Raw genomic sequence first — 236,822 nt, forward strand, 5'->3', positions numbered from 1 at the left:
CTGGGTGTTTGGTCTGTTGGCTTGTTTACCCAACAGCATCCGAAGAGCAGAATAGCAGGAGCAGTCTATCTGTCAGTGTTGCCTTGGAGTTTGGGAAGCCATCTTCTTCAAGCTCTGTACCATTACCAATCATTCCCTGTAGGGGTCAGTCCAGGGTAGCTGCTGTTTCTACCTCTTAATTTTGTTTTTCACTTCATCATGACCTATTAGATATCTATATCAAACATAGGTTATTGTCCCAGACCACTTTTTTTAAAAAAAATTGTGTGGTACTGGGCTGTCCCATGTGTACAACATCTAGTTGTGGCACTGTCTACCTCGTTCTTGGGAAGGGAAGTGCCACCTTGGTTGAGTTTTGAGCGATGCTTCCTTATGGTGCAAAAAGGAGTATATCAGACCAAACTGCATACAAGAATGCGCAGGTTAGGAGAAATGTCCATAACAATGTGTGAAGCTTTTTCTGCGGACTTCAGAAAACTGGTGTAGATATGGGGTGAATTGCGTATCAAACTGGCAAAATTAGAAACCAACTAAAAAGAGAAATTGACAGATTCATCCAGTGCTTTTTTTCTTAAAAAATGTTTAGGGGTACTCTCATTTTCCTACTCATACTGAAACACTGCCCCTCAATGAGGCCGAACTTTGATTCACAAAATGTTTAGGGGTATGCGTACCCCTGCGTCCCCCCAGAAAAAAAGGACTGCATTCATCCATTTCTACCATCTGGTTTCTCCCATATCATTTGCATCTGCTCTTAATAGGTAAAGGTAAAGGGACCCCTGACCATTAGATCCAGTCGTGGCCGACTCTGGGGTTGCGGCACTCATCTCGCATTATTGGCCGAGGGAGCTGGCGTACAGCTTCCAGGTCATGTGGCCAGCATGAATAAGCCGCTTCTGGCGAACCAGAGCAGCGCACGGAAACGCCGTTTACCTTCCCGCCAGAGCGGTACCTATTTATCTACTTGTACTTTGACATGCTTTCAGCTCACCCCGTCGCAGGGATTCGAACCGCCAACCTTCTGATCAGCAAGCCCTAGGCTCTGTGGTTTAACCCATAGCGCCACCCGCGTCCCTTCCTTAGAAACTAGGCTCTTAGTAATACTTATTTTTGAAAAGGTAAAGGTTCCTTTACCAGCTCGCAGTCCTGGCAAAGAAACAGCCCCCAGGCAACCCAGCCTAGGTTTTGTCTATATGATGTAAAGCCATTTAGAAAACACAGATATTTCTGTCCCAAGGGGAGTTCTGAAGAGGGTTTCTTTCCCCAAAAAATTGACCTGAATGAATGTGATTTTTTTAAATAAAAAAATGTTGATGGCTCAGAAATTGTGAGTGGGTGAGAGAAAACATAGCAAGTAGCATTTTTAATGGGAATGTACTTCTGGGCATCGTCAAACAGAATCTGACCTTTGCTGGGGGGTCAACTTGAGTAAAATATTGTGGGGGCTCAGGTAAGGCCCACCCTGAATAACTGATCACATGACGCAGTGCACACACACCATTTGAATGGGAATGCCCATCAACTTTGTGGGGGACCGGACCCCTCAAATGTTTTATTGTGGTGGCTGAAGTCCCCACAAGCCCTAGGAGGTGGCTTGAGCCGGAGCAGGATCAGATAAAAAAAAAAAAGGCAACGCACCCATAAATCACGAAACTACACAGTAATAAATTAAATGCTTTGGAAGTCGATCTTAGCAATCTGCAGATCGTGAAGGCATTGGTTTTTGAACAATGTTTGTGCTCCAGGAGTGTTGTGCATTTCTTGGCAAATGTTTTTACGGGAGAGGAAGGCGCTTTCTAAATATTATACCTACATAGATTGGAAAAAGAAAAGAAATCTGAATGCTGGTATAAAGGCAAGACGCCACAGCTCCAAGCCGCTGTGGGAAAATGCATGAGCCTCAGACCTTTGCCCCTGCTTAAGAAAGATGAAAGCAGACAGAAAAAGAATGTGCTTCCCAGCTCCTCCTTCTCTTGGGTCTGCTCCGAGCTCTCGCTCACCTTTGGGAACCTTGGGGGGACGTGTGCCCATCTGGGATGGATCTGGTATTAATGATGAAAGGCATAAAACACGGAGGGTGCCTAAAAAGGCACAAGATGTTTCCTTTCCTGTGTACCCTGCACGGTAGCGGAACATCAGCTGCACATAGTGATTTGCAGCTCATTGGTGGGATCTGCTTGTCTCAGCAAGTCATAACCCACCAGGCAACTGAGGCCAGGTGGCCTCTGGGGCAGGCCCAGCACAACTCGAGCACAGAGATATTTCTGATTTTTTTTCCAAATTTCAGCATCACTTCAGAAGCAATGCTCTTACTAAGCAGAGCTCACCAGGAGTCAGTCCTAGAACCTGCTTTCTTTTCTTCTTCCTCTTCTTCTTCTTCTTCTTCTTCTTCTTCTTCTTCTTCTTCTTCTTCTTCTTCTTCTTTAAGGACTTCTGTATATATTTCATAGAATTGTAGAGAGTTTGGAGGGACCCAAGGGTCATCTAGACCTACCCCCTGAAATGCAGGAATCTAAGCTAAGGCATCCATGATGGACATCCATCCAACTTCTGCTTAAAAACCCCCAAGGGAGTCCACAACCTCCCAAGGGAGACAGTTCCATTTCAGCAAGAATGTTAAAAAACCAAGAATGCAACTTTTAGATTTGTACTATGATAGAATGCTAAAGGCATATGTAACATTAAATAAGAGTAACAATAAGGCTTCATTTACAGATAGGTAGCCGTGTTGGTCTGCCATAGTCAAAATAAAAAAATTCCTTCCAGTAGCACCTTAAAGACCAACTAAGTTAGTTCTTGGTATGAGCTTTTGTGTGCATGCACACTTCTTCAGATACAATAATAATAATAAGGCTTCATATTGTTGTTGTTTAGTCGTTTAGACGTGTTCGACTCTTCGTGACCCCATGGACCAGAGCACGCCAGGCACTCCTCTCTTCCACTGCCTCCTGCAGTTTGGTCAAACTCATCCTGGTAGCTTCGAGAACACTGTCCAACCATCTCGTCCTCTGTCGTCCCCTTCTCCTTGTGCCCTCCATCTTTCCCAACATCAGGGTCTTTTCCAGGGAGTCTTCTCTTCTCATGAGGTGGCCAAAGTATTGGAGCCTCAGCTTCAGGATCTGTCCATCCAGTGAGCACTCAGGGCTGATTTCCTTCAGAATGGAGAGGTTTGATCTTCGTGCAGTCCATGGGACTCTCAAGAGTCTCCTCCAGCACCATAATTCAAAAGCATCAATTCTTTGGCGATCAGCCTTCTTCATGGTCCAGCTCTCACTTCTGTACATCACTACTAGGAAAACCATAGCTTTAACTATATGGACCTTTGTCTCTGCTTTTTAAGATGCTGTCTAGGTTTGTCATTGCTTTTCTCCCAAGAAGCAGGTGTCTTTAAGCAGGTGTGGGAGATTTAATTAGAATTAGAATATGTAGCTCCACAGTTGGCTTGCATGGATTTCTGGAAGAAATAGAGTCTTGCACCTCAGTATAGTGGTACCTCAGGTTAAGTACTTAATTTGTTCCAGAGGTCCGTACTTAACCTGAAACTGTTCTTAACCTGAAGCACCACTTTAGCTAATGGAGCCTCCTGCTGCCACCTCGCCGCCGGAGCACGATTTCTGTTCTCATCCTGAAGCAAAGTTCTTAACCCGAGGTACTATTTCTGGGTTAGCAGAGTCTGTAACCTAAAGCGTATGTAACCTGAAGCGTATGTAACCCGAGGTACCACTGTACTGAGAAAGAGAATGTCTCTGAGCACATGCAGTGTGACTCTTTCAGAATCTGGAGTGAGGGCCCAGATGGTCTTGCCTGCACCCCTATCTGAGTTTAAAGCACATTCACACACCCCTAAGAACCTTGGGAGCTGTAGTTTACCCCTCACCCAGTTACAATTCCCAGCCCTGTTAACAAACTACATTTCCCAGCATTCTTGGTGAGAGGGTAAATTCATGCTGTGAGGGCAACTTGAGCCATCCCACATCATGCTGCCCATGATTTAAATATACCTTTTTTAAAACCTAGATTGCTAGGAGGGTTTCCCAAATTTTTGCAGCCGCTGCGTCTGTGGATATGATCATTTGGCAGCCCTCGCTGCTAACCTTTCCTGCTGCTACATTTTCACATTTTCAGGAATGCGTGATCCAGGTGCATGGGCTTAGTTACACTAGACAGCAACCCTGGAAGAAAGCTCTGCCCATCACTAATAATTAAAAGCAAAGACAGGCGAAGATGTTGAGGAACATTATTCCTGACACAGGGGTCCAGGTGCAGAGCTTTTTCGATTATTCAAGCCATCCTCCTTGACATACATTCAAAGCAGGCAAGAAAATGCAGGCTTAAACTTGCTTGGCTCGAGGTAAGGCTGTCAAGAGACTGAATTTTAACTGATTATGTACATTTTAATCAATTAGGATCCGTTACTCAGAGTTGAGAGTGGATTTCATGCTCTTTATTCAGCTCATAGTGGTGAGGAGGAATGGAAGTTCCCCCAGAATGTCTGCTTTATATATATTATTTACACAATGGGCCCCACGTGATTGGCTAATTCCAGGATTCTCCTGTAGGCCAATCAGGTTGCGGATTCACTTTCACCTGGAGCTGGAATGGGTGGCTCCTGTGGACCAATCAGACTGCTGCATTCTGGATCCTCTTGTTCTAGGACCAATCAGACTGCTGCATTCTGGATCCTATTGTTCTAGGACCAATCAGACTGCTTCATTCTGAATCCTATTGTTCTAGGACCAATCAGACTGCTGCATTCTGGATCCTATTGTTCTAGGACCAATCAGACTGCTTCATTCTGAATCCTATTGTTCTAGGACCAATCAGACTGCTGCATTTTGGATCCTATTCAACTCAGTACATAACAGGATCCAATAAAGGTACATTTCTGAGCTACGTCGGGAAGTGCCATGCCTTAGTTTACTAAACAAAACAATTCCTTAAAAGGAAAAAAACACTTTTTGTATTTCCCCTCCCCCACTCTGTCTTAGAACCCAAAACTAGTGTGAACTTAATTTGAAGCATAAACATTTAATTCCTCCCCCCTCGTTCATATCAGTCAAGTAAAGCAAGTTCAAAAATGGCATGTCTAATTAACCTCAGGCCTTCCCAGCTAAGGTGATTCATGCATGCAAGTACGCTTCCCTTGTTGAATGTAGATGCATAGAACAGTTCCGGATTCATCAAAGGGTAGATGTGCATCTCTCCTCACTGCCTTAGTTTCAGTACGATGTACATTTGGCGTATGCACATGCTAGTATGAGGTGTTATATACAGAAGTTCTCACCCTGGGCCAGCAGGGGGAATACTGTAGATAGTTTTCACTCAGGTCCACATATGCAGATAAGGAATTGAAAGTGACGTTCAGGGATTGGATGGTTACAGAAAGTTGTTACTGTTGCGTTGTAGTGGAGCTCTATATAAGCAGGTTGGCTGAACCCTTCAGTTCAGTTCTCTTCTGGCCTGTGAATAAAGAAGAGCTGTTTGAAGAATCGCTGTGTCGTCTGATATGTTCACCCACAACTTAACCTGAGTGGACACACATAAATAGCTGTTTAAAGCCTGATTTGATTTGAACGAGTGTGGAAATTCCATTGCAGGTGGCTGGTACAGTGGTGCCTCGCAAGACGAAATTAATCCGTTCCGCAAGTCTCTTCGTCTAACGGTTTTTTCGTCTTGCGAAGCAACCCGATTAGCGGATTAGCGCTATTAGCGGTTTAGCGGCTATTAAAGGCTTAGCGGCTATTAAAGGCTTAGCGGATTAGCGGCTAAAAGGCTATTAGCGGCTTAGCCGCTTAGAAAGGGGGGGAGCGGGGGAAAAATCGGAACACTCGCAAGACGTTTCCGTCTTGCAAAGCAAGCCCATAGGGGAAATCATCTTGCGAAGCAGCTCAAAAACGGAAAACCCTTTCGTCTAGCGGGTTTTCCGTCTTGCGAGGCATTCATCTTGCGGGGCACCACTGTATGCTGAATCATGGCAACAATCACTTAAAATGCAGACGTCACTGAGTGCATTACTAGATAGTCTCAACTTTCAGCCATGCAGTGGTGCACACTGTTATTCATAGAATCACAGAATCATAGAGCTGGAAGGGACCCCAAGTGTGATCTAGACCTACCCCTTGAAACGCAGGAATCTCAGCTAAGGCATCCATGATGGACATCCATCCAACTTCTGCTTTAAAATCTCCCAGGAAGGAGAGTCCACAACCTCCAGAGGGAGACCGTTCCACTGTCGAACAGCTCTTACTGTCAGAAAGTTTTTTTTTCCGTATGTTTAGTCAAAATCTCCTTTCTTGTAACTTGGAGCCATTGATTGGTAGGTTTAGGTATTAGCACTGAAAGTTAAAGGATACAAAGGGTACCCATAATCTTAATGCCCTTTTGTGCACCTGCAGAAGCTGGCTGGCACACAACGTTGGACTGGATAAATAGACTTGAAAGACCTCAGTCTAGCCCAATAAGGCAATACTTACATTATAATGTTATGTACAGCAAATGAGGAGGGTCAAATAATCACAAACTTTTTATAGAAGAAGAATTAAGAGGATGGTGTGGGCTCAGAGAAAGGTGTATGTTTGCTTCAGGTTGAATCTTTTCAGGTTGCGTCCCGCGGCGACCCGGAAGTACCGGAAAGGGTTACTTCCAGGTTTCGCCGTTTGTGCATGTGCTCAGAATGATGTCACACGCATGTGCAGAAACGGCAAATCGTGACCCGCAAAGACGCGGAGATATGGGTTGCCTTCTGCTCATGTTGCGAACAGGGCTCCGGAACGGATCCCGTTCGCAACCAGAGGCAGTGGTACCTCAGGTTAAGTACTTAATTCGTTCCAGAGGTCCGTACTTAACCTGAAATTGTTCTTAACCTGAAGCACCACTTTAGTTAATGGGGCCTCCTGCTGCTGCCGTGCCACCAGAGCACGATTTCTGTTCTCATCCTGAAGCAAAGTTCTTAACCTGAAGCACTATTTGTGGGTTTGCGGAGTCTGTAACCTGAAGCGTCTGTAACCTGAAGCGTATGTAACCCGAGGTACCACTGTACACACTTTTGGGAACAGAGCAAATTATCTGTAATTTACATTTTAAGCGGTATCATAACATTTTAAACAGGCTTCCTGGTTTCCGCTAAAGAATCCTGGGAGCTGTAGTTTGTTTAGGATGCTGAGAGTTGATCAGAGATCCCTGTTCCTGTCACAGAGCATTCCCAGCGTTCCCGAGGAAGAAGAGTTGGGTGGAATAACAACTCTCAGCTCCCATAACAACTGTTTCAGTTAAACGCGTTGTAAACTTTGTGTGAGAAATCAGGTTGGCAAAAACGGATCTCCACAGCGCCATCTGGTGTCACAGTGTTATAATGCATATACAATGCGTATTCTGTAAAGCACTTTTTCTTTGCCAGTGTAGCTGAGTCCCTTTGGTCTCACTGATGTGGTCCAAAGGAAAGCAGAGCAATATTATTATTATTATTATTATTATTATTATTATTATTATTATTATTATTATTATTAAATGCCATATAATAATATTTATATTCTTATAGTATAATAACAACAACAACAACAGAAATCATTATAATGTGGATTGAGCCTTAAACTCTATTTTGAGTGAGTGGAATATCTTAATTGTGTATCCCCGACTGGTTGTAGTGTTAGTATTACATTTCCTGCAAAAGCATTTGGGAATCGAGGTACGGAAAGACGATTACATCGACTAAGTGTTCATTTAAAAAAAAATTAAAAATTACTGTATCTTTGTCTCTCACTGACCCCCACATTAGTTCCTTCAAGAGTAACAGAGCCCTCTAGTGGTAAAGACCTTCTGTTAATTACAACATTTGCAGGAATACCACTTACAGCAGGGGTCAGCAACCTTTTTCAGCCGTGGGCCAGTCCACCATCCCTCAGACCATGTGGGGGGCCGGACTATATTTTGAAGGGGGTGGAATGAACGAATTCCTATGCCCCACATATAACCCAGAGATGCATTTTAAATAAAAGGACACATTCTACTCATGTAAAAACACACTGATTTCCGGACCGTCCACGGGCTGGATTGAGAAGGCGATTGGGCCTCATCTGGCCCCTGGGCCTTAGGTTGCCTACCCCTGACTTACAGTCTGGTGGAAGAGAAGAAAGATTTGCATCTGCTGAGCATAGACCCACGGAATTATGTCATGTCTCAGTATGGCAGCACACACCAAAGCAGCCCCTTATCATGTCAGGGAGATCACGACGAGTAATTTATTGCTAGCCATCATTTTTAAAGAGTAAGAACATAAAAATAACTTTGCGCCAACAGTGGGCCAACAGTGTGACGCGGCAGCTAAAAAAGCCAATGCAATTCTGGGCTGCATCAATAGGAGTATAGCATCTAGATCAAGGGAAGTAATCGTGCCACTGTATTCTGCTCTGGTCAGACCTCACCTGGAGTACTGTGTCCAGTTCTAGGCACCACAGTTCAAGAAGGACACTGACAAACTGGAACGTGTCCAGAGGAGGGCAACCAAAATGGTCAAAGGCCTGGAAACGATGCCTTATGAGGAACGGCTAAGGGAGCTGGGCATGTTTAGCCTGGAGAAGAGGAGGTTAAGGGGTGATATGATAGCCATGTTCAAATATATAAAAGGATGTCACATAGAGGAGGGAGAAAGGTTGTTTTCTGCTGCTCCAGAGAAGCGGACACGGAGCAATGGATCCAAACTACAAGAAAGAAGATTCCACCTAAACATTAGGAAGAACTTCCTGACAGTAAGAGCTTTTCGACAGTGGAATTTGCTGCCAAGGAGTGTGGTGGAGTCTCCTACTTTGGAGGTCTTTAAGCAGAGGCTTGACAACCATATGTCAGGAGTGCTCTGATGGTGTTTCCTGCTTGGCAGGGGGTTGGACTCGATGGCCCTTGTGGTCTCTTCCAACTCTATGATTCTATGATTCTATGATTCTATGATTCTAGTCCAGAATCTTGTTCTCACCAAAACTGTCCAGGGAATGTAATCAATATGAGGATGACACTCATCTCTATTTCTCCTTGCCATTTGGATCAGGTGAAGTCTGGCAGATGACAGACCAGTGTGTGGAGACAGTGCTGGATTGGGAGAGAACGGAGCTGGTTTTAGGGTGGCACCGCTAGTTTGGCCACACTGGGTAGGGTGCCAGAGCAATACTGCAGACCCTCCAAGGGTCCCTATTTTCCAGGGGCGTCCCTGATTTAGAGAAGCCGTCCTGGTTTCTGATTCTGATTTGATCCCGGAATATCCCACTTTTCCTTAAAAGGTAAAGGGACCCTGACCATTAGGTCCAGTCGTGACCAACTCTTGGGTTGTGGCGCTCATCTCGCTTTATTGGCCAAGGGAGCCGGCGTACAGCTCCCGGGTCATGTGGCCAGCATGACTAAGCCGCTTCTGGCGAACCAGAGCAGCGCACGGAAACGCCGTTTACCTTCCCGCCAGAGCGGTACCTATTTATCTACTTGCACTTTGACATGCTTTCAAACTGCTAGGTTGGCAGGAGCAGGGACCACACAATGGGAGCTCACCCCATCGCGGGGATTTGAACCGCTGACCTTCTGATCGGCAAGTCCTAGGCTCTGTGGTCACCCACGTCCCTCACTTTTCCTTAGGATGTCCCTATATTCAAGGGAGAAATGTTGGAGGGTATGCAGTTATCCACCGCCCGAGCCATCTGAAGGCAATCCTGTATAGGGAAGTTTTGTTTTTGTTTTAATGTTGAATGTTTTAATATATGTCAGAAGCTGCCCAGAAAATAATTGATGTCCCTATTTCCACTGGAGAAATGTTGGAGGGTGTGATGCTGTAGAATGGAGTGCGAAGGGGGGCGCCAAATTTTAGCGTCGCAGAGGGCGCTGTCGAAATTTGAGAGCCCAAAGTCTGCCACTGATGAGAGCCAATAAACAGATTCTGAATCCTGACAAGGCAGAGATTCTGTGGATAGGTGCTTTCTCGGATCCAGGAAATAAGAGTTTAGCGTTGGTCACGTCAACCAAAACATCTGGAGGGCTTAATGTCAGAGAAGGCTTCTTTGGAGCCTGATAATGGAATATAGTGAACTGCCTTTCATAGGGAGCGAGGGATAAATCCACCTTTGTATTCTCCAGTGCCGTCCACCAGCTCTGAGATTGACCACCTATTCATTCAGCAATTTCCGCACTGTCTTTAAATGCTGTGTTTTAAAACTTGCCTTTCCTGGCATGGAAGACCACATGTTGTCCACAGTCCAAATTCTCAGCCTCTTCCTCCTCCTCTTCATCATCCTTGCTTGCTTGCTAGTATTTTCAGCCTCCCAAACCTGCTTATTTTACATCACTCTTTCTGGTGCATACATTAAATCTTTCCCTTCCGAGAAGATGAAGAGAGAATGAAAGAGATAGATAGAGAGGGTTTCAAGGACCGTGATGGCAGCGTAATTTGCTTACTTTTTAAAAAGGGGACTTGCGCGATGAAAATAGCCCGTTCATAAGAAAAATGTTTGTTTTTGGAAGGAGAGAGGCAGATGAAAAGAGGCTTCATCTGGGCAAAAGTGGCTGCTCTCTCCTGCAAACCGCCCCCCTCTCCTCAGTGGCAGGCAAAAATCTGGAAAGCTAATCAAGCAAGGTTGGGTGGGACAAAACAGCTGTTTCTTTAAGGAAAGCTAGCGAGAGCATTACAGGCCAAGTCTGGAATTTGACACTGTGACAATGGAAGGAATGACATTAAACGGAGCTTCTTTCTATAGAACACTGGTGCCTATTGACTCCACGGGAGCCTGATATTGCTTTTGGTGCAACGGATGATATATTGGACGAGAAAGGTGACCAGATGCCTGATTTTTTTCCACCTCTCTGTGACAAATTGTCCTTGCACCCCATTTCAAAGACAATTAAAATCACAGAAATTCCTGACCTCATCTGGTACAGTCACCTCTTGTGTAAAAATGGATATTGGGGAATTCTGATGGGAGCAGAAATTGCTGGTATTCACTTCTTCATCCCATGTCCGCAATGGAAATCAGTCCAGCAAATACCACCAACATTCTGTTGTTGCTTTCAGCACTTGACCTGGGTTTGCGTTTCCATTGGAAAATTAGGCACAGTGGAGACTGTAGTGCCTTTATGAAATACGGTTTATATACACCTGAGTCTGGATGGAGAGAGGGTTCTGAGCATCACATCTCAAGAGAGGCTGGCTTCCCACAGTGGCGCACCATCAAGGGCAGCCAAAACATCTCTGTGTCTCTGACCCCACCCTTCTTCTTCTCCCAAGCCCTTGCTAAAATGCAACCCAAGCCTCATGCAAAAGGGACACTTTTTTCTGTGATGACATCATGCCCCCTGTAACCTTAGCAACCTCTCCCTCCCAACTCTACTATTGTCTTTTACTAACTAACATTCAGCTGGGAGAAGGACTCCATCCCTCCTTCTTGTCTGACACTGAATGTCCCACCTTTGCTCAGGGTAATGACATTGCCATCGCTTGTTTAATGGCACCAGTCTCAGCCAGTCTCCTGAGGAAGTTGGCTTGATGTTTTTAAGGCCTTATTAAATCCATCGATTAAGCCCCACATTTACTGATTGCAGAAATTATGGGGAGAACCCGGTGCTGGAATTTTAGGGGATCTCTGCCCCTTGCAAACTCATAACAATATTTATGTAAATAAACAGTTGCCTACTGCTATGATTTATAATGAATACATACCCTAATTGACCCCTGGATCATAATAATAATAATAATAATAATAATAATAATAATAATAATAATAATAATTTATTATTTGTTCCCCAGCCACTCTGGGCGGCTTCCAACAAAGATGAAAAATACACTAAAATGTCACATATTAAAAACTTCCCTGATGTCTTCTGAATGTCTTCTGAATGTCAGGTAGTTGTTTCTTCCAATGTACAAACTGCTCCTTTAAAGCTTGTTTTAAAGGACTCTTCCTGAGACAAACATTGCAGGCTGCATTCAACTAACCTGGTAAGCTGGTGGTAGCCAGCACAAGGATTCCTGCTCTTGCAGAGGGGCTTTCCCATCTTCTCTCCCCCTGCCCACACACCATGTGCCCCCCATGCCTCCCCTCAATGTCCTATGGAGGGTCACAAAGAAAGAAAGAAAAGTTTGTGTGAGGGTTTTGAGGACATGGAGAAAATCCCCGTAGCTGCAAATGAGCCACAGACCCTCCGAGTGGCCCTATGTCCTGCTTTTCCTTAGGACATCTCTATCGGAGAAATGTTAGAGGGTATGGAGTTATGTGACCCTCAAGCCAAGGAGATAAGTAACTATGCAACCTTTAGAAGACACCTGAAGGCAGCCCTGTATAGGGAAGTTTTTAAATGTTTGATGCTTTATTATGTTTTTATATATGTTGGAAGCCACCCAGAGTGGCTGAGGCAATCTAGTCAGATGAATAAAGTAAAGGTAAAGGGACCCCTGACCATTAGGTCCAGTTGTGGCCGACTCTGGGGTTGCGGCGCTCATCTCGCTTTACTGGCCGAGGGAGCCGGCATACAGCTTCCGGGTCATGTGGCCAGCATGACTAAGCCATTTCTGGCGAGCCAGAGCAGTGCACGGAAACGCCGTTTACCTTCCTGCTGGAGTGGTACCTATTTATCTACTTGCACTTTGATGTGCTTTCGAACTGCTAGGTTGGCAGGAGCAGGGACCAAGCAACGGGAGCTCACCCCGTTGCAGGGATTCGAACCACCAACCTTCTGATCGGCAAGCCTTAGGCTCAGTGGTTTAACCCACAGCGCCACCCACGTCCCTAGTCAGATGGTTCCATACTCCCCAACATTTCTCCAATGAAAATAGGGACGTCCTATTCATCAGTCAGATGAATAGGGCGTCCCTATTTTCATTGGAGAAATGTTGGGGAGTATGGAGCCATAGAGAGGGCAGCTTCCACAATTTAAAGTCACCTGTGCATCCATCAGAGATGGAGAATCAGCACCGAGACCCCTCCATGGAGCCCCACACAAGGGCCGTGGAGGCTATTTACTTTCCTTCCTTCCTTCACGCCCCCCACCCACCCACTGCCTTATCCAGGTTGGAGTGATAATAAACTCTTGTGCTGCTTTCAGCTTCACATGCAGAGGACAGGAAACAAGCCGTCTGGCTGACTGACTGCCTCGAGTGTTCCAGCAGGCGCCTGGGCCCGTGCAGGCTCCTTTTGAAAGATAAAGCTGTTTGGAGTATTGGGTAAAACAGGCACATGAACTCCAGCATGGAGGAGAAGGAGAGGGGGGGGGGAGCCCATAAATATTAACAAGCGCTATGTGTCGCTCGCTGCATCCCCATAAAACGAGATTTGGAAGGCTATTATTACACTACTCTCACTGTTTACAGGAGGAGGGGCCAGAGCTGCGCCATTTGGGGTGGGGCAGACACCCTCCTCTAAGGAGATGATGCTTTCTTGCTTGTAGGTCATTTTAGAATAAGGTTGCCACCTTCCCATCTGGCTTCTGGCTTCTGCAGCTGGGTATTGAGGTTGAATCCTGACAAGATACAAGTACTGTTTTGGGGGGACAGGGGGCGGGCGGGTGTGGGGGATTCCCTGGTCCTGAATGGGGTAACTGTGCCCCCTGAAGGACCAGGTGCGCAGCCTGGGAGTCATTTTGGACTCACAGCTGTCCGTGGAGGCGCAGGTTAATTCTGTATCCAGGGCAGCTGTCTACCAACTCCACCTAGTACGCAGGCTGAGACCCTACCTGCCCGCAGACTGGCTCACCAGAGTGGTGCATGCTCTAGTTATCTCCTGCTTGGACTACTGCAACGCGCTCTACGTGGGGGTACCTTTGAAGGTGACCCGGAAACTGCAATTAATCCAGAATGCGGCAGCTAGACTGGTGACTGGGAGCAGCCGCCGAGACCACATAACACCGGTTCTGAGAGATCTGCATTGGCTCCCAGTACGTTTCCGAGCACAATTCAAAGTGTTGGTGCTGACCTTTAAAGCCCTAAACAGCCTCGGTCCTGTATACCTGAAGGAGCGTCTCCACCCCCATCGTTCAGCCCAGACACTGAGATCCAGCGCCGAGGGCCTTCTGGCGGTTCCCTCATTGCGAGAAGTGAGGTTACAGGGAACCAGACAGAGGGCCTTCTCAGTAGTGGCGCCCGCCCTGTGGAACGCCCTCCCTTCAGATATGAAGGAAATAAGTAGCTATCTTACCTTTAAAAGACATCTGAAGGCAGCCCTGTTTAGGGAAGTTTTTAATATTTAACGCTGTACTGTTTTTAACACTTGATTGGGAGCCGCCCAGAGTGGCTGGGGAAACTCAGCCAGATGGGCGGGGTATAAATAATAAATTATTATTATTATTATTATTATTATTATTATTATTATTATTATTATTATTATTATTATTTAACAGTGGCCAAATATGCAGGTGAAACTCGGAAAATTAGAATATTGTGGAAAAGTTCATTTTTTTCAGTAATTCAACTTAAAAGGTGAAACTAATATATGAGATAGACTCATTACATGTAAAGTGAGATATGTTAAGCCTTTATTTGTTATAATTGCGATGATCATGGCGTACAGCTGATGAAAACCCCAAATTAGCAATCTCAGAAAATTAGAATATTAAATGAAATCATCATAACAAGGACTGCAAATAGAGCAATATTGGACCTCTGAGAAGTAGAAGCATTGCATATGTATTCAGTACTTGGTTTGGGCCCCTGGGCCCCTTTTGCATCAATTACTGCCTCAATGCGGCGTGGCATGGATGCTATCAGCCTGTGGCACTGCTGAGGTGTTATGGAAGACCAGGAAGCTTCAATAGCAGCCTTCAGCTCTTCTGCATTGCTCGGTCTCATGTCTCTCTCTTGGCAATGCCCCATAGATTCTCTATGGGGTTCAGGTGAGGTGAGTTTGCTGGCCAATCAAGCACAGTAATCCCATGGGCCTTGAACCAGGTTTTGGTACTTTTGGTAGTGTGGGCAGGTGCCAAAGTCCTGCTGGAAAATGAAGTCAGCATCCCCATAAAGCTCATCTGCGAAAGGAAGCATGAAGTCCTCCAAAATCTCCAGGTAGATGGCTGCGATGACCCTGGACTTAATGAAGCACAGTGGACCAACACCAGCTGATGACATGGCTCCGCAAATCAACATCGACTGTGGAAACTTCACACTGGACTTCAAGCATCTGGCATTGTGTGCCTCCCCATTCTTCCTCCAGACTCTGGGGCCTTGGTTTCCAAATGAGATGCAAAACTGCTCTCACCAGAAAAGAGATTTTGTGTGTTGTGTACACAAATGTGCATTGGAGGCGGATGCCAAACTGGATCTTTGACCAGGGTGAAATAAAATCTAGTTTTGCTCCTGATCAAAGCAGCAGGAAGGCCCTCCTGGCAATGGCAGAGCTTTGCTTGCTAGGGTAGCCCAAGGTGAGGGTGGGGTTGCCACTGATGCTGAACCCCCAACCTCATGCACCGCTGCTGATTAAAAGCATTAGAGCAGCCCATGGTGGATTTATCCTTCTGATCAGTTGGCAAACCTGCTGAAGCAAGGTCGGCCAATTCAGAAGTCTCAATAAGTTAAGCTGTCTCTGTTTTGCTGTTGTTGTTGTTTAGTTGTGTCCGACTCTTCGTGACCCCCTGGACCAGAGCATGCCAGGCACTCCTGTCTTCCACTGCCTCCCGCAGTTTGGTCAAACTTATGCTGGTAGCTTCGAGAACACTATCCAACCATCTTGTCCTCTGTGGTCCCCTTCTCCTTGTGCCCTCCATCTTTCCCACCATCACGGTCTTTTCCAGGGAGTCTTCTCTTCTCATGAGGTGGCCAAAGTATTGGAGCCTCAGCTTCAGGATCTGTCCTTCCAGTGAGCACTCAGGGCTGATTTCCTTCAGAATGGAGAGGTTTCATCTTCTTGCAGCCCATGGGCCTCTCAAGAGTCTCCTCCAGCACCATAATTCAAAAGCATAAAAATAAAAAGTGTTTAGTGTAGTTAATTTATGACAATTCTTAAATGTCTGGTTCTAAAAACGAAAACAAAAGAACACCCACCTGATGGTATCTTACAGCAGGTTAAAATGTATAAAAATTAAAACAAAACAATAATAATACAAAACAGTGTAAACAGTATTGTAACATAACAATCACATTACCCCAGCAGACAAAACATCAGGGATTATCCACTAAAAAAACAACCCATTGAAATCAACCATCATAGCCTATCAAATGTGTGAGGGTAGTATTATTTATTAAAATGTTGCAAGTTGGAAATCATTTGCTTAATGTGTTGCATATCACTTGATTGAAACCCAGAGTGTCTGCAGCAGTCAGGACGCCGCCTGTCTGCCAGATGTTGGTGGACTCCAACTCCCATCAGCCCCAGCCACCCTGGCTAGTGGTCAGGGATGATGGGAGTTGGAGTCCCAAAAAACATCAGACTGGCACCACATTGGCAACCTGAAGCACCACAAACAACTCAAGGGAAAACAGAAAATGAAGCAGGAAGGGAGGCAAGGACTGGTGGATTCTTATAGTGATGTCCATCACATCTTCCAGACTCTTCAAGCATCCCTAATTTCCAGGGACGTCCCTGATTTAGAAAAGCCGTCCTGGTGTGGGTGTAGTGGGTGTAGCCAGTGTGGTGTAGTGGTTAAGAGCGGTAGTCTCGTAATCTGGAGAACCGGGTTCGCGTCTCCGCTCCTCCACATGCAGCTGCTGGGTGACCTTGGGCCAGTCACACTGCTTTGAAGTCTCTCAGCCCCACTCACCTCACAGAGTGTTTGTTGTGGGGGAGGAAGGGAAAGGAGATTGTTAGCCGCTTTGAGACTCCTGAAGGGGAGTGAAAGGCGGGATATCAAATCCAAACTACTCTTCTTCTTCTTCTTCTTCTTCTTCTTCTTCTTCTTCTTCTTCTTCTTCTTCTTTCTGATTTGATCCCAGAATGTCCCGCTATTCCTTAAAAAAGTAAAGAGACCCCTGATCATTAGGTCTAGTCATGACCGACTCTGGGGTTGCGGCGCTCATCTCGCTTTATTGGTCGAGGGAGCTGGCGTACAGCTTCCGGGTCATGTGGCCAGCATGACTAAGCCACTTCTGGCGAACCAGAGCAGCACACGGAAATGCCATTTACCTTCCCGCCGGAGCGGTACCTGTTTATCTACTTGCACTTTGACGTGCTTTCGAACTGCTAGGTTGGCAGGAGCAGGAACCGAGCAATGGGAGCTCACCCCGTCGCGAGGATTCGAACCGCTGACCTTCTGATTGGCAAGTCCTAGGCTCTGTGGTTTAACCCACAGTGCCACCTGTGTCCCCCGCTATTCCTTAGGATGTACCTAATTTCATTGGAGAAATGTTGGATGGTTTGGAGTTATCCAACCCTTAAGCTGTCTGAAGACAATCCTGTACAATGGTACCTCAGGTTAAGTACTTAACCTGAAACTGTTCTTAACCTAAAGCACCACTTTAGCTAATGGGGCCTCCCGCTGCCACCGCACCACCGGAGCACGATTTCTGTTCTCATCCTGAAGCAAAGTTCTTAACCCGAGGTACCATTTCTGGGTTAGCGGAGTCTGTAACCTGAAGCGTATGTAACCTGAAGAGTATGTAACCCGAGGTACCACTGTACTGTAATAGGGAAGGGTTTTTTAAAAAATGTTTAATGCTTTATTACGTTTTTTATATATGTTGGAAGTTGTCCAGAGTGGCTGGGGCAACCAAGTAAGATGTGTGGGGTATAAACAGTAAAATTATCATTATGGAATGGAACGCCCCTAGTTTCATCAGAGAAATGTTGAAGGGTATGATCTTCTCATTTCCCCAATGGAGAGGGGCATTGCTGACATATGAGATGGGCAGCTGTGTGGGCCTACCCAGATTAGGTAGACTGGACCTAGCTGCTGGGCCAGCCCTGAAATTAATCCCCACGGACTGTCAGCATTCACAGACATCTCCTGATCCCCCCCAAAGGCAAAAATCTCTTCCAGTCTAGACGAAATTCAGTATGCAACATGCATTTGATTGAAAGGTGGACAAACAGTGGGTGGGGTGGGGTGGGGAATTAGACTTTTCATCAAGTGCAAAACTGTCTCCTCTCCCCCGCTGGCTTCAGCGATGCAAGTCCAAAACGACATCTCCAATTAACCTCAGACTTTCCCCCAAAATATTTCCTCTGGCTTTTAATGGGCAGGCATGAGAAATGGCTGCAAGAAAAGATTCCTTGTCAGAGTGGAGCAGAGAGGTTCTAAAGGCAAGCGTGTCATGGTCCTTAAAGGGGGGGGGGGCCTACCACAGCTCCGCAAACAACCCCACTCCGAGCCGCTCTGCTCTCCAAGAAGAAATCCCATTCCAGTACGACTTCGGCAGCAGAATGGAATGTGCTTCTGCATCAACAGCGGCCTGTGCTCAGCTTCCGAGCAAGGAAAACGAAACGAGGAAACGAAGAGGAGAAATATCCTTGGGGCAGGAGACTGTCATATCGGACACCTCCTCTGGCCCTCTTCACTAGTTGGTGGAACCAAAAGTTTCCATTTTCTCCCAGTTTGTTGCTCCATTACAGCAACCCAGAGCCAGTGTGTTTATTCAGATCAAGCTATTCCTCACAAATGCAGCCCATAGTCAACCATGTCTTGTACATACATCAAGCAGTTTCCAATCCTTTCCATAAACATTTTTTTTTTTTTTGAAGCTGGACACTTTTCCACATTCTATTTATTTATTTTCTCACTTTTACACTGAAGTTCTGAGCTGCAGGTTCAGTAATTGCTTTGGCACAACTCCAGAACACGGTCTGTTCCAGGACACATTACTGTGCTGGTTCTCAAAATATGGGGGAGCAGGTTAATGGGCCTAATTAATTGCAGCCAATTCCTTACATACGCCCAACGGAACAAGACCTACTGAATTCAGCAGGATCGAATCATACAGAGGATTGAGCACCGAGTTCCAGTCTAAACCATTAAGTTCAATGAAGCATGCAAGAAGTGCAATCCTTCATGGTAAAAGTATGTTTACAATATGTAATTATTATGCTGGGATATCCTTTTGCTTCCCATCCCTTTGAGAGGACATGAGATAAAAGCCTTAGGTAAAGGTAAAGGGACCCCTGACCATTAGGTGCAGTCATGGCCGACTCTGGGGTTGCGGCGCTCATCTCGCTTTATTGGCTGAGGGAGCCGGCATACAGCTTCCGGGTGATGTGGCCAGCATGACTAAGCTGCTTCTGGCGAACCAGAGCAGCGCACGGAAATGCCGTTTACCTTCCCGCCGGCGTGCTCTGGTCCATGGGGTCACGAAGAGTCGGACACGACTAAACAACTAAACAACAACAACCTGAAAAAACACAACCTGTAGCGTCTGTAACCTGAGGTCTCACTGTATAGTCCGGGCCCCTCACAAGGGCTGAGGGACAGTGGACCAGCCCCCTGCTGAAAAAGTTTGCTGACCCCTGCTGTAGTGCCTCAGGCTGGGGGAAAGCACCAAATCATAGAACAATGCCCCTTGCTCTCCCTTTCCCCTTCCTTCCAGATTTACTGAATGTGGGAAAGGGGGGGGGGGATTGAGCAAGGCCAGTGGCTGCAGTGCACTGGAGGGTTGACTTGCACTTCCCCTTGCAAGAGGTCTAGGCCAGGGGTCTGCAACCTTTAAGACAAAAAGAGCCACTTGGACCCGTTTCCGAAGAAAAAAAACTGGGAGCCGCAAAACTCGTCATTATAAAAATAACTTTTTTGTCACTTTTTTATTATTTCTTTGTTTGACCCCTCAGAGTTACTCCTCCTCATATAAATAAACGTTAAATTAACAAGTTACCTTTTTGTGTGTGTGTTCTTCACTCCCCTTCAAAACAGTGACCAGCGTACATGCCCCCTTTCAATGCAGTGACCAGCGTACATGCCCCTTACAATGTAGCGGCCGGGCGGGAAGGTGACGTCGGGAGAGTGCGTGACTATCGCATGCACCGCCCCCATGCGACGTCACAGCCAGTACAGCGCCCGCCACAGTGGGGAGTGTCGGGGCGCACAATGCGCCTCCTCCCCTCGCTAGTATCCGCCCCGGAGCTGCGGCAAAGGTGTAAAAGAGCCACATGCGGCTCCGGAGCCGCAGGTTGCAGACCCCTGGTCTAGGCAGAGCCCTAATGTATTGTGATCCCCTGCCCTGGAGCATCTGAAATGTGATTGTGATGAATGCAGGGCCAGCAGTCGTCCACCTGCCTGTGTATCTGATTAAGCAAGGGCCCTCTGGAGGTTAAGGCACCATACTCTGCCCTGTGTTTTGAATAGGAAAAATCAGGCAGAGGCTGCGATCTGCTCCACCCGCCCCGCATATACACACCTAAAAAAAACGGAGGAATTGCAGGACAAATAATACCATGCCAGTTTTAGGATATACTCCATAAAATATGCGGCCTGCACTATAAAAACATAAATAAAGCTGCACCAAAGTCACCCAAATTCCATGCCAGGAAATGCTACGTTCAGCAATCTGTATAAACTATGCAAATGGAGCAGGTTTGCATAATGCCTCTTATTTTGCCTCCTTTATTCTGAAGTTGGTGCATTTTAATATATTCCATTTCTGCTAAACATGGGGAGAGATGGAATGCAAGATACAGAAGACCCAACACTTCCTAACTTATGTACATCGTATGCATCCCATATTATTGTATACTGCATTTATTTATTTGTTTAATAGAATCATAGCATTGTTGGTTGGAAAGGTACACCAAGGGTCATCTAGTCCAACCACCTGCAATTGTTCTTCCTGATTCTGTTAGAGTATATTGAACTGGCTAGATCAACAGAGGCCATTAGAGATCACACTAGACAAGAGTTTCAAAAAGCATGGGGGAAATGCAGAGAAACCTTCACAAAACAGTGCCCTAAAATACATACCTGGACTTGTTTCGAATAATGTCTGCAGGAGACTTTGTGGGTATTTAAGTTATAATTAGAAAAATCTTAATAATTATTCATAAAGGGAACAGTTTATAAGAAGTAAATAAGGAGGCCAGGTACAGGATAAAGGAAGTCTTTTATTTGGTTGTTTGTATTGTTGTATGTTATGCTCACTGTATGTTATGTTCACGTTTAATGAGGGTGGATTTGTGTATTGGAGGGTGGGGGTTTATGTTATGTTGTAAATAAAATTCCAATAAAAAAGAAGAAGAAGAAGAAGAAGAAGAAGAAGAAAGTTCTTCCTGATGTTTAGTCACAAACTCCTTTCATGTGACTTGAAGTCATTGCTTCAAGTTCTACGCTCCAGAGTGAGAGAAAGCAAGCTTGCTCCATCTTCCATGTGACAGCCCTTCAGATATTTGAGGATGGCTGTCTTTTCTCCTCAGTCTCCTCTTTTCCAGGCCAAACATACCCAGCTCCTTCAACCATTCCTCATAAGGCTTGGTTTCCAGACCCATGATCGTCTTTTTTGCATTTATATACCACCTTTTTTCTAGAAGAAGAAGAAGAAGAAGAAGAAGAAGAAGAAGAAAAAGAAAAAGAAGAGTTTAGATTTGATATCCCGCTTTATCACTGCCCGAAGGAGTCTCAAAGCGGCTAACAATCTCCTTTTCCTTCCTCCCCCACAAAAAACACTCTGTGAGGTGAGTGGGGATGAGAGACTTCAGAGAAGTGTGACTGGCCCAAGGTCACACAGCAGCTGCATGTGGAGGAGCAGGGAAGCGAACCCGGTTCACCAGATTACGAGTCCACTGCTCTTAAGCACTACACCACACTGGCTTTCAAGGTGGTGTACATGGTAGTCTTCTTCCTCATTTAATTTCCAACAACAACCGGGCAAGGTAGGTTTTAGGCTGAGAAGCAGTGACGGGCCCAAGGCCACCCAGTGAACTTCATGGCCAAGTGGAGATTTGAACACTGGGCTCCCAGGTCTTAGTCCAGCACTCTAACCAATATGCTACAAAGGCTTTTATCTAATTGAGCAGTGTGGGAAACAGGAAGTCTAACAGACAAGAAAGATCTGAACCAGCAGGGCTGTTGCAGCTTTGGTCCAGGTGGGCTCTTCTGGTGTCCTTACATTAACTGGGCAGGCTGCTTCCAAGGTTGTTGGTTTTGTGCTTTGCTGAATATTGGCCACGTAATGTTGGCCTGCAACAGTTGCTCCTTGTACAGCTAGGTGCTGTTGGAAGGGACATTTCATGTTTAATGTGTACTCAAACGCAATGCTTCCTTTAGCATATTTTAAACATATTTTGTTATCCGTTCAGCTGACCAAAAAGAGAGATTTCCCCCCCCCCTTTCACCCCTTATAGAAGTGTGTGTGTATAAGGGTAGCTCGGTGTGGTTGGCTGGGGAGAGCCGCTCCCCCCCCCCAAAAAAAAGTTGGGATATGAAAAGTCAACTCTTGAGGAAAGGTAGCTGTGAACAAAGAGGCCCATTGAATGGACAGAGTGGCGTTCAGAGAGACAGCGTGAAGCAGCTGGCATTTCTCTCCCTCCCCTTTCTACCCAACCAGATTTTGGTCTGAAAATAACCTGGATGTTCCACAGAGCAGGAGCAAATTGACAATGCTGAACGCCTGATCTCCCCTCGCCCCCACCTGTGGCGCTATCAACTCTTTGGTCTCCCCATCTCCCTTCTGCTTGGCCTCCATAACCTCACAGCGAAACGAGTTTCAGACATTACTTTCATTCACATCATGTTCACAAAACATTTCTGTTTATTTTTTAAAAATCCTAAGAACCTTCAATTTGATTTTAACACAATTAACAGCTGCCTGTCGCTCAATAAAATCATATTGCTTTGCCTTACAAAGGTGGTCAGATATCCATCCTTTGTATTTAATTGCGAGGCTTGAGGATACCTTAAAGACTGCCTTCTTTCCAAATTTTCCTTCCTACTTACTTCCGTTCAGCATCTGAGGCCTTGCTGATTGAGCTATAGTGGGCAGTTACTAAGATTATGGGTTTTTTTGTAATAGCACCCACTTTGTGAAATGCCTTTCCAAGGGTAGTTATATGCTATGTGGTATTCATTCTTTGTACTTTTGTTTTGGATGTGTGAAGTATTCTGTGACGTCTTACTCCATAAGCTGCTTTGAATGGAATTTGTGAAAATGCGGGGTATACATTTTTAAATAAATAAAGCAAAGCATATGTTTCTGTTACACAGAATTGGAATGCAACTTGGTGCAGATCAAAAGCACAAGTGGGGAAACGCACCAGAAGTCTCAGAAGTCAGTCAGGAAAACAGACAAGAACTTTATTGTCTCTCTTAAACAAGAACAGAACAGAACCACCAAACACCTGACTACAGCCAGATATTGTCATGTACTGAAGTTCTCACCCTGGGCCAGCAGGGGGATACTGTAGATAGTTCAGGTCCACATATGCAAATAAGGGATCGAAAGTGACATTCAGTGATTGGATAGTTACAGAAAATGGTTACTGTTGCGTTCTAGTGGAGCTCTATATAAGCAGGCTCAGTTCTGTTCTGGCCTGTGAATAAACAAGAGCTGTTTGAAGAATCGCTGTGTCGTCTGATATGTTCACCCACAACTTAACAGATATAATGAAGTCCAATGCCATCTAGTGATGAAACACTAGAATTATACTATCCATATACCATCAAAGGGAAGCACCACCCAGGTCTTTCCTGCGAATCTCAGCTCAAGATGTTTTCTACCTCAAAGCTCTGGAGGTGCAGGGATCCTTTGGGCAAAGAGACCCCTAAACAAGTGGAGTGGAAAACAGAGGCGCATGAGCACCAACAAAACAAAACAGGAACCAGACAGCATGCGCCACCAGTGTCAACATTTTTAATTCCTCTGATGGGTTTGTTCCTTGATGGTGTCAGCCAGCAAAATTCACATCGATGTCAATCACAGTTTTGTATGAGACTGCTGAGCAGGATGGTATCCTTTCGAAAAATAAAAATTATGCCAGCACACCAATATAAATGCCACTTCAACAGACTGGCCTTCATGGGTTGTTTTTCATCAGCCTCCAAGTGCAACAGGAACAGCTGCCAGGAGCCAGACTCCTCCACCTGAGCAGGGGAAAAGTGAACGAGACAGATTCCGAAGGGCCAGCATCTTCATACCTGGGCTGTTTTAAGGTGAAAATGAGAGAGACTTGCCAAACTGAAGCTTTAGTTGCAATGCAAGTTAACTCGCTTCTCTTTGGTGCTTCGTCTATACAGGTGTTGCAGAACCAGATTCTGAGAATTGGTATTGTTATTCAGTGACCCAGGGAGCTCTGGGTCTCTTGCACCCGGGCCTGGATCCCCTGCCCCTTTCCCCAAAAACCTTTAAAATATAGAACTATTACATTAAAATATTGTCAGGGAACTGCCATCAGAGGCAAGAGGAGAGGTAAGACGCTCCAGTGATGCAGGGGAGGAAACTAGTAAGGAGAGAGAGAGAGCTTCCACTGGGGAAGGAAATCCAGGGGACACCAGGGAGAAAGGGGAAGCTGAGAGTACTGCGGAGGGGAGGCTCCTTGGCACGCCCACACTGCGCAGAAGGCTTCCGCGCAGAGAATCTAGGCGGAGACTTGGCGTCAAAGAATTTCTATGTAGGAGGAAATTTAGGAGACGCCCACTCACGGATTCTGCCAGTGACTAAGACAGTCGCGTTGTAAGGGCTGTCAAACCCGGGAAAGGTTTAGCTATACTACCAGCTTGGAGCAGTTTGCAGTTTACGCACAAGCAACCCCAATTCCCATTACAAATATATTGCATCACAAATGTTTGGTAAATCATGACCCATTGTGTCCATCAAGTGCAACAGGTTCTCAAGAAAACCAACCGCTGACTTATTGATTCTATATGACACCAGTCCTAAAGGATCTACACTGACTCTCAATATGTTTCTGAGCACTATTAAAAGTGTCGGTGCTGAACTTTAAAGCCCTAAATGGTTGTATACCTGAAGGAGTCTCCATCCCCATCATTCAGCCTGGACACTGAGGTCCACCTCCGAGGGCCTTCTGGCAGTTCCCCCAAGTTACAGGGAACCAGGCAGAGGGCCTTCACGGCAGTGGCACCCTCCCTGTGGAATACCCTCCTATCAGATGTCAAGGAGATAAATAACTATACAACTTTTATAAGACATGTATGAGGAAGTTTTTAATGTTTGATGTTTTGTTATGTTCTTATATGTGTTGGAAACCACCCAAAGTGACTGGGGCAACCCAGCCAGATGGGCAGGGCATTAATAAATAAAATTATTATTGTTGTTGCTATTGTTATTATTATTACTATTATTGTTAAGTTCACACTGATCTGGTATTCTATTGGGATTTTTTAATTTTACTATATATTCAACGAAGTCAAACCAAATAGTACAAAATTTGTCTTTTAAAAAAATTGTCCTCTAAATCATAGAACTGTAAAGTTGGAAGGTACCCTAAGGATCATCTAGTCCAACCCCCTGCAAAGGAGGAATATGTTGATGTCCCATATGGGGATCAAACCACCAACCTTGATGTTATCAGCACCACGCTCTAACCAACTGAGCTACCCAGAGCATACTAGATCCTATTCATTTTAATGGGACTTGAGCTAGCAGACAGCTTCCTAGTGCATTCTGTCCTTGGTCTTTATATGTCTATATCTGTATTTACTTTCCCGTTCCTTAACGAGAAACAAGATGTTTATAGGAACAAAGTACCAGACCGTATCTAAGCTGGACGGTTAAGTCAAGGCTTGTGAATCGGGCCCCATAAGTACCAGCTGCCTATGTCAGGAGCCTGAGGTCTCTAAGTGAGGATTCTAGCAGTGGAATCCAGAGACTTTCCTTTCTGCTCCTTCATGGTAGCTTAAAGCAAAGGGAGCTGCTATAACAAACTTCAGCACCATCACTGCAGATGGCCAGAAAGTTGTATTTGGCTACATGGGGCCAAAAGGGCTGCTGACTCTGGTCTAGCACTACAGTCTGAGTATCTCAAAAGGTCAGGCATTTCCTTATTTATGAAATGTGTTAGACCACCCTTCCGAGAAACTCCCAGAAGAGTGTATCAGGTCAATCTCAAATCACATGTTCAAAGCAACAAGTGAACCAAACAGCAGCATGAAGATTCAGTATAAAGATATAGCAGGTCAGATTAAATCTCATTCAAGCCATATGTGGTGGGATTGTCTGTTAGTTAATGAATTCTGGAAACAGATTGGTATAGAAATATCGGGAATTGCGGGTAGGAAGGTGGAAATATCTTTATACTGTGTGGTGTAGTGGTTAAGAGCGGTAGTCTCGTAATCTGGGGAACCGGGTTCGCGTCTCCGCTCCTCCACATGCAGCTGCTGTGTGACCTTGGGCCAGTCACACTTCTTTGAAGTCTCTCAGCCCCACACACCTCACAGAGTGTTTGTTGTGGGGGAGGAAGGGAAAGGAGAATGTTAGCCGCTTTGAGACTCCTTAAAGGGAGTGAAAGGCGGGATATCAAATCCAAACTCTTCTTCTTCTTCTTCTAAATTAATGGTTCTTATTAGCCTGAGTAGCATTGAGCTAGAAACGAAAGAGGAATGAAAATGGGTAAAATTGATGGTAATTGCAGCCAGACAGGTTATAGCGAGCAATTGGAAAAATGCAGAAGAGCTAGGGGTGAACCAATGGAGGAAAAAAACTGAAAAATATTATAATTTTAGAATATCTAACCGCGAAGATACACAAAATGAAAGGGTTTAAGGTCAGTGAGAAGGAGGAGGATGATTGGTTTGAGAAGATATTGAATTATTTGGGCAGGTCTGAACAATTTGGGGCCATTAAAATGTTGAAAGTTAAATAAGCCTTGTGGCGGGAGGAGTGTTAATGAATTGTACATATGGCTGATTTGAATATGTTATTATTGATTATGTATACCCAATGTATCAGCCGCCTGGCGGGTCTCACTGTGTTTTGGTTGTTGGTAAAAAAAAAGTAATTAAAAAAAAAATCTCATTCAAGGCAGCTATGTACCATTATGGTCCCATCCACACTGTACATTTCAGAAATATGGCTTTCCCCAGAGAATCTTGAGAACTGCAGTTTACCCTTCCCAGAGCTATAATTCCCAGCACCCTTAACAAACTACTGTTCTCAGGATGCCCTTGGAGAAGCCATGTGCTTTAAATGTACTTTACATGCATGTTTCTACCTGAGCAAACAGCATTGCCTGGCACTGGAATGACGTCATGGTTGGTGCCTGGCAAGCCTCCCTGGGCAGGGCATTACATACATAGGGCACCGCAACCAGAAAGGCCTTCTCTCCAGTCTGCATCATAGGCATCAACCGAGCTGTTCTGAGATTGACAGCTTGGCTACCTGCCTCCTGACTTGACTAACAAGTTGCCTGCAGGCCTTCGGCCCTGTTGCTGTAACACGGCCCCAGCTCTGTGTAATTAATGGTCCTTCTCATACCCTCCAACATTTCTCTGATTAAAATAGGGACCTATTGCATTATTCGGAACGCGGGTGGCGCTGTGGTCTAAACCACAGAGCCTAGGGCTTGCCGATCAGAAGGTCGACGGTTCGAATCCCCACGACGGGGTGAGCTCCTGTTGTTCGGTCCCTGCTCCTGCCAACCTAGCAGTTCAAAAGCACGTCAAGAGCAAGTAGATAAATAGGTACTGCTCCAGCGGGAAGGTAAACGGCATTTCCATGTGCTGCTCTGGTCCGTTCGCCAGAAGCGGCTTAGTCATGCTGGCCACATGACCTGGAAGCTGTCTGTGGACAAACGCCGGCTCCCTCGGCCTATAGAGCGAGATTAGCACGCAACCCCAGAGTCATCCGCGACTGGACCAAATGGTATGGGGTACCTTTACCTTTACCGTTATATTATTATTATTATTATTATTATTATTATTATTATTATTATCCCAGTCACTCTGGATGTTTTCCAACATATATAAAAACATAATAAAATATTAAACATAAAAAACCTTCCCTATACAGGGCTCCCTTCAGATGGCTCTGGGATCGGATAACTCCATACCCTCCAGCATTTCTCTTATGAAAATAGGGACATCCTAAGGGAAAGCAGGACATTCTGAGATCGAATGAGAAACTGGGATGGTTTCTGTAAATCTAGGACTGTCCCTGGAAAATAGGGACACTTGGAGGGTCTGCCTTCCAAAGCAATCCCTAAAACATTGTGTGAGGGGAGAGCTCTGTCTGGAGCTAAATGTCCAGTGCTGCTTGTTAAAATGTTCTAGTCTAGACTCTGAAGACAAGGGCTAAATATGTTTTGAAGGCAGTTCAGGATGATTAGCCACAGCCTAAGCCGTCTGCAATGCTGTGCTCTTTTTGTTCTGAAGGGGAGCGAACATGTGCAGCAGTATGTTTGTGCCAGAAGGAGCGGATTTGGTCAATGAGCCAAATCTGAAAAAGAGCTGGGCTTTTAAATGCAGTTAGTGCAAAGTGTGAGAAAAGTGCGCCCTCCCATTATTCTGGACTACAACTTCTTTCAACCCTGATTATTAGCCGGCTGGGGATGATGGGAAATGTAGTCCAAAGGATCAGGAGAGCACTATTGAGGAAGGCTGGTCTCCACCTATTAAATGAATACCAATGAGCACTTGGTCTATCACAGCCTAGCAAGTGAGTAATACCAGTGGAAATTCCTCATTTTACCTTCTTTGTTGCGGGAAAAGAAGGGTATGAAGAAATAAATTTATGTACAGTGTGTTCTCGGGAGGGGAAGAGAACCTAATTGGCCTGGGATTCGGATTCGGATGCTGAACCTAAGGAATCCCAGCCTGCACAGGATTCCCCGCTGCCAGAACCAGCTGAGCCGGGGCTGGGGCTTGAGCCTGAAGGGTCCTCACCTGAGCTGGATCCTCAGGTGCAGGCACCAGCTGAGTCTGCTCTGGCTCCTGAGGTGATGGAGGACCCGTTGCCTGCAGGTGCTCCACTCTCAGCCCTGTCAGAGGAGGCTGAGGTTGCCTCTGGGTCCAGTAACCCTCCAGCCTCTCCTGAGCTGCAGAGGCTCAGGGCAGAGAGGCAGAGGGAACTAAGTTCCTGCAGGAGGAATGCTTGCCTCCAGGCCAGGAGAGGCGAGTCACCTGAGGATCAGGGCCGCCCTGTGCCTCGGGGCAGATAAAAGCCAGCCAGCCTCAGTCCCAAGTTGTGGGAGGAACTTTGTTGATTGTCAGTTCCTGCCTGAACCCTGTCCTGCTATCCTGCCGGAGCTCCTGACCTCACCTGACTACCTGCCCTGCGTCCAGCTTCAACTTCTTCGGACTGCCTCCATACTGCACCTTCGACCTTGGACTGGATTCGGACCTCGCCTCTCGGTTAACCCACGGGACCAGCACACTAATATGGCTGCAACTGGGCCTTTGCTTATCGGTAGAGAAAGTTCCAGGCATGTTGCATGGGGAACATAAGCAGCAGAATGATGGAGAAAAGAACAAAAATAAGAGTGGGTCCCACACTGAAAGTTAGGCTTAAGAGTGAGATCTGATCTGTATCTTTAAATTCTTAGAAGTGCTAAGAATGTTCTGTTCAGTTCTACTCTTAAGTGGAAAGATTACAGCAGGTGAAGTGTACTCATTAAGCCCACAGGTGAAATCACAGGTAAGCAAGAGGAGGAGGAGAAGAAGAAGAAGAAGAAGACACAGCCTCATCAGGCAGGCTTTATCAGGACCATGGAAAGCTCCAAGTGAGTTCTACTGGCTCCACATCTTGGGCAATGGGAAAGATGTTGTCTCAGTGAGGAGTTGCAGTTCCAAGTCCTGTTCAGCAGTTAACTCTGACTCCCTGAAGGAGATGGTGGTGCATTTACCAGGTCCTTGTCCAGTTCTACAATATAATCTCAGGTTTTTGTGACAGAGAGGAGACAAAGAAGCTACTGGGGAGTCGTCCTCAGAGCCTGAGGGAGTTGGAAGAGGTATGTCCCCACAGGAGGGCACAGGAGGAAATGCTGGATGTTCCTCCTTGAGGAGTCTGCATCTTCACCCTCACCAGAGCCTTCCCTGGAGCAGTTCAGGAGTCATGACAGGGAGACAACTTAGTTGCAGTACCTTTCACCAATTTCTCCCCATCATATTTGCTTTCCTGCTCGTTTTCATGGGTGGAAGAAAGGAAGGGACATCACAGCCATAGAAATAATTTGAGAGACAAGCCTCGTCTCTCTCGTTTCCCTCCTGCCGCATGGCAGGACATACAGGCACGTAAGGCCAGACCTCTGGGCTGCGATGTGACAACCCTAAAAGGTGTGATGCGGTCTTGGAAATGTTTAAGCCCACTGAGCTGGAGGATATGCTTTATGACAAACCCAAGCTGCAAGGAAAGAGAGACGCAGACATGCTAAATTTATTTAGTAAATCAACACTCTCCCCAAACCCAACCTAATGGAAAGAAAGATGGAAGACCTCAAAGGTCTGATCTTCATAGCTCCTGAGTTTCTTTGAGTTGGCCGTGGTATGTATTCTGGGTTGAGCCTTCATTCTCCGCCTCAAAGTACCTTTCTGTCCAGTTCCTATTGGTACTGGAAAGGACTTTGTTTAATAGATCTGCTTGTGTTTGTGGAGTCATTTGCAGATGGAAATATAGAAAATCCTCATCTTTGTTATTTTATTTAACCATAGAAGCAAAACAAACATTTAAAAGTCTTGCATTCTGATAAATAAATTATGATGAAGCAAAGAAGCCCATTTTGCCCCAGAAACAACGGGGTGGCTTGCTGTTGTTGCTTTTAATTCTCAAATTTATTAAACATTAACGTGGCATACAAAGTTTTCTTATATTTGCAAAAAACATAGGACAACGGTATGCTGTACAGATGAAGAGGTAATTAACAATAAGCAGAGGTAAGTAACACAGAAGGCTGATCGCCAAAGAATTGATGCTTTTGAATTATGGTGCTGGAGGAGATTGAGAGTCCCATGGATTGCAAGAAGATCAAACCGATCCATTCTTAAGGAAATTAGCCCTGAGGGCTCACTGGAAGGACAGATCCTGAAGCTGAGGCTCCAATACTTTGGCCACCTCATGAGAAGAGAAGACTCCCTGGAAAAGACCCTGATGGTGGGAAAGATGGAGGGCACAAGGAGAAGGGGACGACAGAGGACGAGATGGTGGGACACTGTTCTCAAAGCTACCAGCATGAGTTTGACCGAACTGCGGGAGGCAGTGGAAGACAGGAGTGCCTGGCGTGTGCTCTGGTCCATGGGGTCACGAAGAGTTGGACATGACTGAACGACTAAACAACAACAACAACAAGTAACACACACACACACACACACACACGAGTTTCACTAAGCATGTTCATATCCATGTATTCTTGTATAAAAAGATTGTGTGAATAATTGCCATTTCCTTTATGTTCTGTTTCAGGAGAAGATCAGTTCTCTACAACTGGAGAAATGTATTTGACACATCTAGCTTTGGTCCAGGCATTTTAATACATTTTAATACATTCATAAATGGATTCCAAATGGCAAAGAAAAAGTACATTGGCTTTGCTTTCCCCTTGGCTAAATTTGCAGTAAATATCCATTTTTTCTGCAATACTGTTATTCCAAAATCTGTGGTGCCACACATCCAAAGTAAGTGTACCTGACAGTTTCAAACTTTTTTTCTGTCTCCAGCCTTATAGAAATGATTTGTTTTTGACATCTTCATTCTTCCACCTCCTATATATTCAGAAGTGCCAACTGAGTGATATAGTTTGCTTTGTAATCACAGTGATCTCCTTAAAAATCATGGTCCAATGTGATGCATTGGCCAGACATTCCCAACACTTATGTATACATGAGCCCCATAGCCCATATATAACAGTTATAACACTCAGAACTGAACTAGGTGGCATTTAGTGGAGTTAGGTACCAACAATGGATCCTTCTTAAGGAACAGTCTCTGGCCATTGCAGAGACAGATTTTACAGGTTGTTTATTCCACAAGTTAGCCTAGGTATCATCTTGTACGTGTCCAATATCATGTTCCCAGAGCCCTTTTAACGAATAAAAGAATTTGCTGTTTTGTCAGCTGGAAAGGACTATATCCTGGAAGCCAGACCTTAAGTAGTATGCTCAGATTCTACTATAAGATATTCAGACCTGGTAAGGGATATTGCATTCTTTCTCATAGCCTGTAAAATTGTAAAAATGATGAACCTGGTAAAAATTAAAGCTCAAATATACGGCAAATTAATGGCTACCAAAAGGCCCCCAGACTGACTATGAAAAGAGGCAAGGTAAAATGTTAAAATATATTTTGAGAGAAGGTTTCAGAATGGAGTTTGCACATACCTGAGGAATCACTACTATTACCACCGCTGAAGTGCTTGATTCCATGGGCTTTGAGAACTAAAATTAAGGTAAGAATTGGGGGTATTGTGACCCTCTCAATGTTGTTCAACTCCCATCTTCCCATATCATTGACTATGCTAGCCCAGGATCCCTGACTTAAGAGGATCCCAACTCCACCAACATGTTGTCAGTAGATTAATGCCACTGGTGGTTACACAAGGACACACCAGTCCGTGCCACGTGTCAACCACAAGAAGAAAAACGGGGCATCTTTGGCTGCAAGGAACCCTGGTGCCCCACACAGACCCATTCAAAGAACAGCAATAATTGCTTATTTCCTCTCCTGATTGGTTTGGAAGATCATACCATGGAAAGCATAAACATGAAGTTTGTTTTTCAAGCCAGAGTATATTTTCTTTCGAATGCCCTGGTTATTTTGACTGAAAATAACAGAAGGTGTGAAATGTCTTCTTTTGGCACCAAGGAAGTCTCACCTGGCTCCCTTCAATGTCGCAGTCTGAAGTGTGGAGACAATGTCCAAGGTTCCATTGCTTGTGGGTGGGGTGATTTGCCTCTTCCCAGCGAGTGTTAACAACTTTCCACCCACTTGGCTTCCTAAGCTATAATTCTCAACTTCGCTGAGTCCTGCCCCTGCAGAGAATACTGCTTTTGTGACCTTTGAGGACAGGTGGGTTTGTGGGTTGTTAACTCAGCTATATATTCCAAAATAGACTATTGCGAAAAGCAACCTCCACTGGGCATGAGGGTGTGGGTGGCATAAATATATTTCAGTGCAGAAAATAAGTTTCTGATAGTTCTCAACGTTATTTATTTACTGCTTTATTCTTTTTGTTGGTGGTGATAATGGATTCTTTCTGGCAGTAGCAATTGGTGCCTTAAACATCTAGTACAGGGGTCAGCAAACTTTTTCAAAAGGGGGCTGGTCCACTGTCCCTCAGACCTAGTGGGGGGCCGGACTATTTTTGGGGGGTGGTGGTGAATGAATTCCTATGCCCCACAAATAACCCAGAGATGCATTTTAAATAAAAGGACACATTCTACTCATGTAAAAACATGCTGATTCCTGGACCGTCTGTGGGCCGGATTTAGAAGGCAATTGGGCCAGATCCGGCCCCCGGGCCTTAGTTTGCTTACCCATGATCTAGTAATGCCAGCAAAGACATTCCTTCATCTTCTCCAGTCATGAGCCCCTCAGTAAATGACATTTTGGTTGTCATGTATGAAGGCCACTCAAAAAAAGCAGCCCTACAGGATCTGACCAAAGGCCTATTTAGTCCAATATTCCAAAACCTCCAACATTTCTCTAATGAAAATAGGGATGTCCTGTTCAATAACAATTTTATTATTTATACTCCACCTATATGACTGGGTTGCTCCAGCCACTCTGGGTGGCTTCCAAAATATATAAAACATAATAAAACATTAAAAAAAACCTTCCCCATATAGGACTGCCTTTAGAAGTCTTCTAAAGGTTGTGTAGTTACTTATCTCCTTGGCTTGAGCATCGCATAATACCATATGCTCCAATATTTCTCTGATTAAAATAGAGATGTATTTAGGAAAAGCGGGACGTTCCAGGATCAAATAAGAAACTGGGACAGCTTCTGTAAATCTAGGACTGTCGTGGAAAATAGGGGCACTTGGAGGGTCTGATATTCTGTTTCCAAAGTGGACAATAGGGTTGCCATATGTCCAAACATTACTGGGCTTTCAAAGGCAGAATTGACATCCGGGGCAAAAGGCGGAGTATCTTGGGGTATAATGGTTTTTATTTTTTTTAACCCTAACCTCTTCTGTTCATGTTCCTCAGCAGCTGGCATTCATTCGGAACCATGCTGTCTCCAATATTGGAGGTACTGTGTTGCCATTACAACTTGGAGCTATTAGAAGCCTCACCTGCCATGATTTGCTCTAATTCCCTTTTAAATCCATCGAAGTTGGTGGCCATCACTACTACATCTTGTGTTGGTGAAACCCATCATTCAACATGTGATGTTTGATGAAGTGCCTACAGATTATAATTGACACAATTGCCGTAAATATTAATGCTACAAGTCCAAAGTCCGGCTTTCTAAGAAACCATTCCTTTGCCAAAACCTTTTCTCATATGTTTTTGTTTTTTGGTTTTTTTAGATTTAAAAAGTTTTTATTATAATCCAACATCTAAAAAACATATACATTATTAATAATAGAGCAAAGCACACAAAAAACAAAGATAATAAAATAATTCAAGAATCAATATACAATATTTCCGTTCTTTGACTTCCCACCACCACGACGAGACCTCTATCTCAACAATATTTACAGCAGTGTCTTTTACTAACTATCGTGTTTTACCTCGCAATTTTTAAATTATACCTACTGTGACTTTGGTACTTCCTAATGTCATCTCCATGTATGAAAAAAATTTGTTCCAGTCCTTAATAAATTTAGTGTTTTCCTGATGCCTAATCTTCTGCGTCATTATTGCTAAGTCAATGTATTCAATTAGTTTGGTTCGCCAATCCGTGATTGTTGGAATACTGGGGTTTTTCCATTTCTGCGCTAACAGTACCCTAGCGGCTACTGTTGCATACTGGAATAGGGTTTGGTCGTCCTTACTGATCTCACTACCCGCCATTCCTAAAAGGAATGCTTCGGGGTTTTTTGGAAAGGTATACTTTAGCATCTTTTTTAGTTCGTCATAGACGGAGCCCCAGAACTTCTTTACTACATCGCAAGACCACCACATATGGAAGAAGTCTCCCTCTTTCTTTTTACACTTCCAACAGGTCTTATCTCCGGTTTTATACATTTTAGCTAATTTTGTTGGGGTGATGTGCCAGCGGTACATCATCTTTTCCATGTTCTCTCGGAGGCCGACACATGCTGAGAATTTCATGTCTTTGGTCCATAGTTTTTTCCATTTTTCATATTCTAAGGGATGTCCTATATCTATGGCCCACTTGATCATAACTTCTTTGACTTCCTCATCCATAGTATCCCAGTCTAATAGTTGGTTATACATTTTAGTTAGGAGCTTAGACTTCCCTTCTATTATTTCTAACTGGAATTGGGATTTGTTTTTACTCATACCAGCTTTTTTGTGTTCATTCCATAAAGAGTGAATTTTCTCATATGTTAACCTGCATTCAGAACACGATACAGTGGTACCTCGGGTTAATAACTTAATTCGTTCCGGAGGTCCGTTCTTAACCTGAAACTGTTCTTAACCTGAAGCTAATGGGGCCTCCCGCTGCTGCAGCACCGCTGGAGCATGATTTCTGTTCTCATCCTGAGGCAAAGTTCTTAACCCGAGGTAATATTTCTGGGTTAGCGGAGTCTGTAACCTGAAGCGTATGTAACCCAAGGTTTTGTTATTTAGTCATTTAGTCGTGTCCGACTCTTCGTGACCCCCATGGACCAGAGCACGCCAGGCACTCCTGTCTTCCACTGCCTCCCGCAGTTTGGTCAAACTCATGCTGGTAGCTTCGAGAACACTGTCCAACCATCTCGTCCTCTGTTGTCCCCTTCTCCTTGTGCCCGCCATCTTTCCCAACATCAGGGTCTTTTCCAGGGAGTCTTCTCTTCTCATGAGGTGGCCAAAGTATTGGAGCCTCAGCTTCAGGATCTGTCCTTCCAGTGAGCACTCAGGGCTGATTTCCTTAAGAATGGATTGATATGATCTTCTTGCAGGCCATGGGACTCTCAAGAGTCTCCTCCAGCACCATAATTCAAAAGCATCAATTCTTCGGCGATCAGCCTTCTTTATGGTCCAGCTCTCACTTCCATACATCACTACTGGGAAAACCACAGCTTTAACTACACAGACCTTTGTTGGCAAGGTGATGTCTCTGCTTTTTAAGATGCTGTCTACTGTATTTTAGAATCAAAAGAACAACTCGAATGTCGCGGACAGTTGGGAAGGTTAATGTTAAATGGTAGGAAATGCATAAAATGTTCAAGCTGACCTTCATTTTACCCACAAATCTTAGTGGCCCTTCCTGCATCCTGCATTCCTTCCCCACCCTTCCTTCCTAAACGAGCAACCAAGGTTGATCCTTGTGACCCTGGCTTCACCCATTCCAGGTTCCTAGTGCAGCAGAGGCCCTGTGTCTGTTTCACAGGCAAAGATCTATAAAGGTTTAGCCACGTCCTGTGTTTAGGCTCTTGAAATGTACTCAGAGTCGCAAAGTGATTTCATGCTCTTTATTCAGCTCATAGTGGTGAGGAGGAATGAATGAATGTCCCCTCAAAGTATCTGCTTTATATACATTATTTAAACAATGGGCTGCACATGATTGGCTAATTCCGGAATTCTACTGTAAGCCAATCAGGTTGTGGATTCACTTCTATCTGGAGCATGATTGGGTGGTTCCTGCCAACCAATCATAGTGCTGCATTGTTCTAGGACCAATCAGACTGCTGCATTCTGAATCCTATTGTTCTAGGACCAATCAAACTGCTGCCTTTTGGATCCTATTGTTCTAGGACCAATCAGACTGCTGCAGTTTGGATCCTATTCAACTCAGTACATAACAGCTCTTCAGCTGGAGTTAGCTGGGAAAGCTAACCTAAAGCCCACATAAGAAATCTTCCAGGAAGGAATAAGGAAATATGGCTGATTTTAAACTGGTCTAGGCTTCCAACATGTAAGAGATGCTGACGGCCTACATTAGTAAGTAGGGCAAGTTTAGAAGCTAGAAGTAACCGCTAATGTATTTTCACTGCAAAGCGGGCAACCCCCCATTTATGCAGAGGTTATGTTCCAAGGCACCGCGAACATCAGTGAAATCACTTATATTTGAAACACCATTGGAAAAAGCCTGCTCGCACCCCATTCCAACCACCGCCCCATTCTGCCCCTTTTCGTGATGTTTCTGGGTCACTTGGGGGGGGGAGTAACGTGTGCCCTCCAACTGACGAAAATTGGGATGTGCGTCTTTTGGTGTCATGCTCTCACAGATGCCAGCTGGTTGGCACAGGAGTGTGGCATCAAAACAAGACATTCCAGCATCCAGTCAGAAGCTGGGAGGCCTTCTGTAATTCTGGGATGTCCTTGGAAAATCAGGAGATTGGCAGATCTGTTTTACTACAAAGGAATTTCAGAAATAGACTAGAAAGAGAAGCTGCTGAATTGCAACTCATTACCAAACTTAAAACCATGGAGAGACCTGGTCTGAACAAAGACATTGGATTCTTATCTCATTATACATGACTTAGCCATTTCTCACCTTCTCACCCCTTGCCTTTTCCTGTAAGACCTATTGCAGTCGTTAAGAGTCGTCAACAGGCTCATCTCAGCTATCTGCCAATCTCCCATTCCCACCACCCTTCTGAGTAATACCCCTCCCCACCTTCTCACTATATAGAAGGATCTGGCAACTTCTGTTTCAGTGTATCTGAAGAAGTGTGCATGCACACGAAAGCTCATACCAAGAACTAACTTAGTTGGTCTTTAAGGTGCTACTGAAAGGAATTTTTTTAATTTGACTATGGCAGACCAATACGGCTACCTATCTGTAACTGTTTTTATTGTGTTATGCGAGCTGGTCTTTGACCATAATAAAGTATCTTAAAAATAAAAATCTAATATTTTTAGTGTCTGGGGTGGTGGTGGTTGAAGGGTACACATTTTGAACCATGGTCTACTATCAGTTGAGGCAGCAGGATCTCTCTCTAAGCTGTTTTTGGTAACAGCTGCCAGACAAAGGAGCTGCAGCCTCTTATTTGGTCTGTGAGAACATCTGCATGATCCTGCTCTGATAGGTTGACTCTGGCCTTCTCCTGGTTGCCCGAGAACTATAAATGCTTCTAGGGTCTTGTTGACAAATGGCAATCGCAGAGATCCTATGTCAGCTGCAAGTCAGGGCCTCCCCACTCCCTAGAGAGGGAGAAAATTAATGATGACACAAGGATCGGTGTCTTTGTAGCGGAGACTGGGCTTCCATTCTTCCAACTGCCTTGAAGCCTCCTTTGGAGACATGTGACACAATATAAATGTCATAAAACACACAAGCAAATAAATTAGATCACCATCAGCTAGAAACGGGTGAGTATGTCAATACTGGGTTTCTCTCAGTTTCTATTTCCCCCCAAGCTTAAATATACTTTCCCACATGTCCATATCGGTTTGTGATTTTAATAATAATAATATCCTCATGAAAATTCACCAGCACTTTAGGACGAATTTATGCTAATATACACATTTTTGCATGTATATGATTGAAATCTCAATTTACTCTACAAGATGTACTATATAGTGGTGCCCCGCAAGACGAATGCCTCGCAAGACGGAAAACTCGCTAGACGAAAGAGTTTTCCGTTTTGGAGGTGCTTCGCAAAACAAATTTCCTATGGGCTTGCTTCGCAAGACGACAATGTCTTGCGAGTTCCTGCTGGTTTTCTTCCTTTCCCCCCTTTTTCTAAGCCGCTAAGCCGCTTATCAGCTGATCCGATCAGCAGATAAGCTGATAAAAGCCGCTAAAAGCGCTAATAGCGCTAATAGCGCTAATCCTTCAATGGGCTTGCTTCGCAAGACGAAAAAACCGCTAGACGAAGAGAATCACAGAACGGATTCTTTTCATCTTGCGAGGCACCACTGTATATATGTAATGTATTGTAAGACTATTACTAAAGCCTGTTATATTGGGGAAAAATAAATAAATAAAGTAACCACCAATACATCCATTTCAGTTTAAACGTAAAAGTCTATATGTTGCTTTGGAAAGTGTGGATTCAGAAAAAATTGCCTGTAAATGCCAACTAAATTGAATCTCTCATCCCACCCCTAACCTCGTCCCCAGGCTATCTGGTTGGTCTCAACCAGGCCCTATGAAAGGCTGTCTACCATCCACCCACCACCCCCTGGTACAGAGAAAGTCTAGAAACCCCCTTTCTTAAAAACCAAGAGACAATACAGCTTCTGCACGTGGAAAACATTTCTGGGTCTGAGAATTCAATGGGGAGGGGAGTCTGTGGTTACCTACGTGCGGTTTCCTCCATTCATGCTTTATTTAGCATCATGGGGTGGATTTGGGTCTCGTGTGTGCCAATGTTACGCTGCCCTAACTCAGTTTCTGTCCGTTTGCACTGGTGCGCGCTAGTGACAGCAGAATCGAGCAGTGTGTAATGGTGTCAAAGGCAAAGCCAGGAGACAAGGAAGCCTGTGTCTGGGAGGAAATATAAATAGAAAGCATTTTGTTCTGCTTTCTGCCGGGGGGGGGGGGGATGAGGCAAAGCTACCTCGGAGGTTAAATAAATGATTGGGGCATGTAACAGAGAATCTATTCATGCCTATGCGTTAACGCCTGTTTGTAGAGGGTGTAATGTCATTAATGGGGAGTTTGGTGAGTGGGCCTTGGCCTAGCGAAAGCTGTCATCAAGTTCCCTATCGCAGCCCATCTTCAGGTAGGTTTGCATGTGCAAAACTGGGCTTATTTCTATGTGGAAGCGCCTGAATCTCCACTGCCCACCCCCCAAAGATATTTATTAAAGTTTTTAAAATATAACAATGAAAATGAAAAATGGAAGAAAAAAAACAAAATACAAAATACAACATAAAAGCAATTAAAAAACAAATAATTTTCCATACCATATCTTCCTTACGCTTATTTCCCCAGACCTCCTCATACCTCCCTTCTTTGTATTCCACTTCAATTTGTTAGTTCAGCAAATCCTTACCATTAAGCTTTTACCCATTTGTAAACTTTTTTTTTCGTATCTCCTAAAGCATTACAGCTGGAAACCCCTTAGTTTCTTTCCAACATTCTTCTAACATTCATCAATTTTACAATATTTCTGTAAATAGCCTTTAAATTTCTTCCAATCTTCCTCCACCGACTCTTCTCCCTGGTCTCGGATTCTGCCAGTCATTTCCACCAATTCCATGCAGTCCATCACCTTCATCTGCCATTCTTCCAAAGTGGGTAAATCTTGTGTCTTCCAATACTTTGCGATGAGTATTCTTGCTGCTGTTGTTGCATACATGAAAAAAGTTCTGTCCTTCTTTGGCACCAATTGGCCGACAATGCCCAGGAGAAAGGCCTCTGGTTTCTTCAGGAAGGTATATTTAAATACCTTTTTCAGTTCGTTATATATCATTTCCCAGAAAGCCTTAATCTTTGAGCACGTCCACCAAAGGTGAAAGAATGTACCTTCCGTTTCTTTACATTTCCAACATTTATTATCGGGCAAATGATAGATTTTTGAAAGCTTGACTGGGGTCATGTACCACCTGTAAATCATTTTCATAATATTCTCTCTGGAAGCACCTGAATCTCCTCTGCCCACATCCAAAAGCGGTGTTGCTTGTACTGGTGTATCATTAATAGATATGGGCAACCCTTGTCCATTTCAGTTTCTCATGTTTACAAACTTAAATTCAATTCTCCACATTTTGCTTTTTGCTTTTTTTTTAAGTCCTCATAAAAATTCATCACTGTTTTCGTGTGGATTTCTCCTATTGTGCAGCCTTTTTTGGCAATCTGAATTTTTGCAAAGCAGTTTTCCTCAATTTAATGCATTTTGCCTGTTGCTTTCACCAGTACATGCATTTCCCCCAAGACTAATACTATTAGGAAGGTCACCTGGTGAGCATTCTAATGTCATTCTACTGTCATTCTAATTTCTGACTGATATTACATCATTGAAAATTTGGATGTTTGCATAGGAGACAGTTAACAGGTCCATAAAGACTGCCAAAAGTTGGTCAAACCTACTAGCCAGGTCTAACCAGGTACTAAACCAGTGTTTCCCAAACTTGGGTCTCCAGCTGTTTTTGGACTACAACTCACATCATCCCTAGCCAGCAGGACCAGTGATGATGGGAATTGTAGTCTGAAAACAGCTGGAATCCCAAGTCTGGGAAACACTGTACTAAACCTACTAACCAGGTACCTTCCTTTGTTACAGATATTGCTGTTTGACTGCTTAGAATAGCAGGAGAGGAGGTGGAACTTGCTTATGTGTTCTGAATGGGTAAAGGTAAAAGTAAAGGGACCCCTGATCATTAGGTCCAGTCGTGACCGACTCTGGGGCTGCGGCGCTCATCTCGCTTTACTAGCCGAGGGAGCCAGCGTACAGCTTCCGGGTCATGTGGCCAGCATGACTAAGCCACTTCTGGCGAACCAGAGCAGCGCACGGAAACACCGTTTACCTTCCCACCAGAGCAGTACCTATTTATCTACTTGCACTTTGATGTGCTTTTGAACTGCTAGGTTGGCAGGAGCAGGGACCAAGCAAAGGGAGCTCAGCCCGTCACAGTGATTCAAACCGCCGACCTTCTGATCGGCAAGTCCTAGGCTCTGTGGTTTAACCCACAGCACCACCTGCGTCTGAATGGGTAGAAAGCAGGTTTGTCAAGATCACTGAGATCTGTGTGTGCTAAGAAAACAACAGAAGGTGCAGGTTTGGGGGGAAGAGGCAGAGAAGGCCGAGCTGAGTTTTGTGGTACATAAGTGAAAGGCAGATGCTTTGGCATGGCAGTTTATTGCCAATTCAGTGGTGTGCATGCAAGCACAGTTTGCACATTGTCCAGATCACATTGTCCTCATTGAAAAATTTCCCATTTAATCTGGGTTTACTGTTTCTGCTGAAAATCTGTTACGTGAAGAAGAAGAAGAAGAAGAAGAAGAAGAAGAAGAAGAAGAAGAAGAAGAAGAAGAAGAAGAAGAAGAAGAAAGTAGGAGGGGGCGACGGTAAATCCGGATTAAACGAGATAGAGGGAATATCAGGTGGCATTTTCATGAGGAAAGCATTGTGTGAAACTTGCAACGGCACTGAATCCACAATGAATTTCCACGTAGAAGTTTGCCTTTCTCTGGAGATCTGCTGCAGTAGCAGTGGACTTGCAGTGGACTTGCATTTCCGAGCACAATTCAAAGTGTTGCTGCTGACCTTTAAAGCCCTAAACGGCCTCTGTCCAGTATATCTGAAGGAGCGTCTCCACCCCCATCGTTCTACCCGGACACAGGTCCAGCACCGAGGGCCTTCTGGCGGTTCCCTCACTGCGAGAAGCGAGGTTACAGGGAACCAGGCAGAGGGCCTTCTCGGTAGTGGCACCTGCCCTGTGGAATGCCCTCCCACCAGATGTCAAAGAGAACAACAACTACCAGACTTTTAGAAGACATCTGAAGGCAGCCCTGTTTAGGGAAGCTTTTAATGTTTGATGTATTAGAGTATTTTAATATATATATTTTTGGAAGCCGCCCAGAGTGGCTGGGGAAGCCCAGCCAGATGGGTGGGGTATAAATAATAAGTTGTTGTTGTTGTTGTTATGGCAGGGTGTTACATCTGTGCTGTGCCAGAAAGACCCTTTTGTGATTGCCTAACAACCACAGGCTAAGATGCCATCTCTCAGTGTGAGAGGAGATTTGAAGATTTGAAGTTTATAGTGAGACAAAGGAGCACCCACACATCTGACCCACAACTGAATTCCTTGTGGCCCTCCTGTCCTTCACCCCACAAACAAGCAGGTGTCATTGTGGTACCTTAAAGATAGGAGAGGGACATCAACAACTCCACCGCCCATTGTCTGTCACCAGCTGCTGACTTCTTGGGAGCCCCTAAAACCAAAGGGAAATATGTAGGCTCTGTAGCGCGAGGCCTGTGAAAGGCTTCCTATAATCCCTGCTTTAGCTGCCCAGAGGAAGATAAACAGCCCAAACATAGGCCAGTGAATTACTGTTAATATTATGGAGACCATAAATAGCCAAGTGAAGAGAGAAAGCCACTGGCTGTACCACAGAGTGGTAGGAAGCTCAAACAGAATAATATTTAAAGAAGCAGCCCCACCTCATTAACGAAGGATGAAGGCCAGTATGGCTGGCACTGCAGTTTAGTCAGGCAGGCAAACAGCTGGGGTGTGCGATGCTGGGAAATCAGCTTAGCTTGGCATGAGGATGGGGCAAGCAGTACTGCCAACTTAACTGGCTAGTGGGCACAGAAGAGCCCATTAGCTGCAAAGCTGGCATTGATAGGTAGGATTCAAAGCAGAGGCTCACTTCACTCTTCCACTCAGAAAGATACATATATATTGCCTTGAACCCCAAGCAATGTCAGAACCCCAAACAATAGGTAAGCACCTTCCTTTCAAACCAGGGAAAGGTCTTTTAATATTGCCTCCAGGTTTCCTTTCCCCAGTCAGAGAGGGATGGGATCATGATCTCTAGGCAAAGGTGATGGTGTTGCAGGGGAGGCAAGACTAGAGGTTGGGGAATCTGTTGGTTTTGGTTTCTCTCCATTTTTAATTTTCCTGATCAAAACCACAGCTCTCCACATTTTCACATCCGCTTGCAATTAAAGGGGGGTGGAACACTTTATCCCAGCATATGCGTTTTTGTACACACCATTTTGCTGGGAGCTGCACTGTAAAATTCAGTGCCGTGCAAATTTTGAACATGTTTCAGTTCACATCTTTTTCCCCAGAAAGTGCAGATTATGTATGGTTTGTTTTTAAATGTGAACCGAATCTAATTTCTCCCCAGTCTATAGCCAGTGCACACTGCCTCTGTCTTGAATGATGTCGTCACTGCCTGTATTCTGGCAGCTGGAAGGCAGGCTGCATAGGCTTACCCCACTCTGATGGGCACTGACCAAGCATCTAACATGTGCATGCAATTTTTCAAGACATACCTCAGCCTCTCTCACTGGGCACAGTTTGGAAACGGCTGTTCTGTAAGCAGGAAGCACAACAAGGGAAAGGAACACCGCTAAGACCAGCTTTTGTTAAGCGTCATGGTGCTTCAGGGAGAGAGTACCTAAAATAAAAGCAAAAAAAGGGGAAGGGGTAAAAATGTGAAGAAGCAGAGATTAGCTCCTGCATTCATTCTCTGGGCTGTTGTTATGTTCTGAGTTGAATAGGATCCAAAATGCAGCAGTCTGGTTGGTCCTAGAACAGTAGGATTCAGAATGCAGCAGTCTGATTGGTCCTAGAACAGTAGGATCCAGAATGCAGCAGTCTGATTGGTCCGCAGGAGCCACCCAATCCAACTCCAGGTGGAAGTGAATCCGCAACCTGATTGGCCTACAGGAGAATCCCAGAATTAGCAAATCACGTGGGGCCCATTGTGTAAATAATGTATATAAAGCAGACATTCTGGGGGAACTTCTATTCCTCACTACTACGAGCTGAATAAAGAGCATGAAATCCACACTCGGCTCTGAGTATATTTCAGCTATATATATCCTCAGCATCTACAACTGCACAGCTTTACCATGGAATGGAATTTCAGATAAGGGGATAAGTATTTGAGAGGGGGAAGCTCAAAAGGAGAATGACTGTCCTTTGCTCATAAAAAAGTGATTTGGATTATAGCCATGCCCTGTGCTCCCTATTACACCCTCCCTTCTCCCCCCCCCCCAAGCTAAAAAAAAGCTCTACTTTGAGGAAGAGGGAGGGATGGGCTTTCTTCCAGAGAGAGGAGACTCTTTTTTGTACTATAAGATTAAAAGTACACATCTGTAAGGTTATTAGGTACTATATTTACTGTACATATTCATTAAGTTTGGCGCATTATTTTTAAGCCCCCTGTGTATCAACTAATAACAGAAACAACTGAAGCCTTTGAACTTGTAATTCATCATGCCACATAGCCTGATAGCTACATTAGTGAAAATGAAAAATATATGTGCATAACTGACAGAATCAATAATGAAAAGATCATATTTTTCTTTGGGGTTCCTTTGTAAGATATCGGAATGGTCAATGTAATGTAAGTCACACTGAGCTGCACTTGTGCTTTGTAACATATATCTACCTATTTTGGCAGGTCCCTGGGTTTTTTAAATAAGTCCACAAAGGCTAAGATATCTTGTCTGTACTGTGAACTTCTACCTTTTACATTTCAAATTAATAGCAGCAAATATTTTAAACCACAACTGTTATTTCGTTCTGATAATAATCTGTCTGACCAACTTGAAATCTCTCTCTCTTCTTTCAGTTGCCACCTACAAGATGGGCTCTTACTTTGTTCCAACACTAAGCAAGCAATCATACCAGTTTGCCCCTTTCCTACGCTTTTAGATTCCAACCCCTTTGAGAGAAAAAGAGGGGAGTGACATTCCCAAAGGGAATGTATTTACAATGGAAAAGGTCCAAATAGCTGGCAACTGGAATGTCGTCGTTCCCCCCCCCCCCAACCCGCAGTGTCCTGATAGACTTCCTTGTGAGCCTGGTGACCTCACACAAAGCTTCCCTTCTATTTTTGCACAGCAGGCTAAGGAATGCTGGCGGGAGGGATGCAAACTAGCCAGAGCTCTGAGAGGGCAGCCTGAGCCAGCTTATGCTCACACAGGGTCCTGTGGCTTCAATGGTGACTGGGCTTACTGGAAATTAGTGGGGTTGGATGAGACGTCAAGATTCCACCCTGAACGAGAGAAGGTGGCTGGCTGGTGGCAAGGGGAAGAAGGAGAGCAGGATGTGTACTTTGGCATCCTGGGAATCTGGAATGCATTTTGCTGCATCAGGTAGCATAAGGTCTTCTAAACCAAGGCAAGGAATTGGAGATTTCAGTAGCTTTCACTAAAGTAAGAAGCCCAAGAGGGGGTTGTTCATTGGATGGTCAGGGTAATTTGCTACAGGATTTCCTAGAGCCGGTCCCATCCCCATGGGGATTTATACAGAAGTGTGGTTAGTGATTGCGTTGTAGAATTCATGGCATTTGACAAAGCCAGGTCTGACTGGCAGATATCCCATGGTGGCTGGTTGCACAAATCTCTGGTTTTACCCGCCTTGTTTTCATTAGGCAAAGAAACAGGATAATAAAATGATGGTAATCCTTCTTCCAAATCAGGGTGATGCTGAAGGGTTTTTTATGCTCGTATTTTGTTTAGATTTTTTTTGAAGAAGAGAAAGATGAGGCAGATGAGACTATACAATAATATTGTAATCAGCAGCCTTTCCTAACCTAGTGCTCTTCCAATGTTGTCGGGCAGCAACACCCATACAGTGGTACCTTGGGTTAATAACTTAATTCGTTCTGGAGGTCTGTTCTTAACCTGAAACTGTTCTTAACCTGAGGTACCACTTTAGCTAATGGGGCCTCCCGCTGCCGCTGTGCCGCCCCTGCGCAATTTCTGTTCTCATCCTGAAGCAAAGTTCTTAACCCGAGGTACTATTTCTGGGTTAGCAGAGTCTGAAACCTGAAGCGTCTGTAACCCGAGGTACCACTATACAGTCATACCTCGGGTTACAGACGCTTCAGGTTGCGTTTTTTTGGGTTATGGACCTGCCAAAACCCGGAAGTACCGGAATGGGTTACTTCTGGGTTTCGGAGGTCGCACATGCGCAGAAGCGCTAAATCACGCTTTGCACATGCGCAGAAACACCGAATCGCAACCCGCAAGTTGAGAACGAGCGGGTTGCAAATGTGCATCCTGCACAGATCATGTTCGCAACCCAAGCATCCACTGTAATTGGTTCCCCCCCCAAAAAACCCCCCAAACTTGTACAGTGGTGCCCCGCAAGACGAATGCCTCGCAAGACGGAAAACTTGCTAGACGAAAGAGTTTTCCGTTTTGGAGGTGCTTCGCAAAATGAATCTCCTATGGGCTTGCTTCGCAAGACGACAATGTCTTGCGAGTTCCTGCTGGTTTTTTTTTTTCCTCCCCCCCCTTTTTCTAAGCCGCTAAGCCGCTTATCAGCTGATCTGATCAGCAGATAAGCCGCTAAAAGCCTCTAAAAGCCGCTAATAGCGCTAATCCGCTAATCCTTCAATGGGCTTGCTTCATAAGACGAAAAAAAGCGCTAGACGAAGAGAATCACAGAACGGATTCTTTTCGTCTTGCGAGGCACCACTGTATGATAGTGTTAGTATATACAGAAAAACAAAAAGAGGCAGGAGAAAAGAATCCCTACTCCTTTTAAAAAAAAACCACTTAATCCATCAAACACAGTATTTCACATCCCATCTGAATTATAAAAAAAATATTTAAGTCCATATCAAAGATAATAGAAAGGGGTTAGTTTAAAAAAACAAATAAACAAATAAAAACACATTAAAACTATGCTTACAAATTAATATATTGGAAGATAATCAGACCCAAAAGGCAAATGGGCATTTGAGGTCGACTGGTACAACCAGAAGCAGTAAAATAAGTCAATAAGGGCCAGCAAGTTTCTGGGTGACAGGAGACGGGCAGGTGTGGGGGACTCCCTGGTCCTGAATGGGGTAACTGTGCCCCTAAAGGACCAGGTGCACAGCCTGGGAGTCATTGTGGACTTAACAGTTGTCCATGGAGGCACAAGTCAATTCTGTGTCCAGGGCGGCTGTCTACCAGCTCCATTTGGTACACCGACTGAGACCCTACCTGCCTGCGCACTCGCCAGAGTGGTACATGAGGTGGTTATCTCCTGCTTGGACTACTGCAATGCGCTCTGTGTGGGTAATCCCTAGTTTGCCTAATGGGTAACCCAGCGCTGTGACAGCTGATTCACACATGCAAGACATCACTTGCATTTCAGCTATATAGGGCATGTATATATGAAATAGCTGAAACTCTAGCAGAGGTCATCAGTTCACGTGTAAGAAAAGTCCAAAGCAATTCACCCTCAAAATGCCGTTTTCCTTCAACTTGTGCTTTGCACATTATCACAACAAATATTTGCTGCAGGTTTTATGTTGATTGTCCCTGATTTCTTTTCTGCTTGCAAATTTCAACACAGTCCAGGGAACATTTGACTCTGATTATTCCTAATTATTTTCCTCTTGGCATTCTTCTTACATTTCATAACCTTCTAATCTCGTCTGAAGTCATCTTCCCAAGCAGCTGGGCACCAAAGCATGTGCTGTTGCCAAAGTCCCTCGAAATCAGTAAGACTGCCCAGAAGAGCTTAATGGGAATTTATTCCAAAAGCCCTCTTCACAAATCTGATGCATTCTGGTCCTAATTAATGAATGTGGGTAACTATAGTAGTTCCTTAAAGATCTGAACATGTTGAACTCCCCTCCACCACCACCAAAAAAACCTGCTGAAGCAGGAATATATCCTTCTTCTATCACAGAGAAGAAACAAGTTAAAATTTTAAATAATGATGTTTTAGTAGTGCACATTCCAGAAATGCAGCCATATTACGTGTCAGCAGTTCATTTTAATAATAAGTGGTGCTGGGGCTCAAACTTGCTTGGAAGGCCTATTCCTACATCTGCATGCTGTGGTTAGTCAACAATAATGGAAAAGCACTCTGAAGATGTTCAGGTGACCTAAATCTAAGTCCTACGTTGAAAATGCTGACAAATCAGAGGAGTAGGGAGTTAAAGAGATCATATTTCATATTTCATACTTTGCCAGATTTATTGACATTTCAACTTTCATTGTATAATAAACCTGTCATATATACTGTATTATCCTTTGACTTCTGAATACCTGAGCTTCACATCTTGTCTAATTTCCTTCAGATACAAATTTTGTAGCTGGTAAATGCAGCCATTCAAAAATAAGTAAATATACATAGGATTGCACCATTCATATATGGAATTTCTACTTGGGTCCTTCAGATTATACTCTTTGCTTGTTGGCACACAAAACTTTATCACTCGGTTTAAGATAGTGAAGTAGAACAAAATAGGTTTTTGGAGGTTTCCCAGATTCCTCCTGGTTCGTTTTCTAGGTGCATTACCTAGGTGCTCAGTAGAATTAGTGGGTACTGACAGCTTTTATTTTTGGCTGATAGAGGTCAGTGCTAAAACTGGAGAGTCTAAATCTATTTAAGGTCATGCCTGGTCTCTGCCTGAAGTAGGAATGGATGCATCAGTCTACTGCCTGCCTATATCGTTTCTGCAAGTATTCATTCATAAATCCATTCCCTTTCATCCATGCAATCTTGCAAGAAAGAAATGGTGGTATTTAAACCAATTTGTACTCAGAGTAGACCCATTGAAATTCATGGCCCTAACTTTGTCATGTTCATTAATTTCAGTGGCTCTACTTTGAGTAAAACTTTGATGGATACCACCCTACAGTACCTGAAACTGAATAAGCTTCTTGTAGAACAGGATTGACTCCAACTCTTATCAGCCTCAGCAAGGACTGATGGGAGTTGGAGTCCAATAATATCTGGACAGCCCAGGGCCTCCATATACACTTCCCAGGCTTGGGTCCCAGAGAGGTCACTTGGGTGCTATCAACAACCTCAGATATGCAGATGACACAACCTTGATGGCAGAAAGTGAGGAGGAATTAAAGAACCTTTTATTGAGGGTGAAAGAGGAGAGCGCAAAATATGGTCTGAAGCTCAACATCAAAAAAACGAAGATCATGGCCACTGGTCCCATCACCTCCTGGCAAATAGAAGGGGAAGAAATGGAGGCAGTGAGAGATTTTACTTTCTTGGGCTCCATGATCACTTCAGATGGTGACAGCAGCCATGAAATTAGAAGACGTCTGCTTCTTGGGAGAAAAGCAATGACAAACCTAGACAGCATCTTAAAAGGTAGAGACATCACCTTGCCAACAAAGGTCCATATAGTAAAAGCTATGGTTTTCCCAGTAGTGATGTATGGAAGTGAGAGCTGGACCATAAAGAAGGCTGATTGCCGAAGAATTTATGCTTTTGAATTACGGTGCTGGAGGAGACTCTTGGGAGTCCCATGGACTGCAGGAAGATCAAACGCATCCATTCTGAAGGAAATCAGCCCTGAGTGCTCACTGGAAGGACAGATCCTGAAGCTGAGGCTCCAATACTTTGGCCACCTCTTGAGAAGAGAAGACTCCCTGGAAAAGACCCTGATGTTGGGAAAGATGGAGGGCACAAGGAGAAGGGGACGACAGAGGACGAGATGATTGGACAGTGTTCTTGAAGCTACCAGCATAAGTTTGACCAAACTGCGGGAGGCAGTGGAAGACAGGAGTGCCTGGCGTTCTCTGGTCCATGGGGTCACGAAGAGTCGGACATGACTAAACAACTAAACAACAACAACTTTGTCATGTTCATTAATTTCAGTGGCTCTACTTTGAGTAAAACTTTGATGGAGACCACCCTACAGTACCTGAAACTGAATAAGCTTCTTGTAGAACAGGATTGACTCCAACTCTTATCAGCCCCAGCAAGGACTGATGGGAGTCCAATAATATCTGGACAGCCCAGGGCCTCCATATACACTGCCCAGGCTTGGGTCCCAGAGAGGTCACTTCGGTGCTGCTAATGCAGCAAAAACAATGTGGGAGGCAGCAGTTGTGAGTTACCGGTCTCTGCAGCCACAGCAGGCGCTGTGATTCTCCAGTGGTTTGACTTCACCCCTAGAAGTGCACTCCATTGTCTCTCAAGGCAGATGGATGCCAGAAAAATAACAGGTTCTCCAGCCCTGCTGTACAGAGAAAACAAACAGACTCACTCTCCCTAATGGTCGGGACATTCCTAGGGCAAGTTAGCTAAAATGGGGCTGTCTCTTTGGTAGAACACAGAAAAGAAAAATGGAATCCTGACCCTGTAGCAGTTTTAAAGCTCCAAACTACAAACCCAGGTTATGTTCTCAAGCACATTTCAGACTGGCTGACCTCCTGCTTGGACAACTGCAGCATCCAGACTCTGCCCTAGCGCCTGGATTGCTGCAACTTATCATTCATAAGACTGCAACACCGGGCAGGAAAGGAATGGTTCTTAACTATTCTGATGTTGGACACACAATTGAAGCAGACCCAGTGAAGTCAATGGAAATGACTTAGGTTCATCAATTTCAATGGATCTACTTTGAGTCGGAGTAGGATTGGGTACAACCCATGGCAGAACTCCAAGTGTCCCTATTTTCCAGGGACAGTCCTGGATTTACAGAAGCCATCCCAGTTTCTGATTTGATCCCAGAATGCCCTGCTTTTCCTTAGTACATAGCTTTTTCCATCTGAGAAATGTTGAAGGGTAGGGGAGTTTTTAATGTTTAATGTTTGATTTATTGTGTTTTTAATATTCTGTTGGGAGCCCAGAGTTGTTGTTGTTGTTGTTGTTGTTGTTGTTGTTGTTGTTGTTGTTGTTGTTGTTTTAGGGTGTCCCTATTTTCATGGGATAAATGTTGGAGGGTATGGAGTTTTGTGTCATGTTTCATTATGTTTTTATATATGTTGGAAGCCGCCCAGAGTAGCAACCCTGTTAGATGGGTGGGGAATAATAATAATAGTCTAAAGGTAAAGGGACCCCTGACCATTAGGTCCAGACGTGGCCGACTCTGGGGTTGCGGCGCTCATCTCGCTTTATTGGCCGAGGGAGCCGGCGTACAGCTTCCGGGTCATGTGGCCAGCATGACTAAGCCGCTTCTGGCGAACCAGAGCAGCGCACGGAAACGCCGTTTACCTTCCTGCCGGAGCGGTACCTATTTCTCTACTTGCACTTTGACGTGCTTTCGAACTTCTAGGTTGGCAGGAGCAGGGACTGAGGAATGGGAGCTCACCCCGTCGCGGGGATTCGAACCGCCGACCTTCTGATCGGCAAGTCCTAGGCTCTGTGGTTTAACCCACAGCGCCACCCGCATCCCTTAATAATAGTCTAGGATGTCCCTATTTTCATGGGAGAAATGTTGGCGCATATGCCACTGACCTCATTTTTATTGTGTCCAGGTAAATATACGGTTGATAATATTCACTCTCTGCAGGCAGGGCTAGTCACCCAGTCCAATTCAAATTCCCAGGTCTTCTGCATGGGGACTTGAGCGAGAAAGAAGCTGTTCACGATTTCTGAAGATGGCCTTTTGGTGGCCTGCGGGGATACATTACAAACCTGAGCAGACGCTGAGATGCAAGGAAGCATGCATGCACACAGTCTCCGTCCCTCTTTAGCTTGCAGCGAAGTAGGGCACGGAGCCATTTCTTTGAGGGAAAACTGAGGCATTCTGTCCCAGGAGCTGAATGACCTCTTGATCCTTTTGCAAGGGCATGGCTTAGCTGAGGACAGCTCTCCAGGCAGGCCTGCATTCCTGGCATTCCCAGCGCCAAACCGACGACGCATTCCTGTCCCAAGTAGGCCGGCTTGTGTGCTTCTGCCTCCGAAGTCGGTGGTGCGAGGTTGCTAAGGAACCGGCCTTCCCTTCAGACAAAGGGCCCACTGTCTGGTGTGCTTCTGAAAGCACAAGCAAATGAAAGGCCCAAAGGTTCAACGAGGGAGAAGGAATTGGGGACCGCGTATCCCCTTTCACGTCCTCCGACTTAGTTAACATCTTCACTGGGAGTCGGCCAGAGATGCGGGGAATCAGCATCTTCTTTCCCACAGATTCAAAGAAGGGCAAACCTAAATGTGCGCCCTTTATTTTCAACTCTGCTTTTTTAAAGCACATAACCTGCAAATGCTGTGATGATGATGATGATGATGATTAATTATTAATTATTTATACCCCGCCACTCTGGGCGGCTCCCAATAGAGTTTTAAAAGCAATACAGCCTTAAATATTAAAAACTTCCCTAAACAGGGCTGCTTATCTTTTAAAGATAAGATAGCTACTTATTTCTTTCACATCTGAAGGGAGGGTGTTCCACAGGGTGGGCGCCACTACCGAGAAGGCCCTCTGTCTGGTTCCCTGTAATCTCACTTCTCGCAGCGAGGGAACCGCCAGAAGGCCCTCGGCGCTGGATCTCAGTGTCCAGGCTGAACGATGGGGGTGGAGATGCTCCTTCAGGTATACTGGACCGAGGCTGTTTAGGGCTTTAAAGGTCAGCACCAACACTTTAAATTGTGCTCGGAAACATACTGGGAGCCAATGCAGATCACTCAGGAATGGTGTTATGCGGCTACTCCCAGTCACCAGTCTAGCTGCCACATTCTGGATTAAATGCAGTTTCCGGGTCATCTTCAAAGGTAGCGCCACATAGAGCGCATTGCAGTAGTCCAAGCAGGAGATAACGAGAGCATGCACCACTCTGGCAAGACAGTCCGCAGGTAGGTAGGGTCTCAGCCTGCGTACCAGGTGGAGCTGGTAGACAGCCGCCCTGGACACAGAATTAACCTGCGCCTCCACGGACAGCTGTGAGTCCAAAATGACTCCCAGGCTGTGCACCTGGTCCTTCATATTAAGCCTGTATATTATCTGGCTTAAGATTTCTCTTCCACGGCTTCATCTTGTAAGGCTCAGATGACACATTGGTTAGGAAGGTTTGCTCTAACAAGAATGTAACAGATAACAGCAGCAGCAGCAACAAAAACCATCCTATTTCTGATTCTTCCCTAGAAGAATCCAGAGCCATCTAGTGACTAAAGTATCGAATGACAGCCAGCAGCGTCCGTCTGTGAAATGGACAATACAGCATTGGTAAGAATAGGCTTGCCATACGTCAGGAAAGTTCCTGACATGTCCTGGTTTTGCGGTTGTAAAAACGGCATCACGGAATTGGCAAAATGACAAGGAAAACCCGGATGTATGCGATGGGAAAAGCAGTGGGAAAAGCCCAAAAAGCTGGGTTTGTTAAAAAAGCTCAAAAATTTTGGGGTCTTCCTAAAAAAAATTTAGGAAGGAAGTTGTCTGTTTTTTGTTTTCATATATATATTTTTATTATATTTTCTGTTTTACACTTTAAAATACTCATTTAAGCACCCTTAAAATATCAATGACTTCCCTTCTTCTCGTTCCATGGTTCATTTTGCATATCATAAATCCCTGCATATTTTACAAAAACTAAACTATTCAGCATTCCATTATTGCATCCATCAAAACATTGTTGAATTTATCTTAATGTTGCCAATGTTTTCAAGTGTACGCAATTTCCCCCCATATAGTCAATAAATGTTTTCCAATCTTCTCTAAATGTATGCTCTTCTTGTTCTCTTATTACTGTATATATGTTAAGTCTGCAAGCTGCGCATATTCTGTCAGCTTAAGTTGCCATTCTTCTTTAGCTGGGACCTCACTTGTTTGCCAGGAATTTTACTGTTTGAAATATGGCAACTCTAGGTAACAACAACCTAGGGTAACAACAACAACAACAGTAATAATAATAATAATAATAATAATAATAATAATAATAAGTGCTATTTTTGTAGAGAAAGTGGTGCCTCCCTCTTTCTCTTAGAATGGCAATGGCACACACCCGAGAGGTTCCAGAACCAAGTTCTGGTGAGTTCTCTCTGAAAAAAAGCCTAATAATAATAATAATAATAATAATAATATCAGCAGTTGGGGAAAAGGAAGCCCTTGTTCTGAGACCTTGAATGGTCTCTGTCAATCAGACGTCGACAATACTGGTGTTCTAGATGCACCTAACTTGGCGTACCTTCATATGACTTAGGTGTGCCAGAACTCTACACAGAGCAACAGTTGTTTTGCTTGTCAAGCTATGAATAAAACCAGAAAGTCCAGCGCTGCGTCCTACAGCTGGCCATAACTTTAGGAGCTCTTCATACAGGTACCATATTCATAGAGTTGCCAGGAAAGAGACCTTGGCGGTGGCATTTGGCTAACCCTGTATTTGAGCATACCCTGTCAAGGTCAATATTGAATCCATTTGGAGACTGGTGGCGATGCTGGACCTTGCTTTGGGAAGGTGGAAGCACCAGAAGACAGTCAGTCAGTCCCTTTCCTTCTATGGACACCTTGTCCGTGGGCAGTGAAGGAAACATAAATTCTGCAGAATTTGAATTATTTTTGATACAAAGCAGCCCAGTGGCAGGAAGTGGAGCAAGGTGGGATTGAGCATCATGCTAAATTCTCTAGAGAGAATGAACTGGAATTTGTTTACTGAATATTGCAAAGAGACAAGTTATTCAAATGTTCAATGTTATTTTGTATTGCTTTGAACTGAAGAAATACATCAGTATATAAAGCCTGTTACAAAAACCAGGTTTTATATACTTTATATACAGTGGTACCTCGGGTTAAGCACTTAATTCGTTCCGGAGGTCCGTTCTTAACCTGAAACTGTTCTTAACCTGAAGCACCACTTTAGCTAATGGGGCCTCCTGCTGCTGCCGTGCCACCGGAGCACGATTTCTGTTCTCACCCTGAAGCAAAGTTCTTAACCTGAGGCACTATTTCTGGGTCAGCAGAGTCTGTAACCTGAAGCGTATGTAACCTGAAGCGTATGTAACCTGAGGTACCACTGTATAGCGAAAGAATGAACTGGAATTTGTTTACTGAATATTGCAAAGAGACAAGTTATTCAAATGTTCGATGTTATTTTGTATTGCTTTGAGCTTAAGAAATACATCAGTATATAAAGCCTGTTACAAAAACCAGGATATGAATCTAGATTCAGCGTTGGTCCGACGCAGTCGAAATAAAAAATTTAAAAAAAGTCCAGTAGCACCTTAGAGACCAAGTTTATTCTAGGTATAAGCTTTCGTGTGCATTAGTCGGTCTCCAAGGTCAGACTTAGTTGGTCTCTAAGGTGCTACTGGACTATTTATTTTTTATTTCAACAGGATGTGAATGTGTGTGTGTTTCAGATGTGAATCATTTATATATTTAAATATTTGAATGGTGAAAAAAATAAATGCAGAGTTACATGCAAAAGAAAAAATAAAAATGGAAGTTGCAGAGACACATCAGCACTTGGCTCCAGACTCAAATCCCCTGTGAATCAGCAGGCAGGGAAAATAAAGTTTTGGGTGGCCTATGTCATGATCACTGCAGAGAGTCCAAGGTACTCATCTTTTGAATATGGGATAAATAGTTCCCATTTTCTTTGAGAAAGAGAAGTGGTGGCAAGGAATCAATGGAATATTGTCTGCTCAGCTGAAGGTACACTTACAGAAGTTGCTTGTTCATGTGTGTGCAGAGATTAAAGATGCTAATGAATAGTTGCTTGGAAAGGGTTAGGTAAAGCCTTGCCCATGTCTAGGAAGAGAATGTTGCAGGGAGGAGAGAGTCAACATGACCTGAAAATCCCTAGCCCGTGGCATGCAGGAAAATATATTAAAAGTGCAAGAAAAAAATAAATTCAGTGCCTCCTCTTCACACCCTGCAATATAGCTTCAAGCCTCCTTAAAGTCCCACTATTGCACTGTTCTGTAATAATGTTAATAGTCTACCTACCAAAGCTTTTCCCCACCTAAAATCGACTGGATTCTAGAAAAACTCTGTATTTATCTTAGATGACTTGCAGTCAGGGATGGCTGAATCTGACAATGTTGGTGTCTCTGTTTGTCAATTTTCCAATCCTAAATTAGACCTGCCCTATTTCTGCATAGGCTAATGAATTAATATATGCATTTTGGGGGAAACGTTAGTGAACGGATTTTTGCATGCAATTTTCACAAAATAGAATGCATTTTTGTATGTTGTTTTCAGCAGTATACACAATTGTGTGTGCACGTTTCACTAATATAAAGATTTTTGTAAGCATTATTTGGCTGGAGAACAACACCAGCTGAAACTTCAGAGGCAGCTTCACATAAAATGTATTTTTAAAAGGGGAGAGCAAAGGAAAACGCAAGCTGGCAATTGAATAGGCTTTTGTTTTTTGGTCTCTTCGTTGCTCAGCCTTGTGTTTAAATGCAAGATGACACCCAGGGCCCCCACTGGAAAGGCTTCCCTGAGCCAAGTTCTTTGTTTCTGTTCCGAAATGTGTTGCAGTTGTTTGTGTCCTGGTTTCATTCTGCTGAATATTACCAGTGATATGGAGCAGGGGCAGGGAAACATCTTGCTGAATAAATTTAAGTCAGTTGTAATGCATGCTTGGGACACGGGTGGCGCTGTGGGTTAAACCACAGAGCCTAGGACTTGCCGATCAGAAGGTTGGCGGTTTGAATCCCCGTGACGGGGTGAGCTCCCGTTGTTCGGTCCCTGCTCCTGCCAACCTAGCAGTTTGAAAGCACGTCAAAGTGCAAGTAGATAAATAGGTACCGCTCCGGTGGGAAGGTAAGCGGCGATTCCGTGCTCTGCTCTGATTCACCAGAAGTGGCTTAGTCATGCTGGCCACATGACCCAGAAGCTGTATACCAGCTCCCTCGGCCAATAAAACAAGATGAGCGCCACAACCCCAGAGTCAGTCATGACTGGACCTAATGGTCAGGGGTCCCTTTACCTTTACCTAGTGCATGTTACAGAGGAAGGGATGGGAAAGAATTTGGCAAGGGTCCATTTCTGATAACAAGTAGATCCCCATAATAGGCATAGGGCAGAGAAAAGATACAGTAGGCCAGACTTTGGATAATTATTATTTCAACAGCTGGGTTTATTTAAGAATAACACATTACAAAAAAAATACAGAATTTCAGATCACTTGGAGAAAAACATAGAAAAAGCGTCACCAAAGAGCCTGGTATAAAAAAAACACAGATAGAGGAAAAAAAGGTACAAACTTGTCTAGGAAGAGCACGACTTAAGGAAGTGCAATGAAATTTGTACAAAACTATTGTTTACAGGTACAGAATATATAAAATGTTCCCTATCTGATGGCAAAAATACAAGAGGACATTACTTTATTCTTTAGAATAAAAAAATGGTACATCAAGAGGTATGTGTGGCATGTGAACTTAGTAAGAAGTCCTACATAATTTGCACCTGAATTCCAACTGCATCTCACCTTGGTTGGCCTCAGCAGGTACAGATACCAAGCACATCTGCTGATGTCCATTAATATAAGTCAGTGATGGCCAAACTTGGCCCTCCAGACTACAACTCCTATCATCCCTAGCTAACAGGACCAGTGGTCAGGGATAATGGGAACTGTAGTCCCCAAACAGCTGGTGGGCAGAGTTTGGCCATCACAGAATAAGTGGAGCTTACAGTGGGCCTCCACTGAAACAAATGGCTGCAGAGAAGTTACACACAGTAGACTGTGATGTTGGCTAGTGGCACTGGAGAAGATCTTTGAGTGAACCAGAGAGTTTAGAGTCCCTCTCATACTGAACTAGAAGTTACATCAATCAGCGAGACTCAAAGTGCTTTGGGCTCTGTAAAAGATCTCTCTGCCTGCTGCTAAATCTCAAGATGCAGCTGGCAGTGCCGCTTACATTTGTTTCAGAGAGGAACTAAACAGATTCTCTATATTATCCTGCACTAGAACATAAAAGCAGGATTGGAAGAGGAAGCATGTCAGTGGAAGAGGTCCTCCACTTGCCATCATTAATGGCTATCTGGAACAGAAGCAGAAAGTGGAGGGCAGGAGAGGAAAAAAGGTCAGGATTTCAGTTCAGCTGTAGGAGTCTTGAATGGAAACACAAAAGAGCTTAAAACCCAGACACTTTTTTGTTCACGGCTGCACCATTGAGAAAGGTTTATAAATATATATATGGTATCAAAACAGCTTACCAATTATTATAAAAAAAGCTTTAAACGCCATATTGTACCTAAATTCTACAAAGGGTTTGACGATCACTAACTGTTCCATCCTCTTGTCAGATAAGCATTCCATTCAGCGTGTAGCTGCTTGGTTGACTTGCAAATCCTATTCTGTATAAAGAATGCAATGTAACAGTCCTTCCTAATGTCAGGATTTCCTTAGATTCTGATAATAGCTCAATGGGGAGAGATGCTGGCTTTTATAGGGTCTGACCCCAGGCATTTGGGCACAGGGCCCCAGAAGTGCTCACAACCCAAAGCTCTCTGCATCAGATTCCATCCCCACAGCCTGACTGTGTGAGGAGGTGATAGAGGAGGAGGCTAAAATGAAGGCTCTCAGTGCAGGATGCCTCAGCCAACACATGACTCATCTTCCCAACAGGTGGGCAGCTGCCTCCGGATTTTGAGTTGGAAGAGAATTCACTAGAAGAAATAGATTTTAAATGCTAGGAAGATCCTCTGCTCGGGCATCAAAGAAAAGGCATTGTTCATCTTCCGTTTACCATCTCATGCTACAGAACTGAAGAGAAGGTCACAGTTATGATGGGAAATGTTGTAGCAAGCTGCTTCTCATGTGCTGGTGTCTATCAGAGCTTCCATTCTCAGGCAATTTTATTTCCACCTAATAACCGAGGAACTAAGGAACACTGCTGTGGGGATAGCCATGTTCTCTTCTGCAACTTATAGAAACAAACACACACATATATGCAACCAGGTTTCCCCAGACACATATGTACATGCATGTTGTACTTCCACGTGAATTTATTTGCTGCAGAAGACCACCTGCAGCAATTGTAACCTGTAGCACTGCCCTTACTGAATGCCATGAAAGCCTTTTTTCTCCATACCTTGGTAAATGCAATACAATACAAATACAAATGCCCCACACAGTTGAAGCCTGGAAGGTTACAAGTTGTTTGCAGAAGCTGGCCATTTCGAAAGGACTGAGAGTGTAAAAAGAGGAAAACTCACTGAAGGTGGAAGTCAGTACTCCTCAGCATCTCCAAATGTCACTTGTAAAAAAACAGGGTTCCAAGATAGAAAAAGGCAAGTGTGCTTCTGAAATAGTTCCATGGCACACTGCTCCACGAAATAGAATTCATTAATATATTTTTTTAATTATTTCTAAAAAAAGAAAACCACACAAAATGTATTGTACACAGTCTTTAAGCTTCAGCAGGAAACCCATGCAGGCCAAGAAGGGCAATAGCCTGGTTTGCAGTCTCTGAAGGGTCCTGCATTTCACATGAAATCACAGCAGCTTGCGATGAAGGATCTCCCAGACCATCCGTTTTCGGAAGTAAGGCATATGTTGCTTTAACAAAAGAAACACAACAGCATCAATACTTGCTTAAAATGACAACAAGGTAATCCTTTGATATACACTGGCAAACTGCAAGCCTCATACTGAGACAGCTATATTCCAAGTGATCTGTTTTTAAACACAAAAACAGGGCTAGTACCACCAGATCTTGAAATCCATTAAAAAGTTACTTTTCAAGTTTGATCTGGTTATCCTAACCCCACATCCACAATTTTGCTTGTCCCTGAGCAGATATAGGTGACACTTCTTTCAACTGCTACAAGCACTAATTCTGCAACATAGACCTGGCCTGCTGTTGACAGAATGAGAATTTTGACCTCCAACAGAGGTAATAGATGAAGATAATTCTAACACAGTGCCATCACGCAACAGGTGCTTGTGCCGTACTTTTTAAACATGCTGATGGTAAGGTAACAAAAATCTGAAAAGTCACCATAAAAGTAGCTGTGGACTTTTAATACAGTGGTGCCTCGCAAGACGAAATTAATTCGTTCCGCGAGTTTTTTCGTCTAGCGAATTTTACGTCTTGCGAAGCACGGTGTCAGAAAAGTTTTGGAAAAGCTTCAAAAATCACCAAAAACCTCAAAAAAGGCTACCACACCGCGTTCTATGAGTTGCTCCTCGAAGTCAAGTCGCAACTTATTAACGGTGTTAAGAAAAAGGAAACAAACTTGCAAGACGTTTTCGTCTTGCGAAGCAAGCCCATAGGGAAATTCGTCTTGCGAAGCAGCTCAAAAACCGCAAAACCCTTTCATAGAATCATAGAGTTGGAAGAGACCACAAGGGCCATCGAGTCCAACCCCCTGCCAAGCAGGAAACACCATCAGAGCACTCCTGACATATGGTTGTCAAGCCTCTGCTTAAAGACCTCCAAAGTAGGAGACTCCACCACACTCCTTGGCAGCAATTTCCACTGTCGAACAAATCCCACTTTCGTCTAGCGAGTTTTTCGTCTTGCGAGGCATTCTTCTTGCGGGGCACCACTGTATAGGTCATAGTCCTAGAATTACCGAAGGGCATAAGGCTCTGTATCCAAATTTAAGGATCTTGCTACGGGGAGCAAAACTGCTGCCCACATGCAGCTCCCTCTCTTGTGGCACAATTATTACAACAATTATTACAAGCTATACGTTCAGAATGTTATTGAAAACCACAATCTTACATGAGATAAGCAAATATATGGAAAATTATCTACTTGGATTTTCCTTCTTCTGGCCACTGAGCTTCGGTTTTCTTGGTTGAAAATTGGTTTGCTTTGGGCACAATTAAGACCAGAAGACAGCACTGTGATAATATAAGGTAGCATTCTACCAATGCAGTGCCCACTAGCCAGGAGAGCCAACTTACCTGAGTGAAATTGATTGGTTTGTCTTTGGTAATGCAGTCAGCATATTTACAGGCAAACATCCCACAGTCACTTCCATTCATCTGTTGAGGGATCTCCTTTAAAAGACAAACAAACCCAGCCCTCTCCATTTAGAAGACAAAAACCTCATGTTAGCTTTACCAAATAATTATGATATAAACTGCACAAGGTAATGAAAGGTTCAAGAAACCCAAAGAACCCCACCATGCATGAGCGAGTCTTCAGAATTAATGGGAACAAATGAGCCAGTATTTCAGCCAAGATAGCAAGACTGGAATACTTCCATCCTGACAAACAAGGAAAAGGAAAGGAACAGAAATATGTTACAGGCTCTGCGCATGTACAGAGATCTTTGGATGCTTGTAGACACTCTTAGTTCCAACAGCTTATACAGAGGCACCCATTCCTGCTCCCATCTCACCCCATGCTCAGGACAAAGAGAGAACTGCTGCAACTTGCTCCTCACTTTTTTCTGGCAAAGAAGTCACTCCATACTGTTTCCCTTTCCTGTTCTCCATCACTGGCTGATTTCCCCTCCTTTTTCAACTGAAGGCTAGGAGCAGTGAGATCAGGAAGGGAAATATTCAGGAGACTTAGTCTTATCTGTCAGAAGTGTGGTGCTATTGCGGAGTGGGGGGGACGGGCAGGGGGGATGGGGGACGGACTGATGGCCGCTTTTTGTCCCAAGTGTGGAAGAAAGAGAGTTGGACATGACCTCTCTTGTGGTTGGTGCCTGTAATAGTAGTTGGAAAAGCTGCTGGCACCAAAGACTCTGTGCACATAAAACAGGGGTCTGCAAACTTTTTCAGCAGGGGGCTGGTCCACTGTCCCTCAGACCTAGTGGGGGGGGCCGGACTATTTTTTTGGGGTGGGGTGGGGAGAGCGAATTCCTATGACCCACAAATAACCCAGAGATGCATTTTAAATAAAAGCACACATTCTACTCCTGTAAAAACACCAGGCAGGCCCCACAAATAATACAGAGATGCATTTTAAAGAAAAGGACACATTCTACTCGTGTAAAAACACGCTGATTCCCGGACCGTCCGTGGGCCAGATTTAGAAGGCGATTGGGCTGGATCCAGCCCCCAGGCCTTAGTTTGCCCATAGAACCTCCGATCACAGACAATTGTGTGAGGCACATCACACCTTTCTATCTATGAAACAAATAACACTATTTCATTTTCTCACAGTACACATTATTTTTTTTGACACAGGCATGACTAACCTTTTATGGCCCCAAGGCTAGAATTCAAGGTTAGCTAAGCCTGAGGTACATATGCCATTCACATGGACCCAACCACACTACACACAGCTATCTCTCTCTCTCTCTCTCTCTCTCTCTCTCTCTCTCTCTCTCTCTCACACACACACACACACACACACACAGGCTCTACCCAAACTCATACACAGACCACACACTCTTATATCTCTCTGTGTGTATTATATACACTCACCACTTAACTGCAGTGCTAGGATCAGGCAATTTCAGCCCAGCATCTCAGCCCAGCGCTGCAGTGGACAGAAAAGGGGCCCAATTTTGCCAACGGCTTGGCAAGCTGCATCACCAGGCCAACCCTGATCTAACAGTTACACTCAAACACCTTAAGAGCCAGGCACACCATTAGTTTAAAGGTAAAGGGACCCCTGACCATTAGGTCCAGTTGTGGCCGACTCTGGGGTTGCGGTGCTCATCTCGCTTTATTGGCCGAGGGAGCCAGCGTACAGCTTCTGGGTCATGTGGCCAGCATGACTAAGCCGCTTCTGGCAAACCAGAGCAGCGCACGGAAACGCAGTTTACCTTCCCGCTGGAGTGGTACCTATTTATCTACTTGCACTTTCGAACTGCTAGATTGGCAGGAGCAGGGACCAAGCAACGGGAGCTCACCCTGTCATCGCGGGGATTCAAACCACTGACCTTCTGATCGGCAAGTCCTAGGCCCTGTGGTTTAACCCACAGTGCCACCCGTGTCCACCATTAGTTTAGGAAAGTGGAAATAGGATAAGAGCTTTTCAGACACTCATGTGGTCGGCTATGTAGGATCCAAATACCTGGCTCCGTTTACTCTGCTGCACCCAGCCATTGGTATCAAATTCCTTCCGCTTTTTGTCCAAGCTTTCCTGCTTTAGGTACTGCCTGCAGAGGATTGAAAAGAAGGAACACTTTTAGCAAGTACACAACCAGCAAAAAAGGATAAAAACCCAATTAAGTAATTAATTAGGGGGGGTTACTTTTAATTTCAGAATTGCTTCTCCTAGCCCAATTCTGAACTTTAATTCACAGGACAGCACTACTTTTCTGGATAGAAAGTCCCCTGAAAAATGAACTCTGCATTGCACTTATCGCTGTACCCAAGTATTTTATTTTATTTCTAATCCTAAGCAATATTTGCACTAACGGTCCATATATGAGTGGATCACAAAACACAATGAAACTCTTTGCAAAAAAAATGTGGCAAGTTGACCCTGGACATGTATTCAGACATGAGAAGGACTTGCAGACAACCAGTAACCTATGTTATGCAAGCAGTCCACAGTATGTACACACATTTTATTACCTTGAGAAAAGGATGGACAACTTACTATCAGTTTCAGCTAAATTTATATGGTAGTTTACAACAGTCACAAGGTCTGCTCACCTGGTTACATCTTATAGCTGTGCTAAGTATTATCTACTTTCAAGCGCCTCTAGAGAGTTTCAAACCTTCCCCTTTGAGATAAGAGAAGCTAGTAGGGTCTAGCATTTAACATGAGGTCAAGTAGTCCCAGTAGGATAAATACCACAACAGAGCAGTAACTTATTTTTAATCTGTTTTTTTTTCTTTTTGTTTAAATGTTGTGCAACAATGCAGACGAATCCAAGGAGCTTTAAATGATTCCATTTGTATTAGCTACTGTAGTTTTCTGAAACCCTTTTCCTACCACTTTCCCTAAATCCCATAAAGATGATAGTCCAACGAAATGACAATGTTCTGGTTATTGAGGTTAAGTTAGAAATGGCCTAATAATAGCATCAGTTCTATGTATCTGAGACCCAAGGAAGTTGTTTTGAGATATTGATATGCAAGTTCATTGATATGCAAGTTTCAATGGCTGCTCATTCTTCCTGTTAATATATTGTACCTTGTTTCTAAAGCAAAAAGTTCCCAATCACTTTGGGTGGGTTTTCCCCCCTTATGCATTCCCCTGTTGGATGAAAGACCTGACTGCAGCCATAACCCCCTCCCCACTGCTTCTTATTTCAGATGTATGTAACTGTCACCCTGGTGTATAAAAACAAACTCAGCTGCTTACACAAAATACACAATAATTTCCTCCTGTCTTATTGGCCCTTCCCTTCTACACAGCCTGATCTCTCACTCATAGTATATTTTCAAGCTCTCATATTCTTATGGTTTTTTGCTCAAGAACTATGCAACTAGTCCTGGGTACCCAACAAGACTGGGGGCTTTTTCTTGAGCTGCACCCCCCATGTTGTATAGCAAGCCACTTCTGAGACAGAGGAGTCTCAAAAGCAGTCTGTGATATGGCGTAGGAGTCTGTGGTCCAAAGGGGGGGAAATCCACTGGATTCCTACAAATTGTATTGGTTGGCCTACGGTAATTTGAGTGATCCCTTTTTATATTACTAAATAGGCATGAAAGAGACAGCTCTTTAGGTACAGCAGAGGTATAAGCAATAACATTATTTGGAAATAAAACTGAATACACTTAAATTAAGACTATGTATTGCTTGGTATTAAGACTTGATATTCTGAAAAATGTCAACTTCCCTGCATGAAATTTCTCAAGATAGAAAAGTACATAAATATATCATAGGGGGGGGCGTGCTTTGGGAACCTAGCCAAAGGATTGTAGAGTTTTATAAATAATAATTATATACTTTTATAAACTATACAGTGGTACCTCAGGTTAAGTACTTAATTCGTTCGGAAGGTCAGTTCTTAACCTGAAACTGTTCTTAACCTGAAGCACCACTTTAGCTAATGGGGCCTCGTGCTGCCGTCGTGCGATTTCTGTTCTCATCCTGAAGCAAAGTTCTTAAACCGAGGTACTTTTTCTGGGTTAGCGGAGTCTGTAACCTGAAGCGTATGTAACCCGAGGTACCACTGTATAGGATTATATAGTTTCAACAACCTCTTAACTTTGAAGTTGGGATTCCCTCAAGGAATATTTTCTGCTGGACAGCATACAAATATTTTGAAGATGACAAGGACACCAGCCATATGCCAAAGCACTACAGATGGTCTCTGCAAGAGATGTACCTATATCTTGTATACACATCCCTCTGCATCTTCCTTTGTATATTAGGAGAGAAACTTAAAAAGGACTCACACACCTGCTTCATATTTCACTTCTTGTTCATGTCTGATCTCATTCTGAGCAAACATGGGCTAATCGTTTCTGCTTCGCTTTTACATAACGAAGCATACCTCATCTCGATTTTCTACATCGGTAAAAGGAACGGGTGGCATAACTAATTAAGGGCGGAAATTATATTTACATATGAAGCGGCATGAAATCAAATTACACCATTAGTTCGTCTATCCTCATATTGTCCACTCTGATTGGCAACAGTTCTCTGGGGGGGGTGTCTTAGGCAGAAAAACATCTTTCCTAGCCTGGCTACCTTAAATAATTGAGACTCCTTCAATAATTAGGATTAATTCTGTTCCGATTCTTCTGCTGACTAGGATCAGTCCCCCTCTGTATAAATCTGGATCATTTTCTAAGTATAACCAGATTTTGAAAAACGGGATATATACATTTTTTTTAAGCCACAGGAGATTTATGGCATCCCATAAATCTCTCCCTTTTCTAAAAAGGGGCAAGCAAATCATTCAAAACTCACCAAAAATCAGGAAGCTCTAAAGATTGAAAGCATGAAAGGGTCACTAACCATGAATAGGACCTCGGTCCCCTCTTCCCGGTGTGATCCTCCCACTGCATTCAACCAATTAAAGCCTCCTGAAAGGAAATAGAAAGGGAAAAGCAATTACAGGAAGGGCGACAATCAGCTGGAAGCCGAGTCCCTGTCCCATTGCCCTACCTGTGCCGCTAGCCATCATCTGGTCAAATTTGCAGGGCTCCTGCTCTAACCATGCTACCGTGTCACCAAATCCAGGATCTAATTTGGCTTTCCCGTATAATCAAGGGAACCCTCTGGGCTTTTATATCACTCTTCACCGTTAGCAGATTTCGTTTGGAGAAGGTCTGCCAACATGAATGGCAAAAGAGCCACTTATAGACACTGTCTGTCTCTTTAAAACCTTATCCATTTTGCGGGGGGGCGGGGGCGGGCGGAGGAGAGGTTGAGGAATAGGGTTTTCTCAGCAGCTGCTCGGAGGCTCTTAGATGAGCACCCAGTGTGGGTTTTACAGTCAAAATCAGAAATGCATGATTGCCAGACAGGCACCTGAGGGGCTGGACTGTATGGGGTCACAGATTTAATCCTCAATCCATCTACATTACCCATAATACCAACCTAAAGAACCTGCTTGCTATTTGGAGAACACTTGTTTACTTGATAAGCTTTTGGAATTTAAATCATGGTTTTAACTTATTTTTTAATATGGTTTTTTTCTCTTTTTGTCTAAATGTTGTGCAACAATGCAGACGAATCCAAGGAGCTTTAAACGACTCCATTTGTATTAGCTACTGTAGTCAAATACAGTATTTTCAAGGGTGGCTTCTCCACTTTTGGAATGCTCTCCCCAGGGAGGCTCCATTAGGACTTTGGCTTTTAATTTAATTTAATTTGGCTTTTAATTTTGTTTCCTGCTTGGCAGGGGGTTGGACTCGATGGCCCTTGTGGTCTCTTCCAACTCTATGATTCTATGATTCTATGAATTATCTATGGCCTTTTTGCATGTATGGCATGCTTTAATCTAGTTGTTGTTTTTTAAAAAAAGATTTTTTTAAATATTTGTTTTCTTTTATGCTGGTTTTAATGTATGTGTTTGCTTGCTTTTTGCTTAAAATATTTTAAGTTGCTTTGAGTTGCTGTGGCCAAAAAGCAACAAATAAATAAAATGCTGCTCAGGGAACCAATCTTAACATCATCCCCCAATTTCATTATTTTTATTTACGTCACCTGAAAGAGGACATGAATGGCTAAAACTTACCTTTATGCCATTTTCTAAGTTGCCTACTACTTCGACTGGCATTCTATATGAAGCTTCTTATTGGTCTATTTATGAACCTGGTTAGCTTGTTTTTATTATAAATTTGAACCATTTTAGCACACTGTGTATGTTGCGAGTGTTAAGATGCATTTTGCTGTGCATATATTTCTTTTCCCTTTCATTGTGATGAGTGCTGCTAACAAAACTTAACTAACAAAACTATCCCAACGCTCCTAAGCCTGGTGCCAGTGTGTCATATGCCGGTTCCATGTTAAAGGCAGGAACTCTGTTCATAAATGGTAGGGTATCTGAGCTAGAGGTTAATTTTACCAGGGATACTGAAAAGTGTACAAGTTTGCACTGGTACCTAAAAATTCACAAAGCAAAATTTAAATATTTTCAAAGTTTTATCATTCTGAATTGCCTGCTTCATATTCCTGAATCAGCAGTAAAATATCTGATCAACAATTAAGATCAAAATTGTTCTCCAGGCCATTGCCACTTCAAAGCTACAAAGCAATGCATTCTTAGACTTAATTAATCCCACCCCCCAATTTGTTTTAGGGAAAACTTCATACTCTTGCAACTGTTGAAAATATTGCAGTCTCTGATGCATATGTCCTTTTATTCTATATTCCTATAGTCTTCCTGGCATCTTTTTCCAGATATAAAGGGCCATCAAATACTTTAAGAACATTACACTCAGAGAACCAATTTCCAAGGCCTCTCTTTCTATTATTATTATTTCTATTACTATACTCTGTTGTTATAACTGGCATTTTACTTCAGACTTGTAAGTTGCCTAGAGAACTTTTTAGTGAAAGGCTAGGGTAGAAATTCCTGCCAACCTAGCAGTTCGGAAGCATGTCAAAGTGCAAGTAGATAAATAGGTACCACTCCAGCAGGAAGTTTCCGTGTGCTGCTCTAGTTCGCCAGAAGTGGCTTAGGCATGCTGGACACATGAATCGGAAGAGGTACGCCGGCTCCCTCGGCCAATAAAGCGAGATGAGCGCCGCAACCCCAGAGTCGGCCACAACTGGACCTAATGGTCAGGGGTCCCTTTACCTTTACCTGGAGGTTGTAGTCAACTCACTCTTATTCACAGTAGACCCATTAAAATCAATGGACTTAAGTTAGTCCTGGCCATTAATGTCAGCGGGTCTGCTCCAAGTCAAAGTTAAGTAGACTACAACTCGGAGCCTCTTTTTAAAATCTTACCTATGTTCTCTCCCTACTTTGAAGCCACCAAAACCCTCAAAACAGTGGTTACTACCTGCAGCCTGACATTTCCGCTGTCCATTGGTACTCGCGACAGCTGGCCATGTGCCCTTTAGGATTAGGTGTGGCTGACGCTGCATTGGAGATCATTTACAGGCTGACATTTCCACTTGTCATTTATTGGAGAGTGGGCGGGGTGTCAACTTTGAAAGGCAACGGCAGAGGGCTACAAGGAGCACTCCGGACCTAGCTGTGACCCCTGTGGCAGGACAAGGAGGCACTGAAGGAGGCCTCCTGTGGCAGGACAAGGAGGCACCCTTTACCTTTACCTTAGGATAGAAATATTTTAAATAAATGAATTTCTTATAAGAAATAAGCAAGTCTGTGAATTTTTAGTTGAAGAAAACGTTTGTTACTGCTATCTAAAAAAGTTGGAAGCTAAACCTCAAAGAAATGAATGTCACATCTGCGTCATGGGTTACCAGGGCATGCTTGCTGTTAGCTATCCCTTTGGATTTAGTCATTTCTTTATGTAATTGCAGCAATAAGGATTGATTTTTATCCACCCAAAGGTCTTGCATGCTCTCTTCACCTTTGGCTGGGAAAAACCTGAATACATTTAAATGTATTGGGACACTCACAACAATATCTTGCAAGCTTCAGTGTTGGTTCCTCCCATTGAATCGAAGTAGGTGATGCTTTTTTTCCTGAAGTCAATAACCTAAGTAAGACAGAACATCTCATTAAACCACTGACACACTCACAACTCAAAACTTTCTAGAAAGCATTCAGAAAACATCCAGCCTTGCTGTCTATAGAAAACAAGAATTTGAAAAGTAACTTCACCAAAGTAACTTCACCAAAGATATATAGACTTCTCTTTAGTTTAGGACTAAGGTTGGGCGATAACTGGGTTTCTATATTGCGATATATCGCCAGCTAAACATCGCGATATATCAATCTATCACGATATCTGAAATAAGGAAGGAATGACGCAGAAGCGAACAGGACACTGTCCCAGCAACTGCTACTGCTTAAGGGTCTAAAACTGATAAATGATGATACTATCAATCACCTCATGGTCATCTTCAGCAGCAGGCAAGCCAAAATGCATCCCAACAGGACTTTTGGATTTGGGCTAGGCTACCAAATGGCAGTATTCAGGACAATCCAGTGATGAGACATGGTGATTACAAATAATCTGGGACTGCCAGCAGGACTGCTAGGAGGCAGAAACAGAAGGGGCAGAAACAGCCTGCCATGACTGTGGTACATGTCGGCAGTAGCAGCCACAATCCGCAAGGCCTGGCAATGGTGGCACAATCAGTGGCGGTCTGCGAGTCCTCGTGGCGGCAATAGGAGGGGGCAGTAGTAGCAGCAAGGCCTGGCAGCAGCGGAACAAAAAGTGGCAGCCTGCGAGGACTCATGGCTCCTTTCTCCATTTTCTCAGTTGTCAAAGGTTTTGGAAGTTGAAGTCTTCTGGAACGGATGACCGTATTTTTCGCTCTATAGGACGCACTGGACCATGGGACACACCGGACCATAGGAGAGGGAGAATGAGGGGGAGGGATTCTTCCCCTCTCTGTGCAGCGCCCCTTCAGCGAAGAGGGAGGAGAAAGGGAGCCCCTTCCATTTCTCCTCCCGCTTCGCTGAAGGGGTGCTGTGCAGAGAAGGAAAACTGTGCAGCGCCTCTCCAGCGAAGCAAAGCCTGGAGAGCAAGAGGGATCGGTGTGCACTGACCCCTCTCGCTCTCCAGGTGGCTATCCGCAAGCCTTCGGAGCGCAGCGGGAACTCCCGCTGTGCTCCGAAGGCTCGCGGATAGCTGCCTGAAGCCCCCAGAGCACAGCAGGAGTTCCCTGCACTCCGGGGGCTTCAGCGAAAGCAACACGAAGCCTCCGGAGCATGAGGGGAGCTCTCCCCTCTGCGCTTTGGAGGCTTCGCGTTGCTATCGCTGAAGCCAAGGAGCCTGCATTCGCTCCATGGGACGCACACACATTTCCCCTTCATTTTTGGAGGGGAAAAAGTGCGTCCTATAGAGCAAAAAATATGGTGCGTTCGACAACCGAGGTACCACTGTATTGCCAGCTCAAATATTACGAAACAATTATCACAATGTGAACTTCAAACTGGTTTTGGACGATATTATCTCCCATCCCTATTTAGGAGTTAATATCTTGCTCAGCCACACAAAGATATGACTACATTTGCACAGCCGAACAAAACTGATGATATCTGCACCAACATGGTAGTCCTGTGGCAGTTTTCAATGCATCCATAAGCCTGTAGATCTTTATAGCCACTGAGCTTACCTATGAAAATGTTAGCTCACAAGTACGTTACAAAAGAGGAGCCGTGGTGAAGCTGTTCGGAGCACATTCCAGAGAAGCAGAAGCGAGAACGAGAGCTTGGAACAAATAAACAAAACACCCCTCAAATATACTCACTGCTAGGCACCAGTGGACCCCAAGGTGAATAGGCACCAGCAGGATGTCAACAGAAAATACATCCACTTTTTTAGTCCAGCGCTTCACAGCTTGGTACCCAGCAGTTTTTAACTTGGTGAAGAAAAATGTGTTGAATGCATGAACCGTTGGAAAGCCCCTCTGTTTACTTCTTTCCATTAGCATATTCATGTAGAAGTTAATTATCTGAGAGGGAGAAGAATACGTGTTAGGAAATGACATAATTTTTCAAAATAGCGTTTTTGCATTCAAGAGGGAAAAAAATATTCATTTAGCAAATGATGAAAGATGGCAACCTATGAACCCTGCAGATATCTGCATTTTATTTTTATTTTTTGAGGGGGGATTCTTCATTAGGTTAAGGATGGCAGGTACTTCAAAAGCCTTTCAATCCTCTAAAATATTATGCCTATATAGTAGCCTGCACAGTGTATTTGATTTTGCAAGGTAAGTTACACAGGATTTCTAAACCTATTATTTGCTGCTGAAGGTGCAAAATGGAGGAGGTGGGAGGGATTTGCAAGTGGGGGGGGAATGATGAGCAGGAGTCCTTCCCCTGCACCCCTTTCTTTCTTTGTGCCCTCCTTTCCCATTTGCCCAGGTTCTCAGAGGAAAGGGATCATGGGAGATGGCAGCAACTGGGTGTCTAGTAAAGGACGAATTTGTAATCCATGCGCACGAGGCTATGCCAGGCAAGTACCCTGTGAGGCTGCTGACCTCAAACTGCTGCAAGGCTGATTGATTTGTCTTTTTCAAAAAAAAATCTAATGAATGCAGATTGTGGCCTTCTACACCATGGTCTAACTCATGTTTCAAGACCAGGAAATTATGGGCCATGATCTTGATGTGCGTTGGAGCTGTCATTCCAAGACCAGCTGATCTGCCAAAAATGGATCATTATGACGACTGATAATTATACTGTCTTCAAGTTCCAAGGCAGTTTGCCTGTGAATTACCAAATGTGGGGAAGGAAAGTAGGAGGCGGCTATTTTGCCCTCGTGTCCTCTTTGCTGGCTGCGTGCAGGCTTCCGGTGGCTACTTTATGAAACGTGATGCTGAACTAGATAGCGATTTGGTCTGATCTAGAAAGGCTCTTCTTGGTTTATTTGGAGATTTTAAACTAGTACCAAACAACTGCAGCATACAAAAAGTGAAGATCAGGTTACCTCATCATTGAGCCAATTGAGGTGGTTAAGAGTCTGAATATCTTTCCTAGTTATTGTCAACCGGAAGGCTTCGCTCAGCACCTCATCCTGGTTCCCACTTCGTAGTACACTCTTTATTTCCCTCTCCATTTCCTAGAGAAAACAAAGAGAGATGCATACAGCAAGTAGTTTTGGCTTTTCCAGCTGAAAAACTTTGCCTGAGATAACTAGTTAAATTTGTCTCATTGCATAGAAAGGGCTCTAATAATAATAAATTTTATTTATACCCTGCCCTCCCTAGCCAGAGCTGGGCTCAGGGCGGCTAACACCAGTAAAATTACAATAAAAACATAATGGGGGGGGGCAATTTAAAATACAGGTTAAAATGCAATTTAAAATGCAGCCTCATTTTAAAAGTAGCCTATGGATCAAAACCGTAAGGAGAGGGAAAACATAAGGGTCAGACTGAGTCTAAACCAAAGGCCAGGCGGAACAGCTCTGTCTTGCAGGCCCTGCGGAAAGATGTCAAGTCCCGCAGGGCCCTAGCCTCTTGTAACAGAGTGTTCCACCAGCTCAGGGCCATGGCCAAAAAAGCCCTGGCTCTGGTTGAGGCCAGCCTAACCTCCCTGTGGCCTGGGATCTCCAGGATGTTTTTATTTGAAGACCGTAAGGTCCTCCGTGGGACATACCAGGAGAGGCGGTCCCGTAGGTACATGGGTCCTAGGCCGTGTAGGGCTTTAAAGGTCAAAACCAGACCTTAAACCTGACCCTGTACTCCACCAGGAACCAGTGCAGTTGGTAAAGCACTGGATGAATGTGATCCCGTGGCAAGGACCCTGTAAGAGCCTGGAATCATGGTCTTAATAGCTGAACAGTGCTGGGTTTGTGGATGGCCCCGCTAGGAGGAGGAGCCTACACAAACAATTCTCCAAAAACCACTGTACATACAGCAGCATGTATGTGGGCAGGCTAGGCTAGAACACTTCTCCCCATGGTTGGTTTTCTATGTGCACAGATGCTCTGTCCTGTTTTTTATTAGAGCACAGGATTCATGCAATCTCCACAATCCAGAATCTCAAATAGTACAATTGAGGAGCAGCTTTATCATATAATCACAGCTGTTTCTGTAGATTATCTCCAAAGCCGGTCAAGCTTTTTAACATTTGACATTAAAAAGTTTACCTCTGTAATTTCAGGGAACTCTTCCTCCCCATCAGTGGCCTTTTTTCCTTCTGGCACAATCGTGACAGGAATCTCCTTCTCAAGAGGTACTCGCAAATGTAAGTTGACTGAATCAGGTACCAAAAACTCCTGTTTCTGCAGCCTCTGAAAGACACATCCCTAAGATAGCAACATCTCACTTTGCAACTTCAGTGTCTATCTTATACTTGCACGCATGATTCAGCCATGCAATTTTAATTTAGAATCCAACTTCACCAGTGGAAAATATAATGGAGAAAAACTTTGTTTGACTTTAATAGGGTTCTGAACATGTCTTGGTCCATAACTTGCTTATCAATTTGCAATTCAAAGAAAGACAGACAGGTCATAAAAGTTGGGTGGGGGAGAAACAGCCATCTTTACTTACAGTCTTTTAGGTGTTTCAGCGATTATTGTCACTAGCAACAACAGGCATGTAACTGGAGAATCCAGGCAACCTTCCCAACTGTGATACGCATTTAATAAAAAACTTAATCCATTTATGGGCAGGCACCAAGTTTTGTTTTTTATTGTTCTTTGTAATATTTAGTATGAAGAGCCTTTGTAAGTCTGATAGAAAATTCAATAAACCAAGACTGTTTACTAAAAAACACACAAAATGCATTTGCACATCTTACCTGCTTCTGCAATTGCAACGCCAAAGCTTTTTGCTCTTCTATCTGTCGCCATCTCTCACGGGCTCGGGAATCATATACGCTGGTTCTAGAAACATTTTTGTATGCAGCAGATTGAGAATTCAGCATTAGCAGCAATGGGCATATCCATCATTGCCACTTTCAAATATAATCAGTCTGACCATTTGTTTAGGCTCCTGATCAATTTTTATGGCAGGACCACTTTGAGGTGAAGGATGGAGAGGGCTGGGTCAGACTGACTCCATCTGCCAAACTGGGATGCCAGTAACTACCACACCAGCTCCTTCATGCACCTTTGTATGAAGAGAGAACTGAGCTGTGTTTGCCAAGGAGAAAAAATTGGGACGCGGGTGGCGCTGTGGGTTAAACCACAGAGCCTAGGACTTGCTGATCAGAAGGTCGGCGGTTCGAATCCCCGCAACGGAGTGAGCTCCCGTTACTCAGTCCCTGCTCCTGCCAACCTAGCAGTTCGAAAGCACGTCAAAGTGCAAGTAGATAAATAGGTACCGCTCTGGCGGGAAAGTAAACGGCGTTTCCGTGCGCTGCTCTGGTTCGCCAGAAGCGGCTTAGTCATGCCAGCCACATGACCCGGAAGCTGTATGCCGGCTCCCTCGGCCAATAAAGCGAGATGATCGCCGCAACCCCAGAGTCGGTCACGACTGGACCTAATGGTCAGGGTCCCTTTACCTTTTATCATTATTGCCAGCATCTGGTTTAAATGTAAAAACTCATCTTTACCCCTTATGAAGATCTATCTTACGTACATTTTAACTATGCAACCAGATTACACAGAAGGCCCCTCGCCTTCTACTTATGTAGAAACCATTCACAAGTGTCACAAAGGCCACAGAGAGCTGCCTAGTCTTACTGAAGGGATTTAATTTTCTCTCTCTTTGAGGACAGCTTTGGTAAGGCACGGATTACCAAGATGAAAGGGTAGAATGTGAAATGAAAATTATTCCTGTCTCAAGTGAAGTTAGGTTACTACTCCCAACATCAACAGCATTTACCCCCAGCGAATATGAATTTTTAAAAACATCAAAATTATGCTTTATGTATGTTTAATTTTAGTTTGTATTCAGTTTTGTTGTTTCTCTTTGTTTTTGGTTCACATGTTCCACTGTTCTTGTTTTAACTAAATAAAAATATTTTAAAATATTACAACTGAACATTGGGAATTTACATTCTACCAGACTTTTCCCAAAACTAAATTTCCTTGCAGCTAGCAACGGTCAATTAATCAATGCACCCTGGCATTCTCTATGAATCCAGGTCTGCAGACTATTCTTGGGTTAGTCCTGGCTAACCCAGAGTTATGCTGATGTTTAGAAGGGGATTAGAAAAGCAGCTTCTCTCTTGCATTCAACAATAATAAAACCATATCCAAACTGACTGACAAGAAGCATGGGGGAGAAAGCTACAGTCATACCTCGAGTTACAGATGCTTCGGGTTGCGTGATTTTGGGTTGTGCACCGAACCGAACCCGGAAGTACCGGAATTGGTTACTTCTGGATTTTGGCGCTTTGCGCATGCATAGAAGACCAAATCACAACCCAAGAATGTGCAGATATGGCACTGCGAGCATCCACTGTATTAGGTAAGTATTTCATTAGCAAAAAATGGGGGGAGGGGGAATCCAAAATTTTGACAGCTGTTTCCTATAGGAGTTCAGGGGTATCCACCTGGCAATCTCCGCATGTTTTTTGACAGCAGCTTCCATCAGCCCCAGCCAGCATGACTAATGGTCAGGGCTGATAAGAGTTGTAGTTCAACAACATTTGATTGTCCTTGCTACAGATCATGGGTGCTTTGATCCATGTTGGGAAGGCAGCAACAACAGCCTGGAAACTGTGTGCTTAAAGAGAAGGCAAACTCTTGGAGATATTGGATATGATGACTATATGAAACAAACGCAATCATTAATATTAAAAAAAACAAAATGACTTACAATTCTTTGATCCACAATTCAGCCTCAAAGAAAGGTGTGCTGAAAGAAAAAGAATGCAAGAAACTGAGAATACTTATTCTGTGGGAAAATAGCCGAGAAGAATAGAGGGGCTATTTGTTACAAAAGTGGCAGGTGCCCTGTCTTCTTTATCCAGAAGTCCTGCCTTTTGATATCAAGTTTATATAGCTTGAAATAAATTTTAATGGCTTTTTTACATATAAAAAGTTAGTTTTAGAGCACTGTGTGACCTATGTACATGCCCCAAATAGGAGAAAGTACATATATTCTCATGCCTCCATTTCTAAGGGGTGACAAGAGTGAATATTCTACCCTGTCCTTAATCCTAAACCCAGTACCGTAGTTTCAATGTGTCAGTTTACAAACAATGCTCTATTTAAGTAAGTTTTGCGTTTAGGGTCTTCAGGAGAATCTAGGCATTTTGGATTCCATGGTGCCTCTTTGGAAAGGAACCTATATCACAGCATTGTTCTTAACTGTGACACAGGTGTAGACACGTATAATGTTGTTCATACATGTACCTCTCCTACAAACAAAATAAAACTGTGCTCCTATTGCTCAAGGAAGGGAGCAATCACACAGGGTTGTCAGGACATGAACATGTGGGCACCCTACAAGGTCATTCGCATCCCTTATTCCGATTGATGGGTTAGTTGGCAGAAGACATGGGAAACACGATACCCTAAAATAAACTTTTTCCAAAAAAATGTTTACATAAAATTTATATCAAAAAGCGGGTCTTCAAGATAAAAGGGGGCGGGACGTCCATTAATTGTAATCTGACAAATAGTAGTCCCCGTTCTTCTGAGGTGGTTATTTTAGCTGAAATTCCACTGAACAGTATTGCCATCCTTGGAAGAAAAGTGACAAAGAAGATTGGTGGTTGCTCAGTCCAGCTGCACAGCCAACAATCAAATGAAGAGAAATTTCAACTTAAAGGGACACTGGGGAGCCCTGAGGGGTGAGAAGGTTGGAATAGGCCATGAGGCTTGCCTAGTAAAGTGCAGACAGGGGTGCAGTGCTGGGAATCTCTCACAAGATGGCACTGCAAACAGGCTACAGAAGAAGCCAGTAGCAGCAATGATAGAAAGATCTCTCCCTCTCACAAACACACTCACTCCCAGTACGTTTCCGAGCATAATTCACAGTGTTGGTGCTGACCTTAAAGCCCTAAACGGCCTCGGTCCAGTATACCTGAAGGAGCGTCTCCACCTCCATCGTTCTGCCTGAGGTTCAGTGCCGAGGGCCTTTTGGCGGTTCCCTCGCTGCGAGAAGCCAAGTTACAGGGAACCAGGCAGAGGGCCTTCTCGGTAGTGGCACCCACCCTGTGGAACACCCTCCCTCCAGATGTCAAAGAGAAAAATAACTACCAAAGTTTTAGAAGACATCTGAAGGCATCCCTGTTTAGGGAAGCTTTTAATGTTTAAAAGGTTATTGTATTTTAGTGTTTAGTTGGAAGCCGCCCAGAGTGGCTGGGGAAGCCCAGCCAGATGGGCGGGGTATAAATAATAAATTCTTATTCTTTTTATTACTCTCTTACTCTGTGAGAGTAAGTCTACTTGTTCACCCATAAACTCCCTGGCCATTAGCATACATTTGGCACATACTGCCACCTACAGAGCATATTATATTGAATCTCTGTGCTCTGCTTTTGTAGTGTTTTATGATGTGTTTTACTACTATGTTATTGTCCATGGCTTTAGAAACGCTGTGGTCTAAACCACTGAGCCTAGGGTTTGCCGATCGGAAGCTCGGCAGTTCAAAACCCCGCAACGGGGTGAGCTCCCGTTGCTCTGTCCCTGCTCCTGCCAACCTAGCAGTTTGAAAGCACGTCAAAGTGCTTCGGGCGACAAGCTGCCGCCCCAAGTCTCGCGCGCTCGGCGGGACCTCCTGCCGGGCGCGCAAGGCTTGCGGACACTCACCAGGGCTGCAAGCTGCGGATAGTTTCCTGAAGCCTGGAGAGCGAGAGGGGTCGGTGCGCACCGATGCCTCTCGCTCTCCAGGCTTCAGCGAAAGCCTGCATTCGTCCCATAGGACGCACACACATTTCCCCTTCATTTTTGGAGGGGAAAAAGTGCGTCCTATGGGGCGAAAAATACGTAAATAGGTACCGCTCCGGCAGGAAGGTAAACGGCGTTTTCCGTGCACTGCTCTGGTTTTGCCAGAAGCGGTTTAGTCATGCTGGCCACATGACCCGGAAAAACTGTCTGCGGACAAACGTCAGCTCCCTCGGCCAGTAAAGTGAGATGAGTGCCACAACCCCAGAGTCATTCACGACTGGACTTAACTGTCAGGGGTCCTTTACCTTTACTTTCCTACTACAGTATTGCCCATGGCTTTAGATACTTCGTTAATACAAAGTGGTAGCATTTAAAACGTTACATACACAATATCTGCATCTATAAATACCCTGATCCCTGCAATTTCCTGCCTCCTAACTTTCACAGCCTGGAAGCAGAAACGAAATGTGATTGTGAAGTGACAGGTTGAAAAGCAAACTAACAAAAAAAACCTTATGAAAATCGTAGTTGCAGATCAGAAAAAGTGGTCAAGATGCTTTGCTTGACTGAAACCCAAAATTTCTGCCCAAAAAGGGCCACAATTTAGCTGTGGACTGATCAGAATCTTCAATGAGTAGCCAAGCTACTACTACAAGCTGTCATTTGAGCAATCTAATGACAGAGTTAAAACCCACTGGCAAAATAAATTTAGATAAGACAAAACACATAGAAAGCTAAACTGACAGGCACAAATCCAGAAGGGACAAAAGTAATGTAACAGTCGCATTGGGCAATAAATGTGTTGAGTGGAATTCAACCTCACCCAATGATGAACATTCCCTCTGTACAAGCATTTTAGCTTGCCAGGCAAAAAATCCTACGTCCACCATTGCCTTTCATGGGTTTGCCTGGACCCCGCCCCCCACCCAAGTCAAGGGGGTGCAGGAAGGAGAGAGGGAAGCCCTGCTGTGCAAGTGGAAGTCCTTGCACAGGGCTTCCACTAACGGAGCTTGCTAAGGTGAATGTAACTAACTTGTCCTATCAATTTCCATAGGACTTGAACACAACTTTCTCTGTTAGAACCTTTATGCCTCTATTTTGCATCAAGGAGAGCTCTCAGCTGTGGTCTGCACAAGGAAGACACTTACCTTGGTGCTGGAGATTTGAAGTCTTGGCCATTGAGCATTATGACAGAGTCAGATCCTAAATGAAGAACAAGCAATACTAGATATTAATCTTTATGAATGCACCTCTTTAAAACAAAACAATACCATCCAGATCCTCCCATTTTGTTTTGTGGGTTCCAGTTTAGCTATCAGTTTATTACATGATTGCAGATTAATAATAATAATAATAATAATAATAATAATAATAATAATAATAATAATTGCCTCACGGCCTAGGACCCTTGTACCTACAGGACTGCCTTTCCCGGTATGCCCCACGGAGAGCCTCAAGGTCCATAAATAGCAACACCCTAGTGGTCCCAGGCCCTAAGGAAGTTAGATTAGCTTCAACCAGAGCCAGGGCCTTTTCAACACTGGCTCCGGCCTGGTGGAACGCTCTGCCTCATGAGACCAGGGCCCTGCAGGATCTGATCTCTTTCCGCAGGGCCTGTAAAACAGAGTTGTTCTGCCTGGCCTTTCACTTGGAGCTAATTTGATTCCCTCCTCCTCTTTCTTTTTTCTTTTTCCTTTCTCCTCCTGTGATGAGGCTGCATTTTAATATTTTAATGTTTCAATATTTTAATGTTGCATTTTAATCTTGTTTTTAAGTTGTATTCATTCAACTTGTTTTTATTATTGCTTGTTAACCACCCTGAGCCCGGCCTTGGCTGGGGAGGACGGGGTATAAATAAAAATTATTATTATTATTATTATTATTATTATTATTATTATTTGCAATCGTGAGTGCAGGACATCTGAATGTGGAAATTACTTCCATGTAAACGAGACTGGGAATAGATTGCAAGGAAACATATAGGCCATCTTACAAATGTGTTGCAACAATCTGTTAATGATCTCCAGAAAGTAAAAACTAAGAAGGGCTGAGCAGGAGGAAGAAGAGTCTAATTCTTATCTACTGTTTTCACCTTCAGCATGCACATCCAATGCCGACACACTATTTTGCCGAGCTGCTGTATTGGTATCCTTGGCCTCAAAAGTAGCACGTGAAAGGAAATTATGGACTGGATGTGGCAGTGGTTTGTGAGAGGGTTGCTCCTGAGTCCTGAGAACACCAGGTGATTGGTTGCCTGCGGTGGGGCAATAAGCTTCAAAAGGTTTCCTACTCTGATTTTCAGCTTCTTTCACAAGGTTTTTATTGGAAACTGCGCATCTGGGTCTGAAAACAAACAAACAAAAAAGATCAGGGCTTCCACCAACAAACTGAAAACACAAGGAAGATAATGAGCTAGCAGCGTATTTCAGAGACTCACAGGTTGAGAGACAACAACGAAGAGGACTTTGAGACTGAGCATTTCTTCCCTGTAACCATTTGAATCAGCTGCCTGTAAATCTCTTTTTCTTCCTCTCGAACTGTCTGTGGAGAAATAACCACACATATTTCAACCAGCCAAATAGTTCAATCCTGGCTCTGCAGAGACATGCAACATCCTGCAGTATAGAAAGAGTCCACATATTTATCTACTTGACACCAAAGGTTTTCACTTTTTAAAAAAACAACAACGAAAAACCCTAATGGTTTAAGCCTTTGTGACAAAGACATACATCATGAGAGGCAAAATCCTTTTTATGTATTTTTTAATACACTGCTTAATTCCAAAATTCACAAACCCCAATACGCAAGATGAAACCAAAGATCAGGGTCAGATGCTCTAAAGATTTCAAAGAAAAGGGTCGTAGAGAAGAATAAAATGCCTCTTCCCAGCACTGCAAGACTGTGAACAGCAAAACATAATAGTGTATGATTTGGCTTATTTGTTTGGACACACCCACTAATTGGTCTAATTCGAATCCGCGCGTCGGGGTGAGCTCTCGTTGCTCGGTCCCTGCTCCTGCCAACCTAGCAGTTCGAAAGCACGTCAAAGTGCAAGTAGATAAATAGGTACCGCTCCGGCGAGAAGGTAAACGGCATTTCCGTGTGCTGCTCTGGTTCGCCAGAAGCGGCTTAGTCATGCTGGCCACATGACCCGGAAGCTGTACGCCAGCTCCCTCGGCCTATAGAGCGAGATGCGCACCGCAACCCCAGAGTCGTCTGCAACTGGACCTGACGGTCAGGGGTCCCTTTTCCTTTACTAATTGGTCTAAGGGCATGTCTTCACATCTGTAGATTTATCTTTCTTCCCTACTCATGTTCTCTTCCCCTCTTTCCTTTACCCATCTATTCCTTCCTTTCCAAGGACTCCTTTCCCAAGTACCTCCCTTAGTCTACTCAACCCCTGATTTTTCTACTCCTCTTAGTCTAGGCCTATATCTCCCCCACAACCCAAGATCAGAGAGATCAGTCGGAGACATGCGCATGTCTAGCAAACCCTTCCGTGGTAATAGGGAAATTAAGCCAAACACTATAAGAGATGTCACCCCCAGCACAAGACAATTGGGGGGGGGGGGAATCTGTAAAAAGGTTGTAAAACCCACAAGAAGTCAAAGCATAAGGCTGTGCACACACAGGAAACTTTATTCTCTCTCCTTTTTCCTTTCACCTACCTCTTCTGCGGTGCTGATGGATCTCCTTTGGGATTTCTTGGGACTTAGTAAGCTCCGACGGCATGGAGCACTCCATGATGGACTAGTAACAGACTTAATTGGAAAGGATTTTTCAAATGCAGAAATATGGCAATGGTGATTCGATTTCCCTGCAAAGGAATTTGATGTCGCACTGCAGAAAAAGTTCAAGGTATTCGATTAGTAAGCCAGTATTATAAAGCTATTCAGATTTTTGTTTTCCATGCTGCATAAACCCAAGCAGAAAGCCAGAGCAACCCTATTCTCGCTTCCTCATACTTTGGAAAAGTTAAAAGGTAGTGTTGCTTTCCTCCTCCTCCTCTTGAAGAGAATAACTTCAGGCTCACTGTGACAATCCATCTTCTTCCAGCAGATGGGGAATATTCTGGAGCAGGCTTTCATTATCATTAAGAATTCCCACCCCACAGTTTTTTTGCTTACGATACAAAAATCAAAATATATAAACTCCATACACTACCCCCCCCAACGCACTGCTAAATTTTATGAATACAGAACAAAATCTAGTGAAACCTAATGTACCTTTGACTTTTGCGTGCATCAAAATATACGCTGCGGTTTGCTCTAGGCTTCTGCAAAACGGGACCCAGAGTAGAATCACAATTCCTCCACTGGCCATTAGCACTTGTTCCAAATGGTCTTTGCACTCCTGCTGCCTGATACCTCTCAGGGGAAGGAGGTCCTGTGAGAAAGAAGCATTGAACAATAAATGAAAAGCCAACCGATTCACTCCCAAGTTATCCATTACAAACAACCCAATTGTATCAAGCATGACAGGGCTTCAGAGGAGTTCCATGAATGTACTTGCATCTCCCTAGATAGTATCAAGGAACTAAAAAGGCTATAGAAGTTTCAAATGCGAATCCACAGTTAAAACTGCAACAAGCCTGCCTCACTATTTAGCAAGCTAGCTGCTCAGGTTGTGAACTGCAGCCTGTTCTTTTAAGAGTACCTGCATGGTTTTCGGCAACATAATCCCAATTAACAGGTACTTGGGAGGAGATCACTGGTCAACCCAGGTCTCGTCACCTAGTAGCCCATATTCCAGACTGTACTGAACTATAAGCAAAAATGTAGTAAAAGGTCTTCCCAGGTTTATTCATACATTTCAAAAACAAAAGCATTTCACAGTTTAATATTACGCGGAAAAATCAAAGTGAGACAAAATGCATCATGTTTGTAGTGTGTTATGCGTACACGTAAAGTACAGCAACATGCATGTACTCGGTAACTGTTACCGTATTTTTCGCTCTATAAGACGCACCAGACCACAAGACGCACCTAGTTTTTGGAGGAGGAAAACAAGAAAAAAAATATTCTGAATCTCAGAAGCCAGAACAGCAAGAGGGATCGCTGCGCAGTGAAAGCAGCAATACCTCTTGCTGTTCTGGCTTCTGGGATAGCTGCGCAGCCTGCATTCGCTCCATAAGACGCACACACATTTTCCCTTACTTTTTAGCAGGGAAAAAGTGAGTCTTATAGAGCAAAAAATACGGTAAGTCTTTATTGCTGATAACATAAACTTTTATCACAGAGCCCAAGTTCAGTCTGTGTTGCAAAATGAACATGGCCTCTGGACCACAGTCTGCTCTGGATAAGTCTGGGCCCCCAATATACAGAACACGGTCCTATAATTTAACATGCTTACTGCAATACACTAAACTAAATCAAGAAGCATATAGCAAATAGAAGGGAACTTGGGCGGCTTTAAAGTGAGGTTTTAGGGTGGGGGGCCTTTTTGTTAGTGACACCCATCCTGTGGAACACCCTCCCCTCAGACGTCAAGGAAATAAACAACTATCTGACTTTTAGAAGACATCTGAAGGCAGCCCTGTTTAGGGAAGTTTTTAATATTTTATGCTTTATTATGCTTTTAATTTTGTTGGGAGCCGCCCAGAGTGGCTAGGGAAACCCAGCCAGATGGGCGGGGTAGAAATAATAAGTATTATTACTACTACTATTATTATTATTATTATTATTATTTGGGAGGTGTCAGCCAAATTAATGAAGGCTAAGCTTTAAGTAGCTCCTCGTTATGATGGTTGTGTATCAAAGGCTGTACGAATATCAGTTACTGTAGAACATCCCTGGGGGGTGGGGGGAGAGCTGCTGTGCTAATGTCTGGCTTGTAGGCTATCCTTGGGCATATAGTTGGCCTTTGTGAACCAGATTCAATAAAAGAGAAAACCCCCAGTATAGCATGTGGAGGGAGGTTTTCCATTTGGCAGGCAGAAATGCTTGCACTGACGGAGCAATCAACTTAGCATAATGCTGAATTCCACCCTAAGAATACAGGATAGTGGGTTTGATGGGACTGGATAAGAACCCATTAGGACACTTTATGTTCTTAAGGAATATTTCAAAGGTTTCAATAGAAATTCATTCCTCTATACAGTAGAAGTTTAGACTCAACCATAAACTATAGCAAGGCAGCATGTTTAACTTCACCAAAGGAAATTTCACTGCAGTGTTACAATCAGCGCATGTTTTAAAAGCTTTTAATTGGTTTCTCAAGTGAACCCAAATCAGCCTCGCCTTACCTGAATAGTAGCCGAAACTGCAGGAAGTATTTCCAGTCGGACAAGTAAAAGGCCTCTCCAGACGATCAAACTTGTTTGATGAAAACTGCACAAAAGAGACCATAAAATCAGAATATATTCAAAGGAAGGATCTGGGGAAAGTGTGTGTGTGTGTGTGAGAGAGAGAGAGTGAGAGAGAGAGAGAGAGAGAGAGAGAGAGAGAGAGAGAGAGAGAGTGTGTGTGTGTGTTTTCATGCGTAACAGAAGGACTGTGCAACTCTTATTATCACTAGCAAATTTAGGATACAATGCTGCATTCAAAGTTTGGAAAGACTGAAGAACTAATCACATACCTATGGCCAACTAATAATAATGCCTTTTGCTTGCCTTCAGCCTTCCTACACTGAAGCTTAGGGGGATTATTCAGTAGTAACACATTATAAACCTCAACTTCTTTCTCAACATGACTTTTTTCTTTGACAAAGTAATAATCATAAATAAATAGGAATAAAAATGTGCACCCCACCCCCGAGACCATTCCATTGTAACTATCCAACCTCCCAAAATTTCAACATCTCTTGCAATGGTTTGACCCCTTTCCATTTTAACAGTACAAATGCTACACCCTCCATATCTCCTCAAAATCATTTCTCCTGCATATTCCCTGTCTTACCTGAATGGCACAAGTTAATTTATAATAGCTATATCCATCTCTTTATATCACTCTTCCATTTTATATTCTGCTTGCCCCTTCAACTTCCTAGCTATAATAATTTGTGCAGCTGTCAATTAATTTGTAAGCAAGTCCTTCATAGCCTGTGAACCTTCCACCCCATCGTAAATTGAAAATAAGGCTACCTCTGGACTTTTGGTCAGCTTTATTTAACCCAGTGATTTCTGTTTTCTGCTAAAAAACCTCTACATGACTTCTGCCCTTCTAACTCGCTTAGTAATTATGCAGCTGTTTAGTTCTCATTGACTGTAGGAAGTTTTACTTTATTTTATAGTATGAAATAATAAACCCAGTAGTCCTGAATACAAATTCATCTGTAAACCCTCACGGTGAACTGCCCTGAGATCTATGAATGAAAGTTGGCATAAAATGTTTAATAATAACAACAACAAACTTGCAGGGGATAACTATCTGAAGCTCCATTAGAACAGCTGGATATGTCCCCAACTATATTCTATTTGGTATATATGGAAATCAACCAAGTTAAAGGCAAAGCAATCCTAAAAGGGGCCAGCAATCCAAACACCACATTCTGCCAGTGGTATCTTACTGCCCACTTGAGTGGGGATTGGGCTTTCAGCACAATGGAACGCCACCCCCATTCCAGCAGCCAGTAGATTGCAACACTTCCAACCAACCAATCAACATTGAGAAGTTGAGGTTGCAGCCAAGTGTTATAATTCAAAGAGCAAAAATTAGCCTCATTACTTTTGGAGCAAAAATACAGTAAAAAAAAAATTAAAAAATACAGCTAAGAAATAAAAGCAGCTCAGTCTCAAACCTTGTCGCCAGACAATGGAAGCTGATCTCCTGAGAGAGCGTTCTGCTGTAGAGGAAGAGTCTTGAACACAGAAGTGTGATTAGCTAACCCATAGTCTCCAGCCTCCATCTTCATACAATCGGCAGTTTCATCTGAAAGAGAAAAGCTCCTTAGTGTATGATTCTCAGGAGGAAAGAAAGTGTACACAATCCAAGAGAGGTTTTCAGTTCTGCAAGCTCCTGTTAAGCAAACAGGAATTTCCAGGTGGCGCAGCAGGGACTTCGGCAGGAGAAATTCCCCGTGGACTACATACCAGTGAAATAACAAATGCCAAAGAAGCAAATACAAACCCCAAGAATGGAAAACACCAGAAAGAGACCATGCACTTTTTTCACACGTGTAACAAGCTTCATACAGAATCAAGGTAACGTATTTTTTGCTCTATAAGACTCACTTTTTCCCTCCTAAAAAGTAAGGGGAAATGTGTGTGCGTCTTATGGAGCGAATGCAGGCTGCGCAGCTATCACAGAAGCCCGAACAGCAAGAGGGATTGCTGCTTTCACTGCGCAGCAATCCCTCTTGCTGTTCTGGCTTCTAAGATTCAGAATTTTTTTTTCTTGTTTTCCTCCTCCAAAAACTAGGTGCATCTTGTGGTCTGGTGCGTCTTATAGGACGAAAAATATGGTAACTTGGCAAACACCTTGAGCAATCATATATATACTACAACAGGGATTGTCAACCTGGTGTCCACAAATTAGGCTTTAACTGGTACCACAGACACTTAGGCAGGACTCATAGCTGGTGTCCTGTGGTATGCATAACATTGTCAGGGATGGCTACCTAATTTTATGGTATGCCACACTTCCAAGGGCACCTATTTTGTAACTGGTGCCACCCAGCATTCTCTCAAAATTCAAGGTGTGCCCACTGGTCCAAAAAGGTTAGCAACACCTGTACTACAAACTGTAGCTTTCACATCTCAAAAGGTACAATTTACATTCTTCACAATGCTAAATTTAAGAGACACGGTAGACAGCATTTCAATACGTTCAGATGATAAGCAGCAGCCTTGAGCTACATAAAAATAACCCCTCTCTCTCGCATAACCTTGCAGCAGCTAAAATCATCTGTTTGCCAAATGGAGAAAAATAAGTGATCTTTTCCAACTTGCCAGAAACCTCTCACTACCACTGCACCTGCTCCTTTACTAGTATGGGTGGCCAGCATATGTTTGCAGGGAACCAAAAATGCACACAGGATGCAGAGCAAGCACATAGGATGTAGAGCAACCCCCTAAGAAGCAAGGTGCTATTAAGCATGCCACAGCAAGGTTGAGGAAGCTGCTGGTTACAAAACTAGAGTGAGATAGATCCTAAAGCTCAAACAGGAGCATAAACTGGGTAAAATCCTAATGTGTAATTCCTGCATATCACCACAGGATTTCTCCAGACTGGGCTGTTAGGTAGGTCTGAAAGTGTCTGAAAAGACATGGAGATTCTATTGAGGAGTTTCATTTGATGTAGGTTTTATAATGATAAAGGGTGCAAGACAAAATGGGCTGGTATAACATGCACAGACTCACCCATTCCTGAACTGCTCACATAACTGACTCATATGATAGAAGTTTCAAGTGCCTGAAAAGAGCAAGATGTATAACGTATTAAGGATTTAGACCAAACCCCATGGATTGTTTGTCTAGTACAAATACCCAGTTTCTTGAGTAAAAAAGTTCGGAAAAGAGTTGTGAAGTCTAGACCAAAGCACTGTAATCACAAATTGTATGAAAAAAATATATACATACTTTAACAGTGAAAGAGAAATAAAAAGTTTTTAAATACTGCTGTTTCTGCTCTTCAGAAATCAAGAATACAATGTTTTAGCTCTTTCATTACCATCTCTACTCAGAAGTAAGTCCTATTGATTTCAATGGGGTTTATTCTCAGGTAAACAAGATTAATAATGCAGTTTTATTCTCATTAAACAAGGGTGCAGTCGTATTAGTGTTATGTTCATGCATAGTGATGTTAAATTCTCGAGAATAATCTTTTGGAGAATATTCTTGAGAATATTCTCCAAAACATTATTCTCGAGAATTTAACATCACTATTCATGCATATCACCAACTTGCAAATGTTCATAGCTGCGTGTTACAGTTCAGAACCCTTCTCCTCTGACCATTCTGACAAGTCAAAGGCCACATACTGTGATGTACAATTGAAATCAGTGGTGGAGCTTCATGCTCCAGCACCGAGGGGCAGCGAGCAGGTGGGGGCGTGGCGCCCGGGGGGGGGGGAGCCGCAATGGCACCCCATTGGGATCATGCTGCAGGGGGTGGTGCGCTCCCCCCACACTCCTCTTCCTCCGCCAGTGACTGAAATACATCTTTATACTCACTGCATCATTAAGAAACTAAATATTCCACACTATCCTTTTCCACTACCTAAAAGTTGGTAGTGGAACTAGTTTTTCAGGGTGTGGTCACCCAACTAATTGTCCTGTATTACCATGATTTTGCAATTAAATGAACTACTAAACTGCACTGGAGACAATGTTTCAAAACAAGGAGGATACATTATATCAGAGCTTTCCAAGCTGTGTGTCATGACACATTAGTGTGTAGGCTGCAGTGTGTCCCACAAATGCTCCCTAAATTTCTCCTAGGGCTGAAAGGGGTTAGTTTAACCTCCAGTTTGCTAGTAAAACTGAATTACTGTGTCACAAAATGATGCATGTCTAAAAAGTGTGTCACCAACATGAAAAGTTTGGAAAGCTCTGCATTACATATATGATCGGGTTCTTTATCTCCTAACCTCTAACTTCCCCCTCCTGTTCTCACAAGGCCATTTTACCACTCTTTAGCTAAGAGGATTCTTGCAATTTTGATAAGAGAAATCTAAGTTGAATGTTTTCTTTGCGTCTGTCAATTCCAGTCAAAACAACACAGCCGGCAAAGGTGGAAAAACTGTTTGCAGAGTGAAGACACAGCAGATTACTTTTCCTAGCTATCATACAGAATTCATTTTTATGTAAATCACCAAAGAAATTTTGAGAATTATGCAGAACATAAATCCTGCTAAATAAATAAAATGCAGTTAGGTTTCCACAATAGATTCAAGGGACACAGCAGCGGTGACTATAAAGTCAAACTTTGTGATCTTCTATTATGCTTTTGTTATTTGTAAGCTGCTTTGTGACTCGTGTGAGTGAAAGGTGTCATAGAAATATAATAATTAAAGTAAAATGTAGTACGAAGCGAGCCGGGTGGTGATGAGCTGCACCCCTCATCTCTTACCTGAACACTCATATGCTCTCCCCTCCCAACCACCCTGCACGAAAAAGCCAACGTCACTCTCCTGCAGCTTCAGCAGATCTCCTTTACTTTTAGCAGTTGACTTCAAGTGGAAATTCAATTTAATGGCTCATCGTGGCACAATGCAGCAGGTGGGGAGGGAGGGGATGGCACCTGTCAAAATCCTTACTTCAGCTGTTAAGCGCATACGATAATTATTCGTGCAGGTGGGTTACCTCTTGTCAAGCCACACAAAATATATTATCACCACAATGCATTAAATTTAAATACCGCCTTCCATCCGGGCTTCACAGTACAAACAAAACACAAATGTACATAGCTGTAATACAGAACGTAGCCTTCTCTCCATACCTTGATCCTGCCCAGTGGCCCCGACGGTCTTCCTCCTTTCCCAGAGATTCCTAAAGCAAGAGATTTCAGAAAGTCAGTTCAGCTCTCCTCTGAGGGATAGGGGAGAAGTTCGATTCAGAGGGCCTTCTCGGTAGTGGCACCTGCCCTGTGGAGCGTCCTCCCATCAGATGTCAAGGAAATAAACAACTACCTGGCTTTTAGCAGACATCTAAAGGCAGCCCTGTTTAGGGAAGCTTTTAACGTTTGATGTTTTGGCGTTTTTTTAATATTCTGTTGGGTGCCGTCCAGAGCAGCTAGGGAAACCCAGCCAGATGGGTGGTGTATAAACAATCAGTTATTATTATTATTTAAACTGCATTTAAACGGCTTGCACTTAATTGGGAGCAAGGCCCATTTGGGTAAGAGTTGGCCTTTACAGTACAGTGGTACCCTGGGTTAAGTACTTAATTCGTTCCAGAGGTCCGTTCTTAACCTGAAACTGTTCTTAACCTGAGGTACCACTTTAGCTAATGGGGCCTCCTGCTGCCGCCGTGCCGCCTGAGCACGATTTCTGTTCTCATCCTGAAGCCAAGTTCTTAACCCGAGGTACTATTTCTGGGTTAGCGGAGTTTGTAACCTGAAGCGTATGTAACCTGAGGTACCACTGTACAGTAGTACCTCGGCTTAAGTACTTAATTCATTCCGGAGGTCTGTTCTTAACCTGAAACTGTTCTTAACCTGAGGTACCACATTAGCTAATGCGGCCTCCTGCTGCCGCTGAGCAATTTCTGTTCTCATCCTGAAGTAAAGTTCTTAACCCGAGGTACTATTTCTGGGTTAGCGGAGTCTGTAACCTGAAGCGCCTGTAACCCGAGGTACCACTGTACTTCCAAACAGGCGCACTTTTCGCAGCAGCAACGACAACAACCACCACCACAAGAAGCGCCAGCCAGCAGCGAACTCCCCCCCGCCCCTTTCAAGCGCTGTCCGAGGCGAGGTTTGAACAGGGCACTTTCCCGCCCGCCCGCCCGCCTCTTCGGCCAGCCACGCTTCCCTCTCTCCCAGCTTGCCGGGTTCAAAAGAAAGCGAGTAGTAGGGGGGTGTCCGTGAGGGAGGCGGACCGGGCCTTAGAGGTCTTAGGGGGGGGGGATAAAAGGTGGGGGACCCCAACGGTGTGTGGGGGGGTGTAGTAGGGCAGTTGCCATAACTACCAACCCCAGACTCTTCCTCCCCCCCTCAACCAGTTTACCGGAAGCGAAGTCAGCAGCCGAGACGGAGGGAGCTGAGGCGAAAGGCTCTTTGTTGCCGCCGCCGCAGCCGCCACCTCCTTCCAAGCGCTCCGGGGCTCTTTCTTTCTTTCTTTCTCTCCCTCACTCTCTTTCTTTTTTTTCTTTTCTCCCCGACCGGATTCGAAGAGGCGGGAACACGTCAAGGCAAACCGGAAGCGGAAATGCCTCTCCCGGTTTGCTCCCTCTCCCCGCCCTTTTCCGCCCCCCCCCCCCACTTCCGGGGGAAGAAGAAGAAGCAGAGGAAGAAGAAGCAAGGCGACGACTCGGCGGCGGCGGAGGAGGAGGAGAGAACGTTGGCTCAGAGGGGGGCGGGGGGGAAAGGAACACACCCACGCGCGCGCAGAGGCTTCGGAAGGGAATTGGTAGGAAGGAGGCGGAGGAGGGTTGCGCGTGCGCACGTGCTGCGGCGGGGGGGGGGGCAATTGCCGGTAGTTTAGCAGAAGAGGTTGCATGCATATGCATGCGGGGTGGATGGGTGTATATGTACTGTATATATATTTGGAAGAACGTATGTAAGCATGAATGCGTGTACCGGGTATATGTATATATTTGCAAGTATGTGTGTATAGATTTGCAAGTATGTAAGCGTGCATGCGTGCGTATGTATGTATGTACGTATGTATTTGCATGTATTCATTCATATGCATGGGCGTAGCCAATGGGTGGGCAATCAAAATCAATACAAATCTGAGATTCTGCTCTCTCTAACCAAAGCCTGCCGCCCCCCCCCCCCCAAATCCTGGCTATGCATATGCAACTGTGCATGTGTCTCTGTATATATTTTCATGTTTGTATGCCTGTATGTTTATATATTTGCAAGTATGTATGCATGTATATGTAGGGACGCGGGTGGCGCTGTGGGTTAAACCACAGAGCCTAGGACTTGCCAATCAGAAGGTTGGCGGTTCGAATCCCCACAACGGGGTGAGCTCCCGTTGCTCGGTCCCTGCTCCTGCCAACCTAGCAGTTCGAAAGCATGTCAAAGTGCAAATAGATAAATAGGTACCGCTCTGGCGGGAAGGTAAACGGCGTTTCCGTGCGCTGCTCTGGTGCGCCAGAAGGGGCTTAGTCATGCTGGCCACATGACGCGGAAGGTGTAATACGTCTTCTTCTGCCAATAAAGTGAGATGAGCGCCGCAACCCCAGAGTCGGCCATGACCATGACTGGACCTAATGGTCAGGGGTACCTTTACCTTTAAGGAGCTGTTTATGCATGTATATTGGAGCAGGCAAGCCACTCCAGTATCCCTTTCAAGAAAACTCCATGGACAAAGACAGTGCCTGGCGTGCTCTGGTCCATGGGGTCACGAAGACTCGGAAACGACTAAACAACAATGCATGTGTATATTTGCGTGTGCGTACTTGCAAGTATGCATGTGTGCGTCTGTATTGTATCAGTGCGCTGCTGATGGTAGCTTGTGGTTCTGCTCCAGAATAGCAACGGGGGTGGGGGTGAGGGAGGAGCGTCTGAATAGATGTGTGCTGGATGTTGGGTAAGGCAGGGGCTGAGTCGTCATCCAAGGGCTGATGGGGTTCTCATCATAGTTGAAAACTGGTACTCACAACTTTCTGGGTAGAATAGATTTTTGCAAGCAAGACATGAAGGAAAGCAGCATAACGGTACCCTGTTGCATCTTTTACTCAGGCTCGCAGACTTTGAGCATGGAGGCTGCAGATTGCCGTAGTACAGTGGTGCCCCGCAAGACGAATGCCTCGCAAGACGAAAAACTTGCTAGATGAAAGGGTTTTTCGGTTTTGCGTTGCTTCGCTAGACGAATTTCCCTATGGGCTTGCTTCGCAAGACGAAAACGTCTTGCGCTTTTTTCTTAAAGCCGCTTGAAGAGGCGCAGTTGCAACGGACCGTGCTTCGCAAGACGAAAAACATCGCAAGACGAAAAGACTCGCGGAACGAATTATTTTCGTCTTGCGAGGCACCACTGTAGCTAGTGCTCGTTTGGAACATAGGGTTATTGGTACATCACATTCAGTGTTGTGTACCATAAGGTTATGGAACCTCTCTATGTTGCCCTCTCGATGTTGTCGGACTCCAAATCCCATCAGCCCCAGCCACCATGGCCTTTGGTTGGGGATGGCGGGTACAGCAAAATTGGCAGGGCCAGCGGTTCTCCTTGCAACAGCCTTTCAGAATTCTAGGCAAGCCTTTTCTCCATCGTTGCATTTTGCTTGCAAAGCATGCGTTCTACCACAGAATTATGGCCGCTTCCCCAAGGAATATCTTCCCCACTGAAAGTCCCGCCCTTTGGAAATTGTCTGGTTCTTTTTTTGAAAGTCATCAAAGTTTGCAATCCTGCTCAAGGTACCTAGGAGTAAGCTCCATTATTCAACACGCTTTTCAGGGTCTAAGATTGATCTGCATACCTGTGGCCATGGGCAGAAAGTAATGATACAGTGTGTTAATTTTTTTACAATGCTGAGTGAGCCATTGAAAACAGGATGTGAATTTGTCAGAGCATTTATGGTGGCGTGTGTGTGTTCAGAAGGAGGAAAGTGGTTGAAGAAGGGGAGAAAATTTCTCAGTGGAGCTTTCCTTGTATATGGTTTGAGGAGAACGAGGTTGCTGTCCCAGAGTTTCACAATTTTTCATATAATGCACTGCCAGCAAGGAAGATATTCTCCATGATACGCATGCATTCAACCTTCTCCTTGACATGTCATCTTCATCCTATAGTTAGTTGGGTATTGTCCTTTTGGGGATTCTTCACTGGGGGGCGGGGCAGGGTTTTCTATCATCAAGGCCAAGTTATATCTATACTGCAGGTTAATTTTATTTCTCCTTGGTGCAAGTTTTGGCTCACAGTGCTTACAGATCTTGAACTCATATTTTTAACCCCCTTATATAAATTCATTATATGTTGGGCAGTCTGTTAATTCTATTATGTGCAGCCACAGCAACATGTAAAATACATTCCTGATGTAAAATAAGTAATCTTGAAAGGGTGAATCCGAACCTTACAGTTGCATGACAACATGACTGGGACATTTTCAATGAAAGGTCATGACTTTAATATCCACCAATAAGGGTGAGGAACGGCAGAGGCAGCTGTCTAGAGGCCTAACACAGCATCTATAAATATCACACAGGAAAGCACACATGTTCTGTTATGTGGGCTCCTCTGGACCTCTCTGTAGTAGGGTCCAGTCTTTTCATTTCAGTGTCACTTACCTTTGCAGCTGTTATCTTCTTCTTTACCTTCTACTCATTCTCTGAAGAAAAAGAAGAGCAACCAGGTTAGTGTAGATTCGTGTTCTGGATTTTTATTTTTAATTTGCCTCATAAAACATCTTAGGACTTTAGAACACCACAAATAGAATCTTACCGCTCGGTGGGAGAGCCAAGGCTGGTTCAAATCTCTGTTTAGCCAAGAAGAATACTAGGTGGCCTGGTGCCTGTATCTACTTCACACTTCAGGAAGAGCTTGATAGAAGTTTATATGTATGTATCCTTGGCTAGTGCATGAGGAAATCTGAAAAATAAAAGGTCACGGCCACTAGTAGGATTATGAGCTTTCCAGAGTGCGATAAAAAGCGTCACAGTCTGCCCATTAGTTGATACTTGAAATTGTAGCTTGCTTTGTAAAACTCTGCAGGAGAACACTGTCCTGGCAAGTTTTATGAATGTAAAATGAGAAGGTAAGGTATTGTAGTAGTGCAAGCAATTATCTCTTTGTTTCCTTTGCGATTCCCCTACTCTGCTTGTTTTTTTTTAAATTCACAGATGGATCTCTCTTGCTGTGTCTTAGCAAATGCCTTGGTAGCAGTATGAGCTAATTCAAGCAGGGATAGAACGCCAGGCTTTTGGGTAGAACCAATCCGTCTAAAAAAAAAACCACACACACACACACAGTAAAGAGAGAGCAGGCAGACATCAGTTGACAATTTCTTCACTTAGCAAAAAAAGAAGGGGAAAACATCAAAGCTTTCATATGGTTTCCTCTTGTTCTTTGGACCAAGATTGTCAACTCATTCTTCCTAGAATAGTCCCAACAACAACTGCCTCCCAAGGTGAAACCACGATCCTTCCCCACTCTTCACTGGAGAATGCAAAGGAGTTAGATCCAATTTTAAGTGAAACTTTAATGTTGAAGTGGGCTGTGCAAGAGTTGTTCAAGGGAGAATACGCCCCATAGTTCTCATTCAGAGGTTGACATCTCCAGGGGTTCTGAGTTAGCTCTTTAAGCCATGGTTCAGTAGCAACTGACCCATTCTCTGTTTCTAGGGTGGGGAGACTTTTTCATCCCAAAGACCACTCCTTTCCTCCTGGGAAACTTTTAGGGGTCCACATGCCAGCAAAGGCAAAAACAGGAAGCACAACGAGTGTAAATTTCACCTTTGTTTCACCAGTTTCGACACACCATCCTCCAACCAGGCCAGCAAGAAGCATCAGAATTCAAGGAAAACTTTGCAGCCAGACAAAAAGGTTCAAGGAGGGTGCAACGTATGGCTAGGCTAGGCCTCTGCAGAGTCCCAAGGGCTACATTTCCCCACTCCTGCGCTACTTTTACTCCAGTGTCATATGGCCTTCATCCTACCCATTGCTATTGATGAGGTTCCATGGACTGGATCACACCACTGTTCCATCTAGCCCATCGTTGTAACAGTGGTTCTGATTGGCACTTCCGGGGTACCTCCCAACATCCGAATTTGGAATTCTTAATACATTTTTAAATAAAAATTCACTGATCTACAGCTCCGTAAAGGTAAAGGGACCCCTGACCATTAGGTCCAGTCATGACCGACTCTGGGGTTGCGGCGCTCATCTCGCTTTACTGGCCAAGGGAGCCGGCGTACAGCTTCCGGGTCATGTGGCTAGCATGACTAAGCCACTTCTGGTGAACCAGAGCAGCGCACGGAAACACAGTTTACCTTCCCACCGGAGCGGTACCTATTTATCTACTTGCACTTTCATGTGCTTTCGAACTGCTAGGTTGGCAGGAGCAGGGACCGAGCAATGGGAGCTCACCCCATCGCGGGGATTCGAACCGCCGACCTTCTGATCGGCAAGTCCTAGGCTCTGTGGTTTAACCCACAGCGCCAACAGCTCCTTACCAAGCTAGAAAAAGACTTAACCACCGGGGTAGAAGACCTGTCGCCTTCCTGACTTTGTTGAACTCTCAACTCCCATCAACCCCAACCAACATGGTCAATGGTCAGGGCTGATGGGAGTTGTGGTCCAGCAACACCTGAAGGGCCAAAGGTTTCCCACCCCTGTGCTCTCCACAGATGACCCAAGATCCCAAGAAACCAGCCATTCTACATAAATGAATGCCCTTTGGTTTAAGGATTGGGAGGTATGAACAGGTGAGTTGTGATCGGCAGGTGGTGACTGCTATGGAAGAGCGGTTTTTCCATGCTTGTCACTACACCAGAGTTTCCCAAACTTGGATCTCCCCTTGTTTTTGGACTACAACTCCCATCTTGCCCCTCTAGCAGGACCCAGTGGTCAGGGATGATGGGAATTGTGGTCCGAAAACAGGTGGAGACCCAAGTTTGGAAAACGCTGCACTAAGTGAAAGTTCAAAGTCGCTGTACGTTTGGTTTGGGCATACTTTGCCATACACTAAGCAAGAGGTTCTCCTTGCTGTTGACTAACCACACTTCACCAGTTTGCCATAGCGATGGGTTCATGAGAATAAGTGTTACTGAACAGAAATGGCAGATCGCACAGGGTATTACAGCTAGCGGACTCTGTATCGTGGTTGCACTCTGTCTCTTGCCAACTTCACATCAATTGAGTCAGCCTCCAGAGCTTTAGAAGGATGATCTACAAAGCCACCGACTTATGCCAGGCTCTCTTGTAATCCCAGGAAGGAATTGATAAGATGATACTGAATTAAGAAAATGCTAGAGGAGGACGCTAGCAGCTATGGCAAGATGAACCTTATTTCCTGTTTGGAGAAGCCTTTAAAAGTCCACAAAACTAACAGTTTGCCTGTCTGCAGATGGCTATTTACATTAATAATAATGTGTGGTATATTAAAGTTTGGAGTGAGAGGGAAGGAACAAACTCTCCAGTTTATGAAAGTTCCTTTGCTTGGTCAATTACAGGGGAATCTTACTTGCCACAGGCAGCCTTGTGAATGTCGATTTACAAACCTGCTTCAAAAGTTCCATCAACAAGGACAACCCCTCGATTACAGCCGAAACATCTTTCCTTGCAGTCGCTTTGTATTTAACTGTAATAGAACCCTGTATAAATAATGTGGACTTCTTTTTAAAGTGCTGGTTTCTTTACAAGATTTATATTACACCCCTCTCACTCATGCTTTCAGGGACAGTCCCATCTCTTCTGTCTTGCATCCTGTAGTGTCCATCAATACTTCGAACAGATTTTGCTAGTACAAGAGGACTTCCCCTTCCTCTCCTCCAGCTCTCCCCCCCCCCCCATATTCTCCAAAGAGTTGGGGAGACCTCCTGGAACAGATTTCAGGGGCTGCAAGAAGGAAGGAAGGATAATTCCAATTTGTGCAATATTTGATATCGTCCTCTGAGTTTAAGAAGATGCCATACTACCCATCTTTTCATTGAAAAATCCATCTGTTGAGATCAGTATTTTGCAAATGTTTAATACCAGAGGGGCACCGTTTTTCTCCCCATCCACCTGCATTTAAAATTGGAGTCACACTTTATTCTTACGCTGAAGTAGGTATACAGTGGTACCTCGGGTTAAGTACTTAATTCCTTCCGGAGGTCCGTTCTTAACCTGAAACTGCTCTTAATCTAAAGCATCACTTTAGCTAATGGGGCCTCCTGCTGCTGCCACGCCGCCGGAGCCCAATTTCTGTTCTCATCCTGAAGCCAAGTTCTTAACCCGAGGTACTATTTCTGGGTTAGTGGAGTCTGTAACCTGAAGTGTATGTAACCTGAAGCGTAACCCGAGGTACCACTGTACCTTGGTAGTCGAACAGCTTGGCTCCCAAACAAATTGGCTCCTGAACGTCACAAACCCAGAATGAATTAGTGTTCTGGCTTGCTAACGTTTTTCAGAAGCCGAATGTCCGACTCGGCTCCTGCGCCTTCCCATTGAGTGCAGGAAGCTCCGGAAGCCATACCTTGGTTTTTGAACCATTTCGGGAGTCAAACGGACTCCTGGAACAGATTAAATTTGAGAACCAAGGTTCCACTGTGTCCATTTTAGTTTAAGAATAAAAAAAAAATGTCCCCAGAGCAATAGGAAAATGTCTTCATTGCAAGTGCATTCAGCTAATATCACTTAGTACCTCACACTCAGTAAGGCTCAGGGTTTGGAATGAGCTTTTCTGGGCAATGCTGCTTCTTAGGTTTCCTTTGCACTTGAGAAATCCCAGTGCAAATTTACTTCTTCCCTTAAGGTGATGGTATTCTCCATACATTGACAGAGTGAAAGGCTGATCAATGTGCCAAGGGGCTTCTCTGTTTTGACTGAGAATGTTTTGAGTGCAGTTCAAACCCTCTTGTGCTGCACTAGTGCGCCTTGCAACACAATTTCAGAAACACAAGCCTAGATGTTCATCCTTTGGTTCAGTGAAGCTGCTAGCCATACAACAGGAAATCCAAAAGCTCAATTTGCACTGCATCCAGAAGGGGGCAGCAATGTTCCTTCTTCATTTTAATTTGTGACCAGAGGGGTTTCAGCTGAATGGGCAACATTGCCCTCTTGTATTTATAATTTGGTCTCTCCAAATATATACCTAGATTGTAAGAATTTACTAGACCATAGTGCAAGGTGGCAGCATAAAGGGTTAGAAGCAGGTTGCCAGCAAACACAAAATTAAATCTTGGAATACTACCGATTGGAGCAGTAGAAGAAAGGCAGAGGTCATTGAGGACTTAGCCATATGCAGAGTAATTCAGGTTAAATTCCAAATGCAAACCAATGTTTCTTCTAGGTAACAGTGTAAGTGTGAAAACAGCCAACCTTCATAATTTTGAAACTTGGGAATCTTAATTTCACCATAATGATAAGATATGAAAATAGTGGCACAAGTTAAGTGCAAATGTTCTTTCATCTCACAATTCAGTTATGCTTAATTTGTTAGAAGCAAATCACCAGAATTACAATTTATTGCATGTCCTTCAACCTAAAGTCCCAGGGCAGGTTACAACAATTCTTCTGAACATCAGCAAATGGTTTACTGGAGAGAATCTCCCCGAACCCTTTACAGTCGTACCTTGGTTGACGAACGGCTTAGTTTCCGAATGTTTCGGCTCCTGAACAATCAAAAACTGGAAGTGAGTGTTCTGGTTTTTGAAAGGTTTTCAGAAGCCAAACGTCTGGCGTGGCTCCCGATTGGCTGCAGGATCTTCCTGCAGCCAGTTGGAAGCTGTACTTTGGTTTCCAAACATTTTGGAAGTCAAACGGACTTCCGGAACGGATTCCGTTCGAGTTCCAAGGTATGACTGTATTAGTTTGCTCTATTTGCAAACAGCAGCAGAGAAGGGAGCATTGGTGTTGCCTTACTTTTACAAAATAAGAAGAGGCAGGGGAGTTCTTACTGGAGGGTTAGTGTAGGGGTAGGGGCAGAGAACTCTGCAAAATGAAGAAAAATCCCCATATTAATGCCAGTTTCTTTTTAGCCTCAGCTCTTGTAGCAGACGTTGCCTTTGTCATTTATGCTGCAACAACCATGCGAGCTAGAAATTTTGAGCCATTCAATTTAGGAGCTTACCAGATGCACTAGAGATGCACATAATTCTGCCTTATGGTAAGCTAGTGTCCTACATAATAAAAATGTAGAGTGCAAGTGAGCTGGCTCTTGCTCGGTGTCTTTACACTGAGGATAGATTTGTCTTTCTAAGTGAGATGTTTTCATCTCCGCTCCTCCACATGCAGCTGCTGGGTGACCTTGGGCCAGTCACACTTCTCTGAAGTCTCTCAGCCCCACTCACCTCACAGAGTGTTTGTTGTGGGGGAGGAAGGGAGAGGAGAATGTTAGCCGCTTTGAGACTCCTTAAAGGGAGTGAAAGGCGGGATATCAAATCCAAACTCTTCTTCTTCTTCTTTATTACAGTCCAGAGACCCAACAAATCGTTACAAAGCAATACACAATTCATACAGCCTACCTCCGGGTTAAACAAGCATTTCGTTCAGAATATAGGGCTCATTGGTTCTTGCAACCACCGATAAAAACTTGGCCACTGCTAATGTTCTAGCGTTTGTCTGGTCTTCCAATAGAAACCTGACATAGTGAGCCTCTGATTTTCCCGGGAAAGGTACCAGCAAGGGTAATATCAGTTCAGCCCTGGCTTGCTCATATTTTGCACAGTGCAACAAAATATGTTTTATGGAATCTATGTCTTGATCACACGAGCAAAGTCTGTCCTGGTAGGGAACTCCTCTCAACCTGCCATCCAGCACTGCAGAAGGAAAGGCGTTTAGTCTGGCTTTGGTGAAAAGCCTTCGGTAATTTGGTACTGTCAGGTTTTTAATGTAAGATGTTAACTTAAAGACCAACTGCAATCATGGAGTAGTCATCTTAAGACACGGCATCTTTATTTGGGATGTGCTAGGTAATAAAACTGAAATAGGACTGAGGCACGCAGTTGCTACATGCTGCCTGCATTCCCCTTTTTCTGTTAATGTAAATACATTTAAGCAATGCATCCTGGGAGATACAGATGGGCTCTATCCCTGCCACACTGTGAGCGTGGGGAGGAATTGTACCAGCAAAGTACAAAATCCTAGTTGCACTACAAGGTAAGCTCTGATGCTAGGAGGCTTTGCTTAACTTTTGTTGTTTTTTTAAGATGTGCAGTGGCAAACTTGCAGAGCCACCGAAAGCTCAACTGTAGCATCCATCTGCAGGCATTTATTTGTATCCCACCTTTCCATACAGCTTCCACCCCCCGAATATGCAGAAGATGTTTTCCAGAAAGTTAAAATACCTGCAAAATATGCCCATCTGTATATTGCTATAAAATATCTGAGCTCCCTGTTCTTGGGGTAAAGGGACCCCTGACCATTAGGTCCAGTTGTGGCCAACTCTGGGGTTGCGGCGCTCATCTTGCTTTATTGGCAGAGGGAGCCAGCGTACAGCTTCCGGGTCATGTGGCCAGCATGACTAAGCTGCTTCTGGCAAACCAGAGCAGTGCACGGAAACGCCGTTTACCTTCCCGCCTGAGCGGTACCTATTTATCTACTTGCACTTTGATGTGCTTTCGAACTAGCTTGGCAGGAGCAGGGACCGAGCAACGGGAGCTCACCCCGTTGCGGGGATTCGAACTGCTGACCTTCTGATCGGCAAGCCCTAGGCTCTGTGGTTTAACCCACAACACCATCTGCGTACTGTGTTCTTGGGGTAGTTATATTTAAAAGGTGGAGTGCATGTTGTCAGGTTGCATGTGTACATATTTCTACATAAACACATGGAAGATTTTGATTTGGGTTGGTTTCTTAATTATTATTATTTTCTAATTTTAAAAATCAAGATGAAACAAAGCCACTACTTCGGGTCCGACCCTATCATTAGGCAGAGTGAAGCAATCACTTCAGGTGGCTGCTGTGAAGGCCAGGAGCAGAGAGAGTTTAGGCAAAGAGCTGGGCGGATGGACATGTCAGTCCCACACAGATTGCTCATCAACAAGCCATCAATTTGTGGTGGCTAGGGGACACTGCCAGTGCTGGTGTAAGATTCAACTCCTTCTTACATGGAATGAAGGAGGGTCCCATCTTGTCCCTCACCTCAAACTGCAAAATGTCTGAAATTACAATTCTATAAATCACAAATTAACAGTGCTGGGTTTTAAGTATTTCCAACCGAATCATTTCACTTAGCTTTTGAAATATTCATGTAAATAAATAGCTTTGTAATGAGTTGGCTCCTTTGCAATCTGTGGATTCATTCCTGCAAAGTTCGTTATCTGATGCCCAGATCCAAAGAGCTTGCAAATTCTACAAATAATTTAAGTGAAGGGAACAAGAAGGAATAATTCCTCATCGTATGATTTCATAATAACCTGCTTATTGATCCCAACGTAATGGAGGGCATCTATTTGTGAACATGACAGAAATGCTTTTTCAGTGCCAGTGCTCTGTAAACGAGTTTAACCTAGATGCACATTCATTTCCCTGCATGGTTTATCTGTATTTGTAAAGCTGTCGCTGTTCAACTTTGGCTTTCCATAGCCTGTTTGGAGAAGACATAGGATGATATTCAACCAAATTTCACTTGGATCCATTGAAGTGAATGGGTCCCTCAGTCATGTTCATTCATTTGAGTGAGTGTACTCATGAGTAAAACTTAATTGAATACCACCCATAATTTCAAACCAACACCCCCTGGAACAATTTTTATTTAATCTTTTGGTGAAACTTGATTGTAAAGTTGTTGCACATGGATTTCCAAAGCACTTCATTCTGCTTATTGAGCAGTAACAGACCCTCCCAGTGTCCCTATTTTTCCAGGGACAGTCCCGAATTTACAGAAGCCATCCTGGTTCCTGATTTGATCTCTGAATGCCCCGCTTTTCCTTAAAGGTAAAGGTAAAGGGACCCCTGACTATTAGGTCCAGTCATGACCGACTCTGGGGTTGCGGCACTCATCTCGCTTTACAGGCCGAGGGAGCCGGCGTACAGCTTCCAGGTCATGTGGCCAGCATGATTAAGCCGCTTCTGGCGAACCAGAGCAACGCACGGAAACGCCGTTTACCTTCCCGCTGGAGCGGTACCTATTTATCTACTTGCACTTTGATGTGCTTTCGAACTGCTAGCTTGGCAGGAGCAGGGATCGAGCAACAGGAGCTCACCCCGTTGCAGGGATTCAAACTGCTGACCTTCTGATCGGCAAGTCCTAGGCTCTGTGGTTTAACCCACAGTGCCACCCATTTTTCCTTAGGATGTCCCTATTTTCACCAGAGAAATACTGGAGAGTATGATGTTACAGTGCAATCCTATTCAGGCCTACATAAATCCAATTGAGTTCAATGGGGCTTACTCCCAGGTAAGTGTTTTGAGGATTGCCATCTGGAGGTTGTAGTCAACTCACTCTTATTCATAGCAGACCCATTAAAATCAATGGTCTTAAGTTAGTCCTGGCCATTAATGTCAGCGGGTCTGCTCCAAGTCAAAGTTAAGTATACAACTCAGAGCCTCTTTTTGAAATCTTACCTTAATTCTCTCCAGACTTTGAAGCCACCAAAAGCCCTCAACACAGTAGTTGGTACCTGCAGCCTGACATTTCCGCTGTCCATTGGTACTCGTGACAGCTGGCCATGTGCCCTTTAGGATTAGGTGTGGCTGACGCTGCATTGGAGATCATTTACAGGCTGACATTTCCACTTGTCATTAATTGGAGAGTGGGCGGGGTGTCGACTTTGAAAGGCAACGGCAGAGGGCTACAAGGAGCACTCCGGACCCGGCTGTGGCCCCTGTGGCAGGACAAGGAGGCACCGAAGACCAAGGGCATTTTCCCCATCTTTAAGAATCTCTTCTTGTTGACCTTCCAGCCCGGAGAATGTCGCACACAATGGTAAAACATGAGCACGCCGACACGATGGGGATTGGCAAGGCCATCGCCGTGTTGACATCAGGAGGAGATGCCCAGGGTAAGTGGACTGGTTTCTGGGGTGTGTGTGTGTGTGTGTGTGTGTTGTAGTGTTGGGGGTTTCCCTTTGTGGTCTGAGAAGCTAATGGCAAAAAAGCCAATAGGCAGAAGTCACCAGGAAAGGGCTTTCATGTCTGGGCACATTTTAGCATCCAGATTTTCCCTACCCTAAACTTGGTAAGATAACTCAAGTGGAACTGGTCTCGGTTGCAAATTGTAACAGGTAAATGTCTTTCCTCCATCCTGACCTGCTTTGTGCATTTCCAGAAGCATCTAACTAGCCATTGTTGGAAGCCAAATGCTGGGCTGGATGGACTTTTCATCCAGTAAGGAGCAGTTTTTTCATTCTTTTCTATTCTGTCTCCCCTTCTTTGACTTTCTCCTCCCACACTGCCTCCAGCCTTTCTCCTCAGTAGTTCTCTGCCTTCTTGCTGAATACTTTTTTTTCTTTGATATTATTTGTATTGCCTTTTTTTTAAGAGCCATGAAAGCAATTTGTGGCTCATCAACTGCCGTTTGCCCACCTACCACCCCCATCTTGCAAGCATTTCCTTAGCAAAATGAGCACTCACATAATCTACCCTCAGGTGTCTTGAACCATCATTTCTTTGCTGTTTCTCCTATACTCTTACAAAATCTGCAGTTCACGGCATCTCTTCCTGATCTTGGTTTGCCTCCATCTATGTCTGTTGATTAATTGGAGCTGGGGGCAGTGTGGTGTGAACAAATGCAATGCAATGCTTAAAAAAAAATAACCTCCAAAATATTTTAATTCGTTTTCAATACAGCAAAGTACAGGTGCTTTTTTCAAACATGTTGACTTGTCAAGTTCTTCAGCAGACGATTCCTTATTTTCTTTTTCCTGACCTTGAGACACACAGAGAGAGAGAGAGAGCTCTGTTTTGTTTATCTGCACTCATATATCTTCTCTTGGTGTCCAAATCCCGTCTTAGTTTCAAGATGGATTTTTTTATTTTTTTTGAAATGCATACAAGCTGTTGACGGCATTACGAGTGAACATATCACTTGGCAGAGTATTATAAATAGAAAAAAGGCCATTCCTGCCTCCAGGGACTTGCAATTTCATTTAATATTGTATTTTTAAATGGTTGTACCCTTATGGTGAAGGGTGGGTAAGAAATGGAAATACTACTGCTACTAATATATAAGGGTATATTTTTATTTATTTGTGTATTTATGTATTTATTTTTCTATACCACCCTATACAGTCATACCTCATGTTACGTCTGCTTCATGTTACGTTCTTTCAGGTTGCGACCCGGAAGTACCAGAAAGGGTTACTTCCGGGTTTTGCCGTTCATGCATGCGCAGAAGCGCAAATTGACGTCACGTGCATGCGCAGAAGCGGCGAATCGCAACCCGCGCATGCCCAGGCGCGCTGCTGCCGGTTGCGCTCTTTTCATGTTTCGAACGGGCCTATGGAACGGATCCCGTTCACAACCAGAGGTACCACTGTACCTGAAGGTCTCGGGGCAGTTCACATAAAATATCAAATACATAAAATCAAAACAAAACCAACAACCCAATAAAAAACAACCCCAAAGAGCTAGCATTTTTTAAAAGGGTATAGGATATAGATCAAGTCAGGCAAAGGCCTGGTTGAAAAGGAACATTTTTGCCTGGTGCCTAAAGGTGTACAGTGGTACCTCGGGTTAAGTACTTAATTTGTTCCGGAGGTCTGTACTTTACCTGAAACTGTTCCTAACCTGAAGCACCACTTTAGCTAATGGGGCCTCCTGCTGCCGCCGCGCCGTCGGAGCATGATTTCTGTTCTCATCCTGAAGCAAAGTTCTTAACCTGAAGCACTATTTCTGGGTTAGCTGAGTCTGTAACCTGAAGCGTATGTAATCTGAAGCGTATGTAACCCAAGGTACCACTGTATAGTGAAGGCACCAGGCGAACTTCCCTGGGGAGAGGATTCCACAGACAGGGAGCCACTGCAGAGAAGGCCCCGTTCTCGTGTTGCCACCCTCCGGACCTCTCGAGGAGGAAGCACACAAAGAAGGGCCATGGAAGATAATCTAAGAGTCAGGGTAGGTTTATATGGAAAGAGGTGGTCCTTGAGGTATTGTGGTCCTGAGCCATTTAAGGCTTTATAGGTCAAAACCAGCACTTTGAATTGGGCCCGGAAACTAATCGGTAGCCAGTGTAGTTGGACCAGGATTGGTGTAATATTTTCAAACCGTCTTGCTTCGGTGAGCAGCCTGGCCGCTGAATTCTGCACCAGCTGCAGTTTCCGAACTGTCTTCTATATATATCTGGGTATAAGGCGATATATAAATTCAAATAACAACAACAACATGAGAATGGGGGAGCTAACAGGGGAGAAAAGGAAAATAAATGAAAGGCTTACAAGGAAGAAATACTTTGGGTGGGGTTCACCTGAGGAACCCTGTCAGTGGACAGGTACACAAGGATTTTGGGGGCCCTTATATGCTCCCTGAAACTGACTCTCCTGACCCCAACCTTAGAACAGTGCATAGCGGGTTGTTGTTCCATCTGGCAAGCTAGAATACTGGTACGGGCAAAATATTTGTTGGAGCACCATGTTGAATTCCACCCACTGTTACTAAATTACTCAGTGGGTCCCAGGTTAGGACTTACCGTATTTTTTGCTCTATAAGACTCGCTTTTTCCCTCCTAAAAAGTAAGGGGAAATGTGTGTGCATCTTATGGAGTGAATGCAGGCTGCGTACCTATCCCAGAAGCCAGAACGGCACAGCGATCCCTCTTTTTGTTCTGGCTTCTGAGATTCAGAATATTTTTTTCTTGTTTTCCTCCTCCAAAAATTAGGTGCGTCTTGTGGTCTGGTGCGTCTTATAGAGAGAAAAATACGGTGCTTTGTGATGTGGTGTTGCCATTCTGTTGTGACTTTGTGGTGGTGGTGGAAGAGCTACTACTAATAAGCAAGAGGCGGCAGGGTGTGTGTGTTCACATCAGATTAACTGCTGCTGTTGATCTGATGTGATAACTTGAGAGGCTTTTTGCAAAATGCGTTGTCACAATAACATGGCCTGGCAACATGACTTCACAAGGGCTATACTACATCACAAACCCACTGCCCATGCACGCAGCAGTTAAGTATGTATGGTTGTGGACAGGAGCGCAATATGGAGAAGAAACTTAATCCTTGGCTGGTTTCCTGGAAATCCCAACTATGGACGTATGTACCTGTAGTACAACTTTACTGGTGGAGGACCTTAAGGTGGAGGACCTTAAGGTCCACAAATGACAACATTCTGGAGGTTCCAAGTCACAAGGTGGTTAGGTTGGTCTCAACTAGGGTCAGGGCCTTTTCAGTACTGGCCCCAACTTGGTGGAACGCTCTGTCACAAGAGACTAGGGCCCTGCAGGACTTGACATCTTTCCGTAGGGCCTGCAAGACAGAGCTGTTCCGTCTGGCCTTTGGTTTGGACTCAGTCTGACCCTTATGTTTCCCTCCCCTTATTGTTTTGACTTTTAAAATGAGGCTGCATTTTAAATTGCATTTTAACCTGTATTTTAAATTGTTTTTTGTTTGTTTTTTCTTATTATGTTTTTACTGAAATTTTATTGATGTTAGTTGCCCTGAGCCCGGCTCTGGCCGGGGAATAAATAATTTATTATTATTATTATTATTATTATTATTATTGTTGTTGTTGTTGTTGTTGTTGTTGTTGTTGTTGTTGTTGTTGTTGTTATTATTATTATTAGATATTCTACACAGTTGTGGTGTTTTATGAAGGGCTGTTGCAGTCTAGACAGATGTTGAACAATAACTGCTGATGTGATCCAGAGGTACAGCTTAACATCTAACAGATCAAAGCATGGGCACATTTAGCTTCAAATGATAGGTGACAAAATTACTAGTTTGGTGCTGGTATCTGAGACAGATGCTCACATTTGCCCTGTAGATAGGCCATACTTGGTTAATGGACACAAAAAAGGCTTTGAGAAGTCGTAGTCTCATGGTGGTAAGAAATGGTGGCCAATGCGATGCCTTCCAGATGTTGATGGACTACAACTCCCATCATCACTGACCATTGGTAGGGGCTGATGTGAGTCAACAGCATGTGAAGAGGCACTCTATATGCTGCTCTTCCCTTAAGGCATATGTGGAAACAGAACCCAACAAGGCTGCAAGAACTATGTGAAAGAGGTGATGGTTTTAAGGAAGGTCAAAGGGATGTATTTCATGGAAGGATGTTTCTTGCTCATTCCTGCATCTATCCCCAGGCTGCACAGCTGATGTGGTAGCATTATGCAGCCTTTCTATCTTCTTGGACTCATTTCTCATAACCCATCAGCCCCAGCCAGCATGACCAATGATCAGGGAAGATGGGAGTCCATCAACATCTGAAGGGCCATAGATTATATACCTGGAGGGCAGCACTAGAGCCAGAAATGGATGGGTCCATTTCCACTCGCCATTTCCAGGTAGGGGGAACCTATTGCTGCATGAAATTAGGTCAGTGGTTGCCTGCAAGTTATTCACTACTACACAGTGCAGGGCCCTTCCTGGACCACCGTCTTGCTGACGTGGGGATCCAGGGCACAGTCCTTCAATGGCTGTGCTCGTTCTCTCTGGTCAGGGACAGAGGGTGGCACTTGGGGGGGAGCTGTCATCGCGCCACTCCTTGGTGTGTGGATTGCCGCAGGGTGCGATACTCTCCCCAATGCTTTTCAACATCTTTATGCACCCCCTCGCCCAGAGTTTTGGGTTGGGCTGCCATCAGTATGCTGATGACAACCAACTCTATCTGTTGATGGATGGCCATCCTGACTCGGCCCCAGACACACTGATCAGATGCTTGGAAGCTGGTTATGTGGGAACCGGTTGAAGCTAAATCCTTTGAAGACAGAGGTCCTTTGGCTGGGTTGGGACAATATGGGATTGGGGAGGCAACTCCCATCTCTTGCGGGCGTGCAATTAGTGCCAGCACCGTCTGTTAAGAGTTTGTGTGTAATCTTCGACACCTCCCTTTCCATGGAGGCGCAGATTGCAGCTATAACAAAGGCAACATTTTTTCATCTCCGCCAAGCTAAGCAGTTGGCTCCTTACCTTTCTTGCCCTGATCTAGCCACTGTGATCCACGCAACGGTCACCTCCAGACTGGATTATTGTAACTCGCTCTACGTGGGGCTGCCCTTGAGACTGACCCAGAAGCTCCAGCGGGTGCAGAACTCCTTACGAGGTCCTCGCTGCGGGATCACATTCACCCGGTGCTATAGCAGCTGCACTGGCTCCCGGTGGAGTACAGGATCAGGTTTAAGGTGCTGGTTTTAACCTTTAAAGCCCTATACGGCCTAGGACCCTCGTACCTATGGACCGCCTCTCCTGGTATGTCCCACAGAGGACCTTACGGTCTTCAAACAAAAACATCTTGGAGGTCCCAGGCCACAGAGAAGTTAGGCTGGCCTCAACCAGAGTCAGGGCTTTTTCGTCTGTGGCTCCGATCTGGTGGAATGCTCTGTCACAAGAGACTAGGGCCCTGCGGGACTTGACATCTTTCCGCAGGGCCTGCAAGACAGAGCTGTTCCACCAGGCCTTTGGCCAAGGCACAGCCTGACCCCCTCCTTTGGCAATCTTCACAGAACTCTGGCCCAATGGTTGCCATTAATCTGATTTGAACTGATTTTATATTGAAATGGTTTTAGAATGTTGTATCATTTTACTGTTGTTAGCTGCTCTGAGCCCAGCTTTGGCTGGGGAGGGTGGGATATAAATAAAATATTCTTTTTCTTCTTCTTCTTCTTCTTCTTCTTATTATTATTATTATTATTAGTCCTTCAGATGATGGGGAGCCTAGGGGATTTCTGACTCAATAAATGCTTGGTGTGTTGTCTCCTAGGGTGAATTTGGATTAAAAGAATTGGCAGGATTGGCAAGGTGGATGCAATGGCATAATAGAAATGAAAAACCTAACAGACTAATACGAGAATGTTACATTAAGACCAATCTTAAAAATCTACTATGGATAAGTAAAAAAAGGAGAAGAGGACATTTTGCTGAGGGGCATCCTATGCTATAAACATACGTTTAGAAATCTTGGACCAATATAAGCAGTGTTTATTATCCAAGGCCTCCCTATTGGCTTCTCTATTAGAAGGCGAATGGTTCACTTTTTGAAAAGGCAATTTGGACATTTTCAGATATAGAAAGAAAGTAAGATGGAAACCTATTAAGACTGGAAGTGTGTGCAGACCACTGAACAAGTAGTAGCTAACGTTAAGATAGAACCACCTTGATATCAGCATTTGGAAATAGGTCTTTTCGATAGACTGATGAGAAGTCAAGAGATTTGGAGAGACAAGACTGAGTGTGAAACAGCACTAAAGACTAACAAGACAGGGCATTTCTCAAAGGTATATAAAACAGTTATCTAAAACACAGGAAAATAGCACATAACTACAGGATGAAATGAAATAAAGATAGGAGCAAAGCAATTCCATGGGATGCATGGCGATTTCTGTTTCAAAAGGGTCAAAAAGCACTTCACTGGTGAAATATTGTTCAGCTGTGCTGGCAAACGGGCAATTATACCACAGCAACAATAACCTATGTTGCAAGAGAATTGAGTGTAACAGATACAGGGCAAAATCATTTGTTGCCCTTAAGGATTTAACCCATATGGAGTAAGAGGAAATGGTTTTAGATCAATATTGATATACGTTTATTATAGGTAAATGTTTATAGGTATGTGTGTTTTTGAATGTGACCAAGTAGGTAATGAGGTATATGTACTTGCGTATAATAATAATAATAATAATAATAATAATAATAATATGAAGAAAGGTTTAAAAGCATTGGGGGTTTGGCATCCACCTCAGCCTTCTTGTAGCCCAAGTTTTCTTCAGCTGCATCCATGATCACAGCTTGTCTGTGAAGCTGTCACAAGATTTAGAGAGGATTGGGGGGGGGTATGCACTGGTATTGAATTACAGTCCCTCTCCTGGTGTGGTATATTTTGGAGCCAGCAAGCACAGTGGCCTGGCAGAGGGGGTACCTCAGGAGCTTGTTTTAAATGTCAGCGGGTCAAAAATAAAATGTGCAAATCATCTGAGGGTAGGATCATGGGAGACTTGTGAGTCTGGGTCAACAATACTGACCTGAGGCAGTAAGAAACAACACGTACGCCAAGGAGGCTGAGAGACAGCAGAGTGGGTTTAAGGGTCAGATGATGCTATAACAGGGGTCTGCAACCTTTAAGACAAAAAGAGCCACTTGGACCCGTTTCCGAAGGAAAAAAAAACTGGGAGCCGCAAAACCGGGAAGGTGACGTCGTGACAGTGCGTGACTAGCGCGCACACCGCCCCCATGCGACGTCACAGCCAGTACAGCGCCCGCCACAGTGGGGAGTGTCGGGGCGCACAATGCGCCTCCTCCCCTCGCTAGTATCCGCCCCGGAGCCGCGGCAAAGGTGTAAAAGAGCCACATGCGGCTCCGGAGCCATGGGTTGCAGACCCCTGTGCTATAATAAGGGCTCCACATCACACACTTACCACATTTATTTATAAACAAACAAACAAACAAATGCATTTCTAGACCGTCCACTTGCAAAAATCAGGGCAGCGTACAACAGCATGAAAACATATTAAAGCAACACGAAGCAATCATTAAAATGACTGTCTACTCAAGGGAGATTTTAAGCAACGGCATAGACCTCTATGTGGGCAGCACAGATATATAAGGAAACACAACAATTGTAAATCAGTGGAGCTTCACAGCTGTAGGCTGGTTATAAATTGAATGTCACAGAAGCATCAAGGCCAGGCAAATAAGGCAGAGCTCTATAGAAATAGAGGCACCCCCATCTAGGGATGTTTTGTTGTTGTTGTTTAGTCGCTTAGTCGTGTCCGGCTCTTCGTGACCCCATGGACCAGAACACGCCAGGCACTCCTGTCTTCCACTGCCTCCCGCAGTTTAGTCAAACTCATCCTGGTAGCTTCGAGAACACTGTCCAACCATCTCATCCTCTGTCGTCCCCTTCTCCTTGTGCCCTCCATCTTTCCCAACATCAGGGTCTTTTCCAGGGAGTCTTCTCTTCTCATGAGGTGGCCAAAGTATTGGAGCCTCAGCTTCAGGATCTGTCCTTCCAGTGAGCACTCAGGGCTGATTTCCTTCAGAATGGAGAGGTTTGATCTTCTTGCAGTCCATGGGACTCTCAAGAGTCTCCTCCAGCAGCATAATTCAAAAGCATCAATTCTTCGGCAATCAGCCTTCTTTATGGTCCAGCTCTCACTTCCATACATCACTACTGGGAAAACCATAGCTTTAACTATACGGATGTTAGAAGGTGTCAATTTCTGTTCCAATCTGAGTTCATTGCAAGTAGCACTGTTTCCGTCCCACTTCAGTTTGGTTTTCAACAAAGACCACATTATTCTCACTGTCTGCTATAGTGGAATTTTACATGCTTAATTGCACACTTAGTTACATGATCGTTACATTATTCCAAAACATTACTTTTAATGTAAAGGGAAAAAACCATTCAATTCGGGGGGAAGTAATCAATTACTTGTTTTTTGTTTACAAACGACAACAGCGATTACTGATTATATTTGTGGGATTGAATTCCATTTCAGACATGGGACAAATACCGTATTTTTTGCCCTATAGGACGCACTTTTTCCCCTCCAAAAATGAGGGGGAAATGTGTGTGCGTCCTATGGGGCGAGTGCAGGCTTTCGCTGAAGCCTGGAGAGCCCCACCGCCAGCTCCACAAGCTTGGGGGACAGCGGGGAGGCGCAGCACGCCTTTCCCGCTGTCCCCCGACTTGGTTAGAAGGCTGGCGGGGGGGAGAAGCCTGCTCCTCCCCGTCGCCAGCCCCACAAGCTCGGGGGACAGCGGGGAGGCGGAACGCCGCCATCCCGCTGCCCCCCGACCTGGTTTGGAGGCTGGCGGCGGGGAGAAGCCTGCTCCTCCCTGTCGCCAGCCCCGCAAACTCGGAGGATAGCGGGAGAGGCGCGGCGCGCATTTCCCGCTGTCCCCCGACTTGGTTTGAAGGCTGGCGGCAGGAGAAGCCTGCTCCTCCCCACCGCCAGCCCCGCAAACTCGGGGGACAACGGGAGAGGCGCAGCGCGCCTTTCTAGCTGTCCCCCGACCTGGTTTGAAGGCTGGCTTTGAGAGAAGCCTGCTTCTCCCCACCGCCAGCCCCACAAGCTCGGGGACAACTTCCCCTGGGGGGGAATAATTTTTTTTTCTTTATTTCCCCCCAAAAAAACTAGGTGCGTCCTATGGGCTGAAAAATACGGTAAATGAACATTGTCAATTTCCGCTCCCAATTCTGGTAAAATTCTCCAACGTCCTTACTCCCATCTTCCCTCATCCACATGTTGCTTCTGCCCTGCAAATGGCAGTTTCCAAAATTTATTTTATTTATTTAATGAAAATGTTTTTAATCTGCCCTTCATCGACACCAAATTGAAGTACAGAACTCAGAATAAGTACACTACAACCAACCAAGTCATAAATTTCTTTCTTTCTTTATTTATTCATACATACATACAAACATACATACATACATACATACATACATACCCTGCCTATCTGGCTGAGTTTCCCCAGCCACTCTGGGTGGCTCCCAATCGAATATTAGAAACACAATACAGCATTAAACATTTAAAACTTCCCTAAAAAGCTTATTCCCTAAAAACAAGCAGCAATGCACTCTAAAATATACCAAACAAATAAACAGCTGAAAACAATAGAGCAGCTTAGAACAATCGTTAACAAAACTTACAATGTCTGGGCACATAAATAAGTATTAATCTGGTGGCAAACCTAGGTGCTTGTCATACTTGTGAGGAGATTAGAGCTGTGAGTCTTTTCTGTTTCCTTTATATTCTGAATTAAGCCCCCAGTGGGTCTTGTTAATCTTCCCATGGCTTCTCCTGTGATTCAGTAAGAACTACAGTAGTGCCCCGCAAGACGAATGCCTCGCAAGACAAAAAACTCGCTAGACGAAAGGTTTTTTCGTCCGCGATTTGCCTTGCAAGACGAATTCCCCTATGGGCTTGCTTCGCAAGACGAAAGCCCATAGGGAAATCTCCGGGCAAGTCTCCGCCAGCAGCGGCAGAGCTGCCGCTGCTGGCAGAGAGATCCGCGAAGCCTGGGCGCGCTGCGCGCAGGCTTCGGCATGCCGGCAAGTCTCCGCCAGCAGCGGCAGAGCTGCCGCTGCTGGCAGAGAGATCCGCGAAGCCTGGGCGCGCTGCGCTCAGGCTTCGGGATGCCGGCAAGTCTCCGCCAGCAGCGGCAGAGCTGCCGCTGCTGGCAGAGATCCGCGAAGCCTGGGCGCGCTGCGCGCAGGCTTCGGCATGCCGGCAAGTCTCCGCCAGCAGCGGCAGAGCTGCCGCTGCTGGCAGAGAGATCCGCGAAGCCTGGGCGCGCTGCGCTCAGGCTTCGGGATGCCGGCAAGTCTCCGCCAGCAGCGGCAGAGCTGCCGCTGCTGGCAGAGAGATCCGCGAAGCCTGGGCGCGCTGCGCACAGGCTTCGGGATGCCGGCAAGTCTCCGCCAGCAGCGGCAGAGCTGCCGCTGCTGGCAGAGAGATCCGCGAAGCCTGGGCGCGCTGCGCACAGGCTTCGGGATGCCGGCAAGTCTCCGCCAGCAGCGGCAGAGCTGCCGCTGCTGGCAGAGAGATCCGCGAAGCCTGGGCGCGCTGCGCACAGGCTTCGGGATGCCGGCAAGTCTCCGCCAGCAGCGGCAGAGCTGCCGCTGCTGGCAGAGAGATCCGCGAAGCCTGGGCGCGCTGCGCTCAGGCTTCGGGATGCCGGCAAGTCTCCGCCAGCAGCGGCAGAGCTGCCGCTGCTGGCAGAGAGATCCGCGAAGCCTGGGCGCGCTGCGCACAGGCTTCGGGATGCCGGCAAGTCTCCGCCAGCAGCGGCAGAGCTGCCGCTGCTGGCAGAGAGATCCGCGAAGCCTGGGCGCGCTGCGCACAGGCTTCGGGATGCCGGCAAGTCTCCGCCAGCAGCGGCAGAGCTGCCGCTGCTGGCAGAGAGATCCGCGAAGCCTGGGCGCGCTGCGCACAGGCTTCGGGATGCCGGCAAGTCTCCGCCAGCAGCGGCAGAGCTGCCGCTGCTGGCAGAGAGATCCGCGAAGCCTGGGCGCGCTGCGCACAGGCTTCGGGATGCCGGCAAGTCTCCGCCAGCAGCGGCAGAGCAGCCGCTGCTGGCAGAGAGATCCGCTGGGAAGGAATCCCTTGGACCCCCGCCGGACTTCAAAAGAGCTTCGGGAAGTCCAGCGGGGGGCCAAGGGATTCCCTCCCAGCCGCCCGCATTTAAAAGCGCTCGGGGGAACACCTGCCCCCGCCGCCCCACTTCGGAAAGCTGTTCCGAAGTGGGGCGGGGGGCGGGGACACTCGCCCCCGCCGCCCCACTTCGGAAAGCTGTTCCGAAGTGGGGCGGGCAGGCGGGGACACCCGGCCCCGCCGCCCCACTTCGGAAAGCTGTTCCGAAGTGGGGCGGGCGGGCGGGGACACCCGGCCCCGCCGCCCCACTTCGGAAAGCTGTTCCGAAGTGGGGCGGGGGGCGGGAACACCTTCTGAAGGCGGGCAGGGGGCGAAAGTCTTTGTCCCCCCTGCCTGCCTTCCCAGGGGCTTTTAAATCGCCCCGGACAGCGGAGAAGTCCTCCGCTGTCCGGAGCGATTTTAAAATGCCGCTCGCCTGTCCCCCCCCCCCCAGCCTTCAGAAGAGGTCCGGGGACAGACTGTCCCCGGACCTGGTCTGAAGGTGGTTTCCCTAGGAACGCATTAATTGATTTTCAATGCATTCCTATGGGAAACCGTGCATCGCAAGACGAAAAAACCGCAAGACGAAGAGAATTGCGGAACGAATTAATTTCGTCTTGCGAGGCACCACTGTAGATATGGTTGGAACTGAATCTGCCTCAGGAGATGGTAAGCGCTTCATTGCTGGAGGCATTTATACAGCCATCAGTCAGATAGGTGGTGTAGTTGCATCCTCCGTGGTACGTGGTAGATCTTGCACTGATCTCAGACAGATGACTTCCAGATTCCCTTCAATCTCTCTGATTATAAAGTAGAACAAGACAGAGCCCACTAGAATCTCCTTGGGTTTCATCTCAGATAAGTATGTAATTTATTCTAAAAAATGTCCAGTAACACACTTCTTCAGATACCGTATCTGCATACGGAATGCATGCACACAAAAGCTTGTACCCAGAACAAACTTAGTTGGTCTCTAAGGTGCTACTGGACAATTCTTTATTTATTTCGACTGCGTCAGACCAACACGGCTACTTACCTGAATATGTAATGTATTGTTGTTTATAAAATACCTTAGCAAAGTGTAAAGGTAAAGGTAAAAGGACCCCTGACCATTAGGTCCAGTTGTGACAGACTCTGGGGTTGTGGTGCTCATCTCGCTTTATTGGCCGAGGGAGCCGGCATACAGCTTCCGGGTCATGTGGCCAGCATGACTAAGCCGCTTCTGGCGAACCAGAGCAGCGCACGGAAACGCCGTTTACCTTCCCGCTGGAGTGGTACCTATTTATCTACTTGCACTTTGTGCTTTTGAACTGCTAGGTTGGCAGGAGCAGGGACCGAGCAACGGGAGCTCACCCCGTTGTGGGGATTTGAACCGCTGACCTTCTGATCGGCAAGTCCTAGGCTCTGTGGTTTAACCCACAGCGCCACCCACGTAGGGCCCTCAAAAAAGGTGTTGAACTACAACTCCCATCAGCCCCTGCCAGGCATGACAAGAGCTGTGGTCCAGGAACACATTATCTACCTCTGCAATGCTGTCATCCAGTTTGCATTGTCATCCAGTTTGCATTTTGACCTCTCTTCTCCCTTCTCTCTGAACAGGCATGAATGCTGCTGTCCGGGCAGTGGTCAGAGTGGGAATATACACCGGGGCCAAAGTGTACTTTGTTCATGAGGTAGGTCGATTTGCTGCCTTTCTTTACTTGAGTAGGAATTGTATCTAAGACCTGGCTGACTCATGGAGCAGAATGAGGTGTGAAATCCTGAGATAGCATATCTAGCATGAAAATAGGTAAAGCTAAAGGGACCCCTGACCATTAGGTCCAGTCGTGACCTACTCTGGGGTTGCGCCGCTCATCTCGCTTTACTGGCCGAGGGAGCCATCGTACAGCTTCCGGGTCATGTGGCCAGCATGACTAAGCCGCTTCTGGCGAACCAGAGCAGCGCACCGAAATGCCATTTATCTTCACGCCGGAGTGGTACCTATTGATCTACTTGCACTTTGAGGTGATTTTGAACTGCTAGGTTGGCAGGAGCTTGGACCAAGTAACGGGAGCTCACCCTGTCACGGGGATTCGAACCGCCAACCTTCTGATCAGCAAGTCCTAGGCTCTGTGGTTTAACCCACAGCACCACCCGTGTCCCATTCTAAAGCATAGAATGTCTCTGTTTTCTAGAGTGGGCTGTACCACTTGAAGCCTCAGGGGGCTGCAGTTTAACCATTTTTGAACTCGCACTCTTGTAAAATTCCTGCACACACACACACCAGAGAGGAACTTTCAAGCTCCATCTCTTCCCACCTGTACTAGGTTTCCACTTACTCACAGTGAACTTTTTCTGCTGGAGAGTATTCACAAATATAATGCTCCCTCTTCAGACCCAAATGGTATAGTCCATTCTTCCATCTCATTTCCACCTCATTCTACTGCAAATGGGTTTATTATTTGTTAACTCTGCTGCTGATTGCTGCTGCTAGATCAAACAGGACTATTAGAGTCGCCATAGGTTGCATAGCAGTGGTAATACCAGATCAGCTACCCTGGTGCCCCACAGACCCTATGCAAGGAGCGTCTCCACTCCCATCGTTCTACCCAGACACTGAGGTCCAGCACCACCCGTGTCCCTGCATATCTGGGTAGGCTTGCCTAAACCAGAAAGTTTTTAGCAAGTGCCAAAAAGAATGAATGGGACCATAGTGTGGGTGCTGCCACACTAAGTGATCAATTGCTTACAAATGAAGAATGAGTATTATGTGGGATATCAAATCCAAACTCTTCTTCTTCTTCCTTCTGGCGGTTCCCTCACTGCAAGAAGCCAAGTTACAGGGAACCAGGCAGAGGGCCTTCTCGGTAGTGGCACCCGCCCTGTGGAACGCCCTCCCACCAGATGTCAAAGAGAACAACAACAACCAGATTTTTAGAAGACATCTGAAGGCAGCCCTGTTTAGGGAAGCTTTTTATGTTTGATGCATTACTGTATTTTAAAATTTTGTTGGAAGCCGCCCAGAGTGGCTGGGGAAGCCCAGCCAGATGGGCGGGGTATAAATAATAAATTATATTATTATTATTATTATTATTATTATTATTATTATTATTATTATTATTATTTGTTTGTTGAGGTGCTTCCTGTTCAGTGTTGCTACAGTGGCTAAAGGAGCTGGAAATATCCTGAGGTCAAACAATGCACCAGTCTGGCAATGTACTTGAACTGCATCTTGTCCTTAACGTTCCTTCTTCAGTATACAGTGGTACCTCGGGTTAAGTACTTAATTCGTTCTGGAGGTCCATTCTTAACCTGAAGCACCACTTTAGCTAATGGGGCCTCCTGCTGCCGCCACGCTGCCAGAGCACGATGTCTGTTCTCATCCTGAAGCAAAGTTCTTAACCTGAGGTAATATTTCTGGGTTATCGGAGTCTGTAGCCTGAAGTGTATGTAACCTGAAGCGTATGTAACCCGAGGTACCACTGTAGTTTGCTGTAGCAGCAGCTCACAGCTATGGTGTCTCTATCTTCTTGAGTTAACCAGCTCTAAAGGAGATGGAGGCTCAAAAATGGCTTCTCTTTTTAAATAATCTCTTCTGACCTTTGTTTCAGGGCTACCAAGGGCTTGTGGACGGTGGTGACAATATTAAGGAAGCAACATGGGAAAGTGTGTCCATGATGCTGCAACTGGTAAGGCCTTGGATTTTGTCCCACAGGGTGTGAGAGGCTTCAGAGGTGTCCTCCTTACCCCAGGTGTCACTAGTGCGAAGATTTCAGGGTTTTATGATACTACAGAATCACCTGGTGCCCCCCTGATGCTTTCAACCGTTTATTTATTTCACAAAATGTATATACAGTGGTGCCTCGCAAGACGAAATTAATTCGTTCCGCAAGTCTCTTCGTCTTGCGAGTTTTTCGTCTTGCGATGCACGGTTTCCCATAGGAATGCATTGAAAATCAATTAATGCGTTCCTAGGGAAACCGCCTTCAGACCAGGTCCGGGGACAGTCTGTCCCCGACCTCTTCTGAAGGCTGGGGGGGGGGGACAAGGGCTTTTCTTCCCACCCCCAGCATTTTAAAAAACCCGGGGACAGCGGAGGACTTCTCCGCTGTCCGGGACGATCTTAAAATGCTGGCGGGTGGCATTTTAAAATCGCCCCGGGACAGCGGAGGACTTCTCCGCTGTCCGGGGCGATTTAAAAGCCCCTGGGAAGGCAGGCAAGGGGGACAAAGACTTTTGCCCCCCGCCAGCCTTCAGAAGAGGTCCAGGACCTCTTCTGAAGGCAGGCGGGGGGCGAAAGTCTTCCCCCCCCGCCTGCCTTCAAAAGCCGTCGGCGACAGCGGAGAAAGGAGCTGCCTTTCTCCGCTCTCCCGGGAAGGCAGGCAGGGGGGAGCAAAGACTTTCGCCCCCCGCCGGCCTTCAGAAGAGGCCCAGGACCTCTTCTGAATGCCGGCGGGGGGCGAAAGTCTTTGCTCCCCCCGCCTGCCTTCAAAAGCCGTCCGCGATAGCGGGAAGCGCTTCCCTGCTATCCTGGACTGCTTTTAAAATGCTGGCGGTGGGGAGCAAAGCCTTTCGGCCCCCGCCGGCCTTCCTGGACCTCTTCTGAAGGCCGATGGGGGGGGAAAGGCTTTGCTCCCCACCACCAGCATTTAAAACAGGTCCCCGGAGATTTCCCTATGGGCTTTCGTCTTGCGAAGCAAGCCCATAGGGAAATTCGTCTTGCGAAGCGCCTCCAAAACAGAAAACCCTTTCGTCTTGCGGGTTTTCCATCTTGCGAGGCATTCGTCTTGCGGGGTACCACTGTACTGTTTTGTTTAAAAAAGCAAAGACGGAAATCCTCCAAGTGGATTTTAGAAAAAGAATAAAACAATGAATTATCAGTAGAAAAAGAACAATTAAAAACAGTTACTTAAAACATTCCCACCCCCCAAAAAAATTAAAATCAGTGTTAAGCTAAAGACTAGATGAAAACACATGTCAACATTCTACATATCTGGGTAAAAGGTAAAGGGACCCCTGACCATTAGGTCCAGTCATGGCCGACTCCGGGGTTGCGGCGCTCATCTCGCTTTATTGGCCGAGGGAGCCGGCATACAGCTTCCGGGTCATGTGGCCAACATGACTAAGCCGAACCAGAGCAGTGCCCGAAAACGCCGTTTACCTTTCCGCTGGAGCGGTACCTATTTTTCTATTTGCACTTTGACATGCTTTCAAACTGCTAGGCTGGCAGGAGCAGGGACTGAGCAACAGGAGCTCACCCCGTCATGGGGATTCAAATCACCGACCTTCAGATCGGCAAGTCCTAGGCTCTGTGGATTAACCCACAGCACCACCCGCGTCCCTGCATATCTGGGTAGGCTTGCCTAAACCAGAAAGCTTTTAGCAAGTGCCAAAAAGAATGAATGGGACCATAGTGTGGGTTCTGCCACACTAAGTGATCAGTTGCTTACAAATGAAGAATGAGTATTATGTGGTAACAATAACTCCCTTCATCTCTGACTATTGACTATGCTGGCTGAAGTTGGTGGGAAATGTAGTTCAAAGCACCTGGAGGGCACTAGGTTGGGGAAATGTTATGTACTGAGTTGAATAGGATCCAAAATGCAGCGGTCTGATTGGTTCTAGAACAATAGGATCCAGAATGCAGCAGTCTGATTGGTCCACAGGAGCCACCCACTCCAGCTCCAGGTGGAAGTGAATCCGCGACCTGATTGGCCTACAGGTGAATCCTGGAATTAGCCAATCACGTGGGGCCCATTGTGTAAATAATGCATATAAAGCAGACATTCTGGGGGAACGTCCATTCCTCCTCACCACTATGAGCTGAATAAAGAGCATGAAATCCACTCTCGACTCCGAGTATATTTCAGGAAAGCTGCTATAGAATTAGGGCATGGTTTGCATTTCATTGGGTTGGATCCTGACGTTCTCAGCCAAGTTCTACTTGCATTGGTGAAAGTGGGCAGGGTGGTGGGTTGTTGTTTTGTTATTCCTTCTTTGCCTCTGCAGTCCCATGTGCCTCCATCAAATCTGCCCCAGGGGTGTTTATTTGACAGGGGCATAAGGTTTACTTTATTTTATTTATGGACACTATACGTGACATAATCCCTAGTGGGATTTTAATTTTAACCTTGTAAAAATATCTTAAACCTCTGGAAATATCGAAGTGGTCAGTCCTGTGTCATTTTTATATATATAAAAAGGTTATTCTTTTCCCCTTTGAGAAGTTCCTTTGCTCCTTCTCCAGTTTGAGGAAAGTCACTGGCTGGTTGAGTGAGGGGCTCCTGTCACGAGGAAAATTATTGTAACATCTTGACCTTTTCTCCTGTTGGGGTCACTGGCAAAGTCGTCCATCTTAAGTGTAATGATATCGCCATAGCTGGGGTCACAATGAATGCCTGAGACCCAAAATAACTCGAAACCCGAGCTGACCTTTGCTTGCAGCCATACTTGCATGAGTCGGGGCTTTTTTGAATTTCATAAACAAGAATTGCAGAGGATTCTGGTCTGGCCACAACTCTCTCTAGGCATCCAGACTGTAGAGATAGAGGATGACATGTAGCAAACATGTATTATCTCTCCTAGTGTATCTCTTTTTTTGTAGAAAAAGAAGTGTCAGAACCCACCATGAATAACTCCCTTGTTCTCTTATAATGGCAATGGCGCCCACCTGAGAGGTGCCAGAACTGAGTTCTGGCTGAAAAAATGCCCTGATCTCTCCTCACAAACACTTTACACATAATTGGGTGACATTCTCAACCACTGCTTTACAAAGCTCTTCAAACTGTTGCAACTAATGGGTTTTGGTGGTTGTTAAGATGCCTTGATCTTTGTAATGAGGAGGATTAATTTAGTGGGCAGAGAGAGCAGGGAGGCGTAGCATTTTGGAGCCCTGTCTGTCCTGAGAATGAACCTGAGAATTAGAGATCATAGCTTTTCCGGGCATCGCCTCTTTTTGGAGTACCTTGGGAACTGTAGTTGAGTGGAGTGGGACTTGGAATCTGTTTACCTCAATAAATAATCTCCAGGGCAAGCCCAGCCATGAAGCGAAGTGAAGCAGCCACCTCAAATGACAGATGGGGTGTCAGGGAGAGAGTAATGGAGCCAGGCCTATGTCTCCTAAGCTATCCTGTTTCCCTGATAGTATTGGATGCTATGCTGTTGTTAACCAGTTACCCTCTCTCAACCTAACCTACCTCATAGGTTTGTTGTGAGGATAAAATGGGAAAAGGGGGAGTGTTAAGTTGTGGGTGAACATATCAGATGACACAGCGATTCTTCAAACAGCTCTTCTTTATTCAGAGGCCAGAACAGAACTGAACTGAAGAGCTCAGTCAGCCTGCTTATATAGAGCTCCAGTACAACGTTACTGTAGCAACTTTCTAAAACTAACCAATCACAGAACGTCACTTTCGATCCTTCATTTGCATAAAAACTATCCAATCACTGAACGTCAGTTTCGATCCTTCATTTGCATAACTATCTACAGTATCCCCCTGCTGGCCCAGGGTGAGAACTTCAGTACATAAGAGGGAGAATGATGTTTGCTGCCTTGACATCCTTGGCAGGAGAGAGAGGATGAACTTTTGCTTGCTCTTCTGGAAAGATGTCCAGCAGTGCTCCATGTGGATCAACTTATTTTTAATACATATTTTTATATATTAAAGTTGTACACGTTTCTGCAAAATACAGTGTTATCAAATAGGATCTGATGGCAATATGCATAGTCCATGTAGAATTGTAGAGAGTTGGAAGGGACCCAAGGGTCATCTAGTCCAACCCCTTGCAATGGAGGAATCTCAGCTAAAGCATCCATGGCAGATGGCCATCCAGCCTCTGCTTAAAAACCTCCAAAGAAGGAGAGCCAACAGCCTCCCAAAGGAGCTTCCACTGTCAAACAGCTCTCACTGTTGGAAAGTACCGTATTTTTCGCTCCATAAGACACACCTTTTTCTTCCTAAAAAGTAAGGGGAAATGTCTGTGGAGCAAATGTGTGGTCCATGGAGCCGAATTGCCCAGGGGCAAAAAGCAGATCATGCTCTCTTTTTTTGAAAGAGGGAAGTGGGTGTTGAAACAAAGCTGCTGATCGTTTGCCAATCGGGGGGAGAGATAAGGGACACTAGAGATAAAGGAGGCTGCCTGGGAGGGGGGAGGTAAAGACAGCAAACTTGCAAAGGGGGGGGGACAGGAAGACTAAAGCAATAAGGAGAGAAATTAGAAGAAAAGGAGGAGCAAAAAACTTCTCCAGCTAAGGAAAAGGCACTAAGGCAAAAAAGAGGGAAGGGAGTGTTGAAAGGAAACAGCTGATCGGTGGGATTGGAAGAGAAATAAGGGACGCTAGCGGAGGCTGCCTGGGAGGGAGAAAGTAAAAGCCCATGGATCCTCAGGATTTTTACATTGGGTCACCCCAAATTCACCATCAGATCACATAGCATGTCCATGGCTACAGCCTGCACCAAAAAAATCACGCACCCACTGTTGCGTGGGGCTGCAATGGTGCAAAAATGTGGTTACAAAGCATGGATCCACATGGATCGTCAGGATTTTTGCATTGGGTCACCCCAAATTCACCATCAGATCACATGTCTGTGGCCACAGCATGAACCACAAAAATCATACATCCACGGTTTCATTCAGAATATTTTTTTTCTTGTTTTCCTCCTCTAAAAACTAGGTGCGTCTTAGGGTCAGGTGTGTCTTATGGAGCAAAAAATACGGTACTTCCTGATGTTTAGTTGAAAACTCCTTTCTTGAAATTTGGAGCCATTGGTTTGAGTCCTACCCTCCAGACCAGGAGAAAACAAATTTGTTCTCTCTTCCAGGTTGACAGCCCTTGAGATATTTGAAAATGGCTAGCATATCAATAATAGTTCACTGTTGAACAAAGACAGACATAAAATAAAACCAAAATAAATAAACCACAGGTATGTGAATGCGTGGAAGGTAGTGACTAAAACTATTTATACCCGTTGTTCCTAACATGGGGCACACGCCCCACAGGGGCGCAATTTGATTTTGATGGGGGCACTTTGGGAATGAGTTAGACCATGTTAATGGCTTTTTAGGCTTCTTCCACATGAATAGGAGTTCACTTTTTGAATAATAAGAATTATATGTCATAGGATTTTAGAGATGCTTAGGTGGGGCATGGCCAAAAAAAAGATTGGGAACCACTGATTTATACCATAGACACAATGGTTAAACAAGGCAAGGTTGCAAAATATGGACCCTTTTCTACCAATAGAAAGTAATTAAAGTATTCAAAAGTATTTGTTCATGGGCCGAGGGGGATCCCCCCCTCATCTGAAGCAGATTTCTTGTCATGGTACCTGTTATGTACTGAAGTTTTCACCCTGGGCCAGCAGGGGGATGCTGTAGATAGTTTTCACTCAGGTCCACATATGCAAATGAGGGATTGAAAGTGACGTTCAGTGATTGGATAGTTACAGAAAGTGGTTACTGTTGCGTTGTAGTGGAGCTCTATATAAGCAGGCTGGCTGAACCCTTCAGTTCACTTCTGTTCTGGCCTGTGAATAAACAAGAGCTGTTTGAAGAATTGCTGTGTCGTCTGATATGTTCACCCACAACTTAACAGTACCTATGACCTAAAGTATTTTTCCCTCCCTTGATCTTTTCTTCTTCCAGATTTGCTTGAGGGACTCCTTCTCTTGATCATAGCAGCACCTAAGTTAGGTGGCCATAATGTTGTCTTCCAGCTCTCACCTGTTTTGTCCCCTCACCTAGGGTGGCACCGTCATCGGGAGTGCCAGGTGCATGGACTTCCGTGCCCGCGAAGGACGCCTGAAAGCTGCTCGCAACCTGGTGAAGAGAGGAATCACAAACTTGTGCGTGATCGGGGGAGATGGCAGCTTGACTGGAGCGGATACCTTCCGAGCGGAGTGGACCAGTTTGCTGCAGGAGCTGGTTAAGACAGGTATTGCCAAGGAGGCCACTTAAAAACTGAATGCTACAGTGAGGGGGGGAAGTATTTGATCCCCTGCTAAATTTGCCCATTTGCCCTCTGACAAAGAAATGACCAGTCCATAATTTTAATGGTAGGTTTATTATAGCTGTGAGAGACAGAACAAGAAGAACCCCCCCCCGAAACCCAGAAGACAAAAGTCAGAGATTGATGTGCATTATAATGAGTGAAATAAGTACCGTATTTTTCGCTCTATAGGACGTACCGGACCATAGGAGGGGGAGAACAGGGGGAAAAAATTCTCCCCCTCTCTGCTCAGCCCCCCTTCAGCGAAGCGGCAGGAGAAACAGAGCCCCTTCCATTTCTCCTCCCGCTTCACTGAAGGGGCGCTGCGCAGAGAGGGAAAACTGTGCAGCGCCTCTCCAGCGAAGCGAAGCCTGGAGAGCAAGAGGGATCGGTGTGCACCGACCGCTCTCCAGGCTTCAGTCAGCTATCCGCAAGCCTTCGGAGCGCAGTGGGAACTCCTGCTGCGCTCAGAAGGCTTGTGGATAGGTGCCTGAAGCCCCCAGAGCGCAGCCTTTGAAGCCTCTGCAGATCAGCGGGGTGAAGGCACCCAGCTGCCCTGCAGAGGCTTTGCGCAGCCATCCCCAAGCTAGAACAGTGAGAGGGAGCGCTGCGCAGCACTCCGTCTCCCTGTTCTGGCTTTGGGCTTAGCCGCGCAGTCTGCATTCGCTCTATAGGACACACACACATTTCCCCTTAATTTTTGGAGGGGAAACAGTGCGTCCTATAGAGCAAAAAATACGGTATTTGATCCCCTGTCAACCAGCCAGATGTCAGGCTACCTGGTATCTTCACTGTATGTAACAAGCTGAGATTAGAAGCACCTGCTGTAAGGGAGAGGTCTTACCTGTAATCCCAGCTCATTACATTACCTGTACAAAAGACACCTGTCAACAGAAGCAATCAATCCACCATGACCAAGACCAAAGAGCTGTTCGAGGATGTCGTTAAAATTATGGACAGGTCATTTCTTCGTCAGAGGGCAAATGGGCAAATTTAGCAGGGGATCAAATAATTTCCCCCCTCACAGTAGGTCCCTGTGCTGGTGAGAGTTGGAATCCTAAATATTTGGAGAACCTCATCTTAGCCACCCTTGCTCTGACCTGCAGGATAAATGGAGAATATGGAGAACGTTTGCTTTCTTATTGCTAGATTTAGGCTAAGATTGAACTTTCAGGGATGGTGTAATTATATCACATGCTGGTATTCCATTGGTTCTTTGCCTAATACCTCCCCAGGTGGCATCACGGCAGAAGAAGCCAGCAAGTCTAGTTACCTAAACATTGTTGGCATGGTTGGTTCTATTGATAACGACTTTTGTGGCACTGACATGACCATTGGCACGGACTCTGCTCTCCACAGGATAATGGAAATAGTGGATGCTATCACCACCACTGCTCAGAGGTGAGACTTGTAGGCATTGTGCCTTTGATTTCTACAGTTCCTGAATGGCACCATAAGAATTTCTTTCTGCAGCTTGAAGAAAGAGAAGAAAACAAAGTCCTAGCCCTTAAGACTAGGCTTGAAAGTGTATATAGACGGCAGTTGCGGAGCAATCGCAGAAGCTCTTTGCCCTTCCTCATGCAGGAGCATATAAAATGGGAAAGAATATATTTGCAAATACAGGCAAAATTTGACTCAGTTTGCCTACTCTCTGTTGTAGAATTTAAAAAATATATATACCGTATTTTTCGCTCTATAACACGCACTTGACCATAACACGCACGTAGTTTTTAGAGGAGGAAAATCCGTAGGCATGCCACCCGTAGGCATTCCCTCCATAACACGCACAGACATTTCCCCTTACTTTTTAGGAGGAAAAAAGTGAGTGTTATGGTGCAGAAAATACGGTATATCTTAACTAGATAAGGGTAGGTTTTGTGTGTGTGAGAGAGAGAGAGAGAGAACAAGAAAATACAGTGGTACCTCTGGATACGAACAGGATCCGTTCCGGAGCCCCGTTCACATCCTGAAGTGAATGCAACCCGCGTCTGCGCGGGTCGCAATTCGCCGCTTCTGCGCATGCGCATGACATCATTTTGACCTTCTGTGCATGCGTGAGCAGTGAAACCCGGAAGTAACGTGTTCCGTTACTTCCGGGTTGCGCAACCTGAAAGCGCTCAACCTGAAGCAACTTCAACCCGAGGTATGACTGTATAAGGATCTTCAAGGTAAAACTTGTGCACAGTGGTGTAGCATGGGGGTGGAGATCTGTGGCCCCAGGCATATTTTTGCAACCAAGGCAACTTTCCCTTGTTTGGCCACAGCTGCACTTCAGGGTCTCACCTGACCCTGGACGCAGCAGGCTCTCTCTGTACCCCACCCAGTGCTGGATTTATGTATAAACTAAACAAGCTATAGTTTAGGGCCCTGAGTGGGCCCCCCAAAATTTTTTAAAGGGAAATCAACCTGGATGTACATTTCCAAAATGTAAGATAAAGAACAAATAAAATAAAACCTACATACAGCAACAGTGTCTTGTGTATTGTGTAGGCTCCTATTTGTTATGTGCAAATTGCTTTAGATACCTACAGTGGTACCTTGGGTTAAGTACCTAATTTGTTCCGGAGGTCCGTTCTTAACCTGAAACTGTACTTAACCTGAAGCACCACTTTAGCTAATGGGGCCTCCTGCTGCTGCCACGCTGCCGGAGCACGATTTCTGTTCTTATCCTGAAGCAAAGTTCTTAACCTGAAGCACTATTTCTGGGTTAGCGGAGTGTGTAACCTGAAGTGTATGTAACCTGAAGTGTATGTAACCCAAGGTACCACTGTATTAGGTCCATAAATTACCATATAGCCTATATTCAACATAAAAAAACAGTGGCAATTTTTTATGTTGACAAAGGACAGCTGGACATATAAAGGGACCCATTAGGTTTAGGGCCTCATCAAACCTAAATCTGGCCCTGGGCCCACCCCCTTGGGGCGTGTCCCTTGAGCCCCACCTGAGTGGCGGCAGCATATGCTCCACCACTGCTTGTACATGTTTTAATGAGGTACCGTATTTTTCGCTCTATAGGACGCACCGGGCCATAGGACCATAGGAGGGGGAGAACAGGAAAAAAAAATCTTCCCCTCTCTGCGCAGCGCTCCTTCAGCGAAGTGGCAAGAGAAACGGAGCCCCTTCCATTTCTCCTCCCGCTTGGCTGAAGGGGTGCTGCACAGCTCTCCCTCTCTGCTGAAGCCAGGAGAGTCTTGCTCTCCCAGCTTCAGCAAAAGGAACCCGAAGCCTTCGGAGCACAGCGCGAATTCCCGCTGCGCTCCAAAGGCTTTAGGTGGCTATCCCTGAAGCCTGGAGGGCGAGAGGGGTCGGTGCGCACCAATCCCTCTCGCTCTCCAGGCTTCAGCGAAGGCAGCGCAAAGCCTCCGGAGCATGGAGGAAGCGCTCCCTCTGAGCTTCGGAGGCTTTGCGTTGCTATCGCTGAAGCCAAGGAGCCTGCATTCACTCCATAGGACGCACACACATTTCCCCTCAATTTTTGGAGGGGAAAAAGTGCATCCTATAGAGCGAAAAATACGGTATTTTGAGGACCTTCTTGGTAACGGTTGAAGTGACCTGGGACTCTCTTTTATTCTGAGAAGAGCCTGTGCAATCCCTTGTCTTTCTAATTATGTGAGAATCTGTGTGGATAGTAGTATTAAAAAAAAGAAAACAAAAACAAAAAGGATAAACATTCGCAGTTAAAAAGCTAGTGCCAAGATGTGGAATGATGAGCAAAAGACACAAGCTGAAGCTATCCCTAATTTTTCCCTACATACAAAACTCAAATCTTTTCTTGAATGTTTAAAACATTTCTTTAAAAAAATATACTCAAGTGCTTTATTATTTGTTTTGCCTTGCAGTCACCAGAGGACATTTGTGCTGGAGGTCATGGGTCGTCACTGTGGGTAGGAATTTCTATCCTTATTTCTCTTAAATGTCACGTTTTAAAATGCATTTTGATCAAAGGCAAAAATCAATGAAGTGAATGATCTGAAGCAGACATAGGCAACCTTCGGCCCTCCAGATGTCTTGGCCTACAATTCCCATGATCCCTAGCTAAGAGGACCGGTGGTCAGGGATGATGAGAATTGTAGTCCAAAACATCTGGAGGGCCGAAGGTTGCCTATGCCTGATCTGAAGGATGATTACATTCTGATCCACACACTAGCCCACGAAGTGTGGATCCAGTTGGTACTGGAATTCAGAAAGATCAAATTTATCCAGTCTGAGTGCAGTCTGAGTTTCCCCAGAGAGAGGATGATATGAATCAGTCTCCAATCAGACCTAAGTAACCTTTAGGAAAGCTCCTTTCCTCCTTGGATTTTTCAAGCACTATTGCTAGCTTAAAATCTTGCACCAAATCAATAATGGCTCATTGTTTGGCTTTTATCTCTTTCTCTAGTTACCTAGCCCTTGTAACAGCCTTGGCAAGTGGTGCAGACTGGGTTTTCATTCCAGAATCTCCACCAGAGGATGACTGGGAGGATCACTTGTGCAGGAGGCTAACTGAGGTAATAATAATAATCTTTATTGCGGTCCAGTGACCCATAAGGTTAAGGTAAAGGTAAAGGGACCCCTGACAATTAGGTCCTCATCTCACTTTATTGGCCAAGGGAGCCGGCGTACAGCTTCCGGGTCATGTGGCCAGCATGACTAAGCCGCTTCTGGTGAACCAGAGCAGCGCACAGAAACGCCGTTTACCTTCCCGCCGGAGCGGTACCTATTTATTTACTTGCACTTTGACGTCCTTTTGAACTGCTAGGTTGGCAGGAGCAGGGACCGAGCAACGGGAGCTTCACCCCATCGCGGGGATTTGAACCGCCGACCTTCTGATCGGCAAGTCCTAGGCTCTGTGGTTTAACCCACAGCGCCACCCACGTCCCCCAATGACCCATAACATGGATTATAAATAAAATACAGATTCATACAGACAACCCCCCAGGGAAGGGAGACTGAAGCATTATTTGTTTAGTCATGGGTATGTTGATCTTTGATTCATATGACTACTAAAAGATACTTTTCCACGGCCACTGTGATATCATTGGACATGTTGTCCAGAAGATATTTGATATAGTAGGCTTCAGACTGACCCGGCCGATTTGCCAATAGTGCTTTTGAGGCATCCAATCATAGCCTGCATTTTTATCAAGGCTTATAGTTTGATTGGGGTCTGTATTTTAAAATGAGCTTAAAGATTTTCAAATGTTTTAGAAGTACTTTGGCAAGATGTTTATCCTCCTGGACAAGGGGGCCCCCTGATTTATAGCAGAAAACAATTCTCAAAGTCATAAAAAGGGAATTACAGGCTGAGACCAAGGTTACACTGACCCTACATAATTAATAGTTGGTAAACAGTAAAATAAAACCATGTGCCTTAAACTTGAGCCATATCTTTCTAAGGTTAAAGGCCAAGAGTAAATGGAAAAGAAAACAACTGGCTGAGAAGGGAAGTGTAAATAGAAGAAAAGGCTTTTATTTTGAGGCTGTAAACTGGTCCATCCTTTCCTTTGAGAATGTTTATTCTTCTAAAAAGCTATCTATGATAAAGTATGAAATATACTGGCTTAAATATAATTATGCAAAGGATCTAGAAAGAAAGAAATGTTAAATTCTTATTTCATAGAGTCATATTGCTGTAGGAGACCAGAGGGGCAGATGAGCCCAGCCCCCTGCCAGACAGGAGACGCCATCAAGCACTCCTGATATATGGTTGTCAGGCCATTGTTTAAAGACCTCCAAAAAGGAGATCTTTCATTGATGATGCATGAGAATGTGAACCCAAGATCCCTGACATCTGTCTAAGATAAAAATTTAAAACTATTAACCATCTGTTTTGGAGGGCAATAGGGCAAGGAGGGCAAGAGGTGAGCTGGTAATTAAGGTTCCTTGTTGAGACAAATGTAAGATATATGACTACTTATTTGTCATTTATAGATAGAAGAATATATAGCTTTTTGTATCCCATAAAAGGCAATAGGAAATGGGTGTATCTTTTAGGATTGGTTATAGCAATCAGCCAATAGGAAATTCAACCAGGCTGATTGGACAGAGGCAGCCAAAGGAGGAGCAAGGGGCCTGGGCTGAGGGAATATAAGTGCTGGCCATAATGGCAGGAGCCCAGGCCAGAGCTTGGTAACCATCTACCACTGTGCCTCTCATTTATTTGTCTGACAAATAAATTATTATTTTAATTTCTCTATTGCTGCGTTGAATATTTCATTCCAGCTAAGCGTTAACCACAAGCAGGGTGCTACACTTTAATCAATAGTTCCCTTGCTTGGTCATATTGTCCGCAATGCAGTAAAATATGCCCAATGCAGTCGACGTTTTGAGAGCATACACAGATCCTATTTTGATAAGGGATATCTCTCAGTGCCGTTTAACACTTCTGATGGGAATACATTTAATTTGGCTTTGGTGAAAACTCCGATATGTTGGTATAGACAAATTTCTAAGATATGCAGGTGTCTGAAACTCGAACCCATAGTGAATTCCTACTGCTAATGGGCCACAGCTAACATGATACTGAGATCGGAGATCACTATGTGAATATGTCCCAGAGCCTTTGCCTCAGAGATTCAAGGGCGATATCATACCCAGATGGTACAGGAGAGAAGGTGGCATACCAGTGGCTTTTCTAACCATAATTTTCATCCATGAGCTGGTAAACTCCTTGTTGTTTAGCTATGGAGGTAACCACTTCCCTAGGCCAAAGACTGAGATTTTGAGCCAGGGCTGTAATATGCTGTAATATGTTGATGCGGTGATACTGGCTGGAGAATGTTTAAAAAAGCAAATCAGTTGAAGTATTTGGAGTCAGTGAAAGAAATCTGCACCAAAACCATGGGACACCCTCACAGGTCCTAAGCCACTTCAAAGGCCTGGTGAGCTGGAGAAGCTAGACAAACCTAGGGTAGCCTGAGTTTCACAGTCAGGCCCTCTCTAGGCTGCACAAAACTGTCTCCAGCCTTGATTAAGGATATGGCAGCAGCAATTGAGCAGAGAACAGTACCATGATTGATGGTACTGAAAGCTGTAGAGAGGTCCAGGGGAATCACCAAGGTTGGGTTCCCGGCAGCCTTTCTTGGCTGTCCAAGGCAGTTCCTGTCTCCAAACCAGGCCTGGAATGTGGTTTGAAGTGGATCTCTCTCTCTCTTTTCTTCTCCACAGACAAGAACCCGAGGCTCAAGGCTGAACATCATTATTGTGGCTGAAGGAGCTATTGACAAGCACGGCAAGCCGATCACCTCAGAAGACATTAAAAGTGTGGGTGATGCAATCCTGTTTCTGCTCGGAGCGTCTGTGTCAATGTCCTTTGCCCTAACATTGAGATTGAGCTGAAATACTCGCTGTGAGGCAGAATGACTGTCTCGCCAGAGTGGTGCATGCTCTAGTTATCTCCCGCTTGGACTACCGCAATGCACTCTACATGGGGCTACCTTTGAAGGTGACCCGGAAACTGCAATTAATCCAGAATGCGGCAGCTAGACTGGTGACTGGGAGTGGCCGGCAGGACCACATAACACTAGTCCTGAGAGATCTGCATTGGCTCCCAGTACATTTCCAAGCACAATTCAAAGTGTTGGTGCTGACCTTTAAAGCCCTAAACGGCCTCGGCCCAGTATACCTGAAGGAGCATCTCCACCCCCATCATCCACTGAGATCCAGCACCAAGGGCCTTCTGGCGGTTCCCTCATTGCGCGAACTGAGGTTACAGGGAACCAGACAGAGGGCCTTCTCGGTAGTGGCACCCACCCTGTGGAACGCCCTCTCAGCAGATGTCAAGGCAATAAACAACTATTTTACTTATTAGAAACAACTGAAGGCGGCCCCGTTTAAGGAAGTTTTTAATATTTAATGCTGTACTGTTTTTAACATTTGATTGGGAGCGGCCCAGAGTGGCTGGGGAGACTCAGCCAGATGGGTGGGGTATAAATAATAACTTCTTCTTCTTCTTCTTCTTCTTCTTCTTCTTCTTATTATTATTATTATTATTATTATTATTATCCTGCACAGTTAAAAAGGGCGGGTTTGTACAACCAAAGGACTCAAAGAGTAACAAAAGCCTGGTTCGCCCTCTGTTGTCCAGTGAACATTCTTAACTTTGAAGGGATGATGTCATTTTTTTTGCACCTCTCTTCTCTCTACAGCTGGTTGTGAAACGCCTGGGCTATGACACAAGAGTCACCATCCTTGGACATGTGCAGCGCGGTGGGACCCCCTCTGCCTTTGATCGCATCCTGGTAAAAAGCAAAGCAGTTTTGTTTCTGATGCTTCATATGGATGACACGCCTGTAAACAATACAGTGGTACCTCAGCTTACAGACGCTTCAGGTTACAGACTCCGCTAACCCAGAAATAGTACCTCGTGTTAAGAACTTTGCTTCAGGATGAGAACAGAAATTGTGCTCTGGCGTCACAGCAGCAGCAAAAGGCTCCATTAGCTAAAGTGGTGCTTCAGGTTAAGATCAGGTTAAGAACGGACCTCCGGAATAAATTAAGTTCTTAACCTGAGGTACTTCTGTACAGTGTTATCTCGGTTTACATACACTTCAGGTTACAGACTCCGCTAACCCAGAAGTATTACCTCAGGTTAAGAACTTTGCTTCAGGACGACAACAGAAATTGCATGACGGCAGCGTGGCGGCAACAGGAGGCCCCATTAGCTAAAGTGGTACCTCAGGTTAAGAACAGTTTCAGGTTAAGAACGGACCTCCGTAACAAATTAAGTTAGTAACCAGAGGTGCCACTGTATTGCATATTGGAGTGAGAGGCAGGAGGAGACATTTCTAAAGGTGTAGTCCAGGTGTGGGGAAACTTTGGCCCTCCAGATGTTGCTGAACTACAGTTCCCATAATCCCTGGCCGTTGGCCCTGCTTGCTGGGGCTGATGGGAGTTGCAGTTCAGCAACGGCTGGCGGCCCCAACGTTCCCCACACACTTGATGCAGTCTCGCTGCCTCTAGGTTGTTAACTTCTCTGGAATTTTTCGGCAAAGTTTGGCATGATAAGAGCACTCGGTGACCATTCACACAGCAGGAGGTAATTAGTTGGCCTTTGGTGAAGATTTGACGTTTTCATCCTCAAAAAAGATTTTGATCTGAGTTTCTACTGAAATGAAGCTGCATTTTAATGTTGTATTTTAATCTTGTTTTTAAGTTGTAATTTAATCAATTGTTTTATACATGGTGTTAGCTGTCCTGAGCCCGGTCTTGGCTGGGAGGGGCAGGGTATAAATAAAAGTATTTATTATTATTATTATTATTATTATTATTATTATTATTATTATTATTATTTTATTATTATTATTACAAATTACTTATCACTCCCTCTAATAATGAACTCAGGTGGCAAGTGTTGGAGCCAGATTGGAGCCAAAATTAGGCCGCTGTAAAACAAGAGGGAAGTATTGACATGCTCAGGTGTTTGCAGAAATACAAAAAGCCCCAAACCCTTTAAAAAAATCATTTTTCTGTTCTCCATCTTGCAGGGAAGCAGGATGGGAGTGGAAGCTGTCATGGCGCTACTGGAGGGAACTCCTGATACTCCAGCATGTGTTGTCAGCCTCTCTGGTAACCAAGCTGTCCGTCTTCCTCTCATGGAGTGCGTCCAAGTAGTAAGTATTGTTTGCTGGCATGTGGGTTTATGGGGGTGGGACAAGAAAATGCACCTCTTTATCCCAGCCTTCGACAGTTAAGGTATTTTGTTTTGCTGGACCCCCATCACATTTGCTGAATGTACAGTGGTGCCTCGCAAGACGAAAAGAATCCGTTCTGTGATTCTCTTCGTCTAGCAGTTTTTTCGTCTTGCGAAGCAAGCCCATTGACGGATTAACGCTCTTAGCGGCTTTTAGCGGCTTAGCGGCTTATCGGATCAGCTGATAAGCGGCTTAGCGGCTTAGAAAAAGGGGGGGGAGGAAAAAAACCCCGCAGGAACTTGCAAGACATTTTTGTCTTGCGAAGCAAGCCCATAGGAGATTCGTTTTGTGAAGCACCTCCAAAACGGAAAACTCTTTCGTCTAGCGAGTTTTCCGTCTTGCGAGGCATTCGTCTTGCAGGGCACCACTGTATGTTGTTCTGTTTCATTTGAAATAGTTGTTTTCATAAGGGTACATTATATTGTTGTTACCGCTCCTGGGGCCTTATGGGCAGGTAAGAAATCAAAGACTTATAATTTGGCATAAAATTTGGACTGCTTGACTGCATTATCATTTGGAATGTATTTAACGTGAATTTAAAGGTAAAGGTAAAGGTAAAGGGACATCTGACCATTAGGTCCAGTCGTCACCGACTCTGGGGTTGTGGCACTCATCTCGCTTTATTTGCCAAGGGAGCCGGCATACAGCTTCCGGGTCATGTGGCCAGCATGACTAAGCCGCTTCTGGTGAACCAGAGCAGCGCACGGAAATGTCATTTACCTTCCCGCTGGAGCAGTACCTATTTATCTACTTGCACTTGACGTGCTTTCAAACTGCTAGGTTGGCAGGAGCAGGGACCGAGCAGCGGGAGCTCACCCCGTCGCGGGGATTCGAACCGCCAACCTGCTAAGGATCGGCAAGTCTTAGGCTCTGTGGTTTAACCCACAGTGCCACCCGCATCCCCAACGTGGATTTAATTGGATTGTTAAAATGGAAAATTTAATAAATATTATTATAAAAAATACAAAATACTATTTGTCACTATTGTCTTCCTTCAACAGACTAAAGATGTCACAATAGCGATGAATGAGGGACGGTTTGATGAAGCTCTTAAACTTAGGGGAAGGTAAGTTGGAGCTACAATGTGAACAAGGCCTTCCGGGGCCTCTCCAATTTATTTTTTATTCTTAGGAAGAGGAAGTGGCCATAGCTCAGTGACAGAGCATCTGGTTTGCATGCAGAAGGTCCTGGATTCAGTCCTTCGCATCTCCAGAAAGGGCTGGGAAGGATTTCCTGCCAATCCCAGTCAGTGTAGACAGTCTTGAACTAGCCTAGGTTGGAAGACTGCTTCCTTTGCTCCTAATAATTTGATTCACCCTGCAGGAGTTTCCAAAACAACTGGAATGTTTACAAGATTTTGGCCCATGTTCGCCCACCCTCTGCAAAGGTAAGGGGGGCGGGGAGGGGGCATACAGTGGGAGAGACGGCATAGCTCAGTGGTATGCTTTGTATGTGTAAGTCCCATGTTTGATCCCTGGCATCTCTAAATAAAAGGATTCATGTAGCAGGCGATGGGAGAGACCCTTCTCTGTCTGAGACCATGAAGACCTGACCTTCTACGAGAATGCTTCCTTTGTTTTGGTATAGGCAGGTCTGCATATCCTGTTGAGAACTGCTTAGACAGGCCGTTGTTGTTATGTACTGAAGTTCTCACCCTGGGCCAGCAGGGGGATACTGTAGATAGTTATGCAAATAAGGGGTCGAAAGTGACGTTCAGTGATTGGATAGTTTTAGAAAATTGTTACAGTTACGTTGTACTGGAGCCCTACATAAGCAGGCTGACCGAACCCTTCAGTTCAGTTCTGTTCTGGCCTGTGAATAAACAAGAGCTGTTTGAAGAATCGCTGTGTCATCTGATATGTTCACCCACAACCTAACAGTTGTAACATGAGCTATCTTTCTTTTTAACCAGTTTGTATTTGTTTATTGGTGTTTTTCTGCTGATTTTATTCTCATGTGCCTGAAAGACCTACATTGGCTCCCAGTACGTTTACGATCACAATTCAAAGTGTTGGTGCTGACCTTTAAAGCCCTAAACGGCCTCGGCCTAGAATGCCTGAAGCGTCTCCACCCCCATCATTCAGCCTGGATACTGAGGTCCAGCTCTGGGGGCCTTCTGGTGGTTCCCTCCCTGCAAGAAGTGAGGTTACAGGGAACCAGGCAAAGGGCCTTCTCGGTGGTGGCACCCGCCCTGTGGAACGCCCTCCTATCAGATGTCAAGAAAATAAACAACTATCTGACTTTTAGAGGACCTCTGAAGGCAGCTCTGTTTAGGGAAGTTTTTAATGTTTGCTTCTGTTATTCTGTTGGAAGCCGCCCAGATTGGCTGGGGAAACCCAGTCAGATGGGTGGGGTATAAATGATAAATTATTATATTACTATTATTATTGGAGTACACACACACACAAATGTAATTAGAATTTTAATAAATAAATAAACCATGCTTCTAATGGAAGCAAAGCTGCTCTATGAATGCCTTTCTGTCCGTGTGACTGGCTCCTTCAGTGGAACCCAGAATCCCCCAACAGGGTGTGCTTTGAAGTACATTCAAAGCCCTTTCTGATCCCCCAATCCTTTTCTTTCTCTGCAGAGCGGCTACAACCTGGCAGTGATGAACGTAGGTGCGCCAGCAGCTGGCATGAATGCAGCCGTGAGGTCTACCGTCAGAATTGGATTGATCCACGGCCATAGGATGCTAGCTGTGCACGACGGGTTTGAAGGCCTAGCCGAAGGAAAGGTATTTGTTTTGTTTAACTGAGGGATTAATACTCCCTTCTAAGAGAGTTCCACAATTGCCAGTGGCTCAGGAAAGAGCTGCTTTGAGCTAAAGAAACCCTTTCTTCCGCCCTTTCTCTCCAGATTGAAGAAATTGGATGGGGAGGAGTCGGAGGCTGGACTGGGAGAGGCGGATCGAGTCTTGGAACCAAAAGGTATTATGATGGGGAGAGGTGCATAGCTGTCAACCGTCCCTTATTTGGCGGGAAACTCCTTTATCCCAGAGCTGTGTCCCACTGCTGTCCTTTATTGATGATGTCCCTTAAATTTCCCGGGTTTCAAAGGAAGCATCTCCTCTCACTCACTCCCTGCCGGCCAGGGGGAGGGAGGCTACAACTGTGTTGCTTGGTTGCCCGGCCTGCCCCCCTCCGGCCTCCTCTCAGCAGCCTCGGCCCCCGGGAGCCCCTCCCCGCCGGGACTGGCAAGAGCCTCGGGCCCTTCCACTGCCGCCATCCTCCTCGCGGCCGCCAAACTGAGCGTCTCTGCCTGGGGTAGCATCTTCGTAGCTTGGACTTTGTTTTGCGCGAAAAGTGGTTGCTGTTTGTAGTTATTTAATTGCAGTGTTTCATCAGCTTGAGCAGCAAGCTGCGGAAATGAAGGGCTAAAAACTGGCGCTGCTCTCCAAAATTATCTGGTCCCTTTTAAATCCGTATCTCAGGTGGTTGACTAAAATCCCTTATTTTGGCTGCTGGTCCCTTATTTTCGAGGCTGCTGGTCCCTTATTTTCAAATCTGTAAGTTGACAGCTATGGAAAGGTGTCCATGGACGGATGTACTCTGTGTTTAAAAGAAAAAAGAAAAAAGAAAATGATTTTAAAAAAATTAAAACATAAACACAGCTGGCAAACATAGCTGAGGAAAACTTTTTCCTGTTATAATTAATTGAAAAAACACATGTCCCTTTTATAGCTTTAAGCAGAGGTGGCTAACTTGTGGCCCTCCTGATATTCCTGGATTCCAACTCAGTATGGTCACTGGTTAAGGATGATGGGAGTTGTAGTCCAGCAAAAAAACCAAAAACAAATGTGGAGGGCAACAAGGTTAATCACCCCTGCCTAATTTTTTTACTTTTAGAGAGTGGAAGAGCCACTGGAGACAATTCTCCATATTTCTACAGGAGACACTGTACTCCTGGTTGGAAGAAGACAAGCTCAAAGCATTGATTTGTGTAAGAATGTACCCAGCAGCCTCCTCAGAGGCCGCTGCATTTGTATATGGGTAGTGTGACTGGATGCTCCAGTGATGCTGGATGCAGAGGCAAAACAGAATTACCTCACACAGCGGAGGCTGATTGGGAAGAGCAGTGACTCATGCAGAGATGCATCAGGCAGCCTCCCCTGAAGCTGGGAAGTTCTTCTGTGACTACATTAGGAATATTTGAAAGCTCATATCATATCCTTTGCTGAAGCACAGCAGAATTGCCCGTCCCCCTGCAGAGGCTAACTGTCTGGAAAAGGAGAGTTACTGGGGATAATGGAACTTTCTATGAATGAAATCAAAAGGTACCATCGCCTGCCTCCCAAGACTTACTGAATCAGAGTGATTCCTGAATTCTCAGTGTTTTTCTAGCTTGGCATGGCCGGTGCTCCTGTCAAAGCCCTTGTCTTGGCATGGAAAGGTGAGATAAGTTTGGCTGTTGACAAGATCCCTCTGTAGGGAGTCTGAAAGGCTTCTTGATTCTTTGAGGGGCTCCTGGCATTGCAGCTGACCAGATGATGGCTGGGGCAGAGGTGGCACAGACGACAGAACAAGAGTTCGCCATCGTGTCTACCATGTGGTAGTGACGATGGTGGTGAAGAAAGCTTATTTCTCTGCTTCCGTTGCATCCTCAGCGAACCACTCAGCAAAGCATTTTCCAAGTGGGGAGTGGACTGGCTAAATCTAACCCAGTCTGAAAGCTGCAGCTGAGGCAGAACGCCACTTGCCAGGTTGTAATGTGAAGCAGCAAGATGGGATTATATTGTTTTGATCCTTAAAATTCTGCGCTGACTGCCTGTTAGCCACTGGGCCCAACCAAAGGCATTGGCACCTTTGTCCAAAGCCATATAAAACTTAGGGCCCAAGGAATGTAAGGCGTGCCTATGCTTTAAGATGGGCTCGGGTAGTCTTGTCAATGGTAGTGATGGTGGGGACAAGAGGCAGGGCTTTCTCAGTGGCAACCCTCATCTGTGGAACTCCCTGCATTTGCTTTTCCCTCACATCAACAACATTCAGGCACAAATTTTAAAAAATTGGATTTATTCAGCCAGGCCTTTGGAATCTTAACAGAACTGGGACCCGTTAGTCAAAGTTGTATTAGCCACTGTATTACGTTTTAGTTGTTGGCATGGACGTCATTATTTTAATTACTGCTTTATAATACCTGCATTTTTTGCTTGATGTTAACCATCAGAATGAATAAGAGATTAAACAAAAACAGAGTGCTGATTCTTCTTCTTCAATGACAGGACTCTACCTAAGAAGTACTTTGAGCAAATCAGCAGCAACATCGCCAGTTTTAACATCCATGGGCTGATCATAATTGGTGGCTTTGAGGTAGGTCTCTTAGGCTCTTTAGAGCACAAGATCTATAACAGAAGTAAAGCACTGTTGATAGGATTAACAGACTGGTGAATGAGTATGTCAGTTTTCACATTCCACAGAACATTCCTATAGGCACAACATGACAGCCATTGACAGTGGACTGGAAGAGAGACAGTGGACTCTCTGTCCAACAACCAAATCCTAAGATACAATAGGGTGGGCTCCGATGATAGTCAGGTTATGGCTGGGATGGAGAACTGCCCAGATGCTGCTGGACTCCCAACTCCCATTAGCCACAGGTAGCATGGTCATTGGCCAGGGATGATGGGAGATACAGTCCCACCAGTGGCGGAGGAACCCTCTCTGGCACCCAGGGCAGGATGAACCGCCCACGTGTGACGTCTGTATGGACTGTACACGCACAGCACCCCATACGGACTGTGCACACTGTCCATACGGGCATCTGTACAGGCTGCACATGCGCAGCAGCCCGTATGGTCGCTGTGTGAGAGCGGCAGCCTGTATGGTCGCCGTGCGAGAGGGATGCCCATACTGACACCCTCAGCCGCTCTACAGCTCAGGAGAGGCAGGGACCGTCTTGTCAAACCCCCCCCCCCAAGTGGCAACCCGGGACAGCCCGCCCCCTCCGCCCCCCACTTTGTGCACCCTTGAGTCTAACAACATCTGGAGGGCCACAGTTTCCTCATCTTAATAATGGAGGCTTTCTTCTTTCCCCTTTCCGTAGGCTTTCACCGGCAGCCTGGAGTTGATTGAAGGCCGAGCCAAGTTTGAAGAGCTCTGTATCCCGCTCTGTGTTATTCCTGCCACTGTCTCCAACAACGTTCCTGGCTCTGACTTCAGCATCGGTGCAGACACAGCCCTCAACACCATCACATCAGTAAGGCATTCATTGGCATCCAAGCTCAATGAATTTCAATACATGAAGGGCCAAGTGGGGTGTGGCAGCTGCCTAACATAGTGTTTTGTGGTGCAACAGCATAGGTAGCTGCCTTATAACTGAGTCAGATCATTGGTCCATCTAGTTTACTAGTGTCGAAACTGGCTGGCAGTGGTTCTCCAGGAGTAGAAATACACTGTGCAAATTTGGAGGATTTTCATAGGCTGCTGAGATCAGCTTTTCGGAGGAAAATTTTATGACGCAGTTTTAAATGGCGTCTCGCTAAGACAGGCTTGTCTAAGAAAGACGGGGGGAGGAGGACCAGGATCATTGGAATGTGAATGATGATTGGAATGTGATCTAAACCTGGCAGAGCCCTCTGTGATATACTTGGCAAGCCTGGGAAAATTAAAAGACAGACCGAGGATAAATTCTTTATGGAAGTGCGGAATGGCGTCTGTCCCTATGTGATATGATCTTTGGAGAGTGTAAAACCCACACAGAGGATGTTTGTTTCCAACCCGCTTGTGAAGATTATCAGAGATCGCAAAGAAAGGAATATATGATAATAACAAGAAGATGAAGAAAGTAATAAAGAGACTATCTGGACAGAACTGGATAGAACTGTCTAATTAAAGCAGCAGTATAAGTGATGCTTGGACCCCCATTCGTTGGGTACCCCCAACAAAATTTAAAAATCTGGCTGTATAATTTGGAGCTAATGTGATTTGGAAATAATGTGATTTGATTGGCCTGTTAATAAAAATTATTTTAAATTTTTTTTTTTAAGAGATCAGCTTTTCGTGATGCAGAATTTGGTTCTTATTCCTTAGGCATCTCTGATTAAAAGACATGCCTGCCTGATAAAACCCTGGATAGGTGCTGCCAGCCAGAATAGACAGTTCAATGGTCAAATTTCGTATTCGGCAGTGTCATGTCTTCAGAAGCAATAGGGAGGGGCCATAGCTCATTGGCAGTGTGTGTGCTTGGCTTGCCAAAGGTTCTAGGTTGGTCCCTGCCACGTTCAGCTCAGAGGATATTGGGTGATGGGGAAGACCCCTTCTTTGCCACGAAATCTTGGGAGGGCAGCTATCAGTCGAGAGAAGGCAGTATGTCTGACTCAGTCCAAGACAGTTGTTGTACATTTATATGTCTATATATTTTAGGGATGCGGGTCGCGCTGTGGTCTAAACCACAGAGCCTAGGGCTTGCTGATCGGAAGGTTGGTGGTTCAAATCCCTGCGACGGGGTGAGCTCCCATTGTTCGGTCCCAGCTCCTGCCCATCTAGCAGTTCAAAGGCACATCAAAGTGCAAGTAGATAAATAGGTACCGCTTCAACAGGAAGGTAAACAGTGTTTCTGTGTACTGCTCTGGTTTGCCAGAAGCGGCTTAGTCATGCTGGCCACATGACCCGGAATCTGTCTGCGGACAAACACCAGCTCCCTCGGCCTATAGAGTGAGAGGAGCGCATAACCCCAGAGTCATTGGTGACTGGACCTAACGGTCAGGGGTCCCTTTACCTTTTACCTTCTTTTAACTTGCAAACGTAAGAGTTGCCAAAAAGTTATACAGAGAACCTGCCCCATTCTGTCTTTCTGAGCAGGATGCCATTTGTTTGTTTAATTCCCTAGACTTGTGACCGTATCAAACAGTCTGCGGCTGGCACCAAGAGGAGGGTGTTCATCATTGAGACCATGGGAGGATATTGCGGCTACCTGGCTACCATGGCGGGACTGGCTGCTGGAGCAGATGCAGCCTATATTTATGAGGATCCTTTCACCATCCATGACTTGGAAGTGAGAACCGTTTGCAGAGACCAGAGGCGGTTGTTTCCTTTTTGAAAGCTCCTGGGAGAGCAGCATAGTCTAGATTGAGTTCCTCTCTCCACTCTTAGCAGCCTCTGCTGTAAATACCTGAATAGTCATTCCAAAACTGTGCGCTGGGGCAACACCAGTATGATGTGAGAGGACTGCTTGTGTGCCATGAAAATAAATTAGAGGAGCGTTCCTGCAAGAGCATTCCTGCCTTCACTGGAAGCAGGTAATTCTGTCTAGTCTTTGCTTTGGATGTGACTGGTGTTCAGTCACTCCCAAGAGAAGAGCACAGCAGAATTGCCTCTTACAATCACTTCCAATTCAGACTCTCATTTACAGAATTGCCTGCCTACAGAAAAGGCTGCCTGTTGTATCTCTGCATGAGTCACTTCTTTAGGCTTGCTCCGAAGGCAATGACTCATGCATAAACATAGGGGCTAATCTTCTTTAAGAATGGGCAATTCCTACTCTTGCATACTCTACAAGCCAATGTTTTCAGAGGCAAGAGTGAAAATACCGTATTTTTCGCTCTGTAAGATGCACCAGACCACAAGACGCACCTAGTTTTTGGAGGAGGAAAACAAGAAAAAAATATTCTGAATCGCAGAAGCCAGAACAGCAAGAGGGATCGCTGCGCAGTGAAAGCAGCAATCCCTCTTGCTGTTCTGGCTTCTGGGATAGCTGCGCAGCCTGCATTCGCTCCATAAGACGCACACACATTTCCCCTTACTTTTTAGGAGGGAAAATGTAAGTCTTATAGAGCAAAAAATACGGTAAGTACCGTATTTTTCTCTCTATTACACGCAGATTTTTTCTTCTAAAAAGGAAGGGGAAATGTCTGTGCGTGTTATGGAGCGAATGTGGGGGGGGGTCCCTGGAGCCGATTAGGGGAGCGCAGGAACAAAAATCAGCAAAAATCAATCGTGCGTTGTGTCCGAGAGGGAAACCTGAAAAGAGGAAGTTGCAGCTTTCCTGCATTCTGCCTCAGGGTCTTACTGCCCACCCTCCTCTGTTTCGTTGCTGTGTTTGCTCAAACGGAACAAAGAGCAGGCAAATCCCCTCCCCTCCAGGCAAGCAGAGGGGAAAGCAGAGGTCTTTCCTTCTAGTAATTCCTCTCTGTGCTCCTCGCAGGCAGCCAGAAAACATGCAGGAGGAGAGAGAAAGCTGGCTTCGGTTTGTGGAAACTTTTGCCTTTCTTTCCTCCCTCCCGTAAAATCCCTCTCCTGCTTTCTTAGCCAGCTGCTTCTCTGCACAACGCTCTCTTGTCCCTTCTGTGTTTTTCCTTCACTCCCCACTTAAAATGTAGTTACAAAGCATGGATCCACATGGATCCTCAGGATCTTTGCATTGGGCCACCCCAAATTCACCATCAGATCACATAGCAGCCTGCCCCCCCAAAATCACACACCCACTGTTGCCTGGGGCTGCAATGGTGCAAAAACGTGGTTAAAAACCATGGATCCACATGGATCCTCAGGATCTTTGCATTGGGCCACCCCAAATTCACCATCGGATCACATAGCAGCCTGCCCCCCAAAAATCACACACCCACTGTTGCCTGGGGCTGCAATGGTGCAAAAATGTGGTTAAAAAGCATGGATCCACATGGATCCTCAGGATCTTTGCATTGAGCTACCCCAAATTCACCATCAGATCACATGTCTGTGGCCACAGCATGAAGCACAAAAATGATACATCCACTGTTTCATTCAGAATTTTTTTCCTTGTTTTCCTCCTCTAAAAACAATGTGCGTGTTATGGTCAGGTGCGTGTTATAGAGCGAAAAATACGGTACCTATAGTTCTCATTCAGGAGGAAAGTGAGCCTCAAGCATCTCACAGTGTAACACTTTGCAACTGTATGTTCAGATGACAAACGTGTGAAGTCACTAATGTGAATAGTTTGGGGCCTGCAGTTTGACTTTATTAAGTGGGTTAATCTTACTCCTTTCATATTCACAATCCAAAACATGATGTCACGGGCTTTAGTGCAACGTTTGCATGTCCCACCTTCACACAGGAAAGTCTTTCCAGGAATACTCCTTTGTAGAAAATAAGTCTTGATTGTATGATGATGATGGGGACTGCAACTTGGCAGCAAAAGCTACGGTAGCTGGGAGATGTGCTCACGTGTAGTTTCAGAGACGGAAAGTGAAACCATGATTCTCTCTTTGGTAAACAGATGAATGTGGAGCATCTGACTGAGAAAATGAAGACCACAGTGAAGAGAGGTCTCATATTGAGGTATCTTACTAGGCTTAGCCATCAAACAGCTGGGGATTGGATGCTCAGAAGTGGTTTCTATTAGGTAAAAAGAGTGAAGATGGGCAATACCATTGTAGGAGTGGTGGAAGCAGTCTTCTTCGTCTTTTAAGCTTTAACCATGTATGCTTATAACTTTCTATTCTGAGCTGGCTTCTAAATCATCATTGGTTCTGCAGCTTTTCAGCATGGTGCATTTTGAAAGGGGAACATTTAGATAAGGAAGCAATTGTTGTTCCAGAGTTTCCAGTATGTTTTCCAGGCACTCATTGCAAAAAAGAAGACGACTGATTTGGGGGACTAAATGCATTTCTTGCTCCAAGCCAGCTTTAACAGCACAATCTGAATGTGCCAATATGTAATTTAATCCCATATATCATACCTGTACCCCACCCATCATCTATGCAATCTGTGGTTGAGTAAATAGGGCTCATTTTGTTTTATCCTCACAACTGAACCTTTGAAGTACATTATGCTGAGAGAAATTTGCCCAAGAGTGGTGTGGAACTTAATGGCAAAGTAAAGGAATTTGCACCTGGGTCTCCCATCACTGCCAGGACCACACTGACTTTCACTTATACAGTGGTACCTCGGGTTAAGTACTTAATTCGTTCCGGAGGTCCGTTCTTAACCTGAAGCACCACTTCAGCTAATGGGGCCTCCCGCTGCCGCTGCGCCACCGGAGCGCAATTTCTGTTCTCATCCTGAAGCAAAGTTCTTAACCTGAAGCACTATTTCTGGGTTAGCAGAGTCTGTAACCTGAAGCGTTATGTAACCTGAAGCATATGTAACCTGAGGTACCACTGTACTAGAAGAGAAAGCAGGCTATGGTTAGAATAAAATTATGGTGGGCAGAGGCAGTTTATTATGGAGCAATAATGCATTTCCAGTATAAACAGGCTGCTGAACAAGGGAAACATTTAGTCAGTTAAGCTGTAGGGCCCACTAGCCAATCAGACAAATGGATGTGAATCCTGGGTCTACATTCATACAAAATACAGAAAATTACACACACACACACACACACACACAAACAGCGTCCCTCCACCCACCCAGCCAAGCAAGAGGCTTTATCACAGTACAATGACACATTCCAGCCAGGCAAAAGTACAGTGGTGCCCCGCAAGACGAACGCCTCGGAAGACGAAAAACTCGCCAGACGAAGGAGTTTTTCGTTTTCTTAGCCGCTTCGCAAGACGCATTTCCCTATCGGCTTGCTTCGCAAAACGAAGCTTGCCCCGCAAGCTCCAGGGATAGCTGGGAAGCGCAGTGCGCCTTCCCCTCTGTCCCCGGACCCCTTTTGAACCAAGGGGCGGCAACGGGCAGAAGCGATTCTCCCCGCTGCCCCTTCCCTTGCTTTAAAACAGGTCCGGGGACAGAGGGGAAGGCAACGGGGAGAAGCAATCTTCTCCCCACCGCCCCTTGCTTTAAACAGGTCCGGGGACAGAGGGGAATGTGCACGGCGCTTCCCCTCTGTCCCCGGACGGTCTCCATAGGAACGCATTGATTGATTTTCAATGCGTTCCTATGGGAAACCGTGCTTTGCAAGACGAAAAACTCGCAAGAAGAAAAAACTTGCGGAACGAATTAATTTTGTCTTGCAAGGCACCACTGTAGTTGAGAATAGCTCAACTCACCTGAGGCTTTCCCCCCTCTCTTAGCGCTGTGTTCTACCATTCCATCTCTCTTCTTTTAAAGCTAGTTCTTAATCAGTGTAGACCTGTCTTCCTGCCTCATCCATGCTGGGTGTGTTCTCTCTTTCTAGGAATGAAAAGTGCAATGAGCACTATAACACCGAGTTCATATACAACTTGTATTCTGAGGAAGGGAAAGGCGTCTTTGACACCAGGAAGAACGTCTTGGGACACATGCAGCAGGTATGTCTGGAGCCTGGCTATACTGCTACAGCTGCTCAAGCAAATAATACTGCTTTTGGTTCCACGAATGCAGAGAAGTTGAACTCAGGCTGAAGACAGAAATAGCCCCAAAGGACTGGTCCCATCTAGAGGCCTCCACACTGTCTTATGTTTTGTTCCAAAGGGAAAACACACAGACACAACACGCACACATAGCCACAGAATTCTGTCTCCCAGGCGCTCTTACAAGGCCTCTCTACCAGCATCAGAGGTGGAGAAATGCTATTTTCTTTTTACTCTTCATAGAAAGATGGCCATCTATCATGGATGCTTTAGCTGCATTGCAGGGGGTTGGACTAGATGACCCTTGGGTCCCTTCCAACTCTATGATTCTATAATAAAAGGGAGAGTTTCCAAGACCTCTCTCCAGCACTGGGGCAGTGGGAAATGGCTGTCTCTTACCCTTTACCTGTGAAGAGCAGACAGAGAGATTTATGTCCTGATCACAGTATGGACAGAGATTTTACCACCCAGTTTCAAGTGCTGAGCACCAGGCTGCTGAGATTGGAAGATAAAGCTGGAGCGGTTGGTGGGTCACTTCCTCTGCCAGACTATGCAAGGCCCATAGCCACTCCTGCTGCAATCAATCTTCCATTTGGAGGCTTTTAAACCACAGAGCCTAGGACTTGCTGATCAGAAGGTCGACGGTTCGAATCCCTGCAACAGGGTGAGCTCTCGTTGCTTGGTCCCTGCTCCTGCCATCCTAGCAGTTTGAAAGGACGTCAAAGTGCAAGTAGATAGGGAAAGATCTGCCAAAAAAGCTGAAAAACAGCTTCATGTATGCGACGACGGCCGCAAGAGTTTTAATAGCACAAGGATGGAAGACTGAAGAAACCCCAACTAAAGAATCATGGCAAGAAAAATTGACGGACTATGCAGAACTGGCAAAACTGACATACAAGCTGCAGGACAAGGATAACTGTGACTTTAAAGATGAATGGGAACCCTTTACAAAGTATTTGAAGACGCAACAAAGCGAACTGGACTCCTTGGCTGGCTTTGAATAAACACTCACAAACTTTTTTTTGATAATAATCAGCTAAATAGTTTGAGGATCTATACAACTTTGTAACATGCAGAAAACAGCATTTTTAGAGAAATCAAAGACTGGAACTGAGGAAAGTTGGGGGGTGGGTGGGTTCTGTGGGGGGAGGGAGGAAAAATGGGGGGATAAGGATGATGTTTCTGGATAATATGTTTTGTTTTAATTTTGAATAAAAAAGTTATTTTTTAAAAAAGTGCAAGTAGATAAATAGGTACCGCTCCGGCAGGAAGGTAAACGGCGTTTCCGTGCGCTGCTCTGGTTCGCCGGAAGCGGCTTAGTCATGCTGGCCACATGACCCGGAAGCTGTATGCCGGCTCCCTCGGCCAATAAAGCGAGATGAGCGCCGCAGCCCCAGAGTCGGCCACGACTGGACCTAACGGTCAGGGGTCCCTTTACCTTTACCTTTTAAGCAATTCCTGCAACTATGATTCTCAATGACAATCAAGCTGACTTTCCCTTTACGCATTACAGGGCGGCTCACCAACTCCGTTTGACAGAAACTTTGGAACGAAAATGGGTGCTAAAGCGGTGGCGTGGATGTCCGGCAAGATTAAAGAGTGTTCCAGGCATGGTATGTGGATGCTTTTGACTGGGTAGCCTGTTACACCAGGGGGTTAGCTATGGCTGCTGAAGAATGAGGGACAGGAAAGAGAGAGAACAGAATCCAGATGTTTCTCCCTGTTGCATCATGCCGTTAATAATTTGGAAAGAGGCATCGCCCACTAAAACTGCATAGGCTACTTGTGCTATCAAAACCAGCTCAGTGTTGTCCACGGGTCCCTGATAGGTTGTGCTCTCTAGGGTTTTAGATGGATCTTTCCAATGGGGATCAACCAGATTAAATCTGGGATATTTTTCATGTGAACCAGGTGCACAACCACTGATCTACAGCCCTGCTTACAACTCCCTTGCTCCTGTTTTCAGGTGACTATGAGGGAGCCTTTGTGGTACCTCGGGTTAAGAACTTAATTTGTTCTGGAGGTCCGTTCTTAACCTGAAACTGTTCTTAACCTGAAGCACCACTTTAGCTAATGGGGCCTCCCGCTGCTGCCGCTGTGCGATTCCTGTTCTCATCCTGAAGCAAAGTTCTTAACATTTCTGGGTTAGCGGAGTCTGTAACCTGAAGCATCTGTAACCTGAGGTACCACTGTACTTTATAGAGTTGTGTAGAGGTTGCCCCAGGCTGTTCGGCCCTTTTAATAGCTCTCTTTCCCCCCCTTAGAAAAACCACGCAACACTTGCTTTTAAAGTTTAAAAATAACATGGCTTTGACTTGCTGTACTTGCTCTTGTCAGATTGAATGTACCAGAGAGGTAGTTGATACTTACGTTACTGAAACAGATTTACATGAATTCGTATCTGAGACTGACTGATATTTACAGACTGGCTCTGAGGTAGGCAGCACAATAACACAACACGCTGCTCTCACAGCTAAAGCTCCACATACAGTGATAACTGAACAAACTGGGGGAAAACTGCCTCAGTATATATATTTATGACATCAGAAGATTCTATGCTACAGCATTAACCCTTTTTGGATGCAGCATTCCCACGCCTTTGGCGCTTCCTGTTTTGGGGAATTATCGTATTTTTCGCTCTATAAGATGCACCTAGTTTTAGAGAACAAGAAGAAAAAAATTCTCTCTCTCTCTGCGCAGCGCCTCTCCAGCAAAGCGGGAGGAGAAATGGAAGGGGCTCCGTTTCTCCTCCCGCTTCGCTGAAGAGGCGCTGCGCTGCGCAGAGCCTCTCCAGTGAAGCGAAGTCAGAACAGCAAGAGGAATCACTGTGCAGCGAAAGCAGCAATCCCTCTTGCTGTTCTAGCTTCTGGGATAGCCGTACCAAGCCTCTTCAGGGCAGGGGGAGCGTTCCTCCCATTGCCCTGAAGAGGCTTCGGGCGGCTATCCCTGAAGCCAGGAGAGCAAGAGGGATCAGTGCGCACCAATCCCTCTTGCTCTCCTGGCTTCAGGGATAGCTGCGCAGCCTGCATTCGCTTCATAAGACGTACACACATTTCCCCTTACTTTTTAGGAGGGAGAAAGTGCGTCTTATAGAGCGAAAAATACGGTGCCGATTCCGGTCTCAGTTACATTTTTAATGTTCACCTGATGCACTGTATTGTGTTTCATTACTGGCGAGTTTTTTGTTTGTTTGATTGATTTTGTAAGACAATCTTGAAGACCCTCTGGCTAAAACTGTATTTTAATGGATGGTGATATCTGTTACATGGGCAGCAAGGGAGAGGGAGCTGTGGTCTTCAGGCCCTGCTTGTGGACATCCCAGAGGCATTTGGCTGGCCGCTGTTGGAACACGGATGCTGTTAAAGGAATGAGGAGCCTGTAGCCCTGAAAATATTGTTTGACACCAACTCCCATCAGACCCAGACAGCATGGTCAATGGGCCTGGATGATGGAAGTTGGAGTCCAACATTTGCAGGGGACTGTACACGCAGTTCCTGCAACCCGAAAATTCACTTCTCCACACATAAAGAATTATGCCCAGACCTTGCTAATCTTTCTGCAGAGTCAGATATCCAGACAACCAGATTCCTTGTTCATTTGTGCTTTGCTGGTTGGTGGAAGCAAGGGTTGGTTGGAGGCAAGGGTGGGGAGGACAAATCAAGAGATCAATTTTTTTTTCTTTTGGCTGCAGCCGTTTCAGAAAGAAACCATGGAGAGGGGGGAAAGAGATGGGACAAATCCTGCCTTAGAAATATTTCCAAAGGAAATCATAGACTTACTTCTGCATCCCTTACCTAACTACAGATTTCCATGGAACGCACTGTGGTCACCCATCAGGACCTGTGTGTATAGATTTTACCAGTTAACGCTTTCTTCACATACACAAAAGTCCTTCCTGATAATTAACCAATTAATTTCTAATTAATATTAAAATAAGAGCAACTGGGGGGAAAATGGTGCCTTCTAGGACTGTAAGAATTTATGTCCCAGGCCACAGAGAGGTTAGGCTGGCCTCAACTAGAGCCAGGGCTTTTTCGGCTGTGGCTCCGATCTGGTGGAACGCTCTGTCACAGGAGACTAGGGCCCTGCGGGACTTGACATCTTTCTGCAGGGCCTGCTAGACAGAGCTGTTCCACCAGGCCTTTGGCCAGGGCACAGCCTGACTCCCTCCTTCGGCAATCTTTGCGGAGCTCTGGCCCAATGGTTGCCATTGGTTTGATTTGAATTAATTTTATAATGAATGATTTTAGAGTGTTGTGTTATACTGTTGTACTGTTTTATTGTTGTTAGCCGCCCTGAGCCCGGCTTCAGCTGGGGAGGGCGGGATATAAATAAATTTTATTTATTTATTTATTTATTTATTTATTTATTTTTATTATTACCTAGTATTCATTGTATATGGAGTATATAGTATTGTATATAATATTCATTGGATATTCATTGGATATGCATTCAGAATGTATATGGAGACAATTCTGGGCCAAGTTTATTTTCTTTATTAAGCCTTTAGATTCCCTTCAACAACAGAGGTTCTCAAGGTGGTTTATGAATGCTATTTATAGCGCAATAAGTGGGTGATAGCCAACCTTCATCATACTCAGAGAAGACCTACTGCAATGAATGAACTTAAATAACTTAGGCCTATTGACTTCAGTTGATCTATTCTGAGCATGGTTTCAGCTAGCTATCACCCACTGTGGCATTGATAAAAATACAAACAAAATAAAACAGTAAACAATCATCAGTATTTTTTTAAAAAAACTTAAACACAATAAATTCAGCAGTGATAACTAATACAACATCACCCAGAACACTCTGGCTATACTGCATATCTGCTCACAAACATGGATTTTGACATAGTATGTTAAGATCTCTCCTGACATGATACTTTATTATGTTCTTTAAAATTTGATAAATTCACATTTCTTCTTAATCTTCTCATCTCACACAGTTGAACCATTCCCAAATAGTAGCAATCCTACATGCATCCTAATACTTGGGGAAATCTGGCAAATTCACTCTTTTCCCAGGGCTACATAATGCATTAAAAGCAAATTGTGGGGGAGGGGTGTGTCTGCCCCCCCCCCCCAGTATAAAACCAGTACAGATTTTGCCATCATTTTAATTTTATTGTCAATTGCTCACCACCCTAAGAAATTATGTTCAAGAGTAGTCAAGGATTATTATGATTAACGGAAGGTTATGCATTTTAACTGTAGAAAAATAGTTGAATTTAACTTGTAACTTACTTTTTGCCACCAATCTCTTTCACATGAACAGGCATAAATTACACCCAGATATTAAATTCCAGAAGATTTCCTTGAGAGTATTATTACTGCTTTGCTGAACTATTTATTAATGTTTAGTCTGCATTCCAGAATAAAATCTTTCCAGGGTATCTAAGAATATTAAGCAAGAAAAACGCAAGTCCTCATTTTTCCAGATACAGTGGTGCCCCGCAAGACGAATGCCTCGCAAGACGGAAAACTCACTAGACGAAAGAGTTTTCCGTTTTGGAGGTGCTTTGCTAGACGAATCTCCTATGGGCTTGCTTCGCTTGCTTGCTGGTGAGTTCCTGCGGGGGTTTTTCCCCTCCCCCCTTTTTCTAAGCCGCTAATAGCGCTAATCCACTAATCTGTCAATGGGCTTGCTTCGCAAGACGAAAAAACCGCTAGACGAAGAGAATCACAGAACGGATTCTTTTCGTCTTGCGAGGCACCACTGTAATGAATTTGATGAGCATTTCCCACGGTTTCTTTTTTCAGGTCGTATCTTTGCCAACAGCCCTGATTCAGCTTGCCTCCTGGGCATGCGCAGACGGGCCCTTGTATTCCAGCCCCTCTCCGAACTCAAAGAGCAGACTGATTTTGAGTAAGTGTCTCCTCTGTGTTGTAAACTCAGGTCAGTAAGTGAGCCAGAATCTGCAGCTGCGGACACGGTAATCTGCAATCCACAATATATCTGTTAGAAGTCCAAGAACCTCACTAAAAATAATAATGCAGAAGTGGTTGCTAAAGACTCCCCCAGGCTGAGCCATTTTGCAAAATGAACGATTGTGTCAGAGCCATGGAATCAATTGTGCTTCAAGGCTTTCCATAGGCTGGACTATGATGGGCCTTTGAACTGCTCCAACAAGGCTCTTCGGATTGTTCTTAGGTGTGTCCTGAAACGCTCATGATCTCTCCCTCTTTCCAACAGGCACCGCATCCCCAGAACACAGTGGTGGCTGAAGCTTCGTCCCATCTTGAAGATTCTTGCCAAGTACAAGATTGAGTTGGATACCTCTGAGACAGCTCAAATAGAACATATCACTCGCAAGAGAGTATCCGGAGAAGGCGCCCTGTGAACAGCTAGCAGCTCTCCCTTTTAGTTATGACACTCAAGGAGACCTCTAAAGCAAAGTGTTTATTTTTTTCAGTCCCCTTCCCCAGTTTAGCATGCAGCTGTCTCATCTAGTGTTTTGTGTAATGACTGGGACTGCATGCCTGCCATAAATGGAGGAGGCAACACCAAATGTCATCTAGTGCCATGTCATCTAGTGCCATGTCATCTAGTGCCATATCTGCAGTATGTGAATGAATGAGTTAAAGGGAAATGTATGTTATTATATTCTACTCTTCCTTTTAGAAAGCTCAAGACCGCTGACATGGGGCTCCTGGTGGTCTTCTATTCAGGCACCAGGTCTACTTTTGTTTCTGCTTTACTGGTGCTTATAAGGTTAGATGGCCCTCTGTCTGAGGGTGGAGTGGGGATTTCAAACAGGAATGGTCATTTCAGCTTAAGTTCATCATGTTGAAATCTGGACTGGACTGAATATATTATTTTGCTATCTGGCCCTCTCCTCTGAACAGTGGCAGCTACCCAGAACCCACAGCTGGGGTAAATTATAGCTTTGTGATTCAAGCTCTTCCAAATGCTGAAAATAAAATGGGAACTGTTTCACTAAAGGTTGCTGTTTGGATCTGCCATTTCAACACCATCTTTTTTTCCTTCTTCAGTAACATGCACAATGCAGGGGGAGTTGGACTGCAGGTATGGGAGAGTTTAAAAAACCAAGCAGCCAATTGGCACCCAGCATTAAAAACCTGCCAGGCACATTTTGCACCTGGCTATCACCTGGCAGGGACGCGGGTGGCGCTGTGGGGTAAACCACAGAGCCTAGGACTTGCCGATCAGAAGGTCGGCAATTCGAATCCCCGTGACGGGGTGAGCTCCCGTTGCTTGGTCCCTGCTCCTGCCAACCTAGCAGTTCGAAAACACATCAAAGTGCAAGTAGATAAATAGGTACCACTCCAGCAGGAAGGTAAACGGCATTTCCGTGCACTGCTCTGGTTTGCCAGAAGCGGCTTAGTCATGCTGGCCACATGACCCGGAAGCTGTATGCCGGCTCCCTTGGCAAGTAAAGTGAGATGAGCGCCACAACCCCAGAGTCGGTCACGACTGGACCTAATGGTCAGGGGTTCCATTACCTTTATCAGCCACTTGCGACCAAGTCAAGATGCCCGGGTACTAGGATGGTGCCTGAAGTCTCCACCATCTGGAGGTGCATGCCTAGGAATCCTTGACTGTTTTCACACACTAGCATCACATCATGTAGAATTCTACCAGTTATATTTTATCTGCACAATCAGAATGAATTTCAGGAACTAAAAAGTCATCTTGAAAAATACAGTTTTTGAGCCGTCACAAAACCCAGGTTTAAAATGAGCCATTGGGGTCTAGCTTATATATCTGAGTTTCTAACACTGCTGGCACCTGTACTAAACTAGACTGCATGTAAACTCTTCCATTTGTTAAAATACACACACCTCTCTTCTTATCTGGGGCAATCTCCACCTCCGTGGATTTAAAACAGCCACTGTGAACATCTTTTGAAACCACCCTTATTAAGTGCATAAATATACAGTGATACCTCGGGTTACATACGCTTCAGGTTACATACGCTTCAGGTTACAGACTCCGCTAACCCAGAAATAGTGCTTCAGGTTAAGAACTTTGCTTCAGGATGAGAACAGAAATCGTGTTCCGGTGGCGCGGCAGCAGCAGGAGGCCCCATTAGCTAAAGAGGTGCTTCAGGTTAAGAACAGTTTCAGGTTAAGAACGGACCTCCGGAACGAATTAAGTACTTAACCCGAGGTACCACTGTATGTAAAAGTGCAACAGCAGCCCTTAGACACATGGAGCAAAGCTACATGCAGACACTGTGGTTTCTACAGTCATACCTCTTGTTACGTCCGCTTCATGTTACGTTCTTTCAGGTTACATCCCGTGGTGACCCGGAAGTACCGGAAAGGGTTACTTCCGGGTTTCGCTGCTTGCACATGCGCAGAAGCGCAAAATGACATCACACACATGCGCAGAAGCGGCGTTCTTTTCATGTTGCAAATGGGCCTCTGGAACGGATCCCGTTCGCAACCGGAGGTACCACTGTAGTGCAATATGTTTATTCTCCAACCTGCTAATTGATGGCCCAGCTAGCTACAAACAGTAGTGCAACTGTACAACAGGAAGGCAGACTTCAGGCTTGTAGATTCTAGTTTGTTCCTGACTACAGTCCCAAAATCTACTACCCCCAAAGCTGGTGCAAAATACAGCCAACAATTAAGGGAATTCAGTGGCACAGCTCAGGGAAATGTTTTACTGGCAGAGGTGTTAGATGCACAGTTAAAAAAAATAAATGACTCCAGAACATAATAGAGGCAGGAACTGTTTGTATACATTTCTTCCCAGCTACTTATCCTTACTGAAAAGGGAAGTGCTTGATGTTGTCATCCTCTTCCTTTGGCAAAACCCACTCATTAAAGAGAATCCATGTTAGTTGCTGTATTATGCCATACTGTGCACCCCAGAACGACTTCTGGGTTCGTGGTGGAGCGGCAATCCAACAGCTATCTGCTGGAGAGATGGCAAGAGGAAATAGCAGGAGACCAGCAGCACGACACTCTCACAATGAAAACACACCACAAAATAAATTGCTTCTACACCACCATTTTTAATTAGCAAACTTTTAATACTCCACACAAGTTATTTGCTCACCTAACGAACCTTCTTCCTCCATAGCAACCAAACACTTGGGCAAAGGGAATTTTGAGCTCATGACATGATTTGTTCCTCCCAATATGTGACTTCTCACTGTCCAGCATGTACTCAGGTAGGCGTAACTCAATGGGAGAGAGGTGTTCCCAGAGTGGATGGCAACTGCGTTGCCACTGTTATAAGGAAGACATGATTTCGGTGGTTCTTAAAGGTATGGAGCAATGTTTCTGGATTGCCTGTGAATGGAAAGAACTACATCTCCATATAAGGTTATGGCTCTCCTTATATAAAACAGCCTTTTAACCACTCGACTCATGGCTTAGGACACTGTTCATTTTACCAAGTGATTAGAGCAATCCCACACTGCCTTGAAAATTTGCGGTGCCCAGTTGGATACATTCACTGCTCAGAATTAGTTCACACTCCCTACCCAACCAACAGCGATATCCTGAGGGATGTAAGGGAATCCTAGAAGTATCTGCTAGCCTCAGAAAAAAATTCATTTCATTTTTAAGCCTTGGCTGAAAGTAGAAGGAGCTGGGCCTTCAGGCAACAATATCACTGGGCTATCCATCCTTCCCCGTGATCTAAGGAAATTAGGTTATCCTAGAGTGTAAATTGAAATATAGCTATAATTTTACAATCAGGGAAAACCCTGTGTGTCAGCTATCGGAGTTTAAGAACTGGACTGAGCAAAGAAAAGCTGGTCCAAAACCTTGGGAGATTTGCGACAGCACGTGGGCTAAGATGTTGCTTCTGTTCTCTAACCAATTTGCTGTAAATAAATGCAGGATTCATAGCTGCAGGTAGCAATAAACCTTTACTGTTGCTTGGACACTAAAGGGACTTGTGTTGGATGGAAACACCTTGAAACCTTTAGAGGTTTTTTTGAATGCAGCAGTGTTTTAAGTACTAAAATACCCCCTACCCCGTGAACACTCTGTTGCTACTTAAGGAAAACACAGTAAAGCACAGCTGAAATTGAGTAATGTGACAGCAAACCAGAAATTAATTGAATAGCTATAAACCTATGACCCTCCAGATGTTGCTGAACTACAATTCTCATCAAGCATGGCCAGGGATGATGGGAACTGTAGTTCAATGAGGCTCAACACAAGGCGCTGAGACCCACTTTCAAACTGCAAAGAGACTGAAGAATATACTTACTAAGCTCTAAAGCCATAAATAAGATACACGATCACACTATGTAGACGGCAACCAACTTCCTTATCATTCAGGGTACAAATCTCATACGTGTACTTCTTGTACCTATCTCGCTACTTGACTTTTTAAAGAAAAAACTCACTGTGATTTAGTCTGACTGGCCTGCTTTCTGGGGCTCAGCTGAACCCTTCCCCGATGAAGGGTGGATCTGAACATGATTGAAAGGAAGATCATCATCTCAGAGTGTCGGTTTGAACCTGCACACTGCTTTTGCTTACATTATCACTTTACATTCGGACAGCAAATAAAGGACTGCTGAAGAACTTGTTGCCCTGAGGCGTTTGCTTTCTACTTGCAGGGGTTTGGTTCCTCAACCTGACTCCCAGCCAAGGACCCTTCACAAATCATATTCTCCACCTACAGTCTGAAGTGAGACAGTCCACTACCACCTTGGGATTTGTGGTGGAATTTCATTCTGCTGCACATGAAGATCTGGCCAAAGTATCAAAACATGATCCACTACTTTGGAGAGAATTCTCCCTCTCCTGCCAATCTGATGAGTGGATAGGAGACACACAAAGGAGGCAGTGTAACAGAGAAGGGCTGCCTTTGTTCCAATCCATCAAGCCACTTTATCTTGCAGCAGAAAATGAAATGGCAAGACAGGCATGCTGACTCAAGAGTGTAAAGCAGGAAGGTCACCAATAATTCGGCTTTTGTGCCTTCCCCACCACCTCCTCCTCCTCCTCCAGCCTGATACGTAGCTCCACCTTCCCTTTGTGCAAAAGATTCCCAGGAGAAATCAGATCTAGGAATTCAGGGAAGAACTGCTGCAGGAGGCGAAGAGCAGGGTTCTTTCTCAAGCACCTTCCAGCCTCTCTCGATGAAGAAAAGAAGGGGGAAAATGAGAAACTAAGGGAAACTACCAGCCAATATCAGAACCAGTATCCCCTGTGCGGTTACACAGAGATCTTCAAAAAAAAAACCTACTTCCTATCACTGCTACAGTCAGTTGAAAGCACCAGGAAAGGAGCTGCACAGTAAGCCAACCAAAGTGAGCTCTTAACAGAGCCTTGCGAGGCTTTAGCTGTCATTTAAGCAACACATACTCTTTCAGAGATTCTGGCAGAGGCAGCTCCTTCACTGCATCCGGCAGGAACTGGACCCCCAGGCTGCGGCGCACAGCATAGCGCGACAGCGTCTTTAAGGTGCCCGGGGCGGAGCACAGGGTGGTGAGCTTTTCGCAGAGTTGCTGATCCCGCGTGACTTCGCGGGGCATCGTGCCGTTCTTCCGCAACTCAAAGTGTCCTACGGCTCTGTGGAGGAGATCGAAGCAGGAGTCTTCCCTCTCGGTGCCGAGTCCTCTGACCAGCAGGGCAACCAGCCTCGAAATCGGGGTCTGCCCCTTCATATTGACCACCCGGACCTCTGCCCCGTATTCCAGAAGGATGCTCACACTCTCCAGGTTTCCCTTCATCGCTGCCCAGCTCAGGGGGGTGTCGTTGTTGTAATCCAGAGCATTGACAAAGGCGCCGCTTTCTAAGAGTGTTCGGACGCATTCAGCATTGTTCTTGAAGGCGGCCCAATGCAGTGGCGTGTCCTTGTTGCCATCCAGCGCATTGGGATTTGCCCCGTATTCTAATAGGATCTCTACGCAGGTCTCGTCCTTTTCCGCTGCATAATGAAGTGCTGTTCGGTTGTAGCCATCAAGGGCATTGACCTGAAAAAGCAGAGACAGGATTCTTCAGGTGTTTGGAATTTATTATCAGCAAGAGTAAAATGAACCAACACTTGGCTAAGATAGATGGGTAGTGGAATAATTCCACTGCAATCCCCATCAGCCAAAACACTTGTCCCATGATCCTCACTCTAATACCGGACCCATTCAATGAGTTTCCCCTGAAGCAGATCTCAAAAGAAAACTCTCAAGTACAGTGGTACCTCGGGTTACATACGCTTCAGATTACATACACTTCAGGTTACAGACTCCGCTAACCCAGAAATAGTACCTTGGGTTAAGAACTTTGCTTCAGGATGAGAACAGAAATTGTGCAGCAGCGGCGCAGCGGCAGCAGGAGGCCCCATTAGCTAAAGTGGTGATTCAGGTTAAGAACAGTTTCAGGTTAAGAACAGACCTCCAGAACAAATTAAGTTCTTAACCCGAGGTACCACTGTATCATGCTGCTGCTCTGGCCGTTACTTTTTAGAAACAGCAAACGAAAAGGGAACGGCCATCTCCCATCTTGCTCTGTGTGTGAGATTCCAGGGGCCAATATTTATTTAAATAATTCTGTCACTGTAGTTTCTAAGCAGTGCACAACAGGGATTCAGGAAGGATGCTATTTAACTAACCACTGTCAAAGAAAGAAGGCTGGAGGCGATGAAGGCTTGTTGTAATCCAGCAGAGGCAAGTTTACTATGTTCTCCAGGCCCTGAGCTCTGTAAGAGGATGGCAACTTTCACTAATTCCTTGAGAACTTAACTTGGATCCAGACTTTCTTCTGAAGGCAGAGGAAGTTGACTTTTGATAATTCCCCTTGTGCCCTTCAAATGTCTGCTCTGAAATGATGTAACACCAGAGCGAACAGTAAAGGGACAGGGGGTTGCTGCAGGGGGAAATGGAAGAAAATCTATTCCCTTCACTTTACCACCAGCATCCCTAAACTGGGGTTTTTGTGTGGGGGTTTTTTTTTACATTCAATTGGTGTATAAATTTTATAAATTCAATAAATAAAAGCCTTCTGTGGACAGAAGGAGCCCTTCTATTCATAGAAAGCTGTTTGGATCCAAACCTAAAAGCCACTGAGATTTGATAATCTTATTTTTATAATCTCATTTTAGGAATTCTAAAACCCAGGATGATGATAATGTTGGTGATGACACATTTGGTCTTGTGGCCTTGTCATTTTCCTACCTGTAAAAACTTTTGTCAAAATCAAAGGCAATGCTGAAATACACACACAAGAGAATGTGACTATTATTGAGAGGCAGCAACCCCCCCCCCAAAAAAAACCCAGACTGCCCATAATTCAACAGATGATCAAACTGGCACAGGATATGATAGCCATGTTCAAATATATAAAAGGATGTCACATAGAGGGAGAAAGGTTGTTTTCTGCTGCTCCAGAGAAGCGGACATGGAGCAATGGATCCAAACTACAAGAAAGAAGATTCCACCTAAACATTAGGAAGAACTTCCTGACAGTAAGAGCTGTTCGACAGTGGAATTTGCTGCCAAGGAGTGTGGTGGAGTCTCCTCCTTTGGAGGTCTTTAAGCAGAGGCTTGACAACCATATGTCAGGAGTGCTCTGATGGTGTTTCCTGCTTGGCAGGGGGTTGGACTCGATGGCCCTTGTGGTCTCTTCCAACTCTATGATTCTATGATTCTATTCTATGATCCTAGGACTAAACTGTTCAGGGAAGTTTTTAATATGTGACATTTTTATGTATTCTTAATCTTTGTTGGAAGCCGCCCAGAGTGGCTGGGGAACAAATAATAAATTATTAATATTATAAACTGGGCCATGTCAATCAATCAGGCAAATAATTTTTGAGCTCCAGCCACCTATTCAAAATAATGGTCAGGATCCCAACAACTGTGCAAGCCATTCACAATGCCCAAGATTATGATTCCCAAAATGGCACATTTCTTTACAACTCAACCTCAGCCCCCAGAAGGCAAACCGCTTTGAAAACACATAAAACCCTGTTCCCCCCCCCCCAAGCTCTTGCACCTAAAGGAATATGTCTCAATCTAGTTGTGCGGTATGTAATACTGTGATCAGGAGATATATAGATATATATATATATATATGCTTTCGTAGATTTTCACGGGTACAGGAATGCAGGTTTTGGTGTCTTCGGGTGTCTTCCCGTGTAAGAGTTGGGGTGTCTAGGCGACGTTTCGACGAGGTCTCACTCGTCATCTTCACGTAGGTTCTTGTCAGCTGGAAGGTTTCCTCCCCGTAGAGGTGAGATATTTGCTTTCGTAGATTTTCACGGGTACAGGAATGCAGGTTTTGGTGTCTTCGGGTGTCTTCCCGTGTAAGAGTTGGGGTGTCTAGGCGACGTTTCGACGAGGTCTCACTCGTCATCTTCAAATATATATATATGTGTGTGTGTGTGTGTGTGTGTGTGTGTGGTCTATCACAAGGATAACATATAAGAACCCCTTTGAACATTCAGAAGTGCTCTACAAACCCCCTCACATCTGTCATATGTGAGTAGGTTTGCTGGATCTGTTCTTAAATAGGCTCTTCTTACCTCTGCTCCTTTTTCCAAGAGCAACTCAATGCAGTCGGCGTCAGCAACCATGCAAGCACAGTGCAATGGCTTCAGGGTACCGTGCATACAGTTAACATCTGCTCCCTGGAAGAACACAAATCGGGAAAGCACAGTAAGAGAGGTTCTGCCAGCTTATTTATTTCTGATCTCAGTGGATCATGAATAACTTTTGCAATACAGTGGTACCTCGGATTACACAGGCTTCAGGTTACATACGCTTCAGGTTACAGACTCCGCTAACCCAGAAATATTACATTGAGTTAAGAACTTTGCTTCTGGATGAGAACAGAAATCATGCTCCGGTGGCGCGGCCGCAGCAGGAGGCCCCATAAGCTAAAGTGGTGCTTCAGGTTAAGAACAGTTTCAGGTTAAGAACGGACCTCTGGAACGAATTAAGTACTTAACCCAAGGTACCACTGTACACATTTGCCATCTAATAGCAAGCGATACCACATTGGGGTACTTCATATTTATGGTGCGTCTCTGTGATTTAAGCCAAAAATCTAAACACCAAATCCATATCAGTCTCTTCATGTTTATTACTCTCACAGCTATTTATTTATTGCCGTAGCACTCCAAAGGTGGCTAAAAAATGGGAGAGAACTTGCCTCCCACAAGGCCTGCTCCATTTGCTTGAGGAAGCTAGGAAAGTAAAGAACGGCATCCTCTTTCCTCTTTAGACTCTACTATGGAGAACACAGCCAAGGAGCCAAGGAGCTCAGGCTCACTGTGACCTTTTTCCATACACCCAGTATCTTGGGGTCTCCTCATGTCACAAGGAACTGTATGGGCTGCTCATATTTAATGACATGGAATTTATTGCTAGCAACACTGGTTGTACTCAGGGGAACTGAGTGACACTTGAACCTGAAGGGTTTTTCTTCTTTGTACTTCAGATGTACCGTATTTTTCGCTCTATAAGATGCACTGTTTCCCTCCTAAAAAGTAAGGGAACGTGTGTGCGTCTTATGGGGCGAATGCAGGCTGTGCGGCTAAGCCAGAAGCCAGAACAGGGAGAGGGAGCGCTGCACAGTTTTGCTTCTGGCTTAGCTGCAGGAAGCCTCCGCAGGGCAGCGGGGAGCCTTCATCCCGCTGCCCTCCGGAGGCTTCATGGACTATCCCAGAAGCCAGAACCGCGAGAGGGAGCGCTGCCCTCCCTCTAGCTATTCTGGCTTTGTGATAGCCCCGCAAAGCCTCCACAGGGCACGGGGATGAAGGCTCTCCGCTGGCCTGCAGAGGCCTCCCATGGCTCTTGTGGGGGGTGGGGGGGAAGGGACAGAGCGTGCAGCTTTTGGCCCCCACCTCCCGCAAAAGCCAGCAAGAGCCGCACGCTCTTTAAAGAGCCGTGCCTAGCGTGTGTGCGGCTCTTGGGGGATTTTGCGGGAGGTGGGGGAAGGGACAGAGGGCAGCTGCCCGGGAGAGGCTTCAGCGGCTATCCCAGAAGCCAGAACAGCAAGAGGCTATCCCAGAAGCCAGATCCCTCTTGCTGTTCTGGCTTCTGGGATCCAGAATATTTTTTTTTCTTGTTTTCCTCCCCCCAAAACTAGGTGCGTCTTATCGTCTGGTGCGTTCTATAGAGCAAAAAATACAATATATTGAGAAGCCATAGTCAAGTGATCAGCTGACCCCAGCCTTCAGCCAAAGCTTGCTTTCCCCCCTCTCTCCCGGAGAGAATTATAATATACAGGAGACAACTGTTTTGCACGGGGGTTCTGTTCCTGGCCCCCACATGCATAAGCCTGCCCTGTCCCACTTCTGTCCTATTCTGGGTCCAAAAGGACCCGCACGTTGGTGGTCACATGTCAATTGAAGTTGCCTAAAATGGTCACCACCTGTATTTTCAAACACCTGCTTTAAAAAGCTAATCTCTTAACTCTGGTGTCTCCAAACAGGCCTCCCTCTTCTTTCCCCTTCCCTTGTGTTTCTGTCTTACCAATAAGATTCAGGCCCCAGCCTCCAGCTATTTTTATTTATGTACAACACTCTGTTACCGTATGCATTCTGGAAAGATTACTATCTTATATTTTATTTAACAGCAGGGAGAGGAAGAACGAGGATAGCAAACGAACATCAAGACCCATATCATCTTCCACAGGCTCTTCGGCCAACAGGCTGACTTATAGTACATTTAATGGGCTCTGGCAGACTAAGTACCTGGAAATTAATATAGCAAAGCAGTTGGCAGCATCAATCAAACCTAATGTGGAGCTCTGCGACTACAAGTGCTGAGAAATCAGAAGCTGAAGTAGTCTTAGCACTGCCCTTTGGAGCTAAAGACTGACTACATATTCTTTTGAATATCAGAAATGTCACATTTAAACTGGCCTGAGGAACACTATTCAATACTATTTAACACTGAGACTAAAATTAACATCTACCTTCCCTTCTCCTTTATAGAGCTAAAATCCACATGGATCACCTCTTGACTCCCCCAGATTTGTGGGCAACAAGGAACAGCTATCTGGCCAGTAAAATTGTTTCAATGCTCTTCCAAACTTGCCTCTACTCACTGTACAGCTGTCTGCTGTACATACACTCTAAAAATATTCAGTAGTTTAGATTTACACTTAAGAGGCATCAAGGGCAGGTTAGCAAGCAGGCACAGCCGACATAACCTCACCCATCAGAAAGGAGGATTCCTATCCCTACGGTTGTAGTCCAAAATACAGCAGTGGCCACAATATACAGATGATCTAAGATCTGGGCTATCTTGGCTGTATGACATAATGCATACTTCACAGAGCGCAACTTCAGTTCAAGTGTCTATTACATGCTCAACCACTGGTATCTGTGTGGTCAGTTACAGCACAGCACATTTGTTCTGGCCTGCTTCAGAAAAGCAGGGGGAAATAGAAGTTAAAAGGAAGTAAGGAGATCTTTCTCCTCTAATGGAGCAAAAGCAGCCCATGCCTGCCACTCCCAGACAGTGCTGTTCTGCTCTAGGTTCACTAGGAACAGGAAGCAGGTTAATGCCACCCTATCTTAGTGTATTTTTGGTCTTTGTGGAAGCCGCCCAGAGTGGCTGGGGCAGGGGTCTGCAACCTTTAAGACAAAAAGAGCCACTTGGACCCGTTTCCAAAGAAAAAAAAACTGGGAGCCGCAAAACTCATCATTATAAAAATAACTTTTTTTGTCACTTTTTATTATTTCTTTGTTTGACCCCTCCTCATAGAAATAAACGTTAAATTAACAAGTTACCTTTTTTTGTGTGTGTTCTTCACTCCCCTTCAAAACAGTGACCAGCGTACATGCCCCCTTTCAATGCAGTGACCAGCGTACATGCCCCTTACAATGTAGCGGGCGGGCGGGAAGGTGACGTCGGGACAGTGTGTGACTAACGCACGCACCACCCCCATGCGACGTCACAGCCAGTACAGCGCCTGCCACAGTGGGGAGTGTCGGGGCGCACAATGCGCCTCCTCCCCTCGCTAGTATCCGCCCCGGAGCCGTGGCAAAGGTGTAAAAGAGCCACATGCGGCTCCGGAGCTGTGGGTTGCAGACCCCTGGGCTGGGGAAACCCAGCCTGATGGGCGGGGCACAAATAAATTATTATTATTATTATTATTATTATTATTATTATTATTATTATGGCCTCAAGTGCATTCCTTTACTTTTATAAAAGTATAAAATGAATGGTTACCGTCCCATCCCATAGGGAAAACAAATTGTTACACTAATGAAGCCATGTCTCTCTCTCCCTCACCCCGAAGGCAGTTTGCAGAAAGATGCACCATATGTTACTGTGGATGCACAGGATTGGTCCCCACCTCTTAAACTCATTAGCCCTGGTTTAAAAGTGAAACAAACAGCAGCCCAAAGAAAATCCTGCCTAGGACTGTAGCTGAGCCATATAACTGAACCAAGACATTACAGAGGTTTTTTGGAGATTCCAAAACACAACTTCCAGAGATAACACGTCTCTGTAGCCTTCCAACATACCCTCCTGATAAGGTCTTCGACATTGTCATGCGGGAAAGATCGGATGGCTGCAATAGTCCGGATCAAGCGCTCCGACAAAGAATATTTACTCTGAATGCTCTGCATAATATACCACATACTGGAACTCAAGTTTCCTTGGGTTAATTCACATGCTCAATGTTGCCTGTGGTGGAGACAAATGAGAAATGAAGAAGAAAGCTTTAAAAAGGAAGAAAGCACACAGAAGTTCAAGGGAACAACACCTATTAATAATAAAAATTGTGAATAAGAAAAGACTTGGCATCTTGTTACATTTCGCCCAGCACAAGATTACTGCAGCATCAAGTGATGGTTGGCATGCCTAAGGTGGGTGGCGCAGAGGCAAGAAGTGGATGGGGCAACAGGTGTGACTTAGCTATGCAAAACCAAGAGGTTTCCATACACTCAGGTGCACATACCCCACAACTTACCCAGGCATGCAAGAGGCATAATCACATCAAGGACATATTGCAGTTGGGCAAAAGCACCCAAGTGGGGTACAAAGTAGGGCTGGCAAAAGGTGTGGACTGGGAAGAGGCCCAAGCACCAGACAGTCAGGCTCTGAGTCTCCACTCATGGTCTATTTTGACCAATAGCCGCGCTATGTGGTCTCCTGGATAGGTTTTTTGTTCTGCCTACGATCATGCGTAGAATTTGGGATCACCTGCATATGACGCATGTGCTCTAGTCTTTTGCTACTGCCCCTTCCTAATCCAATGCCCTATGCATTTTGAGCTATAATTTTTGAAAAAATAGCAGGGCAGAGCTAAGAAATATCTCTGCTTTAGGCTTAGAGAGCCCCAGCCAGTCAAAGGGGGTAATTCTGGGTTAGAAAGGCCAATTATTTGACTGAAGTATATTAATACTTTGGCTAGAACAAACTGAGGCACATGCTGCAACAGTTCTTAAGACGGCCAGTCAGGCTCAATACAGCTTTAACAGATTAAGACTGGGTCACTGTGTGTAGTGGGTTTGCTTGGTATTGGTCTTCCTATCACTTCCTAAGGAACAGGTCATCCAGCACCTGTACAACTTTACTCCCAACTTCACTACAAACAGAAGGCTGGAAATCATTCTGTGGTAAGTTACTGTGACAATGGGAAGAGAACAGGTGGGTATTTTTTACTATAAAACAGGGGTCACAGTGAACCAATATGATTTGTATGGCAAACTGCAAAATGGGTGAATCTGAAACCTAAGTGAGTAGGAGGTTCTGCACTGTAAAATTCAATATTGATAACCTGCAGTATTTAGGACCTAAAAGTCAACAGAGGCATTGTACTGTTTTTTTTAAAGCAACAGGACCCTGACCACAGGGATAATAATCTAGAGATAAACAGAAGCAGTGGAGGAGTTTTTGTGTTTGTTTTTTTAATGGCCTCTTCTGAATTGTTCAGTGCACAGCTAATTAAAACAACCAGGACCTGAGGCATGCTTTGTAAGGGGACCTGGTTGGCCAAGTACACTGGTACAGTACTTTGGTTGTCAAACTTAATCCGTTCCGGGAGTCTGTTTGACTCTCGGAACCGTTTGAAAACCAAGGTGCAGCTTCTAATTGGCTGCGGGAGCTTCCTGCACTCAATCAGAAGCCGGGTCAGACATTTGGCTTCCAAAGAACGTTCAAAAACCGGAACACTTACTTCTTGGTTTTCGGCATTCAGGAGCCAAAATGTACAAGTACCAAGGCATTTGAGAAACAACTGAGTGACAACAAGAGAGTGAGTGTGAAAAAGATGGGGATTAACTAAGGGTATTGAACTGGAAGAATACAAGGGGAAACTAGCATCTAAAAGTGGGAAGGGGGCTGGTGGTAAGCTTACTCTTGATGGATGTTCTCTGTTATTTTTGGCAGATTACTGTAACTGTTTTTCTCATGCAGGATGACTTTGGGGCAGTCACTTCACAAGAGAAATCTGTGAACCCATTCTAGGCTATAAGCATGCCAAACACTCAATATCTTGCCAAAAGAGTTCACATGCAATGCAACAATACTGAAAAAATAGCAGACATTCAAGGCACACTGTGGCAGCAGGCAACAGAACTTTTATATGGAGGATCCGGTTGCATTATTTGCATGTTTGGAAGAACAAAAAGTGAAACCAAACTGCATGATGCAATCATATCTATTGTGCAAGTGTTACATCCTAGACTAGTTACCTTTTAAAATACATTGTGCTTCCTTTTTCATCATTCTTGTTTTCATTTTAGAAGGGTTTAAAATTTTAAAGAAAAAATACAAGGCCCTGCAAATTTTGCAACCAGAATAAAAGTATTCAATTCAGCAAGTCACCTTGATTTCAATAATCTGCTCCAGTTTTGCAAGCTGTCAGTGTACAAGTAGCACCCAAGGCTATTAAGTTATAGTATATGTGATGCAAGCATCATCTCACTAATTTGTTTTTATAAACAAGATGAAAAACTGCGTGGCACCAGGCACACTTTATTATTATTAGTTGCTTTTTAAAAAAGAAAAAAGAAACTCAAAGCAACTTACAAAAATGAACATTAAAAACAAGGACTGAACAACCTAAAATAAACTATCTGTATGTATCTCTATATACACAGGTCCCACCCCACTAAAATGTAAGCTGAAAATTAAGATCCAAATGCATAACAATGTTTTTGCCCAGCATGTGAGAACAAAGAGAGCACAAGGCTTGCCTCCCTGGAGAGAACGTTCCATAAAGGGGGAGCCACCACTAAAAAGGCCCTTTCTCTTGTTGCCACCCTCCACACCTCCCTTGGAGGGGGCATATGGAGAAGGGTCTTAGATGAAGAACGCAGAGGGAAGAATGGTTCATGTGAGGAGAGGCAGTCCCTGAAGTACTAAGGTCCAGAGCAGCACCAGGCTTCCTAGGTCACAACCAGCATTTTGAACTGAGCCCAGAAACTACTTGTGCCGGTGAGCAACCTGGCCACTGAATTCTGCACAGCTGCAGTTTCTGAGCCATCTTTAAAGGCATATAATACATTGCAGTAATCTAAACTAGAGACAGATGCTGCAGTCTCAGTGACACATAAAATACCGTCAGAAGCATTCCTTCTTTTTTACTCAACTCAGGTGGCCAAGAGGACTACAGAGGGTTGTATATAAGATGAAAGTAAACTAAGCAGACAAATGCACTCCCCATTTCGGGGAGAAAAGGGGAGCAAGAGAAACACGCAACTGTGGAACATTGCTGTGACTGATACTGCCTTCCAATTAGGAATGAGATGGAACAGATAAATAATAAACCACTAATTCCCAAAAGGTGTGCTGCAAGGGAATAGCTGTCAAGCCACGAGAAACAAACAAGAAGCATTCAGCAGCCAGTTATGCCAGCTCCCAGACAGCTGTACTGCCTGCCTATAACTCTTAAATGTATTCTGGGCGAAAGCACTTTAGTCACAATGCATGATGCATCCCTTCCCTGTCACACATTACATGCATGCCATGTATCACTGCTCATACCGAGATGCACTTCTACTAAAAGAGGAAACATGTATGCTTCACTGTTGACCTGATGCAAGGGATGCATTAGACACCATTTGACATATTACTACATAAAACGTCTTCCAATAGCTTTAATGTAAGCGGACTGAGGTGCCAGTTAGCTCTGTTGGTTAATTAGAAAACAATTCAGAAATAGCAGTAGGATTAACTAACACCTTTCAGTTAAGACCAACTGAAAGATCACAAAGTAATGAGCAAGAATTCAGATTCCCAGAACTCTTCAGCAGCAAACTTAACATGCCACCTGAAGAATAGCTTTAAGGACCAGTGTGTCTCTGTGGCAAGTCTTTTTCATCCTATTACAGATGCTAAATAGGTTACAAACGCCAGAATGTTTGTGTTCTCATCAAACATTTCTTTGTGACTACCACTGTGCTTTACACATATGCAAGTTTTTAACATAATTGTCAGTTTGCATTCTTGCATTTTGCTCCCCCCCCCCCGCTTCACTGCTTACACCCAAGTGCCTACGCCAGCTAATCTGGGCTAGCACTTCACGCACCTGATGACACGGGCTCTAGACCACACAAACAAAGCATGTCATCATAAATGTTTAAGAGGCAACAAGACTCTCTTGTGGTTTTGAATTAAGAGGCACTGCCTCTGTGTTACCTTTTGCATTTCAATGCAAGTGGCATAATCGCCACATACCCTCGTATCACACGCAGGCTCCCTATGTAACTTGACATATAAGGATATAAATTTTCATGGGCGTAGCCGGGATTTATGTTGGGGGGTGGGGACAGGACCACCACCTGTCAACATCCTCTGTCTGGCTCTGTCTAGCAGATTTGGAATGAACTCTCACAACAACAGTTATTTTACATTACATTCTTTAGACTCCAAGTGCTCAGAAAAACCTGTCCAAAATCTTTCTACAATTTCTAAATTAAGTATTTTTTTTTTAATTTGAGGGGGGGGGGAGAGATGCCCTCCCTGCCTACGTCCATGTACATTTTGAATACCTCTCTCTCTCTATAGCCACCTAGATCTCTGTATGCACAACACAGAAGCTTGGCGGGATTTCTGTTGTTGTATTGTTGCTGTGAGGAGTAATTAAAGAACCTTTTAATGAGGGTGAATGAGGAGAGCAAAATATGGTCTGAAGCTCAACATCAAAAAAAACAAGATCATGGCCACTGGGCCCATCACCTCCTGGCAAATAGAAGGGGAAGAAATGGAGGCAGTGAGAGATTTTACTTTCTTGGGCTCAATGATCACTGCAGATGGTGACAGCAGTCACAAAATTAAAAGACGCCTGCTTCTTGGGAGAAAAGCAATGACAAACCTAGACAGCATCTTAAAAAGCAGAGACATCACTTTGCCAACAAAGGTCCGTATAGTTAAAGCTATGGTTTTACAAGAATGGAAGTGAGAGCTGGACCATAAAGAAGGCTGATCGCCGAAGAATTGATGCTTTTGAATTATGGTGCTGGAGGAGACTCTTGAGAGTCCCATGGACTGCAAGAAGATCAAACCTCTCCATTCTGAAGGAAATCAGCCCTGAGTGCTCACTGGAAGGACAGATCCTGAAGCTGAGGCTCCAAGACATTGGCCACCTCCTGAGAAGAGAACACTCCCTGGAAAAGACCCTGATGTTGGGAAAGATGGAGGACACAAGGAGAAGGGGACGACAGAGGACGAGATGGTTGGACAGTGTTCTCGAAGCTACCAGCATGAGTTTGACCAAACTGCGGGAGGCAGTGGAAGACAGAAGTGCCTGGCGTGCTCTGGTCCAGGGGGTCACGAAGAGTCGGACACGACTAAACGACTAAACAGCAACAATTGTTGCTGCTGTTGTGGCAGACATTTTTGGGCATGGAAACGAGCGATTGGGAAAGAGGCGAGCTGGAGCCCACAGAGGCCGCCCAGAGGTGGTGGCGCTGGGGGTTGTCGCACCACCCATGCGGGGGTCCCAGGGGTCGCCTCTCGCTCACCACCAGCCCCACCAGCGCCCCTCCCCGGCGGTGCCGCCTCCGCCACCCGCGGAGGCCAGACGGAGCGGACCCCGCACCGCAGGGCGAGGCCTGACCGGCCCCTGCCGCCGCCTCACTCACCGGCCCGGCGTCGACCCCGGCCCGCGCGCCCTCTAGCAGCGCCCCCGGAACCTCAAGCGCCGCTGACCCAAGTGACCCGGAAGCGGTAAAAAAGAAGAAACAACCCCTCAGGCAGGCGCGGGGCGAAGACGCTCTTTCCGCTCCGACTCAGCGGGCCCCGCCCTCCTCACCAGTTTCCTCCAATCATTGCCAAGGGTCTCAGGGTAAAGCCCGCCCCACTCCTCCCTCTAACTGCCAATCTTCTCGCGGCTCTCCGAACAAGTCATACAGTGTTTCCCCGGCGAAGGGAGTTCCAGGGATACACCACTTAGCAGCTTCTGTCAAAGGCTGGGCTCTTTCTTCCCCCCACGGCGGCGTTTTCTGGGCCTGGCTAAATTTTAGGCCCGGGAGGGGAGGAGGAAGAGGCAAAGCAGCGCTTCAGGCCAGTACGTTTCCGAGCACCATTCAAAGTGTTGGTGCTGACCTTTAAAGCCCGGAGCGGCCTCAGTCCTGTATATCTGAAGGAGCATCTCCACCACCATCGTTCTGCCCGGACACTGAGGTCCAGCACCGAGGGCCTTCTGGCGGTTCCCTCACTGCGAGAAGCCAAGTTACAGGAAACTAGGCACAGGGCCTTCTTGGTAGTGGCGCCCTCCCTGTGGAACGCCCTCCCACCAGATGTCAAAGACAAAAATAACTACCAAACTTTAAAAAGACATCTGAAGGCAGCCCTGTTTAGGGAAGCTTTTAATGTTCAATAGGTTATTGTATTTTAGTGTTCTGTTGGAAGCCGCCCAGAGTGGCTGGGGAAACCCAGCCAGATGGGCGGGGTATAAATAATAAATTATTATTATTATTATTATTCAGGTCCTGTGCACAATTTTGTTCGGCTCTGCGTTACAAAGAAGTCTGCAAACATGACGTGAAGGCTGGCAACATCTGGGCATGCCTTTTTATTCTAATTCATTTTTTAATTTATTATAATATATATATATATATATCCAAAAATACATTCCAACACATAATAATTTTCTCTTTGGTTTTATTGACCTCCTCTCCTGTTTTCCATGGTGTTTTTATTTTCTTCCCCTTGCTGCACCCTTGTCTTATCTCTCTCATAACCACGACACAATAATCTCTAAGCCTGTCTGTTGCTCATAGTTCAAATCCTGCTCGGAAATTCATCAAACTCATGGGCATAGCGGGGGCAGCATCGAAAGTACTCAACTAACTGAGTTTCTGTCCACCCCCAACCAAAGCCTGTCCCCTTTTTGGGGTGGTATTTTTACCCGTAACTTCTCAAAAAAAACCCACGTATTTACGCCCATGATCATACCATAATATTTCTTTAAATATTCCAAAAGGAGCTTCCATTCTTCCACAAAACAATCATTAGGCTCTCTTATTTTTGCTGTTAGCTTTGCCATCCCTCCATGGTCCATCCCTTTACTTATCCATTCTTCTTTGGTGGGAACTTCTTCCTTCCGGCTTTGTGTATAAAGAATCCTAGCTGCTGTCATTACATACAGCTTAATCATCTTTTTTGGGAATTCTGTTCCCACCGTCTGGGAATTCCATGCCTGGAGTTTTCGCTTAAAATAGCATCATAATTATCATCGTTAATAGGGTTCATTGCAGTCTGCAGATAGTAAAGTTAGACTTGGAAGACTGTATCTTCATGCTTGGGTGGATAACTTAAGGGGAGGCATCGTGCAATTAAAACAAGGGCATCGCTGAGGATGCCACTGGCTGAATCTGACCTCTGCTGTCTCTGAACAAAAGACAGCCCTTCCCCTCATCCCAGACACGCTCCTCCAGCCGGAGAGGAGCAAAGCCAGCCAGCCAGACGCTCAAAGGGGAAGGCAAGGATGAAAGCAGCAGCGAATGCAACCACATCTGTCGCCTCCTAGGATCGGAGGTGGAGGCTGGGGCTGGATGGAGAAAGGACTTTCCTTTCCCTAGAATCCACCTTAAATGTTGGTGGAGCTGAGCAAAATCTGGCTCTGGGTTTCTCAGTCTCCACCCTGTGGTGCCTGCAGCGAATTCTCATCTCTCGGTACATGCAGCAGCCAAAAACCAAAAAATCTTCCGCGCCCAAAGCAGCGGTGAGTAGATGCAAGATGGGGAAGCGTGGAGGACGATTTGCTTTAGCAGCAGCAACTAGGTCCGGACTCTGCCTGCTGGAAGGAAACTCTGTTTTTTATCAGATGTGCTTTATTGGACAGATGGGACTCTTGTCAGTGACAGGATTCTGGGGAAAGTGCTGTACTTACAATCATTGTAATAAAATGCATTCCAGTTAATACGTATGAAAAACAAAAAAAATCTGAAGCTGTTGCAGCAGCCCACCCCCCAAATCTCATCATTTCACTATGCTCTGAATCAAGCCACACTCCTGAAGTGTCAGTACTGGGGGTTGATGTTTTTCCTTTCCCATTGTGGGCATGGGTGTTTAATTTCATTGCTGTACAGTACAATGAAGTGCAAAGCACTGAATTCCCTATCTGTCTGCAAGGTAGCTTCATTCTTACCATTTTACAGATGCCAAGGGTGGGGGCTGACCTCTGTTGCTCTGCTGGGTTTGACATGCACCCAGACTGTATCTCAACATGCCCTTGTCCAGAGGGTATTTGGAAGGGGGCAAGCCAGCAGGTTAGTTTTTATTGCAAATATAATCAAGGCTGAATTTGAAAATATTTTGAAATCGAGTTTTCATTTGTGTTTTTCTGCTTGTTGTGCAATCCCTTATTTTTTTTTATACACCCTTATCTCACATCAGAGGGACGTGGGTGGTGCTGTGGGTTAAACCACAGAGCCTAGAACTTGCCGATCAGAAGGTTGGCGGTTTGAATCCCCGTGACGGGGTGAGCTCCCATTGCTCAGTCCCTGCTCCTGCCAACCTAGCAGTTCGAAAGCACGTCAAAGTGCAAGTAGATAAATAGGTACCGCTCCGGCAGGAAGGTAAACGGTGTTTCCGTGCGCTGCTCTGGTTCGCCAGAAGTGGCTTAGTCATGCTGGCCACATGACCCGGAAGTTGTCTGCGGACAAACGCCGGCTCCCTTGGGCAGTAAAGCGAGATGAGCGCCGCAACCCCAGAGCCGTCCGCGACTGGACCTAATAGTCAGGGGTCCCTTTACCTTTACCTTTACCTCACATCACATCACTATATCATAATCTGTGACAACCAGAAGAATCAGTCTTTGTTCCCTGGATAGACCTTTGTCTTGTTCTAACAGGAGGAACCCAACAGACAAATGGTGTGGCTGAAAAGCCAGACCTGGGTTTGGACTCACTCATAACTCTAGATGGAATATTATTAATAACACAAATCCTCCTGTTGGACTCTAGCACACAACTTTAGCACACAACAAATGTTTTCAGAGAGCTGCTGGTGGCAAGGAGTGTGCCAATTCAGTCTCACTTGACCACTCTGCATTTGGGACAGAGTTCCCTGTTCCTGTGTGCGTACACTATTGCCAGTTGCAGCAACAGTGTCAAATATTAATCCTGTGGCGTACCACCTCTTGAATATTATATAATACTTAAACACCACGGCATGTCAAGTGCTGTACTTCAATTAGAATCAAGGTGCCCCAGTAGGGTATCTCTCAGAATTAGAAAATGATGCCTTTCACATTCAAAAGCTTCCAGTAAAAAGTAAAGGTAAAGGGACCCCTGACCATTAGGTCCAGTTATGGCCAACTCTGGGGTTGCGGCGCTCATCTCGCTTTATTGGCTGAGGGAGCCGGCGTACAGCTTCCGGGTCATGTGGCCAGCATGACTAAGCCGCTTCTGGCGAACCAGAGCAGCGCACGGAAACGCCATTTACCTTCCCACCAGAGTGATACCTATTTATCTACTTGCACTTTGACGTGCTTTCAAACTGCTAGGTTGGCAGGAGCTGAGACCAGGCAATGGAAGCTCACCCCGTTGCGGGGATTCGAACCGCCGACCTTCTGATCATCAAGTCCTAGGCTCTGTGGTTTAACCCACAGTGCCACCCGCGTCCCCATAAAGCTTCCAGAGTTAACACTAAATACATTACTTCTGGTAAATGAGCCACCATACACAACATTAGAGGGCTATGAAAATTTGTTTTAGACTTATCTACCCATGTACTATCAGAAACCAAAGGGGAGCATTGGTTGTCATGTGTGAATTATTTTGCCCCTCAGCTCTCCTACCCCACTTAGATATATTCTGCTGATAGCTGAATTCTCTTTCCAGGATACAAAATAATGGAGAGCAGAAGGAAGGAAGGCAGCCTTACCCAGAAAGACCCCATAAGAACAGATCTTCAGGGGGCAGAGGAACACTCCCAGGGGAGAAATTTGGACAGCGGCAGTCAGGAAAGAGACTGCGAGAGCCAAGGCAAGCTGGGGAGGCAGCAGAGGAAAAACACAGCCCTTAGTAGGACGTTTCGTGTATCGTCCCAGTGCAAGGAAGGCATTGAAAGGCTGAAGGACCTCCTGGCCCTGCAAAGACCCCTCGCGAGGCCCACCATCTGCAATGAGTGTGGCAAGGGCTTCAGCCGCAGTTCGGACCTCGTCAGGCACCAGATCACCCACACAGGGGAGAAGCCCTACACCTGCGCTGTCTGCGGCAAAGGCTTCAGCCAGAACTCCAACCTGCTGACCCACCAGAGGATACACACAGGAGAGAAGCCCTACCAATGCAGGGACTGCAGCAAGCGCTTCAGCGAGAGCTCTGCCCTTATCCAGCATCAGAGGACCCACACGGGAGAGAAGCCTTACGCGTGCGTGGAGTGCGGGAAGCGATTCAGCGTGAGCTCGAACTTAATCCGTCACCGGCGCACCCATACGGGCGAGAGGCCTTATATCTGCGAGGAGTGCAGGGAGGGTTTCCGGCACAAGTCCCAGCTCAGGAGGCACCAGAAACTGCACGTAGCTTAGCGTTTGGCGTGGGGGCGAGCTACAAAACCAAACCGCATACTGTGTAAAAGAGCAGACCAATATGTAAAACTGAAACAGGTTTTTGTAGGGAATGTTCTCGTGCACATTTTCTGAACTCAGATCTGCCTGCAAAAAGAAAGTTAAAGTTGATCCTTCCAATTGAATTTTCCCACCCATTGCTCTCCTGTACAGGTTGTGGGCTGCACACCAAACTCAATGAGACTTAGGTCTAAGAAGGCATGCAAGGAATTGCACTGTTGATGGGTTTAAGAACAACTTGGGTGTCAGAAACACTTTACTATGACCACCTTGAAATTCATCAGCAAAGCTGAAAAATTAGGCTTTAATTATACTTAATAATTATATTTAATTATAAGTCAGGTTTTGACACCATACTTTGAAAAATCACTCACATTCCAAGTTTTGGCTCTAGTTTGGTTGTATATGGGATCAAAAGCACGTGAGGCTTCTATATTTTGGGACTCAATGGCCTGGTTCTCATGCTGCGCTAGGACAAGCCAAATGCATACAGGATCCAGAAGAGATGGTAGCCAATTTACTCCTTTTAAAAAAATTATAATTTTCGACTCCCCTCCCCCTCTTTCTGCGGTTCCTTACATTTATAATACTTTTACTGCATTTCCGAATTAAACCTATTTATTATTTATCCCATACTGTATATTTGGTTGGAGGATGGATGGCGGTTGGAGGATGGATGGCGGCTAACAGATTGAGGTTGAATCCTGACAAGACAGAAGTACTGTTTTTGGGGGACAGGGAGCGGGTTGGTGTGGGGGATTCCCTGGTCTTGAATGGGATAACTGTGCCCCTGAAGGACCAGGTGTGCAGCCTGGGAGTCATTTTGGACTCACAGCTGTCCATGGAGGCGCAGGTTAACTCTGTGTCCAGGGCAGCTGTCTACCAGTTCCACCTGGTACACAGGCTAAGACCCTACCTGCCCGCGAACTGTCTTGCCAGAGTGGTGCATGCTCTAGTTATCTCACGCTTGGACTACTGCAACGCGCTCTACGTGGGGCTACCTTTGAAGGTGACCCGGAAACTGCAATTAATCCAGAATGCGGCAGCTAGACTGGTGACTGGGAGTGTTCGCCGGGACCACATAACACCGGTTCTGAGAGATCTGCATTGGTTCCCAGTACGTTTCCGAGCACGATTCAAAGTGTTGGTGCTGACCTTTAAAGCCCTAAACGGCCTCGGTCCTGTATACCTGAAGGAGCGTCTCCACCCCCATCGTTCAGCCCGGACACTGAGATCCAGTGCCGAGGGCCTTCTGGCAGTTCCCTCATTGCGAGAAGTGAGGCTACAGGGAACCAGACAGAGGGCCTTCTCGGTAGTGGCGCCCGCCCTGTGGAACGCCCTCCCATCAGATGTCAAAGAGATAAATAATTACCTGACATTCAGAAGACATCTTAAGGCAGCCCTGTTCAGGGAAGTTTTTAATATGTAACGCTGTAGTGTTTTTAACACTTATTGGGAGCCGCCCAGAGTGGCTGGGGAAACTCAGCCAGATGGGCGGGGTATAAATAATAATAATAATAATAATAATAATAATAATAATAATAATAATAATTTTTTTAAGAATAATTTTTATTAACCGGCCAATCTCATCAAATCAAACCAAATTACACAAATTCCAAATTACACAGCCGAATTTTAAATTTTTTGTTGGGGGTACCCATATTTCAAGTTCCGAAGGGGATCCAATCAACTTCTTGCTTCTTGCTGCTGTTTTAATGTCCACAAATCTGACCATATGATGTTCACGGTACTATCCAGTCCTTTCTTATTGTTTTCCACATCTCTTGTTGTTATTTTCATATATTTTTCCTTTCTCTTTTTGACCTCTGATAGTCTCCACAAGCTGGTTAAAACAGTTTGCAGACCTGCGTGGATATTTTTTTTATCCAGTAGCCCTATCCAGACGTTTTCCATATAACGTCACTTCCATAAATCAAAACAGTCTTAGCGTCATTAATCTTCACAAATCTGCCTCCTTTCTCAAACTTTTGAGGAGATTCACCAGGAATGCAGTCTGAAAACACATCCATTCCTCCTCCCGGCTATAAATCCTTTGGCAAGATGGCGACTCAGAATTAATTGCTGCGCCATTCCAAAAGCTCTTATTCCTTCTCGATCTCCATAAAGCATACTTTTGGTTAAAGTTTATTTCCACACAGACCTTAATCATCCTGCTTGGGTCAGTTAAACCGACGGTTCTAATGAGGGGTTCTTGGTTAATCACATAGAAGAAAAGTAAAAAAGGTTCCCCCCCCATTCAGTCCCGTTGCCGACATACCCAGCCTTTGATGTATCTTCATCGTAAAATATTCCTATTGCTCCAACCCGTCGTCTTCTTTCGCAGAGGTCCCTTCAATTAGCAGTCTTAACTCCCCTTCTTCACTTGAAATATGTGCATTTGCTTCTTTTGTAATTAATTATTCCAAATTCCTGCAGCTAGTGCGCTATCAGAGACAGCGTCCAGGAGAGCCGAAGTCCACATGGGGGCATTCTGCCTAGTGCCCTCACCCCCTTCTTTTGAATTTGGGGGTGATTTGTGGGCACAGCAGGCAAGGGCAGTGTTCCCCATTCCCTTGGGGCAACAAGGGAGGCTGCCTACTCCCATAACAGCCTCTTAATTACCCTGTGTGGTCCGGAGAGATGATATTGTCGGCCATCTTCCAATGCGCCCCTAGTGCCCCCCCATATTGTATATTCAATATGTTTTATATCACTACACATTTTTACATTAATCCTGCTAATGTCTTAATCCGTTTACAATAGTCTTGTAAATATTCAATAAACAGTTTCCATTCTTTATTAAAAACTTTGTCCTCTTGATTCCTTATTCTTCTGTTAAACTTAGCCATTTCTGCATAATCCAGTAGTTTCTGTCGCCATTTGTCTTTAGTCGGGACATTTTCTTCTTTCCATCTTTGGGAAAATAGCATTCAAGCAGCTGTGGTTGCAGATATATATATATATTTGTACTGTTTTAGGTAACTTTGCTCTACTTCTGGTCGCTCAGCTGTTGTGTTGAGCTGTGCTGCGGCTTGCTTAGTGCATGGGTAGGCAAACTAAGGCCTGGGGGCCGGATCTGGCCCAATTGCCTTCTAAATACGGCCCGTGGACAGTCCGGGAATCAGCGTGTTTTTACATGAGTAGAATGTATCCTTTTATTTAAAATGCATCTCTGGGTTATTTGTGGGGCATAAGAATTTGTTCATTTCCCCCAAAAAAATATAATCCGCCCCCCCACAAGGTCTGACGGACAGTGGACCGCCCCCCTGCTGAAAAAGTTTGCTGACCCCTGGCTTAGTGTGTCATCCAAACTCCTGCGTGTGGAGGGAGCACCCTGTTGCATCAGATCAATAAAGATTAGGCTTACTAGCTGCTTTGCTTCTCAATATTCTCTGGTTGGCCTCTGTTATTTTCTCCTACCAATAGGGAGCCCACGTAAGGACTCTATACGGGCTCTTGGATACCCCATAAGGGGAAAAGGGCAGATTTTGTTTACAACACCACAAAATGGCACACATGCCCCACCTCCCCGCCAGGGAATAAGAGGAACAAAGATGGAATCATAGAACTGTAGAGTTGGAAGGAACGCCAAGGGTCATCTAGTCCAACCCCTTGCAATGATGCCAGAATCTCAGCTGAACAAATATCCACATCAAGATCTTGCCACGTGGGTGGGCCGGCCCTGGTCCTACTCTGAGGGTCTTCTGCAGGCACCTTCTGGGTGCATCGCCAAAGAAAAGGGTGTTGTTGTTGTTTAGTCATTTAGTCGTGTCCAACTCTTCGTGACCCCATGGACCAGAGCACACCAGGCACTCCTGTCCTCCACTGCCTCCTGCAGTTTGGTCAGACTCATGCTGGTAGCTTCGAGAACACTGTCCAACCATCTCGTCCTCTGTCGTCCCCTTCTCCTTGTGCCCTCCATCTTTCCCACCATCTTTTCCAGGGAGTCTTCTCTTCTCATGAGGTGGCCAAAGTATTGGAGCCTCAGCTTCAGGATCTGTCCTTCCAGTGAGCACTCAGGGCTGATTTCCTTAAGAATGGATAGGTTTGATCTTCTTGCAGTCCATGGGACTCTCAAGAGTCTCCTAATTCAAAAGCATCCATTGTTTGGCGATCAGCCTTCTTTATGGTCCAGCTCTCACTTCCATACATCACTACTGGGAAAACCATAGCTTTAACTATACGGACCTTTGTTGGCAAGGTGATGTCTCTGCTTTTTAAGATGCTGGCTAGGTTTGTCATTGCTTTCCTCCCAAGAAGCAGGCGTCTTTTAATTTCGTGGCTGCTGTCACCATCTGCAGTGATCATGGAGCACAAAAAGTAAAATCTCTCTTTGCCTCTATTTCTTCCCCTTCTATTTGCCAGGAGGTGATGGGCGCAGTGGCCATGATCTTCGTTTTTTTGATGTTGAGCTTCACATCATATTTTGCACTCTCCTCTTTCACCCTCATTAAAGGGTTCTTTAATTCCTCCTCACTTTCTACCATCAATGTTGTGTCATCTGCATATCTGAGGTTGTTGATATTTCTTGCGGAGATCTTAATGTCGGCTTGGGATTCATCCAGCCCAGCCTTTCGCATGATGAATTCTGCATATAAGTTAACAGCTCTCAGACAGCTGCTGACCTCCCCGTCCCTAAGGGAGAAGAAACTCGCCCACCTACTTTTCCGACGGCATCTTTCACCCCTCAGGGTGCATCTATATAGACACCCCACTTTCCTTTTCAAAAAAGCATGCTGATTTCCTAGGACAACACCGCCCCCCTCCCCATCTCTTAACCATAGAGCTAGCAATACCTCCCTCTTCCTAGCGATCACCAGGAAATACAGCAGCCGAGAGGAGGTGGAATAGGGGATTAAATCTAACTGGGACCTTCCTGTTCCCAGCAGCCCCCTGAGCTGAGCTGAGAGTTGAGCTGGAGTGCAATCGCAGCCGTGGCTCAGCCTCCTTTCTCTTGCCTCAGGTGGGGGGTGGTGTCTGGAAAAATAAAAATAAATCAGAACGGGTTACCTTGCTTCCTTCATCTTCCCAGGGCAAGTGAGTTTGAACCGAGGGATCTGCGGGGGGGGGGGGGGAATGGGAGATACCGGGAGGGGGGGGGAGATCATTGCATTTGCAAGATTTGCAAGCGGAATTGGCAAGATTTGCAAGGGAAGCATCGCCAGGCACGACCTCCCTCCCTCTGCAAACCGCATCCCGAATGGGCAGCACTGCGCCCTTTTTTTCACTTTGCAAAAGACTTTGCATGCTTATTATTGATCAGATTTCTTCCCTTCTTGCCACCCTTGGTGTGAGTTTCCTTGTTCTTCCCATTGCGCGCGCGCTCTCTCTCTCGTTCTCACGTCGGTGCAATCTCGAAATGGTTCCCTCTCTCTGGGGATGTGGCATCGCGGCTCAGATCTGCAGGATTTCGGGGTCCGACTGGCCGCCGATTGCCCTCCCCCGTTCCTCCACCACCTGCTTGCTCGCCTCTGCCCCCAATGACATTGCTCGATCCCAAGATGGCCACCTCGGGCGAGACAGAAAGCTGTCATTTTCAAAGTTGCGGTTTCGGGGGTGCAGCGAGGCATCGCTGCGGGGCATCAAGTTAGAGGTTTCCGGGGCTGAGTAAGGCGGCCGTGGGGATGAGTCTTTATCTTCCTGAGCGGTGCAAAACCGGGTTGGGGGTTTGGGGTACGGGAAGGTGCTGTTGGCTGGTTTTTAACTTTAGAAGACACTATTTGAAGCTCTCTCTAAGTATTGTGACTCACAGATTTATTGTGGCATGAGCGCAACAGCCACGTGATTGCGCTTTGTATTTGTTTGTGTGTGTGCAAGGAGTTTACATGGCCCTTCCTCTGTAATATGTTGTTATAAGGATGGTGCTGTGGGTTAAACCACAGAGCCTAGGAATTCCAGATCAGAAGGTCGGCGGTTCGAATCCCTGTGACCGGGTGAGCTCCCGTTGCTTGGTCCCTGCTCCTGCCAACCTAGCAGTTCAAAAGCACGTCAAAGTGCAAGTAGATAAATAGGTACCGCTCCAGCGGGAAGGTAAACGGCGTTTCCATGCGCTGCTCTGGTTCGCCAGAAGTGGCTTCGTCATGCTGGCCACGTGACCTGGAAGCTGTACGCCGGCTCCCTTGGCCAATAAAGCGAGATGAGCGCCGCAACCCCAGAGTCGGTCACGACTGGACCTAATGGTCAGGGGTCCCTTTACCCTTTACCTTTTATAAGGATGGTTAGGCATTAGTGGCCTGATTTTCATTTTTATTGTTACTAAGTCCGCATGTGCAACAAGCTTATTATTATTTCATTTTCATTGTCACTAGGTCCCCATGTGCAACAAGCTTATTATTATTTCATTTTCATTGTCACTAGGTCCCCATGTGCAACAAGCTACAAGCTTCTTCTTCTTCTTCTTATCATCATCATCATCATCATCATCATTCTTTTGCCCTCATCTCCACCCCCCCCCCGATGTTCTTCTGGTTGACTGGGTTCATATTGTGGGAGGCTCACAGTTATCAACGTTTTTTAGAAAAGGAATATACTCACCAGTAGCTTGATTACATGGCTGCAATCCCATGCAGTTTCTTGGCAGTGAATCCTGCCAAACGCAATTGGTCTTAATCCATTGATTCAGCGGTTAAAGTTGCCTATGGATAGAGCAATAACTCTGAAGTACATTTTGTTGGGAGGTTGCATGCATACCGGGCAGGAACATAACTCCGCGGGAGAGCATATGTTCTTGCGTGCAGAAGGTTCCTGCTTCAATCTGGGACAATTAAAAGAGAAGTGGGCGAGGGGGGAGAAGCAGGTTTTGGGGGGAGACCTCCTCTCCCTGGCATCTGCAGGTAGGGTTGGGAGAGAAGTCTGCCTAAAACTCTGTAGAGCCGCTGCCAACCCGTGTAGGCAGCATTGGGCTAGATGGGCCAATGAATGATGGGTGCAATTTATCTGGTATTTTATTTGAATGGTTCCTTTTGGCTCCTCCCTTGTTAAATAATAAAAGTGGAACAAGGTTTAAGTTATATACTGGTCTTCCCCCGTATCTTTTCAGGAAATGCTGGGCTGGTAGCACTGAACCCTGTTTCAGGGCCCTGCACTACAATTCCCATCTTCCCTGATTGTTGGCTATACTGGCTGGGGCTGATAATAATAATAATAATAAATTTTATTTATATCCCGCCCTCCCCAGCCAAAGCCGGGCTCAGGGCGGCTAACAACAATCAAATAATCAATCAAATAATCTAACATTCTAAAACATTTCATTATAACAATTAATTAAAATCAAATTAATGGCAACCGTTAAGCAAAGTTCTGTGCAGGTTGCCAGAGGAGGGAGTCAGGCTGGGCCCTGACCAAAGGCCTGGTGGAACAGCTCTGTCTTGCAGGCCTTGCGGAAAGATGTCAGGTCCCGCAGGGCCCTAGTCTCTTGTGATAGAGCATTCCACCAGATTGGAGCCGCAGCCGAGAAAGCCCTGGCTCTAGTTGAGGCCAGCCTAACCTCTCTGAGGCCTGGGACCTTCAGGATGTTTTTATTTGCAGACCGTAGGTCTACACCACGGCAGTAGTTTCAGAACAAAGTAGCTGATTCCCCATCTCGTGAGATAGGAGGCGTTCTCATATTCCCAGTGAAAGGATGTGATTCAAATCACTGGTAACTGGAGTGCTTTTGCTCTGTACTCTGTGGTCAAGGCACAGTTTGATTTGGGAATACCCCTGGAACATATTTTCAAGGTTGGGGCTCAAACCCTGAAACGTGTTGAGGCACGACAAAAAAAGTGTTGCTTAACGCGTGCAGAGTGCATTTTGGTCACCGCTGAGCAGGGTGGGCTTTACAGGGCAGGGCTTTTAGATCAGAGTGTGCAATTTTGTGAAGCCTTGGCACTTTTCCGTTGTAGAGGTTGAGTCCTCCCAAGTGGAGGTCATAGATTAGCAGAGCTAGATAGGCCTCGCTCTACCAGCATGTCTCCCACCAGAAGACAAGAGAGAGCATGGCTTGTTAGTCAGAGGAGAGGCTGAGCGATCTCAAGCAGTAGACAATTATGTTCCCTTTCACCCAGTACTGCTTGTTTGTGAACATCTGTTACCAACTCCAGAAATGCTTGGTTCTTCCTCTGATTTCAACTCTCTCATTCCCCCCATAGCAGTAACATTCTGGCTTGGAGGGGGAAAAAGCTCTTTGAGATGGACTGTGAAGACCCAGGTCATGTGGAAATCCACAGCTCAGATGATGGCGGGATTGTACGGAGAGTCTACGTAGGTGAGATGCTTGGCCCAGTTGCACATCCTTGTGTAGATCCTATTATTATTACAACATTTTTATTACGCCCTGGTCTAAACCACTGAGCCTAGGGCTTGCCGATTGGAAGGTCGGCGGTTTGAATCCCTGTGACGGGGTGAGCTCCCGTTGCTCGGTCCCTGCTCCTGCTAACCTAGCAGTTTGAAAGCGCGTCAAAGTGCAAGTAGATAAATAGGTACCGCTCCAGCGGGAAGGTAAACTTGAAGTTGAATTTGAAATGTAGAATAGGGTCATGGGCAAACACACTAGCTATCATTTTGGTGTTTTGCATGCAGACAGGACAACCACTGGCAAGTTTAAACCAAACCAGCTTTTCTTGGCCACTTAGGGAAAATCGTGGTAATGGTGCAATAAAATTATGCCAAATGGGAGAAATTATACAAACTATCATAATAAATGTGGGTTGCACCATTAGCTTTTTCATAACACTTGCATGGCCTCGGTCCTGTATACCTGAAGGAGTGTCTCCACCCCATCATTCAGCCCGGACAGTGAGATCCAGCGCTGAGGGCCTTCTGGTGGTTACCTCACTGCGAGAAGTGAGGTTATAGGGAACCAGGCAGAGGGCCTACTCAGTAGTGGCACCTGCCCTGTGGAATGCCCTCCCATCAGATGTGAAGGAAATAAATAACTATCTGACTTTTAGAAGACAGCCCTATTTAGGGAAGTTTTTAATGTCTGATGCTGTATTGTTTTTAATATTCAGGTGGAAGCCGCCCAGAGTGGCTGGGGAAACCCAGCCAGATGGGCGGGGTATAAATAATAAAATTATTTATTATTATTATTATTATTATTAGTAGTAGTAGTAGTAGTAGTAGTAGTATTATGGAGCAGGTGTGTGGCTGTTTTTAAACTCAGCCCTGGTGGGTTCCCATTTTTGAAAGCCTCAAACTTAAAGACCCGTTCTTCTGACTTCTGGGGATCAGCCTGTGGGTCTTGGTGCATTGCTCCTGTGGCTGATCTATGTGGCTCTTTTTCCCTACAGCTGACAAAGGTGAAGATGATCTGGAGCACGAGACCATCCAATCCAGCATTCAGCATGGACAGTCCAACTGGAAGGCAAATTCCCAGCAGGAAGGACCAGCAGTGGACCGGCAGGGGAGCCCACTAGCCCCTGACAGCTATGGCGAGGGCGAGGGGGCGGTTGCCGCTGCAGTGGTCTCGCGCTCCACCAAGCAGCGGCCCTTCATCTGCAACGAGTGCGGCAAGAGCTTCAGCCACTGGTCGAAGCTGCTGCGGCACCAGCGCACGCACACCGGCGAGCGGCCCAGCACCTGCACCGACTGCGGCAAGAGCTTCTCGCAGAACTCGCACCTGGTGCAGCACCGGCGCACGCACACGGGTGAAAAGCCCTACGTCTGCCGGGACTGCGGCAAGAGCTTCAGCTGGAGCTCCAATCTCATCCAGCACCAGCGTATACACACGGGAGAGCGCCCTTACACGTGCGGGGACTGCGGGCGCAGCTTCACCCAAAGCAAGAACCTGGCCAAGCACCGGAGGACGCACACGGGTGCCCGGCCATTCCGCTGTCCGGAGTGCGGACGGGGATTTGCGCACACGGCCGGCCTGGTCAAACACCAGCGCCTGCGCCACGACACAGACTCTCCCATCGGGCACCCTTGCCCGGAATGCGGGCAGCGCTTCCGGGCACCTTCCGAGGTGGAGCGCCACCGCGTGGCTCACCACGGCGTCGCCCCCTCGGAGCCCTTCATTTGTGTGGAGTGCGGAGAGTGTTTCACCAAGAGAACCACCCTCATCCGCCACAAGAGAGTGCACAAGCCCATCTTTGTGCGTTGAGGTTTTTCGTTCCCCCCTGCGGGAGAGGAATTCCAAACGTCGATGCCCAGGCTTGCGGCCTGAAGACTACAGGTTGGGGTCCGAGGTGACTCTGGACTGCAACCTGGGTGTCGCTTGACCAGGTCAAAGGCCCTGATGGGGCCAACGTGCAAAATCCACTGGGTGGTGACGAGGAGGAGGAGGGAAGAAGAGAAGACAGCGCTCAGAGCTTGGACTTCAGGCCCTTGTCGGGAGACTGGTTGCATCCCAGATCTCAAACTGCCTGTGGGGCAGAATGAAAGCGGAGCACAACTAACTCACCTGCTGAGAATCTACAGGCCCTAGACCCTCCTCCTGTACATACAATGTGTGTTGGGGGGGCATTCTTTAGTTAGAAGCCATAATAGAAAACCTTCAAGGGGAGGGAGGGGGAAGAGATCCAGTCAGCAAGTCTCCCTGAGACTTGGATGGAAGAAAGAATTCAGACGAGGAAGCATCTCGCAGCAGAACTGAGTTGCCTCAGGGAAGGAGCATGGACCATTGGGGCAGGGGAGATTGGACGGCGGTTGAGGAGGGGACAGGGAGATTGAACAAAACCTTGTGAAATAAAAGTTTTGTGTATCTCCTGATCTCAAAGTGCCAAACTCATTCTTTCTTTCAGAAGTTTGCGATTGAACAAGGGCAGTTCGAGAGACAAAGGTAGGCAATGTGGCGGAATGGGAAGATGGACCAAATTCTGAACAGGAGATGAACGGCACTGATAAAAAGGCCACTCACTGGGAGATTGTGGTGGCTGATGGGCTGTACAGAAGAAGAAGAAGAAAAGGAGACACTATGGACTAGAAGACTTTTAAGCCCAAGAAGAGAACATAGCAAGTCTTTTTTTGCAGTGCAGGGTACAAACTGGGCATCTGGGGCAGAACGTAGTTCATTTTAAAGCTGTTCCTTGTGTTTATGGCTATGGGTGCTAGTTATGCAAAAGTCAGTTTTCATAGATAGGTCTTGATCTTCACAGCCTCATGTTCCTCTCCTGATAAATACTTTTTGCATACCCACATTTCTCTACCTATCACTATATTACTACAAGCATACTTTATCAACTACAGTCAAGCAAAAACTGCAGAGGATAGGCCTCTACAATATTAGTAACAGTATTATCTGGCCTATAAGTGAGTTCTTCAGATGCTGAGGGTTCCTGCAGGGGAGGAAAGTTGTTGTTTCCCCCCTATTAAATGAAACATCTTTGCTTTCTGGTTTCCTGAGAAAACTTACAACTAGTCCTTCATCACACAGGGAGACAAGTGAGTGAGAGGTATACAGATTCAGACTGCTGACACAACTACGAAATGTATATGGAGGAGATAGTAATAAGCGTGCTTTAGGATTGCAGGCTGAAAGTGTTAGGGCTTATTGAATTCTATGGCTGCATTTGGATATAGCTCAACCACGCAGAGACAGGGAAGCTGAGGCATTCCAGATGGTGTTGGACTCCCAGTTATCATCATCACTGACCGCTGGCCATTCTGGCGTAAGATGATGGGAGTTGAAAGTCCCAACTGGAGGCCCATGGGTTTAGCATTAACGGAATGAACTTCAGGAAGCCTGGTTGTTCCTCGCCCTCTGGCTGAAGCAAGTAAGCTTCATAAACTTGGAGAGAAATTCAACATAGTGCTATGGCAATCATTCAGACAGTGCAAGCATTTCAGCTTTCCAGATGGAACAATCCCCCTCCCATGCTGTTCTGGGAGCTCTCCACCAAGCCAATTTGGGGAAGAGAGAGCAAAAGCACTGATGCTTGTGGGACTTGCTATATGAGTGCGCCCCTAAGGGTCTTCAAGTTTGCTTCTTTCAACTAATCATTGTTACAATTAGCTAGTTTGTCTGGGTTAAGATGACACAGATGGTTATACCTATTCTAAAACAGAAACAAAAAGCTTCTGGACTCCTCCTCAATGCTGCAGCAGAGGATAAGGGGGAAAGTATGTGAGTCCAAAGCTTGCAGTGCAAACCAGCCCTATTGGATTTACTTTGGAATAAATATGCTCATGACCACACTAAGAGGGCCTTCTCGGTAGTGGCGCCTGCCCTGTGGAACGCCCTCCCTTCAGATGTGAAGGAAATAAGCAGCTATCTTATCTTTAAAAGACATCTGAAGGCAGCCCTGTTTAGGGAGGTTTTTAATATTTAATGCTGTATTGGTTTTAACACTCGATTGGAAGCCACCCAGAGTGGCTGAGGAAACTCAGCTAGATGGGCAGGGTATAAATAAATTATTAGTATTATTATTATTATTATTATTATTATTATTATTATTATTATTATTATTATTATTATTATGATACCTATTGAATGTACAATCCAATACTCAGCCCTAGAACATAGACATATTCTCCCTCAATATCATTTCATACATATATCTAATTAATGTTATTTGCCCAAGATCTAAAGAGGTTAACAGCTGCTCACTTCTATTTCCCAGTTCCTTGCCTTTGCCTCTCGTTTTTGAAGATCACACTAGCGGGTCCACACACATTGCATTTTCTCTCATCCTACCAGTTTATTTTGTACAATTCCATTTACAAGTGACAAAAAACTTCCCACTGGGCTTTAAAAATGAAAGGCCATCTCATGTCACAATCGGCAATACATAACAACCACCCCAAGAATAAAACTGGCGAAAGCCCGTCGCCTTAAAAGGATGGGATCCTCAAAATGGTCATTGTTCCCATAAAAGATTCTGTTATATCACAATCCCGTATCTATTAAAGCAACTAATGCCCCACCCCCTCCTCACCCTCAGCTGCACAGTTGAATGGAGAGCTGCATCCTGGGGCAGCAAAATCGGGTTTACATCACAAAACGGTGAACTGCGAAGGCATGTGTGTGACTGGTGTTTGCTAGGCCTTTGTTGCGGCTGCCTGTGAGGTCCCCGCTGCTGTTAGTTGCTGAATCTTATGGCTCATCATCTCTATTACAGCTGCAAAAGAAGAAGCAAAGAAGAGTAAAGACTTTCACCCCAGCCACAGCTGCTCAGATCAAAATGGAGCCTCACCAATTCCAGGGCTTTGCCTGCCCTCAGGCCCCACCTTGCTTCATTGCGTGCTTCTCTTGGAGTGCCGGCTGGATTTTCTCCATCTGCTTCGTCAGGAAATCAATCTTCCTCTTGAAGAAATCTCTGGCGTCGTCCACTGACTGCAACATCAAATGCACTTGGTGGATAATGTCAAAATAGCTTCCTAGACAAAGCATGCTGAGCCAGACCCTTCAACTGCTAAGGAGGCATATTGAAAACAATTTTGAATTCTCCAACCTTTTGCCCTTCCAAATGCTGTGGACTACAACTCCCACCAGCCCCAGTCAGCAAAGGATGATGGGAGCTGTAGTCCAACAACATACGGGAGACCTGACTTAAACCCTTAACCAGTCTGGCGCGCTCTGAATCTTTTATACTCGCACCTGCCATAGAGTCTATCTCTTTGGATATACGAAACCCCTGCTAAGAAATTTTACTAGTCTTGCTGGAACTGTTTGGCCTTCTCTTTCAAATTTGTCAGACATAATGCCCAAAGAGGAACATTTGTTCCTTTTCAGGTTAGGCCTATTCCAGTAACAAGTCTATTCAAGGGCCATTTCATATTTGATGCCGGATGGTGTGGTCACTATCAAAAAACATGGATCTATCTTAAAATGTTGAAAGGGCCCATGGCATCAGCTCCCCAGCAACACACAGTGAATCCATACTATTGGACCAATCCACACTGGAATCCATTTACCAATCTTCTGGAGACAGCCAAAAACAACAATGGGCAGAATTTAGCATCTGCTGGGATGCATCTGTTGAGGAGCCCATTGTTGGTCCCCAACTCCATTTTTCTTACTAATTCTTCTTACTATTCTCAATATTTCTTACTAATTCACATGGAGGGAATGTGCTCTTCCAGGCACACTAGCAGCACAAATCTATTGGCACAGATATTACATACAAAATGAAAGCTTCCTCCTTAACAAAATTAAATTTTAATGAACTGAATAGAGCCAAAGTTTTATGAGTCATTGGAGGTAAGACAGTGTTTCTGTATGAACTTAACAATGCTTAGTTTATTTTTTTAGTTGTTATTTTGTTAATATTGTTATATAGGTTATAAATGCCTTACTGATTTGTTAATCATATAATATGACTTATGCTGTTACTGTGATTCTTAGCTTATTTTCTAGTTGCTGGTTTGTTAATATTGTAATTGTTTTGTTAATTATATTATATGATTTATGCTGTAATTGTGAGGTTCTATTATGTTATTTTTATTTATTGTTTGTAAGCCACTTTCGGGGTTCATTTGAATGGAAAAGCAGCAGAGAAATGCAGTCCATCAAATCAAAACAATCATATTTGTCAAGAAATCCCTTTTCCCGATCTCTGATTCAAATCCCCTGTTTATGAAGCCAGCTATGGTTATATAGTGGTATGGGGATGCAATTTGTACATTCTCAATGACATTGCCTCCCCTGGCCCAAATACACATGATGGGAAATGTGACAAAGAGGGCAGGCTGATAAGCCTCCAGGGCCCCTCAAAACCCCATCCATATTGAGAGCCCCAGAAACAGTCCATTCAGGCAGAATACCAAAATCTGCCTTGAGAACAGTTCAACTCAACCCAACAGTTCAAGGCAGAAAGTACTGGAGCATTAGACCATAGCAGGCCCCAACATTTCACATGAACTCAAACCATGCCGCTGCTTTAATAAGAATTCCACGTGAATATCAAGAACGGAAGTCTTACCTTTTCTACATAGTAACCTGTTCCTACATCTATCAAGACATTGGTAACATCAGAAAGCTTCCCAGGAACGTACATCTGTGAGAGAGGTTAAGGAAACGCAGAAGGAACAGGGAGGAACCATGTGACATGCAGGTAACCCACAACCTATGTGTGGCTCTTCCATGTGGACCACACGGATGCCCAAGCTACCATGTGCTAGACTGATGTCTTACCAATGGATGGGATGACAGCCAATACATAGAAGCTCAATCCAGACAAGACTGGATATTTTACCTTGATTGGTCAGCAGCAGCCCAGTGAACTGTTTTAGCCTGAAGATGCAAATGATCTTTAAGCCTGAGGTTGCAGCACCACATGATACAATGAGGTTTAAGTAAGCCGGCTGCAGTTGGATATTTTACATGTGTCATAATGGAGACTTGAGTGTCAGTGATATGGTGAGGTCACAGTCGTAAGCTGACATCACTGACACTCAAGTCTCCATTATGACATATGTAAAATATCCAACATTATTAAAGGCATGAGTTGTCAAAACAATTGGGGATACAGTTCCCAAGGGGTGCCTTCTCCAACTGCAGCCGGCTTACTTAAACCTTTCAACTTTGGTTTAAACAAATGCATAGTGCTTATTCCAAAACCAATCATTTGTCCAAAAACAGTTGGGGAAGTAGGACAAAAATCAAGAACCACGGGGAATAGGAGTACGCAAGTGCTGAAGATAAAAAAAATCCAGGTGGCCAGTGCAAGACGTACCTGCTCAACCCAGCTGCTGAAAAACTCCCAAAGCCTTTTACTCTGAACCATGAAACAGGCTCCAGAGAGAACTATGCGACGTTTCCACTCTTCTGATAAGGTATCTCCACAAATGGGGTTGCAGATGAGAGGATGGAAGGATTCTATGAGAGATGTTGCTCCCTGAAAAGTTTTATTCCGGGGCTCGGGAGCCTGTGGCTCTCCAGATACTGTTGGACTCCAACTCCTTTTAGGCCAATCCAACAAGGCCAATGCTTAGGATGATGGGAGTTGTAGTTCAGCGAGATCTGCAAACCACAGGTTCCACGTGCCTGTTCTAGACACTTTGTTGCAGATTAATCCAACGGTCAAATTATAGGAAAAGAATGGCTGCTGAAGGGAGAAAAGTTTTGCGCTGTAGGCTGTGCTGCTGCCATACCACCAACTCCTTGAGGAAAGGATACAGAGCTGGAAAGTGGGACCAGTAGTTCTTTACCTGATGAGACAAAAATATAGGACTCTTACATTACAGAGCATCTCCACAATAATGATTTGTCAAAGTCAGAATCCAATTGTGCCACGTAATTTATTGGTTGCTTTTGTAAAACAAAAAAAACCACACATCTGAGTTGAAGGAACTACCATTGAGCTCCTTCATATTATCTTTCATACCATTTTCTAAGAAACCACAGTAAGGTATGTTTCACTCATATTCTAAGGAGTGGAACAAGGAAGATATTTGACCTAAAGTTAACACAATCATTATACATCACTACTAACTTTTAGTATTTGTGTCAATGTTCTGCGTTTTCATTGTTGTAACTCACTTTGAATTCCTCTTTTTAGGGGGCGGGGAAGCAGGATATAAATTTTAAAATATAAAGTCACTTGCCTTCATTGGTTTTATTCAAAACTGTCAGACAGTCCTTGGCTTCCACATATTTTGTCTGCACCACCTTAAGTTGTGCAATGGATGAAGAAAGGAACTCCACTTCCTATAGAAGGCATACAAAAATCAAGGCTCAGCATCAAATAACTTGGTTGCCACCAGGGGCCACTATTCTACTATAAGTACTACAAACATTACTCTAGTAATGGTGGGATATTGCTTCAATGAAACACCAACTGCTCCCATCAAAAAGCCCTGTAAGCGTTGGAGGACACTCACAAAGTTCTGCAATCACTTGGAGGAGGGGAAAGACTACAAAGTGAGGGGAGTGATTCATCCCTCACTTCCCAATCTCTTAACAGGAGGGTAACATCAAAATGTTGAAAGGATTACTGAAGTGCAGAAGACAATGAGGCTAACTGATCTTCCCATTGCATCACAAACCAGGTCAAGGAAGTGACAAAAAAAGAAAACATGCATGTACTACGCAAATATTTGCAAAGGATTGAATCTCCACAGGAAAGAGGTAGGTAGGTTACTAAAAAATCTAAAGTTCATGGAGATCCAATCTTACTCAAAGCCCTCCGCTTCAAAAGCAGTATGGTACTCCTGAGTGTAAGGTAAAGGTAAAGGGACCCCTGACCATTAGGTCCAATCATGGCCGACTCTGTGGTTGCGGTGCTCATCTTGCTTTATTGGTCGAGAGAGCCGGCGTACAGCTTCCGGGTCATGTGGCCAGCATGACTAAGCTGCTTCTGGCAAACCAGAGCAGCGCACGGAAACGCCGTTTACCTTCCCACCGGAGCGGTACCTATTTATCTACTTGCACTTTGACGTGCTTTTGAACTGCTAGGTTGGCAGGAGCAGGGACCGAACAATGGGAGCTCACCCCGTCGCGGGGATTCGAATCACCGACCTTCCTAGGCTCTGTGGTTTAACCCACAGCGCCACCCGCATCCCCTCCTGAGAGTAGGGATACCCAGATCCCCTGGGACTCGGATTCTGAGCTTCACAGGATGATGAGGCAGGAAGCTCAGAGGCGTTCACTAAATGCTGCTCAAGTGAAGAATTTAGCTTTCTCTTCCCACCCCCCAACCCTTGATTCTGGCCCTTCTCCCTTCCACTGGAGACCTTGCAAAAAGGAGGCCGAGTTGCATCCTGATCCACACTGACTGGGGAGCATGCCCCCACTGACTCCTGTGGAACATACTTTCAAGTATCATCGAATTGTAGAGTTGAAACAAACTCAAAGGGTCATCTAGTCCAACCCCCTGCAACGCAGGAATCTCAAATAAAGCATCTATGACAGATCAAAAACCTCCATGGAAGAGGGATGTTGGATTGAAAACAAGCGGTGTTGGTAAAAAGATTAACAAGAATATGTAAATATGGATTGATAATGGTGGAAAATATATATTTACTATAGGTTAAGATGCTGAGTAAGGATAAATGATAGAGGGTAAGGATTTGCTGAACTAAATATCTGAACTGGAATACAAAAAGGGAGGTGTGAGGAGGTCAAGAAACTAGTGAATGAAGTATAAGATATAAAAATACTAATCTTTTTTCTGTTTTGCTTTTTGGCGTTTTTTCATCTTTTTTTCTATCTTGTTAACTGTTCTCTATTGTGTACTTCTATGTGTTTTGTTTTGTATTTTTTCATTTTTGTAGTTTTTCTTGGTTTTTGTATTCTATGTTTAAATTTTGAAGCTTTTGATTGTTTATGAAACTTTAATAAATATTACTTTAAAAAAAACAAAAAACCTCCAAGGAAGGAGCGCCCACAACCTCCCAAGGGAGTCCCTTCCACTATCCAACGATGTCAGAAATTACTTCCTGATGTTTAGCAGGAGTCTCCTTTCTCGTAAATTGAATCTGTTGCTTCAGGTTGTGGCCTCTGGAGCAAGCTCGCTCCATCCTCCATGTGACAGCCCTTGACATATTTGAAGGTGGCAATCCTAACTCCTCTCGGTCTCTTCTTTCCAGGTTAAACATACCCACCCACCCCTCAACCATTCCTCATTTTGCAAGACCCTCGATCGTCTAGAATTGCCCTCCTTTGCTTCTAAGCATCTTTCTTAAACTGTGGTGCCAGGAATCGGACACAGCTCTTCCAGGCGTGGTCTGACCCAAGGCAGAATAAGAGCAATCCAATGACTTCACTTGATCCCCGAGGCACTATATTTCCGCGGAGGCGGCCTAGGATAGCATTGGCCTTTTTTGATGGGGTGGTGCGATTATTCTTCTTTGAATTGTGACCCAAACTTTAATGGCAAATTAACAGCACCCATGCATTTTTTAAAACCATTATGTACAGTGGTACCTCAGGTTAAGTATTTAATTCGTTCCGGAGGTCTGTTCTTAACCTGAAACTGTTCTTAAGCTGAAGCACCACTTTAGCTAATGGGGCCTCTCGCTGCCGCTGCGCTGCCAGAGCCCAATTTCTGTTCTCATCCTGAAGCAAACTTCTTAACCTGAAGCACTATTTCTGGGTTAGCGGAGTCTGTAACCTGAAGCGTATGTAACCTGAAGCGTATGTAACCCGAGGTACCACTGTATTTTGTTTTCTACAGGACACACTGCTTTCAAAACACTGGCATAAAGGGAACCTGTAAGACCCACTTCAATTTTCCCTTGTCATGGGGCATTTCAAAAATGCCTTAAATCGAGTGTGGGGAACCTGGCGGTTGGACTCCAACTCCCATCACCCCCGACCATTGGCCATTCTCCGTGGGGCTGATGGGAGTCGCAGTCCAGCAGAGCCTTGGAAGGTGTGGGGGGGTGTGGGGCGGGGAGAGGGAAGCACAGGTTCCCCATCTCTGCCCTAAATCTCCGATTCATTTCCTACCCCTTGGCTGCCTTAGGCGCGGCCGCCCAGCCTCCCTCTCCCGCCTCAGGCTACTTTGAGCGGGAAGCGGCCGGCCGTTCATTCCCCACCCGACCCTCTCGCCCCCACTCGCTAAGGCTCGTTCCCTCACCTGGTCCAGCTGGTTCTTCAGCACCTCCAGTTGCGGCAGCGAAAGCTCCGTGATGTTCACCTGCTGCGCCATCTTGGGAGGCGAGGGGGGGAAGGCGCCTCTCCAGCCAGCGGAGTCTATGATCAGTCCGCCTATTGGGACTCGGCACCTACCGGAAGCTCCGCCCGCCTCCCTAGCAACGGCCAAAGAGGAAAGAGCCAGCCGGCAATGCCACTCTCCGCCCTCACTTCCGGTTGCATGTCGGCGTCCTTCTCCTGAGGGGCGAGAGTGGCAAGGAGGCTACATAGAGAATTTATGTAAGGATGTCGAACGGAGCGCTGGCTGCTCCAGGCCCGGCCCAGTGATTCGGCTGTCTTGTTTTGCTCCGTGGGACGAACCTGTTTCTTAATTTTTGTTAAAATCAGTCGAAGGGGAGACTGGGGCGGGAGCTTGTGACTTTGCAGATAAAAGGGAGATGAGTTGACACTCTAAAAAAGACTGCCATAACAGGCAGATCACAGCCACTGGGCCCATCACCTCCTGGCAAATAGAAGGGGAAGAAATGGAGGCAGTGAGAGATTTTACTTTCTTGGGCTCCATGATCACTGCAGATAGTGACAGCAGCCACGAAATTAGAAGACGCCTGCTTCTTGGGAGAAAAGCAATGACAAACCTAGACAGCATCTTAAAAAATAGAGACATCACCTTGCCAACAAAGGTCTGTATAGTTAAAGCTATGGTTTTCCCAGTAGTGATGTATGGAAGTGAGAGCTGGACCATCAAGAAGGCTGATCGCGGAAGAATTGATGCTTTTGAATTATGGTGCTGGAGGACTCCTGAGAGTCCCATGGACTGCAAGAAGATCAAACCTCTCCATTCTGAAGAAAATCAGCCCTGAGTGCTCACTGGAAGGACAGATCGTGAAGCTGAGGCTCCAATACCTCATGAGAGGAGAAGACTCCCTGGAAAAGACCCTGATGCTGGGAAAGACGGAGGGCACAAGGAGAAGGGGACGACAGAGGATGAGATGGTTGGACAGTGTTCTCGAAGCTACCAGCATGAGTTTGACCAAACTGCGGGAGGCAGTGGAGGACAGGAGTGCCTGGCGTGCTCTGGTCCATGGGGTCACGAAAAGCCGGACACGACTAAACAACAACAACAGGCAGAAATGCCACAGCACTGTTTCTTCATGATGGGGTGGTGCCACTATTCTTGTTTGTGATCCAAACTTTAATGGCAAACTAACAGCACCCATGCATTTTTTTAAACTATTGTGTATTTTGTTTTCTACAGGACACTGCTTTCAAAACACTGGCATAAATGGAACCTGTAAGACACACTTGTTTTTCCTTGCCATGGGGCATTTCAAAAATGCCTTTTTAAAAAAAGTCATCTTAAGCTCATTTCTTTTGGGAAGGAGCAAGCATGCATGTTTCAAAGCATTGTCACCAAAGGGAGTTTCTAGGCCTGCCTGCTTCTGATTTTTACACCAGTGCCTGTATATTTTCTCTTAACTCGTGTCGAAAATCCACTATTTATGACCCAGAATCTGAATAATCAAATCAGGAGGCCCTTGGGCAACTCGTTGCTGGATGAGGTGGAGTTTTCTTCCATCATCTTAACTGTAAAAGGTAGTTTTAGCTGTGTTCAATGAAGCCTATTTGTAAGAACATAGTTGTAGGGTGCCAAATCTCAATTTATCTATGCCAACCCTCCAGGAACTGCCAAAGGGAAAAAATTAAAACCAAGCAATACAAATATGAACAGGGGCATGGAAATAAAAAGACTTTTCATGTACTGAGATCCTAGAGAGGTTTAATACCGTATTTTTTGCACCATAACACTCACTTTTTTCCTCCTAGAAAGTAAGGGGAAATGTCTGTGCGTGTTATGGAAGAAATGCCTACGGGTGGCATGCCTACGGATTTTCCTCCTCTAAAAACGACGTGCGTGTTATGGTCGGGTGCGTGTTATAGAGCGAAAAATACGGTACTTTAGTATGTCCATTTCTGTTTTCCAAATGGAAACGGGGGGGGGGGGGGGGGAGGCCTTTAGTGTTGACTGAAGCTCAGCTTTGAGATGCTTTGTAATATAACTGCTTGTAATATAACCTGCCATTTATAGGTTAAGGTAAGCAGTACAATCCATAATACAACAGCCTTTCCCAAGCTGGTGTCCTCCAGATGTTTTTGGATTACAACTCCCTTCAACCCCAGCCAGTGTGACCAGTGATCATAGAGAATTGGATGCCCTCATATGGAGGGTTATCAGGGTTTTAACACACACTTTGCACGCCTCTGACATTCAAGCTTGGTTCTGGTGCTGAGCTCCAGAACTGTTCTTCACTCTGTAACTACCAACCCTCATCAAGGTAAGTAGCATTTAAATTCATATCAAAATCGAACACAAGACATTTGATTACTAGAACACTGTGATACATGAGAGAAAAGGATCACCTTCATTATTCTTCCAGACATCCAACATTCTTTCAAAACATCCCACACATGTTGTGGCTATAGTAAAAATATCACACATCTCTCTCTGGGATGCAAGTTGCATTCCTAATGGTGGTACTGGGGGGCAATTTATGTTTTCTGGTACTTGTCTGTATGTAGGTAACTACTAAATCATTTGTAACAGGTTACATAGCACAAAATTATTGAATATCCTAGTGCAAAACCTGGGGACTATCAAGGGTGCTCAATTTTACATTTGTAAAGCAAACTCTGGAAGTGCCTAACTATCTGCTGAGAAAAATACATTTATGCTACAGATTTTGAAATGAAGCAGCTTGGTTTCTCTGGTGGGTCTGCGGCAGAACCTACAATAAATCTAGGAAGTGTCTATACAGCTCTTTGCTCCTAATTCTGTAGACAAAACTGTGCCTAAGGTTAGTATTCTTTAAAAGGTTCTGCACCAAGATAACCCAAATTATGACTTAATGTGGGAACTTGTGCATATTATGCAATATTCTTCATTTTTTGTTGTTGCTATTTTTGTTTTAAACTGTTCAGTGTAATTCTCCTGTTCTGCTCATCATGGTGAGGGGGTAAGGAGAAGATGATGTGGGGGTATTATAAACCCACAAGAGAAGATAGACAGGCATGCACTAGCTGCTTGGGTCAAACTAGAACAGAATATTAAACTAGCACGGTCAAGTGATAGAATGGTAAACGCATGTTCGATTTTAGGAAGACTTCCAGGAATCATCAGCCAGCACTAGATTTTTGGCACCTGTTCCAAGCTTAACCAGTTTTTCTCCCCCCTCTGCCAAACCCACACACACTTTATTTGTTATAACTTTTATTCAGGCTTTGAAACATTAAAATACAAATCAATTTTAAAATAACTTAATCACTGGAAATGCAAACTGTACACTGTGCAAACGCTACATATTGCAAAGAGCAGCAGCTTAACTAGGAGCATCCCGTGTAAAGGCATTGCAGACTTTCCACTGAAGGTCAGGCAAGGTAGTTTGTGACCAACCCAGCTTGCATAAGGCCAGATATTTTATCCTTCTCCCCAGCAGCAGTTTCCATTTAAGGCAGTTCAGCGTTTACAACAACAAAAAATAGTAATTTGAGTCCTTTCAAATCCCTCCCACCAGAAACCAGGTATCATGCTTTTGCCCTGTTTTCTACTGCAGAGACACTGGTAGGCCATAGGCTATCGGGGCAGCACCAATCATATATTTGAGTCTGGGGGCATGGCGGGACTGTATGACGTATTGGAGGAATGGAGCTCCTGAACCTGCCTTGAGCCAGTTCTTCAGAAGTGCTTCCATGTAGCGATCGATATCTCGGTCAGTCACATCCCAGAGGTTACCCAGCACTAGGGGACTAGGGGTTGAGGGAGAAGGAGAGATCGATCACATGTACAGGTCATTAAAAATATCTAAATCCTGTTTATATAATAGGTGTCCAAACAAAGCATGAAACTTCTCGCTTCCACAGAAAGCACTGGATAATGACTAGGGGAAATTATGCCATGGGCTTCATTGCCCCAGGCAAAATTTCTTTCAGGGTCAAAGCTAGCACTCAACAACCCATTTTCTCTTTCCTCTATTCCTTTCTCTCTCTCCAACAGTTAGGCTGGAAAAAAATTCTTCTGGGGATGGAGAGCACAAGGTTCTGGGGAAGATCTAAAAGGCATGGTAGGCCACCACAGGCTCACAGACTAGGGGTCCCCACCTGTGGTCTAGGGCCAGAGCTGGGGAACCTGTTGCCATTCAAATATTGCTCAACTACAGCTTCCATCAGCCCAAGCCAGAATGGCTTATTGTCAGGAATGTCGACGGCTGCAGTCCAGTAACATCAGGAGGACCTCAGGTTCCTTCTTTACCACTGGTCTAGGACCAGAAGCATAGAGCCATTTGGGCTCCATGGGCCAGATCCTTATCAAGATCTGCCTCCTGGGCAGAATTTGACAGGTGGGTGGAGTCCCCTCAAGAGGCAAGGATTGCTGACTCGTTTTTTAAAGAGAGGCAGGGCCAGCAAAGGATGCGGTAACTTACCAGCCTGCCATGAGGAACCGGAGGACAGCACCAGTTCCCTCCAGGTTGCCCTGCACTGCTAGGACAGCACTGCTGCAGCCGAAAAGAAGAGCCACGGCCCTGCAGTCCACTCTCAGGATGGTGTCCACAAAACGGGCACCAGCACCATGCCCAGCATAGCTACAGGAAGGAAAGAACCACAATAAAGTAAAATGACACACAAGCCCACTTGGACCAGAAGCATAACTTGATTACCCTTGGGGTCCCTTTCCAACTCTGTGATTATTTGATCTCGCACAAGAAGAGCAAAGAGCAAAACAGAGAATACTGCCCAGGCGTCATGTCAATACAGACACAAAATGAGTTGGTCTTACCTCAACAGTTATGAGTTAAATTTGTCAATTGCCCCCAAGCAGCATGCTTTCCTGTCCCCCAATTAAATCAAGGCACCAGCCTTCTCCATCACAGGCTTAGGCAGCACTACATGATGTATGTACTCACATATAGAGATCGCGTTCTTCAAGAGCCGACGGCACTTGGTCTGCACTGGGACTCTCTCCTACCACTCCTGTCCATCCAGGCTCACTACCAAGCAATTGCGGGAGGTGGGGGTGGTGGAAAGAAACATTAGACAGTAAGAAGTTAGTAAGAAGGGCACTTTGTCTAGCACCAGGGGTAGGGCAGCAGATTGGGCTACAGTTCTCACAATACCTAGCCATTATGCTGTGTTGAGCTGATGGGAGTTGGAGCCACCAACAAAATCTGAATAGCTACAGATTCCCATCCTTGGTCAAGCAGACTTTGTAGATTCCAGAGGAACCCAAATCAGCCTGCTGGTAACCTGTGCGGGGAAATCCGGCTTCCAAAAGACCTCTGCGTGACTTGTGCACGCATGCAGATAATTAATTACCTCTGAAACCAGTCTTTGAACATTTTCTCCGTCCCAGGAAGGTTTGTGTGTGGATTCAAGACATAAAAGGTGTTGCTGCTGTTGACACCGCGGTTTAGGATAGTCTCTTCCTGATACTGTTAAAAGCAGATCAGAAAAACAGCTTTATTAGATGGGATAAAGGCAGAGGTTTTGGTACAGGGAAGAGATTTCAGCCCGCAAAGGTTTTTGCTAGATGTAGCCTTGGTACAATGAGTGTGTCATCTCCAGGGCCAGAAAGGGGGGGTGGGGCATTGAGAAGAAGAGTGAAAGTGTAAGAAGTGGCTTCTAGCGGGCAATGCCAGGCTGATTGCTCCTTCCCATGACTAGCAACAACTTGAAGTCACCCCGTTAAATCTGCAAGCTGACTTAACCCAAAACACAGAACTAAGCTTCCAAAAGGTGCTAAACTGAAATCTATTAGGAAAAAACACAAGCACACAGCCTTGCTTGAATCTAGTCAGCTCAATGTCTCATTCAGAATCTGGGGCAAGGGGGCAAGGGATCTTGGATCGAAGCTCAGTTCATCCACCAGCACACGTCTCTCCTCACTTCCTCTAAAGCTTGCAACCTATGAAAATTAAAACCACACACAGTGCCCCAGAGACAGCTAGGATCCCTTTGTAGGGCACTTGGGCAAATTGAGCCAAGCTTCATTACACAGAGGAAGCAAAAGCAGCCTAATGTCACCTCTTACCTCATTTCACAGGTCTTTTAAATAAAGGTCTTTCCTAGCCGTTACTAAATATCCTTTTCGCCATTCACCAAGAAGGCAGACATGGAGCCTCGTGCACGGAAAAGCTGCGCTACTTAACAAGACTAATGTTGCCATAGCTATTCAATCCATCTTTAAAAAGGCATAGGATAAAGACTATGTCTGGATCATGCCTTTGTACCTTCTAGCAGGGCAGGGGAGTTCTTTATACCTTTTTTGTAAGAGAATAGCTGAGCAGGAACCGCAGAGATGGTAACCGGGTCACGGAATGGTTTTTCAAGCATGGCATGTTTTCCCAGGGAAGCTTTTGCAGGTGCTGGGGGGGAAACGATCAGAAATTAAGCCTTGCTCTCCCCTCCGTACAAGAGGGGACTGCTGGGCTCCTTCAGTGGAGTAACTTCAGTCTGTGTGACGGAGGTTGGGGGACATAATTCAAGCCCATTAAGGGAAGCCAAGGATGTCTTATCACCTTCCAACACCTGGCAGGCTGCTTCTGACCTGGTCCGCCAGGAAAAGGAAAGCAATGAGCTGAACCCTCAAATGTTGCTGTTGAACGAGCATTTGGGGAGTGATGTTGGGTAGCACAGAAGGTGCGACCGCACCCAACAGACTCCAATTCCCATATAATAAGAGGTGTTGTGTTTCTGATTCTCCCAGGAAAGGTACCCAAGGAGAAGGGACTGTGCAAGGTTGAAGGCTATCTGCTCACCTGTCATAACTAATGGGGAAATGGCCTTCACTTACTTTATCCAGCACAAGGACCAAGTGGCCACTCGATGCCTGACCAGTACGGGATCCCAGTTTGTCCACTGCCTCCTGCAGACAGTTCTGGGCTCTCTCGGGCTGAGCGGGGTTGAGCCCCTGTGCCAAGCACTGTACATGTTGTGGGGCCAAAAGATGCGAGCCAGTCAGCATGGCCTGGTGGAGGAGAGCAAAAGTTAAGATGCAAGGCCATTTTGGACACCCACAACCCCAGTGAAGTGCTGCTATCTGTCACCACAACCATTTGCGCAATTCTTAACTCATTATTTGCTTGCTTACAAGCACTTTTAAATCACTTAATATTTTAAAAGACAGATTACAAATAAGAGGGTTTTAAATCTCCAAAAGCGGTATGCTGAAATATACATGTAAGCTGTAAAACAGCATCGTAATTTACTGTTAGTTTAAATGGTAGGGGAAAGATATAGTGGCTAATGTGCCACATGAGTAAAGATTAAATGCACCTGATATTTTTTTGCTGAGTTTACAGGGAGGGGTACATGGCATAAGCCAGCCAGATGGGTGGGGTTAAATCAATAAAATAAAAAATACATACATACTGTACATGCTGAGAGAGAGATTGGTTACAGAAGAATTCTCCCTTAATATTATAATAAGAGGTCACCATGCAAAGCTATTGGAAGTAATTTAATAGCCATCAGCACAAATATTTCTGCTTTGCAGATACAACAGTTCTCCTTCTCTTCCCAGCTATGCACTGTTCTGGGGGTTATTCTGACACCCCAGAGCCAATTTAGTGGGAGAGGTGAGAAAACCCAGGTGTACAAGCAAGTCCTTGCATGGGGCTTCCGCTCTCATGACTTGTTGGGCAAATCACACCTGATGTTTGCAACAGAACCAGAAGGACCCATTTTAAAAAAGAAACCAATAAAAAACCAAAGCATTTCACACAATGTGTAACTTACAAAATTCACTGCAGCAGTAAGAGAGACGACAGCCACTAGCTTTGAAAACAATCATGGGGATTAGAAATACTCATAGGAGCATGAGTATATCAACAGCAAAGAAGAACCTCCATGGTCTGTAACAGTGTACCTCTGCACACCAGAAGCTGGGGGCAAAGTCATCACCTCCATGCTTTGCTTCTGGGAAGCATCTGGCTTGCAAGCTGGACCTTTGGGTGCAATCGAGCTCACCAGTTGCTATTTCTGACTGCTAAAAGACTCCTGGGCTCCTCACCTTGAGCAGTGCCAAATCCACTTCCTCACAGCCGCACTCCCTGAGACGTGCCTGAAGGTGGGAGGCTTCTTCTGCTAAGTTTTGGTCCTCAAAGGCTGGCAGCAGGGCACCCTTCCAGCAGCTCAGGACATGCGTCTCCAGCGACTCGGTCAAATCCTGCGGAGTGAAGAAACCGTGAGTCCCGCAGAACCTGTCACTCAGTTGCAAGCCAATGGAGGACAAGGAGAATTGGCTCCCAGTACGTTTCTGAGCACAATTCAAAGTGTTGGTGCTGACCTTTAAAGCCCTAAATGGCCTCGGGCCAGTATACCTGAAGGAGCGTCTCCAGCCCTATCGTTCAGCCCGGACACAGAGGTCCAGTTCCGAGGGCCTTCTGGCGGTTCTCTCACTGCAATAAGTGAGGTTACAGGGAACCAGGCAGAGGGCCTTCTTGGTGGTGGCGCCCTCCCATCAGATGTCAAGGAAATAAACAACTATCTGACTTTTAGAAGACATCTGAAGGCAGCCCTATTTAGGGAAGTTTTTAATGTTTGATCTTTTATCGTGTTTTTAATATTCTGTTGGGAGCCGCCCAGAGTGGCTGGGGAAACAATGAGAGCAATGAGGTTTGGGAACAGAAGGTCCTTCCCCATCCCAGTTGTGCCTTGTGCTCCCCACTTTTAGTTGGTTAGTGGTGGCAGCAGTGGTGGGACCCCCACCCCCGGTCACCCAGGCCCATTCTTTTGCCTACAGTCACAGGTGCCAGGCGTGTAAGTAAGCACAACCCCTCTTATCCTTTGCTAGACTTTAGCCACCTCTTCTCTGCTGCTGGAAGTCAAAGGGCTCAGCCTTCTGGCAGATTTGGGGCAATGCCAAAGACCACGGAGACCTCACCTTCATCCTCTTGTCCAGGGCAACCCTGCCATTCCACCAGTCCTTCCTGTCCGTGAGGTTGGAGATCTCTTTCTGTTTCTGTAGGATGGCATCAAGTTCACCAAGGGCTGCACTTACAGGGACCTGAAAAACAAAGGGGCATGATGGAAAAAGCTGGCCCCTCCAACCAGGAAGCTGCCAATGCAAATTTTACTTCCTTACCTTGGCGTGCATGGTCTGTATCTGGATGGTCACTGGGGGGGCATCTTTCTCCAGCCGTGTCAGCAAGAGGACGTCCCCAATAGTTCCTGGCTGGATGCTCACCAGGGTTAATATACACACAGTTACCCCTGTGGTGGAGACAGCAATGCCCCCCAATTTTAAAGAGAAGAGCTGCACATAGGGTGGTTAAAGCAACACTTATTTGCTGGAGCGTAACAGGAGGCATAAATGTGCCATCAAGTCCCAAACTGCGAGCACAGAAGCTCCTGTGTTTCTTAAGACACAGCACATCCTCATCCTACACAACACCCTTTAAAACTAAACACATTTCTAGTCCTTGTTTTGAGAAATAAGTATAAATGAGGGGGTCTCTGTTGGCAGTTCAGGATCCACAGATGGCCAAAGAAAGAATTCTGGACAACTCTACACTCCCTGCTCCATTCCCAAATAAGTGAAAATAGTTCCCGTCACCCAAATCCCGCTCATTACCTAATGCAACATGCCCAGCATGAACTACAGAAATCCAGGCTAAATTTAAGTACGGCACTACAGCTCTTTTAATTAAATCATCAATGTTCCAAATCCTATCTTGAGTGCACAATTTTTTGTTTTTAATTCTAGACCAGGGGTAGGCAACCTAAGGCCCAGGGGCCGGATGCGGCCCAATTGCCTTCTCAATCAGGCCCGTGGACGGTCCAGGAAACAGCATGTTTTGACATGAGTAGAATGTGTGCTTTTATTTAAAACACATCTCTGGGTTATTTGTGGGGCATAGGAATTGGTTCATTTCCCCCCCTCAAAATATGGTCCAGCCCACCACATGGTCTGAGGGATGGTGGACTGGCCCACGGCTGTAAAAGGTTGCTGACCCCTGTTCTAGACCATGGTATTGCAAAAACTGCCAGCTCGTTAAAGATTTATGCTGCAGCAATAAGACTCACAACCTTTTCTGCTATAGGAACACAGATGCCACCACCCTTTTGAACAGGGAGCAAGTACCGCCTGCTCTCCCCCACTGAAGTCATGTCATATACCAGAAGGGATTTGTTGCAGCTGTTCTCTGAAGTTCTCCGTCTCCAACTTTGTTGGGCTGGGGCAGCTGAATTCAAAGAGGTTCTGTAACTCAGAGAGGTGCTGGAAGGGAGAATCAGTTTTTCCTTCTTGCAGGCTAAGTGCTTCCAACTGCTTTAAGGTGCTGGCCACAGATACCTTTTTCATTTTGCTAAGAGTCAAACAAGAGGCATGGGGTCATTAGGACATCAGCTTTCAAAGGATGTGCAACAGAAAGCATGAGGCAAGCAAGAAGTAATTTCATTTCAGATCCTAATAGACACTTCACACACACCAACATTCTGGCAGCAGCATAAACAAAACCCCATGTTAAGATTCACAGTGACATCCAAGCAGATTTTGCTTTCTACCAGCATGGATTTTAAATACGCTTGAAAAACTTTAAATGGTTGGAAAAGGCATTTGTAATAGGGACGTTCTGGGGAAATGCGTTCAGATTCACTCCCTTGTATAGATCTGATAGACTGATACAGACCCCAATCTTTAAGACAATTTTACATTTTTACAATTTTAACACTGCATCTCTGCATGATTCTTTGCTCTGACTTTGCCTGCTTTAGATGAGCTCCTCAGGGAGAGACAATTCTGCTGCATCAAGAGCTGACTCATCTTTCATTCACTGTAAAGCAACATCTGGAAGAGGCTTTACCTCCCACGAGGCTTGCTCAGATCTACTGAGAGTGGATAATTTTTCTCTCTCACACACACTTCCAAGTAAACCTACACAAGGCTATGTTTTCCACACTTACATACAGTATACACCACTTCCCCTTTCCCCCCCCCCCCAAATATGAGCTCTTACTGGAGCTTCTTGTAAATGACGGTCAGTATCTGATGACGAAAAGTTACAGAGACCGACTCAGAAACCAGGTAGGCAGTAGCAATGGGGTCTCGGCTCCCAGTGCACAGTGCCATGAGCCGGCAGAGATGGCTGTAGAGGGCACCCGGAGGGTAATGTCCAATTGCATAGAAGGCAGCTTGCAGGGAGTCATAGACAGAGTCCATGGACAAGGAGTCTACAACAGAGAGAAAAACCTGAATTAAATGAAAAACTGGACATTTATGTTTATTCTGTGAACTGAACAGCATGATTCCAGAATAACAAATTTTAAGAACTGTTGCAAATTTATAAAATTTATTTAATTTTGTTAAATTTGTATTCCACTCTTCCCCATGGCTCAGTATCATTAATATCAGTAGCAAGGAATCTTAATTAGACCTGTCAGGTCCCTGGATTTGGCCTGTGCTAGGCCACTTCGAGCAAACCACATTTGCCTGATGCCCTATGGCATTAGGCACAGAGATCTGATATCTGTGATCTGAACGCTAAGGTTGGAGGGTAGGGGGTTCTCTTATCTCCGATCTTTGTGCTCTTTTCTCACAGCGCTAAGATTACAGATAAGCCTCTGCTGCTGTCTTTAGAGGTTCACTTCCAATCTTATTGCTCAGATGACATCAGGTGATTGACAAGTGGGTGGTCCCACCACACCTGTCAAAAATGGTCCACAGGGGGCAGGCCAGTTTTGGATCCACTCTCTGGCCTGTTCCAGTTTCCCACAGCTGGTGTATATGGTTCTTCACTCTCCACATTTTATCCTCACAGACTTAAAACATTGTTGCCCAAGGTCACGCCGTGAGCTTTACGGCCAAGTGGGAATTCCAACCCTAGTCCTGGGTCCTGTAACCAGGAGACCACAGTGGCTCTCAATAAACTTATTCCCTAGTAAGCATCTATTAAATTATATCTTGAAGGCCAGGTTTTTAGACTTGGGAAAAGTAGGGACAGGGTGTCACCATGAGCTGATTGGGTCATTTGAAGTATGCCCCCCCCTCAATCTCCACATCTGCAGAATGGGAATAAATTATATTGACCAACCCTTGAACAGCTATTTTAAAGATTACTGCAGCAACAGATGCAAAATGCTTTAAATCCCTGGCCCTAGGACACTGCTTACAATGTGAACTACACAAAACCCCAGTGAGGCCACAGCATTTGTCACTGAGGGATGAATTCAAGAGTCAGAGACTTTGGCTTCTGTTTAGCTGAAAGACCCAAGTTTCTAGTCCCCAGCACTGCAAAGGTAGGCTTAAACCTTGGGAACGTCTGAAGCCTGAAAGGCTCAGTAATTTTTTGTGAGAGGGAGAAAACACATTCAGTGCCTTCCTTCCTCAAAGCTAGTAGAGTAAGGAACATCTAAGGTATTTTTGTGTATGTTTTCAGAACCCACCTTATTTTTGTGATTGCAAGTTGCTCTAAGCTGTTTTTAATACTGTGTTTTAATGCTGTAACCTGCCCTGGGACGTTAGGCTGCCTCACAAAGTGGGAATCGTGGCTTAAAAAAGGGAGCTGAGGAGCAGAGCGGAGAGGCTCATGTTTCTTACTGGCAGGTGCATCCAGCGAAGCAGCAAGCGGGTGCAAGTTGAAAGGGTCCTCTGAACCTCTCTTCTCTGTAGCCGGGAAAGCCTCCTGCAAGTCAATGCTGGCATCACGCCGGAGAACCTCTTGGTCCTCTTCTGTGTCATTCAGCCGACGGATAGGCCGCCTCCTGCGTTCTGCAGTGAGAAGTAGGAATGCCAACGTGTCAATGCCAGCTGCAAAACAGCCTCTATAATCAGGGGTGTGGCTTGGGTGCAATTTCGCATGGCACCCTGTTGGGCACAGAATGAGTCTTCCCAAGCGATCCCGACAAGGAAGCCTTTTAAGGACTCACAAATTTAAGGGTGTTCACTGTGTGTAAGCTTTCGTGGGAGTGAAGTCTGCTTCAGAAACCTGAAATGCACGAGAGCTCGTGCCACAGTAAACTGCAGCACATGAATACACATATAACGAAGGCCAGCTACACACCTGAAATGAATTACTAAGAAATCTCAACACTGCATTTAAAAAACAACTTTCGAACCCTTGTCATTAAGAAGGCAGGTTGGAAAGCATGCAGGTTACATCAGTAGATTAAGGTCTTCCAACAGGCTTTTGCTTCACCCCATGATTTGCAGAGGAGATATTCAGAAACTTCATTTTAAAGCAGCAGGTAAGATAACCCCAGCAGATTTTAAATCATAAAATATGGAGCAAAGTAAAGCATGGAAATAAAGGCTTTTAGATCTTAAAATATGCCCTTGTGAGTTCCTAAATTTCCCTCTCCCCCTAGTCTAAAGACCACATGTTTGGTAAGTTTAAAATTATTTACTTAGAAACTCTCTGAAGTTCAGATCCATGTGTTTTTCCATACTGCAGTCAGAAAATGTTGCACAGGCAATAAAACTTGGCTTAGTTACAGTGGTGAAAGTTCCTAAATTTTGGTATAAGAGCTCAAGAAAGGCTTGTAAGAGCCATGCGGTCTGAGCTGCAGCAAACAGCTCTGACCTCACACGTTGCGCCTCTCAGATAGACTGGTAGGGGGCAGTCCCTCCCACGACAAGCTAAGCCTGGAAGGACAGTTTACTCTACGGTCTTAACCCCTTCATGCATTAATTAGACTTAAGCAATGTCAGCTATATGAGGCTAGTTACCCCACAGGATGTTCTGCTTCAAAGCTTGATTAGAGGCAGAAAGAGAGATGACAAAGAGAAATCAGACTTGCTCCAACACCTATGGAATATTCTTATTTTATTCTGGCTTGTTCTTTCCCTTTAAAGCCTCCTGCTTCCCCTTACCCTCCTAAGAAGCCTGTCAGCTAGCTCATTCCTAGGTCTGTCGCCTTCCACCTTCCTCTACTGTTTTCTTTTTCCAGGCAGTCAGACCTCACCTTCAACTACTGGCGCTTCTTCATCGGAACCCCGTAGGACTTTAAAGCTGGCCTCGGGTCCTTCCTCAATGGTCCTCAGAACCTCCTTTTCTTCATCATCCTTAGAACTGGGAGTTTCCTCCTCACAAGGAGCTTCTTTGGTTTCCTCCTGCTGCTTTCCTCGTCGAGAAACTCCCCTGCCCCGTGGCCTCCTGGGCAGGGGCGTTGCCATTTGAGAGCAGCCGTCTGAAGAGTTAGCGCTACAGCTCATCTGGGATGCCTTCCTGCTAGAGGCCACCCTTCTTCCTGTCTTGGGGGTGGCAGGCACTGGCTCTCTGGCAGCAGCCAACTGGGACGCCTGCGTGGCTTCCGGAGGATCTTCCATATCACTGTCATCATAGAAAGAGACCTAGGGGGGAGACAAGTTTGTTTTGCTTTCTCTTCACCTCCCCTTCCCCCAAAACTCTTACAGTAACGGAAGTCACTACCACAATATTTGGTGATAGCTGCTAGATTATATGTGGGGGTTGGGGGGGGGGGGGAGGTTGGACAAGTTCATGCCTTGATGGTGATATTATCATCTCCAGGTGCAGAGGCAGCATGCCACTGAATACTAGTCACTTGGGAACAAGCAACAATGGGAGACATCACTGCTCAAAACTATTATGACATTGTCCTGCTTGTTTGTCTGATTGGACAATGTAGAAAGCAAGATGCTGGGCTGTATGGGTCCTGACCCCATTATCTCTGCCTGTGATGGTGGTGGCAAGACTGGTGGGAGTTGAAGCCGAACAGCATCCAGAGGACCAAAGGTTTCTTATCCCTGCTTTAGAAGGACAACACAAGAATCCTGCTGGATCAGACCAGCGGCTGATCTAGTCAAGCATCCCATTTTCACAGCAGACAACAGATGCACCCCCCCCCCAAAGCCTGCAAACCAATTCCATAGATAAGCCATGTAAATATTTAAGGTATATTTTTAATAAACCACAGCAGCCACAATTAACGTTTCCATATTAAGACCATGGCCCAGATTAAGCAAGGCAACTTTTAGGTTCGTTTCATGCTAGGGTTGCTGACGTTTAATAGATTATTATTATTTTAATTGTTACCTTAATTCGAGATTTCGTTCTCTTCGATACTTTAGGGGCCTTTGGAAGTTTGGTGTTTAGCTTTGGAGAAGATTCCTCAAAAACCGCAAATGGAGCCTTCAGGCGCGGCTTGGCTGCTGAACGCTGGGTCGTCCTGGGAGCTGGGAGGGATTTCTGGGCTGGGGTACGGTGCTCGACAGGTGGTCTAAGGACAACCGGAGCAGCCTCTGAATCAGACTCAGCCAGGGCAAATGGATTATTAAGTCTGGTCACAGGCAGAGGTTTAGTTCCTTGGATTCGCTTAGACTTTGTTTTATGATCAGCTCTTGGCTGCTTCGGCGTTTTGCTTTTCAGGGGCAGCGTGCAAAGTGTATTGACCTCCTTTTCTGCCTTTTGCTTGCCTTCTGGGTTCCCGTGCAGAGACAATGGGGACTTCCAGGACCAAGCACTAGAAAATAGGTTTTCTGCACTGTCATATTGAGTAGAGGCTAGGATAGACATGGTACCCACAGCTTTGGCAAGCAGCAGCCTAGCCCTTTGGTATTGGAAGCCAAGCAGCCGAGTCTCCTTAGAAGACAGCAAGCTCAAGCCAGTCTCCAGAATGCCCCAAAGTTTCTTCTCTGGTCTGCCAGTGTTCACACTTTGCCAAGCCAGAGTCACGTAGATATGGGCCACCAGATTATCAAGAATCTGAACTGGGGACTGACGAGGCGTGACCCCCTTCTTGCCTTGAGAAACACAGGCCACCATGCTGGAGAGACGCAGAGCCACAGTGGCACACCGTTTCAGACTGGTCTCAAGGAGATGCAAGCCTTCCGCCCTGTTCCCAGATGCCAGCTCCTCCTCTGCAGAGGTGACCAGCCAGCCGAGACAGACGGCAGAGAGGACCACGTCAGAGCACAGCAAGCAGTGGCAGGCCTCTGGGTGATTCAGGAAGCCAGCATGCTTCTTCTGTTTGGACTTCAGCACTGGCGAGGTGGTTAGGGTCTTCTTCTGCAGAGAGACTGTGTCAACAAACTCGAGGGAGACCTCTTTCAAGAAAGGCTGCTCTTCCTCAGAGGGCTCTACACATGGACCTTGAAGCGTCTTGTTTTTAGACCTGCCTTTCCTGGGCTTGATTTTCACACCTTCTTTTTCTTCTTTGGTTTCAAAAACTGGAGGTAGAAAAGACGAGCTAATTGAGTATTTCCCCCTGGCACCAGCGGAAAACACTTCGCAAATCAATTTGAAAGCTTAAACACAAAATTGATCTAAACCTGTGTTTCCCAAACTTGGGTCTTTCAACTGTTTTTGGACTACAGTTCCCGCTGGTCCTGCTAGCTAGGAATGATGGAAGTTGTAGAACCAAAACAGCTGGAGACCCAAGTTTGGGAAACACTGATCTGAACCCTCCACAAAGGGAAAGTCATCTTCGGACTGAGGGGTGTAAAAGGTTCTTTATCCCCAGGCAGGACACACGAAACCAAGTTGCTCAGATTCCTAGCTCCCAATATTGAAAGGATGAAGCGTGGCACCTTTTCAGAGGAAGCCCACAGCGGATAGCTGTCAACGTTCCCCTTTTTAAAAGGGAAATTCCCTTATTCCGAATAGGATTCCTCGCAAGAAAAGGGAAAAGTTGACAGCTATGGCACAGCGGGTCTCAATATCAGTGTGTTTGAAGATCCTACACCCTCTCAAGCTGGGGCTGCTGATATTCTGCCCATGGGTGCCCTCAAAGCATCCTGCCTCTCCCAATTTTTAAAAATAGGGTTTTAAAAATTTATTTAGAGGGTCTAGTTTCTTGCCACCTAGGCCTCTTTCTTTGGCTCTGGGAGCCATCTGGGGCTGACAGGCACTCTTAGCATTGGAAAGGAAGGGGGACAGGCAGGTGGGGCTGGTGCTTTGCTTTACGTTGTACCCAGCCCAACTGCCCATTTTTCTCTATTTGTATTCCTTTTTTTTGTAAAGGGAGGATTTGCTGTTGCTTGCTAAGTGTTTGTGGAATTGCCCACTTTAACTTTGTGGGCACATGATTTTGTGGGGACGCATTGCCCGTGTAGGTGGGTTTGGCTTTTGGAGAGGGGAAGAGTTTATCAGTCTGGAACCATGCCCTCAAGCCCAGATCCACCCTTCCAGAGGGAGACTTGATTATCCCCTAGAGTTAAGTCACAGGGCAAAACAATTCCCCTTCTGCAGACGGCAGTTTGCCTCCCCATTCTTCTTGCAGCAAGAGGTTCCAAAGTTCTACCATCCCTGCTTAGGCTGCTTTAGGTGGGGTGGAGAAGCCTCACCTGTGCCCGACTCAAGAAGAAACAAGACCTGCTCCAGATCCAAGCGACACAGCTCCAGGTCACTGCGCTGTAGTTCCAGTCCACTCTTCAAGACCAGGAAGCGAGCACACCTGATAAGAGCAGGCCAAGGAGACATTAGAGGCTTCCCAATACTCAACAATTGAAACCTTTGACCTGCAAATGGCATCAGCCACACGCTGCACCCTTTCTCAACATGCTGCTCCGTACCAAAATTTCACAAAAGGCTCTCCTCCACCCTATGCCCATCACAGCTCTGCACTGATAACAGATTAAGGAGGGCTTGCCTCTGGGCTTCCTGGGTCCACATTTTTGAGAAGGGACTAGGCCAACACAAGTTCGAGTCTAGGTCTCTAATTCCCACACCTATGAGATTATCTGTGCAATGTTATTTTCATTATATATCAGGGGTGGAGAACTGCTGACCCCCCACTTTCAGGTGCTGGACGCCTGCTTCCACCAGACTCAGCCAACATGGCCAATGGTCAGGGGTGATAGGGATTTTAGTTCAGTGACATCTAAAGAGCCACGGGTTTCCCCCTCCTTACCCATTTACATTCCTTACCATCGAATAGATTGAAGCCTCATGGAGATTTTCAGCATTTCTAGGCAGAAAGCTTTTGCTTCATTGACAATCTCGATCTTGCTCAGGAGGGAGACAAAGCTCTCGGAGCAAACAAACATGTCAGCCAGCACCTGCCACTTCTGCACCAAGTTATCACCTGATGGTCAAATTTGTTTGGGGTGGGGAAAGAAACAATTAAGTTGCCTATGTGTAGGGCATCTTAATTTTACATCCAGGTGCACCATGTTTAAGATTTTCAAAAGAGACAGCATGCTGAAGTGTGGAACACAGTAACTCCACATACATTAAGATCGGGCAGGCGACATCTGCATTCTTTGGGACCACCTATTCACTGGGTACTTGTCCGAGAACTGGGGGGCAGGAGGCTTCCCACCCCCCAACTGAGCAGTTTAAGGAAGCCCCTGCACCCGTCCAGCTCACGCAAGCCAGAGTGTTATGGGGGCTTGCTCAGTAGGACTGGGGAGGAAAAAGGATCCAATATACATTCCAGACATTGTGATACATCAGCATATTGTGGTATTAAGCTGCTGATGTATCACAATGTTGAAAACCAGATACCGCCCAGCCCTAGTGTCTGCCTCATTTGATAATTCTTTACCAAGGTAAACCATACTGTGCACCTCATCTACATTATACAAGCATTCCCTAACTAGCACAATTTATTCTGCAAGCCATGGAGAAAGCCTCGCAACCACTGAAAGCCTCTTTCTGGGATTTAATTGGGCATTTTGCCCACAGGTTTCTCAAACCTACCTATGCATCCAGAAGAGTTGGAAACTTTTTTTAAAAAATGCAGCTGAGTATCCAGATGTTGAACTCTGCACCCAACATCAAATATTGCAGCTGCATTTATTCTGGTTGCAAAGTTGCAGGTTTACTTCCCTGCATTTATTTTTTTTAAAAACCCCATTGCTCAGATGAGGTGAGCTGTTGAAGTTTCATTGCTTGAGCTTGGCAGAGTAAATGAAATAAGAGAACAAAGTAAAATAAGGAGTAGCAACTGGTGGGCCATTTGCTTGTAACAATCCATAGATTTTATGCGGTTAGGAAGCCGTTCCAGTACCGAAGGTCAACCAAGTTCCAAGATTGTATGCCGAAACATATTTGGTTTATTTTCAGAGGGAAGAATTCAGCATAGCACTAGGGCTATTGTTCTGTCAGTGCAAATTTTCAGCTTGCCAGATGGAACAATTCCCCTTCTCACCTCCCCTTGCACTGTTCTAGGGGCATCTCCTGCCTCCCAAAGGCCAGTTTGGGGGAATGCTGGGGGGGGGGGTGACAGCAGGGAAGCCCCACTGCGCCAACAGAAGCCCTTATGTAGGCTTCCACTAGTGGGACCAGTTAGCTGCTGAATAACACCCAGAATGTGTATCTCTGCCATCTTTTATGGAACAACTTCAGCATCTTCAACTAGAACAAGTTATAATTTTTAAATCACTAAAACCAGCATATGGACAGTCTAAATTTAGGTAAGCTACTCCACTCATTTTTCCATGACACCTTTTGCACAACTGTCTAGCCCAGCTGCTCCCAAATGCACCAGACTACTTGAAAACTACTTGAAAATAGGCCACTTAATAATTTTTTGTCTGTTGTCACAACCATAATGTGCTGTGCTAGGTGCTGCATGATTACTTAATCGTATTTTTATTGATTTCCTACATTGTATCCCAATTTGCATTCCATAAAATTCTAAAAAGCTTGTAAAGCACAATCCATAGTGATGGTGCTATATCAGTACTAAAAAACAGCAGCTGCTCCCTTTCAAGGGTAGATACGGCATATCGGTTTTATCCAATAGATCCTTGGGCTGAAAAGGAACTGGTAAACAGCAGCAATATTCCAACAGTGGACCACTTCGCCCCACTTTAGGGAAAGTTTCATGCATACAGGACTTTGAAAAATAGCAAAATTCTTTGCACACTTTCAGAGGATAGCAATAAACATTTTACCGTGATCTACAAACTGATGCTCTGAAACATCTTTAGCAGGCATGTCGCTGATAATCAGTGAGAAACTCAACAGGATGCTGCGGTAGAGTTTGTGAGCATCACCCAGAGCCGTTTCAGGGGTCCTCCACCCTGCATGAGGGGAGAGAACACACACTGTATGTTACTACTGTGTTCAACAAGCTTTGTAGTTTCAAGGAAACCTTTCCACAAGCAACCCATATGAAAGGACCTCTGTGCGCTGCCAATATTTGGGAGATGTGTTCAAGGGAACAATACGCAATGCCCACATAAGGGATAAGCACGTCTATTAGGCCTATAACTATTGGGATGTAGCTTACAGAACACCCAGTGGTTTCCTAGGGCCGTACATTTTAAGGGGCAACCTGCTTTCAGAGATGAGAAACTCTTGATCAGCTCCCAAGAAATGCAAATGCTCCCTGAACACAGTTCGCAATTAAGAGGGAAGCAGATTTTTACTTCCAAGACTATTTACAGGACTAGTGCATGGTGGGAACCTCTTCTACACACAAGGAAGAAACTTCCATGATCTATGACACTGTTGGCATGGCTTAAAAACAGGGCTGGGCAACCTGGTGCTCTCCAAACATTATTGAACTCCCCACTCCTATCAGCCTCAGCCAGCATAATCAATGACCATGGATGATGGGAACTGGAATCCAAGAATAACGGGGGGGGGGGCACAGGTTTGCCATCTCTGGCTTAAACCCTCAATCTTTGCTTGTTGGGTGGAATTTACTACAACCCAAGAACTGCAGGTTACCAACCAACACTGCTGTTCTGCCCAGAATTTAAAATTGGCTGTTCCCTTTCCACTTGGGAATGACATGCTTTTCACTGGCTGGGTGAAACCTAACTCTAGTATGTTCCTCCCATACATCTGGAACGGAACATCTTCTCTCTGCACTTGAATGTTTGGATACCCTCTCCAGCTCACAAAGTTCTCAAAATCTTCCATTCATTTACAATTCACTTATTGACAAGTGAATTGCAAGTATCAGACGAGTACAGATTGATGAGATTTCACCTCTCCCTATTCCAAGAATCTGCTGATGTTCTCTGCTGATTCTCCAGAGAGGAGGGGGGGTGGTTTCTGCTCTCTACTTATTCCGCTCCAGCCTCACATCAAAGAGAGAGAGACTGAGTGTTAGAGAGAGATCGTGTGTATAGATAAGGTTGCTGCTAAGAGCAGCTGCAGACACGCAGTGCAGTTCAGCATTTTTCGTTTAGACCTCATTTAGCTCTGTATATAGTTGTGTACTATAGTTGTAGATAGAATAAAGAAGATATTCTACAGAGCTGCTCTCCGTGTCGTTTATGCTCTGCTGTACTCTGCTGTGCGACGACTTGTCTTCTTGTGGAAGTGAATCCGGTGCTCACAACTCTAAGCTGTGAGTCCACAGCACTTTGACCTGTTCCTGTGCAGAAGGTGGTCTCTGGAAGTGCTACCCAGCTCGCCTAGCCCAGTCAGGGCTGAAGTGGATGAGTCCAGTTCGTGGCACTGGCTCAAGGGCAATGCTGACACAGATTAGTATCAAGGAGGAGACGTATGGATGCTTCTGCACTCACCTTGAACCCAGAGTTTTTGCCTCAGTGCCAGTGGGAGGGCAGAAGCTGGCAGACCAAGGTAAGCGGCTGTCAACTGGAGAGCACTGGCTCGGAGCAGGTACCAGACCTTGGAGGACCTTTGCAAAGCAGGGTTCTGTAAGATTTCTACTAGAAGCATAACACCTTCTTCAATCTGTCCACAAAGAGAGGGGAGGAAATGATCAGTTGCAAAGAAGACTGTCTTCCACTGTGCACCAACCAGCATTCGATTTATGCTGCAAAAGCTTACGAATGCAGATGATTCTTGACCCCAGCGAAATTTTCTGAAAGTTTGGAAGTGCCTGCAATTTGACACCCATGTGTGCATTTCATAGCTGAACCTAGAATATCCCAACCTGATCCAGCATTCTCCTATCCATACTGCAGAGAATAGGATAAAAACCAACCCACTTGCGGCTAGCAATGATCTACGTTTATAATTAGCCCAGTAGTGGTGGGGCTCCTCAGTTCATTCCTGCAGAATCCCCGCAGAATCAAAGCTCCAGCCCACAAGTACAAAAAAAGTTATCAAGCCTGGATGGATCTTGAACAAATTGAGGTGCAGCCTAATTGTGACAAATGGTTCAGCCGCTTCCAGAATTAATCAGTGCAGCCTACTTATGGGCAGAAAGAATCACATATTGGCAGAGGGGAAATCTTGGTTTTTGAATGATTCAGCAAAGTATTAGCCATAGCATAATGCAGTAGGCTCCCTTTTAGGGTCCTACGGACCCAAAAGCATCGTTCCCATGTGGCTTTCTACTCTCTCCTTCCTGGCACATGTACACACAAACGCTTTTTTACTGAAGATAGTTCTTTTAGTAACCTGGCTTGCTTGCCAGTCTCAGTGCTGTGCAGTGGATGTAAAAGGGCAACCCCCACGAGGATACCTTGTGGTTTGCTAAGCACAGCTTGCTACGGAGCACAGCTAGTGTTTGATTGGTCAGCAGGCACGAGTCATTCTTTCTGTCCACATTTTGCAGGCATGATTCAGCCTCCTTTAAAGTGGTCTGCAAGAGAATAAAACAGGACAAAAGAACATTAGCACAGCAGTTGTCTGCTAAAGTTGAAATAACAAGAGTTCAGCCAGCATTTGTCCCGTCTATCAGCAGCTGACCTTAATAGCAGGAAGTAATGAGAAAGCCATCAAGAAATCAGGTCTATGGGGCCTCCAACAGGAATAATCTTGTCTCCAGATTGTCAACTTCATGGCTCATACAGTGGTTGTTGTTGTTTAGTCATCTTAGTCGTGTTCGACTCTCTGTGACCGCATGAACCAGAGCATGCCTTGGAAACTCACTTTCTTCTCAAAGCTTCTCCTTTTTTATGTCCATGGAGTTTTCTTGGCAAAATACTGGAGTGGATTGCCAGTTCCTTCTCCAGGTGGATCACATTTAGTCTAAACTCTAAGCTATGACCTGTCCGTCTATGACCTGCATGGCATAGCTCATAGCGTCTTGGCGTTATTCAGGCCCCTTCACCACAACAAGGCAGTGATCCATGAAGGGGCATACTGTGGTGCAGTTGCTTGATTGTCTCATTTGCCCTCACTGAGGTTTATTTTGGCTATTTGCTTTCAGGCCCAAGTCAGACTGCTAATTTTGAACCAAGGCCTCGGGCAGCTATCATTCTCTACTCAGCCACTGGGAGACAAGATTGAACTGAGCCCCAACAGCAGACGTCAAAATAGTTCCTACCGCCACAGTTGTCAGATGGCCTCCTGAGGGAGGTCTGCCCATCTCTCCCACTGTTGGCTTTCCATCATGTATCAAAAGCATGATTCTTTGGCAGTGCATTGGGAAGAAGGACCCCCACAGTGCAATTTGCTATTCAGACATCTCCAATTCTGAGGCCCCCAGCAGCATTTTCCTTTCTTTGTTAATGCTTTGAGTTAAAGTGAATTGTTAGTACATCTGGTGATCCTTTTTAGGAGGTGGAAAGGCATAGCATGGCTACATCCAAGCTGTACAGTGGTACCTTGGTAGTTGAAAGGCTTGGCTCTTGAACAAATCGGCTCTCGAATGCCACAAACCCAGAAGTGAGTGTTCCGGTTTGGGAACAATTTTCAGAAGCCAAACATCTAGCGCGGCTTCTGATTAAGTGCAGAAAGCTCCTGCGGCCAACCGGCAGCTGCGTCTTGGTTTTCGAATTGTTTTGGGAGCCGAACGGACTCCTGGAATGGATTAAATTTGAGAACCAAGGTACTACTGTATTGAGGAAGCATATTCAATCCTCACATTTCTCAGATTGGCAGCCAGTAGGGCCCCGGGCCATAAAAAGCTCCATTCTCAGTGGTAGAGCAACTTTAAAGCCCCAACTTCAACACCCAACATCACTAGTTAGAGAGTTTCAGGTGGGAGGGCTGGGAGAAAGACCTCCAACAGCTGCTGCCAACTGTGCTGGGGTAGATGAAACAGAAAGTCTCCTAGCAATAAGGTGGCCATTTTTTAAAAGGGTATTTGTAACAGTGATACGTATGTAGGGCACAAAACCTAGCAAGCTTCCTTAGGCAGAATCAGATCCAAGTCCAGTACTGTCCACATTGACTGGCAAAAGTTATCCAGGATTTCAGAGAGGGATCTTTCCAGGAGATGCCAGGGACTTTTGCAATTCACTACTCTTCATGCTCACCTCAGCGTAACTGGGACATTCCAGATGGAGAAGTAGCTTGGAAATTTGGCACAAGGCATTGGTCTTCCCCACAGAGTCTTCAAGCGCCCCGGAGAGAGCTGTGATGAGGAAATAACTCTCTATGGCCTGTAATGGCTGCATAATAAAAAAGGAAATAAATCTATTTAAATATGTGCAGGGTGGTGGGGACCTAATCCAGTACAGTCGGGGATGGTCAGTTTTGCTATTCAAGGGAACTCTGCTCACAAGGACTCGAGCTCTGTAATAAAAGTTGCCATGACCTAACAGGAAAGCCTTCCTGGGTGTAGAGGAGATCTGCTCAGATGGCATTCAGATACAAAATCTGATTCTAATCAATCCACTCTTCCTTCCCAGTTAAGCGGCAGAGTAGCATTGCTCCATGACCTTTTCCAGAATGTGGAAAGCAGTCAAGTTCATAGAATAATACATCTGGAGACTTGTTATAACTTCTTTCCTTTAGAAAATGAAATTGAGCAAAAGGCCGCACCTTTAACACTTTCATTAAATGTTTATAGGTCCATATACAGCCAGACATTGCTGCCAGCTCTGGTCCACTCACCGTGGCAGAACTGGCCATTTGGGTGGAACCGCCCTCTTCAGTTCGAGGGAAACATTATTATTTTATTCCTTGCATTTATATACAGTGGTACCTCGGGTTACAGATGCTTCAGGCTACAGACGCTTCAGGCTACAGACTCTGCTAACCCAGAAATAGTACCTCAGGTTAAGATCTTTGCTTCAGGATGAGAACAGAAATCGTGCTCCGGTGGCAAGGCGGCAGCAGGAGGCCCCATTAGCTAAAGTGGTGCTTCAGGTTAAGAACAGTTTCAGGTTAAGTACGGACCACCAGAACAAATTAAGTTCTTAACCCGAGGTACCACTCTGTACACCACTCTTTTCCTCCTTGGAGCTCAAGGTGACATACATGGCTCTCCCCTCCCAATTTTATCCTTATAGCATCCCTGTGAGGTAGGTTAGGCTGAGAGATGGTGACTGGTCCATGGTCACCCACTGACTAGACAGGCCACTGGTGTGATCCAGCAGGACTCTTCTTAGGTTCACCAAGAAGCACTAAATATTGCAAGCTCGTTGTAAGAGCTTGTGAGCCACTCTTAGTTTCTCGTGCTGTCTCTGCTCCCAGTTCTCGAATCAGAAAGCAAGGCACCTCAGACTGGCAGGGGCGGAGAGGGAGAAGGAAGGGCATAATGGGACTCCTACAGGGGGTGGGAGGTGCTGTTCTCAGGTGCAGCCATCATGCTGCTGCCCCAAGGCTTTTCACAATCAGCCTAAAAGAGAGACAATACAGTGCTTGCATGAGAGCAGGGAAGTGGGGGGGAAAGAGGGAGAGGGCCTTTCAGGAAGCTTAAAGAGAACAAAACCCCAGTTATATAGACTTCTTGCCCAAGCAAAGTGCCTGGCTCATTACCTTTCCCATCATTCTGTACAAAGCTGCCATGATGTGTAAGGATGCTGCTGTCTGCTCAACGTTACGTACAGCCGGGACCCTGCCCTTGCAGGAGAGGAGCTGCTTCCACAAGGCAAGGGCATCGTCCAAACACTTTGATTGCACTGAAAAAGAGATTTAGAGTGTTGGGTGGGGTCGAGAGACTGCAGAGCCAATCACCACCTCGTAGGGAGAGTCAAAACACAGTTCTTTGTGCCGTAACTAGAAACTCAAGCGCATCTCATATCAAGGCTTCTCCTCTGCCCACCTGGAGCTGCTACACCGTTGGAGTTAATAAGCAAGGGTCACATTTCACATGTCCCTTTCTGAGCAATGAAAATTTAAGGTTGCTTTTTGATGGGTCAGAAATACCTATGGTGCCTTTTACAATCCAGTTGGAAATCAACAAACTAGCAAGCTTGCTTAGAGAACATCCACACTCTTATTTTCCCCATTTTCTACCTGATTATCAGCTGATAAATTCACTAGCATGATCGGGCAATACCGCTTACAAAATTGCACCCACCTGTCAATCACCTCACATGGCAGCACTTAAGCTAACAGTTCTTAGCACCTAATGCTTGTATCAGATCTTCGCACCCAACATCATGACATCAGGTGACTGGCAGGTGGGCATGGTTTGCCTGAAATGGCGCTGTGGGCCAAATTTAGCAGCTCAGCAGGATGAAAGTTCCCTACACCTGCTTCAAATGTATGTGTGTCTCGCCCCACCCCACCCCTCCCTGCCCAACCTAGTTCCTTACCAGAATCCACAGACAGGTTAAATGCAATGCCAAGATACAGGAACTTGTCATCCTGGGATTTATTCTCATAGTTAAGATCATTGGTCTCAAAGCCTTCAAGATCTTGTATGCCTTTCTGGCCCCTGGCATGGGCACTCCTGGTCCTCTGCTCTTGCCTGATGCTCTGCATTTGAAAAAGCAACCTGGATAAAACTTGGTATGGAAGTGAGAGGACATACTGTCTGTCCCCAGTGGCATAAAATCTTCATCCCTTGTGGAGCAGCTCAGGGCATAACAAACAAAGCCACTACAGTGGTTTCACTGAGCCCAAACCTCATGATGCATCACAATAATTGACACATCACAATTCTTCACTAAAGGCTACTTCAGTTTACGACAACCTCCATGCCACTGTAAAAATCCTATCCTACTATACATTACAATTGTAGTGCAGGATACCCTGGAGATGCTGAAAAGCTTACAGCAAAAAAGGCAGGGAGTTCCTAAGCCAAAATATGTTCAATCCCCAACATCTCCACTTAAATAAACATTGGTGTGTTATGGATGTTTTGCTTGCTACACAGTCAAATACACTTTAACTAGGATTGTATGCAGCAACACGACAGCAGAAAGAATGCAAAATCAAATACAATTTTGTTTTCCTTGACACTCATCTGAGATTTTAAGAAGATGGGGGAGGTGTCTAGACATTTTGATTAAAGAAAGCAAGCAATGGGGAAATGTCTGAAGAGATCTGAGAAGCGAGAGGGGTGGGCTTTTTAAGGTTTCTAGTTGTCAGGGATGAGGTTTCAGTGCTTGGAAATAAGGAAAACAGCATACATACTTCTGCAGCAAGGTTAGTAGAAATAATCTGCATGATTTTTTACAGATTGTAGCATTTAACTTCTAAAACACAAAATATAAGCAGCACTGAATTTAGTCGGCAGAGCTCTGTGCTGCTTTGCTTACTGTCACATACCTCACGCATTTTGTCCTCAATTGTGCAGATGTAAAGCCAGAGTAAGGCTTGGGCCTTATCGTCCTGGAGCTGCTCCTCATTCTGGGGAGTCTTTGGCACAGAATCCAACAGCCACAGGGCTTCATGAACAGAGTCCAGGGCAGAGCTACAGAGGAGGAGACAGCGTTTAGCCAATGGTGTCTCTCATTCATCAACCATAGAGGCTCTTTTGGACAAATTCAGGGACATCTTAGCACACAAATTATTAAATTTAGATCCCACTCTTCCTCCCAGGGCAGCAAGCTACAAGGGCTAAACTTTCTTAAAAACAATTTCAATACAGATGCATACTGGGAAAGAATTCAACTTAAAAGGCTTGCTGAAGGAGGAAGGGCTTCAGAGAGTGCTAAAAAGAAATCAGAGATGGCGCCTGTCTGATATTCAAGGAGAAGGAATTCCAAAGGGTAGGTGGCACAACACTAAAGTTCTGATTTCCACAGTGTATGGAATGGGCCTCATAGTAAGATGGTACCTGCCGGAGGCCCTCATCTGCAAAGAGTAGCGATCAGTTGGATATATAAGGGGTGAGACAATATTTCTGGTATTTTGGATCCAAGCTGTAGAAGGTTTCATACACAAGAAACAGCACCTTGAACTTAACTTGGTGACTAATTGACAGCCAGTAGAGTGAAGGAACCTGTGGCTTCCAGATACTGTTAGACTCCAATTCCCATCAGCCCAAGCCAGCCTTTACAATAGTTGGGGATGATGGGAGCTGAAGTCCAGTAACATTGTGGGGAGGGGAATCACAGGTTTCCCCATCCCTGCTCTGACCCATGAGAGTGGCGAGATGTGTGTGTTGAATTGTAGCTATGGGATCAGAGGGCAGAGAACTGCTGCTGAGAAAGGAAATTGAGACGCTGGGGGTTGGACTCTGCACCATTTGTTATGTGACATGCTTGTATTTATGACTTGTGAACAGTAGAATGAAGAACATGGAGAATTATAAACACAAGGTCTCCTAGGTTGGGCACATTCATGAGAAGCTACTCTTTTTGCTTTCCAAAATAAAAGCAAAAATAAGTCAGCAATATTAAAAGGATGGAGGGAAACCTTAGCAAAGGCCAGAGCAGAATGCCCTGATAAGAGTGCTGCAAAAAAGTAAATTATACCCTTAGAACATAGATGCCTCTCTAGCATAAGGTTTCTTAATTTGCACATCTTGACTTCAAAGTTCTTTCTTGAGTTGTGGCGGAACCCCAACACTTTTCAGCAAAGGGTGGGGATGGAGGATTAGAGATTAGCTGCTCCTGACTTAGAGGAAGGATGAGAAATTGGACAGAGAAAAGGAAAATAAAAGTTTATAGCAAGCAGATGGCAGGGCCTGGGCAGGACCAATAGCCACAATACAAGGAACAAGCTCCTCCTTCCATTTCTAAAGTTGAATTTGCCACGCAGATGAATCTTATCAATTGCCACTTCCTTCTCCAAGGGGCACACACCTCAGCTAGGACCCCGAGCACCGATGACAATAGAAGCTCCAGAGAATACTGGCCACTCACCATTCTGTCTGTTCACTGTAGTCATGGTAACACAGAACCTGTGCCAGTTCCACCAGAATCACAGCCCGCTCGTGAACCCAGCCGCTGCCTTCTGAACATATGTCCAGCAGATCACAGATCACGTTGAAGCGCTCCTGGCCAGTGTCTACCCGAACGGTCTTGTAAGCCTTCAGCTCCTCCAACAATACTTTCATGAGGACCTCCGTATCCAAGCTGTACCCCTCCAGGCCCTCCTTTAGAGTCCTGTGATGAACATGCAGACAAAACAAGGAGGGGAAATTACAACAGACCCAAAGTAGGGCAACTCCAGATTACACGGTTACAATAACACAGTGTGCCTTTTATTCTCTTTTTGCCAGACATCTCCAGGGCCAGCTGCACCATCAGGCAGAGTGATCTGGCTGCCTCAGGCAGCAGAAATGGTGTTGAGGTGTTTATGCCCAGAGGTCTGCCCCGCATTTCCTAAGCTAGCCTGTTGCCCTCAGGCTGCCCCGTCACCAGTGTGTTCCCCACCACCACAGAAGTACATTAATTAACCTTTTTATTTCAGCGTATTAGCATTACGCATTTAGCAGTAAGCAACCAAACCAGGGGACGTGGGTGGCACTGTGGGTTAAACCACAGAGCCTAGGACTTGCCGATCAGAAGGTTGGCGGTTCAAATCCCTGCCACGGGGTGAGCTCCCGTTGCTCGGTCCCTGCTCCTGCCAACCTAGCAGTTCGAAAGCACGTCAAAGTGCAAGTAGATAAATAGGAACCGCTCCGGCGGGAAGGTAAACAGCGTTTCCGTGCGCTGCTCTGGTTCGCCAGAAGCGGCTTAGTCATGCTGACCACGTGACCTGGAAGCTGTACGCCGGCTCCCTCGGCCAAGAAAGCGAGATGAGCACCGCAACCCCCAGAGTCAGTCACAACTGGACCTAATGGTCAGGGGTCCCTTTACCTTTACCTTTTAACCAAACCACACAGAAAATGAATTTTATCCATCCTATGTAAATTGTGTGTTCTCAGCAGGTGTGGAGTTGCTAGAGCCAGTCTGATGGCCACAGGCCCAAGGTCCCTTGGAGAGCAGCTCAAACGATGCTGCTACAGTGGTATAGGCCCTATGTTGCCTGCCATTAAAACTTTTCAGAGTAGGTGTACTGCTGCCAGAATGAAGCTCTTTGTTATTTTAAAGAAACTTTAATTTTTAAAATAAAGACAAAATAAAAATGTTGAACATATTGATACAAAAGGGGGTGGGAAGAAAAATTAGAATGGATAAGAGGGGCAGAAAAGAGAAAATAATAGCCTACATTAATTTGTGTGGTGCATCTTTTATCATCACAATCCCCAAGGCATGGAGAAATCACTTTATCCTAATTTTCTAAAATATATCACTCCTCAAACTTCGTGGGAACGTTGAGGGTCTATGTTCTGTCTCTGTTGTATTGATGTATATCAAAAGTTTAGAACAAATAGTACAGAAATGAATCAATTTAGATTCCTCCCTAGTCACTTTTATTTGATACGTGGTAAACACCAGTGTTTATGCCTATTGCCAGGACAACCTGACTCTGTACATGGAATAGGGAGAAGAGCTGGTGGCAAAGCTGTGCATGAAAGAGCAGCCTCCAGATGCTAGCAAAGTTGGGAAGTTGGTTAACTTGTCTGTACTGAAATTAAAGCCCTGTTTACAAGCACCTCCAAATGTGTGGTCTGCATGTAATATGATGTGGGATTGTGACTACATCTGTCACACCACACATCATAATACGCAAGAACCCAGTGCTGGGACCCCATATATGGGCCCAACATTTTGCACCAATTTTGAATGGTAATTACTGCACAGGTTAGGCCTATACATGTTGGATTCTACTGCTGCCACCCATGCGAAGTTTTGCATGGAACTCTGCGGCAGTGACGTTCCTTCTGCTACCAATATGAGTCCTTACATTTGGAGGTTTCCATGAACAGCAAGACAGGTTTGGTGGATTCTGTTAAAAACCCTGTGGAACATTTTATGGAAACCCCACAAAGGTCAGAAAACAGCAGACTGAGCATTCCCACTTTATCTGATGTCAAGTAACAAAGCATTCTTTTGTTTGTCCTATAGCAGAGATTATAGGAATTACTATTATAGGAACTGATATACAGTGGTACCTCAGGTTACATACGCTTCAGGTTACATACACTTCAGGTTACAGACTCTGCTAGCCCAGAAATAGTACCTCAGGTTAAGAACTTTGATTCAGGATGAGAACAGAAATCGTGCTCCGGCGGCGCAGCGGGAAGCCCCATTAGCTAAAGTGGTGCTTCAGGTTAAGAACAGTTTCAGGTTAAGTACGGACCTCCAGAAAGAATTAAATACTTAACCCGAGGTACCACTGTATTTTAGAGAAATATGATATTTAAGGCAGTAGATATAAGGATTTGAAACATCACAGAAGGAAGGATGGGAAGTCAAAATGCTACAGGAATACTGTATGGAAACTGAATTGAAATTTTTAAACTGTATAAAAATCAATTAAAAATTATGACAAAAAAAAAAAAAGAATTCCATGAGCCGTCGTTTTTCTGGGTCTATTTTGGACTGCAAGTGCCTTCAAGTACAGCCCTGTCATAGCTGTTTTGGCAAGCACCATGTGCTTAGATGATTATATACATTTAATATACACAGATTTTATTGCTTAATAGAGTCTTGACTGTTGCTTAAGGGAGGACTTAAGTGTCAATGGGTATACCAGCCTCATTTCCTATGTTCTTTCTTTAGTACTAGGATGTGACATGAGGTAAAATTCTCCAGTTCCTTCAGAACCAGCGGTGTCCCTTTTCCCGGCAAAGGAGATATAAGCTGGAACATCTTTATGCATGTGAGGGGTGGCAGGGAAGATCCATGCCACAAAGAGCAGGAAATGTATTCCTCTTTTAGTAGTCTTGTATGCTGTGTTTAACTTCAGAAGCATGAATAAAACAGACATCAGGTTTTAAACTGATGTATGTAAGTCAACTTGAGCACTGTTTCAACAGTGGAAGGACAGGATGCAAATTTCCCAAAAGCTACGCATATGCAGCAAGACAAATACAAAAGTTTCCCCACGAACTGCCAGTTTCAAGTTCTGACAGGGCAAACCTCAATCCCCCATTTTAAGAGTAATACCCAATCTCTCGGTTCCATTCTTACTTCAGTCTCAGGTCATCTGATTTGCTGGCATCAATTTTGACTTTGACCCAGGCGGAGATTGGCTCTGCCATCTGTTCTGTTATCCTGCTGCCCTGAACAGCCAGCCAAAGTACCACAGCCTGGAGAGCCTCCTCTAACAAGCCCAGTTTCCTGTAATTCTCCACTTGAAGCTTAAAGCAATTGTGTAGCTGTGAAGAGAAAGAAAAACATTCAAGTGGCATGCAGTGGAGACTCGTCTTCCTTCCTGAAGAGAAGAAGTAAAGCCTTTCTAGTTCAGGTTCTCATTAGCTGGAGCAGTGTTTCCCAAACTTGGGTCTCCAGCTGTTTTTGGACTACAATTCCTACCACCACTGGTCTTGCTAGGGATGATGGGAGTTGTAGTCCAAAAACAGCTGGAGACCCAAGTTGGGGAAACAATGAGCTACAGCAAGAACTACTCAACTACAGCCTATGCCTTAAAACTGTCAAACCATGCCAACTAGCTTGATAATGTCTTCTAACTGACCAACTCCCCAAGATGTCATGCTAAGACCCTTTCCCGCCCATCCAGTTGCCAAAAAATCCTGGCAACTCATTAAAGGTTACTGCACTTCTATTCGGCTCTTCTGTCAAAAAGCTCCTGGCTTTATTCATCGGTTATACGTGGTGATGAAGCCTCCTGCAGTGATTGGTTGAACTGCCTTGATGTCACAGATTGTCTGCTCTCAAACCTCTGGATGCCATTGCTAGAAAATCCAAGATGTGACTTGGGAGGGTGGGGGAGAGATAGGGAGGAGCAAAAGCCTACAGAAGGTGTAGGCAGAGGTGTAAGACAAAAGTAGGCCCAAGACAGAAGGGTTGGAACATCGCGCGGTCCACAGAAAAGAGCTGAAAAAGAGGAGGCAAGGAGGAGGGCTGCAATTAAACATACTGGTTTTGAGTCAGCCAGCCAAATCAGTAGTTGCAGGCCTCTGAGTACCATTTTAATCCTAGCACCTATGAACAGGTTGGACAATAGGTTGCCCTCCATATACTGTTAGACTCCCAACTCCCATCAGCCCCAGCCTGCACAGCCTGGAATGATGGGAACTGCACTACACAAAGTTTGGAGGATGCCATCATGTTGGCCACCCCTGAGTTAAGTCAAAGCAACAATCCTACACATTTTATAAGTAAGCTCCTTTGAGCTCAGATGACCTAGCTTTTCAAAGTAAATAAACACAGAGTTAAACTTTAAGAGTGATTTGTCCGAGAACCTCCATCCCTCAATCCTGGGGATCTGAACCCAGGGCCAAGCTCATTATTATTCCCATCACACTATGCTAAATTGAACTCAAACAAAATGAGAGTCTATCCATAGCTCAGGGAAATCAGCAACCTGCAGATGCATGTTCTGTAGATCACGGAATTTCACCCGTGTGTCTCCTCCATGCCAGCTTAGCACACTACAAGCAACACTTTTTGTTACCTTTTCTGTAGGCAAATCTGAACAAGTGACAATCTCCTCCTTCGCCAAGCGTCTGCAGAAAAGCTCCACGAAAGAGTTAGACTCCGCATACATCTTATGACAGTAGAAGTTATATGCCAGCCGTGATATACAGTATGCTGTTAGAAGAAGAAAACCGATCTTAAAAGCCACCTTCAATGGGTATTAAAACCTACTTATGTCAGAAATCTACAAAACCGATTACTGATTCATCTCCTGAAGGAGAAATCCAATTCACCCAACTGATCCTGTATGGTCCAGGATACTTCCACTAGGAAGCTCCTTATAACAGTATTGTTTACACTGACTGGCAGCAGCTGTCTAGGATTTTCAGATTAGTGTCTCTCCCAGCCCTACTTAGAGATGCCAGGGATTGAGACTGGAATGCTTTACCCCTGAGCTACAGGCTCCTCCCCTTAGTCCAAAACTTGCCTATTCAAACTGTTATGTACCGAGTTGAATAGGATCCAAAATGCAGCAGTCTGATTGGTCCTAGAACAATAGGATTCAGAATGCAGCAGTCTGATTGGTCCTAGAACAATACAGCAGTATGATTGGTCCGCAGGAGCCACCCAATCCAGCTCCAGGTGGAAGTGAATCCACAACCTGATTGGCCTACAAGAGAATCTTGGAATTAGCCAATCACATGCAGCCCATTGTGTAAATAATGTATATAAAGCAGACATTCCGGGGGAACTTCCATTCCTCCTCACCACTATGAGCTGAATAAAGAGCATGAAATCCACTCTCGACTCCGAGTATATTTCGCAAACTTTGTTCTGAAAAGGTAATGAGCTTAAAGAAGCCATAGTTGTTTACCATCATGATTTCGGGTTGCTGATAAAATTTTAACTAGCACAATATTTTCAATTAAACCAAGGGCAGAAGGACCATTATAGACAAAACTCTGCACAAAATCAAGACGCAGGTGAAGGTCTCTTCTTAAACAAGCTCTTTCTCAGAGTCAGTAGCAACAGCAATTTGGTTTTTCCCTTTACACACCTTCAGCGGCTCATTACCCCTCTGTAAATCAGGATTGCGCACGACTCAGATGCTGAGATAATTCTAGCAGAACCTCTTAACGCTCACACCTCTGGCGGGGGCTGAGGAGCCCCTTGCTTGTGCCTCAGGAGAAAGAACCAAGAAAAAGGACCCTTGGGATACATGGGGCCCTCAGTTACCAATCCCAATCCCATCTAGTTATCTCCCGCTTGGACTACTGCAATGCGCTCTACGTGGGGCTACCTTTGAAGGTGACCCGGAAACTACAATTAATACAGAATGTGCCAGCTAGACTGGTGACTGGGACTGGCCGCCGGGACCACATAACACTGGTCCTGAGAGATCTGCATTGGCTCCCAGTACGTTTCCAAGCACAATTCAAAGTGTTGGTGCTGACCTTTAAAGCCCTAAACGGCCTCGGTCCAGTATACCTGAAGGAGCGTCTCCACCCCCATTGTTCAGCCCAGACACTGAGATCCAGCGCCGAGGGCCTTCTGGTGGTTCCCTCATTACGAGAAGTGAAGTTGCAGGGAACCAGGCAGAGGGCCTTCTCGGTAGTGGCGCCTGCCCTGTGGAACACCCTCCCTTCAGATGTGAAGGAAATACGCAGCTATCCTATCTTTAAAAGACATCTGAAGGGAAGTTTTTAATATTTAATGCTGCACTGTTGTTAACATTTGATTGGGAGCCGCCCAAAGTGGCTGGGGAAACTCAGCCAGATGGGCGGGGTATAAATAATAAATTATTATTATTATTATCATCATCATCCATCAGAATTTTAGCAAGTGACCAAGTTCTCCAGCAAATTCAGCTTGCCAAAGGCAATCTACCCACCCACACACCTATTAAAGAGAGAAAAGTGGACACCTCAGAGACAGATGCCAAAAATGAAGAGTGCATTCTTCATTCTTCCTTAATATGGCCCCCAACTGATCTGTACACAGCAGCATCTATCCCACCTTCAGACTCAGACAGCTGGAGAAAGACAGCTGTTCGTCTTGGAAACCAACCTGAGAAATCCAGGTACTCAGCCTGCTCTTTCTTGGGAAGTCCTACTAGCATATCCAACATCCAGGTGACAACCTTCTGAAGATACACCAGTAACTCTGGCAGTGCTGCAGATTCCGGCCCCTGTGTGGAAATCCAAAAAAATTTTAAGTATAGGGTGATTCTATAGTTACCTGCAGCCATTGACACACCACAGTATTTTGCATATAAATTAATCTTAATTACTTTGTGGCCCAAGACTTCAGCCTTCATTTTGCATGCCTTCCAGCCACAAGTACTTGTGTCTACTTTATTCTTCCTGTGCATCAACTCATTATCTAAGCAATTTGATTAGGATAAGCTAGCAATTTCCTATCATCTTTCAATGTGCCTGTCAATTATATTTTGATTTGCAGATCTTTACAGAATCAAAAGTTCCTCATTCAAGGCATAAGATAGCCACATCACATCCTATTGGTTTTTTAACAAGATATGCTCACTTTGATGTGTGCATTCTTGGTAGGAGAAGAGGCTTGTGCCACACATTACATAGTCAAGTTGAGGTATTATATTTCTGCCCTTCAGAGGTCAGCTTCCACGTTTACAGCTAAAAAGAAATCACACTTTTCTCTTATTTATGAACCATGGGCGTTCTGTTGATGTGAAAGGAACAATGTCAGTATCTTGTCTTTACAGTCGTGCCTCAGAAGTCGAACAGAATCCGTTCCAGAAGTCCATTCGACTTCCAAAGCACGGCTTCTGATTGGCTGGTGGAAGCTCCTGCAGCCAATCGGAAGCCGTGGAAGCCCTGTTGGATGTTTCGCTTCTGAAAGAATGTTCGAAAACCGGAACACTCACTTCTGGTTTTTGATCGTTCGGGAGCTGGAACATTCGACTCTCAAGGCGTTCAGGAGCTGAGGTACGACTGTATAGGAATTGGATAGGTGATAAAAGCGAGCTTTTCCTTGTTTGATCAAAGTTCCATTTAGCCCAGAACTGTCTTCTTCAGAGATGGGGAATCTGTGGCTCTCCAGATGTTGTTGGACTACAACTCCCATCAACCTCAGCCAGCATGGTCAATGCTCAGGAATGATGGGCGTTCCAGTCTAGCAGTGTTTGGAAGATCACAGGTTCTTCATCCCTGGTCTACTCTGACAAGGAGCAGCAATTCAACAAATCTCCAGGCAAATGTCTTTCACAGTCCTGCTACCAGACATTTGGACAGAAGACCAAAAGCTCCCCAACTAAGGCAGCAAACATCTTAAAGAGACTAAGACTTGCTTATCCTGCCCAAGGAAGACAACCTCAGTCTTACTTCCACAAACTGAATGTTTTTGTCCATTCAAGACTTACCTGCAGAGTCTGTAGAGTATCAGATACCAAAGTCGTGTATATCTGGAAGTAGTGGTACAGTTGCTTCTTCAGAGTTTGCTGCTGTCTCATGTTCTCTGGCAGAACCTTATAGAAGACAAAGTCGACAGAAAGTTTTTGGAACAATTCCAGGTCAAACCTGTATAAGATTACTCACAAAACCTTTACTGCGCTGAAAGCCCTCCTAAAAATCCCATTAAAACAAAAACAGTAGCACTCTAGTGTCAGCAGAGGAACTGGCCTATTTTAATTTGAGACAGGAAAAATACAATTTATTAATCTACCTACTACCATTGGCAGAGTTTACAAAGTCTTTTCACACTTCAATGTAAAATGCAATAGGTGAGAACTTGGAAAACATATTTCTGAGATGTAACGCTAACATTTGCATTCTAAAAATCTGATTGTGCCCCCTCTTCTCTCTCACACACAACTATAGAAAAGGCTGTACTTTGAAAATCAACTTTCTAGATTTCACAATAGCAGAGCAAAGGTATTTATCCTACCTACCCCCTCCCACCTCCTCTTGCCCACACAGGTTAAACCAGGGATTGTCAACCTGGTCCCTACTAGTGGGGCGTTTCAGGATTCTAGGTGGGCGGTAGGGGGTTCTACGGCACAAGCTGAATCCTCTTTCCATCAAGCACTGGTGGGCGGTAAGGAAATTTTACCATCAAGAAAGATGCATTAGTGGGCGGTAGGTATGAAAAGGTTGACTACCCCTAGGCTAAACCAATGGAATAAGACATGTTTTGAAAGCCTTAAGTGTTTGTTGAACCACATTCATTGAATCTCTGCATAGGCTGCACCTTCCCCTCCCCAAATCCAGGATAAAACCCTATTGCTTACATCTCAGCCATGCACTATTGCTCTCACAAAGACACCCAGGACTGTATGAAAGTATAGGCAGGGAAAGCTTTACTCACTAAACTCATCAGCTTCTGGAGTAATGCGACGTAACTTTCCATGAAAGCAGAGATCCCCAGAACATCACGCAGGTTAAAGAGGCCCTGTTTGCTGTTCTTTGCAAGTCCAGAGAAAGGGGTTACGAGCAACTGGCAGCTTTCAGTCAGCACTCTAAGCAGGGGCTCTTGAGCATCTGGTGAGGAGTTTAGAGCCTGAGTAGCTTGGATGAAGAAGGGCTCTACTGAACCCTCAGCCTGCACCAACACTTTGTTCAGCTCAATTCCAGCAGAGAGTACGTCTAAAGCCACACTAAAGAAACAGCCCTCATTGCTGGACTTTCTCAGGTAGCCTCCGAATTGCTGGAGAACTTCATCGCTCTCTTTGAAGCAGCCACTTTTGCAGAGGTAACGGCACCTCAGCACAGTGAGCTCTAAGATGCAGAGACAGTCCTGGAAGGCCAAATGCGCATCCACACCCCTCTTTTCCAGAAGGGCAGCAACCAACTGGTGGAATAACTCTGCACTGAGAAAATGGGCCTCTTCCTTTCCCAGCGGACTCCGCTGGGCCTCAAATGTCACAGCTGCAATGCAGGCATGCCGGGCCACGTTGGAGGTGAAGTACGGGGCCTCCTGAAGCGAGAGGTTGCCGGCATCGTTCTCCAGAAGCATCAAGAAGCGTACAGCTTGCAGATGGGTAGAGAGCACAGCCCTGAACTCAGCCAGAGTCTTGTCCAGTTTAGCCCTGCCGTCCGCACTCTTCCACAGCACGCCAAAGGTGCTTTTGGCAACAGCCGCATAGTCATCAGCAGGCACTTGGGGAGGCTGGTACTTCAAGAGTTCCCCATAGAGGAGATCAGCAAACCTTAGGGAAGAATCATAGGAGCCCTGAGCAGCCAGACCCCTCAGCAAATGGAACAGCAACTTTTCCAAGTAGAGGGGAATATACTGGAGCCTTGCTGCAGTGTAGCCGCCATAGGCTGCCTCGGCTAGGGCCTGGAGACTTTCCAAGTGAGCAGGACATTCCAAACCTTCACCAAGCCTGTGGATGCAAGCTCGTAGGATTCTATCACATGCTGTGACCTGTTTGGAGGCTTGGCATGGGCAGTCTGCATTTTTGGGTTCCCCCTCAAGGCATTCCTGAAATTGAGAGGAGACTTTTAATATCATTGTTAGAGCATCTCACCATTTTTTAAGGTTTACTAAGCCCCTACTGGAGGCAATGTAACTATGTGTACCAAGAATGGGGAACTCTATGGCCTTCCAGATGTTTCTGAACTTCAACCACCATTAGTCCCAACCAGCATGGTCAGGGATGATGGGAGCTGGAGTCCCACAACAACATATGGATGGCCACAGGTTCTCCATCACTGATTTATACAAACAGAAAAGCATGCATCCAGAGTCCTTTTGGGCATTGTGAGATTTGGCATTTCTTTTCCCAGCACAGGAAGGCTGTTAGAACACCCCATGCAAGTCACCACCAGGAACTATATCAGCTAAAAAACCGCCATGTCAACTTAAGTAACGGTCAGTTAAAGGTTTTACAAAAAGCTCACAAGCTATTTATCCCCCAATAACTGGTATTCATATTCAGATATACTGTGTCTAATTCTCGAGGATTGGGAAAGATTGTGGAAGAAAGGGGTCAAGTTCACGGCATGTACTGTGTTAAAGAAAAATATAATGGAAATGATGTACAGATGGTATTTGACTCCTGTAAAATTAGCAAAGATATATCCTAACTGTGACCATATATGTTGGAAATGTAAAGAAAAGGAAGGAACCTTTTATCATATGTGGTGGACCTGTCCCAAGGTGAAAGACTTCTGGGAAAAGATTTATAAAGAACTGAAAAAAATGATGAAATATACATTTATAAAGAAACCAGAGGCCTTTCTTCTTGGAATAACAGGTTTGGAATTGCCCAAGAAAGATGTTAAATTATTTTTGTATGCCACAACTGCTGCTCATATTTTGTTAGCTAAAAAGTGGAAAACCCAAGAATTACCAACAATAGAAGAATGGCAGATGAAGATGATGGATTTTTCGGAGCTAGCCAACCTAACCGGAAGAGTCCACAACCAGAAGGAGGAGGAATATCATGAACAGTGAGTTAAATTTAATGATTACTTAGTTAAATATGTTAAGTTAAATTAACTGAAAACAGCTTGCAGATACTTAATTGGCTTAGGATTTTAGTGATGAATTAATATGTTTAATTTCATAATGTGAAGATCTAAGGATGTTAACGTTTAAGTTAAATTTTATAAGAACTGTGATTTGGAAAACCGTTAAAAGGATATGCAATGAAATCCAGCCAAGGGGAAGCAAGGAAGTCACTTAATATTAATAAGTGTAATTTTCAATAAGGCTATGATTTATGTTTGTTTGTCTTATGTGTTTGTTTGTTTATAATGTTGTGAAAACCAATAAAAAAAATGGGGAAAAAAAGATATACTGTGTCTAATTCTCGGGATTCCATTTATCCACCATGGCGAACAATAGCCATATAACCCTCTTTCAAAAGCCATTCCTTATCAACACATTTAGCAGCATTACCTTCAACTCAGACAACAAAGTCAGTGTTTCTTGGGAAGTGCTGGTCCGCGCCACAAAATCCACGTCTTTGAGGAACTTCATCTCGCATCCTGCAGAAAGCAAGAATACAAATAAAATTACCAGCCCATACTCAGAGCTGAGGCGTCTCTCTCTCTCTCTCTCTCTCATTTAGTCTGGTCCTATATCCCTCATCCCTACCTTGTTACAGTACAAAATTGTTACAGTATCACAGAATTGGAAGGGACCCTGAGGCTCATCTAGTCCAACCCCCTGCAATGCAAGAATCTTTGAGTCACATCTCCTACCTTGGTGCTTAAACAGCAATAATTTACACCAGAAAAAAATGGGCTGCTACTGGTGGTGACAGAGTACAGTGGTGCCCCGCAAGACGAATGCCTCGCAAGACGAAAAACTCGCTAGACGAAAGGGTTTTGCGGTTTTTGAGCTGCTTCGCAAGACGAATTTCCCTATGGGCTTGCGTTTTTTGCAAGTTTGTTTCCTTTTTCTTAACACCGTTAATACAGTTGCGACTTGACTTCGAGGAGCAACTCATAGAACGCGGTGTGGTAGCCTTTTTTGAGGTTTTTGGTGATCTTTGAAGCTTTTCCAAAACTTTTCCGACACCGTGCTTCGCAAGACGAAAAATTTGCTAGACGAAAAAACTCGCGGAACGAATTAATTTCGTCTTGCGAGGCACCACTGTATTGGCATAGAAAACCATAAAATAGGAAGTCCCAACTAGACCAGAGCTTACTGTGCTGAAGAAAGGCTTCCTTTTCTGGACTGCTACACACACAAACACCCCTCTAGTCTCTCACTGTTGCTTGCATGCCAATTCCTCTCACTACATATGGAGCATAAGAGAAGCCTGGCTGCTAGGTCATTTAAAAGAGATACCGTATTTTTCGCTCTATAACACGCACCCGACCATAACACGCACGTAGTTTTTAGAGGAGGAAAATCTGTAGGCATGCCACCCGTAGGCATTTCCTCCATAACACGCACAGACATTTCCCCTTACTTTCTAGGAGGAAAAAAGTGAGTGTTATGGTGCAAAAAATATGGTAATTGATTGGGTTGCTAAGCCACTTTTCATTCAAATGAACCTCAAAGCAGTTTACGAGCAATAAACAACAAACAGCAATAAATTAATAAATGACAACAATATAGCAGAACATAATAGAACATCACAAACACAGCACAATAATAATTTGTTATTTATACCCCGCCCATCTGGCTGAGTTTCCCCAGCCACTCTGGGCGGCTACTCATAGAACTCATTCAACTCATATAAAACAACTGACAAATAATTAAACAATCTACAAAACGCTATTAACGAAGCAGCAATAAAGAAAACAGGCTAAACCTCACAATTACATTGGAAGCCGCGAATCAAGACGGCATTTATAGTCTATTGGGGGCAGGGAAGGACGCCTTGAAGGGCACTTTTTACCTCAATGCAACCCCTGCACTTCAAGCCATCAAACTCCTCCCAAGCCCGCCGGTACCTAAACCGAATTCCGCCCTGAGGGGCATTCACACTGGCTCCAAAATAACACCCCACAACCCTCTTCCCGGGCTGGGCTCGGACTCCGCCACTTTTCGGGATAGAAAACCGGTTCGGTTTTTATATATATTCTATATATTCTCTGCCACTATAAGAAAAGACTCGGCTAGGATTCAGATTGCGCCGTGTAGACGCACCCCTCCCCCCCCCACACTCCCAGTATCTTCTTACCCCCAGTCTGCCGACGACCCCTCGAAGTCGGCGGGGCCGCTTCCCCAACTGGCAGCCGCGCGAGGCAAACAAGCGAGGAAGCCCGCAAGCGGAACCGCGCCCCGCGCGCTCCCCGTTCAAATTGGCGCCCGCGGCCAATCACCGCCGCCGCCGCCTTGCAAGCCCCGCCTTTCCCGGGCTGCGCTTCCCCGCTGCGGAAACAGCGTAGCGCCTCGTGGGATTTGCTACAAGCGAGCTCTACCTCTGGAATGCATTGCCGCTTTGCATAGGATCGCGTGTGTTATTGCTGCGGCCAGTGATGGGCGACGGCGAAGTCCCGTTGCCCATGGATTTGAACTTACGAGAGGAAGAGTGGAACGGTGGAGGTTTTAAAGCAGAGGTTGGATGGGTGGCCATCTGTCACGTTTGCATTAATTGAGATTTATGCAT

General features: G+C 45.3%; 7 protein-coding genes and 2 long non-coding RNA genes across 24 annotated transcripts; 4 read left to right on the plus strand and 5 right to left on the minus strand.

Moving 5' to 3' along the window:
• Window positions 1-23,693: 23,693 nt before the first annotated feature.
• On the minus strand, window positions 23,694-43,874 carry LOC310700733. The gene is made up of 2 exons (XR_014522770.1): window positions 43,753-43,874; window positions 23,694-23,937 (listed from the first exon to the last, which is right to left on the minus strand). It is a non-coding gene; the product is annotated as an uncharacterized lncRNA (long non-coding RNA).
• A 13,300-nt stretch (window positions 43,875-57,174) lies between these two features.
• On the minus strand, window positions 57,175-90,592 carry SENP1 (SUMO specific peptidase 1). Of its 3 annotated transcripts, XR_014522599.1 has the most exons (20): window positions 90,381-90,592; window positions 89,153-89,202; window positions 87,074-87,125; window positions 85,513-85,643; window positions 84,020-84,104; window positions 82,002-82,161; window positions 81,444-81,615; window positions 80,213-80,316; window positions 79,868-80,118; window positions 78,924-78,978; window positions 75,758-75,796; window positions 73,791-73,875; window positions 73,135-73,278; window positions 71,974-72,105; window positions 70,790-70,993; window positions 68,987-69,066; window positions 63,056-63,140; window positions 60,985-61,080; window positions 57,759-59,628; window positions 57,175-57,644 (listed from the first exon to the last, which is right to left on the minus strand). XR_014522599.1 is itself a non-coding variant. In XM_083490072.1 (19 exons), the coding sequence occupies exons 3-19, from the start codon at window positions 87,075-87,077 to the stop codon at window positions 59,566-59,568; spliced, it is 1,890 nt and encodes a 629-aa protein (XP_083346198.1). In that variant the 5' UTR covers window positions 87,078-87,125; window positions 89,153-89,202; window positions 90,381-90,592; the 3' UTR covers window positions 57,175-59,565. The 3 variants fall into 3 exon arrangements, 1 of the variants encoding a protein (XP_083346198.1); XM_083490072.1 differs by having other exon boundaries at window positions 57,175-59,628; XR_014522600.1 differs by lacking the exons at window positions 57,175-57,644; window positions 57,759-59,628; window positions 60,985-61,080 and adding an exon at window positions 65,903-65,970 and having other exon boundaries at window positions 63,069-63,140.
• On the plus strand, window positions 79,534-175,251 carry LOC310700607 (uncharacterized protein). 5 transcript variants are annotated; one of them, XM_083490536.1, is made up of 4 exons: window positions 79,534-79,549; window positions 142,618-143,630; window positions 172,289-172,641; window positions 174,217-175,251. In XM_083490536.1, exons 3-4 carry the CDS (start codon window positions 172,599-172,601, stop codon window positions 174,900-174,902), a joined length of 729 nt encoding a protein of 242 aa, XP_083346662.1. In that variant the 5' UTR covers window positions 79,534-79,549; window positions 142,618-143,630; window positions 172,289-172,598; the 3' UTR covers window positions 174,903-175,251. The 5 variants fall into 5 exon arrangements, with proteins under 5 accessions (XP_083346662.1, XP_083346661.1, XP_083346663.1 ...); XM_083490535.1 differs by lacking the exons at window positions 79,534-79,549; window positions 142,618-143,630 and adding an exon at window positions 170,122-170,213 and having other exon boundaries at window positions 170,857-172,641; XM_083490537.1 differs by lacking the exons at window positions 79,534-79,549; window positions 142,618-143,630; window positions 172,289-172,641 and adding an exon at window positions 170,239-170,750.
• Window positions 102,669-152,966, plus strand: PFKM (phosphofructokinase, muscle). 2 transcript variants are annotated; one of them, XR_014522595.1, is made up of 23 exons: window positions 102,709-102,960; window positions 115,785-115,858; window positions 117,776-117,853; window positions 123,909-124,098; window positions 125,388-125,553; window positions 127,995-128,039; window positions 128,537-128,645; window positions 131,305-131,400; window positions 132,285-132,377; window positions 133,623-133,748; window positions 134,831-134,895; window positions 135,153-135,216; window positions 136,420-136,566; window positions 136,689-136,759; window positions 139,051-139,138; window positions 139,872-140,024; window positions 141,657-141,821; window positions 144,021-144,082; window positions 145,866-145,977; window positions 147,533-147,632; window positions 151,785-151,890; window positions 152,218-152,557; window positions 152,588-152,966. XR_014522595.1 is itself a non-coding variant. In XM_083489999.1 (22 exons), the coding sequence occupies exons 1-22, from the start codon at window positions 102,870-102,872 to the stop codon at window positions 152,363-152,365; spliced, it is 2,349 nt and encodes a 782-aa protein (XP_083346125.1). In that variant the 5' UTR covers window positions 102,669-102,869; the 3' UTR covers window positions 152,366-152,966. The 2 variants fall into 2 exon arrangements, 1 of the variants encoding a protein (XP_083346125.1); XM_083489999.1 differs by having other exon boundaries at window positions 102,669-102,960; window positions 152,218-152,966.
• ASB8 (ankyrin repeat and SOCS box containing 8) lies at window positions 154,992-170,114 on the minus strand. Of its 3 annotated transcripts, XM_083490498.1 has the most exons (5): window positions 170,011-170,078; window positions 166,618-166,703; window positions 164,443-164,605; window positions 160,483-160,587; window positions 154,992-157,939 (listed from the first exon to the last, which is right to left on the minus strand). In XM_083490498.1, exons 3-5 carry the CDS (start codon window positions 164,557-164,559, stop codon window positions 157,310-157,312), a joined length of 852 nt encoding a protein of 283 aa, XP_083346624.1. In that variant the 5' UTR covers window positions 164,560-164,605; window positions 166,618-166,703; window positions 170,011-170,078; the 3' UTR covers window positions 154,992-157,309. The 3 variants fall into 3 exon arrangements, with proteins under 3 accessions (XP_083346624.1, XP_083346625.1, XP_083346626.1); XM_083490499.1 differs by lacking the exon at window positions 166,618-166,703 and having other exon boundaries at window positions 170,011-170,114; XM_083490500.1 differs by lacking the exons at window positions 166,618-166,703; window positions 170,011-170,078 and adding an exon at window positions 166,101-166,523.
• Window positions 175,252-179,400: 4,149 nt separating the features above from the next.
• Window positions 179,401-185,630, plus strand: LOC310700579 (uncharacterized protein). Of its 5 annotated transcripts, none has more exons than XM_083490472.1 (3): window positions 179,401-179,978; window positions 183,074-183,186; window positions 184,211-185,630. In XM_083490472.1, the coding sequence occupies exons 2-3, from the start codon at window positions 183,111-183,113 to the stop codon at window positions 185,020-185,022; spliced, it is 888 nt and encodes a 295-aa protein (XP_083346598.1). In that variant the 5' UTR covers window positions 179,401-179,978; window positions 183,074-183,110; the 3' UTR covers window positions 185,023-185,630. The 5 variants fall into 5 exon arrangements, with proteins under 5 accessions (XP_083346598.1, XP_083346597.1, XP_083346599.1 ...); XM_083490471.1 differs by having other exon boundaries at window positions 179,401-179,974; window positions 183,071-183,186; XM_083490473.1 differs by having other exon boundaries at window positions 179,401-179,904; window positions 183,071-183,186.
• A 1,903-nt stretch (window positions 185,631-187,533) lies between these two features.
• On the minus strand, window positions 187,534-194,535 carry PFDN5 (prefoldin subunit 5). Its single transcript, XM_083490597.1, has 6 exons — window positions 194,381-194,535; window positions 191,406-191,508; window positions 190,978-191,009; window positions 189,782-189,856; window positions 188,088-188,193; window positions 187,534-187,978 (listed from the first exon to the last, which is right to left on the minus strand). The coding sequence occupies exons 1-6, from the start codon at window positions 194,450-194,452 to the stop codon at window positions 187,899-187,901; spliced, it is 468 nt and encodes a 155-aa protein (XP_083346723.1). The 5' UTR covers window positions 194,453-194,535; the 3' UTR covers window positions 187,534-187,898.
• A 3,110-nt stretch (window positions 194,536-197,645) lies between these two features.
• Window positions 197,646-236,586, minus strand: ESPL1 (extra spindle pole bodies like 1, separase). Of its 3 annotated transcripts, none has more exons than XM_083489768.1 (31): window positions 236,394-236,586; window positions 234,656-234,744; window positions 232,118-233,233; window positions 231,174-231,278; window positions 229,844-229,964; window positions 227,814-227,950; window positions 226,367-226,554; window positions 223,208-223,450; window positions 221,667-221,811; window positions 220,709-220,871; window positions 219,927-220,069; window positions 218,480-218,614; window positions 216,739-216,858; window positions 215,831-216,002; window positions 214,244-214,372; window positions 212,271-212,427; window positions 211,688-211,797; window positions 209,439-210,571; window positions 208,348-208,735; window positions 206,984-207,154; window positions 205,404-205,617; window positions 204,565-204,752; window positions 203,531-203,658; window positions 203,330-203,452; window positions 202,457-202,612; window positions 201,239-201,412; window positions 200,706-200,810; window positions 199,762-199,877; window positions 199,353-199,436; window positions 198,873-199,031; window positions 197,646-198,198 (listed from the first exon to the last, which is right to left on the minus strand). In XM_083489768.1, the coding sequence occupies exons 2-31, from the start codon at window positions 234,734-234,736 to the stop codon at window positions 197,997-197,999; spliced, it is 6,606 nt and encodes a 2,201-aa protein (XP_083345894.1). In that variant the 5' UTR covers window positions 234,737-234,744; window positions 236,394-236,586; the 3' UTR covers window positions 197,646-197,996. The 3 variants fall into 3 exon arrangements, with proteins under 3 accessions (XP_083345894.1, XP_083345895.1, XP_083345893.1); XM_083489769.1 differs by having other exon boundaries at window positions 231,174-231,268; window positions 232,843-233,233; window positions 236,394-236,508; XM_083489767.1 differs by lacking the exon at window positions 236,394-236,586 and adding an exon at window positions 236,164-236,361.
• On the plus strand, window positions 223,279-226,174 carry LOC310700681. Its single transcript, XR_014522707.1, has 2 exons — window positions 223,279-223,368; window positions 225,956-226,174. It is a non-coding gene; the product is annotated as an uncharacterized lncRNA (long non-coding RNA).
• Window positions 236,587-236,822: the final 236 nt, after the last annotated feature.

This window comes from Podarcis liolepis (genome assembly GCF_965112155.1).
Source record: "Podarcis liolepis genome assembly, chromosome: 2".
In the NCBI taxonomy this organism is placed as follows: domain Eukaryota; kingdom Metazoa; phylum Chordata; class Lepidosauria; order Squamata; family Lacertidae; genus Podarcis; species Podarcis liolepis.

Bases quoted from the DNA above. Each gene is read 5' to 3' on its own strand.
- PFDN5 (XM_083490597.1), bottom strand. From the start codon at position 194,452: ATGGCGCAGCAGGTGAACATCACGGAGCTTTCGCTGCCGCAACTGGAG. The intron at 191,010-191,405 runs GCAAGTGACTTT...TTGTCTCATCAG, and splicing joins TTTGAATAAAACCAATGAAG to GTAAAGAACTACTGGTCCCA. The intron at 189,857-190,977 runs GTATCCTTTCCT...CCTCTCTCACAG, and splicing joins TGGTCCCACTTTCCAGCTCT to ATGTACGTTCCTGGGAAGCT.
- SENP1 (XM_083490072.1), bottom strand. The intron at 82,162-84,019 runs GTAAGGCGAGGC...TCTTTCTCACAG, and splicing joins CAGTTTCGGCTACTATTCAG to GACCTCCTTCCCCTGAGAGG. The intron at 73,279-73,790 runs GTAAGATGTGCA...TGTGTCTTTCAG, and splicing joins CGTTGCAATTGCAGAAGCAG to AGGCTGCAGAAACAGGAGTT.
- LOC310700579 (XM_083490472.1), top strand. From the start codon at position 183,111: ATGGACTGTGAAGACCCAGGTCATGTGGAAATCCACAGCTCAGATGAT. The intron at 183,187-184,210 runs GTGAGATGCTTG...TTTTCCCTACAG, and splicing joins TGTACGGAGAGTCTACGTAG to CTGACAAAGGTGAAGATGAT.
- PFKM (XM_083489999.1), top strand. From the start codon at position 102,870: ATGTCGCACACAATGGTAAAACATGAGCACGCCGACACGATGGGGATT. The intron at 136,760-139,050 runs GTATTATGATGG...CTTCAATGACAG, and splicing joins TCGAGTCTTGGAACCAAAAG to GACTCTACCTAAGAAGTACT. The intron at 141,822-144,020 runs GTGAGAACCGTT...TTTGGTAAACAG, and splicing joins TCACCATCCATGACTTGGAA to ATGAATGTGGAGCATCTGAC.
- ASB8 (XM_083490499.1), bottom strand. From the start codon at position 164,559: ATGTGGTATATTATGCAGAGCATTCAGAGTAAATATTCTTTGTCGGAG. The intron at 160,588-164,442 runs GTATGTTGGAAG...GTGTTCTTCCAG, and splicing joins TCGAAGACCTTATCAGGAGG to GGAGCAGATGTTAACTGTAT. The intron at 157,940-160,482 runs GTAAGAAGAGCC...CTGCTTTTTCAG, and splicing joins TCTTGGAAAAAGGAGCAGAG to GTCAATGCCCTTGATGGCTA.
- LOC310700607 (XM_083490536.1), top strand. From the start codon at position 172,599: ATGCCCTTGTCCAGAGGGTATTTGGAAGGGGGCAAGCCAGCAG. The intron at 172,642-174,216 runs GTTAGTTTTTAT...TTCTCTTTCCAG, and splicing joins GGAAGGGGGCAAGCCAGCAG to GATACAAAATAATGGAGAGC.
- ESPL1 (XM_083489767.1), bottom strand. From the start codon at position 236,191: ATGCCCCTCAGGGCGGAATTCGGTTTAG. The intron at 227,951-229,843 runs GTTGGTTTCCAA...TTCTTCTAACAG, and splicing joins TGAGTACCTGGATTTCTCAG to CATACTGTATATCACGGCTG. The intron at 226,555-227,813 runs GTAACAAAAAGT...TTCTCTTCACAG, and splicing joins CAGATTTGCCTACAGAAAAG to CTACACAATTGCTTTAAGCT.